At 38.0% G+C, this 226,684-nt stretch overlaps 1 protein-coding gene, 1 long non-coding RNA gene and 1 other non-coding gene across 15 annotated transcripts; all 3 read right to left on the reverse strand.

The window, feature by feature from the left end:
- Positions 1-27,059: 27,059 nt before the first annotated feature.
- On the reverse strand, positions 27,060-27,162 carry LOC116530063. Its single transcript, XR_004259812.1, has one exon. It is a non-coding gene; the product is annotated as a U6 spliceosomal RNA (small nuclear RNA).
- Positions 27,163-62,344: 35,182 nt separating this feature from the next.
- Positions 62,345-168,355, reverse strand: ZNF644 (zinc finger protein 644). Of its 13 annotated transcripts, none has more exons than XM_032247842.1 (8): positions 168,091-168,221; positions 166,719-167,306; positions 133,461-133,521; positions 85,383-88,417; positions 84,594-85,199; positions 82,526-82,648; positions 65,124-65,226; positions 62,352-64,045 (listed from the first exon to the last, which is right to left on the reverse strand). In XM_032247842.1, the coding sequence occupies exons 3-8, from the start codon at positions 133,502-133,504 to the stop codon at positions 63,853-63,855; spliced, it is 4,104 nt and encodes a 1,367-aa protein (XP_032103733.1). In that variant the 5' UTR covers positions 133,505-133,521; positions 166,719-167,306; positions 168,091-168,221; the 3' UTR covers positions 62,352-63,852. The 13 variants fall into 13 exon arrangements, with proteins under 13 accessions (XP_032103735.1, XP_032103744.1, XP_032103740.1 ...); XM_032247843.1 differs by lacking the exon at positions 166,719-167,306 and adding an exon at positions 167,790-167,902 and having other exon boundaries at positions 168,091-168,178; XM_032247841.1 differs by lacking the exon at positions 166,719-167,306 and adding an exon at positions 146,394-146,499 and having other exon boundaries at positions 168,091-168,166.
- Positions 105,248-122,058, reverse strand: LOC116529930. Its single transcript, XR_004259745.1, has 2 exons — positions 121,339-122,058; positions 105,248-105,804 (listed from the first exon to the last, which is right to left on the reverse strand). It is a non-coding gene; the product is annotated as an uncharacterized LOC116529930 (long non-coding RNA).
- Positions 168,356-226,684: the final 58,329 nt, after the last annotated feature.

The raw sequence follows: 226,684 nt of genomic DNA on the forward strand, positions 1-226,684 counted from the left end.
TCCCTGTCCCTATTCCACCCACTTCCCGGTTATCTACCTCAGAGTTAGCCAGCGGCCCGCCAGCGCTCAGGCCAGCTTTTTGAGGGCAAAAGGGAACCCACCAAGGCCCGGCAGGGCGCGTCTTCCAGCGAGACCACCTTCCGGGGTCTGCGGCCGCAGGGGGAACTCGCCTCCCCCGCGCAGGGCTGGCTGCCCTCCCGGCACGGGCAATGTCTGCGGCCCGGTGCCACGGAGGTCGCGGCCCAGCCAGCCCCACCGACTTGTTCCGCTTTCGCCCCCAAACCCGGCGTGGCGGGGTGGATGGCACTCAGGCCGGGATCGCCTCCTCTCACATGACCAAACAGCGTCCCAAAACCGCTGTCGCGTCCCCTTGGTGTCTGGGTGGGAGTGGGAGAAGGCAGTCCAGGAAGAAGATACTCGTCTTCAGGCAAAAGCTGACTGAGCGGAAGTGGGAGAGACCGGGATTTGATACCAACTACCCGCAAGCCCCCCTTCACCCCAGGCCCCCTCACTGTTAGGAAATGGGCCGGCAGGGTGCCCTCTAGAAATCTAAATTACCCTTCTTCTCTGGTGCCTGAAGTCCTCTGGCCGGTGCAGTAAACGAATTTTGCTTCCTTCCTTCTCCACCTTCCCTCATAAGGAAAACTCAGTATTTTCTCCAGATCTTATATAATGCTTAACCCAGTTGTTCTGATCTAAAATGAAAACATATCCCTTAACAGTGTTCCTAGACAAGGTAACTAGAAATTCTGCCTGGAAATAATACCCTTTAGACTGAGGCTGTTAACTATACAAGTTGTTTTCCTGCTACTTCCTTCTAGAACAAGAGGAAAATCCCCCAGTAGAAGCCTGAAGTGACCCAAACTATTACTTCTCTGTGTTTAGTGAGAGGGAGAACAATAACAACAACAACAACAACAAATCTTCAAACCCCCATTTTAAATTTTCTGATAACTGAACACCTTGGCATTTTTAAGATCTAGGCGGCTTTTTATTGGTAAGAGTTGTAATTGATACCAAATTTTACAAGTTCATTTCACCTTAACTATCAATTGAGTTCATTTTTCTTAACCAAGCAAGCCATTTCCTTAAGATCATTTAAAACTGAATTTCTTTCCAGCACACATCATATAGTTTGCTCATCCCTGTCTTGTTAAAGGACACCTAAAAAACAAACACTATTACATAGTATGCATATTACAATCATGAGGCAGTATTGCAAATTAGCACTTTAGTCAACTATCTTAAGTTAAATACTTTCTTCCAAGGTGAGAAGGGTTTTGTTTTCATAAAAATGATCAACAAATTATGTTCTTATATACAGATAGCTTTTCTGGGATTAAGTACATTTTCAGTGACATAAGCACAGACTGAGGCTGCTTGGTGGCAGTGAGACTGTGGTGGAAAAGAGACAGTATTGTCAATGTATGTAATTTTCACCCTGAACATGGTGTGTTTGTTTTTTAATTTTCAATCCTCATCCTACATTTGCCAAGACTTCCACCTCTGCAATGGAGGGACATACGTACAGGGTTTGTGGTTTTGAAACAGCACACAACTCTGTGCTGCAAATGGCTCTGATCTAAGGTTTAGGAAAACCTGGGTGCCTGGGGCGCTCCCTTGGTTGCCTGCAATTCTGTGGTTCAGAACCTCAGCCAACTTGAGCCCCATAGAGGAGCTCCGCAGGTGTCTTCCACTCCAGTGTGGACGGCAACATTCCTGGCAGAGGCTTGTGGGTTAGACAGTACCATCTGGCATAGCACAAGAGCACGGAGTACGAAACTGTCCCAGCTGTAGTAGTGACAGCCCCATCCTCCTGGACAAAGGAAGAAGCAAATGTCACAGATTTACCTCTCCTACACAAAACCAGTTGGTGAGGTTTTTACTTCCTTTCACTTTATGAAAACAATTAACATAGAAATTCAATACAAAATGTGTGTATCAAAGTTAAAGACATATAAACTCAATTTTAAAAACTGAGTACACATCACATTTCACCTGCAACACAGGCCAGAATTTCCTTGTGACAAGCGAATTCACTGAAGACCTGCAGTGCATCACATCACAACGTGGAAAACACAAATGTGACTTTCTTTTAGTCTAATTGCATATTATAGGAAATGTGGTTTCAAGTGTGATTTACTTGTAAATCCCACCTTATATGTCCATACCTGACTATGTGCAACCCAGCCTATAAGATTTTGTTTCTGGGCCTGGCGAGGTGTGTCTCACGCCTGTAATCCCAGCACTTTGGGAGGCCGAGGCAGGTGGATCACCTGAGGTCAGGAGTTTGAGACTAGCCTGGTCAAAATGGTGAAACCCCATCTCTACTAAAAATACAAAATTAACCGAGTATGGTGGTGCATGCCTGTAATCCCAGCTACTTGGGAGGCTGAGGCAGGAGAATCGCTTGAACCTGTGGGACAGAGGTTGTGGTGAGCCAAACTCGCACCCCTGCACTCCAGCCTGGGCAACAAGAGGAAAACTCAGTCTCAACAAAACAACAACAACAAAAGATTCTGTTTCAAAAATTAAGAGGAAAAAAGTCTTCCCTTAGTTACCCATTTTTTTTCTCACCATGAGCTTTGGGTGAGCTGTTTTTCTGCTGTCCTAGAAGTTTTTCCCAAGTCTCTCTAGGGCCAGGAAATTAACACAAATCTGGCCTGAGATGCTAATGGAAACTTTCTGCTTGGGACCTGCCTACAGACCACATTTCCCACATTGAAACTAACACACTTCTGCTACACACTCTGCTGCAGCGAGACCAAAGAATTCTGTGGAACAAGGGTTGGGGTAGTGGGGATGAGGGGTGGGGAGATCGTCAATACATAACATATACATAACAAGAGACAATAGGAAAGAATGCAGAACCAGAGGAACTGCAATCTACTCACAGGGTCTGTTCCCAATGTTTAGAGAGAGCTTCCCCCAACTCCTTCTCAAGTCCTGACACTAGGGAGCAGGTCCACAAAGCTCACACTTTTCCAGACAGCACAAAGGCTCAGGGCATCATTCAGATTCTGGTGACCTGCCACTAATATCGTCCTTTATGGAATAGGAAGCTCTGTCCTGACCCTGGAAACAAAATAGAACTGTAGTCTCCTAAGCAAGCAGTCACTGCCTCCAAACCTCTGGGTCCTGAATCTTGAAGGAGAAGCTTCCAAATTTCACCAAGATAGTTCAGCAGGCCGGGCACGATGGCTCACATCTGTTAATTCCAGCACATTGGGAGGCTGAGGTGGGCAGATCACTTGAGGTCAGGAGTTCAAGACCAGCCTGTCCAACATAGTGAAACCCAGTCTCTACTAAAAATACAAAAATTCTCTGGGTGTCAAGGTGGGCAGCTGTAATCCCAGCTGCTCAGAAGGCTGAGGCATGAGAATCCCATGAACCTGGGACATGGAGGTTACAGTGAGCCGATATCCTGCCACTGCACTCCAGCCTGGGCCACAGAGTGAGACTATGTTTCAAAAAAAAAAAAAAAAAACTGAAAGTGGCTCAATCTGAGCAAAAGGGATCCTGGTGCTGAGTATGGGTTTGTGGGAGGAGGGGGGATAGTGGTCAGGGACTGATTATATCTGCAGACTGTAACCTATACAAGTGAGATTTGATGACTAAGAACATTTCCTGGGGTTTCTCCCCGCAAGTTTTGGCTACCTCTTAAGGCCGCTTTCCCTAGGTTTTGGAATTTCATGTAAAGCTGAGAACTTTGCCCCACCCTCTGACATCTTGTTTTTCTATGGGAGAAGAGAAATCTCTAGCTAGGGGAAGTTAACCTTTATTTTAAAGTATGTGAACAATCCCCATCTCCTTGAAAGGCATGAAGAGAAATTCAGCAGAGTGGCATTTTCCTGCTTTCTGAACACACCATACCAATTTATCCAGGGTGCTGCAGTGGAGGTGGCCAAATGGCACCTAAGATGAGAGAAAGGGAATACAATCCTATAACAGAAGTTGAACAAACAGTATTATTCCAGCCTCTCCTTCCCTACCCTGGCCCTCTCCCTCTGACTCCAAGAATAAGTCACCAGAGTCCCCTAGAAGATTATTGAGTTTCTGCTCTTAAACGGCTCTTTTTCCAAGGAGGAACGAGGTCTGTTTTCTAATGTTGGGGCCTCAGATACTCTGTGATTGCAACTTAATTTTGTCATTGCTTCTTTTCAAAGATTATTTGGGATGAATTGTTTCTTTTGTTTACTATCCAACAAACGACCTCTGCTAATCTTATATTTTATCTCCCTAACATATGGAAAAGCTATTTATTCTAGCCAATCACAATAAAGTGAAGAAAACCCCATTTTATGGAAAGGTATATATCACTAGTCTGTTGATCATTAAAGATATGATTACCAGTGAAAACCCTCTGAAGGTGGCACATTTATGCTTCCAGGAACAGATGGGGACACGCATTTTCCTTGCAAATACTTTTGAAATTGCTCTACTGGTAGCAGTATAAAAATGATATACAGATGCCAGGGCCGGCATGGCCAGGATGAGTGCGCCAGATTTACACAGTAAAGCCTTCACACGCAGGCTGTCAGTTTTGATTGATCTCTACTATACCTCAGGAACTTGTTGACTAGGTAGGGAAACAGTGCAAATAATTCACTGCAGCAAGTCAGATAATTCATACAACCAATTGGTCTGCTTCACTTTCTGGCTGTGACATACGAGCCTCCCCTACAAAGATGCATCATTTTCCAGCTTGAGCAATATTCGATGTCAGGGAAGAAAAGGTATTAAAGCCACACAAAAGGAGTCTGACTATCGCAGAACGAGAAGTTATTTTGGTAATGGGGGCCAGATCCTGCTCTACTCCAAGTCCTACCAGAGCTTTCAGACCCAATTGTCATTATCATATTGATTAAAAAAAAAGTTCATCATAGTGCAATTTTAGGTTTAACGCCAACAGATAGGGAAAGAGCAAAGAATTATCCCACAAAAGCACAACATTCTTACCGCAGGGACGTTTCCCTGTTCCAGTTCATTGATGGAGTTGATTAAGTTTAAATGAAGCAGACACTGGATAAAAGTAAGGGTATTGACCACTGGGCACCGAGATCTGTGCTTGAAAGGACCTGATACATGCAGAAAAGCAAGATTTGCTAAATGCTCTAATCTTCAATCAAATCTTACATCAATACAGACAAAGTTTGGTAATGAGAGATTCAATGAAGCATGCGGGAGAAAGAATTAATCCTCTTGGTCTAAACTGGCTTCAACTTTGAAGCTTGCTCCGAAGGAAAGACAGTTATCTAAATGCTAAATAAGAAACTTATTGTACTTTTCATGGCATGCTAATCTTTTGTCTATTTCATCTCTATTATGTGTATGCTCATAGATTGCAGTTGTCATGGTGATGATATCTAGCCATGCTCGGGGGATGGTGGGGAGAAGCCAGCGCAGAGGTGGAAAAGACCCCCACGCAATCCACAGTACAAAAAAAGAAAAAGAGAGGAGAGAAAAAGAGAGAGAGGGGGAGAGAAGTAGGTGGGGACTGGACACATCCCGGGCCCTTCCCGCCAGGCCCACACCCCAGGGTCCTAAAGAGGGCTGTACTTGGAACAGTGGAACAGCCTGGTGCCTCGAACTCAGCAAGGCGAGCAGCACTCGGTAGTGGTAGTGGAAGAGCGGGTTGGGCAGCGGTTCGACCTCAAACCTGTTTCCCCTTAAAGGTTCCCAGCTTTTAGTCGGTAGGCTCCTCCCTCCCCATAGTGTCCCCTTCCCCTCACAGCTGAAGGGTAGAAAGGACTGTTGGAGAGGGGACCGAGAGAAGAAAGGGCTCAAACACTTCACTGGTGGACAAGTCCTGCCTGGCTGTGTCGGGGGCGGAAAGGTGAATCTTCTGATCCTGACTGCTACAGGGGGATGAATACCGAGAAGAGCAGCCCACGCAGCCCTGGCAGGAGGTGGAAGCTATAGGGTCACCCAGGGCCCTGGCGACCAAAGGTGACCCTGGGCCCTTTATGTGTTTTACAAAAGTTGCCAAATTAAGACGGGATTATAACTGCTCAAGTCCTTGTCAAGCTGAAAGGTTGGGAGCCTCAAATATGCCCCGGCAGTGTTGATGAAAAGCTTAAAAAGTAATAAAAGGGAGAAAAGAGCGAGGAAAGTAACATGTATAACTCTTATTAAAGAGAAGAGCCACAGAGAGGTTGTGAACTTGAATCACTGTTTGAACTTTAATTTGTTCATTAACAGGATTTGCCCCTCACTGTGAATGTTATTACTTCCCTTTGCCACTCAGCAACAACTCTGGGCATAATGAAAGAATCTGGCAAAAAGTTAAATGCCTGGTAATTAATTCATTTAATTGAAAAACGGGGCAAGAGAGAAAGAGAGGTCCCAACGAAAAAGCGGAAGGCAGAGAGGTTGGGGGAGGGGACAAGGCTAAAATGTGCATGGAGACCCTCTCCAAGGCCCACCACCTGTGGGCAAGAGGAGGCTTGGTCTCTGATGAGGTCTCTTCAGCAAAATTAATGCCAGCAAGCCCCGAAGACCCTCATCCCAATGACATCTGCTACTGGTCCAAACCCCCTGGCCAGGCTTTCAGCCAGGGGTTAGTTTGAATGATCTGTTAGGGTGGCAGTGGATACCAGAAATCCAAAAACAATAGATATTCATAAACTCTTTCATTAAAAAGTGAAGAGTTGTCTTTTGCTTTCCCCTGTCCCTTCCTTCCCTTCAATCAGGTTTCTTATACAGTATTCTGTTTCTAGGCTGGAGTGAAAAGGACTGTCAGTAACCTGATTTAATCTGCATGTTTGCATCTTAATCAGCCTTATAACATCATGCTTTCTTTCCTTCCCCCACCCCAGCAGATGATTTAAATAAACTCATGAGACGAGAAATGAAATGAACACTCCTTGCTCCTCCTCAAAGCACTAGGACTAATTTAGCTGGCTTTGCCTCTAACCTCACAGGGCCTACCTTTTTCTTTGTCACTTATCTTCTGTGTTTGTCAACCACTGCACGCCATCTTCTTTCATGCACATCTTCCTTCCAAGGGAAGCAATGCACTATTCAGGCACCCCAGAGCTATTGGCACGATGTTGCCCTTGCAGCCAAATAAAAGAACAGCAAAGTTCAGGAAATCAGAGGTAGGTCAGTTATCCTTTCCTATTTAATAAGTTTAAGACTTACCACAGTTAGGATTTCCAAACATTTTAAAAACTAGTGTCCATATACATAATCAGTGTAATTTTCTTTAGAAATACAATTATTTACCATGTATTATCCCACTACAAAACGACTAAGGACAGAAAAAAAGAGAAAGGTAGAAAATGGGAGGCATTATAAATTAATTCGTAGTATCCAAAACTATTTTCTTGGTTTGTTTTTTAATTAACTCACTTCTAAACCCCAGAAGAGAACAGAATTTCACTATCACCAAATAAACAAAATAATCAACATTACTATTTTGCTGGCAGCATCTTCGCCCTTTGTCCCAATGCCTCTCACTGTTACAATCCGAACTGCAAACTCCATACAGCGATAAATAATCTGTACTTGTGTCTTCCTGAAAACCAGTGGTTGGGACACACTCAATCGGTATTAATAATAGGAAGGGGTAAGGGACTTTTAAAAGGGGCCATTTTATAAGTTGAAGCAAATTCTAGGGCTTATTTAGCATCAGAGTTACTTCTCATCTTTTATTGTCCCTGGATACTGAGTGAACTGTCTTTTCGAAAGTTGTGGGTCTATCCTAGTTTTATTCTGGACAATTAATACTACTAGGAGTCTACAAACAAAACAAACAAAAAAGTTCCCGCCTACTCCACACTGAGCCCTAAACTGCTTCTATAAAATAACTTTAAAAAGACCATATCGACCAGGTCTACTAATCTTTCCATTATCCTAATCTAGACCCTGATCACTTTACACATAAACGAGTGAGTTTCTTCCTCCCTCCAATACAGCCTTCAGAGTGCCTTAAGATTAACTACCCTAAACTCCTACTTTGCCTTGGTAGTTCTGATTGCCTATAACAGCCCCAGCTTCTTAAATTGGCCTTCAAGCCTCCTTCTTACCCTCCCCATAGGCATTAATTAGCTGTTCCTGATTTGTTTTCCACTACTTGCCTACATAAGGCAAGACAGCTCTTCAGGCAGACAGCTCTCTCCATCCCCTGAAAACATCACGTGAATTGTCTTTATTTTACTGAAGATGCCAGGCACCATGTTAGGCATTACAAATATTATCTTATTTAATCCCTTCAATTTAAGAGATGAGGATAATTATACCCATTTTAAGGCTGTAGAAGGCTAAAGAAGTTAAGGTACTTGTTCAACTAAGGTCTCACAGCAGCGCTAGAATTCTTACATCTGGCTCAAAAGCTGGTATACTTTCCACTCTGGTATACTCTCACCCCTACTGTACATGTGCTGTGTGTTCTGATCCCTCCTTCCCCTTGCCACCTGGGATGATTTCTCAGTTTCACTCTATATATCTGACTCCTGTCCAACCTGCAAATCCAGAGAGAAATTCCCACCTCTGTCTTGAAACCTTTCAACCATCATCCTAGTCCTTGGCAGATTGCTGAATTTACCATCTGTAGCACTCACTTGGTGCTCCCATTTTCTGCCTTGTATTGTATGTTTTATTTTTATTCAGTCCCTTCCAACCAGACTGAAAGTTCCTTGAAGATGGGAATTTGCCTTATATTTCTTTATATTCCTCCCTGACTCTCTAGTGCCTAATATTACAACTCCCATTTGTCATATACTCACCTCATGCACACTAATCCTTAGAAGTGAGCACTGTTATTACTGCCATTTCACAGAAAAAGAAACTGAGACTCAGAGAGATGAAGAAATTTGCCCAACCCACTAAGCTGATAAGCAGATCTGATATCCAAACACATACTGCCTGAATCAAATGCCTCTTTTCCTTAGCCACTGCATTGTCCTGGCTCACATACATGGTGCCTCATACAATGTGAACATATGAAATGTCCCTCTGTGGAGGATACTCAACAAGCTTCCAGAAAACATCCCTCTAACATGACTTCAGAGAAGGGGCATTGTTTTCACTCTTCAGGAGGTGAAATCCTACAACTCAACAGAAGAAAGGATGAGCATATACCCATCTGAGGATACCCACATCTAATTGCCTCTCCTCTCTAGAAGCCATGGTTCATGTTGGTGGGAGCCAATGATGCTGTCTACATATGTACAGGAGTTTCTGTGAGGTAGAGAGGCAAACTGCCCTTCCCCCTTAATCCTCTGTTCCTTTTAAATACACAGAGGAAAGAAGGAGAATATTAAACCGTTAATTTCTTTTAATGGTCTGCTGGTTAGTGGTGGAGGGGCAGGGATTCTGCTGTGTCTTCAACAGAAATGAATTGCTACCGTGGGAAGAATAACAATTGTTTTTGAAAAAAAAAAATGTTCATAGCTGGCCGCTAAAGGCAATCTGTAGAACTCAAACCAGCTTCTTCTTCTCCTCTAAGACATGAACATGACAATGGGGATGAATGAAATCTCTAAGAAAAGAAAGACCATTGGGAATATAATAATCAAGGCCTAGGAGTCTGGTCAATTTTCTCCACAAGGAAGATTGTCCTTTCAGTGCCACTGCTGTAGATTTGAGCTTGATAGTATAAAGGGGGCTATTCTAAAGGTTACTTTATGCACAACGGGTCTTCAGGAAGTGTAAAAACAAAATCTCTTGTGATGGCAACAGGGTACTTCCTATGAATTTGAAAAAGGAGGAATAATGACTATATTATCCATTTGTCTCTAGTATCCATGCTAAAACCGTTCTATTCTCCCAAGTTCCCATGAGAGGGTTTCTACCTTTCTTTATATTTTGGTTCAAATATCTGGACAACTCAAGGGCTACAAGTGTTACCTTCACCTATTAAAACTGCATTGTAGCACACAAAATCCTGCACATGTCCAGCAAGTGTTTAATTGACTTCATCTGAGATGAGGCACAAACTACCCTACGAAGTAGACTAGTAGATATTACTACTATATACATTTTGCCTATGCAAAAAACTAAAATTTGCCTCAGGAAGCATAATTGGCACATTATAAACCTAGTTACCACTCCTGGTCCAGGACCCTTTCTACCACTTCTCAATTCTCATGGCAATTCTCCACCTTTTCTGTACTCTGGATCGACACGTGAATTTTGTAATCTAAAGACAGTAACCTTTCTCTTTGAAAGAGAAGGACTTCAAACTATACCCACCAGACTATTACAACTACCTGGACCACACAGAGAACTATCCTCTTCCCACTCCTGAAGCTATAAACACCATAGACAAAATTTAATATTTAGACTCAAATTTTAAAATATTTGGATGAACTCTTAAATCTATAGAAGATGGGTAGTCATGTCATAGTGTGGTGGCTCTTGCCTGTAATCCCAGCACTTTGGGAGGCTGGGGCAAACGTATTGCTTGAGCTCAGGAGTTCAAGATCAGCCTGCACAACATGGCAAAACCCTGTCTCTACCAAAAATACAAAAAACTAGCCAGGCATGGTAGCACATGCCTGTGGTCCCAGCTACTCAGAGGGCCAAGGTAGGAGGATGGCTTGAGTCTGGGAGGCGGAGATTACAGTGAGCTGACATCATGTCACTGCAGCACTTCCAGTCTGGGTGACAGAGTGACACCCTATGTCCAAAAACAAAAGAAGATAGGCATTCATGATGGTTAGGATACCCATTTCAAAAGGATGGCTAAAATCACTGTTACTTATTTTTCTGCAATTATTATTTATGGATGGTTTGTTAGATAACTGATACTCCCTTGTACTCCTAACATAATTCTTTTTTTTAGATGGAGTCTTCCTCTGTCACCCAGGCTGGAGTGCAGTGGCCTGATCTTGGCTCACTGAACCCTCCACCTCCTGGGTTCAAGTGATTCTCCTATCTCAGCCCCCCGTGTAGCTAGGATTACTGACATGTGTCACCACACCCAGCTAATTTTTATATTTTTCATAGAGATGCAGTTTCACCATGTTGGCCAGGCTGGTCTCGAACTCCCGACCTCAGGTGATCCACCGGCCTCGGCCTCCCAAGGTGCTGGAAGCCACCGCGCCTGGCACCTAACATAAATTTTAAGAGTCATTCTGTCTACCTAATGGACAAGTAGTCCAGTATCTTTCCCCAGGAAAGATCTAGAATTGGATCTGTCCACCTTGTTCACTGACGTTTTAATTAGGTGTATAATCCTGGTATCCAGGACCCAGCAGGTTTTCCCTTCTCCAATGTCTGGACAACACCCAAGTTCATCAAAGTAGAAACAGGACTCAGTTCCAGAATTTACACCTGGCTGAAATAAGGATATTCTTTTTGTCTCAGCTCAATCTTGGCTAATCTCCATATGCAATCTAACTCTGGAGTGAAAGAGGGGAATGACTACTTGTTGCTTTGGGATTTGCTGCCCTATTTCTTTGTCTGCTGGCTGACCTTCCCTATGTAAGAGCATCAGCATTTGCAACGTTGGGTTTAAGAAGGAAAGCGCTTTCATCTTTGTCCATTGGCCTTGATCTCTCCTGATCATTATGGTCTGGATTCTTGCTAATCACTAATGATCCCTTGGCCCTCTATATAATACTAAAGGTATTAGACTTGAACTGTTAGGAAAATTCCTATTCAGCTAATTACATTCTTTCTGCTTTTCTTGGTTTTCCATATAGTCTCAGCCAGAATTGAATTTGAATTATTTCCTCAAATTTTACATTGTTTGCTGTTTTGTGGAAGCCAATTAAGTTGTTCCCTCAGATGAATACAACTAACTATAATTCAAAAGCTGCATGACTTACCTCTTTCTTCCCCCTCCCTCTCTTTTCTCTTTTTCTTGGATGACATTCTATACCATCTCCTACATTCTGGACTTGAATATTATAATAAGGGCTTAAATTCACTGGGCTAGGAGCTTCATGATTCTGTATTTTGTATAGTAGGTAGAATATTATTAACTTAATATGGTGGTTCCACTATAAATATACTTTTGAGTCTATATTTATAATCAACTACTAAAAATGACAAGTGTTTTATCTCACAGGTTAGACCTCACCTATAGGCTAAGAGAAGGTGAAATTTATTGTAATAGTCAAAAGCCTTGCTCACTAAATAGAATAATTTCTTAAACGAGTATGATTCTTTTTTTTTCTTTTTGAGATGGAGTCTCGCTCTGTTGCCCAAGCTGGAATGCATTGGCATGATCTCAGCTCACCACAACCTCTGATTCCTGGGTTCAAGTGATTCTTCTGCCTCAGCCTCCTGAGTAGCTGGGACTACAGGCATGCGCCACCATGCTCAGCTAATTTTTGTATTTTTATCAGAGATGAGGTTTCACCATGTTGGTCAGACTAGTCTAGAACTCCTGACCTCGTGATCCGTTTGCCTCATCGGTCTCCCAAAGTGCTGGGATTACAGGCGTAAGCCACAGCACCCGGCCAATGAGTATGATTCTTTAGTATAAGAAATGTAGACTGCCAATCCTGTGGAATTACATAGGGCAACCCTAATTTTAGCCATGACATCTTGAATGTTTCCCACCTAATTTCATATTCTAGAACTTAGCTTTTTAAATCATACCAAATTTATGCACTGAAAAAATTTAGAATCAACCAAACTGTTGACAATATAACTCTTTGAAGTACTATGTCTTTATCATGCATGCCAATGCGCTACACATGTATATATATGATTGTTAAGTTTCTCATTCATTGACAATCAAAGAGAATGTATAGCACGTTTCTTTGGCTTCTATTCTTAATTCCAATGGTGCTGCCGTATGTTAGTACAATGACTTTAGAACTAGTTAAAAAGTCACTGAGGGACGCCATCTAATTTTCTTTCAGCTTGTTTTGATCCCAAATTATATTATCCTGACTTGATCACCCACCTTATTCGTCAGGGCACTGATGGATGCTAAAGAAAGATGGCTTGCCACCCCAAGGCTCCTAAACCAGATGTGCTGTGGGTTCTGAAAGCAGTGCCCAATGAAGAGCTCCAAAAACAGTTTGAGCAATGGCAGCAATGGAAGCACCTACACAATAAGTGACAGCCTTCCAAGATGACTAGATAAATGAGAACACACTAAAATGTTTGTGTAAGTTCTGGAGTAGTTGTTAATATGCAGACACTAGTCAGATCTTGGTTATACCGTTTCAGCCCTCTAGCACGATATTAGTTAGGGACAAAATTAGTCCCAACATATTGTACTTCAAAAAATTTTACATCCTTTAGGTGCATCTTGCAAATTTCACAAAAAATGTTTTAATATTTAAGGATCTAGATATTGTTTTAAATGATTTCAAGCATTATCTAAGAAAAATTAAAACTATAACTGAGATAAACATATTGGGTATGTTTTTATATTTTTTAAACCAATTAATTTGAACCATGTGTATGCATGACTACTTGGGATGCATTTCGCTTACTTAATTGTAGACAACTCTGACTTAAGATTGGGGGAGAAAAGGTACTGTATGTGGTCTTGGTTTTAACTAGAAATAAGTGCTTTCAATTCACATGAAACCAGCCAGTCCAGTATACCAAATAAAGAGCAAGACCTTTTATGGATTATTTTGCATTCTAAAGTAATTAAAAGAATATCCCCTTCAATCATGTATGTCCTTTAAATTTTGTTTAATGAGATTTAAGGAGAAAAAAAAAAACCACCCATGGTACTGTGTGGTATTGTGAATATGGCACAAGCTGGAGAAAGCTTTCTGATTCCTAATTTATTTTCTTCCCTTGACTGTCTACTTAAAGGTAATCAATACAATTTTCCATTTGTATAAAGGAAAGGCCACAGTTCCTTGAGTTTCTTGGAGCCAGGAGAAAATATACATATTTTAGTTACATTTCAAAAATGACTTATTAAATGTCCATAGGGATCATATTCAATGTCAAAGTGAAGTGGAGGACCTATAATAGATAATGAATAAATACTTACTGAATGGATGGATGGAAAAAAAGAAAACTGTATCTTGGGCCAACACATATGGAGTTCATTGTAAAATTAACTCCGACAGATTAGCCTCCCAAAGTATTTCGTCCATGTAAATACAACTTCTGGCTATCATATAATGTTAAGCCTAAACCATCTGCTAAATTCGGACTTAATTTTTCCAGTTATTCCAGTTTTAGAAAATGTTTGGTCTCTTATAAATAGAGCTCTCTCACTAACTTACTTGTACTGTTTGGTTACATAGTATCTCTGTTCCTCAGTTTATGGCAGAATGGAAATAAGACAAAAACCTCCTCCTTCCTATAGGAACTTTTTTGAGTACATTGATAAATACCTACAAAATGATAAATGCTACTACCTCTTTCAACATCTGCACGATGTTAACTAAACACAAAATATTTTTAGTGTGTGAATTAAAATGCCTCTTACTGATGGCCTCAGATGTTTCCTTGTAAGATACCATGTCAAGAATTGGTTGATATATTATCCGTCCTTCCAGAACGCACTGACATCACACTTCCTAATAGCTTGGTATGATGACTGATGTCAAAATCGCCTGCATGGAACCATCCCTGCCCTGGACTGACATCATGTATTAGCGTGACAGAGACTAAAAAGCTAAGAACGCCCTGCAAGGGCCGGCTTTGGGCACCGGGGATGGGGGCTACTACGCGTGAAGGGCCTCAGTCCTCAGGCTTTGATTTAGGAATAGAATGAAAGCTGGAGGTCTAGTGGGCGGGAAGGAGGCGGCCAGATAGGCAAGAACCCCCAACAAGAGTAGGGGCATTTTTTTTCTTCAAATTCCAATTCCATCCAGCGATAGACAGTCTCCCGGTTCTCCTTCCTCCACGACCACAACACAATGGCACACACTTTTGCAGGAAACTGAAATCGAAGCCCGGGCAGTCTCTGAGGTAGGCTGGAGCCCAGGCCGGCTGCGGGGAGGGGCAGGGTCCAGCCACCTTGGCGTGGCCTTGGCGAACGTTCCGGGGTCAGGGGCGTCGTTCTCGCCGCGCTCCACAGCGCGACACCCGCTGCCCTCGCGACCTCGCGCCCGGGCGACCCAGGCATCGCCTCGCTGCGCCGACCTACCCGGCCGGCCCTCTCCACGCCCTCTCCTGGAGTTTGCGGCGGGCACAGCTCCCTCCAGACTGGGTCTCTCCACTAGCCTCCTCCCCAACTGCAGCGTGGGAAGCAGAGCTACCCGAGCCACGAGCCCCAAGTGCACACAAAGCTCCCAGCGGGGCTACGGCGCCCCCACGGCTCGCTACCCTCGGCTCCAGGAGCGCAGAACGCAGCGCCCTGGGTCACCGCGTCTGCCCGTCGGAGCAGCCCCACTGAGGGAAAGCCTCGGGCAAGAGGAGCGACCCTGCGCACGCGAGCACCCCCGCCCCAAGCAGGGCCCTCTGCCCGAGGGAGACTCTCACCTCAAATAAACGAGCGCTGCCGCCTGAAGCGGAGGACAGCGGGCGGAGAATACTCACGCGGGGCCCGGCCGCGCGGGGACTTCGCGAGGAACCACGCGCGGGCTTGCGCCGGGAAGCGGAGCCCCAGCCCGCAGACCCGCGCACGCCCCGGCGCCAAGTCCTCGGAAGGGAGGCCTCTACCGTCCGGCCGCGGACCTGCACCCGTTGCGGGCGACACCGCCCCGCTCCCGGCCCCGCCCCGCCCCGCCCCGCCCCCGGCCCCGCCCCGCCCCGCCCCCGGCCCCGCCCCGCCCCACTGGCCTCCTTTTCCCCTGCACCCTCCCTCCCCTCCTCAACGCCCGCCGGGTGCAATCTGCTCTCTCTGGGAGACGAACGCGAAGCGACGTGGAAACCCTTCCACCAAAATGAGCTGTGATATCCTTTTGATGGCTATAATTTATTCCAAATCGTCCCTGGACTGAAACGATCAATTAGCAGCCCGAAACGCACTGTGAAGTAAATTGTCACACTCTCTATTACAGGATGGTTATCATATATTTATAAGGTGTGTTTTCTGCAATCAGAACCAACAAGGTGTTGAGCGATCAGTCATAAACGCACTTCTTCAAAAAGAGAGGGAGAGAAGCTCAGCATTGTGTGGCGGGGAAAGAATCTTCATGACAGTTGTCTCCCCACTCAGTGATGTTTTGTCTTGGCACCTGGGAAGTGCAGGGAGGGCTGGAGCTCCCGACGGACTCTCTTCGCCGGCGCGCCTCGGCGAGCGCGGTCCCTGCGGACTACAGAGAGACCCCAGAGGAGAGGTTTCCTTATTGTGTAAATACAAATCAGGCGTTAAGGGCCGCTCTCTCCGTCTTTCTCCGTCATCTCTCTTTTCCAGGAGAATAATATCTTACTCTTTGCTTTGAAGCTTCTAACAGAATGTTTGCATCCTACACTTAATCCTAAGTCTTTTTCCTTCTTCCTTGGGTCTCAAGGTGTTGACCTCCTCTCTCTCTAATTAAGTGATGATGTTCGGTAGAAATTATGTCTCGGTGATATGTTACCCACAGAAAGAGCCCTGCTTTCTGAATTGAAATCTCAGCAGAACTCTTCCATCATTCATAAATGAGATAGCCCAAAGTTCTAAGAAAGTAGTAAGAAATGCCAGTTTAGGCCAGGTGCCATGGCTCACGTCTGTAATAGCACTTTGGAAGGCCAACGCAGGTGGATCATTTGAGGTCAGGAGTTCAAGACCAGCCTGGCCAACATGGTGAAACCCGGTCTCTGTCTCTACTAAAAATACAAAAAATTAGCCGGGTGTGGTGTGATCCCAGATATTCATGAGGTGGAGACAGGAGAATCTCTTGAACCGGGGAGGTGGAGGTTGTAGTGAGCCGAGATAACACCACTGCACTGCACTCCAGCCTGGGCGACAGAGTGAGGCTCTCTCAGAAAACAGAAGCCTCATTCAGTCTGGTAGCTACTTTGACTGGACCAGGCCATGGAGACATTGTTGTTTTCCTTATTTATAGTCATCCTCAGTGGTCAGGAATATACATCTGGAACTTCTGAGTTTTTCCCCTTACAAACTTTCATCATCAGATAGTCATCCATGAACCATCTCAATCATTTTTTAGAAGGGTTCTAGTTTGCATCCAATTGATACTCCTTTTGCTTGAAAAGCATAGGTTTAGAGCCTAGCCTACTGATTATTGATTGTGAAAAAAAATTAGCAGCTAGAATTATGCCTCTGTGGTAATAAAGTGACATTCATGCAGAGTAAGTTACAAGGTGTGAAGGCAAGATGCAGAATTTATACCACATTCTTCTTAGGTTAAGTGCCCCCATGACTTTTGCATGGGAGGGCTTGTCTGCAAATGCCAACCCTTGAAGAATGGGGAAAAAGGAAATCTGGTTGTGCATTTGAGCTGTAGAGGCAGCTGTTGCCATTGGGCTTCCACCCCTACCCTCCCAGCATAAATGAAGTACCACATTCCTCTGTCAGAAAGCAATGTGAATAGGGTTCCTTGCTTCATCTGAGGACTGGCATAGCAAAGAGCCAGACCCAGCACCTTCACCTTGTGCCTTCCAATGTTATTGATTTAATTTGCATTTAACAGCTAATATTTATTGAGCATTTACTCCATGCCAGGCACTGAGCTTTAAACTACAGGTGCACCTTAATTTATGATGGGATTGTCCTGATAAACCTATTGTAGATTAAAAATATCTTAAATTGCAAGTATATTTTGACTTGCAATATTTTCAATTTATGATGGGGTTATTTGAACATAACCCCATCATAAATCAAGGAACTTTTTGTACCATTGCAAAGTTGTAGAGAAATCCTAAGTCAAACCATTCTAAGTTGGGGGCCATCTGTATGTGTATTATTTAATTCTTTCAACAATCTTGTTGAAGAAGTTTCTTTATTTTGGCAAAGAGAAAACTGAGACTTGGAAAGATTAAGTAATTTATGCAAGACCACCCTCCTAGGAAGTAATGACTTCAAAACAAAGTCAGTCTCCAATGCCCACAGTCTTCACCCCAATAATATAATACTTTAGAAATTTAAGATTTTGATTTAAGACTTTTTTCCCACCAAAAAGATTTTAGTGGCGCTGATAATACAATGAGAATGGTAAATTCTGGGAGAAGACTGAAAGAACAGCTGTTTGCAAGAGAAAGCCACTTCCGGTACTTATACAGCCCCTCCCACCTTGGTAGATTACTTTTTCTCTGTTCTATCCTTCCTACACTTCGTGATTTCTGTTTCAGAGTTACCACCTGCCTTCTGGCGAAACAGACCTCATCCAAAGTCAATGATGGCTGCTAAGCTTGGGGTTGAGGGGGGAAGGTGGATGCAGCAGACCCCAGAGAAAACAGAGCACCCTGAAGAGGAGCCAGAGGAGACCAGAGGCCCTTGTCTCAGACATCCAGCTCTGAGAGTGAAATGTTGCTTCCTAATGGACTTGAAATTACCAACATCGCTAAACTCTCCCTTAATAGGCTTGTAAAGATTTGCTTGCTACCTTTTTCCTCCCCCCCACCGCCCCCCGCTTCATGTAGAATTTGTAATCAAGAGCCCAATTTTGTCATTTGGAAATACTAATTATCTAATCATGGCATGCTGTATAACGTACTTGTCTGCCCAATTAGCTAGGACAATTATTAAAATTCAGAGGCCTAATTATGTCTCAATTTAATGCTGGCAAACTTGCATACAGAGCAGTAATTAAAATCCTCTCTTTCCCTCTGCCTTTAGGGCAGGGGATGATTAGGCCCTGTCAGGGGGTGGACTGAACCAAACCAGTGAAGCGTATTGTGCAACATGACCCTGCATTGTTAAGTGTGTCAACATATTAACCTGAATTCCCTTCAGCCCCCACATAATCACATTTGGTGAAAGAATAAAGGAGCTAAAACATGAAGCATTTTATTAAAAAAACATAAATTCTTTTTAATTAATGCTTTGAGAGTTCTGGTGAATTTCATGCTTCCAAGTGCTGGAAGACATAAGACTGGTTCGTCTAATTACTAGCAAATTTGCTCTTGTTAAAACTACTTTCTTTTAACTCATTTAAAAAAAATAATTTTTTTGGTAGCATTAAAAAAAGAAGAAGAAAAGCCTTAGCTAGTTGGCTTCCAGTAATACAGTTGATTACCAGCTTTGATGATGCAACACAAGTGAATGTTGACTTCCAAAAGATTCAAATCCAAGACTGGAGGCATTGAAGGGGGAAAAGGCTACAATTTAATACTTGAAAGATGTTAATAAAAGTGGAACATTACAAATCATAATATTGAAATAAATTCAAAATATTTATCTTTTGAGCTCTTAAGTTTGATGTCTGCAATCGAACCAGGGTGAGAAGACCAGAGCACTGCACAAATTTAGGTTGCTTTGGAAGCTCCAGACAGTGTGTATCCACTTTGCTAGCATCTAAGCAAACTTCTCTATGGAGAAGGGAGAGCCACAAAACTCAGTAAGACTCCTGAGCTGTCCTCTAAATTCTGGCTTTCATTCATGATGGTCTTTAGAGATTATTCATGTATTCAGCTAAGGAAGGACAACATTTAGTCTAAACCAAAAATGAATTATTCTGGAGCAGGACTTCTTTCAGTTGCTTCCAGACTTCTTGCTGTATGGGTAGCTTCCACAGAGCAAGAGACACACAAATACACACTCATGAACACTCACAGAGAAGCCTTTACTTGGACAGAGCTCACTCTCATCTCAATCTCAGCTTTCTCTCAGCTCAATTAATCTCAGCTTTCTCTCATCTCAATTAATCTCTCTCTCTTTTTTTTTTTTTTTGAGATGGAGTTTTGCTCTTGTTTCCCAGGCTAGAGTGCAGTTGCACGATCTCAACTAACTGCAACCTCTGCCTCCCTGTTCAAGCAATTCTCCTGCCTCAGCCTCCTGAGTAGCTGGGACTAAAGGCATGCGCCACCATGCCCAGCTAATTTTGTATTTTTTTGTAGAGATGGGTTCTTGCCCTGTTGGCCAGGCTGGTCTCAAACTCCTGACCTCAGGTGATCTGCCTGCCTCAGCCTCCCAAAGTGCTGGGATTATAGGCATAAGCCAGCACACCCAGCCAACTGATCTCATTTTTAATTTCATGACCACCTTGTAACACAGGTGAGGCAAGCATGTCTCCATGTTAATAAAGGGCAGTTAATATACTTGCCCAAGCTCACCACTCCATACTCTTACTTCTTGGTTGTAGGCAGGGTAAGACTAGTCCTCTGTTCCCCTTGCTGCCTACTGCATCAGTTAGCTGTGGATCAGTCACCAATCAGGGATGCTTAGTTTGGTTAAATATGTCATGTTGAGATCAAATAGATAATGTTACAAATAATGAGGCAACAAGGAGACAGCCTATGTACCAACACCAGAGGACCTCCCGTCCTCAGTCAATACTTACTTGCAACATGTTTAGCCATATTTGCTCAGAGTTTTGGTGCCTCTGGCACATTTTCTTCCTCTTTAAGTTTTTATATTTCTCAAGTTTTATATAGTTTCATCTGAGTCAGTGGTAGTAAAATTTGGTTGGGTTCCTGCCTCCTAATCTTGCCGTGGTTCAATGTGGTGTGCTTAGGGACAATTCTGGCTGGTACATGCCCCTTTACTAACAAAGGCAGTGACTACAAATATCTCTACAAGAGAGGATTGGCTGGAGCCAGGACAGGCCCTTAGGCACTTGTGCTACAAAACCCCGGGGTGGTAGTCCTCCCTCCACACCTGCTGCCACCCCACACCCCCCACCCCAACCTCCCAGGGAGTATGCCCTGTGTCTTGAAAATGGCCTTGCTCTGAGTCTCTTTGGATGGCAAACTGAAGTGCAAATCTGTGTTCTGACTTGTTCCCGTGGCTGTCAGCATGTTTTCCTCTTGTCAGCAGCAATTGACTGGTCAGGCTCACCCCTGTACAGCAATTGTAACAGCTCATTGACAGACTAGTGACCCAGCTGGACCTGATAATGGAAAACTATTGATTTTTGTGGGCTCCACGAATCTAAAATGAACGACCGATGTAATGTCATCAATTGTCTCGGACTCTGGTAACCCAGGGGGAAAAAGTTTCAGGGATTGCTTGTATTTCCTGACAACAGTGTTCCAAAATCTCACTAAGCATATGTAAGAAGCAGCCCATTTCTTAGATGGGCTTTAAATGACCCCGATTAGTCCATCAGGGTTTCAACGCCAAGGTTTGCGTGTTAAATGAAGTAGAAGGTAGCATTACCAATTAACCGAACTGGGACATAACATACTATTTAGGAAAGATATCTGTGGGGAAGCACTTTGGAGGAAAATGTTTTAAATGTTTATTTAGTATAAAACAAGCTCACAGGGAAAAAAAAAAAAAAAACTGGGAGGAAACCAAAATATATAGGCCCTCCAAGAGCTTTGACGTATGAAATTGTGATAGAACTGTAGGCTTCTTCGGCTTGCCTGTGTTGATTTGTTTGTAGTAGAAAGAAAGGCTTGAAAATAATGTAGAGATGGCCGGGCGCGGTGGCTCAAGACTGTAATCCCAGCACTTTGGGAGGCCGAGGCAGGTGGATCATGAGGTCAAGAGATCGAGACCATCCGGGTCAACACGGTGAAACCCCGTCTCTACTAAAAATACAAAAAATTAGCTGGGCATGGTGGTGCGTGCCTGTAATCCCAGCTACTCAGGAGGCTGAGGCAGGAGAATTGCCTGAACCCAGGAAGCGGAGGTTGTGGTGAGCCGAGATCGCGCCATTGCACTCCAGCCTGGGTAACAAGAGCGAAACTCTGTCCCAAAAAAAAAAAAAAAAAGAAAATAATGTAGAGATGCCTTAAACATGTGTTGCAGGAAATCACTATTTAGTTTTGTTTTTAAACAACTCTCTCCTTACTTGATCATTTAAAAATCCTCAAACATTGCTTAGTGTGTTTTTTAGAAACAAGAGCATTTTTCTCTTGAGCCAAATTACCAATGGGCTGGAGCTAATTTTGCCCAGTAGACAAGTCTAGAAAATTCTGTACTCTATGCTGAATTCTGATAGATAGGATTTCCCTTAATGGCCTCTGCCAAAGGGAACTTGGTTTAAAAAAAAAAAGCAAGGCTATTGATCTTAGCTGCCAACCTGATACATTTAGTTCACAATTCACCTGTAGTGAGAACATAATCATCTTATGATCCTGATCAAATTCAGACATTCTTAGAACAGAGTTCTGAAGGCTAGACAAATCAGAGAATACAGAAATAACAGGGGTGCTTCCTCATCCATTTCATTTGCTCAAAGAGGGCTAGAAGTCTCAGTAAGGGGCTGGAAAGAACAGACTGGACTCTTGTTCACAGGACATTGCCATCTTCACACTCTCCTGTCGTGGGCCCTCTCCAGCCTTTAATTAGCATTGCCTCTTAAAATACTGCACCTCTGGTTTTCTAGCATTATCAAAATCGACCTCACCAACTGTTTGGCTACCTATTAGTAAAGACACCCAAGGTTGAGGTTGAGACCCAAAAGAAATTAGGTTAGACCTAAAAAAAGCAATGGCATTTGGACTTTAATAAATAAAAAAGGCTTGATGCAGAGAACACAAAATTTGCCTGATGCTGTATGAGGTATCTTATGGCCCAGCCAAGGCATTAACAGGTCAAAGGTCAGGGGTGAGGTCTTACATGTTTTGGGATTCTCTAGAGTGGTTTTCATGAGGCCTCGCATGACACAAATACAATAAATAATCATTGAATAAAGGAGCAAAAAAGCTATTTTTAAGTATAGAAAAAGGTAAACATTTTCCAATGTATAATAGATTTGAGAGGAAATAATTAAAATCAGCGTTTTCCATGCGCAGGCTCATGCCATTCCATGAAAGCTTCACTTGTCTGTGGTAAATATATGAATGAAATGAAGTTAAGGTGATTTTATAAAGCAAAATTTAATCTTTTCAAAAGTCCAAGATTGGCCAGGCATGATGACTCATGCCTGTAATCCCAGCACTTTGGGAGGCCGAGGCACGTGGATCACCTGAGGTCAGGTGTTCGAGACCAGCCTGACCAACATGGTGAAACCCCATCTCTACTAAAAATACAAAAATTAGCTGGGTGTGGTGGTGGGCGCCTGTAATCCCAGCTACTCAGGAGGCTGAGGCAGGAGAATCGCTTGAATTCAGGAGGCAGGGGTTGCAGTGAGCCAAAACTGTGCCACTGCACTCCAGCCTGGGTGACAAGAGCAAAACTCTGTCTCTCACACACACATATACACACAAACACACACACACATATGTAACTCCAAGCAAGCCACTTTCCCTCCTAGCCCACAATCTGCCCTATCTGACTTTTTCCCCTCCTGCCCCTTCTCGTCTTCCCCTTGCAGGTCGCTGTCACGTGAGGGCCCTTGTATCTCCACTCAATAATACCTTATTCCAAAGCAAGTTGGAGAACTCCTGCCATAGCAATTTTGGGCCTTTCTTTCTCCTGAGAAGGAGATACTGACTTCGAAGAATAACATATCTTTGAGAATGCCAGTCATTACTTCATCCATTTCAGAAGGAAAAACTAAGAAATTATGAGCACTTTAGAAATCATTCATATCAAATATGCCCTTAACGGTACCTTTTTTTTTCTCAGCTGGCCTTAGGCCTAATCTTATTCTCAGTCTCCATGGAGATCTGGCCTTCACAGATCCTTTATTTCTTACAATAAAAGGCACAGGATGTCTCGAATATTTCCAATATTCAGGAGGTTTATTTGTTTTTTTTTTTTTTTTTTTTTTTTTTTTGAGGTTCACAAAGTCCCTGGAGGGTTCTTCTTTTTAATTTTTATTTATTTATGTATTTTGCATCTGTTAACTGTTACTTAAAGCTTTAGGGGAAGGAGATGGGGAAGGAAAGGATGGGAAGGGATTCTGTTGCAAATAGCCCTTTTTAGTTATGAGTACGTTGGAACATTTTCTTCTTCAAAAAGAGGTCCCTGGTCAAGTTATGCCCTTTCTGTTTGGAAGCAACAACCCAACTTTCACCTAATCTATAGCATGGGAATCTTTGGTCTTTCATCAGTGAGCCACAGTGAACACAGCATTGGCAACATTCAGTGAGCTTCCCACTTCACTTTTAAACTGCTGTTACTGTGAAACTTTCAAAAGCTGTGAAACTTCCCAAGGCTCTTAAGAGTTTATCAGAGGCATCTGCATGCATCAGTTAGCAAATTGAGCTACTACGAATTTGATCCCACACAATTAGATGCTGAACAGAACCTCATCTAACATTTCCTTCATCAAAAAAAAAATCAATTCTTTTCATATTATTTACTATTTACTTTATTAAAAATCTCTCCAAATTGAAAATTAGCCAGTCGTGGTGGTGCGCACCTGTAACCCCAGCTACTCAGGAGGCTGAGGCAGGAGAATCGCTTGAACCCGGGAGGCGGAGGTTGCAGTGAGCCAAGATCACCCCACTTCACTCCAGCCTGGGCAACAGAGCAAGACTCCATCTCAAAAAAATAAATGCAAAGGGAACAGCAAGGTACAGGCTCTAAGATAAGAATTAACATGGAGACCAGGCCTGAAGAATCCCTGAGCAGACGAAGCCAGTTGGGCCTCATAAATGATCTTAACCTTTCTTAATTTGCAAACATAAGAAACCCTAATTTGATCTATTTCTTGTAGACCCCTGTATTAAAGAAAAATGAAACTTTGGGGTAACCAATCAGAAGCTGCCAACTAACTTATTATAACTAGGGACTTTCCAGCAGGATAGACCAAATTAGAGAAGTTTACAACTATAATCAATCCAATAGTTGTTTTTCTTTTTTTTTTTTTTTTTTTTTTGATACGGAGTCTCACTCTATTGCCCAGGCTGGAGTGCAATGGCGCGATCCTGGCTCACTGCAACTGTAAACAGGGGAGCGTCCCCAGTTCCCAGTTCTGAAGAGGTTCTTGGCCTTTCTTACCCCGAAGAATGAGAAAAGGGGCCCCGGAGGCGCGGTGAGCTTACTGCTGGAATAAACATCATGGACCCAAAGAGCTTTGCAGGAGAGCGCTTTATTGGAGAGAGTGAAAGAGAGAGAGAGACAGGTCCCACGGTGTTGTGGGAAGAGAGCCGGGAGCAGGATATCCATTCAGCTAAGGAGCAGCTTACCTTGAGTTATTCCCTCCCCATTCATGTTCTAGTTCAATGAGAGTTCTTTCAAACTTCCTCTGGAGTGATTGATCTTTGACTCTGATATCGGATTGGCCACTTGGTCCACAACTCTGAGTTACAGAGCCCCCTCCTCCCAGAGCTTTTGGCAGGATTTTGAGACAAAGAAGCCTCACCAGGCTTTCCTTACCTAGCTGGCGTGGGTAACCCAGACAAAGAACTTTACATTTGAAACCCCTCTAGCTCCCTGATGGAGGCATTTTCACACAACTCCTACCTTTTAAACCACGCCCCTTGCGGACTGGGAAGAGAAGTCTCTCACAACCTTCCCCTCCGGGGTTCAAGCGTTTCTCCTGCCTCAGCCTCTTGAGCAGGTAGAATTACAGGCATGCACCACCACGCATGGCTAAGTTTTTTATTTTTAGTAGAAATGGAGTTTCACCATGTTGGCCAGGCTGGTCTCGAACTCCTGACCTCGTGATCCACCCACCTTGGCCTCCCAAAGTTCTGGGATTACAGATGTGAGCCACCACGCCCGGCCCAGAACATTTATTTAACACCAGAAAGAAACCCTATACCTGTTATCAGTCACTTCCAATTTCCTCCCATCTCCACCTCACTCCCCATTCCCTAGCAACCACTTATCTACTTTTTGTCTTTATGGATTTGCCTATTCTGGACATAGCATACATGGAATCATACAGTATCTGGCCTTTCATATCTGGCTTCCTTCACTTAGCCTAATGTTTTTAAGGTTCGTGTATATTACAGCATGCATCAACACTTGATTCCTTCTTATGGATATTATTTCATTGCACGGATATACCACATTTTGTTTATTCATTCATCATGTGATGTATATTGGGTTGTTTCCACTCTGGGGCTATCATGAATAATGCCAGTATAAAAATTCATGCACAAATTTTCTTTTTGAGGAACTACCAAACTTTCCAAAGTGACTGCACCAATTTACAATCCCATAAGCAATATACACAGGTTCCAGTTTCTCCACATCCTTGCCAACAGTCTTTTTATATATCTATTCTAGTGGGTGTAAAGTATTTCTCATTGTGGTTTTGGTTTGAGTTTCCCTACTGACAGGATGTTGAACATCTCTTCATGTGCTTATTGGTCATTTGTATATCTTTTTTGGAGAGATGTTTATTCAAACTCTTTGCTTGTTTTAAAATTGGGTTATTTGTTTACTATTGAAGTGTAAGAGTCTTTATATGTTCTGGACACTAGATCCTTATCAGATATATCATTTGCAAACATTTTCTTCCATTATGTAATTGTTTTTTCACATTCTTGATAGTATCTTTGGATGCAAAACAATTTCAATGAAGTCCAAATACCTATTCTTTCTTTTGTTGCTTATGTTTTGTTGTCATAGGTAAGAAACTGTTGCCTGTCTAAAACCTGAAAAATTTACATTTTTTTTTGAATTTTTATGTGAAATCTCTCTCATTTTAAATGTTGGCAGAAATTTTTACAATACACTATATGGGCCAAAATAAAAGAAAGCATATCTCTGGGCCACCAGTTCATGATCTCTGCCTTAGTCTATATTATACATATACATGAGCCTAATCTCTTTAAGTTGATGAATTTATTTTTTTTTTCCCATTTATTTATTTTGTTGCATTTTAGGTTTTGGGGTACATGTGAAGAACATGCAAAATTGTTGCATATGTACACACGTGGCAGTGTGATTTGCTGCCTTCCTCCCCATCACCTACATCTGGCATTTCTCCCCTTGCTATCTCTCCCCAGCTCCCCACCCCCCACCGCCCCTCCCCTATTTCCCCCCAACTGACCCCCAGTGTGTAATGCTTCCCTCCCTGTGTCCATGTGTTCTCATTGTTCAACACCCGCCTATGAGTGAGAACATGCGGTGTTTGATCTTCTGCTCTTCTGTCAGTTTGCTGAGAATCATGGTTTCCTGGTTCATCCATGTCCCTACAAAGGACCCAAACTCATCGTTTTTGATGGCTGCATAATATTCCATGGTGTATATGTGCCACATTTTCCCTATCCAGTCTATCATCGATGGGCATTTGGGTTGGTTCCAGGTCTTTGCTATTGTAAACAGTGCTGCAATGAACATTCGTGTGCACGTGTCCTTATAGTAGAACGATTGCAGAGGCCATGCTAATCTTCTCTGTATCGTTCCAATTTTAGTATATGTGCTGCCGAAGCGAGCACCTTTTTAAGAGTTTTTAACATTTTAGCTCTAACAAAATTTATGTTGTTGATTTATTTTGAGTTAATTTTTGTATATGGTGTGAGATAGTGGTCCAAATTCATTTTTTTGCATTTTGTATTAGGAAAGATAGCTAGTTATTTTTACACCACTTGTTGAAAGAACTGTTCTTTAAGCTCTGTTGAATGGTCTTGGCACCCTTATAGAAAATATATGTATGGGTTTATTTCTGGACTCCTAATTCTATTCCATGGATTTCTATGCCTATCTTTATGCCAATACTACTCTGTGTTGATTGCTGCAGTAAGTTTTGAAACTGGAAATTGTGTGTCTCCAATGATGTTCTTTTTTTTTTTTTTTTTTTGAGATGGAGTCTTGCTCTGTCTCCCAGGCTGGAGTACAGTGGCACTGTCTTAGCTCACTGCAACCTCCACCTCCCAGGTTAAAGCAATACTCCTGCCTCAGCCTTCTGAGCAGCTGGGATTACAGGTGTGTGCCACCATGTCCAGCTAATTTTTGTATTTTTAGTAGAGATGGGGTTTTACTATATTGGTCAGGCTGGTCTCGAACTTCTGAACTCGTGACCCTCCTGCCTCTGCCTCCCAAAGTGCTGGGATTACAGGTGTGAGCCACCACACCTGGCCCCTCCAATTATGCTCTTTTAAAAAAATTGTTAGGCTCTTCAGGTTTCCTTGCATTTCCATATAAATTTTAGAATCAGCTTTTCCATTTCTTCAAAAGAAAGCCATTGGAATTTTCATAGAGAGTTGCATTGAATTTGTAGATCAATTTTGGGAGTACTTTCATCTAAACAATATTTTCCAATCCAAGAACACAGATGTCTTTCTATTTATTTAGGTCTTCTTAATTTCTTTCAATGATGTGCTGTGGTTTTCAGTATGTAAATCTTGTACTTCTTTGGTTAAATTTATTATTAAGAATTTTATGTTTGTTGGTGCTATTGTAAATGAAATTGTTTTCATTTTCTGATTTTTCATTGCTAATTTATAGAAATACAACTGATTTTTGTATATTAATATCATATCCTGCAACTTTGCTGAACTTGTATGTTAGCTCTAATAGTTTTTTGTAGTTTTTTTTAGGGCTTTCTACCTATATAAGATTATTTCATTTGCAAATAGAGATTGTTTTACCTTTTTCCTCCTAATCAGGATGTCTTTTTCCTTCATTTTCTTCACTAATTGCCCTTCCAGTACAATGCTGAATGGAAGCAGTGAGACCAGATATCCTTGACTTGTTCCTGAAATCAGGGGGAAAGTGTTCAGTCTTTCACCATTAAATATAATGTTGACTGAGGGTTTTTCATAGACACTCTTTGTCAAGTTGAGGAAGTTCCCTCATAGTTCTAGTTTGTTGAATATTTTATCATGAAAGAATGTTGGATTTTGTCAAATGGTATTTTCTGCATCTATTGAGATGTTTATGTTTTTCCCCTTCATTTATTAATATGCTGTGATATATTGATTTTCATATTTTCAATCAACTTTCCATTCCTGGGATAAATTCCACTTGGTCATGGTGTGCAATCCTCTTTCTATGCTGATCAATTTGGTTTGTAAGTATTTTGTTGAGGACTTTTGCATCTCTATTTATAAGGGATATTGGTCTGTGGTTTTCTTGTGATCTCTTTGGCCTTGGTATCAAGGTAATATTGGCCTCATAGAATGAATTATGAAGCATTCCCTCATCTTCTATTTTTTGGGAGAATTTGAGAAGAATTGTTGTCAAGTATTCTTTAAATGTTCAGGAGAAATAAGTAGGGAAGCCATCTGATCCTTGACTTTTCTTTGTTGAAAGTGTTTCTTGATTACGAATGCAATCTCTCCACTGTAAGTCTATTCATGTTTTCTATTTCTTCCTGAATCAGTTTTGGTGTTTTCTGTGTTTCCAGAAATTAATCAATTTCATCTAGTTATCTAATATGTTGGCATACAACTGCCTATAGTATTCTCTTACACTCCTTTTTATCTGTAAGTCCAGTAGAAATGTCCCCTTTTTCATTTCTGATTTTAGTAATTTGAATCTACTCTCTTTTCCTTGGTCTATCTAGATATTTGTTAATTTTGTTGATTTTTTTTTCAAAGAACCAGCTTTTAGGTATGTTGATTTTTTTGACCCCTTAATTACTTAGAAGTGTGATTTCCATAAACTTGTGAATTTCTCAATTTTCTACCCTTTCTTTCCCTTCTTTCTTTCTCTTTCTTTCTTTTTTTCTTTTTTTTTTTTTTGAGATGGAGTTTCGCTCTTGTTACCCAGGCTGGAGTGCAATGGCGTGATCTCGGCTCACCGCAACCTCCGTCTCCTGGGTTCAGGCAATTCTCCTGCCTCAGCCTCCTGAGTAGCTGGGATTACAGGCACATGCCACCATGCCCAGCTAATTTTTTGTATTTTTAGTAGAGACGGGGTTTCACCATGTTGACCAGGATGGTCTCGATCTCTTGACCTTGTGATCCACCCGCCTCGGCCTCCCAAAGTGCTGGGACTACAGGCTTGAGCCACCGCGCCCGGCCTTCTTTCTTTTTTCTTTCCTTCTCTCTTTCCCTCCCCTTCTCTCTCTCTCTCTTTCTTTTGATAGAGTTTTGCTCTTGTCACCCAGGCTGGAGTACAGTGCTGCAATCCTGGCTCATTGCAACTTCTGCCTCCCGGGTTCAAGTGATTCTCTTGCCTCAGCCTCCCAAGTAGCTGGAATTACAAGTGTCTTCCACCACACCCAGCCAATTTTTATATTTTTAGTAGTGATGGGGTTTCGCCATGTTGGCCAGGCTTGTCTCAAACTCCTGACCTCAGGTGATCCACCCGCCTAGGCCTCCCAAAGTTCTGGGATTACAGGCATGAGCCACTGTGCCCAACCCCTATTATTGATTTCTAATTTCATTCCTTTGTTGTTGGAAAAAATACTATGTATGATTTCAGTTAATTTTATTGAGGCTTGTTTATGGACTAACATATGGTCTATCCTGAAGAATGTTTCATGTGCACTTGAGAAAAATGTGTATTCTGCTATTGTTGAATAGAGTGTTCTTTAGGTGTGTTAGATCTAGCTAGCTTATAATGTTGTTCAAGGGTTCTATTTCCTTACTGATCTTCGGTCTAGTTGTTTATGCATCATTATTGAAAGTGGATACCGAAGTTTCCAATTTTTGACTTTTATTTTGAGATGTAGTCTCACTCTGTCACCCAGGCTGGAGTACAGTGGCACGATCTCAGCTCACTGCAAACTCTGCCTCCCAGTTTCCAGTGATTCTCCTCCCTCAGCCTCCTGAGTAGTTGAGACTACAGGTATGTGCCACCATGCCTGGATAATTTTTTGTATTTTTAGTAGAGATGGGGTTTTACCATGTTAGCCAGGATGGTCTCAATCTTTTGACCTTGTGATCTGCCTGCCTTGGCCTCCCAAAGTGCTGGGATTACAGGTGTGAGCCACTGCACCTGGCTATTTTTGACATTTTTGAACTCTCTTTTCTGTCAGTTTGTGCTTCATATATTTTGGGGTTCTGTTGTATATGATATATATGCTTATAAGTATCATATATTCTTGATAGGTTGATGTTTCATCTTTTTTTTTGCCTCTAGTAACATTTGATTTAACATTTATTGTGCCTTATAAGATACTAATATATTAGTATCTCTACACTACAGCTTTTAGTCACTGTTTACATAGAACACGTTTTCTATCCTTTCACTCTCAACCTATTTGTATATTTGACTCTAAAATGAGTCTCCTATACACAGCATATAGCTGAGTCATGTCATTTATATATATTTTGCTAAAAACCTCCCTTTAGCATTTCTTGTATGGAAAATGTGACAGCAACATACGCTCTGTTTTGTTTATCTGGGAATATCTCAATTTCTTTCTCATTTTTGATGGATAGTTTTGCCAGATATAGAATTTTTGGTAGATGACAGGTTTTTTCCTTTCAGTATTTTAGGTAATCACATCACACTGCCTTCTTGCCTCCATGGTTTCTGAGGACAAATCAGCTGTTAATCTTACAGCAGATCTCTTGTATTTGATGAGTTGCTTTGCTGCTTTCAAGATTTTTCTCTTTGACTTTTGACAGTTTGATTATATGTCTAGGTATAAAAATCTCTTTGAGTTTATCCCACTTGGAGTTTGTTGAAATTTTTGGAAGTGTAGGTTAAGTTTTTAATCAATTTTGGCCAATGACTATGAATTTCTCTAGTATTCATTCTGCCCTTCTCTTTCTCTTCTCTCTCCTTCCAGAACTTCCATTATTCTTATATTGGTATGCTTGTTGATTTACCACAGGTCTCTGAGACTATTTGCTTTTCTTAATTTTTGTCTTTCTCTAAGCTTAGATAATCTCAGTTGATCCATTCATTTTGATTCTCTTTTTGCTAACTAAAATCTGTTATTGAGCACTTCTAGTAAAGTTTTCATTTCAGTTATTATGCTTTTCAACTCCAGAATTTCTATTTGTTTACTTGTTATAATTTCTATTTCTTTATTGATGGTCTCTATTTGTGAAATCTCATTCTCATACTCTTCTTTAGTTCTTTAAATATGGTCTCTTCTGAACATATTCAAAATAGCTTATTTGAAGTTTTTTTCTAGAAAGTCCAACAAATGAGCCTCTTCTGGACATTTCCTACTGATTACTTGTATCCTGAGTGTGAGCCATTCTTTCTTGTTTCTTTGTATGCCTTGTAAATTTTTGTTGAAACTGGGCATATTGAATAATACAATATGGCAAGTGAGGGAATCAGGTTATCTCACTTTTCTCAGGATTTGTTGTTGCTGATTATGGTAATAGTTATTGTTTGGCAACTTTTCTGAACTAGTCCCATAAAGATATATTCTCTGTTGTGTGATGTCACTGCAGTATCTGTTTGGTTAATTTAGTGGTCAGTTAATAACTGCATTGAGATTTCCTTAAATGCCTTGAACCAAAAAAAAATCTGTATTTGCTAAGGAGCTTTGTGTATGTTTGGGCACATCGTTAGCACTCAGGCAGGCAGTTACAGCTCTGCCTTAGCCTTCACTTTCTGCTTGTGCAGAGCCTCAAGGTCATCCAGAGGTGATAGCATAGGGCCTTCTTGGGTCTTTCCTGAGCATGCACAGAGCCCTTTGCCATGTGTGTGGCTATCTAGAGTGCAAGAAATATGTCAAGTTTTTCAAAGCCCATGTGAACATCTTTTCCCAGCCTTGCATCTCATGCTTTTTCATTAGTCTGAGGTTTGCCCCAACTGTTATCCATCGTCACTAGCAGCAGCAACTGAAACATTTTTCTGTAAATGTTTCAACAAATGCCACTTGTGTGGCAGCTTTAGCACTGGATAAGTTCTGAGTCAAGTTAAATAAATAGAAGCCATTTCAGCTGATCTTCCAGGAAGCCACCAGACAGGTCAAATAATTCTATGTGAATGAAACCCATTCTGCTCACTTGAGTGCCTGGATTGTGGACTGTTATTTTTAAGGCAACTGCTGAGCTGGGGAGTGGGAATGTGAGCAAGGAATATTAAAAGATGTTCACAGCTTGAACTGAAAGAGACTGAGACACTACAAAATGATAGGAAACTTTTGGATCTCAAAACTACTAAGGTCAGGAAGCAGGCTGAGAAATCTATTCAGCAGATTCATAGACCATTTCTTATGTGCAAGGAAGGATGACTCTTAAATTCAAGAAAAGATGACAAAAAGCCCAGAGGGAAGAGCCAAGAGCTGTAGGGAATCGTTCCCAGGCAGTAGGGCTAAGTAAGAATCAAGAAACTGGCAACACGTCTCCTACCAGATTTCTGAGTCTATGGAACAATAACTTCTGTGTATTTCATTTTCCAGTGTTTTGAATGGATCTAAAGCAGTTTTCCTGCCCTACCATTGTATGCTGGGGGAGGAGGGGAGAAGATTTTAGTTCACAGGTCTTCGCATCAAGAACTGTACTTGAGGAGCTGTATGTACGGAACCACATCCAAGGAGCCTCAGCTGTGTCTGGATATGATTTAGATGGTGAAATCTTTGACTTTGAACTTGGTTCTGATACTGTTAGAGTCTTTAGGGAGATTTGAATGTATTCTGCATGACGTAGGAAAAGTAAATACTGTGTGACAGACTGTGGTTGCTATAAACATGTTTGCCACTCTTTCTCTTCCCTTAAATATGGGCCAGCTTTAAGTGACTTGCTTTTTTTTTTTAAAGATGGTCAGGCTGGTCTTGAACTCCCGATCTCAGGTGATCTGCCCGCCTTGGCCTCCAAAGTGCTTGGATTACAGGAGTGAGCCACCACACCTGGCCTGCTGTCTTTTTTCTGTTGCCAGGCTGGAGTGCAATGGCGTGATCTCGACTCACTGCAACCTCCACCTCCTGGGTTCAAGTGATTCTCCTGCCTCAGCCTCCTGAATAGCTGGGATTTTAGGTGTACACTGCCACGCCCGGCTAATTTTTGTATTTTTAGTAGAGACGGTGTTTCACCATATTGGCCAGGTTGGTCTCAATCTCTTGACTTTTTGATCTGCCCGCCCTGGCTTCCCAAACTGCTGGGATTACAGGTGTGAGCCGCTGCGCCTGGCCATGACTTGCTTTGAATGAACAGAATAAGATAGAATTTTGGTGTATGACTTTTAACTTCTGAGGCTAGATTTTAAAAGGTGACATGACTTTTACTTGGTTCTGTCTTGAGATGCTTGCTCTTGGAATCTAGCCATGTTGAAAAGAATCTCAGGCTATATTCAGAGGCCATGTGCAAGTGTTCAGCTAATAACCCCGGTTATCATTCTAGCTAACAGCTAGCATCAACTACCAGACAAGTGAGTGAAAGGGATTTCAGATTAATTCCAGCCCCAGCATTCAAGTGGCCTCAGCTAATGCCTAATGGAGCAGAGGTGAGCTGTCCCTCCTAAGGCCATACCAGTTTGCAAGTATGTTGGTAAAATATATGTTGTCATTGTTTTTAAGCCACTACATTTTAAGCCATTTATTTTATTACTGTTTATGAGAGTTATTTTTTATTCTAGATACAAGTCTTTTTTGAAGAAATATATATTTGAAGACATGTATTCTCCCAGTTTGTGGCTTGCCTTTGCATTTTCTAATGTTGACTTTAGAAGAGAAGATGTTTTAAATTTTTATAAATTTATCATCTTTTGAGTACCTACAATGTTTTATGGACTTTCTATATATTACCTTTAATCTTCACAACAACCTTCTTAAAAAGGGATTATCACTGCCATTTTGCATGTGATGAAACTGAAGGTCAGAGAGGATAACTTCAGAAAAAGAAATGAAGTAACACAATAAGAAACAGTACCAGGCATCAAACCTAGGTATGTATGATACCAAAGCATGGATGTTTTCCTTCTACCATGCAATAAACTTCAGTAAAACTTACATTTGAAACATTCCTCTTTGGCTTACTAATTATGACCCTGGAGAAGTCACTAAACTTCTAGGAAGAGGCCTCAGCTTTTTTTCTGTAAGATTAAGAGAATGATAACCATGTCATAGAAGCCCTATGAGGATGGTTGTGTATGAAAAAGCAGCATAAACTGTCTAGTCCCTATAAAAGCTTACTTCTGGATCAAAACTATACTAAATAATTGGTTTATCCCCATAGTACTTTCCCATAATTTTGGGAGAATTTGATATTTTCTCTTTCCCTTTTTACTCCATAAAAATTCTATAAAGATGTTATTTTGCCTCCCCCTTTATACATCAGATTACTCTTAAATTTAATATAGGAAAAATGCTATATTTGGCTGGGCGCGGTGGCTCACACCTGTAATCCCAGCACTTTGGGAGGCCAAGGTGGGTGGATCACTTGAGGTCGGGAATTGGAGACCAGCCTGATCAACGTGGAGAAACCCTGTCTCTGCTGAAAATACAAAATTAGCCGGCGTGGTGGCACATGCCTGTAATCCTAGCTACTCAGGAGGCTGAGGCAGGAGAATCGCTTGAACCTGGGAGGCAGAGTTGGGATGAGCCGAGATCGCGCCATTCATTGCACTCCAGCCTGGCAACAAGAGTGAAACTGTCTCAAAAAAAAAAAAGTTATATTTTTACTCAATATTCCTTCCAAAAGTCTAGCCTACTTTCCCCTTGTTTACAACCAGAAAGTACTCTTAAGAGCTGTTAGTAAACAGACAAGCTGGTCTCAAATGACCAAGAAACCACATGTGAACACTGACAGGTCTAACATGCCAGTGGGCACTCCTCAGACAGAGTTCACATCCCACCTGTGCCTGGATGGGCCAGAGCAAGGCTGTCACAGCCAGGTCCAACAACACCTGCTTGCTCACAGAAACCCATTACTTCTCCTGCTGTAGGGTGGTGGTGGACTGTGGGTGCTATCGCAGGTCAGAGTTATACTGTGGGTGAGACTCCGCAGCTTGAGGAGGTTCCGTATCACGAGCGCAGGAAGACACTGATCCTCACCAGCATGTGCCCCTTTTCTACAGCTATCCTCCTCTAGATTCTGAAAAATGGAAAATACTGCTTGGTGTTAAATTTCTTTGAGATTAATAAAAAATGCCTGCTTAACTAGATTTGCTTTCTCTCTAAACCTGCTGTTTCCTCAAATCATCCCTGTGCATATAGAATACTTTGGACCAAAAATCCATAAATATTTAGGATTAACGAGTTGACTCTATCATTAAAATATAATTTATTTTGGATTACTGTTTTTCTAGCATTCTACGTTTAGTAAGCCAAGAAATAATTTTAGAGTGCTTTTTACATATCTTATACATTTACCTTGTTTCCAATAGTTTCTAGTTTAAATTGAACCATTTTCCATGAACGTTTTTTAGGTCAAAGATGGTTGAATATCAGCAACTTCATATAGTTTCACCTAATTACATTGTGAATAGAAAGTGACGTTCTCTCCTTAGATAAATGGATATTGGTATTTAGTTCTGTATTTATACTTACCCTTTGATGCTTTTTCTTTGGTCCTCCCCAACATAATATTTAATTTTTATAAAGATTTCTGCACCCCTTTCCTGGCCTTACCCCATCATAGCTTATCAACTATTTCAATCTCTCCTAGAAATAGCTTATGAACACATTGGTTTTTAATAGTTTAGAAACGTCACCAAATCACACCGCCTTTCAAGCCTAAAAAAGCTGTATCCAGGCTGGGTGTGGTGGCTCATGCCTGTAATCCCAGCGCTGTGGGAGGCCGAGGTTAGAGACCAGCCTGGCCAATATAGCGAAACACCGTCTCTACTAAAAAATACAAAAATTAGCTGTTTGTAGTGGTGCATGCCTGTAGTCTCAGCTACTTGGGAGGCTGAGGCAGGAGAATTGCTGGAACACGGGAGGCAGGGGTTGCAGTGAGCCGAGATCATGCCACTGCACTCCAGCCTGGTGACAGAGCAAGACTCCAGGGGAAAAAAAAAAAAAAAGCTGTATCCACCATTAGAACACAGTTTTTCTTTCATTTCCTTCTTGATCATTGAGCTGAGACATTTTAGAAGGTATCCTTTATGAACTAAGATGACTTAGAACCAGCATCCACCTTTTAGAGGCTATAAATACTCTTTGGTTCCACACATGGTGCCATCTGGTCGTTCTATACACAAATCATGCCTCTTGGTCTGGCTTCCATTTATAAAACTTGGTATATGAGAAATACAGAACTGTGGTTCCAGGTCTGGCTCTCCTAGTGTTTAGAAAACACATCTGTATACCTCCACACCCTGGCAGGGGCCCAGGCCTCACCACGCATTCAGAATTTGAGGGAAAGGGTTTGCCTTGGAAAACCTCTAGTGAGGCAGTCTTTTTGTGATGTGATCTGACTCTTTCATAGAGCTCCTTACTTCCTAACAGCATCCACTAAAGAGCTGCAGGGAATAAATATCTCAGAGGAACACTTACGTTGTCAGTATATCCTTTCACGTCAAGGACAGCCACTGCTTCTTTGTGTGTCAAATTCAAAGTTCATTGGTAACACTGTACTTTGTGAATCAGGAAGATCCATTATCAGTCTCCATTACCAAAGCAGTAGGATTCCCTTAGTAACTCCTTTCATCCATATTAGAGCGTACAACTCTAGCTATCAGAAGTATCTTAGCAATTTCTTAGTACCACAGGGTGGATTGAGCTGGGTACTGCAGAAATGAGTCATGAATGATGTTATTCTGAAGTCTTCCTGTGTGGCTTCAGAATAATATCATTCATAACTCATTCTCTACCATTTTTCTTTTTATATCAGAGGAGAATAAAAATGTGTTGCTAAGACAAATGATCAGGAGGCCCTCTGTATGTTATTTCTTACTTGGGTAGCTGCAAAGATTGAGATCTTAGTGTTGATTTAACTAAGATCTTTCCTCCTCCTCCTCCTCCTTCCTGCCTTCTTCTACACTGTCATCTTACCAGTGGCTCATGTCAACCAAGTCAGAACCTGCCAATGAATGTAGTTCATTAGCCCACATTGTGTTAGCTCACAGCAGTGCAAAACAGCACTGTTAACCCAAAGCAATGAAGAAGATTGGGTCACATTGTCGTTAACTGTGTCAGGGAAAAATTCAGTGAAGAAATAAATTTTGAGTATCATCTTGGATGTGCAGTGATATAGTTTGGATATTTGTCCCTGACCAAACCTCATGGTGAAATGTAATCCCCAACATTGGAGGTGGGGCCTGGTGGGAGGTGTCGGGGTCATGAGGATGAATTGTGACCCAGCAGGCACCAAGTGACACAGCTGCTCCTGCTTTGCCTTCCATCATGGGAAAAGCTCCCTGAGGCCTCCCCGGAAGTCAGGCAGATGCTGACACCAAGCTTGTACAGCCCACAGAATACAGAACCAATTAAACCTTTATTCTTTATAAATAACCCAGTGTCAGGCATTTCTTTATAGCAATGCAAGAACATACAGAATGTACATGGAAGTGGTAAGAACTCTTTGACTTAGAGATGTGTTCATCAACTGTAACTGAGTAGATTATTTACATTAAATAAGTAGCTAAAAAAGAAATCCCATCCAACCAGATAACAGCCTAACAACAAAACTATTAGGACAATGGTGATGTTTTATTCATCCTGGCAGATTCCACTATGTCTCACCACAGACAGCACCTATTACCTACTTATTGAATGAATACAGTACTAATCATTGGCAGAGAAGCTGAGACTGAACAATGTGACCAGTGTTATTCAGCACTGTGTAGTGGGAAGGAAATACATATTTAGTAGTCAGAAGATGAATACTCAAAATTCAGCATGTGCTACTAGATGTTGGACAGGTGATTTTAGCTCTTCTGAGCCTCACTTTCCAGATTTGTAAAATGACTTCTCTGAGGACTATTGTGAAGATCAGTGAGCAAACGTGTGCAAGTTCACTGTGAATGGAGATGAAAGCATAATATTATGAGCACCATTATTAGTTTTGTGTGAATATTGGCCATCTTATGATGGGAGTGACTGTCCTAAGAATCTATTGCTTTCTCTCCTAAGGGTTAGGGGAAGTTCCTGAAGTTCCCAAATGATTTTGTCTTTTAAATACAAAAAACAAATTCGTAAGTAAATGTGAAGGCAACTAGAGGTTCCAGTTCTTACACAATATCTGATTTCTAGGCAGGAACAACAGCCATTTGGGCATTCAGGCACCGGAGAAATTAATGCCTTTTGTTTCTTTTACATCAAGACTGAAGATAAGAGAGACACGTTTCCTGGAGTCACAAAGATACTTGGAGGTCCAAGAATGAAGACAGGAGGTGGGCCATACACTGACATGTTAATTGAACAGTTCTGCTCTTTCAAAAAATTAGCAAGTAAATAATATCCTAGAATTGCTGTGAAATGCTTCTAATTGAGCTTTTATGGAAGTGGTACATAGTATTTCTCAATGTGTTTTTAAACACCAAAATATTAAAATCCAAACTAGAACATCCAAACTATTTTATTTTGAAGGTTGGGCTTACTGCTCCTAAGATTCAGTTCTTCTGCTGACTAGTAAACTCGTTTTTCTGTTTATAGCAACCAGAACATTTAAGGGCCTGGGTGATATACTACAAAGAGCAGTATCATGGGGGAATCTTTTTGCTAAATATTAGTCTCTATGATTTAAAAAACATAGCTCTGAGAAGTCTTGTGTTTGGTTCACTTTTACAGAGTTTGTGACAACATGGGAGAAGTTCTACTTGGTAATGACAATGGTGGCCGTCACTGAATGACAGTCAAAGTGATGATTCTGAACTTTGATGTTCTACGTATACCTGACATAGGACCACTGATGTGCTGGAGCAATGAGAGGTGAGTGTGCACATTTCTTCCTAACTCTGCTTTTGGTGACATCACTTTGCTAGCTTGCAGTCAGCCACAGCGAGAGCATTTACATCATAGAAACTGGCAAATGCTACACATTAGGTACCTGTGCACATGACCGCCCCCAACTCTTGCCTGAAAAACCAGATGTTAAACATTGACTAGCACACCACTGCATCAGACTAAATTTTTTTTTATTTTGAGACAGAGTCTGACTCTGTCACCCAGGCTGCAGTGGCACAATCTCAACTCACTGCAACCTCTGCCTCTGGATTCAAGAGGTTCTCCTGCCTCAGCCTCCTGAGTAGCTGGGGACTATAGGCGCATGCCACCGTGCCTGGCTAATTTTTGTATTTTTTTTTAGTAGAGACGGGATTTTGCCATGTTGGTCAGGCTGGTCTCAAACTCCTGGCCTCAAGTGATCCACCCACCTCAGCCTTCTAAGTGTTGGGATTACAGGTGTGAGCTTCTGCGTCTGGCCCAGACTAAACTTCTCGACTGCTATTCTTACTGATGTTGAATCCATGAGTCTTAAAGTACAAGAGGGTACAGTTGTTAACAGGTTGTTTGAAGTCTTAAAATTTTAATCTAAAAAACCACTAATATCTTCCTGGATGAAGTCTTAAAATTTTAATCTAAAATACCACTAATATCTTCCTGGATCTGTATCAGCAGCAGTACTTCAATCTTAGTCAGGAATGCTAGATCCCTGGAATCCCAGCCTTCAGTATAATATATCTAGTGCCTGTCTAATGCCCTAAGGTTCTCAGTCTCTACAACAGCTTGACTTCTGGAAATCAAAGGCTGTTCTATAAAAAACAGACAATTTGATTAAAAAACATTCTGATGCCAAATGTTTGTTTGAAAATTCTCTCAGGAGAAGGCTCTTCCAGAAACTGTATATAGATCAGAGATGCCAGTGAGAATCAGACTCATTTCAAAATTGTGTCAACTGACAAAGCTAAAAATGAAGACTCCCTTACTATTCCAAAAGCACGGAGAAAATTTCGTTGAATTAGCTAAATGCTGTCATTAGGTTGATATATACATGTTGCTTTCATTTTTGTCATTATGAATTTTTGTGCTTCTATCTTGTTATTTGATGTTTGTATTGATTATTCTCCAGGTTGGGGATTCTCTTTCTTGTGTAACTCATCACATTTCTTACTACAGGGCTACCCATGTCACAGATAGACAGTATGTTGTGGGGGATAGTAATGAGTTTTTAAAAGACTTCCGCAAGGTAAGATTCACTCAGTAACCCACTTCCATTTACAATACTGTTCCTCATTCCTTGCCCAAATCCCTCACACTGAAGCTTATATCCACCTACTGTTTGGAACTCAGGGGAGATAGAGAACAGCTGATCACCATCTTCCACATAATGGCCCTTCACATTTGTATCCGGATGGAGCTTACATTCAAGACCGAAGCTTTGGGCCCTGTATGAGACTGGCTGAATAGGCTTTGTTCTTTAAAAATGTTGAAACTGCCATTACCAGGCCTACTGTTCTATTAAATAAGTTTTCTTTTTTCCTACACCAATTTCAGTGGTTTTCCAGGGTAGGAAGTCCAAGTGACTAGACATCTGAAAATACAAGCATTAGTATGTTTTATAGCCTTCATTCATCTCCCAACCCTTAAATATCATTTGGTTTGACAATTCACGTCAATTCTTGAAACATAGTATGAGACATGTTATTAATGCCTGTGGCCCTGAAGAAGTCCAGCTTCAGTAGGCTTTCCCAGGAATCTTGCATTGCTTCTTACCTTACCAATCATATGCTCCATTTCTACTCTGGTGTTTAATCAACAGTTTACATGAAATAAATTGGCAATAAAATTTATTAATTTTTTTCTCATATCATTTTGAACTTTTTGCTTTTCATTTATCAGACTATTTTCCTTCTTTTTTGAGTCTGCTGTCTAGGAAGGGTGCGGTGGCTCATGCCTGTAATCCCGACACGTTGGGAGGCTGAGGCAGAAGGATTGCTTGAGGCCGGGAGTTTGAGACCAGCCTGGGCAACACAGCAAGACTTCCATGTCTACAAAAAATAAATTAAAAGAGTTTGCTGTCTAAAGAATGTTGCTTATATATCCTCTGTACTAATTGCAGCTCAGTTCTTCAGCAAGGTTTTCTCATTTTATTTCAATAAAGGGTCCTAGTTTTATAGAACTTGGTGAAGAAAATGATTATTTTAAATTTCATTCCAATTTCTATATCATGCTCATTCTTTAGCATCTGTTTTTGTCAGAAAGAGGACCACAGACCACCAAAATTTGTTCTTAGTATTTACAGGGATCTGTACATTTGGGGTGTGTTTGAAATGAGGTATCATCTCCTTCTTGCCCAAGAGCCAACAAAATATTTAACAGTCTGAGGAATGCCAAAGAAGTACTAAAGAAAGAGTATTTTCCATTTAGGCAAATCATACTATTGCTCCTGAAGTGTAAAATGTTTCCAAAATAATACAGGATATAAGAAGTCCAGTAGGCTCTACCTAAGAGAAAGGATGTGATTGCCTTTATTTTGAAACATGCCTGAAATCTCATTTTAAGGTATAAACTAAAAGGTTAAAACCTTAGAAATTTCTCCTGAGTAGTGCCCATTTGACACACTCTTCCCAGAAAGTTCTGACAGAGGACAGACACTCTAATTTTTGGAACTCTCTGCTCAAACTCCTGTGTTTGGAAGGTCAGATTACCTAGTCAGAGATAGTACTTTAGTTTTACTTAACTAAAAACAATGTTATTACTTCTCTATTTTACCACATAAAGGATACATTTTGAAAGCTATCTGGCTTCTTAAACTGAAATTTGCAGTATTTAAAAAAATTTAAATTCTGGCTTCAATAAAGGAAAAAAGATCAATGTTTACAGGACTACCCAGAAGACAGTTATTTTAATAATTTCCACAACACAGTTTACGGAATATAAAATTAGGGTCATATTCAGCTTTTGTTATGAGAAAATGATGTGCTCATGGTTAAGCAAATTTGGTGCATCCCACTGGGTTATGTGTCATTCAGTGAGATGCGCTCTTAGTCAGGGACCAGATGGTGGATGCAGAAGTCTTTTGCTAGAATACATCTCTACAGAGGATGATGTCGCATTGGACTTGGTGACCAGGCAGACACTGAATGCAACTCAGTCACGGTATTTAAATCACATTAAGACTCTCTTTTATTTATGGCTCTCCCTGTGATTTTGTCTGGCTTTGTCTAATTTGCTAGCCTCCATGTGGCGATACGATGCGCTACCAGTCCTGCTTTTCATCTTGACCAAAATGAACTCTGCATCCCTTTCTGCATAAACCTATCAAAATAAACATAATTAAAACACCACCTTAGTTTTATATGCTATTTTTCATCATCTTCCTACTTTTCAAGCCAACTTTATTAGTGTTAGTGTGGACACTTTCTGTTGTAATTATGTAATTTTAGAGGTGGAAAAACAAGATCAGGTGGTCTTCTTAGCGACGAGGAACTAAATCGACTGTGAATTTAGGGTCTTGTATTGGCTAAAGCAGGGCAAACCCCAGGCCTAGACATCAAGTTTTGATACCTGGGTTAGCACTCTTTCCACTACTAATCCCCAGCTTCACTCTGCTAACAACCACTAGACTTTAATGTTGCCTTCATCATAATCATTGTCATCATCCGACCACAGCAGGCATACCATTTATTTCTGTTTCAAAACATGAAAAAATGTCTTCTACTTGCATAATTTTATTCTTCCTATGGTCAGGGCGAAGTTATATTTATTCAGTAAAGGGAAAAATGAACTATGGTTTTATGATTTGGGTGTTTCTCAATGTTGTAATACCAGAGACAGTAGCTGTGTGAAAATCTGTAAAAATGACACATAGAGCTATTCTCAAAACTGATGCCCTCTTTCTGCCTTCATCGGTTTTAATGAATGTTTTCTGGAGCACCCCCTTCTCCCTCAGCCCTGGTCCACAGGAAGCAAAATTTGTTTTCCTTTCCCTGGCTGGCACTTCCAGCACGTCCACTGTGTTGAGTCTGAAATTGCTGTCACAGAAGGCTCCTTTCTAACACCCCCCAGTGCTAGTTCTAGAATCTCTGATGTTCTTTTAGATATTAGATTCCCTTTGACCTGTGCAGCTTATCAAATCTCTCATCATGTTCTCTACAGCTCCTACTCAATATATAATCCCTTTGGTGTCTTTCTTGTTCAACTTATCTTTTGTTCTTATCCACACTACTGGCATGAACCTGAAGGACCTGTTGTAAGATTAACATTTACCTTTTACAGACATAAAAAGCCCTTTCCTGTATCCAACACAGGTACAACTGGATTTATCACAGTAAGATCTTGGGTCACAGATTCTTAAATTACAATCTTGGTCTTCATAATCCTTGATTATTTTCTTTAAGTCATTAATATGAAAATGCTTTATTTACTAAAATTAATTAGGCCAAAGCCCTAGGGCAGATGTCTAGTAAGAGGGATCAACTCACTTCAAAGCATATAGGACTTGCAATTCTTAAGTCAAATCTCTCCCAACAAAGTTATTCATTTTCTTTAGAACCAAACAGACACATGTTTCAGATACTACTCCTAAAGGACCATTGGAGTTTGTTCATTAAGTTTAGGCCAGTTTGACAAAATCACTCAGCTTTATCTTTTTTTAAGAAATAAAACCTCCACAGTAGAAAATAATCACTTGGGAAACAGTTGGATTTTCATTCCAACATGGTAGTTTTGTAGGTCAATTCTTTTTTTAAATTATTATTTTAGTAATTTCATATTAATATCAGTTCCTTTTGTAGAGATTGGACCTTTCATTGTAAACTAGTAACATTTCAACATTTTTCTTACTGGAATGTCATTAAGACCAGTGAGGGTTCAGAAAGGTAGAACTGTAATGGGGTAAGGGGGATAACAATATGACTGGAAAAAACTTGCCTGCTCTTTATAATGGGAATTTTAAACTATCTCTGACAAGAGGTTAACTTTTAAGAATGAACAAAAAAATTAATCAAATAAAACCCAATAAACAACAAATACTAACAACTCCTAAGTATGGTGATAAAGCCTACAATTTGTTTGATCCAGGAAAGGGTTAAGACAATCACAGTAATCCCTTGTCAGTGACTGTTCAGGAAGGAGCATGTCTGCCAAGGACAATGTGGGAGAGGTCAGCCAAAGTTATTCTGATTTTTCCTTGCTCTTAAAACTTAAAAACCGATTTTGAGGATTTATTGTTTAAAATTTTCTAAATCAATAGTTACAAAATATCCACACTAAATGTTTAACTGAATTTCTTCCTCTCCCAAAGGATAAATATAACAAAGAATATAAGATAAATACAATAAAGGAGTGACAAATAAATAATGGATTGCAGGCAATTATTTAAGAAAGACGTTCCCTAGGGATATATCAGATTAGGGTCTATAGAAAACAGCTCCAATTGAAAGGTTTTAAAATTATGTCATTAGTAGGGGGTAACCCTTTGATAGAAAGCACAAGTGCCTGATTAAAAAAAAAAATCTACCACCTACTGCCACCACAGATTCCAAAGTAGTAGCTGCAGAAGGAGCAATTCAGACAAAGGAGTCTTGTTGGTTACCAATCTGATTTAGCTCCAGGATTCTTTCTTTCTGGACTAGAGATCAATCAGGGAGACCCCACTCTGGTTCTTGCTTGGCCTACTATGTTGCAGGGGTAGGATAAGGTAGAGTTTATGCTTTTGTCAGAGAGGCAGTGTTGAGCTGAACTTACATGAGAGGTAAGAGAGAAACGCAAAGCACAAAGAAACCAGAAAGTGCTAAGGTTACGAGACAGAAAGAAGGTTCAGCCTAGAAGCAATCACTTTTAACCTTCTGAGCAATCACTTTTAACCTTTTGATAACATGACAAACTCCATCTTATAACAAACGCAATGCCCAACAGCCAAAACCTATTAGCACTACTCCCCATGAGGAACAAGGACTGGGGTAGGGTATACTCACTCTTGGGAACTGGAGTGTACTGCTGGCATGCCTGCAGGAGAACTCACATTTAAAACACATTTTGCTTGAGATCCTAATAGTGAAGGGCATAGGCTCTGATGCCAGACCAGCTGTATTTTTTTATTTCAGCTTACTATTGATCAGTTACTGAGAAAGTCGGTCTTTATGCCTGATTTTTCTCATTGTAAAAATGGTATTTTCTACTTCACTCTACTGCTGTTGAGAATAAAGATTGATATATGTAAAATATTTGAAACAATGTCCGACACATAGTAACTTCTTAAGAAAGAAGTTCTCTAGTGATATATCAGATTAGGGGCTACAGAAAACAACTCCCGTTATTTTCTATAACATCAGATGAACTTTGGCTGACCTCTCCCACATTGTCATTGGCAGGCATGGCAGACATGCCCCTTCCTAAACAGTCACTGGAAAAGGATTACAATGATTGTCTTAACCCATTCTTGGGTCAAACTGTAGGGTTTATCACCATACCTAGAGAGGAGTTGTTGGCATTTGTTTATTGGTTTTTGATTGATGTTTTTTGTTGTTCATTCTTAAAAGTTAACCTCTTGTCAGAGAGAGTATAAAACTCCCATTATATTATAATGATATCTGGCTATAGCAAGAAGTTTTGGTTTAAAAGGAAAAGCAGAAACGACTGATAGTTGGAGAAAGGCAGGGGTAAAAAAAAGTTTTTTCTTTTAAGATGGAGGAAAATATCTAAGTGTGGAGAATGGTTTAACTGGGGTTGGGATTTTGCCAAGAGAGCAGAGAAAGTGAGAGTGACAAGGAAGAGTGATTATAAGAGAGTGATCTTGATGACAGACTGCTGAACATAATTTGGGTAAGGGAGTAAGGGAAAACACAGAGGAGGTGGATGGCAGCTTAGAGTTAGTGAAAAGGTGCTAAGATCAACAGACTGTTAGGCTCCGGTGAGGTTGAAGAATTACTGGGGTCAGGGTATAAGAGTAAAATCAGAAGGACAGTTCAGAGAGGAGGAATTTTGAAACAGAGAAAAAGGCTGCAGTTATGAAAACAGGCAAGATTTAGAGCATCGTCATGAGAGTAGGAGGCCAAGGAAGGGTGAAGGCTAAACTTGTTAGAGACATCTTTCGATCTTACGTTTCTCCCAACGACAGGAGGCCCTACGTGACCAGCTCCACATTACCTCTCTATCTCCCACTTTTCCACTTGCTTCTCTCTAGTCACAGTGGCTTTCTTGCTGTCCCTTCCCAACACCAACCATGCTCCTTTGCACTTGGCCTTCCTAGGGCCCAATATTTTCCCCCAAGATAATTACACTGCTAACTACCTCACCTTCTTTGGTAACTTGCTTTAATGTCACTTGGATGATAACATCTCAAGATTTAGAATGGGGTAGTGTTGTAGAGAGTAATCGGGAGCTAAAAATGTTCCAGGCTTTGGTATACTGGGGAATTGTTAGATAATTGTAAGAAGGGGTAGTGAGTGGTATAGTCTAAAGGCATGAGCTTCAAAGCTGAGGATTTTTAAAGAAGGGGAAGAGTTTAGAAATAAAAATGAAGAATAAATACTACCAAAACTTTCTTCCCTCTCATACAAATTAAATTTACTGTCATGTCAGCAATACCAAAATCAAATCACCTTTGATTTTCACAGTAACTATGTAGGAAAGTGATTTCCTTTTAAACACCACACAGCAGACTGTATACTACAGCTCCCAGTCACCAATTCAAATAGCCACATTAGCTTTAGTCTTAGAGAGAAAGGGCCTGGGGCAGTGGCTCATGCCTATAATCCCAGCACTTTGGGAGGCTGAGGAAGGAGGACTGCTTGATGCCAGGAGTTTGAGATCAGCCTGGGCAACACACTGAGACCCTCTCTCTAAAAAAAATTTTTAAATTAGGCAGGAGTGGTGGCACATGGTTGTAATCCCAGCTACTCAGGAGGCTGAGGTGGGAGGATCACTTGAGCTCAGGAGTTTGATGCTGCAGTTAGCTATGACCATGCTGCACACAGCACTCCAACTTGGGTGACAGAGTGAGACCTTGTCAAAAAAAAAAAAAAAAAAAAAAAGGGAAAGGGAAAGGGAAGGAAGGAGGGGAGGGAGTGGGGAGGGAAAAGAAAAGAGAGAAGGGCAAGTGTATTTGCCTGCTCTGTCAGAAAATATGACACTAACAGATGTTTAACCAAGATAATAGACCTTTAACACTATACATGAGCAAATATAAGTTCCATCTTCCTAGTGAATGGCCTTAAGTCTTCATTGTATTGGCCTCCTAGCTGAGAAGAGGGCTCATGAAGCTATGATCTATGATGTATTAACTTTAACATATTATACAAAACATTAGCAGGGTCTGCGAAAAACACATTTACACAGTATCATTCACCTTTGGTAAGTAATGTTTTAGTTCTGAAATGGTAACATAACAAGTATTCCAAATTAGCAGCCTGGTTACCACCTTAAGCAAAGAGAAATAGCAATAAATGTCACCTTAAAACAAACAAAAAAAAAGCAAAATGCGGAATACACAACTTAAATAACAGGGTAAAAAATGTGTTCATGTAAAACACTTTATGTTTTAGGTTAACATCTTACAAAAATACTTTTCTTCCTTATCTTTTTCTATGTACCTCATAAAAATACATATCCAGTGGGTGTAGAGAGTAGAAAGACAACATTGTTGTGATACTCTGAAAGGACTTGTAAGTGCAGAAAAAAAAAAAAAAAAAAAGGATTTGAGGCAGCTAAAAAAGAACACTTTTGAAGCATAACTACCATGTCTTATGACTTGATTTTACAGTGGTATAGGGAAATAATGTATCACTTGTATTTACATGAACAGTTCTTCTATCAAAAAAAAAAAAAAAAAAGACTGTTCTGCAGAATCCTCTAATCCCTAAAAATTGACATTAAAAATTTAAATCTATATCAGGGTTGGGGGAAAAATAGCATATTTTGGGTAATCAAAAATTATCATAACTGAAAAAACAGAAGACAAAGGAAATCTAATTAAAAGAGGAAATTAACCCAAACCATGCATGAGAAGATTGCTACAATAGCTGGTAAGGGCTCAGGAGGCTGGGGCTCTTTTAGTTCAGACATGGCAAGGGCATGAGATTGCTCTACAACCCTCCCCACCCCCCCCCCAAAAAAAAAGGAAATAGTCTCCATTTCTAGAAGACTCAATATTTGTGTGTTGTACTCTTTCCCTACAAATCACCAGAAACAGGCTGAATTAATATAACATTTGCAGAAAGGCTAGCATGGAACCTAAAACATAAGATTAGCAAACAAGCACGAATCACTAAATATGTGAGGAAAACCTACACCATAAAATAAGGGCATCAAATTCAAAACAAACAGCTAACCTCAAGAAAACTTAATAGTGCTAAGAGACTTAAAAACGTATAAAACTAATTCTTGAGAGCCAAGAGGAAATCATATCCATGAAACAAAATGGGTCCTTAAGAACAACTAAGTATCTTAGATATAAAGTGTTGAATACCAATAAACAAACAAATCAAAACATCAAACCCCCAAACAACTCATCTGACAGCTGATTCGTAGAATGCAGATAGCTTTAGAGTCAATGTGTGTTGGAAGACTGGGCTAAGGAATTCTCCCACAGGACAGTGCAATAAAAAACTAAGAGAGACATGGAGGACTGATTTAGAAGTCCTAATACACACCTGAAAGAAGTGCCACAAGGACAGAGCAGAAAGAATTAAAGGAAGGAAATAAGCAAGAAATAGTAAGTACCCCATTGGTCCTCAAATTGAGAATGCCTACAAAGTACTGATCAGGATGAAGGAAAAATAAAGACACATCTTGGTGAACTTTCAGAACATTAAGGATAAAAAGATAATCTTACAATTTTCATGAGTGAGGGCGAGAGACTGACAAAGAAATTACATCAGATTAGCACCAGACTATCCACAATACTAGATATAAGACAATGGAACAGTCTTAAGAGACCTAGGGGTAAATCTGTTCTACCCCCTTGAGTCAAACTGAGAGTATATTTTCAGATATACAAAGATTCAGAGACCTTACCACCCATAAGCTTACAGCCCTTTGTGAAAAAAGTTTCTTGAGGTTGTATTCTAACAAAAAGATACTCTAAGAGTAAAGCATGTATAAAAAACCATGGACGGTGAATTTAATAATTAAATTACAAGATTTGATTAAAAAATAATATGGAAGTACAATAGGTAAACCCATTGAGACAAAATGTAGATTGGTGACTGTCAGTGGTTTCGGGTAGGAGAAAATGGGGAGCAAGTGCTTCCTATGTACGGGGTTTCTTTTTGGGTTAATGAAAACATTTTGGAACTAGGTAGAGGTGGCTGTTGGACAACAGTGTGAATGCACTAAATGTCACCAGATTTTTTACTTTAAAACGGTTAATTTTGTTACATCAGTTTCACCACAATCTGCAAAAATGTTCCATAAAGATAGTAACTAGTTCAGCCTGGAACTCAAACTGCTTATAATTTTTCCTTTGAGGCAACCACTGTACTTCAGTAGGCAGCAGTCATGCTTTATGAATTTTTCCCCATTTCGTCATACAGAATACTAAGTAATGAAGGGTGAAGACTTAAAATAAATAAATTAAAAAAAAAATATGGAAGCCAAATTTGAGGTGATCAAAAGGAAAAAAAGGTTGCTGAACCCAAAAGAAGTAAAGCATACTAAAGTTCTTGTGTTGTTGCAGGAAAAAGATAAAAAGCATGGGTGATTTCAACACAGGTTCCTTTTCCTCTCTCCTTTTTTTTTCTCTCTCTTTTTTTTTTAAAGACGGGGTTTCACCATGTTAGCCAGGATGGTCTTGATCTCTTGACCTCGTGATCCGCCCGCCTCGGCCTCCCAAAGTGCTGGGATTATAGGCATGAGCCACCACACCCGGCCTATCTTCTACTCTTCTCTTAAGCTAGATGGCCACTGGGACTTGTAGTAGCTAGTGTAGATGTATATGAGGCTTGGGGCTTTGCTGGGGTCCAGCAAAGAAAAGAGAAAAGAGAACCAATATGCAACTTTCTTCATGTGTTGGAAGCTCAGTTTGGAGGACCAGAAGATGGGCCTCAGGAGAGCTTGAATATCAGGAGTATGTGGGCTACAGGGAAGAAGGTCAATTCTGGCCCACAAGTAAGTGTACTGTATCTTTTTCAAAGAATGGGTGGACTGAGTCCCCCTTGAGACCCAGAGATTACCTCCCAGAGAGCTCAGGGAGATAAGGGACCAGAAACACCCTTCAGATACTTCAGCAGGAAACGCCACTTCACTACTTACTGCTTGGAGGATTGCCAATGTGTAGGACACACAACAAAGAGACCAGAACTCAGTGAGCTGAGAAAGAAAAATAACCTATGTAAGGAGGTCCAGCAATGGGAGGAAAATAAGCAGAATAATTAGAATATACATTTAGGAAAATAGAAATGCTAGAGAAGAAAGATGAAAACATGAATAAAAATAAGAGCATTTAATGTGATTCATGTGCAGCACATATACCATAATTTCCAAAAGTTTAGTAACATTATTTTTAAAATAGATTTTTAAATAAGAGTTATGCATGGTGGCTTGATCCCAGCTCCTCAGGAGGCAGAAGTAGAAGGATCACTTGGACCCAGGAGTTCAAGGCTGCAGTGAGCTATGATCCTGCCACTGCACTCCAGCCTGGGTGACAAAGCCATACCCTGTCTCTTAAAAAAAAATTAAATGATAGTTTTAAAAGGAGGATGGTCTCTAAGCACAAGAAATATCTCAAAGTACAAAGCCAACACTCATAAATGGAAATTATGAGGGAAAAGATTTAAAGAATAGATCAAAGAAATCTAACATATAATGGGAGTTCTAGAAGGAGACAAAGGAATACGTAGAAAAATAAAACTATTCAGCAGGTAATAGAAAATTTTACCTGAGTTAGAGAAAGACTGGAATCTGCTCAGTAAGTCTCAAGCTGGACATTTAGACATGCTTGGTAAAGTTCCTGAACCTATACACAGAAGATCATATAAACATCCAGGCAGAGAGAACAAGTTACTTATAAGGAAAAAAGTTAGACTGGCAATGAAATAGCCAGTCTATCCACCCTGAGATAGACAGCATCTATCTACCTTAAGATAAAGGATGGGGCCGGGCGCGGTGGCTCAAGCCTGTAATCCCAGTACTTTGGGAGGCTGAGGCGGGGGGATCATGAGGTCAAGAGATCGAGACCATCCTGGTCAACATGGTGAAACCCCATCTCTACTAAAAATACAAAAAATTAGCTGGGCATGGTGGCGCGTGCCTGTAATCCCAGCTACTCAGGAGGCTGAGGCAGGAGAATTGCCTGAACCCAGGAGACGGAGGTTGCGGTGAGCCAAGATCGCGCCATTGCACTCCAGCCTGGGTAACAAGAGTGAAACTCCGTCTCAAAAAAAAAAAAGATAAAGGATGACCCCTCCAGCGATCCTTTATCTGGTCAATTAATTACTCATCTTTCAGGGCAAAAGAAAAGTAACTAGAAAAGAGACCTCAAGACAGAATTTAAGAAAAGGAAACATTGGTTACTCATGTAAATTTAAATTTAATTGGGGAGGGAAAGATTTCTTAGAATTATGACAATAGGGACTCAAAATTTAGAAGAGAAGGGTAGTAAAATCATTCTGAAGATCCCACTGTGACAGCAGTGAAGGAGGTAAGTATATTCTAAAGGACAGGGAACTTGTTTTGCCATTATTAGAACATAAGAATCAAATAAATATGGTATTGATTTAGAAAAAGACAAAAAGAACAGTTGAACAGAACGGAGATTTCAGATGCAGATCCTAGTTTACGCAAGAATTTGATATGTGACAAAGTTGTTCAATTCTGTTAGACAAACTATTTAATAAGTGGTGTTGCTATACATTTTGGAATAAGCAATTGACTACTATATAATACTGTAAAAGCAAAAGTAAATTTCAAATGGATTAAAAATAAACTTTTAAAGGAAATCTAGAAAGCTACATGCTACATGTATTATCTAAGGAAAGAGTTATTTCTCTCTGTCCTATAATATCGTAAACAAATATATGAATTTAAAAAGCCTACTAATCTGAACTTGTAAGTGAAATACTGCAGTAAGAAAATCTAGCTCTACATCTAAAATAAAATGTCATTAGAAAAGAAGGAAAAAGATATCCCTCTTTTTTGTATTTGAAAAACTTAATCTATCAAGCAGATATAACAGCAAACCTCTGTGTACTTAAAACAATCGTGGAAAATAAACTGAGCTTTAGAAGAAATGGATACAATAACAATCACACTGAGGTCCTAAACTATCTTTCACAGAATCTGACAAAAGATGTAGAAAACATATGAGAAGGCTGGGCATGATGGCTCACACCTGTAATCCTTGCACTTAGGGTGGCCAAGGAGGGCAGATCACCTGAGGTTAGGAGTTCAAGACCAGCTTTGCCAACATGGCAAAACTCCATCTCTACTAAAAAATACAAAAATTAGCTGGGCATGGTGGTGAGCACCTGTAATCCCAGCTAATCAGGAGGGGGAGACAGGAGAATAGCTTGAACCCAGGAGGCGGAGGTTGCAGTGAGCCGAGATTGTACCACTGCACTTACTCTAGCCTGGGTGACAAGAGTGAGACTCCGTCTGAGAAAAAAGAAAAAGAAAATATATGAGTAAAATATAGATAATTAAAACAGCATCATTTAAATCCAGATTATATATGTGATCTAAATTATATATTAAAATATATGTATATAAAGCATATATCATGTATATAAAAAATTCTATACCAAAAATACCAGATAATATACATTATTTTCAAACACATTAAATATTACCAACAAGTAATTATATATCTGAGACCACAGAAAAAATTTCAACAAATTCCCAAAAGGTAGAAATTGGGTAAAAAGGAAATCGAAGTTGAAATATAATGTAAAAAGTAAATAACAATAGCTCTACTATATCTACAACTGTGGGATATCAAATTGATATGCACAGAAAAACATGTAGCTTTACATGTAATTACTAGAAAACCAGAAAGGCGAGAAATAAAATTTAGGTTTTGGAGGGTAGAAAAGTTGAGTTAATAAATAAAATACCAAGAGTAAGTTCTTATAAAGACTTAAAAACAAATGCCCCAGAAAAAACCTTCCAGAAGTTTGGTTAAGGAAAAAGAGAAGAAAACATCAGTAAATGAGGAAATGACAGATACGGAGATTAAATAACTTTTAAGAGGATATTATCTAGAAGTTATTCCAAAATTTTGGAAAATCTAGAATAGATACTCTTCTAGGAAAGTATAACCAAAATTGGCTCAAAAAGAAGAAAAAAAAACCCTAACAACCTATGATTATAGAAGACACAGTAAAAGCAGTCAAAAGATAGATCTCTCAAAAGGTAGCAGACTCAGATGAGTTTATGGATGAGTAGCATCAAATCTTTAAGAAAGCAATATTGCCCATGATATGAAAACCCTTTTAAAGCATAGACAAATTTAAACTTCCTAACTCTAGGCTAGCCCAACTTAGATTCCAGAAAAGTAAAGCAGAAGGAAGGTAAAGGCCAATATTACTAATAAACATGTATGAAAAGAAATCCTCAATGAAATACGGATTGAGTATCCCTTATCTGAAATGCTTAAGAACAGAAGTGTTTTCGATTTTGGATGTCTTCAGGCTTTGAAATATTTGCACAATTAGATATAAGCAAATATTGTTGCAAATATTTCAAAACCTAAAAAAATCATTAGTTTATATACATAACCCTTATTTACATAATATATTGGGAATGTGATCCAAGTGTAAACACAACATTTGTTTCCTATACATCTTATACACAGCCTGAAGGTAATTTTATACAGTATTTTAAATAATTTTGTGACTGAAACAAAGTTTTGACTGTTTTAACTGTGACTTGTCAGATGAGGTCAGGTTTGGAATTTTTCATTTGAGGCATTATGTCAGGACTCAAGGACTGACTCAAGGATTTTGGAGCATTTTGGATTTTCAGATTAGGGACACTCAACTTGCAGAAACAAATCAATTGTATAGTATTAACCAACACATCATGACTAAAAAGGCATTTAAGGATGACTCAACATTTAAAAGCCTATTAATATATTTTATTAGTATCAGCAGATTAAAAAAAGAAAAAAAATCACATGGCAATCTCAACAGAAGTTAATACTAAAATCAATATTTCGTTTCTTATTTAAAACAAAAACATGCAAAAATTCTTATCCAACAACAAATAAAACTTTTCAACTCAATAAACTGTCTACAAGAAACTTTCAGCAAAATTACATTCAGTAATAACAGCAGTATCCCTGTTATCATCTGAAGCAAGAGAGAAATGCCTGCTAATATATTGCTAATATTATACTGGGGATCCTTCATAATATAAGAACACAAGAAAATAATAGGAATAAAATTGGAAAGCAAGAGATAAATGTCATAATTTTGAGATTGGCTACTTAGAAATTTCAAGAGAACTGACTGAAAAAATATTAGAATATGAATTCAGCATGACACTATGAATAAAATTGATATACATAGAATGAATTCCTATGTATCAATATTGAATCAGAAAGTTCAGATATAAAGCCCCACTGTCACTTGCAACAAAAACTAAGATACATAAAAATAAATTTTAAAAGAAATGTGTAATTCTCTATAAAGAAAGCTATAGGACTTTCCCATAGGACATAAAAGACAAAAGATAAATGGAAAAACATATCATGTTCCTAAAAGGGAAGACTTATATTTTCCCATTTTCCACAAATTATAGTGTAGTTCTAAGCCCAATCTCAGGATGTTTCAAATTTTGACAAATGAATTCTAAAATATATGTGGAAGAGAAAAATGCAATGCTTTAAAATAGCTCATTCACAGGCCGGGCGCAGTGGCTCACATCTGTAATCCCAGCACTATGGGAGGCCAAGGCAGGCGGATCACTTGAGGTCAGGAGTTTGAGACCAGCCTGGCCAACATGGTTAAACCCTGTATCTACTAAAAATGCAAAAATTAGCTGGGTATGGTGGTGGATGCCTGTAATCCCAGCTACTTGGGAGGCTATGTCACAAGAGTCACTTGAACCCAGGAGGTTGCAGTGAGCCGAAATCGTGCCACTGCTCTCCATCCTGGGTGATAATAGAGCAAGACTCAGTCTCAAAAAAAAAAAAAAAAGCTCATTCACTTAATCATTCAGAAATATTTTACTGGATGCATGCTATATACCAGTACTTGTCTAGGATAATAGAAGTGAACAAAATATACGAAATTCCCAATCTCAGAAAATTTATAATGATTTATTAAAATGTTAGATTAATAAAAACAAAAATGTCATACACACATCAAAGAACTAACATGACAGTGAAGGATTACTGAGTCAAAAATCTAAAAGATAATTCTCTTCAGAGTTCACAGAAAAAAAAGAAAATCTTAAAGAAGACAAGAAACCCAGTGAGGCCATCCAGTAGAGATACCTTTTATTTCTGCCTACGGGAAATGTTCAATCTGAATAGATAGCTATGAAACTAAATTGCATTTTCAATGATCTCATGGGGCTAAAAGAACAAAACCATACGCATAGAGCAACAGGTGGGCCAGTTGTAAAACCAGCCTTCCCATGAGCTAGCTGACTTTGGGTCATCTGAGTAGGTCAGGTAAATGCAAGACCCGAATTTGGATTAAGGTGTTCTCAACTAGCAGCACCCCAGACACCTGGAAGAAGTAAATGAAAACTCTATGGGAGAAGATACTGTCCTAGGCCTGGAAATAGTTCTATAATAAGTTTTCAAATGCAATGTCCACCATATAGTCAAACATATGGGTATAAAAGAAAACAAGATGCTATGAATAAGCCGAAAAAAGCAACTACTAACAGAATCTGACCCACATTTACCTTAGATACCCAGGACAATCAAATACAGAATATGAAAATAAACATGTGGGCCATATTCAATGAAATAAAAGCCAAACTACAGTACTAAAAACAATAAAAAGTATATCTGAAAAAGAGCCAATGGAAATTCTAGATCTTTATAACAATATAACCAAAGTAACAGTCACTGAGAAAATCAGGGGAAGAAACTAGAATGCAGCAGAAAGAGACAAAGAGAAAGAAAACAGAGAAGATTAAAAAACCTAGAAAGCACAGTTAGAAGGATTTAACATATATTTAGAGTCCCAAAAGAACAAGAGAGAGAAAATGGGGCCCAAAAAACAGCTGAGAGATAACAGCAAAGAAATTTCCAGAATCCCAACAGAGATCTCAAACTTGACAACAACTACTAAAAATTCCCACATGGACTAATAATAAAGTAAAACTTAAAAAACTCAAGATAAAGATAAATATCTACAAATCAGTCAGAAAATACAGAACAGATTAAGATAAGCAACAACTGAACTAGCAACAAGGCAGAAAATAATGGAATAGCCTCAATATGTGAGGGAAAAATAACCATCAATATAGAATTCCATGCCCAGTAAAAACAGCATCCTAGAATTAAGTGAATATCCACACTAACTAAAAACATCAAATAAACCCTAAACAGTGAAAAAAAAAAAAATTAACTGACTAAAGGCATCATCAGACAAAAGCTAAGAACGTGGCATAAAATGACTAAGAAATTTCAAAGGGTTCACTAGAAGTCACCATAAAGCAAGCGAAAAATACAGCCACAAAGAAGGAGGTGTCTGCAATACATATAACCTAAGGATTAGTGGAATTCCTAAGAGTCAATATGGAAAAAAGACAAGACACCTCAATAGAAAAATATGGGCAATTAACAAAGGCATTTTTCAAAAGAGAAACACAGGCGGCCAATAAACATAAGAAAGAATAATCAACCTCATAGTAATCAGGGAAATGTAAATTAAGTTCACAATGAAATATCATTTATATGTGCTAATGAGTAAAAATTTGAAAGTCTGACTATATTAGTGAGGCTATAGAAGAACAAGAACTATGACACACTCCTGGGAGTAAAAACATGTACAATCATTTTTTGGAAAACAGTGGCTTACCTAAGGAGCATAAACTCTATCATCTATGACTAAAAAAATTCTACTCCTTGGCATGTACCTTAAGAGAAATCTGCAGATGTTTATCATGAGACATAATAAAAATGTTCATAGCTCCATAGCTTTTAAAAGCCATAAGCTGAAAACCCAAATGACTATCAAGAACAAAAATGGATAATGAAACGTGGCTTATCTATATAATAATATATAGCAATGAAAATGAATAAACTACAGCTACTAACAGAGATGAACTTCAAAGATGGTATTACGCAAAAGCAACAGGTCACAAAAGAAGACATTTGGTATAATTCCATTTCTATGAAATACAAAAACAGGACAAAGCAGACTGTATACATTCATAAGAGGTCAAACTATTAAGAATGGTAAACCAACGATTATTAGGAAAGTCAGAATAATGGTAATGGAAGGAAGAGACTTTAATTGGGGGTACTGGCAATGTTCTACATCTCATCTTTAGAGTAATTAAGGTTACTTCTTTAAATATTAGAGTAACACATTTATGTATTTTTTCTCACAATAAAGCCAATTTGGTAAGGGGCAATTTGTTCATACTTTAAAATTTTTGAGTATTTATAATATTTAAGAATTATCTAGTCTATTAGTCTAACAGTTCAGCCTTCTAAATCCAATCTAAAAATGTACAAATGAGTAATCAACTTGGACTTGTACTAATGATTTTAAAGTAAAAACCTTACTGTTACCCGAGGCATTGAAATAACTAAGATAATCCAAGGTTCTGCATATTAAGACTAATTTGTTATGTTTGTAAAAGATATTTATGTACTTGAAAAGGTTTTAAATCAGGGAACAGAGGTGCTTCAAATAGAAACTGAATATACTGAATTTAGATATGCAGTTTTAAATGTTTTTAAAATTCTACTAACGTTGTAAATGTGACTACACATTATCATAAAACTCCTTACTTCTAAGTATTTGCTAAAATTTGCTAAACTCATCAAAAAAAAAAAAAAAAATCCCGAGTTTGACCTTAAAAACTTAAGAAAGAACTAACTCTTTGGGTTTATATCCTTAAGAAATCATTTCTTTAGAGCAAACTTCTAAGCAAATTTTTCTACCAACTTGTTCAGAAGACACAAAACAATTCACATTTAATGCTATCTGTTTTTCACATGATATAAAAGCAAAAAAAGAAACATATGCCAGAAGAGGGTTTTTTTTTTTAATTCCCACACAACCCCAATTTATATGCCAGAAGATTTTGAGGGTTAATTTTAATTAAAATTTGTCTACGATTATACTCAAAAACACAAACCACTTGACAGTTGGTATGGCGACACATGCTACTTTCAAAGTAGTTATTGTTTACTTTTTTAGGGGTAGGTGGGGGTCACAGAGCAATTAAATGCTATGGAGCTCCCAGAAAAATGTACATAGACACACCATCCAATACAATCGTCAAAGATCTCTTGAAAACAACTACAGGTTAAGGACACTTAAAACTCTCCATTATACTGGTGGCCAATTATGAAATCAGAGCTTATTTTGGACATATCATCCAGCAAAATATAATTTTATATATATTATTATATATATTCATTTAAAATCAGAAAGGTAATTTCTTTAAGAAGAAAAGTTCACATATTTTGTTTTCATTTCTCACTTAAAAATGACCACAATACCACTTTTTACATACTAAATAAACAAAGTTTTGTTTTGTTTAGAAGAATATGCTGGCAAGGATGAGACGAACTGTATACCAGTCTCAGACATTGAAATTAGCAGAATACAGTTATATAACCTTTCTGAATAATAATTTGGAAATGTATACATAAACCCTCAACTGTATGAGGAATATTCAACTCTTTTTCTACTAAGAAAATAATTTTATATGTGCACAATTTACTGCAAGAATGATCATCAAAAGCATTCTTTTTTTTTTTTTGAGACTGAGTCTCACTCTGTTGCCCAGGCTGGAGTGCAACGGCATGACCTCAGCTCACTGCAACCTCCACCTTTCAGGTTCAAGAGATTCTGCTGACTCAGCCTCCCGAGTAGCTGGGGTCACAGGTGGCCACCACCATGCCCAGTTAATTTTTGTATTTTTAGTAGAGATGGGGTTTCATCATATTGGTCAGGCTGGTCTTGAACTCCTGACCTCAGGTGACCTACCCACCTCAGCCTCCCAAAGTGCTGGGATTACAGGCGTGAGCCACTGAGCTGGCCAATAAAAGCATTCTTTATGATGTCCAATCCTGGAGCCAATATAAAATGAGCAACAATGGAGGAGTAAATGTACAGGATAATAGAAAACTGTAAAAAATTTAAGTATATTTAAGATGAATATTTAGTGGCATGAAAATGCTGATGGATCTACTGCTAAAAGAATAAAGGGACAATTTCTGCAGAGCAAGTTCTTTTGTTTTTTAAATCTACAAACAGAAAAACAAGACCAGAGGGGCATATGATAAATTTTTAATGTGGAGAATTCTACGTACTTTTTTTCTTTTTATCTAAAATTTTAACAAGAAATAAATCAATAATTTATTAGATTATATGAACTCTTTATTCACCTTGACTTTTGGCCTAATCTAAGAATCATTCAGTATGAGATATCAATTCTGTAAAATTTATTTATTATTACAGTTGTTGTCTAAACTATTAAAGGTATTATTCAACAATTTGTGATAAGAAAAGCCAAGGTTGGAGTAAAGGTATAGGCTACTGATGAAAGATCTATAATTGAATATGGCTGGCCCTCAAAATCAGAAAAGAAGTTCCCATTGTTGAAACAAATATGATAGCTATCTTCTGCAGTGGGGATGAAAAATGATTCTAGTCTGTCATTTGAAATATCACAGACGGGGATTGGCTTTTGTCATATTCAAGGATTAACATAAATTATGTGGTATTTAAAGGTTAGACTATAACACAGGACCCAAATTTAAAATTAATGATAAAACAAGATACGTTATAATACATTCTGATCATAATTATATTGAAAGAGTAAGACAGATAAGAGAAAGAAATCAAGCTGTTTAAAAGTAAGTATCTTTGAGTGATGCTATCACAGGTGATTTCCCCACATTTTATTTTTTGTTTTCTAATATTTTTTAAAATGGGCATAGATTACATTTTTTTTTTTTTTTAAGAGACAGGGTCTCTCTCTGTTGCCCATTGTGGAGGGCAGGGGCATTGTTACAGCTCACTGTGTTCAACTTGATTGGGCTCAAGCAATCCTCCCACCTCAGCCTCCTGAGTAGCTGGGACTACTGGTGCACACCACCATGACTTAAAAAAAATTTTTTTTTCTTTCATAGAGATGGGGTCTTGCTATGTTGCCCAAGCTGGTCTCAAACTCCTGGGCTCAAGTGAACCTTCTATCTCAGCCTCCCAAAGTGCTGGGATTACAGGCGTTAGCTAATGTGCCTACCCTATTGCCCTAGTGAGGAAAAACCACTCTGTGTTCTAACTGGACAGTCCTTGAGAAGTTGTGTACGTTCTTTAAAAAAGTCTAGTAAATTACTACTGAAAAGCCATTATCTCCCCAACCCATAATTAAATACAAGTGCAATCTAAAATAGATATAAGTAATGCCACAGTTCTAATATATTCTAAAGAAGTATAGTAGAAAATAACATATAGAAGTTAACTTTTTTGTCTTAAAGCCATTAAACAGCTCAACACTTCTGACTGGATTTTTTTTTTAAAGCCCTAATTTAGAATTAGAAGCTCTCATATCTCAGTCAATGGTAAAAGAATTAAAAGAAAATTAGTCAATACTGAATGATAATCAGGCCATATGCTGACATGAAAACCTTATCATGTAATTTGAGACAATATTTTACACTTTTCTTCTAGTGGGAACCAAATGAAAATATATTAACTTTCTAGTTGCCAAATAAAAGATGAATTTTGAACGCTTCCTAAAAAATTCTTTAAAATTTGTAATCTAAATATCTTTACTATCAAAAATGCTCTTTGCTTCATTTACATTTCAGGAGTCACTCTAGTCTACTATTTCTGATGTGAAATATTCTATTCTGATGACTAAATTCTTTATATATCTAGAAGGAGTAGTTGTTTAAATATAATTCAACCTATTTAAAAATTAAATGTAGTTTTGATTCCAAAACTGTACTCAAACTAATTCTTCTACTTGTATTCACACATGGTGATATTTGGCATGACAAGACAAAATCACAAGACGTGTAAAAATTAGGGGGCCAGGTGTGGTGGCTCATGCCTGTAATCTCAGCACTTTGGGAGGCTAAGGCGAGAGGATCTCTTGAGCCCAGGAGTTAAGAGTGCAGCCTGGGCAACATGGCAAAAACTAGCCGAGAGTGATGACGTGTGCTTTTAATTCCAGCTACTTGAGAGGCTGAAGTGGGAGGATCACTTGAGTCCTGAGAGGTTGAGTTTGCAGTGAGCCATGATCACACCATTACACTCCAGCCTAGGTGACAGAGTGAAACTCTGTCTTAAAAAAGAAAAAAAAAAAAAAAAAAAAAGAATTAGAGTGAAAAGGGGCTCTAGTGATTACTAGCCTTACCACCAAGACTCCTGTTAGGATTTTTTTTTTTTTTCACTTCTGGACTCTACTTGCTATGCAGTATGCCTTCCAATTTAAAAATATTATTCAAAGAAATATAACTATCAATGAAACTTGCTCAATAAGAGATATTGACAAATACAAAGTTTTTATCACGCCTTTTGTAAAATTGAAAATAACTTATAAGTACTTTTCCCTTATCTATTAACCTAAGGATGAGGAGACCTTTGGTTGGGAATGATCCATCTAGTCCAACCTTCTAATTTTGCATATAAGATGGATCTGAATTTAGAGGTTTGATTAATCATGAAAGGGGGAAAAATGATCTTTCTCACATACATTACACTGACAAGTCACCTGTTAAGTATCAATAATTTAAATCCAATGAAACACAACCTGAAGTGAACTATTTCTACTAATGATAAAAATAAGAAATGTTTCACATTTTAATTTTCTTTAAACCTTTTTTTATTTAGAGATTTTTCTGGTAAGGAGATATACCATAGGAAAGCAATTTCACTGGCAGTGAGGTATGTATATACTCTACCAAAATACTCCTTATTTTAACTGTTTTTAGCTTTATTTACATACGAAGCAAAGAATCAATGCATATCCTTGGTTCAACTATATTATTAGCCATACTACATGAAATAAAATGGTGCTTGCATACAAAAACTGTTGTTTGTAAAGAAATCTGATTTCAGATTAAAAGAACTAATTTGTTTTTGGAAAAAAATTCTAAAAAGAATCACAATTTATCATGACCAAGACACCTGCACCGTATTTTCCATTCCTCACAGCACATTTATTTCAGTAATTCTGTTATGTCGGTTCTTAGCATGAGCATAGTGTTACACGATTTTCGTACATATAATCACATCCAAAACAAGTTCTAAAATTTAAATTGTAAACATTCTCATCATATGTAGAAATATTTTAATTGGTATATTAAGTTTTGCTAACTGATCAAATTTGGAAGATAATATAAATGAGAACGTCTATTCTAAACTGTGTAGTGAGCATTGTTTATTAATTACATTTCTACAATGTTAAATAAAGTAAGAGGCAAACCTGTCCTGTAAGCATGTCAAATTTTAGGTAAAACATTAAAAAGAAACAAATCTGTTAACAAAAGAATGTCTTGCAATAAAGAACATTAGATTTTTTAAATCTATTATGATACAAAAATGTAAAGGGTAAATAGCATCTTTGTTGACAAAGTAGGAGGTAGCATGGATGCACCACTTTATTGTCTGAGAAATGCAACTGGAGTAAAGAATATTTCCTTACCACAAATAATTTCCAGAACTATATACATATTTCTTTTAGAAATACTTGTTTAAACAAATCTCCCTCCACTTTTTAGTATAAAAAAACCGTTCCATGTGATTTAAAAAAAAAACACTTACACATCTATATAGAATAGTACTCTGCCCTATTTGAGTGAACAGTCTCAAACTATGAAGTACATGATATTTAATGCCCTAATTTGAGTAAATTTAGTCATCGGTTCTTGGTATTATACAAAACACTAAATACATACAAACAAAATATAATATCTTATTTTTCTATGCAAGTCTTGTGGGGAATAAACAGAGCCTTGATCTGGTAACACTGCAAAAAAACATAATTTTCCGATAAGTCTGTCTCTAAGTATCCATGTGCAACAGTTTATTAAAGGCTGCTTACATGTACTGCTCTTTTCTTGAGTGAACACAGTTAACCAACAAAAATTCGTAAACCTTAAAAACACATCTTCCACCTATATAAAATATAGACTACTTACTGTTTTAAGTATTGGATTTGCTCTGATGTCACTGTAATTCACTTTCCCCCATTTTTCTGCTTTAGTATTTATAAACAGATAATTTAATGTGGCTTTAAAAAAAAAAGAATGTCAAATTTACATCCAATTCAAATTTGCTATTTAAAAGGTTTCCTGGTTCTATGAAGCTGCTTCAGCCATTAGTAGAGAAAATGAAGTTTCTGTAATGGAGGCAGGCTTTTTAAGTAGTGACGTGACTTCCACCATGCCAGCTCCAGTCCTTGGAAGATTAGCGTTTACAATATGTCGTTGTAAGTGCTTAATCCAGTCTTCCTGAACAGACAAGGGTCCTCGAAAGACTAGGCCACAAAACCTATAGAAATATAACAATTCTCTTAACATGACCAATTCTCTTTTTTTAAAACCAATTCACATAAAATCCATAAACATAAGGAATAAACTTTCACCATATTTTAAAGATAGCATTTGATAAAGTTTTTAAAGTCAAATGATTGAATAAAACATAAAAACTCCCAATTCATATGTTTATTAACAGCTATAATAAACTCCAGTAATCTTTGTATAGGTAGGAACATTATTATTAGGGTAAAATTAACAGTCTTAATACCTACATATCTTAATTCACTTGAAACAACAATTACTCTAAAATGTGCCATTCTTTAGAAAAGACCCTTCCCCAATTTATCATTCTTTAAATTGCATTGTGTCTATGTTTGTTCATGTGTGTTGTGTGTGAGTATGGAAGAAGGCGTGAACATGAGGGAGGAGAAAATGTGTTCCCAATAAGTGAGAACTCAAGAAAGCAAAAATTCAAACCAAATAAAATTAAACCATACAAACCAAGTAAATGAAACATGAGAAAAGCTACTTTTTCATTTTTATTTTTTTGCGACAGAGCATTGCTCTGTCACTCACGCCGGAATGCAGTGGCACCATCTCGACTCACTGCAACCTCTGTCTCCCGGGCTCAAGCAACTCTCCTGCCTCTGCCTCCTGAGTAGCTGGGACTTCAGGCACATGCCACAACGCCTGGCTAATTTTTGTTTTTTAAGTAGAGATGAGGTTTCACCATGTTGGCCAGGCTGGTCTTGAACTCCTGGCCTCAAGTGATCCATGCATCTTGGCCACCCAAAGTGCTGGGATTACGGGCATGAGCCACCATGCCTGGCCCAAAAGGTACTTTTATAAGTCACAGTACAATAGATTTACATCACTATTGGCTAATGTAAAAAAACTTGACTTATTAGTTGTTGAAGTACAGGATACTATGAGCTGAATTAAGATTTTAAGCCTATCTCCAGAAGTTCATTTATAACTTGGTTGTTGAGAATACACACTCTGCTACAAATTAAAAATCTCAAATGAAATAGCTAATATGTCTCAAGCAAAATATGAAGAAACTGATCAGATTTGGCAATATAGGCATATACCTGCATCGGAGAATGTAAACCTCGTCAGCACCATGAGGTAATGTTAGCATTTTCTTCTTGCTTCCAGATCTTGACCTTGATTTCTTTTGCTTACAATCTAAGGCTAAAAAAGGGGAGAGAAAAATTTAACATTCCTTATATATTTCAAAATATACATACATACATATTTTTCTAGAAAGGTCTGACAGACCATGTAAATCAGTTAGAAAAAGTCTGCATTCATTTCCCTATTCCCTGAAGCATGCACTCAACTTGCTAATTCTGTAATAGCAGTAATATTAACTGCATCTATACTTCCTGTACTGCCTTTTCAAATAATGTTTTACCACACCAAACTAGAACTGAGAAAAATGTAACTAAGTAACTTGAAACTACTAAATTGGCCAATTATTAAATAATGGTAATCTTTACTCTCATAATCATACATAATTTTAACATCTGGTTAAATGTTATTTCCAGAAAAATAGAACCTTTTGAGATCATTAAATTAAGTTTGCATTTCATTACTGCTCCATTAAGTAGGTCTCATATACTTGGAAAACTTAGAAGGGAACATGGACAATGTAACTAAGAGCTCAATGAAAAATCAATTTTCACAGTGATTCACCAAGAATTCTATAAATAGCTCTTAAAATTGTATGCTGGCCCTACATTTGAAAGGACAAAAAAAGCTCAACTTTCATTTTGAACTTAACTTGTATTGCATACAATCATCAATCATATAAGTTTTATTTACCACAAAATAAATATAAATCCATATTATCTCACATAAGTTTACAAACGGATCTATGTTTAATGCTAACTATTCTTCACATATTTTTCATTTTACATTTCTCCAATAGCTTATTTTAAAATATGATTTGAAAAGGCAAAAAATTATATAAAAAGTGACCAAAATTTGATGTTAACTGTTCTTGAAATTTTTTCCATTACTCGACTTTTCCTTTATTTATTCTAAAACAATCTGATTTAATAAAGGAAAAAATATTTTTTATAGGTAGAAATAGCACACCACATTTGATAGGTCTTTGAATACAGCTACACCATTTCTTTGGACAAAGGGATGATAGCAATCCAGGGTGCTGCTGGTCAATTAGCAGGAAGAGAAGGTAAGAATTTATCTGTAGGGATTCAAGGTGGGAGGGATACAAATGTAACAGAAAGGTTACCCAAATGGCTTTTCTTCCATTATCCTGCCATGTGAAAAATTCCCTGGAAAAATTCTAAGTAAGAGAGAAGGAACTGGCTATTCAATGACTCTGTGAAATGAATTGTTCAAAGTCCAGATTCCAAAAGAATAGATGCTACTATTACAAAACCAATAAACACAGTTCCTTACAGCAGTCAAATGGCAATGCTAACAGAAATGTCATATAGAAAATTCAAAACCACAAGAAACCTAAATCTCACTGAAGCCACTCGTTTTTAGCTTCCTGTCATCTGCCTATTCAAAAGTCAAAGCTAGGACACATAGTCTTTTTCTGTTTATCCTCAGAAGAAGAGTCTGATAAGTAAAGAACTACTAGAAGTCAAGTTAGGTATTAAAGAATGGGTAATTCAAAATTAAACAGCCAAATTCTAGAATAGAAAAATCTTCTAAGGATCTCATTAGTTATCTCAATTAAGAGCCTAGCATATAGTAGGAACTCAACAAATAATTCCGGAAGAAAAATAAAGCAAAACCCTGTAATTTAACCATTGATATTTAGACAGCCTATGAATGAAAATGTTTTACTCCTATTTAATACAGGTAATGTTCCTGTACAACATTGTGCATCATTTGTTTAAATATGTTGCTGCAGTCACACGTACTTCCTTATCCTAGATATAAATCACTGACCAGTCCAGCTTATATACAGAAACTAGGTTATTCACAACAGCTACAAGAGTGAAATATCATATATTTTGTAACCAGTAGGAAAAACCTTTTTCCTAGTCACATTGGTGAGTAATCTGAATTTAAGTGGGTTATGAGTGATTCATATACTGGAAGTAGAGTTCAGGGAACTCAAAGAGTAAGTGCTACTAGGTGTCAGCTATTCTTTCCATCTGTAAAGATGGATCCTTGTCTGTGTTAGGCAGAACAGAGCAAGCATTTGGTGTATCATAAGATTACAGGTAGAATCTTACTTTGATGAGCTTGCTGGTTGTCAAAATTGCCACACTGTATTCAAACTCCTTTTAAAATGCAAATAAATTACGGTAGGATACAAATAGAATACATTATAACAATCCTTAAAAAATTTGTTCACAGAATGTTAATGTTAGGGGTTTAAAGTAAATTGAGGAAGCAAGGCAGAAGATGGTAGGGAAATATGCAAAAGAACATTTTATCAGTTACAAAGCATTTAAAGTTAAATTTACATATTGTGGTATTTTAAAAATGGGACTGGGCATGTTTATTCTGAAATGCAGAAATATTTTTGGCATTTTTTTTAATAGGGAAAAAAGAATTATTTTATGGCTTTTGATGCTTTGTGGACTGTGGAAACTCTTAAATTTAGGCTGTTTTATGAATGAGCAGATCTAAATTTGAAATGAGAATGCCATTGTTTTTGTAGCAATGAGTATGTGAAGGTATTGCGACCTTGGAAAGCAGGACAACTCTGCCACATATGACTGACTGGTCATCTCTAGAGCCCAGGGCTCCAAGTTAAGGTTATAGAATCTCATGCACCTCTGAGAATCCCTACAAATTTATCCATAAATTTAAAACGTTAAAAATCTGGGATCTTTGACAACTGAAATCTAAATGCCTTGGTGTTTTTATATCTTCATCATCAATTCTAAATTTCTTATCTTCTGAAATGTTATCTTTTTGAAACATGAACATATTTTACAATAGTTTTTTGTAATGCCAACATCCAACTCCACTCCTGTGATATTACCCATACCTTTGAGAAAATCTGTTTAAAACTGATTTAACATATTAATGTACACAATAAGGAGACATCTATAGAGCATCCTCTACATAAAAAGATAATTTACACAGAAAATTTCAGTGAATGAAAAGGATGAGGTACAAACATGTCTGTTATACCAATATTCTCACTTAAGAGATTTTATTATAACTAGAGGGAAAAGCAGCTTTGTTCTGGACTGTACCAGGAGCTGCTAGAACATTAAATACAGATCACTAACACATTCAGTTTTAGTATAATGCAGCTCATCAATACCATTAACAGTCAAAGCTTTAACAAATTTGTTTATATGAATAATCTGCCAAATAAATAACTTTGTTACACAAAGCCTTTTTTTGTAACAGGATTTCATTTGCACTTGCTAGTGACCAAAAAACTTTCAAGAAGCTAAAAACAAAAACCTCACACACCCTTTTCTCTTTCCAAAGTATTTTAAATCTAACATTGTTTATATAAACACATTTTTAAAAATTTAAAAAGTATTAACTTTCTTCTCTAGTATAAGCTTCTTTAGAAAGAAACAAATTCAGTCATCCAAACAGTCCTAAGATTACTATTCAGGGGGCAGAAACAGTTTAAGTAATTAATTTCAAACAAAAGACTGTCAAAAATCTTTCAAGTTACCTAATTTATAAAAGATCTAAATTGCTACTGAGAAAATTTTACTTGCGAGTAAAATAAATTGAGCTGTAAGGTCAAATGAGAAAAAAATTAGAATATACCTTTCAGTTAGATATCTGTCTTGGTCAAATACAAATATGAAAGAGAAAACACAATAAACTTCAGTCTTCAAAAAGAACACCATACTGCTATGCGATCAATACTATGACCAATGATTATGACAACACGCCAAAACAAAACCAGATTGGTGCAAAGCAAATAAATACAACAACACATAAAATTCAAGTCTGTTTTCTGAGCCATTAGTTTTATACAAAGAAGATTAAAAATTTACTTTGGACTTTGACATTATTAAATAAGATCTTTTGCTCTTTTCCACCTTTCTGCCCATATATACAATAACTGCTTCAATGAGTTTCATTTTATTTTCTTTCACTACATAAATGACCCGAGAATGAGAATCTATTTCATAAAAACTGCTGGAACTTCTGTGATAAAGCACACCATGACTAAATTAACATTTGCCACCAAAATATTTTTATTTGTAATAATTCTCCCCTGTCCAATTACTTAAATGCCTTGTTTCATCTGTTTCTTTTCTAATTGGTTGCTGGTGTTCCACCACCTTCAAAAGCTGGTGCTGGAGGTCGTGGTGGCAGTGGTGAGGTGAGAAGAGGATGCACATGTGCCAAGGGGTACACAAGTGTAAGACAGAAAAATAAACTCAGTTCTTTTTTTTAATCTTTATTTTAGGTTCAAGGGTACATGCACAGGTTTGTTATATAGGTAAACTGTATGTCACGGGGGTTGGTATACAGACTATTTCATCACCCAGGTAATAAGCATAGTACCTGAAAGGTAGTTTTTGTACTATCTCCCTCCTCCTACCCTCCACCCTCAAGGTAGGCCCCAGTGCCTGTTGCTCCCTTCTTTGTGTTCATGGCTCCCTTCTTTGTTTCCATCTGTTCTGGTTGCATCATTCCCACTTGTAAGTGAGAACATTCAATACAATATTGGTTTTCTGTTCCTGTGTTAGTAATAAACTCAGTTCTAACTGTTGTCACTAATCCTTGAAGGTTCATAAGCCCCAAGCATATAAAAAGACTGTAAATACCATTTTCTTTCCTTCAGCCTCAACTGAAAAAGAATTAGGGTTTTTGTTTTTTAACAAAACCATTAGCTTGTCTAAAACAGGAATGGAGTAGAGAAAGCCATTTGTTGAGAAGCCAAAGTTTCACTTCAGCTTACATCTTTGTTTCTGTACAAAGTGCCTAGGAGACCAGCTTCATGGGTATCCAACCTGTGCAGTCACATAGGGAGAACCCCACACTCGGTTTAATGCTGTACTATGACAGCCTTGAAATTATTAATGTTTGGACAAGGGCTACCATACACTCATTTTGCATTGGACCCTGCAAATAGCAGTCCTGGTACCTGAGTACTGGCTATCATAAATGAGAAAGGTTGCATTCAGTTCCACCCCTCAATCCCCTTGCCCATTTAAAAGAAAAACCTATTAAGAGAAAAATTGTTAAATCCCCAATCTCTACACAGTATTAAAATTGAAAACGACTCTCCTACTCCTACCAACATCAGTTCTTTGCTCCTAGCTATACCACCATATTCAAACCAATCATTATTCCCATATGAGTAGTTTAAATTATAAAAAGCAATGTTGCCCTTACAATCAGCAATTAAGTATAAAGATACACATTTAGTAACCTCAAAAGTATTTATTTTCATCATCATTTTCCCTTGATATTTTCACTTTAAAATTGGATAATTTTTTTAGTACCCTAAATAACTTTAATTAATTTTTAGAGTTTCCACTCCCAACGACTGAAAAAAAGGGTAAGTAACTCAATCACACAGCAATCAGTGGCAAAGTTAACTAGATCCTGCATATTTTAATAATTTACTTGGAAGAGGATGAAATGCAAAATACCTGGAAAACAGATTTCCTTTGCTTTAAGAATTAGGTTTGTGATTTAACAATTATTAGTCCCCAAAGACTGGTTGCTCGAGTTTGTCCTACAAAGTAGGAGGTTATATTAAGGATAGTCAACAGCCTTATAGTTCAGAGAAAGAGTGAAAGAAAGTGAAAGTCACCTTTTATTTAAACTTGAATGGATTCAGTTAAAGAAAAGATACAATTTGTAGAAGCCCCCACTATTTCAAAGTAGAGGGGATAATTACTAAAGGATATGTTGAGCAAGTATTCTCTAGATGTAAAGGGAAAAGGTAGACACAAATATGATAACCTCATCACACATTTTTATAAACAGAAATTAGAAGTTTTACCAGGTTGCCCAAAGCTAAAAAAGCTAACAACATCACAGCTACAAGTGGCTTACTGGTCAGTCAAGAGCTGATAGGATAGCAAATGTATTACTCCTTTGTGGTTACAGGTAAGAAAAAATACATTTGAAATTTTCTTTTCAAGTCAGTTGTACTTGTATGCTGTTTTATTAAGCAAAATAGGCATTAGTTAACATCAACCACTTTTCTAAAACTAAGAAACATCTGAAATTAGAATAAACATTAAAGTACATAATGACAATCTGCTTTAAGTCACTTTGTTTAGAATTATAAACAAAATAATCAGTCTTTGCCCTTAAAATCTCCATATTTCTGAAATATCATTTCAGATGTAGTAATAATTAAATTGTTCTTGATCATAAAATTATTTAAGAAAACCACCTAACTTTAAAATTTCTTTTAAGTTATCTTCAATATAATCACATAACTTAAACTAGTTAGAATTCACAACAATATATTAGTAAATCAAATGTCACAAATCCATGGTCACAATGGATCTAATTTGGCTTTCTATAGTTTTCAACAGCTTTACACATTCTGCCCAAAATTCAAACTATAACCAAACATGGTATTGATCAGGTATTTTCTGTTTCAGCCAACTTTTAGCTAAGCTACAATTAAATATATACACCTTGAATAATAAGAATTAACCTTATTCTCCAAACCCTAGGCAAATCAAAAAAAAAAAAAAAAAAAAAGGAAATTCTACTTTTCTACTTCTGCAACAAGTGAGAAACTACCAATAAGCCATCCTTTTACCCTAACCTCCAAGAGAGAAAGTCTGGGTGTTATTTTATTATTTCCACAAAGTCAATTAAAACATTAGCTGAAATTTAGCTCTGGCCAACCACATGCCTTGTTATTGTAAGGGCTAGTTCTATCTTAAAAATCCAGATTACAAACAACATTCAAGAAATTCATGTTAGAATTGAGAAAAGGAAAACAGCACATATGTACAATATGCAAGATTTACCAGGGCCAGAAAGACTGGAGTAGGGGACTTTAGTCACGTAACTCCCATGCCCCCATGGGGTGGGGGGGCCCTCATGCGGCGGGTGGGGTGGGGGGGGGCAATTGTTTAAAGGCATTATGTTCCTGACCTGATCCCTTACCCATTATTTTCATGTTCCTGAAATTTGTGATACAAAGAACAATGTATAACCAACCGATAACTTATGTTATTTTAATGTAAATCCTTGATAAGTAAACAGGAACAGCTTCTTTTTTCCTTAAAAACTCACTTGCAACTGCTGCTAATCAGAGTGTATATCTAGGGCCAACTTGAACCTATGTTTCCAGGTGGCTATCCTCAGGCTTTGGGCTTGAATAAATTCTATACCTAATGATATTTTCTGAATCTCATTATTTAAGGCCTACAGAATAAAACTCATACCAGACACAAACATTATAACGAGGATATAATTAGATACATTTAAAAAGCCCAAATAAATCTTAAAAAAAAAAAAAAAAAGCAAAACCTAGAAAATTAGTAAATAACAAAACCAACAGCAATGCTAGGAAACTAAACAAGGTTTGCATGAAAAACAAGATGTCAGTCAAAACAGATCATCCTTCTTTTGGAACCAATGAGCAGCAAAAAAACAATCATCACAGAATTTCAGTATTTTATGCTACAATGGTGTACTCTTAGGCTATATTCTCCTAAAAACAAACCTACTGATTCAACAAGTGTGGTTATCTGCTTTTGAGAAATAAAAATAAAATTCTAAGTTCTAGAACACACTAAATGGACACCCTCTTTGCCAAGGGGACCCCAGAGAAACCTTAAAAATTGACTTCCAGCCATGATGGGACAGAAGGTGAAGCATGTCTCATTATATCCCCTCTCTCACTAACCACCATTAAACTTTCTTTCCTAAGAGTTAAAAAAAAACCAGCCTTTTCAAAAGACTCGTTCCACCACTGATTTCAACCAATTGCCTAACTCAGAAGCCAGACTCCCCTGTTTTTGTGGTTTTGACACAACTGACCAGCATTGCTTCCTGATAAGAGATCACAAAATGGTTCTGGCTGGTCCATGGAGTTTGTGCATAGGGTGCCTGTGAATCTGTTTCACCTTTTGACATGTAAACCCTAATTTTACTATGTTTAAATGTTAGGTCTCCACCTTAACGTGAACATGGGATATATGTAACATGGAGTTTACACACCAAGCCTGTGTGCGCCCCCTCATGAATATTCATAGCTCCTCCTATAACCTGTTGAATGTGTATACTTAGCCAACCCATTGGACATAACTTTCTGTCTCACCCTTCCCCCTCTGAAGGACTTGCTTTTGGTCTCTGTCCAAGGATACACTTCTAATTCCGCAGCCTTCAAGCTTTTTAAGAAATAAAGCTCTCTTTTCCAAATTTGTGGATCTGCTTTTAAGATGAAACTTTGTTACAGTGGATAGCTGGATGATGAATTGTTGCTAGTAAATGAAAGAGAAGTAATGAAGGCTGCCCTTTTACCAAACAGCATGGTAGCAGATTGGCTAACTGTACTTGTATAACCATCTACCTCCCATTTAGATTTAAAACCTTGAGCCATCTCTATCTCTTTCCTTTTATTCTGTACCTCTAACTAATCTACCATGTCCTGCTTATTTTATTTCCATAATATTACCCATACATCTATTACCCCTCCTTTACATTCTTAATGTCACTAACCTGGTACAGGACTCTTAAAATTATCTATCTTGCAATTTTTCCTCCTCCCTGCCAAATCCTTTATTTAAAAAGCAATTTCAAAAGCATTATACAAATTCCTTATTCAAATAGTTCCCCACTACAAAGTTAATTCCAACATCTTAGACTGGCATTCCATGTCATCTACCTGACTCTACCAAACTCAATTCCCTTACCTCATACTCCCTAGTATTTCCAATAAATTTCCCACATTGTACCACCTTACTCCCTCCTTCAAGCACTTCCCTTCCCCACCTGACCCCCATTTCCATTTCACTTAGCTATACATCAGGGTCCATTCAAATGGTAATTTCAAAACCTTGTGAGATCTCAGTCTAGATGAAAGTTGTCTTCCTCTTTCTCTGAACTTCCACAGTATTTCACACATAAACTCCAATGGCACTTACCAATTTGTCTTGTTTTACAACAATTATGTATATATGTGCTTCTAATGTTGTAAGATCCAATGTATCTCTGCATACTTAGCATACTTAGAGGTGAAAAAAAATGCTTGTTGAATTAGCGAAAAAAATCAGCCAATCATCTTTTAGTATGGTGGGAAAATAGCCTAATTCTTGCTGGCATAATAAAACAATTAGTAGAGTATCTGTAAACGTTACCCAAAATACTCTAAATTATATCCAATCTACTCAAGGTAAAAATAAGAACAACATTTTAGAACATTAACCAGCAAAATGGTTAGGAAAAATCAAGTTATTAACAGTTAAAGGGCTAGTCTTCAGTTAACTAGAAAATTTACTCAACTCAGATAATTCATTACCTTGCTAATCATTTATAAATAATATGTAACTATGCAGACAAATGTATACACCTATATGCCCTTAATGAAGAACAGTACTAAAGAAATAAGTTATAGCTAAGACATATATAGACCTATCTTTTCATTGTCTCATAAATAGCTTTTTAACAGGTTTGACCATGCCATTCCCTTATTTTTCTTTTCTTTTCTTTTTTTTTTTTTTTTTTTTTGGAGATAGAGTCTTGCTCTGTTGCCCAGGCTACAGTGCATGATCTTGGCTCACTGAAACCTCCACCTCCCAGGTTCAAGTGATTCTCCTGCCTCAGCCTCCTCAGTAACTGGAATTACAGGTGCCTGCCACCATGCCTGGTTATTTTTTTGTATTTTTTAGTACAGACGGAGTTTCACTATTTTGGCCAGGCTGGTCTCAAACTCCTGACCTCAGGTGATCCACCCATCTTGGCCTCACAAAGTGCTCGGATTACAGGAGTGAGCCACCGCACCTGGCCTATTTTTCTTCTATTGTTATTTATTTATTTATTTATTTTTGAGATAGAGTCTCACTCTGTCTCCCAGGCTGGAGTGCAGTAGTGCAATCTCGGCTCATTGCAACCTCCGCCTCCCAGGTTCAAGCAATTCTGCTGCCGAAGCCTCCTGAGTAGCTGGGATTATAGGTATGCACCACTGCATCTGACTTGTATTTTGTTTTTGTTTGCTGAGGAGTTTCGTTCTTGTTGCCCTGGCTGGAATGCAATGGCACAATCTCAGCTCGCTGTAACCTCCAACTTCTGGGTTCAAGCAATCTTCCTGTCTCAGCCTCCCAAGTAGCTGGGATTACAGGTGTGTACCACCATGCCAGGCTAAGTTTTTTGTATTTGGTAGAGATTGAGTTTCACCATGTTGGTCAGGCTGTTCTCGAACTCCTGACCTCAGGTGATTCACCTGCCTCAGAGTGCTGGGATTACAGGCATGAGTAACAATTTTTCTACCTTTTTTTTTTTTTTTTTTAGTAGAGACAAGGTTTCACCATGTTGGCAAGGCTGCTCTCAAACTTCTGACCTCAGGTGTCACACTCCTGACTTCAGGTGATCTGCCTGCTCAGCCTTCCAAAGTGCTGGGATTACAAGTGTGAGCCACCATGCCCAGCCCCCATATTTTTAAAAAATCCTTTAATGACTTCCTAATTTTTTTTTTTACCAAGTATTCTAAGCATTACCCCACCTTTCTGGCACTACAATTTCTCAAACATTTGTAACCAAATATCCTGACACTTGAACTCCAAATTTCATCCCTTTGTGTCCACACTATGTTCTTCTCTGTCTGAAATGTTCTTCTAGACTTCATCTCCTCTTCCTAAAACTTTACTGGATCCTTCAAGTTCAGGGTCCGGCTGATACCATATAAACCTTTCTGTAATAGCATACTACGTACTTTTCCCCCTGGGTCATGATTATGTTTATGCAGCTGGAATGCAGTATCTTTATCGGCTCAGAGATGAACACAGTCTTGGTACAAGAACTCAAACTTTTGTTAAATGAATAAAAACTCTGTGTGACTGCTAGTTTTGCTCTCTTGTATTTAAAAAATCATGACAAGAAACATACCAGCATGAACTATTTTTATTATTTTCTTTTCCTCTTTTTTACAAGTTCCAATGAGACAAACAGTAGAGGCATCAGAAAAAAAAGAAATCCCACTTAATTCCCAGCTTCCCTCAAAAGAAGGTTTAGACTAAAATAACCTAAACCCATACAACACTTAAAGCCAATATGCCATTTAGTTGTATACTACCTTGCACAGTTTTCGAATTTCGATACTTTTATGTATGTCGTCAACAATTCTTCCTTATGTTCTCTGACAGCAGGGTCATGTCTCATGCTTTTCACATATCCCCCCACAGCCTAGTCTGGAAGAATTATCAAGGTGTTCACTTTAAGTAGAAGCAGGTTCGCTCCTTTGGAGTTTAATCTTAATAAGATCCAAATTTTCTACTTACACTCTTTCAGGCTGAACGAACTACCATGAAAGCATGCAATTTCTCAAACATGCAATACTATATCAGTCTTAAAAGACACTACAGAGACACATATGAATGAACAATTAATTTAATGTACATTGGGAAGCTTTCACAATACTATTTTTTCTATCACATCAGAAAGTGCTCCCATAGCACTTTCCACAACATAAGAATGACTTACAAACCCATTCAGCACCTGACACTGTGTTATGTGTTCATTAGTACTCGTTACAGTCCTCTGCAGCCAATTATATCATTAAAGCTGAAAACAGGCAAAAGACTGTACTACTATTACACTTAAAAGTAGATGGTATAAAAAATAAAACACGGACTTGATTTTTTAATAAATGTTAACATATTGTACTAGTGGTATTGATTAGGACCCAATTTTTTAAACTATTTTTTTTCCTCATCAGAAAAGTCAAATAATTATGATGGATAAGTCATCTGTTGTAGAATAGCAACAATTGGGCTTTACCTCCAAAATGTATCAAGAAAATGTTCTGAAGATAATGAAGCCCCTCCCAAATATATGTGCATATATAAAAATATTTTTCTTGCGTTAATTTTAAATGAGTAACTAGAAATTTCCAATTACTGTTAAGTCCCAGATGTCAGCATTTGATCTACAGAGAAAAATTTGGATAAAATGAGTACAATGCACCTGCTGCCACAGAAGAGTTATAACTTCTAAGATATTACTATTGTTGGCTCTAGTCAGTACCAATCTCTAAGAGAAAGAGGCACTTAGGGCAGTGTCTTCAATCTATGATAGTGACTTCTTAGTGGGTAGCAAATGAATTTACTGGCTCATGACCAGCATTAATTTTTCACAAGAAAAGAATACCAAAAAAAAAAAAAAAAAAAGAAAATATTAAAGTGCATTTAGGTGAGTGAACAAGGAATTCTGTTTGTATTAATATAAGTTTATATATGTGGTCAAGATATAAAATAAAATCCCAATTAAAATGTTGAATGCCACCATCATTCTTTCTTCTTTTCAAAAGATAACATACTATCTACCACAGAGAAGCACTGTGGCATTCATCGGAAAGATCTACTTCCTTTAACAACATTCTTTCTACTATGGCTGTATTTCCCTTTCCCTACCTATTGAAATTCACTTTTATTTTGACCTCAAAATATATATTTTTCCTGATTGCAGATTAGGTTGATAGGATATGCTTTACCTTAATTTTAAATGCTTTAGCAATTTTAATAATCCGGATGATTAATTTATCATTCAATCTAGGATATTTATGAGAGTAAAAGAGGCATTAGTACTTAGGTGGGACAACAAGGCTAAACCAGTATGTATAGTCACTTCATTAATAACTTAATAGAGTATGTTCTTAATATTGCCAGTATAAAAAGACATTTAATTAAAACATTAGGCATAAAAAAAAGCTAATTAGTAAAATAAAAAGTCCAAAAGTAATATAAACTACATTATAAAATTTCAAAATTTAATGTAAACTATATAATGTTCTTATTACACTGCATAGAAAACCAGAAAAAATTTGTATGAGCACATAAAACATTAAAGATAACAAAATCTCAGAAAGAAACCTGCCATTACTGCAGTCTATAAATAACTTGAATAAACTATTTTTTTCCTTTTTTGGGATGGAGTCTTGTTCTGCTGCCCAGGCTAGAATGCAGTGCCGTGATCTCGGCTCATTGCAACCTCTGCCTCCCGGGTTCAAGCAATTCTCCTGCGTCAGCCTCCCAAGTAGCTGGGATTACAGGTGCCTGCCACCACGCCCAGCTAATTTTTGTATTTTTAGTAGAGATAAGGGTTTCACCATCTTGGCCAGGCTGTTCTTGAACTCCTGACCTTGTGATCCGCTCACCTCGGCCTCCAAAAGTGCGGGATTACAGCTGCAAGCCATTGCGCCCAGCTGGAACAAACTCTTAAATAAGAAGTCTGCCTTAAATTTACAATATAGGATATAAAATAAGCCCTTTGATTCTAATCTATTTAAAGATTGATCGGGAGGGGGAGAAGTAAAACAGTTTCATAAATTATCTACAAGTGAAGACACATAAAAATTATTAAACAATTTATTTGAACCTACCCAACAGAAGATAAACTGGGACAGTTCTGAGCAAAACTTTAATTTGTGAAATTATTCTTTACGACAATTTAACTGTCCCAAGTACGGCTACCTCTTCTAAATCTTCAATTCTAAATCTTTCCTATTTCTTTCATTGATTCCTTTTACAAATATCAGGGAAGACATATTTTAATTTACATTTGTGATCATAGAATTAGTTTTGTTACTATGCAATTCTTGCATTTTAAGCATCTTCTGCTCAAACAAAAACAAAAAAACCAAAAACCAAGAACAACAACAAAAAAACACTTCTTAGGGCTTCTGATTCCTACTTCTATTTCTACTTTCCTTTTATTTTGGCATCTCTCCTTTCTCAATTTGCCACCAGACGAATTGATGATAGCCTTCAGGAGATATGCAAAGCCTATACACAGAAAAATGTTTATCTGAGAATGAATAAGTGCATGTTTCTGGGATGGGGCCCATAGCTTTCAAGAAATTCTCAAAGATGTTGGTGGCCTGAAGAAAGATTGAGAGCCATCATATTAGAAGTATTTAAGTCATCAGTAAATAGGTATTTTGGGAAGAAGAGGTATATCCTTTTCAGTATATTCAGGATACCTGAAGAAATATAAGTTAGAATATTTTTCTTCCCTCAAAAGGTCACCAGTTCCAACAGAAAAGACTAGGAGCTGGTAGCTTCTAAGAAGGCTTAAAAGTTTATTCTATCACTGGTATCTAAAAGCAGGTCTTTACCATGTAGTCTGGGGGTGTCTCAGCTTTGTATTCAAGAGTGTACCCACAACTTAAAATCCACATGAATTAAGATTGCTGAAACTAGAAATACACATACTAGACATAGTTAGAAAGACTTTATTCCTATTTTCCCTTTACCTTCTAGGGCCATAGGTTATTAGCACCACTGCTTTATAACAGTGATACTGATATGGTGGGTAATAGGTATATGGAGTTTGGCTGGGCATGGTGGCTCATGCCTGTAATCCCAGCCATTTTGGGAGGCCGAGGCAGGCGGATCACAAGGTTAGGAGGTGGAGACCATCCTGGCCAACATGGTGAAACCCTGTCTCTACTAAAAATAAAAAAATTAGCCAGGCATGGTGGTGCATCCTAGTAACCCCAGCTACTCAGGAGGCTGAGACAGGAGAATCACTTAAGCCAGGGTGTCGGAGGTTGCAGTGAGCCAAGATCGCACCACTGCATTCCAGCCTGGCAACAGAGTGAGCCACCATCTTAAAAAAAAAAAAAGGGGGGTATGTGGAATTTATAAATATAATACAGAATTCTCTATTTGGAAAATAAAAAAAGTTAATAAAGCTTGATGAAAACTTCTTAGTTGGCATAAATAAGCAGCAAAGACATCTGTACAGCTCTACTGATCAAGATTTTTTTTAATGAGGGAAAAATGTTTCAGAATTTCCAAAAAAAAGGAGCATAAGTTTTTAAAGTTTCTCTAAAGTGGCTACTGGGTGTGGAAAATGTGACCCTAGGCCTTCTTCAGCTTTTCATTTTCCTTTTCTTTGCCTAGGACTGCCAAACACACACTTTCTATTTCCTGGTACTTCTAATGTTTTGGTTAGTACTTAATTAAACATATTTTTAAAATAACACCCTCTTTTATTCTTCAGGACCTAAATATATTCCCATTCATCCTACATTACTTTTCTCTCAATGAAGATTTTTTAGATAATATTTCATAAGTGCATTCTTGGTAAATGGAGGTTTACTACCAGCTATTTATAAGTAATTAACCCTGTGTTTTGCAGAGTTTTCAGATGAAGTAAAAGGATTTTTTTAATGGACTAACAAAATCTGGACTGGAGATACCTTGTCTTGTTAGATATTTGCATGATCTACTTGCATAATCAGAATGGAACATTAAGTCCCCCAAAGTCTAATCAAGGCCTAAGTACCTCTTGGATCTCTGCTCTTTCTAATTAGACTCTTATTTATTCAGTCTTCACCAGAATACTCCCCCTATTAAACCCACCTTCAGGCCAGGCGCGGTGGCTCATGCTTGTAATCCCAGCACTTTGGGAGGCCGAGATATGCGGCTTGCCTGAGGTCAGGAGTTCGAGAAGCTCCATCTCTACTAAAAATACAAAAACATTAGCCAGGCATGGTGGTGTGCACCTGTAATCCCAGCTATTTGGGAGGATGAGGCAGGGAAACTGCTTGAACCAGGGAGGTGGAGGTTGCAGTGAGCCAAGATCATGCCACTGTACTCCAGCCTGGGCGATAGAACGAGACTCTGTCTCAAAAAAGAAAAAGAAATAAAAAATAAACCCACCCTCATTTTAGAATTTTCAATTGCTTACTTTTATTTCAATTTCTTATTTTAAAAATAAGAAATTCAAAAATAGGCCACTTGTATAAGGTAGACAATAGTGATGAAAAACAAAGATTAGGTAAAATAGTCTTGATTTGAATTTCAACCTTGCTACTTACTAACTATATAAGTTCAAGCAAATTAAGTTCTCTAAGTCCTAGTTTCCTATAAAATGGAAGAGAATTCCAGTACCTACAACTTGTATAGTTGTTGCAAAGATGAAATGTTACGCATATAAATTGCATAGCATAGTGCCTGACACACAGTAAATGTTCAATAAAGGTTAGCAAGTATGGTAACAGTAACGATTTCCCATTTGTACAGTCTCTTATTTTCATTTTCCCCCAACTCTAGTGCCTACCATCATCTGCCAAGCCTGATAAAGGTGAGGGTATATAAAAACTGTAATCTCACAGTAGGAAGACTAATCTAGTAGACTAAAACTCACCCCGCTCCTCTCATTTTAATATAAATGGTCAACATTCATCCTGGTCATTTGTATATCAAGTTAAGGAAGAATGCAAAGAAGCAGAAGAAAGACGCTAGTATAAATATAAGTGTTTTTTTTTGGCAGCAAGAACATATTGGATGTAAGTTACAGGACATGAGGAAGAACAAAAAAGCTGGGGAAACAACTAGAAGAAAGCAGGAGGCAGTGATCTAAAAAAGAGCAAGAGAAATAAAAAGATTGGAAGGAGAATTTTAGGCAAAAGAAGTTATGTAGATCTATGTCAAAAAGAGGGTATATTTTAAGATGTGAGGGAAATGAGATTTGCTGAAGCAGGGTAGCTTAAAAGACTACAAATGAAGGGCAAAGCATTTTGCAGGTTATAAGAAGCATATTACATATAAGTAAGCTAATAAAATTTTCACAGATGAGCAGCATTAAGAGGTATCTGCAAGGTTGGGCTAACCAACCAAAAATAACACAGAAATTTGCATGTTAACACTTATGTACATAGCTAAATTTATTAATCCTTAATATATTTAAGAGGTATTAAAAATCTATTCACTTGTCAATACAAGCCATTATTAAGGCTTGCCCCTTCAAAGATCTAATCTATAGACTAATGAAAATTCATTAGTTTGCTTAGGTTTCTAATCAAGTCTACATTTTGGAATTTCTCTATTATTTCCTTTTCTAATAAAGGATTTCCCAAGCTAGAACTACAATCTTTTTATGCTATGTTGCCCAGGCTAGGGTACAGTGGCTATTCACAGGCACAATCACAGCACATTACAGCCTCTAACTCTTGAGCTGAAGTGATCCTCCTGCTAGCCTCATGAGTAGTTGGGACTATAAAGGCACACCACTGTGCCTGACTAGGACTATCAAGAGAGGTGTTTTTCTGGAATCTAAAATAAATTTAAAAATCAAAAATAGTATTGTAAAAAAGAAATGGGATTAAGGTAGACTCAAAATTTCACACCTCTTGGGTTAATTTTTTTTCCCCAAATTAAGTCAACAAGAGCCAAAGGAAAAAGATTAACGTGCTTAGAATTATATCTAACAGTTTACAAGTTGCTGAAATTTATTCAGAAATGTATTCAGACTCAACTGCAGCTTACCAAAGAAAGTTATAAATATGATCTGAATTAACACCAGTTTGGTGGGGAAAAAAAAGTGTATTGTATCAAACAGACTTGCTGTGATATCTGTTCAAACATACCTGTACCAGTCAAAAGTCCAGCACTCTTCTTTCGTGCATAAGCGCGTAAGTGGTTGGACAGGCTAACAGCACTTGTAAACGTCGTATTGCAATGCACACATGTTCTAAGCTTCACAGGCATACCTATCATTCAAAAGAAAACTATAATCCAGTTCTCACTTCAAGAAGTGAAATTTTCTTAGCTTAAAGAGTGTAGAAAAGCACCACAATAAAGATGGTTTTAAAAACGTTCAATGAAATAGGTTAACTTAAAATAAGGAGGGGAAATTAACTGTTATTAGTTTGTAGTTAGTATTTAGAGCCATCTCATGCTCTTTGGAAAGGTAGAAGAGGAGTGACTTAAACCTCTGAGCTCCTCTGGATATAACACCTATTATCACTTTCTTGCAGATTTCTGTGTTACGCAGATTATTTCTTAAACCTACTAAAATGCAATCCTGTGATTTGAACACCACGGTTCTGTTGAGAAGTTTCAAAGCTTACAACATTACCAATAAAAAGAATTTAAAAGTCTAGTTGACAAAGTGGTAATTAAAGTGTTTTACCCACAAAACCGTAAAAGTCTCAATACTAAATTAGGCTTTCTGATGAAGGCTGGGAGAAAAGGTGGTAAAACACACCACTGAACAGCTGTTAGACACAACATTTTATTCAGGGTATTTTATGTTCATTACTCTAAATGCGCAATCAATAATGAAAGTTAATGATCTGAAGTTTTTTGCTAAAATCTTTGTGCTAAATAAATGATCAACAAGCTAACATCTTAGTCATCACAGGAAAGAAAACATGTTCAAACAATAAGAAACTCCTAACTTCTCAGACAATCCTCACTCCCCCAACACGTTTCAATTGATTTCTTCAGCATTACTGTGACAGCCACAAATATGCTTTCCATCTCTGAAGTATACTACGCCTTGGTCAACACAGCTAACACATCATCCCTGCGTTTTATCCTTCTGAAAGAATACTGAAAGCTAATGACTTTCAGAGACTCTTTACTCAAAAGAAAAAGCTGTATTAAACAGAACCTCATATAAGATAAATTGTTTTCCAGACCACTTACAATACAAAGTAATCTTTCCTTAAGTCAAAATTGCATTACAACTATTTGGGATATGACAATGTCTGCCCCAAAGCAAATAAACAACATTACAGTCATTTGATTTGTTATTAATCCATTTACTATTAACTCACACACATTCAACTTACATCTCTAATGAGACCATTTACATAAACCTTCAACATTCTTAATCTTCAAAAAGGAATCTAGAAAAGACACTTAGAATTTTTCTAGTCTAAAAGTATAAACCAGACTTGGCAATAATGAATAAAGTTTGGCTACTTTACCTGCCACATTATTTGCCAATACATACAAAATATTCCTTCCCAAAGGAAAAACTATTGGTGTACAAACACTAAGCTAAATCATCTGTTCTGTACCATTAGAGCACTATTTTAAAATCTAAAACCCCAAACAAATAAGTTTTATGTTCACAACTGTTCTCCAAAACCAAACTATCCCACAATACAATAAGGAATTGGAGAAGGAGATGCTTCTTTAGGTTAATCACAACAGACACCAATCCATTCAGCTTTAAGAGTCTGTTTTGTTTCAACTAAGCAGTGGAAAAACCAACAGCTAAATCTTGAAAACATGATCACCTCGGAGCACTGGCAAAAATACGACAGAGGTATGCCTTTTCAATAACACTGTGCTTTCGAACACCAACCTCCCATTCACAATCATCCTCCAGCCACAGCAAATTTTATTTTTACAGATCAGCTTTTTGTTTGTTGTTTTTTTGTGTGTGTATGTGTGTGGTTTTGTTTTGCTTTTGTTCTCACCTTACATTCAGACCAAGAAAAGAGGCACAGAGAACTCAGTGCTAAGGAACCTCAACTGATGAGTTATACAGAAATGACAGAATAACCAATCTGTGCTCTGTAAAAAAAAAAGCAGCTTAAGCAAGAAGATTGTGAGAAAGTATTTTCCACATATATTACATTAAAGAAGGCATAATTGAATGCATTTAAACTGTGTATAGGATAGTCATAAACGTCCTCTTACCTGAGTGCATAGTCAAGTCCATTTTTTGTGGCTGATACATCAACGGACTATCTTCACTTAATGGAAGAACGCATTTCTGAACGAATCTTTTTCTTGCTGTCTGATTATGGATCTTTTGAGGAGAAATGGCAGAATTCCTTTCTTCTCCCATCCTTTTATTTTTAAGAAGTTCTATGAGTGTAAGAGACTGATTCTTTTTTCCACTGGGCAGTTCTGGTTTTGTTTCATCATATTCATTTAAGAAATTCAGCCCTTCTTCTTCTGATGCAGACACTGACAGAGCTTCAGTCTTTAGGCCATTTCGGTATGCTTCAAGAGGTATAACATTTTGAGATATAAAGTCATCACTTGATGCAAGTTTTTGAGCTACAAATGGTCTGGGAATAATACGACGACTGTTCAATGCCTTTAAGATTTTTTCGTATTTTTCTTCATTTTGCATCATCTCATTCAGAACACAGATTGGAGATTTGTGAGCATCCCATTTGGTCTTTCCAAGTCTTTTCAAGTGGCCTCTAACATGATTTGATAATCCAATTTTAGTATCAAACCAACCACCACAGAGCTGACAAGTGTGTTCAGAAGTGGTTTCAGACTTCTCTATAGCTAAAAAAAAATTTTTAAGAGTAACATCAGAATTTCTTAAATAAACTGACCACCCTAAAATGAGTTAATTCTGAAACGTAAAATTATATGATTCTAATAAAGTCCAAATTCAAACAAAACTTTGAAATTCTCTGAATTAGAACACAGACCTATTAGCCCAAATCATTCCCATAGAGAACTTACCTTTTCTAACTCGCTTAACAGGTGTTCCTGTGCCAGTTCTCTTGAAATGCTGCATTTTATCACTTGTGGCTATTTGTTCTGGTGATACAACATGACGGGCTTCATAGCTTAATCCTGCTCTGTGAAGATGCCCCCGGACATGATTTGATAACCCAACACCTGTTTCAAATGTTGCTGGACAGTAAGGACATGATTTCTTCTCAAGAGACAAATCGGTCCAGTGAAAAACAGAACTATGCTTTGACAATGAAGTTTCTGCATTTTCTAAATGCTGAGGATCATGTATCTCATGCAAAAAATTGTTACTTCCAGCATCTTCATAATACTCAAAATAAAAGCCATCATTTTGGTCATAACTAAGAGAAGCATTTTCTCCAGGCTCCTGACCTTCCACTTTGCTCTTAAATAGAGGGAATAAATTTACATGTTCTTGATTAATATCACTATAGGTTTCATCTTCTATGGCCTGTGTAGTGTAGTCTCCTAACTCAACATTATCCCAGGAACTTTCATCTTCTGTTTCATAGCTATCCTTCTTTTCAGCAGAATTAAGTTTTTGCAAAACAACAACAGTCATTTTATGCAAAAAATCTGGATAGCTATCCAAGTCTTCCCCTCCAACAGAACCTTCTTTCTTAGATTCCTTAACTACTCTCTTTACAGCTACACGTCTGTGATCTTTGAAGCTTTCAGGCCTTTTGGTGTCAGGCTTATGAGGGTCTGAAATAAAATTGTTGTGAGAATTACTTGATGATGAAAACAGGTGTAAAGAATTTAATGAACTAGCTTCTTCTTTTTTGAAATGCACAGGATATGATTCACCTGATTTTTTGATCATCCTGTAATTTTCATATTTGTGTCTATACAAATAGTTGCTATTTGCCTTGGCATTAGATTTTTCTTTTGCTGCTTGATGGAAATACTTGGGTTTTTGGTCAATGCTGCTTTTAACTGTAACAGTCTTATGAGGAGAGTTGTTCTGATTGCACATGTTTACACCTGACTGGGCAATGCTTTTCCGAGCTTTCTGTATTCTGTGTGGCCGCTTATGGATTTTTGAAAAACTACTTGATTGTGAGGTTGATCCAAATGTTCGCTTCATGTCTTGTTTTAAAGCAGAGTTCTTTGGAAATGTGGTTGACTGTTGTTTACTTAATGGTTTAGTGCTATCACTATCTACAGGTTCTTCAAGGATGTCATTTTTTCTTTTATCAAGTCCAAGAGGACTACCAAATGAATCAACGCATGATGATGAATGCAAGTACTCCATGTGCTTTTTTAAAACACTTCTGGCTGAAGTCGTGAAAGGACACATCTTACATACGTAGGTAGCTGATTTTTTTGACGATCCTACTACGGAGTCTTTCATTAAAGTCTTTTTTTGTGTTTTTCTCTGGGCTATATCAGAAGTGACCATAGGACATTTTACCACTGCCCCATGTGCAACGCCTCGATGGCATTCTAATTCATTTTCTGTCACTGCCATGAAGTTACACTCTTCACAGCAGTAGTACCTTTTATCTTTTTCATGGGTTTTAGCATGTTGCACAAATGTTTTAGGGCAATTGGTACCAAACACACACTGAGGACACTGTAATCGTGCACTTCTTCCTTCATCCTGAAGTTCTTTCAATTCACGAATTTCCTCCATCAACTTCTGTCTTCTCTCTTGGTGAATAATCATATGTTTTAGAAGTGAATTGCGATCTCGAAATGTCCGTCCACATTCTCTACAAGCATATGGCCTTGGGACATTAAGATGGCGAAAATGACTATTCCCATCTAAATGATACATCATATGCCTGTGGAGGTGCTTCTTCTCCCTAAAATTCACATTGCACTTTGTACAGGGGTAGAATGATGGCTCTTCAGTACTGAAAGTAGCAGGTGACTCAGAATCACTCTCTTCACATTTCTTTTTTAAGGTATTCAAAAGAAAAGTGCTAGTATGAACAGGTGAACTCTCTTCTCCACACTTATCTGGATTATAAATTAGATGTTGAAAAGCATCCACAGATTCTAAGTCTTCATCAGTTGATTCAGGCTTCACTTTTGATAATGCATATTTCTGTGAGTCTACAGCTTGTAGTTCTTCATTCTGTTCTAGAAAGTCTACTTCTTGCATTTTTGATTTATTAGGTACACAATTAGACTCACTAAAGCAATCCTCGGTATAACGAGTTATCTTACTTACATCCATTTTTCGCTTTCTTTTTTTTTCTAGACCTACTTTAGAATGAGGTGGAGCTTTATCTACTGTTTCCTCATTAGTCATAAGAAATTGAATGAACTCTTTTTGGGGATCCCAGTTTGTATCATTTTCTGACCTAAATCCATCTGTACCTGAGGAAATTCCTGTTAATGTATTGACACAATCATCTTTTACCAATACATCTTCACTATCCTCACCCACCTCTACTTGATTTAATAAAGTGCTATCTGACTTTATATTACTCCCTACTGAATTCTGAATGTCACAACTAACCGAAGCAGAGGTAGGTAGTTTTTTATTGGAATGGGTGGGATTCTTAGCATGTGCTACATCTGATAACAAAAATAAAACTTGGTGTTGACTTGCTTTCTGTGTAGACAGCTGAAGATCAGCTGCTACCTTCAAAGTTGAACAAGATTCCGTTGTTGGCTGATCCACAGGCTGTCCAGTGGTTAATGAAACACTGCCTTTATTCATATTGGAAGTCTTAGTTAAGGAGGAGTGTGAAACTGGTCCATTAACAGCAGCTCCTTTAGGCAAGATAAAGTTTTCACTAGAAACAGTAGGAGAACCAGCATGTATAAACAGACTAGACTGGCCTCCACTTAAGGCGTTTTCAGATTTGTCCTTTGACAGTTCTTCGGGCAGAGTCAATGTATTATTTTTCTGAAATGATGTTTGACAATCTTTTGGTTTATGAACTCCACTCTCTTTGTCTGAGAAAAAATTGTTGTCATCTAGGAGTTCTTCTTTAGCACCAGTAATATCGGTGTTTATCTTCAAATCATCCATATTGTTGGCAAGCCCATTTAACACATTTAGTCTAGAAAATGGAAAAAAGAAATTTAGATTTGCATGAAAGAAAAAATACTATTTGAATGTATGGAGAGTTGAAAGTACATATTTTTATTAGTTTAATTTTCTATTCTTTATATTGAGATCCTAATAATTTTCCAAGACTGAAAGAACACAAACACTGAAATATTTAAGAAGCATCTTAAAGGTTAATATTGTTCTTCATGCTAGGCAACGACAATAATCCAATACGTCATATACACAAAATGTCTAGAGAAAAGCAGCATACACACACACACACACACACACACACACACACACACACACACACACTAGGGAAAAGCAACATACACACGCACACACACACACGTGCACAGACACACACACACACACACACACACACACACACACAAACACAATGTAAATATGCTACAGACTGAAAAAATTTTAAACCTCATGTAGAGATGGCTAATACAAAGAAAATTCTTTGACTTAAGAGGCAGTCACTCTACTCTAGAGAAAAATTTAAACTATCAATATTGCAGAGAAGTAAAAGATTTGTCACTTAAAAGTTCATTTCTGAAGTAAGGTAACAAAATGCCATTTGATAAATAACTTTTTTTGAATGAACATATTTGCTATCACCATCAGTGTTTTTTTTTTTTTTTTCTTTGAGATGGAGTTTCACTATTGTTACCCAGACTGGAGTGCAATGGCGCGATCTCGGCTCACCGCAACCTCCACCTCTTGGGTTCAGGCAATTCTCCTGACTCAACCTCCTGAGAAGCTGGGATTACAGGTACGCGCCACCATGCCCAGCTAATGTTTTGTATTTTTAGTAGAGACGGGGTTTCACCAGGTTGACCAGGATGGTCTCAATCTCTTGACCTCGTGATCCACCCGCCTTGGCCTCCCAAAGTGCTGGGATTACAGGCTTGAGCCACCGCGCCCGGCACCATCAGCGTTTTATGTATGAAATAGTACTTTTTAAAAGACTGCTTTGCTCTCAAGATGCTTAATACTCTCCTAACATTCTATCAATTGTAAATATGCTTTATTCATAGATTGGTTCATTCCTTATTCAAGTTAACCTTAACCATAATTTTAACTTTAGTGAAGTTAACTAAATTTTAGTAAATTTTAACTTTACTAAAGTTAAAAATTAATAAAGTTTCATGTCAAGCTTTCATATGTGAGGCGCCAAATTATAGGCATTTCTAAAAGCAGTTATCCCATTTATGACCTGGTAGTCTAATGTAATGGCCTAACACGTTTTACAATAAATAGCGTAAACATATGTTTTAAATTTATTTCATATAAAATGTAGATAAAACTTTTCCAGGCATTTTTGGTAAGATATTTAATAATTATGAGAAAACAGTACAATATTTTAAAGGAAAGAGTATTTCTGAATGTTTGGGATCCATTCATACCATGACCGTAATGACTGCCCCTACTATGAAAAGTCCCCTTGCACCCTGATCTTTTCCTGTTCTTAGAAATGGCCACATTGGAAGTGTCCGTCTTCTTCAAAGAATGTCAGCTCCTTGAGGGCTAGGAATGCAACCTAGTCACTATCTTATCTCTAGAACCTAGTACATCACTTGGCATAGGTGCTCAGGCAACATTTGTTGAATAAAAGACTGAATAAGTATTGGAATAATAAAAACACAATTTCAAAATCAAAGGAAAAGTTCCTAAAGTGTAAGAAGAGTTTTGATCCTATGAAATTTGGATACCCTGTTCAAATACAAGTTCCATCAGGTTCTGATTTATTAACTCAGTAATTATAATAAGGTCCTCAAAATATCCAATAACACTCATGTACAACTGAATGAACCTGCTATTTGGTAACCCCAGGTATTAAAACTAATTGAAGAATTGGCATAAGCTTCCATATTTCTTTTCCTTTTTTGTACTTTATTCATTCTCCAAATATTTACTAAGTACTTAGTTGTGGCATACATTGATCCTGTATTATGGATATAATGGTAAACAAGACAGGTTAGGTTCCTTCTCTCAGGTAAAGAATGAAGCCTTTACATTTTTCTTTTACAGTATTTTTAATTTGCATAACAAGTAATACTATTTTAGAGTAACAGGACCTTACAATCTAAAACATTTAGAAATCAAAACCTCTTCAATGAAGTTCAGTATTTCTACCATCCTTTAAGGGTACCCATTTCATGCTTTGTAAAACAATAAATCTAATTCAAGATAATGAAATTGTTCTTACCTTTTCCTTATTTTATAACTTAGAACAAGCACTTATAATCTGATCTTATTCTTTCCACAAAATGTGTCCTTTAATACAACAAATATCTATTACTCTATCTTTGACATTGTTATTTATACCAACAATCATTTTTCCATCCCTCATAGGTTTTAGAATTCCGTTTTGAGATTGGCAAACTTCTGTGGTAATAAAAATAGACTTCCAATAAGATCACATTCAATGGTATCACTCCAAAATGGTGCTAATGCATCACCCAGCAGGAGTCTCTACATCACATACACAGAAGTTAAAAATGGGCAGCACATAAACATGTGTTAGGAAAGGGTGTGCAAATGTCAAGGGAAAGAAAAGCAAGCCTTAATGCTACACTATTATTCATTCCTGATATTTCTCATTAAATTAGGTAGAAAATGTAAAATGCTTCAATAGCAACAATCTCATAAATCTGAAATGAACCACAAAAAAACTAGCTTGAAAGACAGTTACTTTCCTTTCCATTCCCACTTATTATAATCACAGAGGTAGACAAATATATGCTCAGTCAATTTGAAAGCCTATATTAGTTTTTCTCAACAGGAAGCAATGTTGCTAACGAAGTGGTAAATTCAGTGTTAATGAGTGGCTTCACTGTTACCACCTCAGAGGTAAAACCTTCCATGTTCTATGTTCCACCCATCTGTTCTGGTGTTAGAGGTTTAGAGATGGAACAGACGCTTCCCATTTAAAGCAACTTCATTGGTACCCCCTGAACAGCAGGGTGACAAACTATGAGAACATCATATCAGCTTGGAGGCTGCATCCTCATTACCAGAACAGCTTTATAAGAGCTTTTTGTAAGTTCACATTCTGAAGATATCAAACTGTTTTGCTAAAAAACATAAAAAAAATACATGTGCATAACAGGTATTTTATCTACAAAACACATCTAACAAAAAAAATCAGATGAATTATTAAAATATAAAATGAAATCTTCAACAATGAAAGTTTTCCTTTACATCCACATAATAAAATACGGCTTACTTATCTCCAAATTAATAATTTTCTCTACCCCAAAATAAAAGACATTATCTTCTGCATCTATAAAAGTTGACTCAGCAAGGAAGCTTTCTAGGTCACTCAGTAATTCAGATCAGATACAATCTTCCTGTCATCAAATCTATACTGTCCACTTTCTGTTCATGAATAATTCTTTACTGGAGAAAATTAGCTTAATTTTGTTCCTTTATGTACATTATTAACTGTATTTACTAAAAGTAGGTTAATGTTGTGTGGGTACCTACTTTAGGAACAATAAAAATGTTCAGAATATATTCTAATTATACAATGCCTCAAATATACTTTTTCTTAGTGAAGTACTCAAGACTCATAGCTGTTGTATTGAGATACAAAGCAGAACAATGGATCATCAATATCTGTTGCATTGAGTAATGGATACAGAATTTTAACATCATCAAAAATTATTTTACTACATTCATGTTGGGTTATGTGGCATCTAGGCAAGAAAGCATTTGACCTGAGTTAATGTACACCATCTCAAATAGTTTTTCAACTACCTTGGTATAGTCAAATGTATATATAACAGAGACATCAATACCAGTTTAGGTTACTATAACAAAGTAGGAACATATTTGAAGGTAGGCATTATTCATTAAGCTTTAAAAACAGAAGCTAAGAAGTAAATTAAAATAAATAAATGGATGCTTGGACTCCCTAAATTTTAATTCAATGATTCAACGAATTAGCTGTATCAATTAAGATTTTTAAACAATGTTTAGACACCTTACTAAATCTTCCCCACATAATCATAGAATTTTTCTTTTAAGTGAATTTTAAAATGTTCTTTAAAAAAATTCACACACCTTTTTAAAAAGCTGCAAACAGAACTTTAAATCTACATAAAATATATTTCAATTTCTAGAAAATCATAATGAGTTCTACAGCTATAACTGCCTCTAGTTATATACTGTGAGCATTAAAAAATTGCACAAAGGTCAGATCTGTCTTCAAGATGACAGATCATCACTTATATGCCTCAAGCTAGAATTATTGTCTCAGAAATCTCAAACATCAGTATTTTTGCAAACTATCAGCACTTGCTATAACACCCTCACTACACTACATCTTGAGGTTACTACAGAAGAAATGAGGTGATAATTGCATATTAACATAATTATTCTGTAATCCCTCTGAGCAAGCTTCCTAGGTCACTCAGTAATTCAGATTAGATACAACCTTCCTATCATCAAATCTATGCTGTCCACTTTCTGTTCACGAACAATTCTTTTCTGATATAAAATTAGCTTAATTTCATTCTTTTATGTATATTATTAATTGTATTTACTGCAAGTAGGTTAACATTTTGTGGGTACTTACTACATAACGTCAACCTTTGTTGTATAGTATAATTTCATGCAAAAATGTAGTACAATTTGTCCTCATTGTATATTAGTTCATTAATTGCTATGTTACACAGCTATAAATAAATTATAATGCTGCCCACTAGCTGAGTTATAGTTAGGATCTGTCAGGTTTTCAAAAACCCTATGTTCATTTAAATTATCCTTGAGAACACGTGACAACCTCAGTTAGTAATGTATGAGATTAGGTCAAGAAGAGAAAACCATTCACAACTGTCAGTCTAACTGCAAAACAAATCTTAACTGAAATACTATGTCTAAAATTACTGCAGCATTTAAACCTATATATACCATACATAATGTACAAACATATATACCTAACTCTCGTCCAGTGCACAATTCAAGAGAAGACAGAGTATATCATCCAGGTAATATCTTATTCTGGATGTCACACTGAGAAGAAACACTAAAAAAAATACAGAACAGTTATAAGGGTATCCAGCATGAGACTGACTCTAAAACCAATCCAAATAATAAAATGATTCAGAAGATTAGGCTACTTAGTTGTCAAGAACATTACAGATGGGAATATGGAGTTGGGGACTGAATAAGATGATTTCTAAGGTTCCTTCTAATATGTACTATAAATGTTTAGTATTTGTTTACATAATTAACATTTAACATTATTTGAAATAATGAGCTAAAAACCGGAGAATTATACTACTGAACCTTAAAAATATTCTCTAGTTCACAATTAGCTGAAATAATCCTTTAGTTAACTTATGACCTGTCGATAAATTGATTTTTGAACAATGAAAATATGACATTAAATGACCAACATACTGCCACAGAGCTATCTGTATCATAAAAACTCTGTGTTACAGCCAGAGATTTTATTTTCCTTTTTGGCAATACCAAAACAAAACAAAACACAACAACAACAACAACAAAGGCACTGAGTTTGATATACAGATTGCAATAAAAAAATAAACAAGTTACATTGAACCTGTTGAAGAGCTTTGTTCCTAATGCCATGTACCATCCTCATTTTTTTCTTTTTTTTTTTGAAACGGAGTCTTGCTCTGTCGCCAGGCTGGAAGGCAGTGGCGCAAATCTTGGCTCACTGCAACCTCCACCTCCTGGATTCAAGTGATTCCCCTGACTCAGCCTCCTGAGTAGCTGGGACTACAGCCATGCGCCACCATGCCCAGTTGGTTTTTTGTATTTTAGTAGAGTAGGGGTTTACTATGTTGGCCAGGATATTCTTGATCTCCTGACATCGTGATCCACCCACCTCCCAAAGTGCTGGGATTACAGACATGAGCCACCACGCCGGTCCCATCCTCACTTTTTAATAGAAATATGTTACAAAGTCGGGTACCAGACCATAAATACCTAGTAACTCAAATCATTCTTACTGCAAAGTATACTAAACACTAAATATGATCTGACACATCTAAAGAAGTTCCCATATGGTAAACGGAAACAAGTAACTATGCGGATGAAGGCAAGGAAGGCAGGGAGGCCCTACAAAGACATAACTTTTAAGACATGGCAAAATTATGTAACGATGGGAATCAACAGTAGTAGAAAATCAAATGGATATTTACTAATCAAACATTAATTTCCTAATGAAGAATTTTGCAACTGGAAGAAGCAAGGCAATAAATTATAGCTGCAACCAAAGGTGGGTGGTAAGTCATAGCACCTAATGACTGCTGTGCTGTTTATACTGTCATGTAGTTAGAATAAATGACGGCCTCAGCTTACATTGTAAATGACACATGAACATGGCTCCAACAAGACAAATTCAAGCATTTAAACATTTAAAATGAGTGATAACATATATACATACATATATATATATGTGTGTATGTGTATATATGTATGTGTGTGTGTGTGTGTATATATATATGTATGTATGTATGTATATATGACCGGTTTGACCACATTTGTGTAATTAATACGGGTCAGTTCACTATAAAACATATCTGTTCAAATTATTAACTGTGAAACTTTCAAAGAAACCAGTGTAGCTAAAGTGTGTCAAACTCATACTCCAGAGGCAGTGTGTCAACTTTGCCCTCCACAGAGAGTATTATGCCATAAATTGTCATTTTACTTTGAGCCTTTTGGTATTCTTTAATCTATGATGGGTCTGCTGTTTGTGTTCAGTTTTGAAATGTTACATAAATACTAAACCATCATGTCTAATAAATGCAAGAATAGCGAGAGTGTTAAAAGTCCTAGGAATACAAAGCATATACAAATGCTCTTTTACTTATAATGGGATTATCTACCAATAAACCCACCATAAATTGAAACCATCATGTTGAAAATGCATTTAATACATCTAAACTATTCAACATTGTAGCTTAGCCTACTTAAATGTACTTACATTAGCCAACAATTGGGCAAAATCATCTGGCACAGTCTATAAAAATTTTATAAAAAATAAAAGATTAAATATAATCTCTACTGAATGCACACTGCTTTTGCACCATCACAAAATTGAACCACTGTCATTGTAAGTTAGGGACTAGATACATGAAAACAGAGATGATTATACTCGAAGTAGTATGCTTATATTCCACATATGCATATATGGAATAAACTGCTTCAGAATATAAACAAATTTAAAGGGTAAAGACAATTTCACCATTCAAAATATTACTATACCTATACATTTCACAACAATTACCAAGACATAAATAACAAAAGAATAGTTTTAGAGTATAGAATCAGCATCAAGTCAGATATCTATTTGCTTAATGTTTATTCAGGAAACGCTAGGAATCTGTTGAAGAACTTAAAAGCTAAGAATGTTCAAAGTGTTGTTAATTAAACTTTTGCCCCAACCATGTATATTCCACAGGATCAAGGCAAATTATAGTACGTACATCAAAGTTAGTGGCATGATTGCAAATGAAAACACGGTAGCTTTGAAGGGATTCCTTACAACAGCTGAAAAGATGACTGGTGCCTTAACAGATTGTTAATGCAGATGAAACTACTGTCATCCCTCAGTATCCATGGTGGATTGATTCTAAAACCCTGGTGGTTTCCAAAATCTAAGCATACTTAAGTCCCTGCACTTGGTGCCATCTATGGACAAAACAAGCAGGCCCTCCTTACATGTGGGTTTCACATACCATTAAGACTGTATTTTTGATATGCATTTGGTTTGGGTGCAGATGCAGAACCCACTGACACAGAAAGTCAACTATATTTATCAAAAAAAATCCACATGTAAGTGGACCTGCACAGTTCAAGCTCATGTTGTTCAAGAGTCAACTGTATTTCCTTTTTGGGAAAAGATGACCAACAGAACACTTACCAGCATGTCTAACCTGATGCTTGGAACGTAACGAATGTATGCTAGTTTTCTTCTAATGTCCCAGCAATTTAGTTAAGTTTTTCAAATTCAAAGGTTCACAGATGTTATTTAACAGTATGTAGGTTTCTTAAACTTCTACAGATTTTAATAATCTGTCATTATAAAAGTTCTATAAATTAATTTGCTTAGTCACATATTTAGAAAATATAAAATTAAAGTCTAATAGAAGTAGACCTTGAATAATATGACATCCAAGATTGAATTATTACACTGATTTACAATTTAATTTATTGAAAGTAGGGATTTAAATTGTAAAAAAATTTCTGCGAATCTAATAATCTATAACGAGTATTTAACCTCTCACCTGCATTACATTCAAACTTTACTATGTAAATTCAAATTTATATACTGAATGTATATATTTGAATTTAAACATTTATATATTTGAATATACTTATTCCAAATATTCACATGGAAAAGTATGACATCTTTGAGGACTAGGAAGAACAAAACTGAAAGTTTTACTTCAAAAAATATTTTATATTAAATGTGAACTCTTGTTAATATTATCCTTGCTCAATTTATTTTTCTGAAATAAAAAAAATCCAATTATCATCTAAGAAAAATATTTCAAAATAATCACTATTCTACAATTATCTTAATTTAGCATGCTTTTCTCTCACATTATTGTCTTAACAAAAATATAGTTGACCCTCTCTGTGGGTTCTGCATCCTCAGATTCAACCAAACTCAGATCAAAAGAAATAAAAAATAAAATTACAAGAATAAAAAATACAAATAAGAAACCAATACAGTATAACAACTATTTGGCATTTACACTGTATTAGGTATTACAAGAAATACATTGATGGTTTAACGTATACAGGAGGATGTGCACAGATTATATGCAAATACAACACCATTTTATATAAAGGTATGGAGCATCACTGGAATTTGGTATTCTTGTGGGGTCATGGAACCAATCCCACAAGGATTTCCAGGGTTGAATGTATGTTACTGATTTTTAGTTAGCAGCTAAATTTGCGTGTTTTTAGTAATAGGATTCCCAGTACATGGCTAGGGAATATGTTTGCTTATACCACCAAACACAGTTCCTGAATTCTTTTTGTTGATTCATTTTTTGATTCAAAAAAGTAGAGCTAACAGTGCTTTGTTGTCATTGTTAATAATTTTTAATTTCAAAGTGTTTTGTCAGCCTCCTCCCAAAAGCAGATTGTGCTTCTTTATTTAAAACCTACTAGCTTATAGACTCTGAGGATATTAAGTACTAGTCCTGGTAATGAAGAACATTATAAATTAGTAAAGCATAATATGTAATCCACCATAAAGAGATATTCACGAATCTCTTGGCGCACAACAAAATGGCTGTAAGATATAAAAATAATAAACTTTTACAAGTACAAAGAAAAACTGACAAATCAACAGCCACAGAGGGTGGCTTTAAATGCTTCTCCCAAAGGTTAACAAATCAAGCAGACTTAAAAAGTAAAGAAAAATATAGAAGATTTTAATAACACAATTACTAAGGTTGATCTGAACAGTGTTCTTCAAACTGGGCTATGTAGGCTCCTGAAAGTACAGACATTTTTCTCATGGAGTATGCAGGTAAAGTATTAATTTCCAGTTCCTCAACTTCCATATGTACTCTTTCCCTAAAATTGATCTGAATGTTGTATTTGCAATACTCTAGTTCTTCTTGCCCATCTCTGTTTTAAAGATCACCCTTCTCTCACTGTACCAAAGAAAGGTTCCCAAACACATATCTTACAGCCTTCCTCATCTTTTATCAGTTTTTCAGGCCAATAAACTTGGAGCAAACTTCACTGTTCTTGTTTACTCACACCTTATATCTAAACCATCAGGAACTCCTACTGCCATTATCTTTAAAATACATCCAGAATCCAGTAACTTCTCACCACTGTTATACCCAGATCCACTATTCTCTCTCCCCTGTATGACTTCATCAGCTGACTAATCTGGTCTTAGTACAAGGATAAATCCTTACCCACTTACCATCTATTCTCAACACAGCAATCAGAGTGATCTGTACAGATAATGTTCCTCAAAACCCTAAAATGGCTTCCTGTTTTTCTCAGATAAAAAAGGAAAAAAGCCCTTACAATGACCTTTAAGGATGTGCAGAGAGATACCCCCTAGTAACTCTTTGATTTCATTTCCTACTCTTCTACCCAACTCATTCACTCTGCTGTAGTCACAACTATTCTTGAATATGTTCTCTACTACCGTAAGGCTTTAGCATTGACCATTCCTCAGATGGAATGCTCTTTCACCCAGACATTCTCATGGCAAACTATCTCATCTTGGTTCAAGTCTTTGCCCAACCATTATCTTTTGAACGATGCCAATCCGAACCACTCTAGTTAAAGTAACACCCCAAACTCCCTTACCTTCTCCACACTGCTGACATTCTCAAATCTACTTATACTAGTTTATCCCTCCCTCCTCATAACACTTAACACCTTCTAACACACTATGCAATATATTTATTTACTCTGGTTGTAGTTTGTGCATCCCTCCTCTAAAACTAAGTTTCAAAGGCACAGATTTCTGTCTATCTTGCTAACTGAATACCTCGAGGGTCAAGAAGAGAGCTGCCCAAAATCTTTGCATTGTGGAAGTGCTCCAGTGTGTAAAAACCTTTGGGGAACCAAATAAAAGGTTTGAGAATACAGAGCTCCTTAGGCAGAAGGCCAATGCAGCAAAACAGAAAATAGGAAAATTTGAAGGCCACATAGTCTTAGTAAATCAAAAAACAACTCAAGGGCAGATTCCAGTATCTGCCTCTCTCTCTTCATACTTCCTTTTTTTCTCTCTCCACTCCTCTCCCTGACTCCCAGTCTTAGAATTAAAATTCAGAAACGAAAAGGTCATCAACAGTGATGCAGACAAACACATTTATTTGAATTTAAAAAATGAAGCCAGGTTTTTACTGACAAAGGGTCACCTTAATTTAGCTGTGAAGACTGGCTTTGTTAAATGTTACATGGCAGACATTTTCTGTAACCTTAATGAATTAAATCTACAGTGCAAAGATTCTGAAGAAATGAGACATAAATTATGCATACAATATACTGAATAAACATGTAATTCTCACTTGTGACAAAAATGTCAGATGCCAACTTAAAAATGCCATAGTTTTCCAAAATTATTTTAAGAGGTGTGTGAAGAGAACCAATGATCAAATATATAGAGAAAGCTCTATATAACAACTAGACATTCTTTTTTTCAGAACACAAAACATTTATAAAATCAGAGAAACTTCCAACAGAAACAGAAATCACTGTAGACCATATGCTCTGGCCACTATGTAACAAAGCAGAAATGTGATACAATTAAAGAGATAATTAGTGAACTCCAAAAAGGTTAAAACAAAGTATATAGAATGAAGCAAGGGGAGACAAAAGGATGGAAAATGGAGAAGAGAGTAAGAGCTGAAACTGATGTAAAAAGATCACACATACATTCCAACATTTAGTTGGAATCCCAAAAGGAAAGAAGAGACAATATAGGACAGAAGCAATACTTCTGAAATAATGGCTGAGAATTTTTGTGAAACTGACAAAACACATCAAGCCAAAGCTTCTGGGAGCACCTAGAATTCTGAGTTGAATATTTAAAAACTATACTTAGATACGTCACAGGAAAACTAATGAAAAAAAAGAAAATGAGAAAAATCTTAAAGCAGCCACAGACAAAAAGAATACCTATAAAGAGATAACAATTAAACTGATGGAGAAAAAAAAAAAAGCAGCAGCTCCTGATGTTCAACAACTAATCTCATGCTATCAGACTATCTCATGTTCGGTCACAACGTTGCCTTAAGAAAAAATAGTATCTCATAAAACATCCATGCCACACAAGGTCATTGTGCAACACGAACTATGAAACATCCCTGCCTCAATAAAATGAGTGACTTGTCACCTTCTTTACCAGTTAAAGGAATACCGGAGATACTGTGGGTTCAGTTTCAGACCATTGCAATAAAGCGAATATCGGAATAAAATGAGCCACATTTTTTTTTTTTTTTTTGGTTTCCAAGTACATATAAAAGTTACATTTAATAGACACAGGGAGGGGAACACACTGGGGCCTATGGGGTAGGGATAAAGGGAGAGCATCAGAAACAACAGCTAATGCATGCTGGGCTTAATATGTAGGTGATGGGTTGGCAGCAGCAAACCACCATGGAACATATTTACCTACATAACAAACCTGCACATCCCACACACATACCCAGGAACTTAAAAAAAGAAAAAGGGGGTGGGGTTATGTTTATACTCTACTGTTATTGCCTATTAAGTATGCAAAAGCATTATGTCTAAAAAACAATGTATATATCTTAATTTAAAGTACTTTATTGCTCACGCCTATAATCCTAGCACTTGGGGAGGCTGAGGCAGGTGGATCACCTGAGGTCAAGAGTAGGATGTGCCTGGCCAACATGGGGAAACCCTGTCTCTACTAAAAACACAAAAAATTAGCTAGGTGTGATGGTGAGGGCATGTAATCCCAGCTACTTGGGAGGCTGAGGCAGGAGAATTGCTTGAACTCAGGAGGCAGAGGTTGCAGTGAGCCAATATGGCACCACTGCACTCCAGCCTGGGTAACAGAACAAGACTTTGTCTCAAAATAGAATAATTAATAAATATTTTATTGCTTAAAAAAAATCCAACAGTCATCTGAGCATTCAGTGAGTTTTTGCTGAGATTTCTGCCTTATTATATTAACAATCAGGGTGGTGGATGCTGAAGGTTGGGGTGGCTTTGGCAACTTTTAAAAATAAGACAGCAATGAATTTTGACACATTGACTCTTCCTTTCATGAAAGATTTATCTAAACATGCAATGCTGTTTTGATAGCATCTTACCCACAGTAAAACTTCTTTTGATGTTGGAGTCAATCTTCTCAAACTCTGCTACTGCTTTATCAACTAAGTTGACGTAATATTCTAAATCCCATGTTGTCGTTTCAACAATGTTCACACTATTCTCACTAAGAGTAGATTCCCTCTCAAGAAACCACTTTCTTTGCTCGAGAAGCAACTTCTCATCTGGTCAGGTTTTACCATGAGATTGTGTCAATTCAGTTACATCTTCAAGTTCCACTTTATTTATTTATATTTTGAGACAGAGTCTCATTCTGTTGCCCAGGCTGGAGTACAGTGGTGCCATCTCAGCTCACTGCAATTTAAGCAATTCTCCTGGCTCAGCTTCCCAAGTAGCTGGATTGCAGGCTTACACAAGCATGCACAGTTAATTTTTTATTGGGATTACAGACTTGCACAACCACACCTGGCTAATTTTTGTACTTTTAGTAGAGAGGGGGTTTCACCATGTTGGCCAGGATGGTCTTGAACTTCTGATCTCAAGTGATCCACACGCCTTGGCCTCCCAAAGTGCTAGGATTACAGGCATGAACCATGGCACTCGGACTCCAGGTTCCACTTCTAATTTTAGCTGTCTTGCTATTTCTACATCTACAGTAACTTGCTCCACTGAAGTCTTGCATTCCTCAAAGTCATACATGAGGGCTGAAATCAACTTCTTCCAAACTCCTATTAATGCTGATATTCTGACCTTCTCCCATGAATCCCAATTTTTTAAAATGCATCTATAATAGCTAATCCTTTCCAGAAAGTTTTCAATTTACTTTGCTCAGATCCATCAGAGGGACCACTCTAGCTATGGCAGCTGTAGCCTTATGAAATGTACTTAAATAATACAACTTACTCCTTGTTCCATGAGCTACACAGTGGATGCAGTGTTGGCAGGCATGAAAACAACACTCATCTTGCACATCACCATCAGAGATCTTGGATGACCAGGTGCACTGTCCATGAGTATATTTCGAAAGGAATCTTTTTTTGTAGGTCTCAACTATAGGCTTAAAATAGTCCATAAACCATGCCATAACAGAGGCACTGTCATCCAGGCTTTGTTGATTCATTTATAGAGCACAGGTAGAGTAGATTTAGCATAATTTTTACAGGTCCTAATGTTTATGGAATTGTCAGTGAGCATTGGGCTTCAACTTAAAAGTTACCAGCTACATTAGCCACTAACAAGAGAGTTCGCCTGTCCTCAGGTTTCAGCTTTGAAGCCAGGCATTTACTTTTCTCTAGCTATGAAAGTGCTAGATGGCATCTCCTTCTAGTAGAAGGCTGTTTCATCTACATGGAAAATCTGTTGGTTAGTGTAGCCATTTTCATGAATTGTCATAGCTAGATCTGGGTAATTTGCTGGAGCTTCTGTATCGGCACTTGCTGCATCACTTCACGCTTTTATGTTATAACATGGCTTCTTTCCTTAAACCTCATTAATCAACCTCTGTTAGCTTCAAACTTTCCTTCGGAAACTTCCTCACCTCTCTTGGCCTTTACAGAATTGCAGAGAGTTAGTGTTTTGATCTGGATTAAGCTTTTGCTTAAGGAAATGTTGTGGTTGATTTGATCTTCTAGTTAGACCATTTAAACTTTCTCCACTATTTGTGTTGGAACTAAAAGTTCTGTGGAGTAGCGCTTTTAATTTCTTTCAAGAGCTTTTCTTTTGCATTCACAAACTTGGCTAAATGTCTGCTGCAAGAGGCCCATCTTTTGGCCTATCTCATCTTGTGACATGCCTTCCTCACTAAGCTTAATCATTTCTAGGTTTTGATTTAAAGGGAGAGACATGTGACTCATCCTTTCACTCAAACACTAATAGATGCCATTGTAGGGCTATAAATTGGCCTAATTTCAATACTGTTGTGTCTCAGGAATAGGGAGGCCCAAGGAGAGGGAGAGAAACAGGCAAGAAAGGGCCAGTTGGTGAAGCAATCACAACATATATAATATTGATCAATTAGGTTCACCATCTTGATTGGGCACAGTTTGTGTCACCCTAAAACAATTACAACAGAAACATCGAAGATCACTGATCAAAGATCACCACAACAAAACAAAAAGTTTGAAACATTGTGAGGATTACCTAAATGTGACACAGAGACATGAATGACCATATGCTGTTGAGAAAATGTGCCTGCAGACTTGCTTGATGCAGGGTTGCTGCAAAATTTCAATTTGTATAAAACACAATATATGAAAAGCATAATAAATCAACACATAACAAAACAGGGTATGCCAGTGTAAGTTTATCTCAGCTTCAGCCTGCCATTTCCTACAGATAAAATTTAGTATGCCATCCAATCTTGAGACAAATGAAAACACAACATACCAATACTTATAGGATACAGCAAAAGCAGCATGAAGAGGAAAATTTACAGCTGTAAATATCTACATTAAAAAAGATGTCAAATTAGCAACTCACTTTATACCTTAGGGAATTATTACCTGAGGAAAAAGAAGAGCAAACTAAACCCAAAGCCAGCAGAAGGTAGGAAATAATAAATCTTTAGAATAGAGATAAGAGAATATTGGATCTTTTAGTCACAAATACTCAGGAGGCTGAGGCAGGAGGATCACTTGAGTCCAGGAGTTGAAGTCCTGCCTGGGCAACACAGAAAGGCTCTGTCTCAAAAACAAAAACAAAAAACCCCCACCTGAGCCTCCCTCTAATTAAAGAAAGTTGGTTCCTTAAAAAGATCAACAGGCTGGGTACAGTAGCTCAAGCCTGTAGTTCCAACACTTTGGGAGGCCAAGGCAGGTGGATCACTTGAGGTCAGGAGTTCGAGACCAACCTGGCCAACATGGTGAAACCCCATCTCTACTAAAAATACAAAAAAAACAAAACAAAACAAAAAAAAAAACAAAAATTACCTGGGCATGGTGGCGGGCACCTGTAATCCCAGCTACTCGGGAGGCTGAGGCAGGAGAATCATTTGAACCTGGGAGGCAGAGGTTGCAGTGAGCCGAGATCGAGCCATTGCCCTCCAGCCTGGGCGACAAAAGCAAAACCCCATCTAAAAAAAAAAAAAAAAAAGATCAACAAGATTGATAAAGGAATTGGAATTGACCATTTAAAAAAGAGAGAGAAAAGAATACAAGTGACAAATCAGGAATAAAAGTGGGAACACTGCTAACAACCTTAAAAATTAAAAGAATCATAAGAGAATACTGTGAATAACTAAATGCCAAAAAACTAATCTAGAAGAAATAGAAAAATTCCTAGAAACACAGAAATTACCAAAATGTCAAGAAGAAATAGAAGATCTGAACAGACCTATAAGTAAAGAGACTGAATTAAGAATCGAAAAATTCCTCAAATGGAAAAATCCAGCACTATGTGGTTTCACTGGTAAATTCCATGAAACAAAATTAACACTAATTATTCTCAAACTCTTTCAGAAATGGAGGACAACACTTCCTAACACATTCTAAGCAGCCAGCATCACCCTAATATCAAAGCCAAAGATACTGAAAGAAAACTACAAACAAATATCCATTATGAAAACAGACACAAAAATCCTCAACAACATACTAGCAAACTGAAACCAACGGCATATTAAAAGTATCATATAACATAACCAAGGGCTTTATCCCAGGAATGGCAGGATAGTTCAACATAGGAAATGCAATCAATGTAACACATCATATTAACAGAACAAAGAAAAAACACTACATGATCATCTCAATGGATGCAGAAAAAGCATTTGACAAAATTTGACACCACTTCATGATTTAAAAAAACAAAAAAACAAAAAACTCAGCAAATGAGTAATAGAAGCAGAGGTCCTCTACATGATAAAGAGCATCTATGAAAAACCCATAGCAAACATCATACTCAATGGTGAGAGACAAGTTTTCCCCCAATATCAGTAAAGAGACAAGGCTATCACTTTTACCATTGCTAGTCAACATTGTACTAAAAGTCCGAGTCAGAGCAATTATGCAAGAAGAATAAATAAAAGGCATCCAAATTGGAAAGGATGAAGTCAGACTATCTCTATTTGTGGATGACATAATTCTATTAACAGAAAATCCCTTAGTATCCACACACGAAAAAAACAAAAAAAACCTGCTAGAGCTAATGAACTAATTAAGCAAACTTGCACGCACAACACCAGCATGCAAAAATCAGTTGTGCTTCTATATAACAGCAATGAATGATCCAAAAAGAAAATTAAGAAAATAATCCATTTGCAATAGCTTCCAAAAGAATAATTAAAAAAAATAATAATAATAAGTGTAACCTCATGACTAGCCTGGCCAACATTATGAAACGCTGCCTCTACTAAAAACACAAAAATTAGCTGGGCACGGTGGCGGCCGCCTGTAATCCCAGCTACTCAAGAGGCTAAGGCAGGAGAATCACTTGAACCCAGGAGGCAGAGGTTGCAGTGAGCTAGGATCGCAGCACTGTACCACAACCTGGGCGAGAAGAGCAAAACTCCTCCTCCTCAAAAAAAAAAAAATAAATAAAATAAAAAGAAGGGAAAGTAAAAGACTTGTGCACTAAAAACTACAAAACATTTTTAGAAAAACTTACAGGCCTAATTAAATGGAAATACTTCCATTTAATTAAGATGGTAAAATTCCCCCAAAGTGATCACAGATTCAACCCAATCCCTATCAAAGTTCTAAAGGCCTTTTTGCTGGATCGTAAAAGCTTATCCTCAAATTCATATGGAACTGAAAGGGTCCCTAACAACAAAAACGATACTGAGAAAGGAAAAGGAGTACTCACACTCGCTGATTTCAGAACAGTGATTACAAAACTATAGTAACTGTGTGGTAGTAGCAGAAGGGCAGACATATAGACCAATGGAATAGATTTAAGAGTCCAGAAATAAGCCCAATCATCTATGGCCATTTCCAACTAAGTGCCAAGACCATTCAATGGGAAAAAGAACAGTCTTTTCAACAAATGGTACTGGGACAACTGGATAACCACGTGCAAAAGAATGAAGTTGGAGGCCTGTCTCACACCAGGTACAGAAATTAAATCAAACTGGATAAACGGTCTGAATATAAAAGCTATATTTGTAAAGCTCTCAGAAGGCATGGGTTGGATCTTCCTGACTCTGGATTTAGCAATGGATTCTTAGCTTTGACCTCAAAAGCACAAACAGTAAAAAAATAAATACAGAAACTGAACTTTAACAAAATAAAAATCCTTTGCACATCAACAAATATTACTGAAATACATTTGGTAAATGTTTAATATCCAGAACATATTAAAAAACTCACCAACAAAAAGACAAGTAACTCAATTTTTTAAATGAGCAAAGGACTTGAACAGACTTTCTTAAAAGAAGAAATATAAATGACCAAGTCCATAAAAAGTTGTTTAACATCATGGTCATTAAAGAACTGCAAATCAATACTACAATAATACCACTTCGTGCCCATCAGAATAACTTTAATAAACAAACAAAAAAATGAAAACTTATTAATAAGTTCTGACACTGATGTAGAGAAACAAAGACCCTCATATACTGCTGGTGGGAACGGTGAATCTACTATGGATAATAAGGTTAGCAGTTCCTAAGTTAAGACAGAATTACCATATAATCCAGCAATTCAATGCCTAGATATACATTCAGGAGAAATGCAAACTCGTATCCACAGAAAAACTTGTACACATATGTTTATAGCACTGTATTCATAAATGCCAAATAGTAAAAACAACTCAAATATTCATGAAGGAATAATATGTAAATTACGGTATATCTATACAGTGAATTATTATTTAGCCATATAAAGAAATGAAGCACATGCTACAACTTATATGAACCTTGAAAACATGATGCCAAGTAAAAGAAACAAAAGTCATATATTCTACAGTTTCTCTCATATGAAATATACAGAACAGGAACAGGCAAATATTCAGAGACAGAAAGTAAAGGTTTACGGTGAAAGAAGGGGGCAAATAAAAAGTGACTATGTAATGAATATATGGTGTTTTTATGGGGTGATGAAACACTTTAGAAATTAGAAAGCTAGTTGTTGCACAAGAGTGTAAATAGAGTAGTCTCTCCTTATCTACAGTTTTACTTTTCACAGTTTCAGTTACCTGCAGTCAATCACAGTCCAAAAACATTAAATGGAAAATTTTGAAATATGCAAGTTATAGGTTTTAAATTGCTATTCTACGGAGCTTGATGACATCATACACCATCCGACTCTGAGGAACGTGAATCATCTCCTTTGTCCAGTGTAAGTGTTCTCCACCCATTAGTTACTTAGTAGTCATCTCGGTTATCAGATTGACCGTTATGGCACTGAAGTACTTTTGTTCAAGAACCTTTATTTCATTTAATAATGGTCCCGAAGTACAAAAGTAGTGATACTGGCAATTCAAGTTATGTCAAAGAATTGACAAACTGTTTCCTTTACATAAAAAGGTGAAAGTTCTCAATAAGAAGAGAAAAAAATATGCTAAGGTCACCAAGATCTACAGTAAGAACAAATCTTCTACTCACTGAATTGCAAAGAAGGAAAACCTGGGTGCGGTGGTGTATGCCTGTAGTCCCAGCTATTCGGGAGGCTGAGGCAGGAGAATCACTTGAACCTGGGAGGCAGAGGTTGTAGTGGGCCAAAATCACGCCACTATACTCCAGCCTGGGCGACAGAGCAAGACTGTCTCAAAAAAAAAAAAAAAAAAAAAAGGAAAAAAAGAAAAAAAAAAAGAAATTTATGCTAGTTTTGCTCTTGTACCTCAAACTCCAGAAGTTATGAACATGGTTCATAATAAGCGCTTAGGTAAGAAATAAAAGGCATTAAATATATGGGTTACAGATATGAACAGAAATCTGTCTGACTGATGGCAATAAGGTTTGGAACTACCTATAATTTCAGGCATCCTCTGGAGGTCTTGAAATGTACTCCACGAATAAGGAGGGACTACTGTTCACTAAATATCAATGAATTGTACACTAAAAATGGTTAATTGCATGTAATGTGAATTTTACCTCCATTTAAAGAAAAAGAAAGTCAATCATAAAATGTCCCATGTCCTGATGACACCCAATCTAGGACAAACTTCCACTTCCTTGGACCCTCTCCAAACTACCCAACTGAAGCCCAAATCCTGAAATAGGTTCCTTCTAATACCCTCTTAGTAAGCCACCCCCAAGTTTTCTTTAGTGTGTGCCCCTCACTGCAACAAGTAAAAAATGTGTTCAACTGCAGGTGTCCTTGCTACTCTTTTTGGATGGAGGACATTGACAAGACTAACAATTTCTCAACAGAAACAACAGACAGCAGAACACAAAGGAATAACATCCTCATTAAAAGAAAATAACTGCCAACTCAGAATCCTAGAAAATCATCATTCAAAAGTGAGGGTGAAATACAGAACATGACCAGACAACAAAAACGAAGAGACCTTCTCACTACAGACGTACACTATAAAGGATGCAACAGCAAGTGTTCTTCAAAAATAGAAAATGATCACAGATGAAGAACTGAAGATGGAGGATAGAATAAAAAGTGATACAAGTGGTAAATATGTCGGTAAATCTACATAGCAAAAAGATGTTTCACGGTGGCTACAATATATATGGAGTTTAAAAACACAAGAGTATAGTAGCAAATAAATTGAATAAAGGGTAGAGTATAGAAGGGAATCAATGGGATTAAAGTGTTTTAGGTTTCTTGCATTGTCTGGAAAGATAAAACAATGAACAAATTATTGAGCTAATCTAATTTACTTGCTCAAATTTAATTTGATTAAATTTAATTTAGTGGCGATTTGATTGAATTAGATCAGGGGTACGTTCTGTAATCCCTAGGACAAGAGGTCTGAAAAGTGTGATCTGTGGGCCCTGGGGGTCGTCCCTAAGACCTTATTAGTGGATATTCAGAAAAACAAAGCTATTTTCATAAACAATACTAACACCTTATCTACCTTTTGCTGCCATTCTCTCACAAGTGTACAATGGAGTTTTCCAGAGGCTATATAACATACAATATCTTAACAGAAGCAGATATGAGACTCCAACTGCCTTCTATCAAATGAGACATTAAAGAGATTTTTAACACATGTAAAAGAATGGTACTCTTCACACTAAATTTTGTTCTGGAATGTATATTTTTCTCAAAATGGTGTTATGTTCACATGTAATGGAGTATTATTTCAAAATAAAATAAACATTTAAAATTTAATTTCAAAAGCAGTAAATATTGTTCTCAACTGGGATCAATATACTTGGAAATGTCTAGAGACTTGGCTGTCACATTGGGTGAGTACTACTGGCATCTAGTGAGTATAGGATAGGCAAAAATCCTCTTACACATAGAGTCTCCATGTACACACAGTCTACAGAAAAGAAAATTATCTGGCCCAAAACGTCAACTGTGCCAAGGCTGAGAAGCAACCTTGATATAAGCAATAAATATCCTGATATAATCATATAAATAAAAGCTATCTTAAAAAGTTCAAAGGGATCCTGAGAACAAAGAATTTCAATCTCACTGAGCCAAATAAACAGATAATGTGCCATTCATGAACTATAAGACCTAATATCATAAAGATGTTAACTCTATCTCAATGAATAGATTCAAGTTTCATAAAACTTATATGACTAAAAATTTATGGAAAGCAATGAGACAAAGTAGGAGGACCTGCCTTGGTAGATATAAAGACTTATCATAATGCCATGTAATTAAAACACCATAGTGTTGGTGCTTTGGATAAACCAAAGTAGACCAATGGAGGAAAAATTAAAAAACAACAACAAAAAACAGAGTCCATAAACAGACCCACAGATACACTATGGTCACTTTATTTACGTCAAAGGCAATACTGTAGAGCAGTTGGGAAGTTATCTTTTTAATAAACGTCATATAAAACGTATATTCACATGTAAGAAAAGGTGATCTCTATGCTTCACATATTATATAAAAATCAGTTCTAGACAAAAGGTAGATGTAAATATATAATAAACAACATACAAAACAATAATCAGTTCTAGGTAGATGGTAGAAAGCAAAATAATAAAGATTCTAGAATGATGTTTCTCAATCACTAGTGACACCCTGGCTAGATGTTTCTTTTGTGCATTGTAGGATGCTTAACATTTTGTACACATTGTAGGACATTTACCAGCAGCACTAGTCCAACTCGCTAGATGACCAGAGTACTCCACTCACTCAGTTATAAAAACTAAACATGTAGTCACACTGCCAAATGTCCCGCTGAGATGGTGGGAGATGTGGGGTTAGAGATGAGGGAACTGCTTCTAGTTGAGAAGCACAGTTTCAGAGCATAAGAGAGTTTCTTCCTGTCCTTGGAGCAAGAAAAGACTTCTTAAATGGGACACAAGCAGCATTAACAATAAGAGCAAACAATGATAAACTGGACTATACTAAAATTAAGACCTTCCTTTCATCAACAGATAACATTAGGAAGGTGAAAGTCAAGCCAAAGTGGATTATATATATATATTTTAAATGTAATAAAGAGTCCGTATTTAGATCATATAAAAAACTCCTAAAAACAAAAGAAGTACAGAAACCCCAATAGGAAAAAAAGGGCTTGTATGCATAAACTATATAATTCCTATTAACCAGTAAGACAGAAAGAGAAAGCTCAATAGTAATTTTTTTAATGTGGTAGGGAGAGGAGAAGAGACTTTGCAAAAGAGGATACCCAAACAACCAGTATATTTATGAAAGGGTATTCAATTTCATTTGGATCAGGGAAATGCATCTTTAAGAAGAATAAAATTAAAGAGGATATTAATACCAAGTGTTGCTGAGGATACAGAGCAACAGGAATCCTCACTCACTTGATGGGATTGATACAATCATTTTGAAAACAATTCTTGCATCATATTCTAAATTTGAACATACATACGCTGGTCATACCAATGACCCAGATTCTATTCTTGGTACACACCTAATATAAATGTTGCACATATGCACTAAGAGACATGTACAAGAATGTTCACAGCAGCATTACTCAGCCCAAATGTCTTATAGTAACGTGACAAATTGTGATAAAATTATACAAGTGAACCATAGCTACATCTGACAAAATTCTCAACTCTCAAACATGTTGAACAAAATAAGCTAGAACAAATAATACTTCTGTATAATTCTATTTCTATAAAAGTTCAAAAACAAGCAAAAAAAAAAAGGTTATTTTCTTTGAAGTTAGGCAAGTGGTTAATCTGGGAAAGAAAAAAAAGGGAGTGACTGAGAAAAGAAACATTGGGGTTTCTGGGTTGCTGGCAGTAATCTATTTCTAGATCTGTGATGGTCATGGAGTGTTTATTTTATGGTGATTCACTGAGCTGTACCCTACACTCCATGCATTTTCCTTTAAGTATTATATCTAAATTTTTTAAATGACACAGAACACTATATTTTATATGCTTTGTATGTGACCTAGAAAACGATACATTATACAAATACCTTAACAATTATGATATTAGATGTCAATTGCTTGGGAGTAAAAATTACATCTGGAACAAAATAACTTTCTTCTTCTTATACTTCAAGATCGTTTGTCTAATTAAATAAAACAATTACAATATCTTTAAAAGGACTGCTTGATTTTTCAATATATTTGCAGGAAGACATCATTCAATATATTTAATTTTTCTGTTTACCTTTAAGTTTTAATCTTTGGAAAAAATTTCAATTTCTAACTTTATATAAGAGAAAATATATACCTTGGAAAACATTAATTACTATTAAAGAAAAGTTGAAGATGTTTGTTTCTAATATTAAAATTCTATTTTCTCACATTTGGACAAAGAAGAAGATTAAGACAGAATGATAAATGACAACTGACCGAAAGATTTCTATCAAAAATTTATATACTTCCCTACCCACCAAACTAAGCCTTGGTTTATATATTTATATTCCATGATATTGTAATAAAACTCTGCAATACCAATTATTTTATTTGCAAAAGAATCAAACATTTACTGTATTAAGTTGCTCAGTATCAAACAGTTGCCCTCTGAATTTAATCATTTACACAAAACAGTACAGTTAACTGTGTACAATCTGATTCATTTTTAAGCCACATAGTGCCACCAAGTGGTAACAAATTCTTTTTCCAAAATAGCACACTGAAGCAACAGAAAAAGCTATACTGGAATATTATACTGGAATGGAAAAATCAATCTTTGAACAAATGTAAGTAAGACTGTGAAATATCTTAGTATGAAACTTTAAGAGGTCAACTTTTTTGAAAAAGCGTTATATACATTATCTTGTGACAGAGTTTAGTTTTAAAGTTAAAAATTTTATTGGAAGGCAAGGAACTATGAATATAATCCTGTAGCATTTACTTTTTGTTGCTTGTTTTTAAATTCCCCACATTTCATTAGAGGACACAAATCGCTTTACTAATTAATGAAACATATACACATACACACTAACACAACAAAAGACCTGGAAGGTTTCGTAACAATCTGTTACCTTTGTTAAGTACGGGGAAGGAGTGTGGAGAGTTAAGTTTTGCTCCTTAGTTAATATTTGTATTAATTTGCTATAATAACAGAAAACACTATACTGGATCTGTATAGCTAGAACTGCCTCTTAACAAAGTCCTCCAACTGGCGGCTTAAACAAAAATTTATTGGCTCAAAAATCTGGGAACTGGAAGTCCAAGACAAAAGTGTCAGTAGGGTTAGTTCCTTCTGAGGACTGTGAGGAAAGATCTGTTTCAGATTCCTGCTTGGCTTCTAGAGAGCCATCTTTTTCCTTGTTCTCTTCACATAGTCTTCCTTTGATTAGTGTCTCGGTATCCAAATTACAGCTAGTGCTCGACTTACGACCACGGTCGGAATGGTACATGCAGAGATGGTAGTGCTGCCGGAAGCTGGTCCACACTGTCGTATGCCCAGCTGGGCAACGTTTGTGCTGCCAGACGCGGAGCAGTCGTGGCTAGCGATTGTGGTCGTAAAGTCGAATGGTCGTAAGTTGCATAGGTTGTAAGTTGATCAATACCTGTACCCCTTTTTATAAGGATATCGGTCATAACTGGATAAGCGCCCTCCCTAATGACTTCATTCAACTTGATTACCTCTGTAAAAATCCAATCTCCAGGTTGGGCAAGGTGGCTCATGAGGTCAAGAGATCAAGACCATCCTGGTAAACATGATGAAACCTTGTATCTACTAAAATATAAAAATTAGCTGGGTGTGGTGGCATGTGCCTTTAGTCTCAGCTACTCAGGAGGCTGAGGCAAGAGAATTGCTTGAACCCAGAAGGTGGAGGTTGCAGTGAGCTGAGATCACATCACCGCACTCCAGTCTGGTGACAGAGCAAGGCTCTGTCTCAAAAAAAAAAAAAAAAGACCCTATCTCCAAGTAAAGTTATACTCTGAGGTAGAGGGGAATATAATTCAACCCTTAACACTATTCTTCTTTTCTGAAATTTTTGAATATTTTTCTTATTTAAAAAGAGGACAAAAAATAATTCCTAAAAGTTGTAAAATAACAGAATACTATTTTACAATATAAAATGTTATCAGCAAAACGGATTAAATTTGGATGTAAGTAATAAGAGTCGTACAGTTCATATCCAATGCACTTTGTCCTAAATCCCATCTCCCACCAACTCTCTTTCTCAATGTACTCATATTGGCCTTGCTATTTCTTGATTACGCTCTGGGTATTTAGCACTTAATATTCTCTGCCTGAAGTTCTTCCTCCAAATACTCATATGCATCAGTTCTTTCACATTTGTGTCTATCTCTTTCTTAATTCAACATAGGCCATCCAAAATAAAGTTACTAGGAGAGCACTTTCAGCAACTTTCTACGCCACTCTCTGCCAATACTTTTCTTTATAGTACCAACACCTGATACTTTATTATTTGATCAGTTGGTTTTTTCTCTCCACTACAAAGTAAGCTTCTTGAGGATAGAGACATATTTTGTTCACTGAAGTACCCTTGACATCCAAAATAGTGCCTAGAGTGTTAAACACAATTTGTGACTACTTTTTTGTTCATTATCATAAAGTTTCTTAAAGTTAATCCACCTCTGACTTCTAAGTAGAATCTACCGTTCCCTTAACTAATCATTTTCTATACACAGAGTCATCTTTAGACTTCTCTGTAAAACATATTTTCCCTTCCCTCAAGGCATAATCCCAAATCTTTTTTGCAGTTGAAATGGTTTTGCCGTGCCCTGCCTATCTTTCCACTGTAGTCTCAGACTCTCCTCCCACCAGTTCTCAGTGAGCCAAAGTACAGGCCTTCTCTCAAATTCCCCAAACATTCCTCTTCAACATAGAGCCTCTGTCCATGCAGTTCCCTTGGTCTGGAATCCTCAGCCCTCCATCACACAAATCTAGTTAACTTTAACTCAGAATCTCCTTCAGATCACAGCTCTCAAGGTCACTTACTCTGTGAAGCTCTCCTCAATCCACTCTGTGTCAAGTTCCTTTGACATATGCTCTTAAAGAACTGTTCCTTTCAGAGCTTTCAAATATTCAGTTGATGATTACTAATTAATATCTCTCTCCTAATGGACCTAAGTTCCAAAACACAAAAATCTTCCCTTTGATTCCAACAGAATGGGAACCAATTCTTCTATTGCATATGCTGTTTTGAGCAACTAAAAGGTAGTAGTCAACCTGATGAAGGAACACAGACAAAACAGGCCAACTATAAGTGAATAAGACCCTGAAATCAGCCAACTATTGGAATGAAATACAACGAATTTTCCTTTTATTAACTTCAACTTAATTTTCATCAGACACACTGCATATTTCTGGGTAGCCTCCTCCCCCTAGCCACCAGTGAGTACACAAAAAGATCCAAGCTTATTTGAATATTCAAACATGCAATCAATTTAAAAGTGTATGAGAAGTAACAGAAACTGTCACTATATACCTTACCTCAATTAGTGATATACCTAAGCCATAGCTTCACTCACATCCCTAATCATCAGTGATTTTGGAGTGTTTTATAAATATTTAATATAGAAAATCTATGTCTGTAAATGTACTGATATGTACTGAAAACTTTAAAGGCTGTGTATGAGATATAATTTACAACAGGGTAATATCAAAATATAGTACCGCATAGGCAACTTTGTCCCAAAATTAAAAATTTATCAACTAGCGAATTTCCTTTCAAACTGTATATAAACATTTTAATATATTTCAGTTTTGGGGGTGAGCCTCTCATTTTAATGTGATGTGTGAGAAACAGACTTTTTATAATGGTTCTAATACTAATCATTACTATTTCTCTGAAATAAGAAAATAAGGATAATTTAAATCTCTGCCACATTTATTGTTGTATCATTAATTTTCTGATGCCTAAACAATGACTATCCCCAGATTAAACTGTGTAATTTTAACAGACTGTACAAACATTCACTGCTTCCTTAAATATCATAGTGGTATTTAAAGTGGACTAAATAAAATATTTAAATAACTTTGAATAATAAATGATACAAAATATGTTGTAATTTGCTTTCAGATTTATGATTCTTTTCCTAAATACTTTAAGTATACCTTTCAAGATATATTGATAAACAAATATGTTTAATATAAATAAATATATTTATCAGTGTATCTTGAATGCATATATGCGTACCTAGATGCATTTATCCCATTTACTTGCCATAGCAAACCAAAAGTCACACATCTGATTCAGTGCACCACATCTTGTTATTACATTCTAAAAGTATGGTTAAATATTCATTACAAAAATCAAAGTCGTCATTGTTGGCAAATTTTCTTCAGTAAGCAGCATCTGATAAGTCCAAATAATTTAATTCCACTCATTAATTCATTAGCTATAAAGGCAACACTTTGAATGCAATGTTACAGATTGAATTGTGTTCCCCCCAAAATTCATATGTTAAAATTCGTTAAGTTAAAATGAAGCCATTAGGGTAGGCTCTAATCCAATCTAACTAGTGTCCTTATAAGATCAGGACATACAGAGAGACACTAGGGATGGACATGCACTGAGAAAATGCCATGTAAGGACACAGCATGAAAGTAGCCATAGTGACTTGGTTAGCCATTTGCAAACCATCTTGGCCTCAGGAGAAGCCAAGCCTGCCAATATCTTGATACTGGACTTCTAGCCCCCAGAAATATGAGAAAATAAATTTCTATTAGGCTACCCAGTCTGTGGTACAATAGTCACCCCTTATCTGCAGTTTCACTTTCTGAGGTTTCAATTACCCAGTCAACTATGCTCTGAAAATATTAAATAGAAAATTCCAAAAATAAACAATTAAAACCTTTCAAATTACACACATTTCTGTGTAGTGTGATGGGCAATCTCACACTGTCCTCCACTATCCCACCCTGATTATGAATGAACCATCCCTTCGTCCTGTGTATCCATGCTGTAGATGCTCCCTGTCTATTAGCCGTCTTAGTTGTCAGATCAATTGTCTAGTATCGTAGTGCTTGTGCTAAGTAAACCTTACTTTACTTAATTGTTCTATTATTATTGTTTTAAATCTCTCATTGTGTCTAATTTATAAATTAAACTTTATCTCAGATATGGATATGTAGAAAAAAAAACAGTGCATATAGAGTTCTCTACTGAGGTTTTAGCATCTACTGGAGGTACTGGAATGTATCTCCCACGGATTAAGTAAATCTACTGTAGTTTCTTAGGGCAGCCCTAGCAGACTAATATACTCAATCTGGCAAAACAAATAAGACGTTTTAAATCACACTGCATTTAAGTTCTACTGTGATATACATGAATATTTCTATCTTCTGAAAACACAAAACTAAGGTCACCTCCATCATGCTTTATGCTAAATGCTGAGATGTGAGAATACCAGTTTAAACATATGAACAACTTTGCCTAAGAAAATACTTGGTTCTACCTATTCATATTATTGCAACCCTACAGAGAATGAGATTAGTAACTGGAAAAGTACCTATGTTAATTTCCTTAAGTAAACAACTTAGCTCCTATATAATTGACATATAAAACATGTGGATCTCCTTTCAGCCCATACAATAGAAAACTTGTATTCAGGGCCCTTGCAAATGACCTTAATCAAAATAATTTGGTACGTATCCTTTCTTGTGGCTGAGAAAATTCTAGAACTAGTATTAAGAACCTAGCTGTGCTTCAGATAAACTCAGGAAACTTAAAAAAAAAAAAAAAAATAACAGACTAGGCCAGCCATGGTGGCTCACGCCTGTAATCTCAGCACTTTGGGATACCAAGGTGGGCGGATCACCTGAGGTCGGGAGTTGGAGACCAGCCTGACCAACATGAAGAAACCCCATCTCTACTAAAATCACCAAATTAGCGAGGCATGGTGGCGCATGCCTGTAATCCCAGTTACTTGGGAGGCTAAGGCAGGAGAATGGCTTGAACTGGAAGGTGGAGGTTGTGGTGAACTAAGAACACACTACTGCACTCCAGCCTGGGCAACAAGAGTGAAACCACATCTCAAAAAAAGTTAAAAAAAAAAGAGAGACTGTACAACTCCTCCCCTGGAATTTGATTCCACTTCACTAAGGCCTACAGACTTTTTAAAGTACTCCATGCAACTTGGATGTGTAGCCAAAATAATCTAGAGAATTTTTAAGTATTTCTGTACTTGAAGAGTTTTTAAAAACTACTAATGTTCAGTCCCCTTCTGAAAAATTCCAATCTAAGTGACACTGGCAACGGGGAGTGTGTGTGTGTGTGTGTGTGTGTGTGTGTGTGTGTGTGTGTGTGTGTATGCGTATGCAGTATCTCCTTTGGCATTGTAACATGCAGCCATAAGTTGCAGCCATAAGTGACTCTGGCAATGGTGTGTGTGTGTGTGTGTGTCTGTGTGTAATACCTCCTTAGGCATGGTAATGTGCAGCCATAATTGAAAACAATGGTCTAGAGTTCAGATATTATATGATTATCATGTGTGAAGCATATACAACCAAATACTGGAGTGTATAAGTGATTATCTATTAAAAAATTATATACTATCGCTTATATTACATTGAACTGTAAGTATACACTGTAGTATGGCTTCACTTGAAAATTATCTGCATACCTTCATTTATCCAGGTAGTAGAGAGAGTAAGAACCTCAAACAAAATACTAGCAAAAATTCAACAGCACATGACAAGGATTATACGCTGTAACCAAGTGAGATTTATTTCTGGAATGCAAGGATACCTCAACATAAAAAAAAAAATCAATGCACAGCACATTAACAAAAGAATGGACAAAACCCATGACCATCTCAATTGATGCAAAAAGAAAAGACAAAATTCAATATTTTTTTGTTAATAAACACATTCAACAAACTAGGAATCGAAGGAAACAACTTCAATATAATAAAAGTAATATCCGAAAAGCCCATTTCTTTGGTGGTGAATAGAGTCTTGCTGTCACTTAGGCTGGAGTGCAACGGCGCGATCTCAGCTCACTGCAACCTCTGCCTCCCAGGTTCAACTGATTCTCCTGCCTCAGTCTCCTGAGTAGCTAGAATTACAGGTGCATGCCACCACACCCAGCTAATTTTTGTATTTTTAGTAGAGATGGGGTTTCACCATGTTGGCCACGCTGGTCTTGAACTCCTGATCTCATGATCCACCCACCTCAGCCTATAAAGTGCTGGGATTACAGGCATGAGTCACCATGCCCAGCCAAGAAAAGCCCACTTCTACATAACATTGTACTAGAATTCCTAGCCAGAGTACTTAGGAAAGGGGTGAGGAGAAGAGGTGGGAGGGAAGTAGGGAGGGAAGCGGGTAAGGAAGGTGGGAGGGAGGGAGAGAAGATAGAAGGGAAGGAGGGAGGCAGGCATCCAATTTAGAAAGGAAGAAGTAAAATTATCTGTTCATAGAAGACAGGATCTTGTATGTAGGAAACCCTAAAGACTTCATACCCAAAAAATTATTAGAATAAAATAATTCAGCAAAGTTATAACATACACAATGAAAAGACAAAAATCAGCTATGTTTTTATACACTAACAATGACCAAACTGAAAAGGAAATTAAGAAAACAATTAAAATATCACCAAAAAAAAAAAAAATCAAATACTTAGGAATACACTTAACCAAGGAATACACTTAACCAAAAGGCTGGTATACTGAAAAACTACAAAATGATGCTGAAAGAAGTAAAAGCCAGAACTAAATAGAAGCAAATCCCCTGTTCACAGACTGTTAAGATTTACCATCAAGATGTTAATACTATACAAAGGAATACATGGATTGAATGCAATCCTATCAGAATCTCAATTCTTTTTCAGAAATGGAAAAACATAACCTAAAATTCATATGGAATCTTAAGGAACCCCAAATAGCCAAAACAATCTTGAAAAAGAACAAAGTTGCAAGTGTCACACTTCCTCATTTCAAAACTTCAAAGCTACAGCAATCAAAACAATGTGATACCAACATGAAAACAGACATAAAGACCAACAGAATAGAATAGAGTGCCTGGAAATATACCTGCCTATGTGGTCAAATCATTTTCAACATCCTTGTCAAGACCATTCATGGGGAATAGACAGTTTTTTCAGCAAACTGAAGAAAGCTGGATAAATACATGTAAAAGAATAAAGCTGGACTCTTAACTTGCACCATATACAAAAACTCAAAATGTGCTAGGTGCAGTAGCTTGTATCTGTAATTCCAACACTTTGGGAGGCCAAAGAGGGTGGAATTGCTTGAGCCCAGGAGTTTGAGACCAGCCTGGGCAACATAACAAAACCCCATCTCCACAAAAAATACAAAAATTAGCTGGGTGTAGTGGCACACACCTGTAGTCCCAGTTACTAGGGAGGCTGAAGTAGGCATGAGCCCAGGAGGGGCTGCAGTGAGCTGTGATTGCACCACTGTGCTCTGGCTTGAGCGACAGGGTCTCACTCTGTCTCAAAAACAAGTAACACAGAAGAAAAACATCATGACATTAGATTTGGCAAGATTTATTGAATCTGACAATAAAGGCAGAGGCAAAAAAAGTAAACAGATAAATCACACTATATCAAACTTAAAAACTATGTCTCAAAGAAAATAAGAAAATAAAAAGGCAACCTTCATAACAGGAGAAAATATTTGCAAATCATCTATTCCGGTAAGAGGTTAAAAATCCAGAACACATAAAGAAACCCTACAACTAAACAACAAAAACCGAACAAGATTTTTAACATGGGCAAAGGACTTGAATAGACATTTCTGCAAAAATGATACACTGATGGCCAAAAAGTATATGAAAAGATTTTCAACATCACTAATTATTAGAGAAATGCAAATCAAAACCACAATGAGATATCACTTCACACCTATTAGGAATAGAGGAAAACTACCTCAGCATCATAAAAGCCATATATATATGTTTTTTTAATTACTTTTTAAAATTCTGGGGTACATGTGCACATCGATGTGCAGGTTTGCTACATAGGTAATATGTGCCATGGTGGTTTGCTGCACCTATCCAGGTATTAAGCCCAGCATGCATTAGCTCTTCTCCCTAATGCTCTCCTCCACCTCGCCCTCCCCGAACAAGCCTCAGTGTGTTGTTCTCCTCCGCATGTCCATATGTTCTCATTGTTCAGCTCTCACTTATAAGTGAGAACATGTGGTGTTTGGTTTTCTGTTCCTGTGTTAAGTTTGCTGAGGATAATGGGTTCCAGCTTCATCCATGTCCCTGCAAAGAGCATGATCTTGCTCAAAAGCCCCACAGCAAACATAATAATGATGAAAGGCTGAAAGCTTTTCCCCTAAGGTCAGGAATAACACAAGTATCACCAGTTTTGTGACTTCTATTAGACATAGTACTGAAGTTCTAACCACAAAAATGAGGCAAGAAAAAGAAATCAAAGAAATCCAAACTGGAAAGGAGTTAAAATTATCTCTGTTCACAGATGATATGATCTCATATGGAGAAAACCCTAAAGAGTCCATAAAAAATTTACTGCTAACAAATGAATTTGGCAAAGTAGCAGGACACAGTTAACACACAAAAATCAGCTGCATTTCTATACGCTAAAAATGACTGATCCAAAAGGAAATTAAGAAAATTCCATTTATAATAAACCAAAAAGAATAAAATACTTAGAAATTAACCAAGTCAAGACTGATATGATGAAAACTACAAAGCATTACTGAAAGCAATTACAGAATACATGAATAAATGAAAACATTCCATGTTCATGGATTGGAAGACAATACTATTAAGATGTCAATACTACCCACAGCAATCTATAGATTCAATGCAACCCCTGTTAAAATCTCACTGGTAGTTTTTTTGCAGATATAGGAAAACCTATCCTTAAATTCACATGCAATCTCAATGGACCCCAAAGAGCCAAAACAAACTTTAAAAAGAACAACGAAGTTGGAGGCCTTACACTTCCTAATTTCAAAACGTATTAAAAATCAACAGTAATCAAGACAATGGTGGTACTGGCATAGAGAGAGAGACATATAAACCAATGGAACAAAATAGCCAAGAAATAAACCTGTGTATTTATGGTCAAATGGTTTTTGACAAGTGTGCCAAGACTACAAAACAGAGAAATGGGTCTTTCCAATACATGGTACTTGGAAAACTGGATATCCGCATGCAAAAGGAAAAAGCTACACCCTTATCTAATACAATACATATGAATTAACTCAAAATGGATAAAGACCAAAACATAAGACATAAAACTATAAAACTCCTAGGAGAAAACATATGCCAAAAACTTTGTTACTCTGGATTTGGCAGTAATTTCTTAGCGATGGCTCCAAAAGCATAAGTAACAAAAGAAAAAATAGAACCAGGTGTGGTGGTTCACACCTGTAATCCCAGTATTTTGGGAGGCCAAGGCAAGTGGATCACTTGAGGTCAGGTGTTCAAGACCAGCCTGGCCAACATGGTGAAACCCCATCTCTAGTAAATAAACAAAAATTAGCCAAGAGTGGTGGCCTGCACCTATAGTCCCAGCTACTTGAGAAGCTGAGGCATGACAATTGCTTGAATCCAGAGGCAGAGGTTGCAGTGAGTCAAGATTACACCACTGCCCTCCGACATGGGCAATAGAATGAGACTCTAAGAAAACAAACAAACAAAAAAGACTAATTGAACTTTGTGAAATGCAAAAATTTTTGTGGAACAAAAGATATACATAGTAAAGACAACCAATGGAATGGGAGTCTGCAAATAATACATCTATTAAGAGATTAATATCTAGAACATATACAGAACTCCTACAACAGAAAAAAAAACATGATTAAAAAATGGGCAAAAGACTTGTATAGACATTTCTCCAAGGACATACATATGGCCAACAAGCATATGATAAGCTCAACATCACTAATTATTAGACAAATGCAAATCAAAACCATAATGACACATCACTTCATAGCCACTATCAAAAAACAAAAACAAAATATCAAGTGTTGGCAAGGTTGTAGAGAAATAGGAACATTTGTGCACTGTTGGTGGGAATGTCAAAAGGTGCAGCCACTACAGAAAACTATGGTGGCTTCTCAAAAAACTAAAAATAGAATTACCATATGATCCAGCAATTCCACTTCTAAGTATATAAGCCTGAAAATTGAAAGCAAGGTCTTGAAGAGATATTTGTACACCCATGTTCACTGCAGCATTATTCACAATAGGTGAATGGAAGAAGCAACAAAGGTGTCCATCAATGGACATCTAAACATGTGTCACATACATAAAATGGAATATTACGCAGATTTAAAATGGGAGGAAATTCTGCAAAATAGTATAACATGGATGAACCTTGATTTGTGAAATAAGCCAGTCACAAAAAGACAAACACTATATGATTCTGCTTATATGAGACACTTAGAGTAATCAAATTCAAAGAGACAGAAAAATGGTAATTTCCAGGGCCTCAGGAGTGGGAGAAATTGGGGAACTTTTAATAGGTATAATTTCAGTTTCTCAAGATAAAAAGTTATAAAGATGGATGGTGGTGATGAGTGCACATTATAAATGTACACAGTAACACTGAACTGTATTTGTAAATGGTTAAAATGGCTAATTTCATGTTACGTATATTTTATAATAAAAAACAGCTGGAAAAGAATTACCAATGGGGATGAGGTGAAGATGAATAAATAACAACCATGTCTGGATTTGCTCCAGAATAACCTGAAGGGGAAGAAAAAATGGGTGAAAGTATAAATAAGAGTATACATATATATTTTCCTGTATAATATTTCTTATTTCACTGAATTATTTTAATATTTACTAAATTATTTTATCACTCTGATGACAGCAGTGTAACATAGGCTTTAAAAGCATAGAGGCTCAAGCTAGACTACCCTCTTCAAATCCTAGCTCTTCTACTGTTAAATTCATATTTTAGTTTTGTTATCTGTAAAATGAGAATCCAGTTAATGTTTTAAAAAGTACTTATAACCGTGCCTGGCATATAATAGCACTATATACATGTTAAATAAGTCTGTATTTATCATGGTTTTGATTTTTAATCAGACAAAAAATGTCTGTGTTAAGCATAGAAAAAGCTCATATAAACTTTTGTTAAAAAATAAATATAAGGTAACCATGGTTTTTGTTTTTAATCAGTTAAAAAAATAAAGAGCCAGTCAACTACAGAGGGTGCTGCAGAAGATGTCAATATTTAGTACCTCAGTATCTTGTCATAATTTTATGTCATTCAACTAATAGGTGGTTCAGTTTACAATCATAAATATCAAAGGAAAGTGACTTCCTAGTAATGAGCTGCAGGAAATGCTACCCCCAAAATATGGCACCTTGGCATTTGAGAAAACAGCAGAAGCAGGTAGGTGTCTCTGACTTTCTCCTTTTCTCCCCTGAAGCAGGCCATAAAATCTAGGAAAGTCATTCTTTGATTTTCTCTCTCTTTTCTCCTAAAACCTTCCTGGGATAGGTGTCTTGCCTCACATAAAGGGAAGAGGTGTCACATAAGAGATGCCAAGAAGAATCTGAGCAAACAGGCTTTGCTAAGTTCACCCCAGTTTATCAATATTATATCACACCCTTTTGGCTTCTAATCATACTCCTGCATAACTGTCCATAGTAATACAGCTTTCTATTGTTTCACCAAGTCTTCAATATCTGAAATCTCCCATGCCATGCAAAACTTTTATTAAGTAAATTTGTATACACTTCTTTTGTTAATCTGTCTTTGTTAGAGAGATCTCCACCATGAATCTAGGGGTGGGTGAGGAAATATACCAGAATGACATCCCATATACCTGGGACTATATCACCCCCCGCAAGGTAGAGACAGGATTTGAGCCAAGCTTTCTCGGATGAGTTAGATTTCAAGGATAGAAATAAACTGAGGATAAGACTGGCGAAGAAGATATGGGTAAGGATGAAACCGTGAGGATTTTTTCAAATAACAATGAAAATCGATTAGGCTGCAGCAAAATGCTTACTAAAAAATAGGAGATGAAACTGTTTATTAGAACATAAATCTGGAATCTCCTAGGTATAATACCTAAGAATTAAAATTTATCCTCAAGGAATAATTAATGTTTTTGAACAAGTAATATAATTAAGGTTGTAACTTCCTAAAGAGTTGAATCAAATGGTCCTATCCAAATGAAATGAACACAGACAGATCATTCAAGATGAATGTAACAGACATGCAAACAAAAATAACAACGAGAATGCAAAGAAAAAGATAAATACATGCTATATTACCAAAGTAAAAGCAAAAAGACTTAGTAACTGACCAAATCTTTATAACAGAAGGTAAGCAATGTAAATATTCAGAGAGATTTTGAGCTCAATGATGAAAAAATGGTACTCATGTTAGCAAGAATAGGTTTTGAAAGCAAAGGTGATGAATCACCATTAGACATGGTGATGTCAGAATACACAAGTGAAAATGTCCAAACTATTTTTACCAGAAGACATGTTTCATAAATGTCAGTAAAAATGTTCTGATTAGAAAGAGAAATATGTCTGTTTATTGGAAGGGAAGTATATACAAGGAAGGGAGCATAAACATGAACAGCTACAGAGTAATCTAAGGGGAAAAATACTGCTCAAATAAAAATATTAATTCCTTAAGTTGGGGATAAGACTGTTTTTAAGAACTAAACTTAAAAACGCAGTCTACCATTGCTGTAACCTGGAGCAATGCAAAAAGAAAATCTGATATTAAAGCATTGGATGTCAATATTGATTGATTACTCAAAAAATATTTATTGAGGACCTCTGTGCCAAGAACTGCTCTCGACAGTGAGAATAGAATGGTTAACAAGGTAGGCAAGATTATGTTGTTCTGTATACCTTTTATCCTAATAGTCTGTTGAATTATGATTAAGCCAACGACTGCAGTATCACATTAACCTAACCATTGCTATTCAGGGTGGAAAATATTTGCATTATCAAATATAGGATTCATATTCAGCTACTTAGACACTACTAATATAAATATAAGATTTAACACATTGGCCGGGCGTGGTGGCTCACGAGGTCAAGAGATCAAGACCATCCTGGTCAACATGGTGAAACCCCGTCTCTACTAAAAATACAAAAAATTAGCTGGGCATGGTGGTGCGTGCCTGTAATCCCAGCTACTCAGGAGGCTGAGGCAGGAGAATTGCCTGAACCCAGGAGGCGGAGGTTGCGGTGAGCCGAGATCGCGCCATTGCACTCCAGCCTGGGTAACGAGAGTGAAACTCCGTCTCAAAAAAAAAAAAAAAAAAGATTTAATACATTTGATATACCCCTCACCATTCAATATTTTTGGTAACACTTTTGCCATCCGTAGTATAATTATTCACTAATGGTATTAAACGTTGTTTAACAATAAGCAGAGGCCAGAATCTCTAATAAAAACAGCAGCTGATAAGTCTACATGGAGCAATCTTTAGGTCAATATAACATTTAATGTATTAACATGCTTTGTAATATCTTGCATAAAGATACTGGAATAAAAAATGAGCTAGGCGCAGTGACTCATGCCTGTAATCCCAGCATTTTGGGAGGCCGAAGCAGGTGGATCACCTGAGGTCAGCAGTTTGAGACCAGCCTGGTCAACATGGCGAAACCCCATCTCTACTAAAAATATAAAAATTAGAAGGTGCCTGTAATCCCAGCTACTCAGGAGGCTGAGGCATGAGAATCGTTTGAACCCGGGAGGCAGAGGTTGCGGTGAGCAGAGATTGCACCACTGCACTCCAGCCTGGGGGATACGGCAAGACTCTTGACTCAAAAAAAAAAAAAAAAAAAAAAAAGAAAAAATTGAGAGACATTAAGATATAATATTGATGACTCTCACATCTCAAGTTATAGGTCTCATATCTAACTGCCACCTGACATTTCTACTCAGAAGTCCTGGGGTACTTAAAGCTTAATATATCTAAAATGTAGCTCTTGTTCTCTTCAAATGTTCTTCACAGTTCCTATCTGTGAATACAGCACTACTGCCCAGCTAGAAACATGAGTCATCCTTAACTCCCTCCTTATTCTCCTACTCCCACTTCCATTACAATTAATCACCAAAGTGGTCTCTTTTGTTGTCTAAATCTCTCTCAAATCCAACCACATCTTTCTATCCCCACTTCTACCACTCTGAAATTAGGCCAGCATTCTCCCCATGCTAACTAGCCATCCTGAATCCAATGTAGCTTTCCCTGTGATCTGTTCTCCACATTTTAATTAGGTTCATTTGCTAAAACACAGAATCACATCATTTCCTCACATTTAAACTCCTTCAATAGTTTAAAAAAGCCTCAATAAAATAACCCAGCCTTCCTCTTTAGTCTTATCTCTTGACACTAGCCACTCCCCACATCCACACCCCACAGTGAGCTACATTCAAAACTTACATTTCTTTCATTTGGAGCAATCTACCCTTTCTCTTATCTCTCATCCTTTACACATGCTATTTCTTTCGCTAACAGTCCTTCCCCAATTTTTTATCTACAATAATCACCAACAGTTTCTCCAAGTCTCAGTTTAGGTGTCACTTCTAGGAGGACTTGCCATGTTTCCATCCAGTCATTAAATATTTATTAAATGTCTACTACGAGTTAAGTATTAGCTATATTAAAGTACTAAATATATGTATTAATAAATAAAACAAACATGGCCCCTGCCTTCCGGTAACAAAGACTATCATAATACTAATGATACTTGATTGTAATTACATATTTAGTCATCTTTTCTCCTCAGACTAGTAACAATAGTATCAAATGTGACCTAAAACCAACTTAATTACAATCACCAATTTGTAAAACATCATATAAATCAATAAAACATTAAACAAAAATGTACTGAGTCCACAGGCTTGAGCCTAGTTAGAAGACCCTAAAAGTATTAATTATCTTCTTTAATGGTCATCTCAAAAGAAAGTGAGTAAGAGGTCAGAAGACTTAGGTTCCAATTCTGTCTCTGCAATTATCTCCCTGACCTCAAGCCGTTTATTATTTCGGAATCTCTCACCCTTTAAGTGTAATATTTTAATAATCAAAATAATGATCAGTATGAAGGCTTTCACAATATCATTTATTTCTTAGCGGCTTCAAAAATCAAACTTGTTTAAACAGTTTGAAAAAAAACAGCCCAAGAAAACAGCTTAAATAATGAATTCCTAAGCTGCTAAAATAAGAGCTTTAGTTCACAGCCAATCTGCCCATATTTTCCCAAGGTTAAAATTCTATTCTTTTTTTCAACTCTAATAAATGACATTTTCCTCTATAAAGCCTTTCCTGACTTATTCCTTAAAAACATCCTCCTCAGGTCTACTTCTACACTATACTACTCAGACTTGGCAGTATTGTTTTCATCACTTGTAATATAATTAATTGCATGGTAATGGTAATGGTAATTCTAATGACTAATGCATCCTTAACATATAGCACAATGCCAAGAATACCGGATTTCAATAAAGGTGAATGCCTTGTCTTATTTACAGTTTAGACCAATCATAGAAGGCTAAAGTATAGCAATGGCAAAATTCTTTGGTCTGAAAGAGCAGTTTTATGGTTTCCTGGTTCATATACTGGAATGGTATTTGCCACTGAGCCTTTGCTAGATTTAAAAACATTTCAGATTTGGATAGAAACTTTTATACTAAACACAAGTGTGGCTGAAACTTTCTTTGGAAAAACTATTGACAGCTCAGCTTCAAAAGAGTACAATATAGCCTCCCTTTAAACAAATTTATCAGCACAGTAAAACCAAGGATGAGTTTTAAGAGATGTAGCTCAAGAGAGACAGATACACAGTTGGCCTTTCATATCTGAAGGGGATTGGTTCCAGGACCCCCAACCCAGATACCAAAATCCACAAATGCTCAAATCCCTTATATAATATGGCACAGTACTACAAACATATCTAGGAATAAAGGCATCACACTAGAAAATGCTATTTAAAAAATACCAAAATATGCCAATTCGTAAAAATAACTTGGAGAACACCATTACAATAACATAAAGGATTTTCTCAGCCCTTTTTTTCTGGTTGTAAATTTAAGTTTTCTAGAATTAAATGATTCAAAAAAAGGAGTTCACACACATTAAAACTGGAATTAAGACTAATTATTATTATAGCTTATTATACATAAGGACAGTAAAAAATAACCACAAAGAAGCAAAGTATTCTAATGCTTGAGTTGCAAAAGACAACAGATTTTGAGCAGTCTGCTATTAAGCTAGACTTAATGAACCTAATATTTAGTAATGGCTTTTACTTTCTCTTTACTTACAGACTATGTTGATGTTAGTTTGTGGCAAACTAAAGAAATTCACTGTAAGGAAACATTTAGCCTAAAAAAACAGTATAAAGGGAAAAAAGAAGGCAAATAATCTGATTATTCAATATTAAATAACTTTGATTGTAATAACCTAAAACACAGAGGTATGTCAACTGATGGAACTGATGGACTTAACAGTAAAAAATAAAAATTTTCATATATGTTCTCCAATGAAATTTAAGTTGTAATGACGGTGATATTTCAAACCTTTGAGCACTTTCACAACTTAAAAAATGCATAGTAAAATAAATACCACTCTCCACCAATTAGATTAGCAAAGATAAAACAAATATTTAGCAAAATATGGGAAAACATATTCTTATAAACAGTAAAACATTAAGTGATACAATCTCATTGCAGTTTTATTTTATCAGAAGTTCAAGTGCACATATCCTTGACCCAGCAATCTACTGCTACAAATTATCCTGACATTCTCACACACTCCCACTGATATCATCAAAAATATTCATTGCAGCAGTACTTATAAACAGGCAAAAAAAAAATCCTGAGATTTACCTAAATATTAATAGGGCAAGAGTTATATTAAATGTGGTACATACACGGAAAAATGTCCAAAATGTATTGATAAGCAGAAAGAGAAAGATGTGGAATACATACCAGCTATTTTTGGTAACTATGGGGAGTACAGTGCTGGACGGGAGGGAAGAGTTTTACTTTTTACTTTAACATCGCTGTACTATTTGCTCATACATGGTCACCTGTAACTTTTATTTAAAAATTAATTTTGAAAACACTAAGTGTGGCCGGGTACAGTGGCTCACACATATAATCCCAGCACTTTGGGAGGCTGAGGCGGGTAGATCGCCTGAGGTCTGGAGTTTGAGATCAGCTTGGCCAACATGGTGAAACCCTGTCTTTACTAAAAATACAAAAATCAACCTGGCATGGTGGCAACTGAGGTACAGCTAGCAGCCTCTGAGAAGAAAAATTAGTCTAAAATCTTTTTGGAGAAATGTACATTAGGCAATCTCAAAGTTAGATTTCTCTGGCTCTTCAACTCTAACAAACAATAAGACTAAGCACATCCAGTATTTAAAAAAAAAAAAAAAAAAGAAAAAAAGAACCAAGGTTCTACATCCAGTAAGAATCTACATCTAAGAAAATCCCTGTGGCAAGACAGAAGGAACAGCATGAGAAAAGGTCAATGTCCAACTCTGTGTTCAAACATTATGGCAGAAGCTGCAGAAAGGAAAAGCAACAAATTGATTCCAGTGGGGAAGAACCTCTTTTTGCTGTGGACTTCCTAGAGGGCAATCAAGTTACAGACATAAAAATCTCCAGATGATTACTATAGCCAACCCAACTAGCCAAATTTCAAACACGGGGGAAAAAACCCCACAGTAGTCAAAATGCTTTAAATTTTAATAAGCATTTTATTTCTTAAGAAAGTATATCGTTTCGGCCAGGTACAATGGCTCACACCTGTAATCCCAGCACTTTGGGAGGCCGAACAGGGTGGATCACCTGAGGTCAAGAGTTCAAGATCAGCCTGATTAACATGGTGAAACCCAGTCTCTAGTAAAAAGAAAAATATAAAATTAGCCAGGTGTGGTGGTGCATGCCTGTAATCCCAGCTACTAGGGAGGCTGAGGCAAGAGAATTGCCTGAACTCAGGAGGCAGAGATTGCAGTGAGCCAAGATCGCTCCATTGCATTCCCATCTGGGCAATAAGAGTGAAACTTCATCTAAGTAATAAGGTGTTATGTTATATTACATATGTACAATAATAAAAAATTTTTTAAAGAACTTTCAACAAATAGCAAGCTTCCTAAGCTGTGGGAATAAAAAATGTTATCATAGTTCCAGGTTATGATTCTAGAATTTCTTCCTCCATCCTAACAGTTTTTTACTTTCAGAGAAATGAGGAAAAGTTTTCCTCACTTCTTATACACGTGACCTGTGTTCCCAATCTTCTACTTGTATTAGTATAACTAACCTTTCAAAATTTTTAAAGAAATAACTAGTACAAATCCACAAAGAAAATACTCTTCATAACAAATACTTCAAACTTCTGCAAAATGGGTTAATACCTCCACTTGGAAATACTAATCAAAATCAACAATGACAGTCTTATTTTAGGTCTGAACTAAGAACATTACTAGCCATTTTATTTCAACTGGATTGAAAGAACACTTGGGAAGTACTTTATTTCTCTTTCTAAAATGTCTATAATGCTGTCTCTGGATTGTCCTCAGTGGATCCTTCCTATGGCCTAACAGCAACTGAAGTGCCAGTGCCCCCATCCCAATCCAGCTAGCATTCTGAATCTCTTATTTGCCTGAGAGAAAATAACTTTTTTCATTGATCTATGTTTAACAAACATTTACTGAATGCACACAGTATCCCCTGCACTGTGCTAAGATAAATGAGACATGGATGGTATCTACATTCAAACTCATAGTCTAATAAAGAAGACAAACTATGGTCAGGCCTGGTTTAAACTATGGTCAGGCCTGGTCAGATGCTGCTTCAGATAGGCTATTTCAGAAGATAAGCTGACAACTAGCAGAGAGGGCACTGGCAACTGGGGAGGCATGTGGTTGAGGGAAAGTGACAACATGTACCTGGGACTACAACTAGTAATATGAAACATCATACTTAAGTTTATTTATATAATTCTCAGCATTCTGGCATAGCTACAACGAGATAACTGCATGCCATGTTATAGAGTTTACCACATTTTATTCCAAAGCTGATGGGGGACAATAACAGAGGTAGGGAGAAGGAGGAAAGGAGTATAGAAAAGTTAGCAAGTAGGAACAGAGATGTGAAGAAGCCAATAAACCAAATCACAGAGAAAACATAAATGCTTTGTGGTGTGTTCATACAAGGGATTATTATTAAAAATAAAACAGCAACAAAAAATAATGAATTGCTAATATACTCACGACACAGATGAAACTCAAGAAGATTATGTTGAATGAAAGAAGCCAGATACAAGAGTACATACTACATATAAAATCCAAGAACAGGCAAAACTAAAGTATGCTGACAGAATTCAGGAAGATGATTACTTCATGGGGAAAGCCTACTGGATTGGAAGTGGGGAAAGCACAAGAAACTTTCTGAAATAATGAAACATTTTATATCCTAATCTAGATGGTGGTTACATGTATGAATGCGCATGTAAAAAGCCATTCAGCTCTATACTGCAAATTTTATGTTACCATATATATGTATACCATAATAAAAAAGAAAAAAATACATATATAACTGTGGGAGAAAATAAGGTCAGAATAAATTAAACCACTGTCATCCCGCAAGCAATAGCAAACATAGAAAATCAGAACAAAAGTTCTAACAGACACTGTATATCCAACCAAAACACAAATTCCTAATAAGACCTTAAAGTATAAAAGTCTGGCTGCTTCTTCACTTTAAGAAGATATATAGGCATACGTTATTTCTAATAAATGTTACAAAAGTAAATTATTCTTCCTAAAGAAAAACAGCCTACTATAAAGCAAAAACTAAAATTTTTCTATAAAACAAACAACAGGAGGTACTATAACGATCAATAAGGTATGACAAGCACTTAATAGAATTTAAAGCACAATAAGTGCTCTTCAAACTAGCACTGTATTATATAATAGCAACAAAAGGAAAATTTTGCTTCAAAGCATGCCCAAACCACTGACTAAGATTTCCTTAAGTGCGTATTACTGAACTACAGCATTTTTCATCCTAGACTTCTTTTTTTCTCTTTAACAAACATTGAGATGAGCAAATTTTTGACAGGTGAAACATCTGGTTAGAGGGAAAACCAAGTTAACTCTAATTTTTTCAGTATTCTTTTTCCCATGTTTCTGTTTTGAAGCCATATTCACTTACCAATAAACAGTAAATGTATCTTTTTTAAACCTGTCAATGGCTTATATTGCTAAAAAGCATTATTTCACAAATCAGACAGAAAGTACATAATGCCAATTCAATTTTTTGAAAGTGAACGGCCTTAGAAAGCTAATCAGAATGCTATATTAGAAAGGTCATTCAGTAGAGACACACACTAGAAAAACATTAAAACAATAATTTACAATTTTGAATACTGTGTTAATAGAAAGAAACTACAATTTGGCAAATTCAACCCATTTGGGGAAGTGCTTCCTTAACCATAATAAGAAAGCAAAATTCACAAAAGCAATGACTATTCATATACTTTATCAACAAAGGAGAGAACAATGAAGTGACACAATAAATGTCTTACTGAACTGGTGAGAGTTCAGTTAAGAGTGGATGAACCAAACATCAACTTGACTTTTTAATATAACAGTCATTGGAAACTTAAATGCTTTAGTTAACTTGAACGCAAAAGAAGGAAACTAATTTTAGTTCCACAATTTGATAGCTGTAATTTTACTCCCATCAAATCAATTGGACCAAGTGTGTCTGAAAGTCAGTTATTTGCATCTCAAAATTTTATTTAAAAACTCTCGTTCTGGACTCAACAGCATATTTTTAAGACATAAATTTTTTGTATTATTCCTACCTTGATACATACATTTAACAAAGCAGTCTTCTACTTACCTAGATTTTGTCTTATTAACATCTTGCTGCAAGAACAATCTCATCCAAAATTAAATCAAACCTGAAAGAATACAAAGGCCAATGTTTAATTTTTTGTTTCAGGCATGAATAACTACAGAAACAATAATCTATTCAAATGAGAAATCAAAACTTTCTTTTTTTTTTAAATTCTACAATAATTTGTTTTCATTAATTTTAACAGCATGGCAATGGCAATAATTAAAATATTTATTAACAAAACGCATACCTTTCTAAATCAATATTTATCTAATATTATGTACATATCAAGACATACACCGAAAAGCTGAAGACAAAAATGTTATAGTATTGGAACACATAAAAGTTTACACTAATAGTAATTATCATAATAGCCAACACTGATCAAGTACTTACTAAATGCCAAGCATCGTTATTCTACAGAATACAATGTAACAATACTCTCCAGCTTCAATTTAATCCTCAATCTAGTATAATGTGACTTCTCCAACGATCCACTGAAAATGTATCTGCCAAAAATATACCTACCATTACTAATTTTATCATATTACAGAAGTTCTGCAAACTGAGTATGTCCCAAATTCTACACATCTCCTCCTCCCCCTACCTGAAACTAGCCTGTGATCCTTCTAAATTATCTATTCTTTAAAAAACAGTACCACCATACCTACCTCCATTCTCAAGCTAAAATATTTCAACTGTTTTATTTCCAGACTCACTATCATCTCTGATTTGTCTTCCTGGAACCACAGACCTAGAATTATCTGCACAGTATCTAGAAAAGATGAGATGCCATCAACTCCTACCAACCCAGAACTGGACATAGGGGCCTGTTAAAAACTAAACTATAAAATCAATGCAAGAACATTAAAAGTCTACTATAAACTACTGAGCGGAATATCTTTTGGTCCCACAAAAGATATCCACACCCTAATCCCTGAAGCCTGAGAATGTTACCTTATATGGCAAAAAAAAGTCTTTGAAGATACGATTAAATTAAAAATCTTGAGACAGGGAAGATTATTCTGAATTACCTGGGTGGGCCATAAAGCAATCACATTTATCCTTATAAGAACAAGACACACACTGAAGGCAGTGAGAAATTGCAGAGAGGCCGGGCAGGGTGGCTCACGACTGTAATCCCAGCACTTTGGGAGGCCAAGGTGGGCAGATCACCTGAGGTGAGGCGTTTGAGACCAGCCTAGCCAACATGGTGAAACCCTATCTTTACTAAAAAATACAAAAATTAGCGGAGTGTGGTGGCATGCGCCTATAATCCCAGCTACTCTGGAGGCTGAGGCAGGAGAATCGCCTTAATTCAGGAGGCAGAGGTTGCAGTGAGCCAAGTTTGTACCACTGCACTCCAGCCTGGGCAACAGAGCAAGACTCTGTCTCCAAAAAAGAAGATATAGCAGAGACAGTTTAAAACGCTGGCTTTGAAGGCTGGAGGGACATGGGCCACAGCCAGGAAAGCTAGCACCCCAGCACCCACCAGAATCAGGGAAAAGCAAGGAATGGATTCTCCTCTAAAGCCTCCCTCCAGAAAAAGCACAGCCCTGCTATCATCTTTATTTTGGCCCAATACTACTGATTTTGAACTTCTGGCCTCCAAAACCGTGAGAGAATAAATTTCTATTGTTTTAAACCACCCAGTTGGTGGTAATTTGTTAGAGCAACCACAGAAAATTAACATACTGAAGATGGCAGCTTCTCAAGGAGATAAACTGGAAGCACGCTTACATAAAAGATGTTATAAACTGAACTGGATCACCCCTAAATTCTTATGTTGAAACCACCATTCCAAATATGACATTACAGCTAAGGCATTTCAGCAATCTAGTTAAATAAGGTAATTTATGAGGCCTTCACTCAATAAGACTGGTGTCATTCTTTGTTTTGTTTTTTTTTTTTTTGAGATGGAGTCACCCAGGCTGGAGTGCAATGGCGCAATCTCGGCTCAATGCAATCTCTGCCTCCCGGGTTCAAGTGATTCTTGTGCCTCAACCTCCCAAGTAGCTAGGACTACAGGCGCACGCCACCATGCCTGGCTAATTTTTGTATTTTTTTTTAAGTAGAGATAGTGTTTCACCATATTGGCCAGGCTGGTCTCAAACTCCTGACTTCAAGTGATCCACCCACCCTGGCCTCCCAGAGTTCTGGGATTACAGGCGTGAGCCACCTCACCCAGCCTGACTGGTGTCATTCTAAGAAGAGACACCAGGTATGCACACACAGAGGGCGGGCCATCTGCAAAAGGGAGATTCAGGAGAAACAAAATCTGCCAACAACCCAATCTTGAATTTCCAGTCTCTAGAACTGTGAGAAAATAAATTTCTGTTGTGTAAGCCACCCAGTCTGTAGTATTTTATGACAGTCCTAGTGGACCAATGCATATTTTAAAACTATACATGGTTACACAACAATATAAACATATTTAAATGCCACAGAACTGTACACTTTAAAATGGTAAATTTTGTTATGCGTATTTTACCAAAATAAAAAATAAAGGCATATACAAACACCACATACATACAAACTTCGACTTAAGCTATTTAATATTATCTTGCTTTGCTCGTAGTTACCCTCCAAAATCTGAAAAAAACCTTTTAACTGCATTTGGTTTGTGGTTCCCTACAAACCAAACCAGCACATTTTAGACACTTTATTTTTATTTTATTAATTTTTAATTGGCAAATAATTGTATATATTATCTATTCATGGCATACAATGTGATGTTTTGACCTATGTTTACATTGTGAAATGATTCATTCATGCTAATTAACAAATCTATCACCTCACATACTTTTTTTTGTGGTGAAACACTTAAAATCTACTCTTTTAGCAATTTTGAAATATATATGCATTATTACTATATTTCATCATTCTGTGTAATAGATCACTAAAGCTTATTCCTCCTAACTAAAACTTTGTACCATTTGATCAACATCTCTTTCCCCATCCACTCCCCAACCCAGCCTCAGGTAAACACTCTTTACTTCTATGAGTTCAACTTTTTTAGATTCTACATGTAAGTTAGATTAGGTGGTTATTTGTCTTTCTGTGTCTCATTTATTTCACTTAGCATAATGTCCTCCAGGTCCAGGTTCATCCATGTTGTTGCAAATAACAGAATTTTTTCTATCTTAAGGCTGGATAGTATTCTGTTGTGCATATATATCACATTTATCCATTCATCCAATGATGGACACCTAGGTTGCTTCCATATTTTAGCTATTGTGAATAATGCTGCAACGAACATGGACTTGCAGATAACTCTTCAGCATACTCATTTCAATTCCTTTAGATATGTACCCAGAAGTGAGACTGCTGTATCATATGATAATTCTATTTTTAGTTTTCTCCAGACCCACCATACTGTTTTCCATAATGGCTGTTTATTTTACATTCCTAACAAGGTGCACAAGGGTTTGCTTTCTCCACATCCTTGCCAACATTTGTTATCTTTTGTCTTTTTGATAATAGCAAGTAAACATATTTTTTAAGAAGGATTTTACAAAGAAGTATGATAGAAAGTACTTTAAAATCTACACCTAAAAAACATAATTGGAATACTATATAAGTAGGAGAGGGATACAAAAAAAAGAGGCTAAAACTTAAAAGTAGTTGGCACCACTAGTTTTGCTTCAAGCAGGATTCTAAGAAAACACCTGAATACTAAAAAGTCAAGTACAACACATCCTTCCAAAAACCCATAACCATAGTCTGATCAAGAGAAAAACATCAGACAAATTTCAACAGAGGATCATACAATATGTCTGACCAAAATTCCTCAAAACTGTTAAGGTATTTAAAAAAAAACCAAAAACCTTATAAGGTCATCAAAAACAAAGTCTTAAGAAGCTTAGGCAGAAACAACAACTAGACATGATATATCTTGGAATATCTTCGAACAGGAAAAGAACACTGGGTAAAAACTAAGGAAATATGAATAAATCATGATCTTTAGTTAATAATGATGCGTCAATATTGGTTCATTAACTGCAACAGATGTACTGTACTAATGTAAGATATTAATAATAGGGAAAATCGGCAGTTGGAGGGGGTGGTTAGAATATGGAAACACTATCCTGCTCAAATTTTTTACAAATCTAAAACTTATAAAAGAGAATGTCTATTAATTTTCAGAAGTATTTTAAATGTGCTGAAGAGACATGAACATATTTTAGAAAATTAAACACTAACAATTCAGAAAAGTCTTCAGAATTAAATCATTAAAGTTCAGATACACATTAAAATTATATAAAAGGTAGATTTGTCTGAACAAATTTAAGACTGAAATCATACCAACTATCTTATCACTGTGAAATGAAACTAAAAGCCAGTAACAGAAGAAAAACAGGAAAATCCACACATATGGAAATTAAACAACTCACTCCCAACCAACCAATGGGTCAAGGAAGAAATTACAAAGAAATATTTTAAATATCCAGAGACAAAACCAAAAACACAACAAACCATTAATTTATGAGACGTAGCAAAAGCAGTACTAAGAGGGAGGCTTATAGCAGCAAAAGCTTACATGTTAGTATCCGAGTCATGGCACCAAAAAAAAAAAAAAAAAAGATAAAGAAAAAGAAAAACAAACAAACAAAAAATGACAGCCAGGCACAGTGGCTCACACCTGTAATCCCAGCACTTTGCGAGACTGAGGCTGGCGGATCATGAGGTCAAGAAATCAAGACCATCCTGCCAACATGGGGAAACCCCATCTCTATACTAAAAGTACAAAAATTAGCTGGGCGTGGTAGCGTGCTCCTGTAATCCCAGCTACTCGGGAGGCTGAGGCAGGAGAATCGCTTGAACCCAGGAGGCAGAGGCTGCAAGTGAGCCCAGATCACACCACTGCACTGCAGCTAGTAACAGAGCAAGACTCCACCTCCAAAAAAAAGAAAACACACACAAATCAACAGCCTAACTTTACATCTGAAGGAACTAGAAAAAGAGGAACAAACTAAACCAAATAATAGCAGAGGGGAGAAAAATAAAACATACATATTAGGGCAGAGATCAACTAAACACTGAACTGAAAACAAGGCAAGAAAAAAACAGAAAACATAGAGTTAGTTTAAAAAAAAAAAAAAAAGATCAACAAAATCAATAAACCTCTTAGCGAGACTAAGAAAAAGGCTTGAAAAATGAAAATCAAAACTGAAAGAGGGGACATTACAACTAATGCCAGAAGGATTATCACAGAATATTATGAACAATTATATATCAACAATTGAATAACCTAGAACAAGCTGGTATACTCTTAAAATGTACGCCTAGCAAAATGAGGACATGAAAAATAAAAACTCTGAATGACTTATTACTAGTAAACAGAGATTAGATGCAGTTATCAAAAACTTCTCAACTAAGAAAAGCCCAGGACCAGATGGCTTCACTAAAGAATTCTACCAGTCATTTAAACAAGAATGATCACCAATCTTCCTCAAACTCATAAAGAATTGAAAAGTAGGGAATACTTCAAATTCATTCTATAAGGTCAACATTACCCTGACACTAAAAGCAGACAAAGACACAACAAGCAAGAAAAAAATTATAGACATAAATCCCTGATTAATACTTATACAAAAATCCACAACAAATAGGAGCAAAACAAATTCAAAAGCACATTAAAAGGAATACACATCATGACCAAGTGGGCTTTACTCCTGGAATGCAAGGATGATTCAACATGTGAAAACAAACTAGGAATAAAAGGAAACTTTAACATAATAAAAGCTATACATGAAAAGCCCACAACATCATAATCAACAGTAAAAGACTGAAAGTGTTAAGATCAAGAACTAAGCAAAATGCCCACTGTCACCATTTCTATTCAACACAGTGGCGGAAGTCCTAGCCAGAGCAATTAGAAAAGAAAAAGGAATAAAATGCAATTAAATTGGAAAGGAAGAAGTAAAATTACCCTGGTTCTCAGATGTGACCTTATATGTAGAAAATGCTTAAGTTTAAAAAAAAAAAAAGTTAAAAGTAATCATTTCAACAAAGTTGCAGAACACAAAAAATAAAAGCACACAAACAAACATCAGTTATATTTCAACGAGCAATTTGAAAAGGAAATTAACACAACAATTCCATGTACAATAGTATCAAAAAGAAGAAAATATTTAGGAATTAACCAAGGATCCAACAGACTTGTACACTGAAAATTATAAAACACTGCTGAAAGAAATCACAAAATATATAAATAAATGGAAAGACACTGTACTTATTATATACTGAAAGACTGTTAAAATGTCCATACTACCCACAGCAATCTACAGATTCAATGCAACCCCTGTCAAAGTCCCAATGGCATTTATTGCAGAAATAGGAAAAGGTATCCTTAAATTCACATGGAATCTTGAAGGACCTAGCCGAAACAAACTTGAAAAAGAACAAAGTTGGAGGCCTTACATGTCCTGATTTAAAAACATACTAAATACAAATAGTAATCAAGACAGCAGTGGTATCTGCATAAAACAGACATATAAACCAATGAAACAAAACAGACAGCTCAGAAATAAACCCATGTATTTATAGTCAAATGGTGTTTGACATGGGTGCCAAGACTATACAGTGAGGAAAGAACAGTCTTTTCAGCAAATGGTACTGGGAAAATCCAACATTCACATGAAAAAGAATGAAGTTGGACCTTTACTTTACACCACATACAAAAATTAATTCGAAGTGGATAAAGACCAAAACATAATACCTAAAACTATAAAACTCCTAAAAGGAAACATAGGGGAAAGCTTTGGGACATTGGATTTAGCTATGATTTCTTGAATATGACACCAAAAGCACAGGGAACAAAAAACGGAACTGCATTTAACTTAAAAACTTCTGTATATCAAAAGAAGTAATCAATAGAGTGAAAAGACAACCTACAAGTGGGAGAAAATATTTGCAAATCATATATCTGATAAGAGGTTACTATCCAAAATATGTAATATAAGAAACTCAACAACAACAAAGGAAATGACTGAATTTAAAAATGGGCCAAGTGTTTGAATGGACAATTCTCCAAAGACAGCATATAAAACAAGCACATTTTAAAAAGATGCTACTCGGCCCAGTGTGGTGGCTCATGCCTGTAATCCCAGAACTCTTTGAGAGGCTGAGGTGGGAGGATCACTTGAGCTCAAGAGTTTGAGAACAGCCTGGGCAACATAGCAAGACTTTGTCCCTACTAAAAATTTTTAAGAAGTGAAAATAAACAGGTGTGGTAGCATGCGCCCGTACCAGCTATTTGAGAGGCTGAGGTGGGAGAAGCGCTTGAGCCTGGAAGGTCAAGGCTGCAGTGAGCCATAATTGTGTCACTGCACTCCAGCCTGGGCAATATAACAAGACCCTGTCTCAAAAAAAAAAAGATATTCAACATCATCAATCATCAGAGAATGCAAATCAAAACTACAAGACATCACCTTACACCCACTAGAGGCTGTTGTATTTAAAAACCCAGGAAATAACAAGTGTTGGCAAGAACGTGGAGAAACTGGAACCCTTGGTGCACTGTTGGGGGGAAAATAAAATGGTGCAGCCATTATGAAAAGCATGACAGTTCCTCAAAAAATTCAAAGTTAAATTACCATATGATCCAGCAATTTCACTTCTGGGCATATACACAAAGAATTCAAAGCAGTATCTCAAAAAGATATTTATATGTCCATGTTCATAACAGCATTTTTCACAAGATCCAAGAGAAGGAAGAAACCAATTGTTCACCAATATATAAATAAAGGGAATATGTAAACATACAATGGAATATTATGCAGCCTTAAAACAGAAAGAAATTGTGTCACATCCTACAACATGGATGAACCTCAAAGGCATTTTGATAACTGAAATAAGCAAACCACAAAAGGACAAATATTATATGATTCCATCTATGAATCATAGTCAAAATCACAGTCAAAATAGTCAAAATCACAGAAAGTGGAGTGGTTGTCAAATCTGGGGGAGAGAGGAGGCTAAATTAGTGTTTAACAAATACAGAGTTTGTTTTCCAAAGTCAAAAAGTTCTAGAGACCTGTTAACATAATGTCAATACACTTAATACTACTAGACTGTACACTTAAAAACAGTTAAGATGGCAAATTTACTATTTTGTGTGTGTGTGTGTGTGTGTTTTAACCAAAATAAAAGACAAATATGAAGAGTAGAAAGTACATACAAAGCCAAAATGGAATAACAGGAAGTGGGTTTTCTCTCCTTCCTGAAAACTCAAGAAATCAGAAAATATATGAAACAACAGTTTTCAGGTATTAGACATTAGGCAACCACTGATGGTGAACCCTGAAAGGGAAATAAGGTGAGCAAACTACTGCCTGGAGAAAGCACAGATCCCTGCCCAAGGAAAGTGTATCTAAGCAGAATCTGGTGGTCTCCTTGAGTTGAGGAGACTAAGCTAAAAGTCCAAAGAAGCCATCAGCTAGAGAGCATACATAGGGCAGAGTCCTGAAGAGAAGATAACTGCACAAAGAACATCCTCAAGTATCGAACTACATAATGATTAGAGCAACTCTGTGTGGAAACTATCCAAGCAAGGAAAGAGTCACCCAAAAGGATGAAAGGGAATTAATTGCCCTAGTCTCACACAGCACCAGAAATAGTCTTCTCTTCAGAGTGGAAAATCTCATAATTCACATGACACCTGATAAAAAGGAGTCTTGCCTCAGTGGAAAAGGAAAGTAATCCTAAACTTATGCTGTTTAAAAGACACGTTCCAAAAAAGGAATGTGAAGGAAAAGGAAGAATTACAAAGTGGCACCAGGAAAACTTTTGGGGTGAATATATTCGTCATCTTGTTTGTGGCCTCCTGAGTGTATATACAGGTCAAAACTTTTCTAACTGTATATTTTATATGTGTACTTTATTACATGTCAATTATGCCTCAATAAATCTGCTTTTAACACCGTCAATAATAAAACAACCCAATTACAAAATAGGCAGAAGATCTGAAGCAGTGCTTTGGCAACAATATATGAATGACAAGCGTATCAAAAGATGCTCAGTACCATTTGTTACTGTGAAAGTGCAAATTAAAGGCACAATGAGGTATCACTATGCAGCTATAAGAATGGCTAAAATTAGGAAGACCAAACATACCAAGTGTTGGTGAACAAGTGGAGGAACTAAAACTTTCAGACATTCATATCAGACCATAAAATGGCATGAACACTTTGTAAAAGTTTTACCATTTCTTACAATGTCAAACATACACCTACCACAGTATCCAATCATGGAGTGGAAACTCCTAGGTATTTAACCAAACAAATGAAAGCATATGTCCATACAATGATGTATTAGTCCATTCTCACACTGCTATAAAGAACTACCTAGGACTGGGTAATTTATGAAGAAAAGAGACTTAATTGACTCACAGTTCCACCGGCTGTACAGGAAGCAAGGCTGGGAGAGGCCTCAGGAAACTTGCAGTCATGACAGAAGGCGATGGGAAGCAAGCAAGTCTTTCCATGGTGGAGCAGGAGAGAGAGGGTGAAGGGGGAAAGTGCTACACACTTTTAAACAAGCAGATCTCGTGAAGACTCACTACCACGAGAACAGTAAGGGGGTAATCTGTCCTTATGATCCAATCACCTCTCCCCAGGTCCCTTCTCCAACATTGGGAATTACAATTCAATATGAGATTTCGTGGGCACACAGAGCCAAAACATATCAAACAATTTGTATACCACTGTCCATACCATCTTTACTTGTAATATTCAAAAACTGGGAGAAAAATGTCCGTCAACATGTGAATCCTTATATTATATCCCTGCAGCAGAATACATAGGACTGAACTAATGATATATGCAACATGAATGAATTTCAAAAAAATTATGCTGAGTAAAAAAAAAATCCAAACAAAAAGAGTATGTACTGCATGGTTGATGCAAAATTCCAGAATAGGCAAACTACCTTGTAAACGACCTAAAGCAGATCAGTCATTGCCTGGGCAAACAAGAGGAGTACCAACAGACACAAAAAAACATTTTGAAACTAAAGGGTATGTTCCTTATCCTGAACGTGATGATTTCATAGGTGTATACAGACATCAAATCTGTTCAAATTGTTCACTTTATTTATTTATTTTCCGAGGTGGAGTCTTACTCTGTCGCCCAGACTGGAGTGCACTGGTGTGATCTCGGCTCACTGCAACTTCTGCCTCCCAGGTTCAAGTGATTCTCCTGCCTCAGCCTCCCAAGTAGCTGGGATTACAGGCACATGCCACCGTGCCCAGCTAATTTTTGTATTCTTAGTAGAGACGGGGTTTCGCTATGTTGGCCAGGCTGGTCTCCAACTCTTGACCTCGTGATCTGCCCACATTGGTCTCCCAAAGTGCTGAAATTACAGGCGTGAGCCACCGTGCCTGGCCCCAAATTGTTCACTTTAAATGTGATTTTTAATATGTCAATTATACTCCAATAAATCTGTTAAAAATTCACAGTATGCAAAGAATAGAAAAAAGTCAAATCTCAAAGAAATAATAAATGAACATGAACAAAAATTCATTTATAACCAAAAGAAGATAAAAATGAATCACCTTTGAACAACTGCTAATTTACCAACATCTACTTAACAACTGGCAATTCAATGTATAAACAATGCTTCCAAAATCTTATCAAACCTGACTTATCAAACAAATATAGAAAAAAGTAATCTGGACTACTAGACAGATTGATATACAAAACTTGCATGTGCCCTAATTTCTATATGCAAACAATTCCTACTGAATTACAATGAGTTCAGAACTAAATATTGAAAATTAATCTAATTTTACCAATTGAATCAAAAAGGCTGATGGTGAAAATAGCCCAATTCTGTATCATCTTACTATGCACATATTTGGCAATGAAGTTTTGTAGCTTCTCTCATCAAGAGGTGGTCAGCCAGGTGCAATGGCTCATGCTTGTAATCCCAGCGCTTTGGGAGGCCAAGGCAGGAGGATTGCTTGAAGCCAAAAGTTCAAGACCAGCCTGAGCAACACAGGGAAACCCTGCCTCTACAAAAAATATAACAATTAGCCAGGTGTGGTGGTGCATGTCTGTGGTCCTAGCTATTTAGGAGGCCAAGGCAGAAGGACTGCTTGAGCCCAGGAGTTGGAGGTTACAGTGAGCTATGACTGTGACACTGTATTCCAGCCTGGGCAACAGAGCAAGACCCTGTCTCTTAAAAAATAAAAATAAAAAAGAAGTAGTGTCCCTTCCCTGAGCTCTCAACTCTGGGATTGACCTTATAAGAAACACCAGTGGAATCCAGCAGATGTCACAGTTTGCCAGTTTAGAGCTTAAGCCTCAAGAGACATTGCATACTTCTGCTCTCTGTCTCTTTCAAAACCTTGCCACCACCATGATAACAAGCCAAGTCTCATCTGCTTCAGGATGGGAGGCTATCCCAGATGTCACAGCACATGCTAGACCAAACTATAGCCAGCTCACTACAGGCCATCCCAGATCAGCCTATAGCAGTCAATGCCCAAATATATGAGAACCCAGTGAAGAGAAGCAGAGCCACCTTCCTGACCTGCTGCTAAATGCAGGCTCATAAATGAGCCCAGTCAAGACCAGAAACGCTGGCTGGCTGGCTGACTCACAGGCTAGATCTAACAATATTGTTGATTTAAACCATGAAGTTTCAAAGTAATTTGTTACACAATAACAGCTAATTGATGAGCAACTCACAATACCATAATACATTTTTTCTTAGCCCTAGGAGTTATTTTAGATTAACATTTGACTTAGGTCTCTTTAACTTTTGAAGACAATTGGGGGGGGGAAGGACTAAATCTATTTTATTCTTTTATCAGCAGTAACTCTACAAAACATTCTGTCACAAAACTTTTCAAATTCAGATACATAAACTGAGCAAAATCATTTTTGTAAGTAATGTCACCAATTACAATTTTTTGTGAAATATTGTTCCTAGACAGCCTTACTGAATCCAATCATATAGTGAAATTTTTCAGGACACTCCAAAATCTGTAAAAATTGTTATAGAGCAATCTTCTATCTCTAACATTGCCTCTATTTTTACTAATAGTATCCTGATTTTCCTTTAGGGACACATTCTTACTCAACTATTACAGTGGCCCCAATCCTAGGCACCTGAATCCTAGGCTGATCAGAATACCCTGTTCTAGCACAGTAATTTCTTCATGGATGGGACTATATCCAGGAGTGGGAGACATAGAATGCTTCTTAGTACATTTGCAAAAACTATTGGGAAGTGTCACTTGAATCTTTAGCAGAAACAGCTAAGAGAATGATGCGGGTTAGACAGAGCAGCCAGTGGCTACCTTTGCCACACTTCATGGAGAGAACATGTTTAGGAATGAAACTACTACAGAAGAAATCCAAGCCAAAAAAAGATACATCATCCTATCGATATCATACGTACCCATCAATCCTTCAGTCCCTAAAATTTAATTAATCACAGAATGCTAGAGACCTCACAAGTGTACAAAAATGATCTCTGGAGAAAGACAGTATCACCCTAAGGCTCAGTGTTCAGGCCTGAGAAAACAGCTGGAAATTTAAATGGGAAAAGCATGGCAGTCAGAGAACCAGAGGGGTGAAACAAAAATTCTAAGTATAAACTTTCTCCAAATCATTAGATGACTGATAAACCAGTAGGCACAAAGAAGACCTGAAGTGGCTGAGGAAAAAGTAGGCAGAAACTAGAAAGAATGATGCTACCCTTGAAAACAGCACTGTATTATGAGTTTGTTGCCTTTCAATAGAGTGCATTCCCCAACTACGCAGTGGAGGTAGCAGGAAGCTGCAGGTCTACAAGGTTGAAGTGTTAAAGAACAGAACCAAACCTCAGCAGAACAGCTGGAAATTAGTAAAATTCTGAGAAGCAAGAAAACCACAGGGAAAAATCAGGCTATAATCTCCACAAATCTTTGGGTAACAACCAACTTACTCAGACACTGGGAGACCTCCAAGAAGCCAAGCCAACAAAGCAGCAATGCAAAGCTAGAAGAGAGCAGAGATGGCCGCAGTTTGCAGTCTGGGCCCAGGAAGTTAACCTTTAAAAAAAAAAGACCTGCAATTCTAAGAACACTAACTGAATCCAGTTATTAAAACATATCCATCATGTGCAGTTTCAAGCAAAAAAGGCATGATATGTGAAGAGGAAAATGTGACTCAGACTTAGAAAAAAAGAAAAGTAAATCAACAGATACTGATTCTGAGTATACCTAAATTAATTCAAAGTAGTTATTCTAAGAATGTTACAAAAAAAAATATTCAAACAATTGACAGAAACTTAAAAAAAAAAAGGGAAAAAAAACAATAAAAAATTCATCAGATGACTCAACAGATTAGGGACAGCAGAAGAAAGAACTGGTGAGTCTGAAGACAAGGAAATAAAACTGTCTAATCCAAAGAACAGAAAGTAAAATGACTAAAGAAAAATAAACAGAGCCTAAGAGACCAGCAGGACACTATCAAGCAGTCCAACATGTATGTAACTCAAGTCTCAAAAACAAAGGGGTAAAAAGAGCATAAAAATTTTTTTGTTGAAGAAATAATGGTCAAAACATCTCAAATTCTGTGGAAAATAATGACTTAACAAATCCAAGAATCTCAACAAACCCAAGTGGAATAAACAGAAAGAGTCACATATGCATATGTATCATAGTCAAGCTGCTAAAAGCCAAAGAGAAAACCTTGACAGCAGCCAAAAAAAAAAAAAAAAAGGTTACATATCAAAACAACAATACAATTAATGGCTGACCTATCAGAAAAAATGGAGACACTGGAACATCTTCCATATCCAATGATATCCTTCAAAAATGACATGAAATATTTATTTTCAGAAAATAAAAATTGGGTTTGTGGCTGGGCAGATAAAACCAACAAGAGTTTTAAAGGCGGGAGGAGAAGGAAAGTAGTAACAATGCTAAATCAAAAAGATGACATGAGAGGTTCAGAGCTCTCATCAGAACCCAATGAAGCACTGTGATCCCAGACTTCCAATCTCCACAGCTGTGAGAAATAAATTTCTGTTGTTTGTAAGCCACCCACTCTACAGTATTTGTTACAGAAGCCCAAACTAAGACACAGACACATAAACGCTGCACCCAAAAAAACTGCAGAATACACATTCTTTTCAAAGACACGCATATATAAAACTTGGCAATAAATACATTAAAAGGTACTCAGTCACATCTGGAATCAGGGAAATGCAAAATAAAAATCATTGAGATAACCCTACATACCCTCTAGAATAGAGAAAATATTTGCAAACTATATACTTAACAAAAGGCTCCTATCTAAAATATTTTGAAACTCCCAAAACTCAACAGTATGATATTAGCAAAAATTGCAGAATAAGGACCATTGAAAACCATCTCCTCCATAAAACCAGCAAATTCACTGGGAAAAACTGTTAAAATCAACATTCTGTCAACTCTGGAAATTAACCAAAGGCTTATAGCAATCTAGGAAGAGTGATAGATGGCTGAAACCTATTTGGTAAGACCAGCACATTTTTTTTTTTTTCTTTTTTGAGATGGAGTTTCACTTTTGTTACCCACGCTGGAGTGCAGTGGCACGATCTCGGCTCACGGCAATCTCTGCCTCCTGGGTTCAAGCAATTCTCCTGCCTCAGCCTCCCGAGTAGCTGGGACTACAGGTGTGCGCCACCATGCCCAGCTAATTTTTGTATTTTTAGTAGAGATGGGGTTTCACCATGTTGACCAGGATGGTGTCAATCTCTTGACCTCATGATCCAACCGCCTTGGCCTCCCAAAGTGCTGGGATTATAGGCGCGAGCCACCGCGCCCGGCCAAGACCAGCACACTTTAAGGTATTTTATCTTGCCCTATTTCCATCCTCCCCCATAGCTGGGTAGTAGCTTTGAAAACTAGCAGCCTGGGGCACAGTGGCTTATGCCAATAATCCCAACTACTTGAGAGGCTGAGGTGGGAGAAATGCTTGAGCCCAAGTCCTTGAGACCAGTCTAAGCAACATGGCAGTACCCCATCTCTAAATAATGTTTAAAATTTTTAATTCACAGAGTCATCCACTCAGATCTAGATTCTAGAAAAGTGCATATGTTACATGGAGAAATCATGAAATTATAAACTTAGCATGTGCATGTCTTTAAGACCAGAGAATCCAGAGATGATTCCACAGTCATTTGTATTTACAGAAAAAAGATAAATAACAATTGCCAAGAACCACCATTTTTCTCCTTCCAAAAATTAAACATCTGCATTATAAATTTTAGTATATTAAACACAATAAAGTAAACTTATAGGGAAATCTATTTGAGTCTTATCTGTTAGCATGTAGAAGTGGAGGATATATCTAGAAAGCAATGTTTTGAGCTAGGTGTGAGCCACAGAGTCTATGAGATCATCTTTCACTTTTGATATATTGCTAAAATGTCAGAATAATCTATTTGTTTTCTCTTGATCATGAAAACGGATGAAGAGTTTGGCATGCATCTGTAGTCCCAGCTACTCAGGAGGCTGAAGCCAGAGGATCAGTTGAGTCCAAGACTTTGAGAATGCAGTGAGCTATGACCATGCCACTGCACGCCAGCCTGGGCACAGAGCCGGACCCCACTGCTTTATAACTAAAAACAAAAATCCAACAGCCTGGCAGCCACTAGAGAAGACAGAATAAGTTTGGAGCTCCTTTAGTACCTCATTCCCAGAGAACTGTCATTATTTAACATGTCTGATGGTTTCCCAGAAGGCTCTACTCACAAAGCTATTTAATCTGACCTGACTCAGCACTTATCTAGTATAAAAGCTTCCCCTAATACCCTAGGACATGCAAAGGACATTTGTCAAAAACAATCAGAGGCAATTGTTTCATATTGCAGTTGGATGAGGGACAGAAGAACAGCTGAGGCAAACAATAGACTTAAAAGCCTTCAAAAAAAAAAAAATCTTGGGACTTTATAAAGCTCCAACATATTCCTGAGACTCTAGAGGGTCACATGCATGGAAAGGGCTGTGCACATGCACAAGAAAGACCTAAGTGCTCACCTCTATACTTGAGGCTCTGCACAAGCAGGAAGTAGAGTAAGGCAGAGTTGTAAAGTACCTGGTTAAGTGTTGAAGGAGTGTTCCAACACACATATAATTTCAACAGAAAGATTTATTGGTCCTAGGCATTTAAGGAAATCTCTGCCCAATTATGAGCTGACCACTAAGTCAACTGAGCAGAGATTTCAGTGCCCATATGTGACAAAGAATACAGATTTTACAGAGTTAGTTACGAAAAATCACTAAAATAACACTGGGGCAGAGGGGAGAGGGAATCTGATTATCAGAGTTGAGAGAAAAGCAGTCCACAAAACTATCCTTGAGGAAAGCCAGATATGGGACTTACTAAACTAGATAAAGCTTTAAAATCAGCTATTTTAAGCATACTCAAAGGACTAAAAGAAACGCATGTCTAAAGAAAAGTATGAGAATATCAATAAAAGATAAAAATTAGGAGAAAAAAACAAATTCTGGAATTAAAAAGCACAACTAAAATGAGCAATTCACTAGAAAAGTCAGTGAACCAGAAAATAGATCAAATGACATTATCCAGTCTAAGAAACAGAAAGAAAAATCAATTTTAGCAATGGATAGGGCCTATGAGACCTATAAGACAACACTAAACATACCATCATATACATAATAGGAGTTCCAGAAGAGAGGGGATGGATATGAGAATGAGGCAGAAAGAGCATTTGAAGAAATGTGACTAAAAATTCCCCCAGTTTGATGAAAAACATTAACCTAAACACCGGAAAAAGCTCAAGGAACTACACAGAGGATAAACCCAAAGAGATCTACACCCAAACACATCATCATAAAACTGTTGAAAAAGGAAGCGAGAATCCTAAAAGAAGCAAGAAAGCAGCGACTTGTCACAGACAAACATCTTTAATAACATTAACAACTAATTTTTCATGAGAAACCATAGAGGCCGGATGGCAACGGTGTCAAAGTACTGAAAGAAAGACTCCCAACCATGAATTCTACAATTATTTTTCATAACGGAAGAAGAAATTAAGACATTTACAGATTTAAACAAATACTAAAGAGTGTACCTCAGGCTGAAATGAAAGGACACTAGATAGCAACATGAATACGTCTGAAGAAATAAAGAGCATGGTGAAGGTAACTACATAGGTAAATATAAATAACAGTATAATTGTTTTTTCTTTGTGACTTTTTTTTCTCCTGTCTGATTTAAAAGGTATAAAAGGATGTATGTATGGCAATAACAGCACAAAGGAAGGAGAGGGAATAGAGTTATATAGGAGCAAAATTTTGTATATTATTAAAATTAACTTGGTATTAGTTTGAACTAGACTAAAATTAAGTTGTTGATTATAATTCCCAGGGCATCCACTACAAAAGTGAATTAAAAGTACACAGTACAAAACGAGTGATTTAAGTGATACACTAGAAAATACATATTTAACATAAAAGGCAGCACTAGAGGACTAGAGGAATAAACATCCCAAAAAACGAGACAAATAGAAAATAAAGAGCAGAAGAGCAGATGTAAATTCCACTTTATTGGTAATTACATTCAATGCAAATTAATTAGGCACTCCAATCAAAAAGCATATATTGGCAGAATGGGTAAAAAACACAATCCAACTACATACTAGCTATAAGAGACACAATTGAGATTAAATAGATAAAAACAAACTGAAAGTAAAAGATCAAAAAAGTTATACCATGCAAAAAGTAACCAGAGAATGTTTTATAATAATAAAAAGGTCAATTCATCAAAATTACATGCCACTTATAAAAATGAGCACACCTAATAAGAGAACCCCAAAACACACGAAGTTGAAACTGACAGAATTGAAAGGAGGAAGATAATTCAAAAATAATACTTAGAAACTTTAATACTTCACAATCAATAATGGATAGTATAGATAGAAGATCAAGGCAATAGAGGACTTGAACACTATAAATTCTATAGAACATTCCACCTAACAACAGAAAAAAGAATGTTCTCCAGTATGTACCACGTGTTAGGCCATCAGACAAGTTTCAATAAATTCTAAAGAAATGAAACTCATAGATAGTATGTTCTCTGACCACAATGGAATGAAACTAGCAATCGATACCAGAAGGAAATTTGGTAAATTAATATGTGGAAATTAAGCAATAAACATCTAAGTAACCATAAGCCAAAGAAGAAATTGTACTGCAAATCAGAAAATATGTTGAGATAAATGAAAACAAAAACACAACACATTAAAACTTATGGGATGAAGTAAATGCAATGCTTACAGGAAAATTTATAGCTATACATGCCTGCATTTAAAAAAAAAAAAAGAAAGATCTTAAATCCATAATTTAACTTTCTATCTTTAGAAAAACACAAACTAAACTCAAGGCAGACAAAAGGAAAAAATAAAAATAAAAAACACAGCAGAAATAAATGGAGAACAGAAAAACAGTAGAGGAAAAAAAAAAAATTAATGAGCCCAAAAGAGAGTTCTTTGAAAAAAAGAAAATTGACAAATCTTTAGCTAAACTAAGAAATATTTAAATCACTACAGTGAGAAATAAAAAAGGAGTCAATACTACCAATCTTATATTCACAAAAGGATTATAAAAGAACACTATGCAACAAATTACATAATGTAGATGAAATGGACAAATTCCTAGAAAAACCCAAACTGTTGAAACTGACTAAAGATGACGCAGGAATCTGAATAGACCTATAACAAGCAGAGAGAACTTCCCACAAAGAAAAGGCCAGGACCCAGCCGACCACGGTGGGGAGACCTACTTGATAGGCTGAGGCAGGAGGATAGATCATTTGAGCCTAGGAGTTCTAGGCTGCAGTGAGCTAAGATTGTGTCATTACACTCCAGCCTGGGTAACAGAGCAAGACTCTTGTCTCATAAAAACAAACAAACAAAAAATCCACGACCAGACTGTTTCCCTGGAATCTGGGGAACATTTCAAGAATTAACACTAATACTCAAACTCTTCCAAAACTCTTCTCAAACTTTTACCCATTCTGCCAAAAAACAGGAGGAAACACTTCCTAACTCACTCCTATGAGGCCAATATTACCTCATACCAAAATCAGAGTTACCACAAGAAAACTACCGACAAATATCCCTTAAAAATTAAATCAGAAATGTCATTTTTTTTTTCCTGTAAAGTCATGCCATCTAGACCCCTTCATCCTCCTGTTGCAAGCTGAACTGGTTACTCTTCAGACCTGCTGTACAGTCCTACCCTTGAATCTCCCTTCATAATCATCCTAGAAATTCTCTTCACTCTTCTCCCATACTGCATCCTATTTCCTGGATGCTCCTCTTTTCAGTTACCCCATCACTTTGATGGAGCCTGTGCCTTCTAGTAACTTCCTGATACAGTACTTTTGAAGTAAATATTCTAACAGTCTCATGTTTCATATTTTTAGCCTCTCCCACACTTGATAGCTGGGTAGGGTATAGAATGGTTTGGAAATAACTTTCCTTTAGGATTTTGAAGGTATTATTCCATTACTGATTACTTTCAAATGCTACCTATTTCTACTCCCTTCTTTGTGCTTTATTCCTGAAAGCTTTCTTGATCTTCCCTTTATTTCTGGTGTCTGAAATTTCACCATGATGTATCTTGATGTGGTTTTTTTCAGTCACCATGTTGGGCATTTATGAGCCCTTTCACTATCGACATTCATATTTCTTACTCAGTTATTCTTAAATAATTTCTTCCATTTTGTAATTCTTTTTTTTTTTTTTTGAGACAGATTCTCGCTGTCACCCAGGCTGGAGCATAGTGATGCAATCTTGGCTCGCTGCAACCTTTGCCTCCTGGGTTCAAGCAATTTGCTGGGATTATAGGTGCACATCAACAGGCCCGGCTAATTTTTGTATTTTTAGTAGAGATGGGGTTTCACCATGTTGGCCAGGCTGGTCTTAAACTCCTGACCTCAGGTGATCCACCCACCTCAACTGCCCAAAGTGCTGGGATTACAGGTGTGAGGCCACTGCACCCAGCCAGTTATACTTTTCATATGTTGAATGTGCATGCAAGTGTGATCCTCTAGTTTTCTTGTTTTGTCCAACTTTACAACTCTTTTTGTCCTGCTCTGTGGGAGTTTTCTCAACTTTATCTTCCACCCTTCTAATAAGAATTTAATATCCTGAGTTTCCATCTCTTCTATGAAGTGTTTCATATTCTAAATTTCTAGGAGCTCTTGTTTTCTGGACACTGCTTTTTCACAGCATCTTTTCTGGTTTCAAAGATGCAATATCTTTACTTCCCAAGGAATCAGTAACCTTTTATAAAAACTTGACTTCTTGAAGTATTTCTATTTCCCTCTTCTCCTTCGTATTCGGGTTATCCTCAAATGTTTGGTGATCCTTAAACTCCTATTTAAGAGTAACGGACTTAAAAGTTGCCTAGAAATTCTGTCTTAATGAGTAGACATACTGTAGGATTATCAACCAGGGCCCCATCTGTTATCAGCTGGACATTTTTCCTGATCTCATCAGTTTGCTGTCACAGGATGAATCTTTCAATCTCACATCTAGGGGCAAGAACTTGTCAGCCAGTATTCTCAGACTGGGAGGGAAAACGAGACTGGGAATAACTTTCAAATCAACATGTAGATTTTTATTTAATTCTCCCTGTTTTTCAGTATGATTGCCCTTAACCTCAACTGTGCCTAATATTCTCAAATAGAGATCCTCAGGTTGAAAGTCAAAGAAGAAACTCAGATGAGGTAAAAGACCCTTTCCTAGCACCATGAGTGTTGCTTACTTATTTCAGACTTTTAGACAACACCTTCGGAGGTCCCTGCGGCCACCAATTCCTGAAGCATTCCAGGGCCCTGTAGCACTAGTTCTAGACTAATTCTGAGCCTTCCCCACTGACAGAAGGTTCAGCTTTCTCTTATCTACAGACCAATGGAGGTGGGTCTATTCCCAAGAACTCTGGAGCCACACGCAGGTATAAAAAAAGTGGCTACTTAAGCAAGCAATTCAGAGCTGGGTTTTCAGAAAAGCTTCCGGTACCACTAGTTCATCAGGATAATCAGAAACATTCATAGTTCAGAAAAGTTCATAGTTTTGCTGTCATTCCTTCTGACCTATACTATCTATACAGAAACCCCATTTTTCAGAGATGTAGATGAAACCTTTAGGTCCCAGTAATAGTAGGGAGCAACCCACTGTATTTTGCTTTAGCTGATTTGCCTCATCAGATAACTTGGACAGAGCCAAATAAAGCTCCCTATTTTACCACATTCCCCAAAACCTCACTATTAACGTCTTTACTTGTTGCGCAGATGAAGGTGATACATGAATAATCAAGTTTGAAAAGCATAGGAGTAGAAAAACAAAAAACTGACAGCAGGAATAATGGAAGGCTGTGTACCCAAAGCCTGAAAGGACTTAATCAGTACTGACCATCAGAATAAAAAGAAAGGCCAGTCTCAGTGGCTCACACCTGCAATCACGGCACTTTGGGAGGCCAAGGCAGGAGGACTGCTTGAGCCCAAGAGTTCGAGACCAGCTTGGGCAACAAAGTGTGACCCTCCCCCAACATCTCTACAAAATAATAATAATAATAGAAAGAAAAAAATGGCTATGAGAGCCTGGGCAATACCTGTTGGAGTGAAGGGGAAAGACTTAGTTCCAGCAGAGAACTACTACATAATAAATCCTAACAGCTTAATATGTCCAAGTTAAGCCTATATTAACTGTGAGAATGGTTAAAATGTACATGTTATACTGAAACATGGTATCTTAAAATTCTAAAACTATTAGCTCCCAAGCTTCTGCTCTATTTCCTAACTCTAAAAAAAAAAGGATTTAAAAAACTGTATTACATCTATTTTTCCTGTTTTTCTAATTCTTCTATTTTAGAAACAACCTTTACCATTATAAAACATAATATGCATTCAATTTAGGAATTCTTAAAAAGTCTACACTTTATAGGAAAATAATATTTTCCTATACAAGCAGAGTATTCTCAAATGTTCCTAAATTTTAAGACAAGTATCTATTTAAAAACAAATATAAACATGTAGTCCACACAGTTAATTTTTATTATTTCCTGTTTTCCCACCAGCTCTAATACAAATTATAATGTCTCTTAAGCCATGGCTAAAATGTAGAATTTTAACTCAAAATTCAGCACACAACTACAAGCTCTTACCAGTTATCTTAACTAATTTTTACTTCAAAATACTAATAATTAGGGAAACACCATTATAACATAGCTTTCTTGGTTTTCGAACTAAACTTAACAGAAAAAAAATCCAAACCAATTTTTTTAGAAAAAGGCATACCTCAATTAGTGTAAGTTATATGCAAACTCTTTCTTCAAGTACATTTACTTTGAATACCGGAAGATAATAAAATTGTTTCATTCTTATTTTAGCTCTGCACTACAAACTGAGGAGCCACAGTATTTGATCTAACTTACTTTAAAACTACCCATCTTTACTCTTAACGTACCCTCCCCACTTACCAAGATAGTATCACTAACTGGCCTTCCTCACTTCAGTCTCCTCTCCAGCCATGCTATATCTGGCTGCTAATCATATTTCTTCATGTAATTCTGTTCAATGATCTTCAGTAGAACGCCTTACTTCCAATTTCTAATCCAAATTTCTTTAGATTCTTCCGGCTCATGCCACAATCTTATTATTTTTTATTGTATTTGTTTAAAATAGACTCTAACCAAGGAAAACGCTTGCATTCCACAATTCTCATGTCTGCGCTTTTTTTCCTGAGCCAGAGTTTCACTGTTACCCACGCTGAGTGCAGTGGCATGAACTCGGCTCATTGCAACCTCTACCTCCCAGGTTCAAGTGATTCTTTTACCTTAGACTCCCGAGAAGCTAGGATTGCAGGCACCCGCCACCACACTTGGCTAATTTTTTAAAATATATTTTTAGTAGAAACGGGGTTTCACCATGTTGGCCAAGCTGGTCTCGAACTCCTGACCTCAGATGATCCATCTGCCTCAGCCTCCCAAAATATCTGTGCTTTTTTAACATGCTCTTCCCCCTAGCTGTTACTTCATTCCCTTTCCACCAACCTATACATGCCACTTCTTCAAAATCTAGGTAAAAAATTATTTGTCAAGAGGCATTATTAATCTGATTGCAGATCATTTTATTTTTGTCAGCTTAGTAATTTAAATGTGTTATGGTTAAGTATGCTTCAAGTTACATCTTAGATCATGAGCTCTCTGGAGTAGGGGACATATCGTATGCTCTGTGTATATGCAACCCTACCCCTGGTGAAGCATTAGATGAATTCTGTATGACAACTAACTCAGTTAAATAAAACATGTGAAAACTGGGGGAAAAACAACCAAACAAGATTTTTCTGAATACAAAAAAGTCAAATCTCCCAAAACTAAATTCAAATATGACATTTATTTTTGTAAAAAAAAAAAAAAAAAAAAAAAAATGTTAACGTAGAACACAGCCTTGAGTGTATTTTCTCTATATACATTAGTCAGTTCTAAAAACTATAAATAAGAACATTCTAATTGTTTTATGTTAGTGATTTTCTAAATCTAGCCCCCAAAAGCTATTATGTATAAAGTCTCAATATTTTGGAGATAATAATCATATACTTTTTGCAATGCCTAATTTAACCAATTTGCTTTAGCCTTTTATACTTCACAATAAAAAAAAGTTGGCAGGTGAGATTTTATTATTTCTTCAAGAAAAATACCAAAATCCTTGGAGCAAGAGTATATTAAATGAACTTATTACAAATTCCAAAAGACAAAACTTCTTTATATAGAGTAAATATTTTCTTTTTATTTTATATTTTTTAGAGACAGGGTTTCTCCATTTTGACTAAGCTGGTCTCGAACCCCTGACCTCAGGTAATTTGCCCATCTCAGCCTCCCAAAGTGCTGGGATTACAGGCATGAGCCATCACACCCAGCCTACAGTAAATATTTTCATTTATAAACTTGAAAGCATTTGCAATCCAAATGTTAATGAGAAAGCCTTTTCATGTCCATTTCTGCACAATTTATATATTTATTCTTCAAAACTAGGTATACTAGGATGTGAAGATATATTTTTTATTATGTACTTTTAACAACTTTATTATGATACACATTTTAGAAAAAAATTCTTTATCCCCAAAGCACCAATTTAATGTTGCTATACTATGATAAGGTTTCTACTGCTCTGTATTTATGAAAAATAATGCTACAACTCTTAATTCCATTTGGAAAAAAAAAACTTAAGCTCTAAAAGTAAAAATCATGATCAACAATTTCATATCAGTTTTCCATTTATAAAGTCTCTTACATGGGTTTTAACCATTTACACTTGTAAGCAACTGTTCATAAGGTAACATTCTAGTTACATTCTCTTTTTCTGTTGAACAGGTAGATACCTACCTATAAAGAGAAGTACACCTGTTTATTCCTACCTCTGAAATCACAATCAGAAATACCCAAATACTTTAATAAGCAACCTGAAATGCCTAATAGCTAACTGACATAATGCCTGGAAGCTATCATCAAGGAGCTCCAAAAACCATCTATATAAGGAGGCAATCCACAACCTCCTCCACCTACTTCCTGGCTATATGCCTAGAGAATACTGTAATGACAGCAAGCCGGACAACTATGTTATCAGGGAGACAATTCAAATCTCTGTATTCTAAACCAAATATCAAGTCATAAAACTAACTTCTAAAGGATTACTATTAGTGAACACCAAGAAGCACCTCTCTGATTTTGTCACTGGGGAAAAAAAAAGGAAGGGCCATAGTGCCAAATATCATTTGATTTACCTCTCAATTCATATAACAATGCCAAACAAGGACAGGAAAAAAGACAGATTCAAGCATTAATTCTCACTACCCTTGGGAAGGAGGACAAATATGCCATAAGAAGTTCAAAAACAAAAACTCCTGTCTCTACAAAAAATAAAAATACAAAAATCAGCCAGACATGACGGTACACACCTCTAGTTCCAGGTACTCAAGAAGCTGAGGTGGAGGATTGCTTGAGCCTGGGAGATGAAGGCTGCAGTGAGCCGAGATCGCACCACTGCACTCCAGCTAGGGTGACAGAGTGAGACCCTGTCTCAAAAAAAAAAAAAGGAAAAGAAAAAGAAACGAGCAAAAGCTAATTTATGGTGATACAGGTTAGAACACTGGTTACTTCTATAGGAAGAAATTAATAGGAGGGAGCACAGGCACCTTTGTCAGTGAAGAAAGACATTCTACATCTCAATCTGGGTATTTCATTTAAAATAGACTCTAACCAGGGAAAATGCTTGCATTCCACAGTTCTAATGTCTCTACTTTTTTACATGCCCTTCTCCCTAGGTGTAATCCAGTACCTCCTAGTACCTAGGGAGAAGAGCATGTAAAAAACTGTAAGGTACCTGGATATACTTACATGTATAAATTCACTGAGTTGTACTTAAGACTTGTACACTTCACTGTATGTAAGTTATAAACCTAAACAAAATTATTAAAAAACAAGTCACCAATAATGGCTAAATCTAAAAACCTTTTCTCCATTGTCATCCTTCTTTATCAATCTCCATCACATTGCTAATCACAGAACATCAATATTCCCTAAATGAAACCCTTTCCCTTTTGAAGATCCACAAGGCTTTGTTAGGATGTTTCTTCCATCCTTTTCTGTAGTGTCATAAATTCTCCTAAATATTAATTCAATATTTGGAGATGGTATCTTGCTCTGTCACCAATTTTTTTTTTTTTTTTTTTTTTTTGGAGATGGTGTCTTGCTCTGTCACCAAGGCTAGGGTGCAGTGGCATGATCTAGGCTCACTGCAACGTCCGACTCCCAGATTCAAGTGATTATCCTACCTCAGCCGCCTGAATAGCTGGGATTACAGCTGTGCACCACCATGCCCAGCTAATTTTTGTATTTGTATTTTTAGTAGAGACGGGGTTTCTCCGTGTTGGCCAGGCTGATCTCGAACTCCTGACTTCAGGTGATCTGCCGGCCTCGGCCTCCCATAGTGCTGGGATTACAGGCATGAGCCACCACATCTGAGTAATTCAATATTTATCAAGTGCTCATGTATGAGACATCATTTAGGCACCCTCCAGTACATATTCCCAATCAATCTCTCTCTCTCTCTCTCTCTCACACACACACACACACACGCACACATAAAAACACACCTCAAACCACATTCCCTAAACTGGATTCAAGTCACTATATTACCTGGTTTCAAATTATATGTGCTATTTTAATTCCCATCACTTCTTTACAGGAATATTCTTCTCAATCATTTTGTTCTCAATCATCTTTTATGGTTCAGTTCAATTTCTATATTATTCTTTCTGTATATCCCATAGGATTATCTATAACTGCACTGTCCAAAACAGTAACTAACTATATGTGGCTACTGAATACCTGAAGTCTGACTAGTCTGAATTGAGATGTGGTTTAAGTATGTAATACCAACATATTCTAAAGACCTCACACGGTTAAAAAAAGAAAAAAATGTAAAATAGTTCAATCATGTGTATATATGTTGAAATAATAATATTTTAGATATGCTGGGTTAAATAAAATACATTAATAAAATTTCACCTACTTATTTTATTTTTGATGTGGCTATAGAAAAATCTAAAATTGCATTTGTGGCTCAACTTATATTTCTGTTGAGCAGTGCTGACCTATACAATCTACTTATAAATGCCCACAAATTATCTTTTTCTTCTTCTTCTTAAACTGATAAATACAAATTGTCTATATTTATGGTGTATAACCTGATATTCTGAAATTCATATAAATTATGCAATGGTTAAACTTAGCTAATTAACATGTGCATTACCTTACAGCTATATTTTGTGATGCAAACACTTAAAATATACTCTCCTAGCAATTTTCAGGTATATAATATAAACTATAGTTACTACATTCCACAAATTATCTCTTAACATATAATGTCATCTTCCCAATGAGTGCCAGAATTCAACATTAAGCTTTTTTCTTTTATTAATTAAATATTATATTAGGAATTACTAATAGTAACTAAGTTTTAAGTCCTTATCGAATTTTAATATCTCTTTAAGATTTTTAACAAGGAAGCTTAAGACATTTCAAAGAGTAAAAATATTTTAAAAGTTTTCAGATATCTATAAATTGAATATGTCATATGTCATCTGTATTTTACTTATATCCAATTCTACGTCAAATGCCCAACCAGCATGGAGAGATAGCATGACTGAACCTGTAGCAGTTCTGACTGAGTCTGATTTTCTTCATCTTAATCACTCAGTAAAGAAAAGGGCAGCAACCATTTTGGTCAGTATCACTGTACCAATGTCCAGCAGCCAAGACAAAGAGCCTTTACATAGTGGTCTAAATAGATAATGTGAGCAATATGACACCACTTGAAACAAGGGTAGAGAGAAAAGTGTTTTTATAATGCTAAGCTTTAAAACTAGGAGATGAAACAAATTGTGTAACAAGGCAAAAGGATATATATGTAAGAAGGATAGGAAGGTAGAACAGAAAGGTCTCTCTAGACCTTTCTCAAGATATACCTAGGTTACAATTTGGCTGTTCCACTATTAAGTGGATGTGTTTTGTCACATGTCAAGTGGGAATATACACATCGCAGGATTATTAAAAGAATATAGTAGATGCTTAATTAATGACAATGTCATTTGTCTAATACTAACAATTATATAATGGTAATAAGATTATGGGTGACTTCCCCTCCTTTACTTTCCAAATTGCTGTAAATATTTTTCAAGCATACATGAAAAACTTACAATATTTCATGCTAGCACCCCTCCTCGAGTGAACTTAAAATTACTTTTATTAGCTGTCTTTGACAAATTTGCTTATAAGCTTCAAATCTGTGTTTGTGCTAGGAGGTAAGTGGTAGAAAGAAAATTAAAGAGGGGGAGCTGGTAACTTTAACACCATACCAGCACAGACATATACAAAGCAAAGCAAAGTGTGGAGAGGAAAACAGCAAAAGGAAAGCTGTTTGGGAAATTCCGAACTCAAGACTAACCAATGAAGAGACCATATTCCACCCTCCTCAATCTAGCTACCTACTAGCCACTCCTCACTCTCATCTTGGGTTTATGTGTACATTACTAACATGCATAGCCACTCAGCTTCTTCTCCCTACTAATGGTCACCACCACATGGCCTCATGGTCAAAAATTGAAAGAAGAGTCAAGAAATTCAGGATGTTGTAACAAAGACAAACCAACACACTGGTTGGGAAATAACTTCATTAAAATGTACTCATTCCCAAGTGCATCTACTCATCTGCTGACAGTGCTGGAAATGCATTCCTGAAATATTTAACCTGGTTATAAGATTCTGCTGCTAAAATCAGAGAAGGCACATTTTGATGCCTACCTCTCACTTGTCTTTATAGATAGGGCTTAAAAATGGACATTAGCAAAAGTATATAACTCCAAATCACTCACAGGTGATAATTCCAAGTTAACGTGGAAAGAGTAATTAAACAATGGTAATAATAGCTATTATTACTCTAACAGCTAACATTTACTTTACTCAGCATTGTGTGCCAGAAGGCTAAGGACTTTACATGAATTATGTAATATAAACCCTAAACTTCTATGAAGATGTAATTATTAATTCCACTTGCCTAGTGCTCACAGCTAAATTTGAACCCTGCCAATTTTACTTCAAGACTTAGACTTTTAAACCTTATTACATCCTGCCTCTTTATATATATGCATAATTACAATTGCAATTGTGATTCTATGTGTGTCTGTGTGTGTAAAGTATTTAGTGAGTCAGTAGCAAACAAAAGGCAATTAATTCCAACTCAGTGAAGGCTTTTACCCACCTTCACAAACCAACAATAAATCGGGCATCGTCCCCTCTTCCCCAATAAATAGTGCTCTGAAAATACCAGTTATACAGTCATACATCATTTAAGGATGGATGCATATTCTGAGAGATGCGTTCTTTGGCAATTTGGTCATTGTGCAAACATCATAAAGTATACTCAAACAAACCTAGGTGGTAGAGCCTACTTACACACCTGGGCTATATGGTATAGCCTATTGTTCCTAGGCTACAACATGCTCCCATAAAGCATGTTATTATACTGAATACTATACACAATTGTAACATAACTGTTAAGCATTTGTGTATCTAAATATAGAACATAAAATACAGAAAAGTACAGTATTATAATCTTATGGGACCACCATCATAAATGCAGTCCACTGTTGACCAAAAAACATCATTATGCTGAGCATGACTGTCCTTAACATCTTTCTCAAGAAACTGATGAAAAAGACACTTGTAAGTAAAATATTAATCTTTTCAAAAAATTAAATAATTGATAGACTACAGGTAAACATGCTTTGTAAACTGTAAAGAATTTTAATCTTAACACTTATTAGCTATTTTTTATTTTCAGTTGTCTATTTGGCTCATAACATATTTATGTTTCTAGAGTTTGTACAAAGCCTTTTTTTTTTTTTTTTTTTTTTTTGAGACAGGGTCTCACTCTGTCACCCAGGCTAGAGTGCAGTGGCACAGTATCTCAGCTCACTGAAGCCTCTGCCTCCCAGGTTCAAGCAATTTTCCTGCCTCAGCCTCCCAAGTAGCTGGGACTACAGGTGCGTGCCACCACACCTGGCTAATTTTTGTATTTTTGGTAGAGATGGGGTTTCACCATCTTGGCCAGGCTGGTCTCAAACTCCTGACCTCAAGTGATGCACCCACCTCGGCCTCCCAAAGTGCTGGGATTACAGATGTGAGCCAACACGCCCTGCCTGTACAAAGTCTTTTAAAAGCTGTATTTTCAACTTAAAATAAGATACACATACCAAAAGGCTAACACATAAAATCTGCATTTATCACTCTAACCCAACTTCAATTCTACCAAAATCTAGGCTACCAGAATTAAGTTCCAAGGAACAAATCACTTATCTTTATTTTGACTTACAAGATCCCAGTTCCAAAGATTCCAAACAAAATGGGAAGGCTACAGCTAGCAGATAGGAGGGGTAGGGCCAAGATTAGTAGGAGAGTGGAAAGAAAATCTCTCAGAAACACTAACCGTAATCCAGTCTCACTTTCCCCAATCAAGAGATGTGTGTACCGCTGCTGCTTCTGCCCAGGCAGGCTCCTCCTCCTCTTCCTCTTGAAATCCTGTTTTTTCCTCCTGGAAAGTTATTTTCACAGGACTTTCTGTTTTTCTTCCTAACATCTCTCAACTGTCAAAGAATTTCTTACCTTGAAATTAAAAGAATAAAAATATACTAACTCTCCATAATCACATGAGAGTTCTCAGGACGTTCAAAAGGACAGCAACTCCTGACTGGCGTGGTGCCTCACTCCTGTAATCCCATCACTTTGGGAAGCTGATGCAGGCAGGTCACTTGATGTCAGGAGTTCAGGACCAGCCTGGTCAACATGGTGAAATCCCATAATACAAAAATTAGCCAGGAGTGGTGGTGGGCACCTGCAATCCCAGCTACTTGGGAGGCTGAAGCAAGAGAATCGCTTGGTCCTGGGAGGCGGAGGATACAGTGAGCTGAGACTGTGCCACTGCACCCCAGTCTAGGTGGCAGAGCAAGACTCTGTCATCCCCCCGGCCCCTACCAAAAAAAAAAAAGAAAAAGAAAGAAAAACTCCACAGTTCAACTTGGCAGATCTGCAAAAAAAAAATTAGAATGCAGAAACTAAGGTCTTAGAGATAAGAAAACACCTTTTTCATGGAAACTTCCTCTCCCTGAAGAAATAATGTAATTTAGTGTCCTACTACCTCTGGGTCTCCTGTGATCTTCAAGTTTGTTTTTCAAGGAGAAGAGGAGAAATCTTTTAGCCAACCAGCAGGGTGAGCTAGTGCTAGCATCAGTTCCATGATTCTCAAACCTCCCAAAACTCAATGGTATGAATGGCTTGCACTATTAACAGCAGCTGTTTATTTCCCTCTAATAAACCTTAATCAAAAACACCACTTCTAGAACTACTTCAGTCAATGTTATACCTTACAACTTTTAACATTTACAGATATTCCGTTTACAAAACAGACATTCTCTCTACCAGAAAGATTAATAACAAATAAATGTAAATACAAAGTTCATTTGAATATGTATCCATAGTATTATAGTTTCCACTCTTCATTCTCTTATTTTACAAGGCTGCTAATGTAAAACCTTTAGAACATGCTTTTAAAAAACGGCTAAAACCAGTGCTCTATAAAATCAGGGCTAGATAACTCAACATGCCAATTTCTACATTTGCTACAAGCTACAGTCGTCTTAAGACCTGACTGAAAAGCCTTCCCACAAGAATAAGATTCACTTTTCCTTCTAGAATCACATCCTAAGAAAATGGCCTAAATAAGTAACCCTAAAGAACAGTATTTAGGATGACAGAATAAATGGACCTGACCTTTCTCTAGATTGGAGATATACCACCACTTCTATTTTCCTTGAAACTTCTTTTCCCCTCCTGCTACCCATTAACAGTCTAAATTCAACCAAGACACTCACTCTTATAACTTGAATGACAAATTAAAACTGGAAAATGTTTAAGGTTGGCAGGTGACAGACCACTTTATAACTACAAATAACCTGAAAGTGACTGTAATTATCACCAAATGAAAATGTAAGTCTACTCACATGTTGAAAATTATAAAATAGCTTAACAATTTACAAAAATCAACTTAAAAGCACCTTAAATGACCAATAAAAACTTTTAAAACCTTAAAACAATTTAATTTTTTGCTAAGTTTGACATTCAAAGAAGTTAAAGATCACTATAGGGTCCCACCATAAATGACTGTCACTACTTGTTGAATTTCCTCCTAACGGACCTTACAGATACCACTCAGTAGAAGTAGTGGTCTTAAAAAGTTGTTTTAAACAAAAGGAACATTCTGAGTGACACATTTATTTATCCAACCATAACACTAATACAAAATGAAAGGCACCATTATTTTCAGCATTGATCTCATTTCCTTTTTAATGTAATAACTGGCAATAACAGCAGTTATTTCAAACTTTCCAAAAAAATTATCAAGTACCTGGTTGTGGTTAATTTTTCAATTTCTGGTTCAAGACTGCTTTTGGAAAACCTTAAAATTCAAAAACAACATTGTTCTCACACTATCTGGTATTTCTGTACTTTGTACCTGATTTTGTTTTACTGGAAATAACTTCAAAAACTAAGTTACCATATAATATGAAAATTGTTTTTTTTTTGAGACGGAGTCTTGCTCTGTCGCCAGGCTGGAGTGCAGTGGCACAACCTCAGCTCACTGCAACCTCCGCCTACGAGGTTCAAGCAATTCTGCCTCAGCCTCCCGGCTACCTGGGACTACAGGGGAACGCCACCACACCCAGCTAACTTTTGTATTTTTGGGGTGGGGGGGTTCACCATGATTGGCCAGGATGGTCTCAATCTCATGACCTCATGATCCGCCCACCTTGGCCTCCCAAAGTGCTGGGATTACAGGCTGGAGCCACTGCACAGCCAATATGAAAGTTTTTAACTTACTACCACAGAAGTTCTCACGAATCTAATAATATTTAATTAGTAAGTATTCTCAATAACATTCCCTTGTTTTTTTAACCATTATTAGTTGTAGATATTCATCTCATCCCAGCAATATGACAAAAACAGCAATGGATAGAAGCTGAAAGGCAATTTTCCATTATGCCACTAACTTAATCCTCTGGTCCTCAATGTATTGTAAAAGAGGAGGGTAAGAGCAGCTGTTCTTTGATACTCCTTCCACTGTAAAACTGTATGATCCAGGAATACATTTTGCTAATGTTAATGCATCTCCTAATCATTAATACAAGACTGTTCTGTATTAGAAAAGCTAACAAAGAGAGAGTACATATCTGAAAAGAAACAAGAAAATGAAAGTTTTAAGTAATGTTGAAAAATCCAAATTTCAATTTTACACAGAGATCTAAACAGTTATCTAATGTGTTTAAATATCCCTTCAATCAAGGAATTCTGTTAATGGCCAACACAAAACACTAGATGTTTCAAAAATATGTACTTCATTAGTTAATACCCACCACAAAGTATAACTGCAGTATAACTTTAATTTGTTCGAAATCCTAAGACTTTTACAAGCAATACATACCACTGCATTAATACTAATCAAGCTTTATGTTTAACCAATTAAAATGTCTAAGCTAGATTATAACCTTGTTATAAAAACCTTGTTATAACCACTAATTTTTTCTTAGTAAACCTACCAAAATGCACTAGTACTGTCATCAAGTTCCCCAGATACTTACACATGTCACTGAAGGCAGATAGCCAGGTTTCCTTTATTTGAGGAACTTTAGCTGTCTATTTTTTGAAATGTTTTCCTTCTTATGGGACCAAAAAATGTTTATAACTAAAGCAAATTACTGCAGGGAGGGAATACACAATTAAAGCAAATCTACCATCCGGATGCAACAAGCGTGGAATTAGTCAGGACTGAACAGGATAGATGGTGGTGTTTTGACATTTCTGTTGAAATTATTAACAAGGCAGGACCATCATTCGCCCCCAATTATGTTTATCCACTCGTTGAGTTTGATGATCACACAAAATCTGAAGTCTAAATAGAAGTTTTATAACAACTATATTCATGTCAATATCACTTATACAGTTCAAGAAAACTTTTCCACTAATGTTGCTAAACCATAGATGGATCCCAACAAGAGAGTCGTCTGTAGAAGTCTTGTAACAAGAAACCTTTAGCTCCACCACCTAAGTTTCCAATCACTGAGAAGAGTCTGGGACAACTCATCTTCAGGTTCACGGGAGAAGTGGAGCACACCTGCTTTCCTCTGGCAGAGTAAGCTCCCAGGGCCACAAAGGCCAGGGAATCAGACCTGGAGAGGCAAAAAGCTTTAGCTGGACACCCACCAAGCCCCTGGCAACCCAAACACTTCGAGCGATTTACCTCTTGCTGTTACTTCCCAGGCACCTAGCCGCATAAGATCTTGCAGGACCGGGGTGGGAAGGGCTATGCGGTCCTGTCCCAAGTAAGGGGAGGGGTGTGTACAGTTAATGCCAGAGCTGGCGCTTCTGGCCACACCGAGCAGCCTCAACGAGAGGGGTTGGTGACTGCTCTCGGCCCGCCCCGTTACTCAGTGCATTGCAATGGCGACCGCCAGGCTCCCCAAGCCGCCTGATCTCGGCCCCTTCCCCCTACTGCTCACTGGCTGCTCCGCTTCATGTGACTAAACAAAACCCCCAAGTCTAGTGCCCAGCTCAGCCCCTTTGTGTCCGCTACCGGATCCTCCGACGCCGCAGCGGAAAGCCCCCCCTATCCCCCCGCCGAGTCCCGCCCCGCGGCGGCGGCCGCCGCTCACCTCCGGCTCCGTGGCCCCCAGCAACCGCCGCGGCCGCCGCCTCCCCGAACCCGGGGCCCGGGCTCCTTGTGTAGCACCAACTCCGCCTCCTCGGCCGCCGCCGCCATCTTAGCCTGTGCGGCAAAATGCGTCCTTTTGGATGGTTGGGACCCAGCCTAGGGCGTAGCTCCCCGGGCCCGAGCGCCGGAGGCCGGGTCCCCCAAGTTCTTCCGCCACCCTCAGTCCCGCCGCTGCCACAGCCCAGAGGCCCGAAACCCACTCGGGTCCCAGCGAATCTGACCAAATAACCCCTGAAACTCACAGTTTGGTGCCGTGTGCGTCAAACCGGGGCGACGTTGGGAGCGCGCGGCGTCCCCGCGTCACACGCCGCTCTGTACGCTACTCGGCTCCAGCGGCCCCCCTCCGCTCCCCGCTTTTCGCCTCCAGCCCCGGTTCCCACGGCGCAGGCGCGCTGCTTTCCCGCCTCTGCCGGGCTGCGGGCCGCGGGGGTGGCCAGCGAGGAGCTCCCGGGAAGCTTCGCGCTGGTGGAGCGTCTGGGCCAATTAGACAAATGGGGCAGCGGAAACAGTGCACCACTGTTCTCGGGTGCCAGAAACCAAACAAGGTCACCTCCCCCAGCACTGACCTAATCACTCCCAAGGAGGTTCCCGCCCCAAAGTAGGCACGCTCCAAATATGGTGGTGCCCAAATTCTGCAAGACCCAAGCACTAGGCATGCCTAGGCCCTTTAAGGTGGAGCAGGCCCAGGTTTGAGTTTCACGATCACGAGCGTGCAAAAATCTGTTATTTTTCTCCTGTTGAGGAAAACAGCTGAAGAATACAATATTTGCCAGTCACAACTGGAGTAATGGCAGAGGGAAGGTTTTAGGATCTTAAGGGGGCAGATTGTTGGGAGTTGCTTGATGGCCACGCAAAGCATCAAGTGTGGCATCTCAGTTACCCGGACAGCCTACCCTAAAAGGTGGCCGAGGTTTGCTCCAGTTTGACTCTCTGAGGATACTCTCCCTGGGCTACTGAAAGTGTCATGGGTCTCCGAATTAAGGTTATATAAGAAGCACCTGAGATGCTGGTTAACACTTCAGAGAATCAGTAGGTCCGGAGAGGGTTCTGGAAATTTCCACTTTTAACAAGTCTTTATTCACCACAGGATCTTGAGGGCAGAGAAACCCTGATTGGGACTATTCTTTCGCTTTTCGACTGAGCCAACAAGAAACTGCTAACATGTTTAAGATGAGCCAAAAGTTCTTGAGGAATCTGCTGGTCCCGCCTTAATAGATTATTTGGCTTCTCTGAACCTCTGTTTACTCATTTAAAAATAAAAACATTTTCCATAGTAATACAGCTGTCATTACTGTGCCCCTCCAAACCCTCAAGATGTTATTGACATTCAGAAGAATATACCAAAACTGCATTTATTTAACAAGAATAAGAAGCGTTCTCTTGACTATAGAATGGTGCCTTCAGCAGCAACAAACATGGATTCCAAACAACAAATATTTGACTAAATACATTTATTGCTTCGTTTCTTAATAATAATAGCTAACACTTTTGAGTGCTTACTGTGTACCAGGCATTGTTATAACTTGTTCAATTTCGTTATAACCCAATGAAACAAAAAAAGTTAGGTGATTTTCTCAAAGTCAGATAGTTCATTGGGCTCCTTTAAAATGCAAATCTTCCATCTTCATTTACACAAATGTGTAAACAATAAAATATAAATATGTATTTTGAGTCAACGGGAGAGGGGTGCCCTTTGGATGATTTCATTTGCAGAATCCATTAAAACTGGACATTCTCAGTTTACTATTGGACTTACAACAAAAATATTTTGCACTACGGATATTCTCACATTGTATCACTATAAAAGCAGTTAGTAACAAAATAACTCCGTCATAAATGTACACCACTGACTAACGTGCAGACAAATCACACACGCAAATAGAACCACTCAGAACTCAGCCATGATTAGGAACTTGTCTCACCAATGAAGCTGTTTTTTATATTAGAACTCAGCAACTGAAGTGTAATACTATAGAAATCATAATAGCAGAAGTAATCATAGATATTATAATAATAGAAGTAGTAATAGTTGATGAAATGCTGTATAAACAAAATGGATCTCAAAATCTGTCTATGAATGGGAGAAAACATAATGACAGAAAGCTTGAATAAGGTAATGCAAAAAATTAAAAAAAAAAATACAGGCAACTGGAAAAATCCAAAGACCAGTTTTTTGTGGCTCAATGCCAAAATATTTAAGGAAATCGCAGTTGAGAATGAAAGTCACGATGTGGAAAACAGTTTGACTCTGGGGGAAAATTCATAACACACTGTGAATAAAATGATGCTCTGATGAATACACCTGGTGACTATTTTAAAGAAAGAAGCAAGATGCAGCTACTGGTTTTTGTTGTTGTTGTTTTTAAACTTTTGTTTTAGGTTCAGGAGTACATATGCAGGTTTGTTGTATAGGTAAACTCATGTCACAGCAGTTTTGTACAGGTTATCTCATGACCCAGGTACTTAGCCTACTACCCAGTAGTTCTTTTTTTCTGGTCCTCTCCCTCCTCCCACCTTCCACCCTCAGGTGGGCCCTACTGTGTGTTGTTCCCCACTTGTGTCCCTGTGTTCTCATCATTTAGCTCCCACTTATAAGTGAGAACATGCAGTATTTGGTTTTCTATCCTTGCATTGCTTTGTTGAGGATAATGGCCTCCAGCTCCATCCGTGTTCCTGTAAAAGACGTGATCTCATTCTTTTTATGACTGCATAGTATTCCATGGTATATATTACCATATTTTCTTTGTCCAGTCTACCACTGATAGGCATTTAGGTTGATTCCAAGTCTTGGCTCTTGTGAGGAGGTGCTTCAAGGAGCATACACATACATGTGTCTTTATGATAGAATGATTTACATTCCTTTGGGTATATACTCAGTAAAAGGATTGCTGGGTTGAATGGTAGTTCTGTTTTCAGCTCTTTCAGGAATTGCCACACTGCTTTCCATAATAGTTGAACCAATTTACACTCCCACCAACAGTGTATTAGTGTTCTCTTTCTCCGCAACCTCACCATCTGTTATTTTTTGACTTTTTAATAATGTGGCCACTGTTAATATGTTAAAATCTGACCATATTAACACAGTATATTAATCCATTAGTTACTGCCAGTGAATGGAATTACCTGATGAAAAACAAAAAGTAAGTTGTGGTCTCAAATGACTTGCTCAAAAAGAAAATGCAATTCAGTGTTGGATAAAAACAAATAATTTTCCTCATTCCAGTGCTTCTTAATTCCAAGCAAAAAGAAAAAAATGTAACAATAGTAGTCTACTAGTAATAAAGTCAAATCAAGTTTGGGTTTGGCTCAGTATCCCACTAGTTCTGGATCAAGCTCTTAATACCAAAACTGTAAAGCAAGTCACTCTTGTGGAACTGCATATAGTTCAGTATATCTGTTCATTGGAGTCAGGGTAGGGAGGATGTGTGGAGCAGAAAGAGGCAATGTAAACAGAAACCAAGTTTTGTGTTTATTTTTGTCCCATACTGACCTGAGCACAGAGCCTTACACATAGTAGGTATGCAATAAATAATTTCATTCAGTTCAACCAACATTCATTCATTCATTGTTTACTCTATGCGAAGCACTGTATTAGGCACTGTCAGAAAAAAATGAGTAAGATGGTTCCTTGAGGCTATTCAATAAATACTGTTGAATGAATGTAGTGCTTTTATAGTTCAAGGAAAGAGCTAGACAAAAAGGTACACTCAACTTTCGATTCACCAGGGAATGGAGGAGATAAGGAAATACATAAATCTCCAAATCTCACTTAAATCTCAGTTAAAGCAAAGGCTCGTAAAACTACTACAAAATAGATTTAGCACACACATATTTAATGAAAATTATATCTAATATTCAGGAACATATTTGCTATTCTATTCATCAGCATATCATTATGCATGCCCCTTGGAGGATGTGAAGGTAAATAGAACACACTCAGCTCTCAAGTATTTATGGTAGAATAGATCAAAAGTCACGTGTTCACTTGCATGTGCAACTTGCATGCTAAAGTTGACAAAGAGAGAGATAAGCTTATCGTTCAACTGGTGCCCTACCTAGTGATGATAATGCTGTGGTATCATTTTCCTCCAGAGTTTGGCTCTTAGCTTTGCAGGTTTAGAATCAGTTGAACCAGAGTTGATCAAGCTCAGATAGATGAAATGTGTAAGAGACTAATGAGTAAATCAAAGCTGATATATTAATTTACAGTAAAATTTTTGACTGCCAAGCATAATGGAATATTCAAGCAGACTGGTCAGCACATTCCCTCTCTATAGAGAAGGGTGCTAGGAACACCAGTTTACTTTCTTGATGAGCATAGAATTAGATGAATATGATCACAGCAGATGGTATCATGAAACTTTGATAGCAAACCACACTCTGCCATGATGATGTATCTGTCAAGGGAACTTGGACTGTTTAGTCTACTTTCACCAGGATAATAACTCTTATTTTCTTTAAGATATATAACATACAAACCACAAAAAGATAAAGTATATATAATCCATATTGCATCAGTTCTATGACACTTTTTTTTTAAATGTAACGTTTCAATCAAATTGTGTCTTACAATCATAATTTGCTATTAGCAGTTTTTTCTTTCATAGGGGTTCATAAAATAATGGCACACCTTTCAGTGGTATCTTAGAACCTAATGGAATACGATAATTGCATGACATTTTTTAAAACTCCCTTTCCTCTGTTTTGGTAAATTGACTTTCCTAAACATAGTAGTTGCCCCACTACATCATTACTTAGACAGTCTAAGTTCAAAAACTATGTCAAGCTTTATTTTCCTCAATTCATATTCTGATCAGGCTGTCGTAATTGAGCTAAGTTCCCAAGGGATACAGGACACTGGAGGATAGTTCATCCACAAGTGTATTCTTAGCTTCTAAAGTAACCCAGACTTGGCTGGGTGCAGTGGTTCACGCCTGTAATCCCAGCACTTTGGGAAGCTGAGGCAGGTGGATCACCTGAGGTTAGGAGTTTGAAACCAGCCTGGCCAACATATTGAAACCCTGTTTCTACAAAAAATACAAAAATTAGCCAGGCATGGTGGCAGGTGCCTGTAATCCCAGCTACTCAGGAGACTGAGGTAAGAGACTCACTTGAACCCGGAAGGCAGAGGCTGCAGTGAGCTGAGATTGTGCCACTGTACTCCAGCCTGGGCAAGAGTGAGACTCCATCTCAAAATAATGATAATAATAATAATAATATAATAATGATGATGTAACCCAGATTTCACTGGGTTTTATCATCACTTTTTACTGCAGTACCCTTAAAATGCCTGCAAAATCTCTTATGGGGGCATTTGAACAGGTGCTATTAGCTACCTCATTCCCTTTCTGATTTGGCAAGCCATCTGCAGTGGCTACTGATGAGGCTTCTGCTGGAAACAACTGTGTTACACATGGCAGCACCATTTTATTGCCAGACACCAATATGGTCATAGTTAACAATCTAGAATACATATGGTACTAAGTAAGCCTTTATTGGAGCCCCTAGTCTAAGCTTTTACTTTCATGGACTGTTTTCTAAATATTTACTTAATATGTGTCGGGCTCTATAATAGTCACTTGAGAGACTGCAGAGAAAAATCCATATTTTTTTTTGTTCATTATGTACAGTTGTGGAGTTTGTGCACCGTTCAAAGAAGCCAAGTAGGTGAATGGAGACTGAAACTCGACCTGTTCCTTATTCACCAGCCCATGCCCCCTAGTGCAGGGCTGAATCCACCTGTAAGAAAGAGTACCATTTTCTTCCGACAAAGATACTTCTTCTTATGAAGCATTCCTTGATCCCATAAGTCTGTATCAGGCTGTTTCTAATTCCTCTCCATAGAGAGTTACCTTTCCCAATCTCTCTGCCCAGTCTTTCTCTAATCCCGCTTCCCTACTTCACACACAGGCTATTGCACCCTAATCACTTAGTCCCTATCCTCAGGCATTTTATAGTCTACTGGAGGGAGATGAAGAAAAAAAACCATTGTGACACATGTCATAAGTGTGGACTAGAAGTAAACATCCAGTAGGACCTTAGGAACACCAACATGGAGTCCTAACCCAGTCTAGGGGAAGACGGAAGGCTTCCGGAAGAGACTTTCTCTCCCTAGAACCATCTTCCCACTCCTTCTTATTCTTCAAATTTCAGTTAAATATCCCTTTGATTAATCTCCTTAGTTTTGGATTAATCTCCAAAACTAAGGAGATTAATCAAAGGGATATTTAACTAATATCAACAATCCTTTGACCAATTTTATAGGTTACCCAAATGTAGGTCAGTTTGTGATTATATATTTATATCTACATACATATGTTTATATAAATAATTTATATGTTTATATAAATAAATGTAGATATATATGTTTATATAAATAATTTACATATAAATGCATATATTTATATATAATATAATCTACATGGTTTATATAAATATATAATCACAATGCATGCATATATAAATCCATATATTTATGTATACATATATGACATGTGTGTATAAAATAGACATATAATATACGTAAGTATGTGTACCTATGTTTACATACATACTTTCCTTCTTGGCATATGCCTGCCTACACATTCATTTTTTTTATTTTTTATTTTATGACATTTATTTATTTATTTTTTCTTTGTATTTTTTTGAGATGGAATCTTGCTCTGTCACCCAGGCTGGCGTGCAATGGTGGGATCTCGGCTCACTGCAACCTCCACCTCCTGAGTTCAAGCGATTCTCCTGTCTCAGCCTCTTGAGTAGCTGGGATTATAGGTGGGCGCCACCATGCCCAGCTGATTTTTGTGTTTTTAGCAGAGATGGGGTTTCACATGTTGGCTAGGTTGCTCTCGAACTCCTAACCTCAAGTGATTCACCTGCCTTGGCCTCCCAAAGTGCTGGGATTACAGGCGTGAGCCACTGTGCCTGGCCCCGCCTACACATTTAAAATCCACCACTGTGGGCCTGCCTTGACCCTTCGGCAGTCCCAATTAATGTAACTGGCTGATTGGATTCACCTGGGCTTTTCTCAGAGCCACTTTCCCTCACCCTCTTACCTCATACTGACAAAGCACTCAGTGCTTTCTCTTCTGTTATACTTATCTCGTGTATACATAAACCCCACTATAACTGAACAAATGGAATCTAAAAATTCAGTTTCACAAATTACTAGGCCATATTATTATGAGACTAATGAAATGACTGGAGCGATCTTGCATAGTTTGCTGGAGAGCACCATGTGTCTGGCTGTGTGACGAAAATCCATCCTGGTCTCAGCTAAAGTTGGAGAAGTCTGCTGGTACTTGAGTTCTCCAGCTTAAATAAATATACAGGGGATAATTCTAGGCTCTATGACTAGCAGGAATTCCAGAATCATAGCACTGATTCCAGGAATCCCTGGGCTTCTTGACAGCCATTTGATCTGCCTAATACAGGCAGATTGGGTTGGGAGAATACTGGGAATGCAGAGGCCTACTTCCTGGGAATACAGAGGCCCATTCCACCTTGCCTTCCCCTCCAAGATAGGAACTTTAGCCCACCACATTGAAAATGGGAACTGGGGAGAGGGCAGGATTAATAGGCAGATGTATTAAAATTGGTTTTGCGCTATTAGGGAACATAATTTCACCGTGTTATTTCTACATGATTGTATATATGGATTTACTTGTTTAATGACTACCTCCTCCTCTAGACTCCACACTACATAAAAATAAGGGCCATATTAATCTTGTTTCTTACTCACGGTGCAGTGTATTTCTTAGCTCATATTAGTTGCTTAATAAAAATTTGTTAAATTAAGTTGATGTATCTAAGAGAAGATGTAAAGACTTTTTCTTCTTTTTTTTAAAGACAGCATCTCTCTCTGTTGCCCAGGCTGGAGTGCAGTGGTGTGATCATGGCTCCCTGCAGCTTTGACCTCCCAGGCTCAATCAATCCTCATGGCTTAGCCTCCCTCTGAGTCGCTGTGACTATAGGCACATGCCACTACACCCAGCCAATTTTCATATTTTTTTGTAGATATGGGGTTTTGCTATGTTGCCAGGCTGGTCTTGAACTCCTAGGCTCAAGCAATCTACCCACCTAGCCCTCCCACAGTGCTGGGATTGAAGGCATGAGCCACTGAGTCTGGTCAAGACTTAAAAGACTTTTAAAAGCTAGTTGCGGGGAAAGAGTAAGGGCAAAGATTTTCTTTGCAGAGAGAGAAACATGATAAAAAGTCTAAGAATTACAAGAGAGTATGCCATGTTTAGGGAATGGTAAGTAATCCACAAAGCTAGAGTATACATGTGAGAAGTGGTAAGAGTAAGCATGGTAAGAAATGAAACTGGAAAGAGACGCAGAAGTTGGATTGCTAAGGACAAGGAACTTAGACTTGATCCTAAGGGCAATGGGAAACCATTGAGGAATCTTCTTTTTTCTTTTTTTGAGATGGAGTCTCGCTCTATCCCCCAGGCTGGAGTGCAGTGGTGTGATCTCAGCTCACTACAACCTCCGCCTCCCGGATTCAAGTGCTTCTCCTGCCTCAGCCTCCCGAGTAGCTGAGACTACAGGCGCATGCCACCACACTCGGCTAACTTTTTGTATTTTTAGTAGAGACACGATTTCACCGTGTTAGCCAGGATGGTCTTCATCTCCCGATCCTCCTGCCTTGGCCTCCCAAAGTGTTGGGATTATAGGTGTGAGCCACCACAATAGGACAAGGGATCTTAAAAGGAAATTATATGATAAAATTTGCGCTTTAGAAAGATATACAATTTATTGAAGAGGTAAAACTGGATGCAGAGAGAAAAGTAGATTATTTATGCAGCTTGAACCTGCATAATAGTAGCACATATTACAGGAAACTGCCCTGCCCTCAGCCTGCATGCAGAGGTAGTCCTCAGCAGCCCTGCTTTGCATTCTGCAAACCTGCTCTCCCCAACACTTAGCTGCAGCTGACTGGACAGTAGATGGGCACCTGATCCAAAGGAAACCAATCCATAGGCTGGCAAGTAGTTTATGACATGGCCAGCATAGAAAATAGTAATCGAGATAGTGTGGTATTGGCATTACTATAGCCAAAAAGATCAGTAAAAGAAAATAGAGGGTCCAGAAATAGACCCACAATTACATGGTCAATTAAATTTCAGCAAAGGGGCAAAGACAATTCAATAGAGAAAGGATAGTCTTTTCAATAAATGATACTGGAAACATTAAACATCCATATGTAAGAGGTTGAAATTTGATTCATATACTAAAATTAACTCAAAATGAATTATAGACCTAATCTAAAATCTAGACCAAAAAAAAAATTAGGAGAAAATCTTTGTGAGCTTGGGCTAGGCAAAAATGTTTGAGAAATGATACCAAAAGCACAATTCATGAACGAAAAAGTTGATAAAATCGACTTTGAAATTAAGACTTTTGCTCCTTGAAAGACTCTAAGAGAATGAAAGGACAATCCCAGACTGGGAAAAAAATATTTGCAAATTATACAACTGATAAGGGACTTGTATGTATAATATATAAAGAATTCTCAAAATACAATAAGTAAATACATAACCTGATTAAAAAATGCACAAAAGAATGTACAGGCACTTCACAAAAAAAAGGTATAATGGTGTCAAAAAGAAGCACAGAAAAAAATACTCATTAGTCATTAGAGAAATGTAAATTAAAACTCCAAATGAGATATCACTACACATCTGAATGAGAATAACTAAAAATAACAAGACCAATGATACCAAGTGTTGGCAAGGATGTATAACAACTAGAATTCTATTACACTGCTTATGGGAATGTAAAATGGGGCAACCACTTTAGGAAAAAGCCTGGCAGTTTCTTTAAAAGTTAGAAATACACACCATATAATGAACGTGATTCATCCATTTTACTGCCAAGTATTTACTTAAGAAACACACACACACACACACACAAAGACTTGTGCAAGAATTTTTATAGAAGCTTTATTGGTAACAGCCAAAAACTGGAAACAACATGAATGTCCATCAATAGATTAATGTATAAAGCCAGCCTACCAAAAAGAATACATGCTGTATGATTGTCTTTATGTAAAATCCTAGAAAACGCAACTAATCTGCAGTGACAGACATCAGATCAGTGGTTGCCTGTTGTGAAGGAAAAAGAAGTAGGTATGAGGGTAAGGGTTTTATATTAGGAAATAAGGACATGTTTGGGGGTGATGGATGTGTTTATTCTCTTGATTGTGGTGATGGATTCACTGGTATCGATATATGTCAAAATTATAAAATTTTACACTTTAAATGTGTAATGTTTATTGTTACAATAAAAGTTACAATAGTGTGAATGAAACTCCTTACAATTTTTTTAAAGAGAGAGAATGGAAGGAGAGAGTTTCTTCAAGTGGTGGAATAGGAAGAGTATTTGGAGTACACCTGGACAGAGTCAGATAGCACTCCCATTTGACACACTTCAACATAAGGTATCAGGCAGATGAGATATTTCTTTGCTCATATGCTGTCTATTTTGTTGGTAAGATTGATATAGCAAAGCTTTCTGCACAAATGACCTAAAATAGGTTGGCAGAAGACTTGAAGAAGGTGGAATAGGTTTGAAACAACTGCTGGAGAATATGCGAACCCAGACTCAGAACTCTTGGCGTTTGAATAAAGCTGGAGTTTCTGTCGATATTGGAGACCAAGAATCTACGGTAACACCACTTCTATATCATTATGTAATTTTCTCTAGCACATGTCAATAGTACAGGCACAGATTCTGTATATGCCATCATAAGTAACCTGGCCAGGAATCCCAGGATAATCATCATCCCTAATTAAGTATAAAGCATACATGTAGCCAAATATCAGTATTTTGCCTGCAAGTTACTCGCCAGGGTGAATAGTAACAGAAAATAAGAGCAGATCCATAAATCAGCCTCTTAAAAGTGAAGGAGGTTTAATGCTGGGGAATTCATCATTTCCCCTAGTGTTTGGAAGCTTAACTATTGGGATAAGAAATTCTTAGGCTTATTATAAGTGTGCTGTCAGTACTTTTTATTTAGATAAATAACCAGAGAATTCTTACACAAATCACCCTTAAGACAGATTTCTCTGTGAATTATATACGGTGACTTGTGAAGAATTTCCCCTCTTCCCAAAGGCAACATGCTCTGCCTCCTCTCACCCACACTTAGGTTTGTTTGTGTCCTGAAAGACTGGCCTGCATAGCCTTCAGGCAAACCTTCGTGGAAATAGTTTTGCTCCTGGCATCCATGAGTTTATGATTTCTCTCTGCAAAGTGCCAGGGTACAAGATGCCTAAATTGCTGTAATAGCCAAGTTTGGGATTCCATCACTGACACACTAATTCAGTCAGCCATTATCTATTGTGTGCCTACTAGGTCGCAGGAATCACATTGTTCAGGATCCTGGACATGATGCTATAAACAAAATTGGCCAGGTCCCTGTCCCTGTGAAGCTTACATTTTAGTATGTTGAGTGTAGCTCGACACTAAGAGTTGATAAAAAACCACTAAGGGCACTTTAAGCAAAGGAGTCTTAAGTAATCCCATGAATCAACTGGGGCAAAGAACTGTTGGGAAGGGAAATACGGAATTAGGGTACTGATCTGAAGACAGACCTCCTGGTTAGGAAACAGAATCTGCTCAGGCAGGAAGGTTTAGGTGAGTGGATGAACGAAAAAAAATCTATTATTTTGCAGGTAGGGAAGGCAGCTCAGTAGGGGGCTCAGTCAGACCCAGAATAAAGCATTATTGGAATGAGAGCAGGCTGTTGCTTATGTGCTATGATTTGAGATGAATTGGGAAACCTGCCAGTTCAAAAATGTCTCTTCCACAGATGTCTGGAAAATGTGAATGTTTACTTCTCTTGGGAGAGGTGGTAGTTGAAAGCATGGACTTTGGAATCAGGTAGTCTTGTTTGTGAATTGCAGCTCTGCAACTTACTGTGCGACTTTAGAGAAGTTAGTTTTCTTTCTTAGCCTCAGTGTTCCCATCTATAAAATGGGGATAATCATACACCCTCACAGTTTTTTTTTTTTTATAAGACTTTTAAAAAGCTATTATAAGTCAAATAGTAGCACAGGTATCCAGAAACAGTAAATGTTTAATAAACAACAGATATTCTTAATGTTATATATCACGAATGTTTCAGCTCACATTCATTGAATTCCCCCTGTGTGTCTGTCACTGTACTGGTCATGATGCAAAAGCAAAGACAGTCTTGAAAACAGCTGACTATAGTAAAATGTGAAAGATGCTTTCAGAGATAGTTACAGAATAAAACTTTGTTTTCTTTTTCTTAAAGCTTGAAAAGAGGGAGGACATTTCAGCAAGATGGAATAAAAAAAGCTCTGAGGGTGAAAATGTTTTAGGTGTGTGTCTTCCAAGAAACTGAGATGTAGATGGTAGAAACTGAATGTCAATATAAGAGGATACTTCCTCCTGAAACGCTGTATTCTTTTGACTTCTGCAGCACAGTACTCTCCTCGTTTCTCTGCAGTTTCTCTCATAAGTTCTTCTCAGTCTCCTTTGTGGTGTCCTTCACCTAAACTATTATATGTCAAAACCGCTCAAGAGTGCCTGAGGCATTTTCCTACTCTATACATTCTCCTTAGACATCTCATCTATTACCAATAGTTTCCTCGGGTTTCAATTACCACTTAAATGCTAAATCCCAAATTTTTATCTCCATGTCAGATCCCTCATGAAATATTCCTATTCCCAACAGACTCATTTTCCAATTATTTTATAAATATCTTCATTTGGGTGCCTTAAGAATATTTCAAAATTAGAATGTCCAAAACTAACAAATCTCCTTGTCACGCCCTTTCCAGTGTTCCTGGTCTCAGTAGTACACCATCCCCTCTAATGCCGTCCAGGTTAAACCTGGCTCATTCCTGACTCCAGCCTCTGCCTCAATCATCACATTTAGTCAGTCATGAAGTCTATTGCTTCCACCTCTTAGACATGAATGTCTCAAGTCTGTTCATTTCCCTGTCCTCATTGCCACTGTCATAGTCTACCTGGGCTGCAGTAATGTCTCCCCACATTTCGGCCTCTTCTTTCCCATCCAATCAAGTCTTTATACAGCAGCCAGAAAATGCAAATCTTTCCGTGTCAACACTTTGTTTAAAACCCTCCAAAGGCTGGCCAGGCGCGGTGGCTCAAGCCTGTAATCCCAGCACTTTGGGAGGCCGAGGCGGGTGGATCACGAGGTCAAGAGATCGAGACCATCCTGGTTAACATGGTGAAACCCCATCTCTACTAAAAATACAAAAAAAAATTAGCTGGGTATGGTGGTGCGTGCCTGTAATCCCAGCTACTCAGGAGGCTGAGGCAGGAGAATTGCCTGAACCCAGGAGGTGGAGGTTGCGGTGAGCTGAGATCGCGCCATTGCACTCCAGCCTGGGTAACATGAGTGAAACTCCGTCTCAAAAAAAAAAAAAAAAAAAAAAAAAAACCCTCCAAAGGCTTCTCATTCCCCTTAGGACAAATTCCACATTATTTCCCAAGCTGTCGCTCTTTTAGCTCCAGTCATTGTGAAACTCTCCTTTCCTGGGACTTGCTATACAGGCTATTGCTTATCTCACAAGTTTCCCCACTCGCTTCCTCTGCCTGAGATGCTTTACTTCCTCTTAACCTAACTACTTCTAGTCACGCTTTAATTATCACTTAAAGATCACTTCCTCAGTGAAAACTTCACAACCTATCACTCTAGTTCTAACCCCCTCTAATCCCTGTATTTCAAAATTACAGGCATTTATCAAGAACCTATCTTGGAGGCTGCGTCCAGTGGCTCATGCCTGCAATCTGAGCACTTGGAAGCAAAGCCGGGTGGATTTTAAGTCCAGGAGTTCAAGACCAGCCTGGGCAACATAGTGAAACCCCATCTCTACAAAAAATACAAAAATTAGTCGGGAGTGGTTGCATGCTCCTGTAGTCCCAGCTACTCAGGAGACAAAGGTGGGAGGATCGCTTGAGCCCAGGAAATCAAGGCTGCAGTGAGCTGTGATCATGCCACTGCACTCCAGACTAGCTAACAGAGTGACATACTGTCTCAAAAAAAAAAAAAAAAAAGAACCCAATATGTGTGCGGTACTGTGTCTTGAACTAGGGATATATATTAGTGAACACATAGAGACATAATGCCTTCCCTCACATAGCTTAGAGCCGAATGGAAGAGACAGAAATTATCAAAAAATCACATATGTAAATACAAATTTTAAGTATAAAAAGTGCTATGAAATAGAAGTACATGACGCTTTCAAAGGATTTGGTAGCACAAAAAAGTTATCCCCAAGGAAATGATGATTGATCTAGACCCGAAGGGTGAGTAGGACTTAATGATGAGTTGGAAGAAGGAAACTAGTTTCTTATTATTATTATTATTTTTTTGAGATGGAGTCTGGCTCTGTCACCCAGGCTGGAGGGAAGTGGCATGATCTCAGCTCACTGCAGCTTCTGCCTCCCGGGTAGCTGGGATTACAGGCATGCACCACCACGCCTGGCTAATTTTTGTATTTTTAGTAGACACGGGGTGTCACCATGTTGGCCAGGATGGTCTCAGGTGATCCTGACCTCAGGTGATCTTCTCACCTTGGCCTCCCAAAGTGCTGGGATTACAGGAAGAGCCATCGTGCCTGGCCAGGTAATTAGCTTCCGTAAGGGAACAGCATATTACAGGGCCTTGGTCAGGAGAGATTTAAGTGCATTCAAAACCTGAAAGAAGGCCAGTGTAACTGGACATCAAAGAGCAAGGGGACACTGTGATGGTTAATACTGTCAACTTGATTGGATTGAAGGATGCAAAGTACTGTTCTTGGGTGTGTCTTTGAGAGTGTTGCCAAAGGAGATTAACATTTGAGTCAGTGGGTTGGGGAAGGCAGACCCACCCTTAATCTGGTGGGCACAACTAATCAGCTTCCAGTATAAAGCAGGCAGAAAAACGTGAAAAGGCAAGACTGGCTTAGCCTCCTTGTCTATATCTTTCTTCCATGCTGGATGCTTCCTACCCTGCCTGCCCTTGAGGCAGTTGCCAGGAACCATAATGTTGATTCTCCTCAGGAGCCACCCCCAACACCCCTGTTTGCTTCTAGAACTATAACTAGACTAAAGTGCCTGCAGGCCCCTAGAGGTGAGGTTCAGAGTGTGACCGACCCATGAGGAGGTGCACCACACTCAAAAAGAACTGCTTTAGTTCTCTAATTCATATAAACAGAAATCTGAAGAACAGGCATGGGAATGGATATTAAGGATATGAGATAATGGTAGAAGGATCAGGCTGCATTTGTTGACCTGGGCCCACCTAAGTAGGGACTCTGCATTTAATGTTGCAGCTCAGGGAGTTAAAACAGTGTTCCTAGAAGTGAAATTGATAGGAAGCCTACTGCATTCCTACTGAATTTATATAAGAAGAAAACTTCTAGGTTGAATAGACAAAAGACCAACTTGAATTATAAAAACAGAGAACCACGGCTTCTCAATTTCCAGACTTGAGCCAGCTTACAGATCCAGAACCCCTTGAATGAAGGGGAGGCTGGGTCCCCTTGAGGAAAGACCCCACTACATTACCAATAATTTCTGCAGTGAATCTTTCTCCCATCCTTCCCCAAGGAGACCTCTGGTCTTTTACCAGTATGTGCACTGGGAAAAGGGAAATATTTTGGGGACCACTGGACACTGGTTCTGAGCTGACATTGATTCAGGGGACCCAAAACATCATTGTCGTCTTCCCGTTAAAGTAGGGACTTATGGACGTCAGGTAATTGATAGAGTTTTAGCTTTGGTTCGACTTACAGTTGGTCCAGTGGGTCCTGGACTCATCCTGTGGTCATTTCTTCAGTGCCAGAATGCATAATTGTCTTAGACATACTTAGCAGCTGGCAGAACCCCCACATTGACTCCCTGACTGGTAGAGTGAGGGCTATTATGGTGGGAAAGGTCAAATGGAAGCCATTAGAGCTGCCTCCACCTAGAAAAATACTAAATCAAAAACAATACCGCATTCCTGGAGGGACTGAGGAGATTGGTGCCACCATCAAGGACTTGAAAGATGCTGGGGTGGTTATTCCCCTCACATCCCTGTTCAACTCTCCCATTTGGCCTGTGCAGAAGACAGATGGATCTTGGAGAATGACAATGGCATATCATAAGCTTAACCAAGTGGTGACTCCAATTGCAGCAGCTATACCAAATGTGGTTTCACAGCTTGAGGAAATTAACACATCTCCTGGTACCTGGTATGCAGCCATTGACTTGGCAAATGCTGTTTTCTCCATTCCTGTCTATAAGGCCCACCAGAAGCAATTTGCCTTCAGCTGGCAAGGCCGGCAATATACCTTTACTGTCCTCCCTCAGGGGTATATTAACTCTCAAGCTTTGTGTCATAATCTTATTCAAAGAGACCTTGATTGCTTTTTGCTTCTGCAAGATACCCACCCTGGTCCATTACATTGATGACAGTATACTGATTGGATCCAGTGAGTAAGAAATAGCAAACACACTGGACTTATTGGTGAGACATTTGCGTGCCAGAGGATGGGAAACAAATCTGACTAAAATTCAGGGACTTTCTTCCTCAGTAAAATTTGTCAAAAAAAATTAATTAACCACATATTTATTTTTGGTCTCCCTATTCTGTTTCATTGATCTATATGCTTACCTTTATGGCAAAATCATATTGTTTTGATTACTGTACTTTTTTTTGAGACCACGTCTCACTCTGTCGTCCATGCTGAAGGACAGTTGCACAATCTTGGATCACTGCAACCTCCACCTCCCAGATTCAAGAGATTCTCCTGCCTCAGCCTGCCTAGTAGCTGGGATTACAGGCACGAGCCAACATGCCCAGGCAATTTTTGTATTTTTAGTAGAAATGGGGTTTCACCATGTTGGCCAGGCTGGTCTCAAACTCCTGACCTCAAGTGATCCTCCCACCTCAGCCTCCCAAAGCGCTGGGATAACAGGTGTGAGCCACTGTGCCTGGCTGATTACTGTATCTTTATAGTAGGTTTTATAATAACATATAAAGGTCCTCCAACATTTTTCTTTTTCAAAATTGTTTTGACTATTCTAGGTTTTTGGCATTTTTGTACAAATTTTGGGTCAATTTCTACCAAATAAAAGAAAACCCTGCTGAGATTTTGTTACAGATTTCATTAAATCTGTTGATCAGTTGGGGGAGAATTGCCACCTTAACAATGTTTACTTTTCTAGTTCTTGAATATGAAATCACTCTCCATTTATTTAAGTGTCTTATGCAAATTTTTATTATCAGAAAAAAATTAACACCACATCTCTACCTTTCCTCCAATCATTTTTGGTTGGTACTATATATTTTTAAATGAGAATGGACTTCTCCTGTAGCTACTAGTTACAGCTGAATTTCAGTGTCCCAGAGCAGGTCTCAGGGAATTGCTCTGAACTATTCAGAACACTGGCAGTTTACTATGGAAGAAAGAAAGTGAGGCATGAGACTTCTGGCCAGTGGGTTGCAGAGGTCAATAGGTCAAAATCATTCTGTGCTATGCTTCTTTTCTACTTATTTAGGAAACTTAAAGGACATTCAGTTTGTCCATCTCCATCAATACTAAACATATAATCTTATAGCAAATAAGTACTCAGCCAGGCGCGGTGGCTCAGCCGGTAATCTCAGGACTTTGGGAGGCCAAGGCAAGCAGATCACCTGAGGTCAGGAGTTTGAGAGCAGCCTGGCCAACATGGTGAAACCCAGTCTCTATTAAAAATACAAAACTCAGCCAGGCGTGGTGGTGTGCGCCTGTAATCCCAGCTACTCAGGAGGCTGAGGCAGGAGAATCCCTTGAACCCGGGAGGTGGAGGTTGCAGTGAGCCGAGATCGAGATCGCACCACTGCACTCTAGCCTGGGCAACAGAATGAGACTCTGTTTCAAAAGGAAAAAAAAAGAAATGGAAAAGAAGTACTCAAGTACTGAACACTTTTCAGTTATTAAAAAGTTATTTAAAAATTATAGAAGAATTTTTTTCAACAACACTTTCAACACATAAAGAATAACAGGTGAAAATAATTGCTGTTTTTTTAGAGATTATTGTTTATCCTAAGACTTGCTGCATTTTATCGATAAATTATCTTGAAATGGATATTTTTACCTAAACCAGACAGTTTTTTGGTTGTTTTGGTTTTTGTTTTGAAATGGAGTCTTGCTCTGTCATCCAGGCTGAAGCGCAATGGTGTGATGTTGGCTCACTGCAACCCCTGCCACCCAAGTTCAAGAGATTCTTCTGCCTTAGCTTCCTGAGTAGCTGGGATTATAGGCACCCACCACCCGGCCAGGCTAATTTTTGTCTTTTTAGTAGAAACAGGGTTTCACCATATTGCCCAGGCTGGCCTCAAACTCCTGACATCGTGATCTGCAGACTTTGGCCTCCCAAAGTGCTGGGATTACAGGTGTGAGCCACTGCGCGCAGCCCAAACCAGATAGTTTCTGTGCATTAAAGAGTGTCACCCAAATATCAATCCCAATATAAGTACATTGTAACTATAATAAACCTATTGGAAGATATTTTAAAATACTGTTATCTGTTAATATATTGTAAAATATTAGATATATATAGTAGCTTTAATAAGTGAAATAGTTACAACAATAAACCTTCCTTCACATGAAGTGAAAAAATTTTTTAGAAAAATTTTCAATTTGAGGAAATGAAATACATTTGCACCAAGATAGAGTAAGCAACAGAAAAGGAGCAAGCAATAGCCTGCAGAAAATAAAATGTAACACTCTGTAGCTCCAATTACAGAACTGCTGAATAAGAAAGAAATAAATTAGGCACAACAAATAAAAATATTTTATAGCTCTTATATTCAACGCTTCGTGTTATCAGCTTCAATTACAAAAAAGAACATAGTTTGTAGAGAAAAAAAATATATAAACCTAACACAGCTGCATTTATAAATCTATAAAATTTCCTCAACTATAAAAGGATACATTTTAAAAACATCAACAGTGATAATGCTACCAATAATAGAACATATTAGAATTCAAATATTTTCACATATTTAATAATTTACCCAACATTAAAACATTAAGGGCTTTATTGATAGCCCAAAATAACTAATAACTATAGGTAGAAAAGAAATTTTCTAGATAGTAGATGAATAGTTATAAATAGATAGACAAATATAAAAAAATATGTGTAACACTTCTCATAGATTTTTTTTTTTTACTGTATTTTGTCTCTCTGAAGGGAACTACAGACCATTTAGTAGGAAAATAAAAATGTTTTGAATGAACAAAGAAATTAATCGATATTGATTACTTCATTTTAGAGATCACAGACTTGTGGTGCAGAGAAGTTAAATGACATTCACTGATTCACTCATGCATGCATACATTTACTGAAAACCCTATCCTAAGAACTGAGAATTCAAGGGTAAACCAAAGTCCATGCAATACCTAGTCTATGATATTTAGAGCTTAGTGAGAAGAGACAGACATTACCTGCACAAGTAAATTATAACTGTGGCTAAGTACCCAAAAGGAGCTATGTGGAGCTATTCAGAGGAGAAGAAAATGATGTAGTCAGGGAGATCAAGAAAGAATCTGCAAGGAAAAGGCATTCAAGTGGAAGCCTGGAAGTTCCTTTCCTCTTCTGGTCTTCAAGAGTAAGCTCCTGTAGCCCCAGGTAAAGAGCATAGTGTTTGAAATCAGACAATTCTGGTTTGAATTCTACCTCTACTACTCACTCGCTATGGGATTTAGGGCAAGCTACATAACCTCCCTTAGGCTTAGTTTCCTTTTCTGGAACATGGGAATAAAAATAATCCCCTCTTATGTGGTTTATTATAAGGATGAGGTTAGATGTTTAAAAGTAAATACTCAATACAAGATTTTCCTTTTAACAAAATTCTTAAGAACAAACGAACAAACCTCTGCCAGTACCTACATGTCTTAATTTGCTAGACAGGCATTACTTTCATATCAAGTACAAGAAAGGGTTTTACATGTCTCATCCACACTTTATGCAAAGAAAGACCTAGGTCTGTTAGTTAGACTGGAAAGGAGTGAGTACATACAGTTAATTTTGTTTTGCTTTCTTTTTTTCTTTTTTCTTTTTTTTTAAAGACAGGGTTTCACCATATTGGTCAGGCTGGTCTGGAACTTCTGACCTTAGGTGATCCGCTCACCTCAGCCTCCCAAAGTGCTGGGATTATAGGCATGAGCCACCGCGCCCGGCAACTTTGTTTTAAAATAATATCCTCTTAATATATTAACAACACTTACAAAGAATAATACTATATTGAAAATGATCAACATAACCATTTGAGTAATTTTCTAATTATGAATGACTTGTCAACAAAATGTGGAGTTATCTTCAATGTCTCAGGAAATGTATCATTTTTCTCTCAAATCTGCTCCTTTTAGCTATCTCACCAAATGACGCTACTTGGCACAATCCCCTCATCTATCAGTTACCAAATCTGGAAATAAAAATCTATTAATTATTTCTTAGTTCAGCCCTTCTTGATTTGATTTCAGTCCTTCATTGTTATTGACCTAGAGTAGTCACCATATTACTAGTCTTGTCTTCCTTCAGTTCTGGTCCAATTACCTCACACAGCCTGCTGAGTAATCTAACAAGAAAATGTGATCACAGAATGTGAAGATAGAGTACTCCCACACACACCCCAAAAGGTGCCCTAATCCCTGGATCCTTTGAATATGTGACATTGCATGCCAAAGTCATTATGTTTTTTTTTAATTTTAAGATATGGAAATTATTCCGGGATATCCAAATGGGCCCATTGTAATCTAGCTGAAGTCTTAAAAACACAGAACTGTCTCTAGCTGAAGTTGGACAGAGATGAAGAGGAAGAAGAGGGATGCAGAAGAAAGGGGAAGTCAGAGAGACACCAAGTGAGAGAAGGGCCCAGTATGCTGTTTCTGGCTCTGAGATGAAGGACCAGAGGGCAAGGACCAGAAACAGGCTCTAGGAGCTAAGAGTGGCATCCTGCTGGCAGTCAGCGAGAAAACAAGGCCTCAGTCCTATAACCACAGGCAGCTGGATTCTGAATAGCCAACAACCTGAATAGGCTTGGGAGCAGATTCTTCCCTAGAGCTCCAGTGCGAAACACAGCCCTCCTGACACATTTATTTTAGCCCACTGAGATCCATGTCAGGCTTCTAACCTACGGGTGTTGCTTTAAGTGGTGGTAATTTGTTATTGCAACAATAGAAAACTAACACACAAGGCTTCACAGCTCAAAATTAACCATTGGCTCCAGTCACTCCAGGATAAGACCTGAGCTTTTTAGCACAGTACAAAAATCTTATCATTTTCTGTTCCCAACTTAGTCATCTATCCTGCTCTCTGACATCACCTTCCTCCCACCCCTCTCCACTCCTGTTCTTTTTATACCCCAATTCTCAATGTGTAGAATTCTCTCACCTGAATGTCAACCTGGCAGATTTCAGTTCATGATTCATGCCCTGACCCAAAAGATACCTTTCCTGTGAAGACTTCATTAACTCCCCCAGACAGTTTTTCTTTCATTTACTCTGTAAATATTTATTAAGCACCTACAAAATGCCAGGTTCTCTTCTAGGTGCTGTGAACAGACAGTAAAAGTCCAACCTCTCAGGTAGCTTCCATTTTAGTCTGAATGGAAGGTAAGGGGACAATAGTGACGTTAAATAAATAAGCAGTTAAAACACCTAATTAGGATCATTTCACACTGTGATAAGTGCTGTGAAGGAAATGAACAGGGTGACACAGCAGAGAGAGCTTTGATTCAGGAGAAGCTACTTCAGGTAGGATGGTCAGAGAAAGCTTTGAAGGCAGATGTGTAGGATGGGAATGAGCTGGCCATATAGACACGCTGTGGAAGGGGACTTCAGATGGAAGAATCTCCATGAAAGTGTCCTTGAGCCTAGAATGCTCCAAGTCAAGAAAAGACGTTGTTATAGCAGAAGAGCAGTGCAGAGGGGACTTGTAGACCAAGCTCAGCAACACAGGCAGCAGCCAGAGGGTGCAGGGCCTTGCAGGATGTGGAAAAAAGTTAGGATTTTACGCCAAGAGCAAAGGAAGGCTGTGCGTAAGGTGGGAAGATGACTGATTGGCATGGAAGGGTCTCTATAGCTGCTCTGTGGAAAGAGAACTGTAGAAGAATTAGCACAGGAGCAGGAAGGACTGTGAAAAGGCTACTCCAGCAGTTCAGAGCAAGAAGCAGAGGCAGGCTGAGAGTGGTGGCATCCAAGATGAAGCCAAGCAGACAAAGTGGAAGTGAAACCAAGAGCATTTGCCAATAAATAAAAGATTAGCCAGAAGACAAAATCCATTAGATATTCCTTAGTTTCAGCTCTCTTTCTTGGTTTCTTGATTCTTTCCTTTCCTTGGAGCTGACTCCAAGGTTTCAGTTCAAGCTGCTGGGTGGATGGTGCCATTTACCAACTGAGGGAAGTCAGAGGGAGGAGCAGGTTTAGGGTGAACAATCTAGAGCTCTGTTTATATTGCCTTAAGTTATGCCTGTTAGGCCTCAAAGAGAAAGTGTCAAATAGTTTCCTGTATGTGTCTGGAGCAGGAGAGGGGTTTTATTAGTCAAGGTTCTCTAGAGGGACAGAACTAATGGAATAGATGTATATATAAGGGGGAGTTTATTAAGAAGTATTGATTCACATGATAACAAGGTGAGGTCCCACAATAGACCATCTGCAAGCTGAGGATCCAGGAAGTGAGTCTGAGTCCCAAAGCTGGAGAACTGATGTTTGAGGGCAGGAAGCATCCAGCACAGGAGAAAGACGGAGGCTCAGAGGCTAAGTCAGTCTAATCTTTCCACATTCTTCTACCTGCTTTTATTTTGGCCTCGCTAACAGCTGATTAGATTGTGCCCCCCAGACTAAGGGTGAGTCTGCCTTCCCCAGCCCACTGACTCAAATGTTAATCTCCTTTGGCTACACCTTCACAGACACACCCAGGACCAATACTTTGCATCCTTTAATCCAATCAAGTTGACACTCAGTATTAACCATCGACTTGTTAACTCAAACCTATACACATCTGCTGAGATGATGCATAGTCTTCAAATAAAGACAATAATAAGGTCATAATTCTACTTAACATAATCCAATTATCCTTCATATAACCAGAAATGCACCAATCCGCAACCCAAATGCTATTACATAAAGTTAACAATACTTAAATGCTGATATAAAGTCAATAAATCTTATGTCACATGATAAAGCAGAAAGGAAATAAAATGAAGATATTTTCTTAGTACAAGTGTATACATGCACAAACATGTTCTTAACAAAATAGAGAGGAAATACTCATTACAATTACAGTCTTCAGTTCTGCAAGTGATCACGTGGTCATAGCTGGTATTAATGACTTCCTTTTTTTACTATCCATTGTGTATTCCTTTGCCTTTAGCCAGAACCTCAGCAGGTTGTGGTTTTTTTCCTGGTGGAGTGACCCAAACCTTCATTCCTGAAGGGTCTGGGTCATTTGTAGTCCTACCTGGATTGGGCTGTTGCAGTTTCCCATTGACTTTTATCACAGGGCGTGGTAGTACTAAGAGATGCCCTAATGGATCGCCTGCATTCCATGCATGCTCACCTCTGTTGTGGAGCAGCAGACTGATTTCGTCTTAATAGTCCAGGTCCTTCATCCCAGCCAACACTGTAACTCCATTCTTAGCCTGCTGACTTAAAGATAGGAGGAGCCCAAAGTTGCCAGGTGGCAATCTTAACTTCCAGTTTGATGGACTCATTGTGTCTTCTGGTGGCAGCGTTCCTCCCTCTGGAACTAAAGCCTCTAGGCCAGCAGAATGTCATATCGCAGGAACAGGAAGCAAAGATTTTACTAGTAGGTCCCTAGGGGTAATGGTGAGTGGTGCCACTTCCACTTCCTCCCTTTGATTCCTAGACCTGTGAATCCTGGCTATGGAAGAAACATATATTGGAATCCTGGCTATGCGAGAAAACCATATATTGGACGCTGATTCAGAGTATACATGGCCTTCTAGAGAACTTTGCCCCAGCCCTGCAAAGTATTATCACCTAGTTGGCGTTGTAATTATGACTTCAAAAGGTCATTCCACCGTTCTATCAACCCAGCTGCTTCAGGATGATGGGAAACATGGTAAGATCAGTGATGTCCATAAGCATGAGCCACTGCCACACTTCTTCAGTCCTAAAGTGAGTACCTATGTTAGAGGCAATGCTATGTGGGATAAGGGTCAAGGTTAGAAATGTCATCAGCACATAAATGGTATTAGACCTAGATGCTCTTTTTATGTTCTTTTTTTCTTTTTTTTTTTGGGATGGAGTCTTGCTCCGTTGCCCAGCATGTAGTTCAGTGGCGCGATCTTGGCTCACTGCAACCTCCGCCTCCTGTGTTCAAGCAATTCTCCTGCCTCAGCCTTCTGAGTAGCTGAGATTACAGGCACGTGCCAGCACACCCAGCTAATTTTTGTATTTTTAGTAGAGATGAGGTTTCACCATTTTGGCCAGGCTGGTCTTAAACTTTGGACCTCAGGTGATCCTCCAGCCTCAGCCTCGCAAAGTGCTGGGATTACAGGCATGAGCCACCACACCAGCCTCTTTTCGTGTTCTAATTATATTTTGTAGAGACCTCCAATTCAGTCTTACCATACTGTGTCATGACTGAACATCGCGTGACTAAGTTCCCACTAGATTTGTAAGCCTTCGAGGTAAGAATTGTGTTGGGTATGCATCCTCACTGATTTATACCCAGTACCTGTTATATGGTAATGCTCAGTAAATAATGGTTGAAAAATAATGACAATGGCAGCCAGCATATGTTGAGAGGTTCCAATGAATTTGACTGTTAAGTGTGATTCTATTTTTAACGATATATATATATATGTGTGTGTATGTACATTCACACATGCACATGTATGCTTATATATATGCATATAAAAAGGTGTGGAAGGCACACACCAACTCTTATCAATGGCTGCTCCTGGGGAGTAGGAGCAGTAGGATGAGACAGGTTCACTTTGTACTTTCTATCGTTTAAATTTTTTTCCAGAGAGCAGTTCATCTTTGTTTTGTACAATATTTATAATTTTTTAAACCAATGAAAATAAATAAAAGGAAATAAAAAACAAAACCGAAGCATTCTTTCCTTGTCAAAGGAGGAGAACTTTGATATTCCACTTCATGTAACAAAGAAACACGGAAAGCAGAAGCAGATGTCCCTCATTCAAGCATAGAGAAGGAAGTGAAAATAGGAGAACTGTTTAAGAAAGTTTTAAAACAAATTGTCTCTTAGAATCTAATCTACACAAGCACATACGGCTGCCATTGGTTTTTAAAAAATAATTTTATAAACGTAAATAACTTGTTCATTTAATCACGATGAACAAAAAACACATTTGCTAACTATGAACATTTTACCAAATAAAAAGACTCCAAGAAAAGACAAAGGAAGCAAAATAATTGTAAGCATTTCTCAGATAGACCAATATTATATGTGATTAAAATGAGAAACCTCTTAGAAATTGCCAATTTTCTAAGTCGAAATATGTAAAGTCAGTAGTTTTATATGGTTCAACCAAACATATAGAAGAGCTTCTACACTGTGTAAGCCTTTGAGAAAAGAGCAAAAGTAATAAGTAAAGCTCAAGTTTGGTATGTTATTACTGTTTTATATCCACAAAGCTTTATGAGAAAAACCTGAAACCCCCCCCACTTTATTTTCCAGACAGGAAAACTCATTTTTTTCTTAATAAATTACAGTAAAAGGTTAATATTTCAGGGGGTCATTTAGATATTCTTTGTGCCTAATTAGTGTTCAAAGCAGAAAAGAAGAAAACAACTCAAAAATTTCTCTTTCATGAAATATTGGTGCTGAAGCAGTTTCTCCACAATTTGGAGAAAGCTTTCCACTGACAGCTAAACTTTCAAACAATCTCTAGACAAAGGGAAATCACTACAATGCAGACTGTTCCAAATCTAAGTCCATTTTTTAAAAGCAAAGGAAAACAAAGACTTACTTTGCTGTGCACGAATGGACTAAGTCTCAGCAGCATAACTTATAATTGGTTCAGAATGAAAAATATGAAACGATAATGAAATAAAATAAAAGTAGAGAAAAGAATTTTTCTATACATTGGGATCCTTAACTTATTCCTCAAAATATGCAATTCCACCTAGAACTTATTGTTAAATAGTTTTACCCTCAAAAAAAGAGAAAAACTTCAAAAACAGATTAGTTTGTTTTATGAAAGCTAAGACTCCACGTACAAGAAATTGGTACACAGATGTCACACAAATCATTGCCATGCAGATTTCATTGGTGAGAAATTAATCACAAGGCCACACACTTAGCAGCAAAAGAGGCTGAGGAATGTAGCTGCTAGCTGGGTGTCTATGTGCTTTGCTAAAACTCACAGGGGTTCTATTACCAAAAGGAAAAAGGAGGAAATACATGCCAGAGACAGTAATAATCTTTGTTATATATGTTTTTCTTCCAGAAAAAAAAAAAAAAAAAAGTCAGACAGGGTGTGGTGGCTCATGCCTGTAATCCCAGCACGTTGGGAGGCTAAGGCAGGCAGATCACTTGAGATCAAGAGTTCAAGACCAGCCTGGCCAACATGGTGAAATCCTGTCTCTACTAAAAATATAAAAATTAGCCAGGTATGGTGGCAGGCAACTGTAATCCCAGATACTTGGGAGGCTGAGGCAGGAGAATTGCTTGAATCCAGGAGGTGGAGGTTGCAGTAAGCCGAGACTGGGCCACTGCACTCCTGCCTGGGCAACAGAGTGAGATTCTGACTCAAAAAAAAAAAAAAAAGTCAGTGCTATTTTGGGAAGGAATCAGGGAACAATTACATACTTGACTTATGTCTCAAAGGTTTCAGTGAAGATACTGAAACTGCTTGGCTTTGATATTAAAAGCCACTTCTTTACAGTGTGGGTTCCTTTGCAGATTTTTAATGTCTTTCATACCATATCACAGTCTCTTGATGTCAAATATCTTCTACCACTCCAGGTATTGCCCAACATGGGAGGAGGTTTTCTGTTCCTGTGTGGGACACTGAGCTTTAGGTACTTTGGAGGCCTCCGTTTATCATGTTTGGAAAGTAGTCTTTTAAAAGAAACTTATTTTACATTAACAACTTGAAAAAAATCTGTGTTAACAAAAAGGGGGTGGCTCCTACAGAGGAGAATCAAAATTACAATAAGCATTAGTTGTTCATACATTGGGGTCAGCTGCAGATCAGCTAGGTGTCTTCACTGGTGCCAGAAAGGCTCATTCACACGTTTGGGAATCAGCAGGCTGAGTGCTGAAATAGGCTCACCTTAGCTCTGTGGGACTCTGCTCCATTTGTTTCTCATAATCTCATTCCCGGGACTATCAGGTGAGTCTGGGCATTTTCTGACAATAATGGGTGAGGCACAAGAAAACAAGTCCATTTTAAGCTGCTGCTTTTTTCATGTCTGCCAACATGCTGGCCAAAGTACATCTCATGGTCAGGCTTCTTCTGACAGATGAGGCAGGTTTGTCTTCTTATGGTGAAAAGGCATCATAAAATTACTTGACAAAGGGTATGCATATAGGGAGAAGTAAAAAAAAAAAATTAGGACTATTTCTTCAATCTACCAGAGGCTGCCCTCATAATCAAAATTATTCATGTTCCTCTCAGTGAAAAATATGCTCACATCCATCCCAGATCCCATAAAGTCTTATCCAGGGCTGGTGGCTCACACCTGTAATCCCAGCACTTTGGGAGGCCAAGGTGGGTGGATCACCTGGGGTCAGGAGTTCGAGACCTGCCTGGCCAACATGGTGACATCCTGTCTCTACGAAAAATACAAAAATTAGCTGGGTATGATGGTGCGTGCCTGTAATCCCAGCTACTCAGGAGGCTGAGGCAGGAGAATCACTTGAAACCAGGAGGGTGTAGGTTGTAGTGGGCCGACATTGTGCCACTGCACTCCAGCCTAGGTGACAGATCAATGCTCTGTCTCAAAAAAAAAAAAAAAAAGAAATCTTATTTAGTCACAGTGACAGTCTCAAAGTCCACGATCTTATGATCTACATCAGATCCATATCAGATGCAGCTCCTCTGAATCTGGAGTCCCATGAGCTAACAAGTTATCTGTTCTCTACCCACCCAACAATTGTTGAACAAGTACAGGGGAACGACAACAAAAACTCCCATTCAAAAAATGGGAACGAACAGGAGATATACAACAGTCCCTGGTCCATAGTAGTTCTGAAACTCTGCTAGGCAAATGTCCCCCACTCTGGGGTGGAGAATGCTCTTTGATTAGACCCTGGTTTGGCTTCCTGGAGCCCTTGAGTCTCCATGCCTCTTGGCTCTCCCTCTGAGATGTCTCTCCTTTTCCTTCACCCTCCTTGGCCATTTCTATGGAGAGCTTTGGAAAACAGCTTTTGGCAACTTTCTCACCCTACTTCTTTCCCAAAGAAAGTTGAGGGTCCATTTATTCACTACCATCAGAATAGCAAGGGAGAGACCAGCTCCCATGATCCAATTACCTCCCCCTTGGTGCCTCCTAAAACACATGGAAATTCTGGGAGATACAATTTGAGTTGAGATTTGGGTGGGGACACAGCTAAACCATATCAGGACGTAAGATAGATCTGGGCTGAAAAACAGCACAAATACCAGTTGTGGTTGCAACTTCTCATAGAATGGTCCTCTTCTCCTCCTTAACACCAGAACCAAGGCAATTTTCCTTATTTACTTTGGGGATGTGGGCTGGTGGGTGAGGGCACTTAGTTCTGAATTATCCTATCCTGGGGTCTAGGTTTTACAGTCTCAGTTTTCTTCAGAGAATTTTTTCTATTACAGGTGTTCTGCAAGCCAAAACTATGAAAACTGTGCTAAAGGCCCCCTTTCAGCAAGCAACCTCAGGGCAAAAGTAGCTTTTGTTTTCAGCTGCCCTCAGGATGCCTGCCTTCGCTTAGATTTTGGGCTGATAATTTATTACCTAAAGAAAAGATGCTTTTAAGTAGATATTTTAAATATATTTTTGTCCAGCATTTTTTTTTTTGCTGTTTTTAGCAAGAGGATTAGTTCAAACAACCTGTCCCCATATAACCTGTCCCCATAGTACTAATATTAACATATTATACGTCCTTAATAAAAGGTCACTAATATCTTGCACAAATGACTAGGGAGATAAACTAAGATGTACTCAGAATGAGAACTGAGGCAGGAGAATCACTTGAACCCAGGAGGCAGAGGTTGCAGTGAGCTGAGATGGCGCCACTGCACTCCAGCTGGGGTAAAAGAGCAAGACTGCCTCACAAAAAAAAAAAAAAAAAGGTGACTTGCTCAGTCTCTAAAAGTGTGCTCTTGCCCTGTCTTCATCCTGGGGTAGATTCTGGAGCCCTATCCTAAGCCTGCTGATTAGAATTTTGAGGATCAACCCAGATTTGCATTGATAAGCTTTGTAGATAACTCATGAGCACCAAAGTTTGGAACAACTGAACTAAGACATGGGTTCAAATTAGATCTCATACATTCACAGAAATGCCTCTTTTCTAAATCCTTCTCACCTGGAATATGCATTAGCAAAGCACTCATTTATGAGTGAGATTATTTCTCAGCACATCTTTTCATTTTCATCATATTTATAATAAGTATTCATAGCAGATTCTTGCTTGCATACTTAAATTACCATAAGGAGTGTATAAAACTTTAAAAATCCCAAGAATGCTTGACAGCATAACCTTCATAAAAATCTAGAAACTGGAAATCCAGTTATCAGTTGAATGGGGGAATTTAGACTGCCAAATGTAATTTAAATCACAAACCTAGTACTGTATTCCTAATCAGAGTAAATCCTTTTACAGTTGCCAAAACAAAAATAAAACAAAAAGTACCTTCTTAATAGATAAAGGCATTTTATAGTCTATGAATTATATTTTTCTATAATAGTATTTTCTTTAATTTATTTAAAACACTTAACTTCTTAATTTGAGGTTTTATAAAAAGTTTCTACTCATGTAACCTCTAATTCTAGTGGAAGTCCAACTTCGAAAATAGCCACAAAATCGTGATAATTTATGATAGCCTAAAAGTATCCTTAATAGCACATAATTTCTTTCTTTCTATTTAATATTTGAAACTTTTGATAGATATGTAATAAAAAGTCATAGAAATATTAATGGTAAGATCTGGGAAGCAGTGTATAGGTATTCACCATAATATTCTTTCAACTTTGTGTATGTGTGAACATTTTCATGTATTAATAGCTACATATGGTGAATTCCTGCATATTAGACAGCACAGCTCAACAACATGCTCTGCAGTGCCACAGTGCACACTCAGCCTCAGTCATGCCTTCTCTTTGACTACCTGACTAAAGTTTGCACTTCCTTTAAGACACCATTTGAAAATCAGGTCTTTTCTGATACCCACCCCAACACAGATATGATCAGGGCCTTTTTCTTCTGTACTGTGCCTTGTATACTTCACCTTTGTAGTTTTTATCATTTTGTGTTGAGGGTGTTAGTTTATACAGCTTAGATTCCTACTAAACTGTAAGCTTCCTGAGGACAAGGGCTATCATTTCATCCCTGTATTCTTAGATCCCAAATTAGGTCTCATCTCAATTATGATCTCCCTTCAGGGGCCTTTCCTTTCTGTCCCAAGCTAAGTGAGTTGCCCACTTTATATATTCATAATATCTTATACTTCTCCAAATAATAACACACCTTTTACTTTAGGATGATCATTGGTTTAACTGTCTTTCTTCCCTGCTAAACTATAAGCTCCATGAGGGCATGGACCACACTTGCCATTCATCCATAGTATCCCAACATAAAGCACACCACACACTTGATATTCCATAAATATTTGTTAACTGAATGTTTAGCACAGAATAAGGGGTTAGTATGTATTTTTTTTAATGAATCAATGAATGAGTGTTGCCATCAAAAGGAGATTAGACGAAAAAATGTATGGTGAAGTCTGCACACAACTAATAGTTCCGATACAAACAAACAAACAAACAAAAAGCTTTACCAAATAAAGGACATAATAATAAGTTTTCTCAAAAGTAAAGCTATCCTGTATTAAAGGAAAGGAAACTGTGTATCACTATCATTTTTTTTTTCTTTTAAAACGGAGTCTTGCTCTGTTGCCCAGGCTAGAGAGCAGTGGCACAATCTTCGCTCACGGCAACCTGCGCCTCCTGATTCAAGCAATTCTTCTGCCTCAGCCTCCTGAATAGTGGGAATTACAGGTGCCTGCCATCGCATCTGGCTAATTTTTGTGTTTTTAATAGAGACAGGATTTCACCATGTTGGCCAGGCTGGTCTCAAACTCCTGACCTCAAGTGATCTGCCTGCCTTAGCCTCCCAAAGTGCTGGGATTACAGGCACAAGCCACGACACCTGGTCTGCCATTTTTTTTTTCTGGAAGAAAAACATATATAACAGAGATTGTTACTGTCTCTGGCATGCATTTCCTCATTTTTCCTTTTGGTAGTAGAATCCCCGTGAGTTTTAGCAAAGCACATAGACACCCAGCTAGCAGCTACATTCCTCAGCCTCTTTTGCTGCTAAGTGTGTGGCCTTGTGATTAATTTCTCACCAATGAAATCTGAATGGCAATGATTTGTGTGACATCTATATCACCACCTTGAAAAACAAAATCTTTCCCTCTATTCCTTTCTTCCCCTTTCCCATACACTGGATGCAAATGTGGTGTTAAACCATTTTCAACCGTGCTGTCAAGAGCAACACCCCAGGGCAGCGCTTCTCACACTTTAATGTGCACAAGAAACACCTGGGGATCTGCTAAAATGCAGATTCTGATTTGGGAGGTCTGGAGCTGATTGAGATTCTGCAATTCTAACAAGCTTCCAGGTATTGCTCATGTTGCTGTTTTGAACATTGCATTTTCAGGTCTTAGGGAACAGTCCATCATCAAGATTGAAGAAATCTGAGTTCCTAGAGGACTTGGAGGTGCAGAGCTCCCCATTCACTTCAGTGCACCCTCCCACCCCCATTATATTTGAGTCACAGTATTTTATGCTCTCTTTGCTATAGCAGCTTGGCATGTGCCCCAGCTAACACATATAAGCAGAATGGGGGTGCATGGCCAACCTGGAGGCTCATAGAGTAGGAACTTGCCAGGGGTCTCCAGCCTAATCCAGGCCTAAGGGTACCTGACATTTTGTTCCCCACTCCTCCTTCTGTTAGCAAAGATGATAGTTTAATTACTCCAGTGAGAAAGACCACCAGTGTAACTCCCTAGTTTTGATTTCCTTGTTTAATTTATTTCTTAGTTGCCTGCTGATTAAAAATTTACTTCTCACAGAGATATTTCCACAGACTTAGAATATATCAGTGAGTGAATACCAGAGTTTTGATAGCTGTATAAATTGGCATTCTGCTTTATACATCAGTCCTTTGAATTCAGATATGTCTGTCCCCTGGACACCGTTTGCTTCTGGGTGTTCTGGCAAGAATGAAGTTTCTCAGTGTGCAGAGCTAAAAACCACACCCTGGTCTGTGATGTCCTCCATAACATATTGCTGTGCTTGGAAGTCTTGCCTGGAGGTCGGCCAGCCAGACCAACAACCCATTACTTCTGAACAGCTATAGAACATTTCTCTCCCAACCCAGCACACTCAACAAAAGCATGTAGTATTTTCCACAGAAACCCTATAAACCAGAAGCAGATCAGGTATGCTATCGCTGAAAAGAGCACTACCCTAGGAATCCGAGGGGTGTTTAAATTCCACCTCTGCTACTTGATAGCTTGATGGTTGTGTGCTGTTTAGACAATTTAATCATCTGTAAAATAGGGTTGATGATATTTAACTCACTGTGTAATCATGAAGATTAAAAGGAAAAACATATATGAATATGTCTAACATAATGCCTCACATTTAATAATAAGTGTTAGTCTTCTTCCTTGCTTTCACTACTGTATTTTATTATATATATAACGTGTATATATATATATATATTTTTTTTTTGAGACAGAGTTTCACTCTTGTTGCCCAGGCTGGAGTGCAATGGTGCGATCTCAACTCACTGCAACCTCCACTTCCCAGGTTCAAGCAATTCTCCTACCTCAGTCTTCCAAGTAGCTGGAATCACAGGCACATACCACCATGCCTGGCTAATTTTTATATTGTTGGTAGAGACCGGGTTTCACCATGTTGGCCAGGCTGGTCTTCAACTCCTGACCTCAGGTGATCCACCCGCCTGGGCCTCCCAAAGTGTTGGGATTACAGGTGTGAGCCACCACACCCCGCTTCTACTTTATAATAAGACAGACACATTTCAGAATTTTTCCCCCTCATCCTATCAGGTTTAGGTCTGAGGGGCTGGTGGTCAGAATATTGCTGATAATAATCACAGCAAGGACTGTAGTGATACAGAAAAATCAGTGCCATCTTTTACCAAGAACATTTGGTTGTCTACATTCCTCCCTTACTCCTAAGGAAAGAGAAAAGGAAACTGCACAAAAGATTGAGAAGCAGAGGTCACAAAAATATGAGGAAAAGCAGCAGAGAGCAATATCCCAGAGGCCAAGGAAAAATGAATTAGAGAGAGAGTGATGGAAATCTTGTAGAAGGTCAAACCAGCTCGAATATTATAGAGAAATCAATTAAAATAAAGACTGAGAACTGTCCATTGGAGTTAGTAACATGGAGACCACTGATGGCTTTAGCAAGAGTGTTTTAGTGGAATTTGGTGGGAAACCAGTGTGAAGAGAGATTAGGAGAAAAGAAAGTAGAAAAGAAAGTAGACCCAAAGAGTTTGGACATGTGTTCTCAAGTTTGGCTGTGAAGAGAAGGGAAGAGGTAGGACTAGCTATAGAAGGACACTGAATTGAGAAAGCTCATTTGTTTAAACAGGAGCCCAGGATACAAGTTAAAATACTGGATAAGGAGGTGACAACAGAGAATACAGAGGATAATGGAGAGAGGGAAGTTCTTGAAGAGGCAGAAGAGGCTAGGACAAGGGCTGAGGCGGAAAGACAAGCCTTAGAAGCAGGGACGCCTCCTTCACTGCAGCAGGAAGGGGCAGGGTGCACACACACATCCATTGATAGATTTGGAGCCAGAAAGTTAAGGCAGCACTTTTTGAATGGCTTCTGTTTTCTCTGTGAAATAGAAATTTAGTTTGTTTTCTGAGAGTAAGAAGGAAAGAGAAAGATGACTAGATGGTGGAGGGAAGTGAAGAAAATCAGGAAAAAAAAAGTAGCATCTGGGGTAGAAAGAGAAAACTGACCAGAGCAGTGTAAAAGACTGCAGAGCAGTGCTGAGGGCCCAGCTGAAGCTGATGGGATTTCTGCTGGTGTTGATATGTGGGTGTATTAGTCTGTTCTCAACCTGCTATGAAGACAGACTGGAGACTGGGTAATTTATAAAGGAAAGAAGTTTAACTGACTCACAGTTCCACAGGTCTGGAGAGGCCTCAGGAAACTTACAATCATGGTGGAAGGGGAAGAGACACATCTTACATGGTGGCAGGTGAAAGTGTGTGAGAGCACAGGAAAAACTACTATTTATAAAACCATCAGATCTGATGAGAATCCACTCACTATCATAATAACAGAATTGGGGAGCTGCCCCCATAATACAATAATTTCCCTCCAGGTCTCTCCCTAAACACCTGGGGATTACAATTCAAGATGAGGTTTGGGTGGGGAAACAAAGCCTAACCACATTATCGGCCTCTGCTTCCCTTGGCTCTGTAGACTACATAGCTGGACCTGCCCATTGTGCTGCATGAGGATACTGGTAAATACTTCACAACTGGCTTTAGGCAGCGTGATGGGAGGAAGCCTGATTTGTTTTGAGACAGGATCTCATTCTGTCACCCACGATCGAGTGCAGTGACAAGATCATGGCTCACTCCAGCCTCGACCTCCCTAGGCTCAGATGATCCTCCCACCTTCAGCCTTTCAAGTAGCTGGGACTACAGGCATGCCCCACCATACCCAGCTAGTTTTTTGTATTTTTTTGTAGAGATGGTTTCTCCATGTTGCCCAGGCTGGTCTCAAAATCCTGGGCCCACCTCAGCCTCCCAAAGTGCTGGGATTACAGGCATGAGCCACTGTGCCCAGCCAGAAGCCTGATTTGGAGCAGTGGTGTAAACCATGACAGATTGCAAGCTACCAATATGATGCCACTGAACTCAGGCTGGGACAGAGATGCCCAGTGGCACACTATTATATACCATTTGCATCACACAAGTACAATGGACATAAATAACCTTCAATGCACAAAAAATAACAACATGTAGTAAGATAATTAGGCAGTGGTGAGTTGAACTATTTATAACCTTTGTTTTTATATACTTTTCTTGATTTTAAGTTCGTGTCATTTAATTTTTAATAACTATTTTAACATCCGGATTGCAAAATTTCTTTCTTTCTTTTTTTTTTTTTTGAGATGGGGTTTCACCATGTTGACCATGTTGACTAGGATGGTCTCAATCTCTTGACCTTGTGATCCGCCTGCCTCGGCCTCCCAAAGTGCTGGGATTCCAGGCATGAGCCACCACACCTGGCCTCCAGATTGCAAAATTTCTAAAAATTTTATAATCAGCTCTCTTGAGACAGCATGAGCTGGCTCCAGCATTCCACCCACCATGTAAAGCCAGGTTGAAGTGGCCTGCACTAAGGGATAGAGGACTGGGAGGGAGCTGAAACATAAATGGCAAGATTGCTTTCCAGTGGAGGAAGCTTGAGTTCACTATGAAAGAGGGCTGGAAAGGATTGAAAAAAGCCTGAGTTTGTGTCAGGAAGAGGGGTGTAAGGTGGGACGTGGCTCGAGTGTCAAACAATTCAGTACTGGGATAGTTTCCAAGTTTGTATTTATTGTATGATCCTGAGTTCCTCTTACTGTATTAAAAACAGCTTATAAAAGTCTTATGAAGTGGATCAGGAGGCACAACAGAGAGGGGGAGGAGTACTTACAGGAGAAAGGCAAGGAAAGGGATTGTGAGCCCAGGGGCAGGGAACCTGGACCCCAGATAATGTCAGAGGAAAGTCACCTCCGCAAAGGCAAAACAGCCTAAGAATCCTGCTGTTGGCAGTTTCCCTGCGCTGTGTTTTTTAATAGGTTGGCAGGGAGATGTTTGGGGGATGGAAGCTCTTTTTGGTTTTAAAGTTACACTGTAGGAATAAATGACTGTACCTGAGGATCTTATTTTAAGAAGCTTACTAAATAAACTTAGAAAAAAAACATTTTTTTCTTAAAGTTCTCTGTATAAGGCACAATAATAATTTTGCCTCAATTCCTTTCAATACATTCTTCTGATATCAGAAAGTCACTTTCCACAAAAGATCTAATATGTTATGGAGTCAGTTTCGCTTTTATAATCATGACTGTGTGTAATTCAGAATCGTGTTTGGTGTAGAGACCTCAGCAGGCAGCACTGTCACTCTTTTCAGAGAGTAACTATATTGTCAACATCTCTTTATTTGCAAAAATCCTGCCTAGTTAGGATACAGTTGCAATCACAAAGACACTGAGAACTTGTATTATATTTCATCAGGTATTAGAAGCTGTATCAAGAAGAGGAGGAGAATCTAGGGCAAAAATAGACAAACTTTGTACACACACACACACACACACACACACACACACACACACAGAGAGAGAGAGGAGTTTGAGACCAGCCTGGCCAACATGGTGAAATCCCGTCTCTACTAAAATTACAAAAAATTAGCTGGGCATGGTGGAGCCCACGCCTGTAATCCCAACTACTCGGGAGGCTGGGGCAGGAGAACAGCTTGAACCTGGGAAGCAGAGGTTACAGTGAGCTGAGATCATGCCACTGTACCCCATCCTGGGCAACAGAGCGAGTCTCTGTCTAAAAAAAAAAAAAAAGAAATAGCTAACATGTACATAGTGTTTACTATATGCTCATATACTTCACTCATTTCTTAAATGTTAACACATTTAAAAATAATCTCATGGGGTGATTGTGAAAATTAAACTTGTGAATATTTGTAAAGAGCACATAATAGCCTTTAGCACATAGTAAGTCCCCACTAAAGGTTAGCTATTATGGTTTTTCACAGTTTAGTATTTTCCTTGTATCTTTCAAAATAAATTTATCATGTTTATAAATTGGTTTTGCACTCTCATTCATCATGACACTTTCCAAATTTGATCTGTGTAAACCACTGAGTTACTGAGCATGCTGCTCACAGTAACAAAACAGGCGAGAACCCAGAGTGGTCCCAGCTGCTTAACTAATGCTTTCTGTCCCATGGTGTCCAAGCCTGCACCTGCCTACTTTGCGTTTCCTTACCTCTAATGTTGTATTGTATTTTATTGTGTTAGGGAAGAAGTATAAGGTTGAATGTCAGTTAAGTCAAATTCAGTTCCGTGCAGTGGAGAATTTGTGCTTTGTTTCATTAACATTGTCCACTGCAATGTATTGTGTGGGTTAGATGTTGGGATCGTGTTAAAAAAACAGAACAAGGCTGGGTGTGGTGGTTCATACCTGTAATCCCAGCACTTTGGGAGGCCGAGGTGGATGGATCACCTGAGGTCAAGAGTTCGAGGCCACCCTGGTTAACATGGTGAAACCCCTCTCTACAAAAATACAAAAATTAGCTGCTTGCGGTGGTGCAGACTTCTAATCTCAGCTACTCGGGAGGCTGAGGCTGGAGACTTGCTTGAACCTGGGAGACAGAGGTTGCAATGAGCAGAGATTGAGCCACTGCACTCCAGCCTGAGCGAAAGAGTGAGACTCCATCTCAAAAAAAAAAACCAAAAAACAAAAAAATAAACAACCAAGAACCACAGTTCCTGCCCTCATGAATCTGACAGTCTAGTGCAGGTGACAGCCACATAAACAATTAGACATTTAGCAAAGAGTGTCTGTAGGGATCTTCATGGGGATGTATTGCTCACGCTGCCGTGTGAGCAGGGTGAGGGGGAGGTGATGGAGTGTGATGAGCTTCTCAGTGAGAATCCACGCTTAGACTCAGCCCTAGAGGCCGAGTAAGAGTAAACCAGATGGAAGGGCAGGTGGCATTCAAAGCAGAGGAATGGCATGAATAAAGGCAGAAGCTTGTGGGGTGTGTGTGTGTGTGTGTGTGTGTGTGTGTGTGTGTGTGTTCGTGTGTGAAAAGCTACAAAAAGTCCTGATCTGCTGGAATACAAAGCACGTTCTAGAAGGGGAGGGGTAGGAAGGTGAGTGTGGACTATAGCGTAAGAGTGGGAGGTAAGTGTGGGCTACAGGCAGAGGCCAGAGCATTAAAGACTCCAGAATCCCTGTGCCAGCAACCAGAAGCTCTTTTGGGACTGATGGCAAAGTCAGATTTGTCATCTCTGTGTCCTGCGCTCATGCAATTCCCTCTGCCTGAAATGCCTGCTCACTCACACCACAAGGACACAGCCCTTCTCACTGCCAGGGCAGTCTCTGCCTCCTCTAAACTCTTACAACGATCACTGTATAAACCTTATGTCAGTTAATATTCATGGCTCTGCCCTGGGAGTTATTTCTTTATCAAAATATTTCCCAGCTCTTCCATAAGTTCCTTGAATAGGATCTGCTTCCTCCGCTGCTTCCTGTCCTCCACGGAGGCCGTGCTAGAGCCAGGACACACTAACTGCTCAACGGGCCGGATGTCTGTTCAGTGATCACAGCTCTGGCCTTGGGGAGGGATGGAACCAGAGCCAGATCCAGAAGTCTGATGCAGGCCTGGCCATGAGAAGGGAAATGGGACAACGCTCTTGAGATCTTTTTTCTGTTAGTTCTCAAGTTACTGTGCTCCCCCAGTTTCTTCCCAGCTCTCCTTCCAATCCCCTTTGCCGGCTTTTCCTCCTCTACCCTAAGTTAAGATCCTAGAGAGCCCCTTCCTTTTCTCTTTAGAGTTCTCTCTCCCTGGATGATTTCAGCCTACTCCTGAAGCTTCAAGTTGGCAATTTTATACCAATAGCTACCAAATCAGGACCCCCCCGCCCAGGCCTCCTCTCTGAGCTCCAAAGCCCCTCCCACCCCCATTCCTGCTGACACCTTAACCTCTCTGCTTAGGTGAGTGTTATGGACTGTTTGTTCCCCTCTCCCTCCAGGTTTCTCTACTGAGGCCCTAACTCTTGTGTGGCTGTATTTGGAAATGGGGCTCCCAAAGAAGTAATTAAGGCCTATGAGGTTATAAGGGTAGGGTCCCAATCCAACAGAATTAGTGTCTTTCTAAAAAGAGGACACCAAAGTGCTCTTTGTCTCTCTCTCTGCCCCCTCCAAGAGCACAAAGAAGTCATGTAAGCACATAGCAAGATGGCAGTCCCCAACACATCAAGAGACGAGGGCTCAGAATGAAATTTACCTTGCCAGCACCTTGATCTTGGCCTTTCCAGCCCCAGAGCTATAAGAAATAAGTTTCTGTTGTTTGAGTCACCCAGCCTGTGGCATTTCGTTATGGCCACCCAAGCTGACTAATACAGTGTTGCAATAGGCACCCCAAATTCAGTGGGACCAAAATTGAATTCATCATACTCTCCCCTACCTTTTTAAAACAAACGATAACAGCAAAATAAACAAACAAAATTAAAAACCCTGCCTTTCCTCCAGTGTTGCCCTGCTTCATAAACAGCCCAGACTCTCAGCTGCTCAAGTCAAAAGCCTGGGAGTCTTCCTTGCCTCCTTCTACTTCCTACCTAGTCTTCTGACCCCTGGTCTCCATCCTGCAGCTAGACAGAAACTTATAAAAATGCAGATGAGATCATGTGACTTCCTTGCTTAACACTCTTCAGTGGCTTCCCACTGCCCTTAGAATGAGCCAAAGACTCCTGCAGACTTTGGCCCTTATACCCTCTCATCACTCTTCCCCTTAGTCTGCATACCCCAGCACTCCTGGACTTAATTCCATGAGCATCTGAGGCTCTCTCTCACCTCTCGGCATGCTGCTCTCTCTTCCTGCAATTCTCTACACTCTCAGTCTCATCGTGACTAACAAATAAACTAGGAATCACTTGGTGCTGCTATGATTGCCACCGTGAACAAGGCAAGAGGTGGTAGGATCTAGAATATTGAATGGTTCGAACTTGGCTTTAGTAAAATTTCATGTTTCCTATTTACAAAAGTTAGCTATATATCTGCATGTACTTTTCCTGTATTCTGGCGTATGTTCTCACGGATCCATGATCCTTAGGATAACTAATTTCATGAGTGTGTGCTAAACCATCTTCTAGGTATAGTTTGGAGCCCCATGCTGGACCCTCTCTAGTGTGTAAGTGTTTTAACCTAGGTAAAGGTCATGAATATTCTATTTATTTTAGAGAAATGTGTATCCCAGAGATAAGCTACAATAATAGGGAATGCATGCCCCAAGAAAATAAATATCACATGATATATGTTTTTAAAAATTGGGGTTGCTGCTAAGGTCTCTGCCATCTTGTAATAATTCCCCCAAGAAACTAATTAAATCTGGGTGTCAACTTACTGTGCAACACTGTATTTCACCAACAATTGAACCAGAGTGCTGGAAGGACATTAAAACGAAATGAATAACTTAATCTCCTCTGTAAAATTAGCATATGATTCTAATTCACACTTATCAAAAAAGAATATATTTCTATCCAAATTAGCCAATCAGTAAATGTAATGTAAGGCAATTATGTTAGACAGTCTTTCCAAGAGATTGAATTACATCAAATTAATCCCATGTTGGCTTAGATTTCCAGGCCAGGTATTTCCAGGGGCCATGTGTGATGAATATTTGTGCCGCATCTGGGTTTCTGTGAGCCAAAAGGGCTGCTCATAATTATAACACGTATTACACATACACATATGAGCTCTGCTATAATGAACAATAGTAAACCCTTTTGGAGCAATAAATTAGGAAAGGTTACAGAGGCTAATGCCTATGTTGAGAAAGGAAAAAACTCAACTGCCAGCAATGAAACAGTAAAAAAAAAACCTATTTCTAGAACAAGTTTTAAACTATAAATGAATATTTGTAATAGTCAGCACTGTGTCCAGAATGCCTTTCAAAGCTCAGTAGCTCAATAGTTGTACCTCTTTATCAACATCCTATCACATGTACACATATAAATCCAAATAGAAGAATTTTTTTCTCATTAGGCACAGTTTAATATATTTAAAGTTGCTGAGCATGGTGACTTACCTGCCCAGCAACTTTTTAGTTTTTAAAAATTATTTAAATTTTTTGAAAAATTTTATATACTTATTTAATATATATATAATTATTTTAAAAATATTTTTTAAAAATAATTTTTGGCCAACTTGATAGAAGCTAAGAAAAGTTCTGTCCACCTGAGAAAATGGTAATAAAGAACTGCATGCCATATTTCTCTGAGTTAGAATTTGCTCCTTTAACTATTTTATACCAGATGTGTCAGTGGGCCTTCTAGACTATCTTTGGTTGTCAGTAACCTGAGACCATAATGTAATTCCTTCCCAGGAAGGGAAGAAACTGACATCATTTCAGGGCTTAATAAGAGCCCGCTCGTCAGTTACATGCTATCTAATTTATCTTCCTCCAGCAGCTTTATTGGTAGAGAGGCATTAACATCCCAATTTTGCCAGCGAGAAAACTGAAGCCCAGCAAACTGAAAGGGTTTGCCTTAAGTTTCATGACTAATTTTGTCAGAGCCAGGGTTAGAGCCCAGGCTCTTCAAGCCATCTAAGCACATTTCATTTTCCTCCAGCCGCCTCTCCTAGCACAAACCCATGCTGTAAGAAACTCCTCTAACATGCAACTCCATTGAAGGTCGGAGATCAAGCCCAGATGATCAGGAGATGATCTGGTTGGAGGAGCCACAACATAAAATGTCAACCCCAATAGTAACTTCTCTTTCAGATTCAAGGAAGATTTGGATTTAAATCCAGCAATCATTTATTGAATACCTTCTATGACCAGACCCTGTGCTATATATTTATACATGTCTTTTAAAATCATCTTAACAAATGATGTTATTGTTTTGTTTTAAGGTAATAAAAGCTTAATATCAAAAAACCAATGGAGTGCACCCTGTAGTTAAGAAGAGACAGTTTTGACTAGGCACGGTGGCTCACACCTGTAATCCCAGCACTTTGGGAGGCCAAGGTGGGTGTATCACCCAAGGTCAAGAGTTCGAGACCAGCCTGCCCAACATGGTGAAAACCCGTCTCTACTAAAAATACAAAAATTAGCTGGGCGTTGTGGTGGGCACCTGTAATCCCAGCTACTTGGGAGATTGAGGCAGGAGAATCACTTGAACCTGGGAGGCAGAGGTTGCAGTGAGCCAAGATCACACCATTGCACTCCAGCCTGGGCAACAAGTGCAAAACTCCAACTCAAAAAAAAAAGAAAAAAAGGAAAAAAGGACACAGTTTTGGCATCCCCTACTCTTGGGAAGGGATATGATTTCTGTCTTAAAAGCAAGTTCATTTCTGAGATTGAGCCACTGCACCCTAGCCTGGGCAACAGAGTAAGACTTTGTCTCAAAAAAAAAAAAAAAAAAGCAAGTTCATTTAAATGCCCAAACATCACTTTAGAGACTTTTATGTTGTTCTTTCCTTTAATCAAGCTTGGTGTTTTTCAATCTTTAGAGTGACTAAGAATTAGGGATGTGTAACCAATTTAGAGATTTTTGAGGATGATTTAAAAATATATAATGTTTCTCCTTCAGGCTGACCCTAGAACCTAATCCCTACTTCAGGTATGACCTTTGATTGACTGGGGCTAGGGAGGCTACACAGTAATGCCCCACGTCAGTGTCATTTCCTTCTTCTTGGGAAACCACCCGTCTTTCCTGCATTCTAGTCCTGTAGTCAGAATGGGAATGAAAACCCTCTCATGTGACTCTGCCTCCCTGGCCTTAGTGATTGGTCTGAGAAATTGGCACATAACCCAAGTTGGAACAACACAATTCTTTCCCAGGATTTTTCAAAGTGGAGCCATTCAGCTTCACAGGCACAGCTTCTCCTTTCTAGTTGTGACCCTCTGAGATGATTGTATGAGTCCGGGGTATGAGTCTGGAGCCACCAGTGCTCCCATGAAGAGACAGAGAGATAAGTCTGGTAGTACCTGGTCCTCTGAATTCTGTCTTTTCTCAGGCCAGCTCTATTCCTGCCTTCTCACAATATAGCTATGTAAGTTGGTAGATTTATCTGTTTTGTTTAGGCAAAAGTTGAGGTTTTATCTCATTCAGCCGGAATTCTAACATACTACTTCAATAAAATCTTTTTTTTTTTTTTTTTTTTTTTTTGAGAAAAAGACTCACCTTTTTTCCCGGGGCTTAGGCTGGAGTACAGTGGCAAAATTTCGGCTCACTGCAACCTCCGCCTCCCCGGTTCAAGCAATTCTCCTGCCTCAGCCTCCCGAGTAGCTGGGACTACAGGCGCACGCCACCGCGCCCAGCTAGTTTTTGTATTTTTAGTAGAGACGGGGTTTCACCATGTTGGCCAGGATAGTCTCGATCTCTTGACCTCGTGATCCGCCCGCCTCAGCCTCCCAAAGTGCTGGGATTACAGGCTTGAGCCACCGCGCCCGGCCCTAATAAAATCTTTTTTGTTTGTGTATTTACTCAAAAGGGAGTATGTTGTAAGAGAAGGCATATATACTTGAAATGCTATCAAAAAGAACTTTGAATGTTATAAGGGACTGTATGGTATTGGAGTAGAGTATGAAAGAGAGTTTTTTCCAACTCAAAGATTGGTCTACACAGACCCATCACAGCTATCTTCACAGCCTAGTGACGATGACTGCCTCAAGCTGCCTATTCCCCATTGAGTTGTAGGGCTCCATTCTCTGTTAACCTTATGCCCACAGACAAGGCAGAGTCCTTACTGTCCGTTAAAGGACTCAGCTGATTCTAAGCACAAGTGTAATGAAGACAAACTGAGCACTGGCTGCAGTTACAAATGCAATTACTCACTAGAAATACTAAACTATTGAACCACGGATGGGGGCAGGGATAAAGAGTGAAGGGATTTTTTTTTTTTTTTTTTGGGAGATGGAGTCTCACTCTGTGGCTCAGGCTGGAATGCAGGCACGATCTTGGCTTGGCTAATTTTTGTATTTTTAGTAGAGGTGGGGTTTCACCATGTTGACCAGGCTGGTCTCAAACTCCTGACCTCAGGTGATCTGCCTGCCTCAGTCTCCCAAAGTGCCGAGATTACCGGCGTGAACCACCACGCCCCCCCCAGAACTAGGTTTGAACTTAACTATTTTGCTTACTAACTGTGAATTCTCTGAACACCAGATATTTCAGCTGTAAAGTGGGAATAATAATACTTTAACTTTTGGTGCTTTTGTACAAATTAAGTAACTATGGGCCAGGCTCAGTGGCTCATGCCTGTAATCCTAGCACTTTGGGAGGCTGAGGGGGCAGATTTCCTGAGCTCAGGGGTTCAAGACCAGCCTGGGCAACATGGTGAAGCCCCATCTGTACTAAAAATACAAAAAGGTAGCCAGGTATGATGGTTGGCCTCTGTAATCCCAGCTACTTGGGAGGCTGAGGCAGGAGAATCGCATGAACCCAGGAGGTAGAGGTTGTAGAAAGCTGAGATTGTGCCACTTCACTCCAGCCTGGGCGACAGAATGAGACTCTGACTCAATAAATAAATAAACAACAAACTATGGAAAGTACCTGGTACAATGCCCATACTAGGTGGCAGTTAATATGTGGTAGTTGTAGTGATGATGGTGGTGGTTGGTGATGATAATGGTGGTAAACATTTGACTGTAAAGCATCCTCATACTTCCCAGGGGAGAAATGCAACAGGGGAGAGTGGTTCTTCTTCAGGACCACGTGATGAGTCACTGACAAAGACGAGACTCAAGTAACAGACTCATTCTGGAGATTTCTGTGTTCTTAGGAGCCAAAAAACTTAAATGATGGAAATGCTTAGTAATTTTCATGGCAGTGAGTGTGAATCAATAGTATCTTGCTTTTGGTTCATTTCTATATTTCAGTTTACAAAATAAAATGTAATGGATGTGTACTTTTAAAATGTCTTTGACTCCAATTTAGGGTAACAGTTTCCTATCTCCTAGATCGTTCTAAAATTATACTTCTAAATTCTTCCTTCTTGGTTCTAACTTTTACTAACTTTACTTTTTAAAATTTTCTTTACATGTTCTATCTTAGTTAAAAAAAAGTGAAACCCTACTACATTTTTTCCCAAAGCGATATCTTGAGGAAAAGCAGATCCCTGGGAGGATATTTTAACTGCATGCTACTTATAATTGAGGCCTCTTCTCAGACAACTCTGCTGTTTAATCTCAGCTCTCACCAATAACCCTCTCTTCTTTTTGATCAAGTGTTTAATTTTCTTGAAAGATTTTCTCAGATTTCAACTATTACTGAGAGGATTTTCATTTTACCCTAACCCTTTAATAGCTAAATCTTGCATATCCATTATTTCAAAAAAGGGTATTTCTGTTCATCTAAGTAAATAGTCAAGGATTTGATCTTCTTCTCTTGCCTATTACTGCTGAAATGAGGAATTATTTGGAAATTCTTTTGCTAAATGATTATCTTGTAAAAAGCAAGTAAAATTAAGCATTTACAAAAACTGATCTCAGAAAACTCTGAGTTATCTAGAGCAATGTAGAATAATGCATAGATTACTGAAAACAGATAAACTCTCGAACCTGATTGTGGTCATTCTTTTACTTCCTTCCTTGAAAGGCAAAATGTATGTGTTTAACATTCAGTTCCGTTTTTCTAATAATCTTTAAAAACTTTCTAATTTTAGGAAAACATGAGGTATTTATAAAGAGATAAAAAGGAAAAAAAATGAATAGCCAGGGGATGAAACAAAATTCTGGGGGTAAGAATTATTGCTATGAATATCTAAGTATACAATGAATATGACCATTTAAAAATTTTTTTTAAATTGAGACAGGCTCTTACTGTCACCCAGGCTGGAGTGCAGTGGCTCAGTCTTTGCTCACCACAGCCTAGACCTGTGGGGCTCAAGCAATGCTCTCACCTCAGCCCCAAAGTAGCTGGGACTACAGCACATAACAAGCCCAGCTAATTTTTGTATTTTTCTGTAGAGACAGTTTACCCATGTTGGCTAGGGTGGTCCTGAACTCCCGAGTACAAGTAATCTGCCCACCTTGGCCTCCTAAAGTGCTGGGATTGAAACCGTCTTTGCAAAATTATGACTGAGACAGAGAAAGAGATCTAACTTAACTGACTCCATCTTGCTTCTAACCTCCAGGCTGTCTTTGTTCGTTTCTGGGCATAGGCTGAACTAACATTGGGGAAAACTTAGTTTATAGTTTATAGTTTAAACAAAGACGGTGACAGCCCTTTCCCAAAGCAGACCTCCTTCTTGCCTGGGGACTAGATTGCCTTTGTAGAACTGACATTAGCCACAAGATTAGAAATTACGGTTTGGGAGTCATGCAGCTGGAGGATACAAGATTCTGACCCTCTCTAAACCATCCTGAGATCAGTGCTTAAGATATTTTGCAGACCCTGCACTTGATGGATCAGCCAGCACCACCAGATTAATAAACTGGCTTATCTGATCACTGGCCCCACCCAGGAACTGACTGAGCACAAGAAGACAGCTCTGACTCCCTATGATTTCATCTCTGGCCAATCAGCACTCCTGGCTCACTGGCTTCTCCCCACCCACCACATTATCCTTAAAACTCTGCTCCCTGAATGTTTAGAAAGACTAATTTGAGTAGTATTAAAACTCCAGTCTCCTGCACAGCTGGCTCTTTGTGAATTACTCTTTCTCTATTGCAATTCCCCTGTCTCTTAAAACTCCTATCTTGATGAAGTGAATCTGTCTAAGCAGTGGGCAAGGTGAACCCCTTGGGCAGTTACAAATTTGGTGGCGCATACGGGAATTGCCCTGTGGCTACCTCCCCATGGTTCAGTCGACCTTCCTCTTCTAGGGATGGATCCAGAAGCCAGCCCAAGCAGCTGCCTATTTCTCTTGGACTGGGGGCTGACTCTGATACTGTCTCTACTGCAGGGGTGCTGCTGACCCAATGTGCATGGATTTAATTGCAATGGGGAAATAGTCCCAAGAAGATGTCTTAACTGTAGCCCTATAACAGGGTGTCTGTCTTTAGCCCCATTGCAGGGTATCTGGATTGGTGAGTATCCTAATCCTAAACAGCTGCCAACACCTCCTTCCTTCTCCTGACTGGTTCTGTAGCTCTATGGTGGGGTGTCTATAGCCACTTTGCGGGGTGTCTGTATCTCCACCGTAGGGTGTCTGTGTCTGTAGCCTCATTGTGGGGTGTCTGTTCAGCTCCTGGGAATTCTCGGTTGGCTCGTTCTAAATAGTATGAAGAGTCCTGGTTTGGGAGACTTCTCAATAAGGAAGATTTCAATGAGGCTTCTCAGACAGAGAATAGGAGGATAGTTTAGAAGGGATACTCTTGGAGTATCTGATTTGGAAGGTGTTCTGTCCGTCACATCTTTGTGTGTGTTTGCATATGTGGAAGGAATTGCAGAGGGGTTGCTGATGGAAGTCCAGCAGGCCTAACTCAGAGAACCCTCCTTATTTGTTTGGTCACATTTGATGAGGCCCAAAGTAGGCTCAACAGGCCTATCTCTCAGGGTGACTATCTGCTCTTCCCCTTTCCCAGAGACCCCATTGTAAAAAACCGTCAGTTTCCACCTGGAGTGGATCAAAGACAACAGGGACCAACCAGAAAAAGTTTTGAGCTTTGTCAGGTTGATATTGGGTGCTGAACAAAGTGACTAATGTTCATTTTGTTACATGTATTTTGCGGTAATGAAAAATGTTAATTCAGTTCTCCTGCAGCCAGGTGGGCAGCATTTTGCAAATTAAGAATCTTGCCTGTAGTTCCATAAAACAGTAAACCGTGATTTTCTCTTGTAGAGTGGCTTGAACCCCATAGCTAAAGCACAAGCAAGCAAGGTAATCAGAAGTCGCGCTGTTATTCTGGAAGCTGCAGAGAAAGGTAACCCAGAAACCTGGTATGCCAGCAAAAAGGGTAAGAAATTCTTACTGGTCAAGTTTCTATTCTTTCTCTCTCTCTCTTCTCTGTCTGTGTAAAACAGTAAACTATTGGTCTCCTCTGCAAGGGTTTGATTAATAGAAGAAAAGATTTGTGAGATTAGTCTTAGGCTGTATCAAATCTAGTGTACTTTATGTTAAAAATTTGTCTTTCTGTGTTCTATAATGGAGAGAAGGGTATCACAGGATAGAATGTGGGTTTAAGACCCCCATAAGTCTGCTTTTCAAGACAACTTGGCAGACTTGTCAGTTACAAACTTTGCTGTGGGTCCCTGAAACCAATGCTGTATAAAATTTCTCTGTCTTGTTTTGTGTCCTTAAGTGCTTAACCTTATGATCATGTGGGGATACTTTCTTTTGATTTCCACCATCCAAAGGACAGGAATTTGGGGGTTCATGTCATAGTTAGTCCTAAACATTTTTCTTTAGCAATTAAAAGCCTTGCAAACTTGAAGTTGGCTTCTCTAGCCTTCTGGAAAAAGCAATAGAAACTGCTCAATGCTGTATAGCTCAGTAGCTAAGGCTTTGTCTTTTGACAGTGGTGGTCTGGGTTCAATTATTGGCTTCTGGAATTATTCTATTTGTTATTTGTGTAACTTTGCCATTTATTGAGTGTGTTTTTCATAAAAGATTATGAGAAAGCATGGGAATATGGCTTTTAAAGGGAATGTAATCGTGTCTAGTTCAGAGGATTTTAATGATTGTCTTAACATAAAAGAGTAAAGGAACAAAACTGAAGGTTTAAGCAAAGTGAAAAGGGTTTGTAGAAGATTGATCTTGTAAAAATTCTGTGGGTATAAACAAGTTGGCTAAGATTTAAAAGAAATTATTTAGCTTTTTTTCTTAGGTTAAAACATTTTGTGTCCAAGTAACAGGGTTTTCTTAGAAAATTAATCTATTATTTGATGAAAAATTGTAAAGGGTTCTAAAAAGATGATGAAAATCTTACCTTATGGTCAAACTAATTAAAACTGAATAGAGATATAAATTTTATTTTAAAAACTAGCTTTAACGTCAAAGTTTCACTAATGTAAACATGAAATTTGGTTTCCTCTTTTGAAAATGATTTTCATGTAATGTTAAAAGATAATGAAAGAGTTTTGTTCTCTCCTTTGGGTAAAGAGCAGGAATAAAAAGGAGGAGAGAGAAAAGAGATAGATTCAGTTGGCCTCATCCTATCTTTATTGGGTCTTGTTTGGAAAGCTAAGTCTACTCTATCAGCGTAAAGGTTTTTCTTTTTTAAAAATTTTTTTGGAGTTATCATTTGGCCAAATGAATGACTTATGGTGGCCTGGGATTCTATTTTGTGATATCCAGTGTTTTAAACCTTTGATATTTAACAAACTTTTCAAAAACAAATTATAAATTACATCTCTTTTTTACCTAATATTTTAGATATTAGGTCTCTAAAGTCCAAAAATGACATTTCGCTTATTTGGTACAAAAATCATATAGGAAACATTGTCAATGAAATGGTGTTCAGCTTTCTTTGGTCTATATTTGTGTAAATGTGTTACTGGTATGTGTTCCAAAATTATGTAAAACTCGTATAATTACAATATGACTTAGTATATGTTATCAGTAATAATTATAATTATTATGTTAACAGACGATGTGCCACAGAGGTAACAAATTTCTTTGTCAATCGTTTCTTTAACTATGGCTGCCCTGAAATGTTTTTGTCATCCACAGACAACTGTTGTCTCATTTGCTCCTCTTTAAAAGAGGGTTTTATAATCAGCTACAAAACTTAATAGGCACCCTTAAGTGCAAGATTCTGATTAATAACACTGGAGATTGTGACATTTATAGTAAAGGAGAAGCTTTCAAATAGAAGAATGAATGGTGTTTGGTCTACTTTGGACTGTATTTGTGTACTTATGTTATTAGTAAGTGTTCCATAATTATGATAAACTTCCATAACATTGATACAATTTAATGTACTTTATTAGTAATTATAATTGTTATATAAAATTTTTGTATGCCACAGAAGTAACCAAAATTCCTAGTCAATTGTAGCTTTAATAGTGGCTATAGACTTTTGTCATCCACAGACATTTTGGCTTGCTTTCGTCCTTTTCAAAAGGCAGTTTATAATCAGATATAGGACTCTAAGTGTATGTCTCAGGTAACTTTAAAAATTGTGCTAAACTTCTAGGACTCTCATGGAGAAAGAATATATTAAACATTGCTAAACCTTTTGTTTTCAGAGTCAGGAGAACTCAGTTCTTTAGAGCTATTTGCAACTTTTAGCAAGTGGGTAAAATATACGCCTGTGAACAAAATTTGGAGCATATTTAATCCTCTCTACCTGACTGCTCCAGAATTTGGAAACTATTTATGAATATTCTTAATTTACGGCAGTATAGTCAATTGCATAAGTGCAATAAGAATCTGTTTTCTTTTGTAACAGGACACAATTAGAGAAATTGCTTACTTTATCAAGGCTTTGATTGGAATGGCATGCTTCCTTTAAAGAATCAAAGTTGACTTGTACAGCCAGTTAGAGCCTGTTGGGGGATCTGGCCTCATACCTTGCCCACACAGAATCCCTGTACAAGGTTCCTGACCTGTGGTAAGTAAAGCATGTCACTTTCTAACAGGCCCAGCAACCCCAAGTTATCTTGGGACCTCAAGAGGAGAGAAATTTACCCAACTCATATGTATTTGAGAGTACAAACCCATGGCTGGGCCTGGCTTTTAAAAACTCTTATCTGAGATTCTTCATGGAACAGAATTCTATCAAAGGCAATTTTAAAAGCCTAAGTGAAAAATAATTATTCTTGCTGCATTTTATAAAAATAGACCAAGTATAGTAAGACTAAAGTTTATTTTGTAAACAAATCAGTTGTGTCATGATTTGTTTTCAATAAAAATGAGGCCTGGAGAGAGAAAAATTATGCTTCCAAAGAAAAACTATGCTTGTTCTCGAGGTTTTCTTCTGCAGTTTAGACTAAATTCTAAATTCTTTGTGGGTTAGAAGTCCCCGAACTAATGCTTTCAAATCTTTGCTTTTAAAATTGGGAATTGTACTCCTTATCCTAGGATTTGTTATTTATCTTATAGCAGACTGTTCACTTAAACACTGTACTAAAACTATAGATGAAAGTACTAATGTTTTCGCCATGCAAGCCTTGAAAGTCCAGCCAGGCCTGCATGCGTACACTCAGACGGGTACAAAGTGGTTCCACTCTTCTCACCTTGGGGTTCACTCCCTTTCCAACTACATCCCTGTCAGCAAGAAGAAGACATAGCGATCAATGATCTTTTCCCATCTTCATACTCTGCACCTCAAGATTAAGGCGTTATGTTATAAAACCCAAAGGAAGGGATTGAAACTGCCTTTGCAAAATTATGACTGAGACAGTGAAAGAGATCTAACTTAACTGACTCCATCTTGCTTCTAACCTCCAAGCTGTCCTTGTTCATTTCTGGGCCTAGGCTGAACTAACTTTGGGAGAAACTTAGTTTATAGTTTAAACAAAGACAATAGCAGCCCTTTTCCAAAGCAGACCTTCTTGCCTGGAGACTAGATTGCCTTTGTAGGACTGACATTAGCCACAAGATTAGAAATTATGGTTTAGGAGTCATGCATCTGGAAGATAGAAGATTCTGAGATTGGTGCTTGAGATATTTTGCAGACCTTGCACTTGACGGATCAGCTGGCACCACCCAGATCAATAAACTGGCTCATCTGATCTTGTGGTCCCCCATCCAGGAACTGACTGAACACAAGAAGACAGCTCTGACTCCCTATGATTTCATCTCTGACCAATCAGCACTCATGGCTAAGTGATATCCCCCCACCCACCGAGCTATCCTCAAAAATTGTATTCACCAAATGCTCGGAGAAACTGATTTGAATTATAGAAAACTCTGGTCTCCCACACAGCCAGGTCTGCATGAATTACTCTTTCTCTATTGCAAGTCCCCTGTCTTGATGAATTGGCTCTGTTTAGGGAGCAGGCAAGATGAACTCCTTGGGCAGTTATAGGATTACAGGCATGAGCCACTGCATAGCCCTGATTCTTTTTTACATAAAAAATATCAGTAACAAATCAATCCATCATGGCTTTGTCAGATTTTTCTGCAGACTTCAATTATACTTCAAATTATCTCAACCCTAACCATAAAGCTTGGCTCCCAAATTCTTCGTAGTAAAGAATTTGGCCTTACCCAAAGAAAAGAGATGACTTTTACTCTTAGCTTCTAGGAGGTACTGTCATACCTGACAGGAGAGGCTTTGTTTAGGATAGGGGATGGCCATACCAGATTTCAGAGTGGGGTTTACCACACCTAACAGTCTTAGGGTGGGAACTAGCCACACCAGAAAGGCCAACCATGTGACCTAGGGTCAGGGCTTTGGGTCTTGCAGTATCATAGGAACTGAAGTCTGAATTCAACCACATGGAAATCAATCAATCAATTAATCATGCTGATGTAATGAATCCCCAATAAAAATTCTGGACACTGAGATGGGTGCAGTGGCACATGTCTAAAGTTCCAGCTACTTAGGAGGCTGAGCCAAGGCGTTCAAGACCAGCCTGGGCAACATAGCAAGACCCTGTTTCTAAGAAATAAAAAATAAATTTAAAAAACCCCACCGGTCAGGCATGGTGACTTATACCTGTAATCCCAGCACTTTGGGAGGCCAAGGCGGGTGGATCACCTGAGGTCAGGAGTTTGAGACTAGCCTGGTCAACATGGCAAAATCCCATCTCTACTAGAAATATAAAAAATTAGCCAGGGGTGGTGGCTCATAGCTGTAGTCCCAGCTACTTGGGAGGCTGAGACAGGAGAATCACTTCAACCTGGGAGGCAGAGGTTGCAGTGAGCTGACATTGCACCACTGCACTCCAGCCTGGGTGACAGAATGAGACTCCATCCCCCCCCCAAAAAATACCCACAAAACTCTAGACACTGAAGTTCAAGTGAGCTTCCTGGTTGGCAATATTCCATGCACATTGTCTCATATTGATGCTTACAGGGCAACACTTCCTGAATCCAGGGGGATAGAACGATGGAAGGTTCGCAATTGAAACCCCCTCAGACTCTGTGCACCTCTTCCTTTGGCTGATTTTTATCTGTATCCTTTTCCCTGTAATTAAACCATCCCTGGGAGAATAATAGCTTTCTGTGAGTTCTGGGTCTGTGTAGAATTCTAGCATCTGAGGGTAGTTTGGGGAACTCCTGAACTTGGAGTTGGTGAGGGTGGTCTTGAGGATTAACCCTCAGCCTTTGAAGTCTGGCTGATGGAGTAGTGCTCCGCTTCTGCTCTCCCACAGACCTCTGTCACCACCTCCATCACAGCATCTAACACATTGTGCTTTTCGTTGTTTGGTTTTTAAATATTGTATTATGTAATGCCAAAAAAATGCTCAAGGAGTGGAAAAGGGTATGTGGTTATTTCATTAATAGCGATAGTGCAGTAATGAGGGGGAAACTGAGGCTCAAAGGGATAAGTAAATTGCCCAAGGCCACACAGTCAATAGACCAAGACTCACTGAAACTTAGTCATTCTAGCTCCAGAGTCAAGCTTCGAATCACCACATCACTCTGCCTCAGCATTTGTTGCCAATAATAGAAACTAAACAAAAAGGTTAAGCTTAAATCCCGCCCCCCAGGAAAAAAATGATAAACAAGGAATTCATTGTTGTCAGTTTCCCTCCCCTGCCCCTTCCTCCTCTCTCTTTTTTTTCTCCACTCTGCCTCTGCTTTTGCCTGTGCAAGACCAATGGAAACAATAGACGTACAGTACTGGGGCGAAGGTAGGAATGAATGCATAGATTTCTAAAGGAAAATCCACTGGACTTATGGCTAATGGGATCTGAAAGATAAAGAATGAAAAATCAAGCAAACCTTTTTGACCTGGTTAACTTGTAGGGCATATCGTCCATGATAGGGGTGATTTGGAGAGAAGATAATAAACTTATTGTATTTAACTCAAATAAGGTAATTTATGTACAGTAACAGTTACACATGGTAAGCAGATTGATGAAACAGGCTGACGCCTTTTGGCAAAGGGATGTATTGTGTACCCGCCACCTTAAAATCAAGAAACAAGATTAGCTGGACATGATGGCATGCACCTGTAGCCCCATGTACTTGTGAGGCTGAAGCAGAAAAATCCTTTGAGGCCAGCAGTTCAAGGCCATAGTGTGCTATATGATTGTGCTGGTAAATAGCCACTGCACTCCAGCCTGGGTAACATAGCGAGACCCTGTCTCTGAAAGGAAATATAAGTGTGTGTCTGTGTGTGTGTGTGTGTGTTTGCCAGTCCCCAGAAAGTTCCCATGTGGCCTTTCCTTCCCTTATCATGCCTTATAACCACTAATCTGATTTCTATTACTTTAGATCAATTTTACCTGCTCTAGAACTTTATATAAACAATCATGTTATGTACTCCTTTGTATCTGCTTTCTTTTACTCAGCATAATGTCTGTGAGATTCATCTATGTCACTTCATATATCAGTAACATTTTTTTTGGCCAAGAGTATTTCATTGTATGAATATATCACAGTTTGATTATCACTTTACCTGTTGAGGAACATTTGGGTAATTTGCAAATTAGGGTAATTATAAGTGAAGCTGTCACAAACATCGAAGTACTGCCCTTTCATGGACAGACAGATATTTTTATTTCTCTTTTTGTGTGTAAATACCTAGGAAGCAGAATTGCTGGCCCATAGGGTTGATGTATGTTACCTTTTCAAGAAACTGCCAAATGGTTTTCTGTAGGGGTTGCCGCATTTTGTATTCACACCAGCAATGTATGAATATTCCTGGTGCTCTCCAGCCCTTGCCAACACATGCTATTGTGTCTTTTCCCTTTTAGCTATTCTACTGAGTACGAAGTAGTGTTTTACTGTGTTTTCTAAACAACTTTATTGAGATGTAGTTTACGTACCATAAAAATTCACCATTGTAACAGTACAGTTTAATTATATTTTTAGTAAATTTAGAGATTTGTGTAAACATCACCACAAACCCGTTTTTAAATAGTTCTATCCCTCCTAAAAGTTTCTTCATGTCCATTTGCAATCAGTCTCTGCTCCCACTCTTAACCCAAGGAAACTACTCATCTGCTTTCTATCTCGATAAATTTACTTTTTCTGGATATTTCATGTAAATAGAATTATACAATAGGTAGCCTTTTGCTTCTGGCTTCTTTCACTTATAATATTTTTGAGACTCATTCATGTTTCTGTGGAAGGTCTGAGATTTTACCTTACTTGCAAGCTAACAGGTAGCCTGCCACAGTTTCATGTCTACTGACAGAAACCATGAGACTCCTGGGCCATGGGCAAAGGACTGCATTACTCACAGCCCAGCAGGCAGCTTTGTGTTTGTGCTGTTTTCCCTGCCCCTCAGGTCCCAGGGAGTGGTACAGGAGGCCTAGATGGAGGCTCAACAGGCAATGGACATAAACCTGTCAAAGTGGAGAGCCTCCAGGCAAAGGAAAACTTTTTATTTATTTATTTATCACAGGGTCTTGCTCTATCACCCAGAATGGAGTGCAGTGGCACGATCACAGCTCACTATAGCCTCAACTTCTTGGGCTCAAGCCATCCGCCTACCTCAGCCTCCCAAGTAGCTGCGACTACAGACATGTACTCAGTTAATTTTTGTTTTGTTTTGTTTCGGAGAGAGAGGGTCCTACTATATTGCCCAGGCTGGTTTCGAACTCCTGGTCTCAAGTGATGTGCCCACCTTGGCTTCCCAAAGTGCTGAAATTACAGGTGTAAGCCACCATGCCTGGCCCTAATTTTTTATAGGAGGCTTCAAGCAAACCTACTCAACCTTTGCCTTGGAGAGGACATTGTCTTTATTAAACTGGATATCAAACAAGCCATCTGTCTGCTTTAGAGTGAGGTATTACCTCAATCTTCCAAAGCTGAAGCTGTTAGCTGCCCAATCATCCTTGAAAGGATGGCCTGGAACAGGCAATCAGTGTCTCAGACCATGGAGAATTGTCTTCTAACAACTTACCATTTATTTGTTTTTTTTCTATCTCTCTCTTCCTTCCTTTCCTCCCTCCTCTCATTCTCTTTTGTTTCTTTTTTCTTTCTCTCTCCTTCCTTCCTTCTTTCCTTTTCTTCTTTCTCTCTTTTTTTTTTTTATTTTTTTATTTAGACGGAGTTTCGCTCTTGTTACCCAGGCTGGAGTGCAATGGCGCGATCTCGGCTCACCGCAACCTCCGCCTCCTGGGTTCAGGCAATTCTCCTGCCTCAGCCTCCTGAGTAGCTGGGATTACAGGCACTCGCCACCATGCCCAGCTAATTTTTTGTATTTTTAGTAGAGACGGGGTTTCACCATGTTGACCAGGATGGTCTCGATCTCTTGACCTCGTGATCCACCTGCCTCGGCCTCCCACAGTGCTGGGATTACAGGCTTGAGCCACCGCGCCCGGCCAAGAAAATATTTTTATAGATATATCACATTATCTCTTCATTAGTTGATGAATATTTGGATTGTTTCCAGTTTTTGGCTATGACAAATCTGCTATGAAAATTCACAAACATGCCTTGTGTGAATATGTGTTTTCATTTCTCTAGATTCTTAGAAGTAGAATTGCTGGGTTGCATGATTACTTAATGTGAAACTTTTTGAGAAACTGCCAAACTGTTTACCAAATGGGTTGTACCATTTTATATTCCCCTAGCAAAGTATGAGTGCTCCAATTTCAACATATCCTTCCCAACACTGATTATTACACGTATCTGTCTTCTTGTTAATAGCCATTCCAGTAGATATAAAGTGATATAACATTGTAGTTATAATATGGATTTATCAGCTGGGCATGGTGGCTCACGCCTGTAATTTCAGCACTTTGGGAGGCGGAGGTGGGCAGATCCCTTGAGGTCAGTAGTTTGAGACCAGCCTGACCAACATGGCAAAACCCCATCTCTACTAAAAATACCAAAATTAGCCAGGCATGGTGATGCACGCCTGTAATCCCAGGTACTTGGGAGGCGGAGGTAGGAGAATCGCTTGAACCTGGGAGGTGGAGGTTGCAATGAGTTGAGATCATGCCAGTACACTCTAGCCTCGGTGACAGAGTGAGACTCCATCTTAAAAAAATAAAAACTAAAAAATTAACTTAGATTTCTCTAATGACTAATGGCTGCTAATGTTATTGAGCATCTTTTCACATGCTTATCAGCCATTGTATCTTTTCTTTGGTGAATTGTCTATTTAAATATTTTTCCTATTTTATAATTGGATCATCTGTCTTCTTATTGAGTTGCAAATGTTCTTTATATATTCTGGATACAGGTTCTTTATTGTATATATAATCTGCAAATATTTTCTTCCAGTCTGTCTTTTCCTTTTCTTCATGGTGTGGTTTTTGTTATCTTTAGTTTTTTTTTAAATAACAACAAAAAAATAGTTTTATTGAGATATAATTTACATGCTATGAAGTTCACCTGTTTAAAGTGTACAATTCAATGGTTTTTATTGTTTTTTGGTATTATCATCATACTCTTATTACTCTTATTTTAGAATATTGTCATCATCTGCAAGGGAAATATCATATCCATGAGTAGTCAGTCATTCTTCATTCTCCCTCCTCCTACCCTTGCTAATCAGTAATCTACTTTCTGTCTCTATAAATTTGCCTGTTCTGGACATTTCATGTAAGTGAAATTGTACAATATGTGGTCTTTTGTGACTGGCTTTATTTGCATGGCATGTTTTTGAGGTTCATTTATGTTGTAGCATATATCAGTACTTCATTCTTTTTTTAACTGATGATAATAGTCCATTGTATGGATATGCTGTATTTTGTTTATTCATTCATTAATTGATGGACGTTTGAGTTGTTTTTACATTTTGGCTATTCTGAATAATGCTGCTATGCACATTCATGTACAAGTTTTTGCATGGACATATATTTTCGTTTATTTTTGTTAGATATCTAGGAATGGAATTGCTGGGTCATGTGATAATTCTGTTTGGCATTTTGAAAAACTGCCAGCTGGGCATGGTGGTTCGTGCCTGTAATCCTAGCACTTTGAGAGCCCGAGGCGGATGGATCTCTTGAGGTCAGGAGTTTGAGACCAGCCTGCCCAACATGGCAAAACCCTGTCTCTGCTAAACATAAAAAAAAAATTAGCGAGGCATGGTAGCGCACACCTGTAGTCCCAGCTACTCGGGCTGAGACAGGAGAATCACTTGAACCCTGGAGGTGGAGGTTACGATGAGCTGAGATCACACCACTGCACTCTAGCCTGGGCAACAGAGTGAGACCCCGTCTAAAAAAAAAAAAAAAAGAAAGAAAAACTGCCAATCTGTTTTCTAAAGTGTCTACATCTTTTACATTCCCACCAGCAGTGTCTATGATCCCACATTAAGGTCTATGAGATAATCTTTGTGTATTTTATGAGGGAAGTTCACTTTTCTGTATATGGGTGTCTATTAATAATTGTCCCAGCACCATTGTTGGAAAGGTTATAATTTCCTCATTGAATTGTTTTGACACCTTAATTGAAAATCAATTCACCATAAATGTAAGGTTTATTTCTGGACTCTCAATTGTTTCATTGATCTCTATGCCTGGCCTTTCACTAACACTACGCTGACTTGTCTACTATGGCCTTAGAGTAAATTTTAATATTTAGTAGTATTAATCCTCCACCTTTGTTCTCTTTTTGAAAAATTATTTTGATATTTCTAGGTCTTTTACATTTTCATATAAATTTTAAAATTCATTTGTGAATTACACACACACACAAAAGCTGCTATGATCTTGATAGGGATGTGTTAAATTTATAAATCTGGAAAAAATTGCCACCTGGGCAATACTGAGTCTGTGAATATGGACACGGAATGTCTTCACACTTATTTAGATCTTCTTTAATGTGTCTCACGTATGTTTTGTAGTTTTTAGTGTACATTTCCTGTTTCTTTTTATTACATTTATTGCT

This window comes from Sapajus apella, unplaced genomic scaffold, assembly GCF_009761245.1.
Source record: "Sapajus apella isolate SASKATOON/1434 unplaced genomic scaffold, GSC_monkey_1.0 scaffold64, whole genome shotgun sequence".
NCBI lineage: Eukaryota > Metazoa > Chordata > Mammalia > Primates > Cebidae > Sapajus > Sapajus apella.

What these genes read in the sequence shown, in the direction of transcription:
- ZNF644 (XM_032247844.1), bottom strand. Translation starts at nt 133,504, where the DNA reads ATGAGATTGTTCTTGCAGCAAGATGTTAATAAGACAAAATCTAG. An exon ending in GTTAATAAGACAAAATCTAG is followed by an intron (nt 88,418 to 133,460) that starts GTAAGTAGAAGA and finishes TCCATTTTCTAG; the next exon opens with ACTAAATGTGTTAAATGGGC. An exon ending in TGGACTTTTGACTGGTACAG is followed by an intron (nt 65,227 to 82,525) that starts GTATGTTTGAAC and finishes CCCCTTTTTTAG; the next exon opens with CCTTAGATTGTAAGCAAAAG.